General features: G+C 32.7%; 8 protein-coding genes and 1 long non-coding RNA gene across 12 annotated transcripts; 4 read left to right on the forward strand and 5 right to left on the reverse strand.

The window, feature by feature from the left end:
• Positions 1-1517: 1517 nt before the first annotated feature.
• On the reverse strand, positions 1518-28363 carry LOC145311880 (uncharacterized). The gene is made up of 20 exons (XM_080150902.1): positions 27542-28363; positions 27292-27370; positions 26289-26390; positions 19623-19808; positions 19014-19159; positions 18571-18793; positions 16780-16839; positions 16160-16338; positions 15281-15415; positions 13979-14887; positions 13606-13742; positions 13002-13123; positions 12204-12344; positions 10549-11871; positions 10208-10291; positions 9666-9736; positions 9145-9223; positions 8594-8725; positions 6396-6510; positions 1518-3586 (listed from the first exon to the last, which is right to left on the reverse strand). Exons 2-20 carry the CDS (start codon positions 27340-27342, stop codon positions 3519-3521), a joined length of 4263 nt encoding a protein of 1420 aa, XP_080007028.1. The 5' UTR covers positions 27343-27370; positions 27542-28363; the 3' UTR covers positions 1518-3518.
• LOC145311881 (uncharacterized) lies at positions 6930-8484 on the forward strand. Its single transcript, XR_013876822.1, has 3 exons — positions 6930-7628; positions 7844-8232; positions 8433-8484. It is a non-coding gene; the product is annotated as an uncharacterized LOC145311881 (long non-coding RNA).
• A 1393-nt stretch (positions 28364-29756) lies between the features above and the next one.
• Positions 29757-35612, forward strand: LOC145311882 (interference hedgehog-like). The gene is made up of 4 exons (XM_080150903.1): positions 29757-31215; positions 31526-32842; positions 33151-33317; positions 33787-35612. Exons 1-4 carry the CDS (start codon positions 30339-30341, stop codon positions 33907-33909), a joined length of 2484 nt encoding a protein of 827 aa, XP_080007029.1. The 5' UTR covers positions 29757-30338; the 3' UTR covers positions 33910-35612.
• On the forward strand, positions 35543-40840 carry Amacr (Alpha-methylacyl-CoA racemase). The gene is made up of 13 exons (XM_080150905.1): positions 35543-35667; positions 35859-35919; positions 36340-36433; positions 36770-36856; positions 37038-37149; positions 37389-37531; positions 37656-37717; positions 38090-38218; positions 38588-38639; positions 38757-38810; positions 39386-39480; positions 39967-40041; positions 40317-40840. The coding sequence occupies exons 1-13, from the start codon at positions 35583-35585 to the stop codon at positions 40441-40443; spliced, it is 1176 nt and encodes a 391-aa protein (XP_080007031.1). The 5' UTR covers positions 35543-35582; the 3' UTR covers positions 40444-40840.
• Positions 40841-51707: 10867 nt separating this feature from the next.
• ko (Stork-head domain-containing protein knockout) lies at positions 51708-194163 on the forward strand. 4 transcript variants are annotated; one of them, XM_080150939.1, is made up of 14 exons: positions 51710-52018; positions 132454-132498; positions 139671-139735; positions 153915-153977; positions 156812-156889; positions 159811-160002; positions 168955-169130; positions 169623-169710; positions 172910-173011; positions 186567-186725; positions 190227-190415; positions 190765-192150; positions 192438-192632; positions 192865-194163. In XM_080150939.1, the coding sequence occupies exons 6-14, from the start codon at positions 159919-159921 to the stop codon at positions 193747-193749; spliced, it is 3264 nt and encodes a 1087-aa protein (XP_080007065.1). In that variant the 5' UTR covers positions 51710-52018; positions 132454-132498; positions 139671-139735; positions 153915-153977; positions 156812-156889; positions 159811-159918; the 3' UTR covers positions 193750-194163. The 4 variants fall into 4 exon arrangements, with proteins under 4 accessions (XP_080007064.1, XP_080007065.1, XP_080007066.1 ...); XM_080150938.1 differs by lacking the exon at positions 139671-139735 and having other exon boundaries at positions 51708-52018; XM_080150940.1 differs by lacking the exons at positions 139671-139735; positions 153915-153977 and having other exon boundaries at positions 51713-52018; positions 156810-156889.
• LOC145312564 (uncharacterized) lies at positions 80082-82955 on the reverse strand. The gene has a single exon (XM_080151820.1). It carries the CDS (start codon positions 82953-82955, stop codon positions 80082-80084), a length of 2874 nt encoding a protein of 957 aa, XP_080007946.1.
• Positions 194164-194612: 449 nt separating the features above from the next.
• LOC145311903 (chymotrypsinogen A-like) lies at positions 194613-199551 on the reverse strand. The gene is made up of 8 exons (XM_080150941.1): positions 199386-199551; positions 198743-198770; positions 198201-198304; positions 197576-197798; positions 197149-197327; positions 196176-196224; positions 195358-195408; positions 194613-194719 (listed from the first exon to the last, which is right to left on the reverse strand). The coding sequence occupies exons 1-8, from the start codon at positions 199506-199508 to the stop codon at positions 194652-194654; spliced, it is 825 nt and encodes a 274-aa protein (XP_080007067.1). The 5' UTR covers positions 199509-199551; the 3' UTR covers positions 194613-194651.
• Positions 199552-203184: 3633 nt separating this feature from the next.
• LOC145311906 (uncharacterized) lies at positions 203185-219020 on the reverse strand. Its single transcript, XM_080150945.1, has 13 exons — positions 218907-219020; positions 218507-218627; positions 218012-218065; positions 217695-217779; positions 217493-217561; positions 213759-213843; positions 212994-213037; positions 212421-212468; positions 212103-212213; positions 205307-205362; positions 204518-204572; positions 204189-204296; positions 203185-203775 (listed from the first exon to the last, which is right to left on the reverse strand). Exons 1-13 carry the CDS (start codon positions 219015-219017, stop codon positions 203691-203693), a joined length of 1032 nt encoding a protein of 343 aa, XP_080007071.1. The 5' UTR covers positions 219018-219020; the 3' UTR covers positions 203185-203690.
• A 4529-nt stretch (positions 219021-223549) lies between these two features.
• LOC145312808 (uncharacterized) lies at positions 223550-227941 on the reverse strand. Its single transcript, XM_080152046.1, has 4 exons — positions 227826-227941; positions 227551-227696; positions 224410-224466; positions 223550-223714 (listed from the first exon to the last, which is right to left on the reverse strand). Exons 1-4 carry the CDS (start codon positions 227875-227877, stop codon positions 223583-223585), a joined length of 387 nt encoding a protein of 128 aa, XP_080008172.1. The 5' UTR covers positions 227878-227941; the 3' UTR covers positions 223550-223582.
• Between the last annotated feature and the right edge of the window lie 11171 nt (positions 227942-239112).

Genomic DNA, 239112 nt, shown 5'->3' on the forward strand with positions numbered 1-239112 from the left:
ATAAACAATGAAAAATCTAAACATAATACTCGTGATGTATACTTAGTAAATAAAGTATTTGAGGACAAACTACAAGTCAATAAAATTATAAGATTCCATTCTGAAAATTCTAAACTTCAAACTAAGCCCAGAATTGTGAGAAAAATGACGTATTTTCTGTTTTACAACACAAAACTACATACAAATCTACAGAAAAATATCATGAAAATGTTCCTACAAAACCACAAACAAATAAACCAGTTTTTCAAAAATGGAATCCATTTCCAAACTATGATGATATTGAAGACAGTGATGATGATTATACAAAACCTGAAAACAATTCTGATCCTTATTCTGACCTAAGATTGTGGGAAGAAAATCAAAGATTACATGCTAGAGAAACTTTAATATTAAATGCTTCAACTCCAAGACAAAAATCACAAAGTATAAGTGATTTCCGAGCTACACGTCAAGATTCAACCTCAACCCAAGACGAGTGGGATCATAATTTCGACACAAACAATCCTCAATACCAAGAATCTGATGATGAATCATTTCATGATGTGTTTGATGAATTTGAAACTATTATGAATGAAACTTTAACTCCAATGAACCAAGTACAGTCTATTGATAATCTTTACCAAACCCATGGTTTAAATGTCAACACAAATCTATGCCAAAATGTTTCAAACATTCTTCCACCTGCTACAAACCAATCAAAAAAAAGAATTTCTCCTCCAAGACAACTTTTGCCGTTGGAAAAAGAACAACGTGGAATTGAAACCAGAAGAATGAAACAGGTAAGATTAACATGCTCCAATGATAGCCTCGAAACCCTTGGAAAAGGGGAAAAAAAGAAGAAAAGTGGAAATGCGCAATAATCTGTATCTTTCACTTTATTTATTCTACAGATATTGTCCCACTGTGAAATGGTGTCCATACAAACTGGCAAATATTGGAGCAAAATAGCAGCTAAGAAATTAATTCAAAATGAACACAAAATATTGTAAAAGAGTTTTATAAAAATAATGTATACTGTGTACTATATAAATATATATTTAATCATTGGAGCCTCTGTTAATCTTACACTATGACTGTACCCAGCCATCCTGTAATGCATTAACAGAGACTCCTGTTTATTGCAGGTTATTTAGATAGATATGGCTAGCGGCTTCTTAAGCGCTTAGATATAAGTTACATTCCAACAACATCCTTGTGTGTCATCAGTAAATCTTCATTCAACAGCATAGAGGCGTACACAGTGGGGGCTGACGTCAAACCAGCTCGCACCACAAACAAAACTTAGCTGTTGGAGAAAATCTGCTGAACTGTAACAACACACAATACTTTGAAAGGTGTGTATACTTACGCAAAAAAAACTATATCAGAATCCCCGGATATTAAACAGGGCTACCCTTGACATCATGAGCGCCTTCTTTTCCCACATTTTTTTCTTAAATTTTTTATATTCTTATACCTTTTTTTCGTGCAATTAATATGGGAGATTAAAACCTTTTCAAAAAATCAGTTAAAAACGATTTTTGGAAAATCCACATTTATTGAAAAATTGTGAATATATACATATTGCGAATATAATTTATCAAAACGGTAAACACTTTAGTAATCAAACAGTAACAATCAAAATTTTCAAATATTTTACAAAAGTTTACGATCATAGAATATTAAAACAAAACGAAAAATTTTCCAAAGCTCACAACATACATTTTATGATTTACAATGCTAACAAATATTGGATTCAAAGTAAAAAAACGAAAAAAGAATTGTGACATGAAAAAAATTTAAAATTAATGAAATGGTAGGTAACTAAAATATTAAAGCAAACACAAAAAATGAGTTTATATTAAAATGCTAACACTTGAGTAAAAATAATTGCATCACAGTAAGGCGAATTAAAACCGCCGTTAACGGGAGTAGGTCCTAAATTTTAGTACTGATTATTTCACAAAATAATATCTTCAATTTATATTGAAGTTATAAGTTTACTGTAACAAAAAAAATGAAAGATATCTTTTAGAAAAAAAATTAACGCAGTACGATAGTAGAACAAGCACTAATTATAACCACGTAGGTAAACATCGTAAATTAAAATAACAGTAAAATTTGCAAACATTGCACACACACGCTTTTGTATTAAGTAGAATATTATAGCACTGAAGTAATATTAAAATTGATAAGAAATAGGTACCTAGATAATATATGCAAGTACAAATTTACAAAGTATCTTACATTAAAAATGATAAATCAGTTAACATCTTTACATGGGTGTTTTTTTTATGTTAAAAAAATCATATAAGTTAGATGACAAAATGCTTACTCGGACATTATATAATCTAAACTAATCCTTAACTTCCCAAATTGCTTTTTCTAAAAAAATATGTTAGGGAAGATTGGTACCAATGAAGTTTTTTAAAGAAAAAAGATATAAATCATTTGAAAATAAATGTTAAAAAAAAACAAGGATTAAGGCATCAGATAATAGCAAAGCTCATGATAAAAATAAGACAAATAGTAAGGTATTACTTGAGAATATAACTTCAATATGATAAAGAGTAAGGTCCAACACTAAGATTTGCCATTCAAAATATTACAATCTGTTTAACAAGGCATATATAAAATATACACAAAATAGTATCAATACATTCGATGTTTAAATTATGTAATGCATAATCTTATGATATTAACACACAAGCACAAATTTTTAGATATGGCAAAATATCTTTAATTTAAAAGCTACAAAAGGCCTTAAAGGATAAATAATTCAAAATTAAAGTAAAACCACATATGGTTTAAAATCTTTTCATAAAAATAAAAAAAAACATGTATAGAGTCTAAAAAGAACACCAAAATATTGATATGTATGTAGAAATTATATTGAGAAAAAAAAACCAGCACAACTTAAAGAAAGTTTAAATTATAAGTATACAAGGATGACAACATCCATAAAAGCGAAGCACTGAAACGGTAGGACAAACGGACATTAACACTTACATAGTGTCAGAACTGAATAATCAGAATATGAATGTGTAAGAGTCGATGCAAAATTTTAAGTAAATTTGTTGAAAAACTGCTTTATACAGGATAATGTTTATGGACATACTTTCATTTTTAGGACTTGATTATAGAGTTGCCTCGCTTATAACATTATACTTTGTTGTCCCAGGAATCAATATACCAAAAATCAGATCAATCTGATGATTAGATCAAATAAAAATTTGATGTTATAAAAGTAAAAAAATCAACATGTTTAAAATGGACGTACAAACATTTCGGTGATGATTATAGAGTTGCTACGCTTTCTAAATCGTACCTAACTACTAAAGGAATCACCATGCAAAATTTTAAATCGATAGGACAATTCTAACATGCCTAAATTAACGAAAAAAACTATCCGTTACGGACGGACGGACGTACGGACGGACCGACCCTAATTATAGAAAAGCTTCGCTTTTAAAAAGATGAGGTTTACAAGCAAGAGTACAGTAAGATTTAAAATTGGAGAGGTAAGGACAGCTCAGGTCCTATTTGTGTCCACCAGATTGTTGATGGTCATTGCTCATATCCACACTTCCTTCCTCAACATCTCGTCCTGAATTGAAAACAAATATTTTCTTGTCTTTACATGTATACGGATGAGATTCAAGTACGACTATAGAATAGCAAGGACTGTTACAACTAGGGATGGAAATCCGTCAAATTTTTGGAACGGATTCGGATTCTTACAAGAATCCGTCCAAAAAAATGGCGGATTCCAGATTCTTATTTTTGGCGGATTCCAGATTCGGATTCCGGATTCTAGCAACATTTTAAGAGGCTTTTTTTTTAATTTAAAAAATTAAGTGCTACATATGTCCTAAAAATTATTGTTCTTGGTGTTCTCTATAATTCACTTCCGAGAATCGAACCAGATTTTAATAGATTTTATAGGTACCTATATAATGATGATAATCTTTGCCTTCAAAAAGGGGGAGTTGAAAGAAAAAACTCAAGACGCTAATTTTAGCCTACCAATTTAGAATCCGAATCAGCTATTAAAAAACAGATTCCGGATTCGGATTCCAAAATTGACCAAAAATTGGGTTGATTTCGGATTCGGATTCCAAAATTGACCAAAAAATTGGGCGGATTTCGGATTCCGGATTCGGATTGCCAACTCTAGTTACAACTTTACAAGCTTCACATCATGATATAAAATGGATTTAACATTAGATGTAAGATCCACATTCCTTACTGGAACTTCCCCTATTTAACCTAACGTTGAGCTTTTAATAAAATGAATGAACATAAGGGCAAGTCTAAATTAGGTAACAAAGTTAGTTTTCATAAAAACTTTTGCTTTTTTGGAATGGGGTATTCCTGTCCAGTCTTTTGTTTAGGAATGAATATTTCTTACCCGAGGGAATAAATGAATTCTCGTGAATAAATGATGACCTATCGGTCCATCATTTATTCCCTCGGGTAAAAAAATATTCATTCCTAAACAAAAAACTGGACAGGAAAATCATTCTCATTTAAACAAAAACTCATTTTTAAAAATAAGAGTTCTTTTCAAAAAATATTATAGATATAAAAAAAGGAGATTATTTTCTTTCTTTTAGTTATTAATAAAAATTCTAAAATCTTCCAAAAAAATTTAAAATCTTCTAAAATTGATACCAGGGATATAAATGAAGATACCAGGGAAATAAATGAATATTCAGTGTGGCCACAACCAAAAAAATACTGATACTGAAGAAAAAAAGGGAAATACTGAAAATACTGAATCCTAAAACAAGAAAAAATACTGAAGAAAAAAAAGGAAATACTGAAAATACTGAATCCTAAAATAAGAAAAAATACTGAACAAAAAATACAAATACTGAATAAGTATTTTTTTTATATGATTCCTCATTTCAAAATTTCATATCATCATAGCTTTATTATTAGGGGGATATTTTAAAGATCTTTTAATTTTGCCTCTTAGATTTTCTTGCACCAATTAAGCAGAAAATGACTGATAAATATTTTAAATGATTACAAAACTTTAATACTTTTTAGAGAGCCTAGACGTCCAACCTTTTTTTTTTGGGGGGTGGGGGGTAAAATTTTTTTAAGGGGGGTAATTCGCTTTTTTTGGGGGGGGGTAAAATGGCGCGCGAAGCGCGCCGCAAATTTTTTTTACCCCCCCCCAAAATTTTTTTTTACCCCGGGGGTAAAATTTGTTTGGGGGGGGGGGGGGGTAATTACCCCCCATGAAATCTGTTGGCAGGGGTAAATTTTGTTTCCCCCCCCCCAAAATTTACCCCCGGGGAAAATTTTTGGGGGGGGTAATTTAAATTTTATTAAATATTTAGTATTAAAAATTCGCGCGAAGCGCGCAAAATTTTTTTTAGTTAAAGATTTTTTATTTTAGGGGGGGGTAATTAACCCCCCAAAATTGTTTGGGGGGTAAATACCCCCTCCTAAACGGTTGGGGGTGCCTACGGCACCCCCAGGGTAGGGTAAAATTTTGAATGGGGGGAATAAAATGAAAAAAAAATCGTTTGGGGGGGGGGGGTAATCGCCACTTTACCCTCCCCCCCCTTGGACGTCTATGGATAAGAGCATGCTAAAAAACTTTACCTTCAATAACCATGCAAAGTACTCACCTTAGATTATTCATTCTATCAATAGACAAAAAAAATATCTGCAAAAAATACTGTATAAAAGCATCTCAAATATCTAAAAAATTTATATTTGAGATGAAATTGAAAAAAAAATGTATATTACCATAAAAAAAAAGCAAAATTAATGTACAAAGTTATAGGGTAATTTATAGGAAAGTAAAGTGAGTCGCGAAGCGCCGAAAAAAATCTGACATTAACTACTTGAAAAAACATCTTATTTATGCAAATTTTTTTTGGAATTTAAGAAATAATGAAAATACTGAATCATGAAAATTTCCAAAAACTGAAAAATACTGAATAAAATTTTCAAATACTGAATATTCAGTATTTACTGAAAATACTGAAGCCCCAATTTCCAAATACTGAAGAATACTGAAGATTTTCAGTATACTGAAGAATATGGCCACGCTGAATATTTACATCCACTATTTAAGGGGTCGTTTATATGGGAATGAAAATGTCCTTTCGTGTTCAGAAACCCTGTACCTACTTTGGCAAAAAATATAAATATCAAATTAATACATAGAACGACTGAAAATTGATAATAGGTACCTACTTTTGGCCTAAAAAATTGATAAAACGATAAAAATCTAAGATATTCCAAATTTCTAAATGTGGACAAACAGACACGCAACTTTTTGGAAACATTTGATTTAGAGTTCCTAAAAAAAGACGAAAGGTATCATTAGACATGTTTTTTTTAATTGGTGGAAAAAAGGAAAAACATGAAAAAGATATATATAAAAGTGTTACCTATATCGTCACTGTCCCTCGACACAGGGCTGTCACGGCTTAAAAGTCGGCTGCCGGACATGTTCCGGCCAGAACGGTGATATGTGTCGCCAGGTCCGGATAACAGACTATCATGCTGTAATAAAAGGAATAAATTATTTATTTATGTCACTTATCACCATCAACCATAAACTTAAAACTAAGGAAGATAGAATTAAGTGCCTAGTTCTTTTCAATAAAGAGGACAAAGTGAGTTTTAGCAGATTTTAAGTGCTCATAAAAAGTGGTCTTTTGTAGCATGACCTTCTGACTGACGAACACATAAATTCGACACTGGATGCTAGTCATGTTAAGCAAAAAAACAGCAGTCTATCTTAAATACAAGCCGAAAAAAATACATTTCCCCCATCACGTTACGGATGGACAGACATCTGAATTATATTTATAAATTATGTTTACTTCTAAAAAAATACATGGTTGTAGAAGAAAAAAGTTTATTATGAAAAATAAACCTATGTATATTTCTTAAGGTAATAGGCATGTGTATTGTGTATGTGTTTTATATTTAGAAGGAATCCAGTCAAATCACCCCACGAAGACTGAGAGAAGGCTTCCCTAACAAGGCCAAAGTTTAGTAATTTAAAATATGTTAAAGTAAATTCACGCAACCTATTTCTTCACCATAGAGCAAAAAAATATGTATCGGAAATAATGCTAATTACTTACAAAACTTAAATTTATATTAAATTGTAATTGTTTAATGCAAAAGCCATTTTTATTTTCAAATTCATTTTTAGCAAAGAATATTTAATTTTGTAAAAAATAATATGAAATATTATCCAATCTATGTATGTGATTAATCTATGACGCGCAAGCGTTCAAATCTCTATATTCGTTGTATCAGTCTAACGTCAGCCATCTTAATAAAAGCAAGGGAAAATAGTCTATCTAAAAGTTTAAAGAAAATTGTTATTTTTTGGTACAAAATACACATTTAAATCAATTCAAAGCATTTATAAAATTAATTTGAGCTTTTTACTTCCAATTTTATTAGTTTTTAACAACTTATTTTGTTTCTTTTAAGCAAAAATTGGTTAAAGTAACTATCGTTAAATTGTATTATATATATATGTAAAAAGTGATAAAGAAACCTATATCTACATCAAATAATATGGGCTAATCCATTTCAGAAAGTGCTAACGAGTGAAAAAGTTCTCAAAATGTAATATTAAACTGTCTCTGCTGAGATACAAGGTAAAACAAATATTAAAAATAGTCAATTCATTCACCCAGCGAAGCCGTATATGCAAAGATTTCATTTAAACCAAAGTTGAAGATATGATTCCATTGAATTCACTGTTCCTATTTAATTGTAAAGAACCAATAAATGAGTACCGTAACGGCCTCCAAGTTAACTTTAAAAGCATTGTAGTCCATTAAAAGTTTGGGCTTAATTTGATATTATTAAGGCCTGGAATTAGCTGAGCCTGTTGAGAGTGGATCTGCCCTCTTTATCTCTAGTGGAGAAGCTTGTTGGTGCCCCTCGTGACGGATCAGAGGGAAAGCTTGAGCACGAAGAACCATAGGATTCACCAAGTGGAACAAAGAACTTGGAACCAATAGCGAAAAAGGAGATCCTTCGCTAAAAATAAGACTGAAATTCTGCCACTGTAACACCGATTCATATGGAGTTATCCTCAAATCTGGCTTGTGGTCTGAAGTATTAAGTCCTTGACTGCCGTGGAATTGTTCTGTATTGATTACTGCTGTGGATATTTGCTGTTGGTTATGTTGATGAGATGATCTGATAAGCCTGTAGTTCTGGAAATTATTAAGTGGAAAGAGCTGGATTCGAGAAGTAAGTTTTACATTCTTTGACTAATGAACCATTGGATTGTTTTAATAAAATGCGCTATTCTGAAAAGCCCGAAATCTAAAAAAGACTTTAAAAAGAAACTAACAAAGCAATGCAAATTTTAGTATTTTAATTCTGTATTATACTTTATTGTTTTATTTGTAGTTCATTTATAACAACCTAATTCTGTGATTTTATTTTAGGTTGTTTAAAACCGCTGTATTCTACCTGAATAAACGAGTATTGAAAGCTTCATTGATTGTTTTAATGGCAGTTGTTCATTCTGGGACACCTGCCGCACTGCTACATCTCTAACTAGTGGGTTGTAGTACAGTATGTGTTACATATTATAATATAAACTTACCCTAAGCTGTGAGGTTGCAACACGTAAGAGTGAGTCAATCTCGACCAGACCATCCATGTCGGACATGGTCTTCTGTGTCATGATTAGGTTGTTCAACGCTGTGCTCAACTCATCACATAACTCAGCCATACGCCTGTCATCATTTCATACTTTAAACTTTGAAAAATGCGCAAATTAAATTTAAAAAATACCGGAAAATGTCAATTCTTCCCTCTATTGCTTTTTAGAGTTGTTCTAAGCTTTGAACAAAAAACATTGCTGCGATTGTAATATAATAAATACCTAGGTAATAGATCTTCAATGGCAATCAAAGTAGAAATAATGACTAAAATTTTCATTTACTTTACAAAAATTTTGGCAACTAAATTAGAATAAATACATAAAACTTAATGGGCTTACCTACCTATCTATTTGAAAAAAATAGAATGTTCTACCTACGGATAGGAATAAACTTTATATGATTGTAAGATTATAATATAGGTACCTTATAACTTTGCTGAATATTTTTAAACATAAAATATAAAAGGTATTAAAATGTCAAAGTATAAATTCCTAGTCATCTGAGCCGGATTTTCTCCATGCAAGGCACTGTGAGTGTTCTCGAGGATGTCTACTATGCTTTTCAACAATCTAAAAACAAAATCAATTAATTAGGTTACCTAACAAGACAAGAACAAAAATAGTACCTACACACAGAACAAGTAGACAAAACATTTTTTAATTTATTTTACATTTTTCAGGCACTTTGTTTTGACTCTTAACAAAAATTACAAGAATATTTAGGGAATATTAACAAAGTAAAAAGGACGTCCAAGGGACAGGAGGGGGGTTTAGAAAAGTAATGGCCCCTCTAAAAAAATATTGAATACCTACTCCGGTTAATTTTTTTTATAGTGGAGAGAAAGTTGTATTGCATAATTTCGATGGGCTTCGACATTTCACCCCACTCCCCCCCCCCAAAAAAAAAATCTAAATATTAATAGTTGTCTGAAAATTAGCATCTTATGTCAAAACTGGGTAGGTACTTATTTAATATTTTAGTTAATTTGTATATTGAGGATTTTGTACTTACTTGTTAGTTTCCTCCTGCATTTCTCTGCACGAACCTTTCTTGTTCAACAAATTCTGTTGCGCTACCCGTACCTAAACAAAACAAGCTTTTAATAATGTAAAGATATTTGTATTTCAGCTTAAAACCCTAGGTACTTATTAAATTCATAAAACTTACCCGATAGGCACAAATAAATTGGTCTAACCGTTTTAAAGATCTTCAGCTGCATACAAAGTAAAAATCATACTATTGACTTGAGGGAAAGAAAGGGAGGGGGAGGGATAAAGTCGAACATTAACTTTCAATTTTATTTATTAGGTAAGAAAAATGTAAATTTTTCTTAGTCTTTTGTGGGTATTTTTTTTCAGGTTCTTTTAGGGGGGTGGAGGTTCCCTCCCCAAAATAGCTTTAAAGAAATTTAACTAAAGGAGAACCCTAGCGGCCCAGTAGTTAGCGAGATCCTAAGCAACAGACAGTAACGCATATAGACATCCTGTTATTTTAAATGTCATATCAAGTTCACTGTTATCTTAAAATACCAATAAAGTTTGACTGCCTCCTACCTTGTTTAAAGTTTCTAGAAGAAGATTAGTGGACGGATTGACACAAGTTTCTTGTAAGGTACAAAGTTTGTTCATCAACCGTTTCTAAAAATAAGATAAACATCATTATAAAATATTTTAAAATGCAAAATGTAAATCTTTAGGTAAGTAAAATATTGGTCAAAAGGAAACACATTTTATTCGAAAACATTAATATAAAGAAATGATAGATGAGAATTAAATTGTAAAAAAGATGTTTAACTGTTCTCCTGATTCTTGTAAATAAATAAAGCATATTGTTTAAACTTTTAATATAAAATAAATGAATATATAGAAAATAAAACTAAAGAAATAAAACTTACATGTTCCTCTAGTAGTCGTTGTTGAACATTATGTATAGACTTGAACAGATCCTGACTCAACCTATCCAAACTCTCACTCTCCGCTCTCTTTCTTATCTCCTCCAGTAGCAGCTGAACATGGAAGCTGGGATCATTATCTCCAGCGCCGACACCAACAGCTCCATTGCCACAATTCTCCACAGCCGTTTGAACACTTTCTAACCGCCTTGCCACAACCTCAACCCTGTCAAGCAATCGGGATGAGTTTGCTGACTCGCTACCGCTCGCACCATCATCCCCACGCCTACCGCTGGTTGAAACTAGTCGTTTGATTCCATGCAGTTTATTTTCAATTTCACGTAGTTTTGCCTCTATATCAAAAAGATTGTCGGTAACTGTATCAAAACTTTTTTGATTTTCATCTCTAAGTGCGGCAGATACTGCTGCAGCTAGATTATCTTCTAATTCTCTTGTGTTTAACTGACTACTGCCAGTTCCACCACCACCTCCTCCCAATCCTTTCATATCTGACAAACCATTGCCTATGTCAGACAACCTAAACTTTATGTCCTCAAAAAATGCCTTCATTGCCTCCTTAGTGGATACTTTATCCGCCAGTTCTTGGAAATGATTTGTAAGATCCGCCATCATTTCTGACTGGTTACTAAGCTCTTCCTCGACAGAATTCTGGAATTTAGACAGCTGGTTGGATATATCTGAGCTCACAAAATCTGTTGTCTCAACTTTGATTTTCTCTTGTACTTTAGTGCTTTCTTTTTCATCAGTTTCCTTTTCTTCCACTAAAAACTTAACTCTGTTGATTATTTTACTCATTTTTTCAAGTTTATTATTCAGCTGTTCAATTGAATTGACATTGGCTGTTTTGTTGCCCTGTTTAGGTTTACCAGCTGCGTTGGGACCTCCACCCTGTAGTAATTCTATTGACTCCTTGATATCGACTAGATTATTTTGAACTGATTTCACTTGCTCTTCAAGAGCATTATTGTTGCCTTTTCCATTGTTATCGTGTATAGCTTTAATAATTGCACCAACTTTTGTAATCATATCGTGTGTTCTTTTATCATTGCTTGCTACCGTATTCTTGACATTATCTACAGCTGAAGTTGTCTTCTCTTCTAGATTGTAAATCATGTCATGAATGTCATCTAATTGAGTCTTGATTTCACTTCCCATCGTTGACAACTCAGTTCTTAGTTTTTCAGTTAGAGCATTAACCTCAGAGTTGCTAGCAACAGTGTTTGTTTTGTTGGATGTATCACTGCCATTCTTATTTTCACTATTTTGTCTTTCTAATGCATGTTGATGGGATTCTAGTTTAGAAACCTGAAACAGGAAGACAGGATTAATATGGAGATTATTTAAACAATGTATCTAGATAAAGTAGTGCATTTAGAAATATTATAGAGTACTAAAATTTTGCCAAATATTTATGTTAAATTACTAGGTACCAACCTTATTTTTTTATGATTTTTAAAGATTTTTTATTTATGATTTTTATGATAAGGATTTACTAAGGGGGGAGTTGTGTGAGACACTTTAAATAGGTAAAATATAAAACTGTGGAGAAACGGCAGTGGAACCGCCATGTCACTGCCGCCGAAAACCGCAGATACCCTGTAAATAGAATAATACCAAAATATCTGACAAAAATATACCTTTGAAATGAGTTTCTCAACGTTATCAAGAATTTTACTGAGCTGAGGTGCCAGAACCTTAGAATCTGAGCCAGCGCCGCCAGAATTCTGGACAGCCAACCGCTCCAGACAGGGTTTTAGGCCTTCCTGTACGACTCCAAATCCTGTGGTTGCAAATATCCATTATTTTGTGTTTATATTTAAACCCATTGGGCAAATGTGAAAGTATTATGTTAAAGATTTACATCAACCCGGATAAATGTTTGAATATGATTAGTTTTTATGAAAACTCATGCCTTTCAGAAATGAAAAAATAACCAAACCCTTTTTACATATACAAATTATTTTCTGCAACTTAAAAGTTAAACAAGATTAATGTTGATATAAATATAGCATGCCAACCTTACTCTTCAAATGACCTTAAAAGCAAGAGAAACTAACCGAAAAAAGTTCGTAGCTAGATTAGACGATTCTTATAAACACCATTTTTTTTCTCAATTTACTCAGAGGGACCGAGCATAGTTATGAAGTAGTTTGCACTAAAACTAAAAATATGCTAATTATCACTGGTCCAAGAAGAGATTCCTGTAACACCACATTGTGTGACCCACAGTCACAGACTAACAGACAAACTTTTTGGAGACCACTGGTTTCGAGGTCCATAAGGCCTTACAAATGACGAGAAAAATTAAAAATTAAATTGAATTGGAGGAAAAAGAGAAAAATATATGCCTTTTAAAAAGGCTTTAAAAGGTTCCAAGGAGGATAATGAACAGTCATGCATAGAAAAATTAATGATATTTGATCAAATGAATAAATTCCTGAAATGATTTCTGTTTGTAATTTGGTTTCCACGCCAACATTTGATGATTCCAGGTCACTGATTTTCTTTTCAAGCCCAACCAGAACGTCCTTTATAGCGGCTGTACCAGTATTGATACCTAAAGTATTTTAAAGTTGAATTTGTCTGTATATTAAGCAGTTTTAGAATAAAACGGTTGTTTACCTAGATTGGGAGTAAAAAAGTAAGATCAAAACGGCAATTTTAAATATGCCTATTTAGGCCTAGATAAAATAAATATATATAATATATAATAATATTGTCAATACTTTCACCACTGCTAAGTAAAAACTATAGTGTTAATATTTCTTAGAGATAGTAAAGTGTACAAAGGGAAAGTTAAGGGGGGGATCCCCCCACCAAATTAAAACCATTATCTATTTCAAACTTCTGTATAATTCTTTTGGCGTTTAGCTCTTGGTTTTTACACATTGAATAAATGTTAGCCTCTTTGTATCTTTGGAGCTATTTACGAGATCTTACTAAATCTATAAAATTATATCAATATTTAGTAGTCTGTTTTCTGTTACTTTAGAAAATATTTAAAATCGTAACAAATTCGCTCTATGAAAAAACCCCAACCTGTCATACTAGCTTTCATGCTCTGTAGGGTGGTGTTGAATGTTGAAAAGGTTTGTGCGTCACTTCTACTGTTCTTTTTCAGCTCGTCTGTACATTTTGCCACGTTTTCTAGCAGCTTTAGCCCCCGTGTCTCCTCCCTAAATATTATCAACATAAGAATGAAAAAAACAGTGTCTTTAAGATTTAACTTTTGTACAGCATAATGAAAATTGTAAAACCTAAAACCTGCCCTAAGCGACCAGAAAACTTTCTTGAAAATTATAAACTGATTGTCTAGCTGTTTATAAGATTTTAGTACACATACTTACAGAAATTCTACAATCAATTTACTTAAATAGAATATTTAAAAGATTGGTTGAGATAAAACACTGACCTGATACTTTCTAGACCATTTTGCAGGGCATCGAGCCTTTTCAACAACTCCCTATTCTCACTCCCACCTGACCCAGACCCTCTCTGAACATCAGAACCTGCAGCCTCTGAACCAGCTCCAGCTAATCTATCATCCTTGATATCCTGCAACATTCCAAGAATAATCTGCACATTTTCACCGCCACTTTCTAACCCCACTTCCTTGTGTTCTAACTTGTTAATCTTTGCCGTTAGGTTCTCAAGGCTTGGAATTATTTTAGTGTATAATTCGTCCCAATGAAGTTCCTTATGGGCACCCAAGGGCACAATCCTTGTATCATTAGAGACTTGTGGAATAACATCGTTCTTGTTTTCATTATGATTCACTATTTTTAGTGGCTCTTCCAATATTTTTGTGATAGCTGGTAATATTTTGTTCTTTTGTGTATCATCTACATTTATCATACATCCTATTAGCTGTTCACTTATATCAAGCAGTTTAGCAATGTAGGACCTATCATTCTTTTGGTTATCATTGATAATATGTTCAATCTTATCAAGTCTGCGTAGGGCCGACCCTTGAAGTCCCTCAACAAGACTTCCAAACTCGCAAAAACTCTTAGAATTCTTTCCATCCAATTCTTGCAAAAAGTTGCTGATCTGACCATATTCGTCAGACGAAACTTTACGTCCCTTAGTGCCATCAACATAACTGAGCACCATTTCAATTTGATCTTTAATTTTTAATGCATTGGTAGTGATTTCTTTTGGAACATCCTCAAGGTCTTTCCGCAGATCATTGATTGAGTCCATATTTTCAGCAATGAGTTGGATACCGGAGGCCATGGCGTCAACACGTTTTAGAACAGTCTTGTGGGATTCGTCAACCTTGTGAAGGCTTTTCTTAAGCGTCTTGTTCAATTCAGAAAACCTAGAATAAAAAGTACCTTATCCAAGCTTGGCTTATACATGGTCTAAAATCATTAAGATACCCGCACAGCAAGGACAACTAGATAAAGGCTTTAAAATCAAATGTCAAGTAAAAGATAATAAATATACCTATACAAATTCTTTTCAATTTATTAGAAATCACAATTCAAAAATATTTTAGGGTTTCGAACCTATAAAGTCATGGTTTGAAATTAAAATTCTTTACATTCATTCACACAAGTACATACAAATGTAGAGAAAAATCTAATAGAAATTTTATTTTCGTTTTAAAAACATACCTAACATTTGTATTTTTTGTAAGAATGTGATCGTTTTTTGCCGAGTAAAACATTGAGATGTGCCACTCCATTCCAAGTAAAATAAAAATCTTTACCTATTATCAATAAGTTTCGAGTTTGTTGACGAATTCTTGGTTTCTATCTTGGAATTATTTTTACTATGCTTGTCCTCATCACTGCTGTTGCCCCCATCTGAGCTACTGCTGGCTGTTCGTCGTCTCTTCTTTTTCCTAAGGAAATTATAGATAGATAAATAAAAGATGATGTGGGAATAGGTCAAGACTGTTTCATACTTCAGATTATCCTGCAGGGTGATACAAAGTAGGATGCCGTACGAATGATAGAGTAGAACTTTTTTTATTTTAGGGATTTATAAAATAATATATTAAATTATTATGTATTATATTTGCTTTTATTTTTACATTACTGAATTCCAGATAATAGACAAAAGATCAAAGAATATTTATGTTTGTTGTGCTAGTAAAAATGGTGTTGAAGTTGTTTATCTGAATGAAAAGTCATGCTATTTCTTTTTGGACCATACAGAAAATATCAACTTGTTTCATACCTAGTGATTAAGATAAAAATTTGTGTAAGGGGGGGGGGGGCGAAAGTGACACTTTTTGAAACCAAAACTAAAAGTCAAAGGAACTCAACTAAAAAAAGAGTTACAGGTCTGACATTTTGCATGGCAGTTTCTTTTTAGGGGTACAATATGGAACTGTGAAGAAACGGCGTCGCAACCGCCGAAAACCGCCGAGAAAAGGCAAAAAAAAATTCGGCGGGAAACGGCGGTTTTCGGCGGTTGCACCGCCGTTTCTTCACAGTTCCATATTTTACCCCTATAAAGCAACTGCCATTCAAAATCTCAGACCTGTAACTCTTTTTTTAGTTGAGTTCCTTTGTTGACTTTTAGTTTTGGTTTAAAAAAGTGTCACTTTCGCCCCCCCCCCCCTTTGCCAAAAAAAACTTACTTGTTCTTTTTGCTTGATTTATCTTCCTTCAAGAAAGACTCGACATGTGATGTTGGGGTGCCAGGGGTTTGTTTTCTCAGGGGTGATGGGGAGGCATCATCATCCCACATAGAGGCCATTGGGGCGGGGGGGAGTTCAGAACCTCCTCTACTCACTTTGTTCATTATAGTCTGGCTCATCTAATAAATGAAAACAAAATACAACAAGGATGACAACATTTTTTCTCGACAATAAAGTACCTACACAATGTCCCTAGTAATCTGAGATCTAAAGGGATAAAATAAGACAATGGCCCATGAATTAATGTACATCCCCAATGTTGATACACAAAATTAACCCTTCTGTAGATTACAATTAGTAGGTAGTTGAAACGACACTCAACTACATGAACCAATAAAAGTCTCCAAGGTTTTAAAGCCAACGAATAAGAAAACAATAATATGGGGACTAGTTTAATACATAGCATAATGTCCTCCTCCCTCCATATTAGTACTACCTAGAAAATTACCAAAAGATTAATGGACAAAAGAAATTAGAGCTAAACGCTTACTAGTAAAAGAAATTTATAATCTGAGTAAATTCAGTAGGTATATCTTAATTTTGAAATTATGCAAAGTTACCTGGCTTAAACTTGAGATTTGAGGCACAACCTTTTCACGGATAATGTCCAGGGATGAATACTAAAAATAATTTATAATTGATGGGTATAAAGTATCGTCGATTTTACACAAAGTACCTTGTTAAGCACTGAAACTCCAACCCCTCATGGGAAGAAGTTTTTCTATATGTTCATCACTTTAGTTCAGGTTAGGATTGGTTATATTGGGTACTGGGTAGCAAAGGTAAAAACATGCCCTCCTTATTTTCAGATAATCAAAAAAGGGGGAGGTATCTCAGTGCTCAATAGGCACTTTGTGTGAAAGCACAAATAATCTAAGAATATGATATATATTAAAAAAAGACAAATTAAAAGTATGTACCTACCTAATCGGATCAGTAATATTTGACATAATGTCATTTAACATAAATTCATTTCACATAAAACATTTGACATAAAATCACTTCACATAAAGGTACATTTGACATAAAAACATTTGCCATAAAGGTACATTTGCCATAAAGGTACACTTCACATAAAAACGTTTCACATAAAGGTACATTTGACATAAAGGTACATATGATATAAAGGTACATTTGACATAAAGGTACGTTTGACATAAAGGTACACTTGGCATAAAGGTACATTTGACATAAAGGTACACTTGGCATAAAACGTTTCACATAAAGATACATTTTAAAGTGTACCCGAGGTTGTCATTTTTTTCCCCGAGCGTGGCAACTGGTGAACAGAATCTCAGTTCTGCACCACAAGCCTCGTACGACTGAAGTTCCCATGTCTATACAGTCATATTTATATGAAAATATTTTTAGAAGATTTTTGAATTTTTTTTTGAAGATTTTCCATTTTTAAAAAAAAGATTTTAGAAATTTTTATTTATTATTAAAAGAAAATCTTCAAAAAAAATTCAAAAATCGTCTAAAAATATTTTCATATAAATATGACTGTATAGACATGGGAACTTCAGTCGTGCGAGGCTTGTGGTGCAGAACTGAGATTCTGTTCACCGGTTGCAATGCTCGGGGTACCTTTATGTGAAATGTACCTTTATGTCAAGTGTACCTTTATGTGAAATGTACCTTTATGTCAAATGTACCTTTATGTCAAGTATACCTTTATATGAAATGTATCTTTATGCCAAATGTACCTTTATGCCAAATGAGTTTATGTGAAACGTTTTTATGTCAAATGTACCTTTATGTGAAATGAGTTTATGTCAAATGATACTTTATGTCAAATGTTTTATGTGAAATGAATTTATGTGAAGTGATTTTATGTCAAATATTACTGATCCACCTAATCATCTATAATACAAAGTAGCTTGATGTCTGTCTGTCTGTCTGTCCGTCCGTCCGAAGCTTAAGATCTCGGTAACCACTGAACCGATTGGATTCTACTCTTCAGGGTATATACCTATCGGTCCTGTGGTGGTTTTAAGCTATTTTCTTGGGGGGTGGAACACCCCCAACCCCCAACCCCAAAATGTAAATTTACCCCCCCCCCCAAAAAAAAAATAATTTTCTTGAAAACACATTAGACTATGAGCAGCACCAGTAGTAATTTTCTTTAGAACACATTAGACTATTTTTTTTTTTACGAATTTTGCGAATTCGTTATTTAATCGAGAAAATGTTTTCCTGCTGGGTAGGTGCGAAAATTTGCGATCCGTTCTGCTGGGTAAATAATAGAAGATGTAATTATACCTCTTGGGGCAAAGCCCCTAGAGGCTAGGGGCGAAGCCGCTAGTGGAAATATAATATAAAATATTGCAAAGAATTGATTAACATCCTACCTTTTCAACTCTATCAGACAACACACCGATGGAATCATTGAGCTGAACAATCAACTTCTCCAAATCCCCCAGTTCTTTCTTCGAGACCGTTCCAGGCAGAGGTCTGGCCGCGCTGTTTTGCCGCGTGTCACGTGACTTGCTGCGTATTGAAGAGGAGCTGCTGCGAGATCTGTCGGAGCCAGAGCTTCGTCTCCGACGTTTACGAGACGAGTGATCATTTCTCCTAAAAAAATCCAGTTTTAGTAACGAGGCTGCTCTAGGTATAATTAACTTGATCTGCAGTCAGTCCTTCCGTAACGCTATGGCGAAAATATAATTTCCTCAGCTCCTATTCATGAGAGACAGCTACCCGTTGGCCATGAAGTTTTTTCTTAAAATATTTAAATAAGTCAGGAGATGAACAAGCAGGATTTGAATGAAAGCTCCGAAAAAAACTTGTTTACCTTGAGCTTCTCTTGGCAGAATCTCTTGATTTAGAGCCTGACCTGTCCCTGAGAACTTTAAGGTCTTTGTAAATGTAGCTGGTCTCTCTTTCTACATCTTTAACATGGCTCTTCGTTGACAATACTTCGTCCATCACACTTTTCAACTAAAAAATATACATATATATGTAGTATAGGTTTTTTTTTAATATAGTGGGCTATCCGTCCCTTGTTGTATATAAAATAAAGGAGTAGGGAATGGTTCACACTAAACATTGGAAAGCGACAGATTATTGAAATTATCTTAAACCCAAGGATGGGCAAAAATAAAGAACAAGACTGTTAAATACAGGGGGTAAGTTAAGGGAACATAATTTGACTTATATTGAACCCACCAAAGAACTATGAACACATTTTATAATTTGTTGGCTTAAAATCTTTGCTTTTTTTATTAATAATCTTAATCTTATTGTATTTTTAAAAATCAAAATGCTTTAAAAAAGAACTAGGTAGCTATCTTAGTTATAAATTCTAAAAGTAAATAAAGCCATGGTAGGTTTGGTGTTAAATAGTAAGTAATTATGACTAGGTATATCTCATATTCCAAATAAAAAAAGGTTAAAATCTTACTCTGTCGGTGAAAAACTTTCTGAACTTTTCATCACTCTCGTCAATATCCTTGAGAAGGTCGTAGGTCTTATCAATCCTGTCCATAGCAGGACCAAGATCATCCAGGATCTTGTTACTTTCATTCTCTCCGGACAGAAGTGTGTCAATCTTCACACTTAGATTCTCAACTTTCTTTTCAAGCTCCTTCTAAAATAAATAATAATTCTATGAAACATTTACAAATAAAAACGGATTTAGTTCCCATTTAAATTTGATTTGAACAAATAACGAATTAGGTATATAAATTTAAAAGGGCGCAAATGACAAAGAATGCTGTTCAATTTCTCAATGTTTGAGCTTATATTGTTATGCGAGTACTTTTGCCCGATTCTTCAATACAAACTTTTTATATGATTTAAAAGTAAAGAAACTAAAGTGATAAATGTATGGTAATTTCAGACTGTTACAAATAACAATTTTGGCCTATCCCTTATTCCCTATCACATATTATTCTACTAACATCTATTATGACTTTTCTATGTTTACAATTCATAATCCTAATATTACCTAACCTTACATTCTTAATGGTGTTTTACTTTGTTTTAGAACTCAACTATTGCACAGTGGGATCTTTTGAAAAAAATCGGGACATCCAAAAAATTTAAAATCGACTTTTATCTATCCTAGGAATTAATAATGGCTGTAAGTAGACAGCTAGAAAAGAAATTTTTAAAAAATATTCATTTTTGGCGGATTTATGCCATTTTTAAAAAAGGTACCTAGTGAAAAATTTCTTTTCAGTTTTGATGATTTTCCAGATTTTTTTACACAATTTTTTCAAAGCAACAAAAAGTACATTTATGTTCATCTTATGAAAATAAGGGGGGGGGGGGGCGTAATGACATAAGCTCTTAAACCGTGAGCAAAATGGTCTAAATATTGAGCTAGACCCTTCAAACTTGGTATATAAGCCTAGTCCTATAGGTATTACATCTAAATGGCAAAAAAATCCAAAAATTTTTATTTTTAGGTTAGGTTAGGTAAGAAAAACCCTGCGGAAATGGGGTTTTTAGGCTTTTTTGGTCTATTTTGAAGTGGAAACTTGCCTTAAATTGTTTTTTCTTAGAGTTTTAACTTAAATACACTGTATCTATTCATATGAACATTATTTAAGATGATTTAGCAAGTCGGGGACCGACCCCAGGGGGCTAGGTTGGTGGCCCGCAGGGGTTAAGTTCATTTTTCCCAATATATTTGTTGTGATACATCAAATCATAGGTTTTTTAGGTCAAGGAACTCAAATTCAGAGCTAAAATAAGCATTAGACTAATCTGAAGCTAGCCCCAGCGGGCTAGGTTGGTGGCCCGCAGGGGTTAAGTGCATTTTTTCTAATATACAGCATGACCCTCGAAAAAGTATTTTTAAGCATCTGCAGCCCTTATTTCTCAATGAATTATTAAAAAATGCATATGTCCTTGTTCTCTATAGTATTCCACGTAAGTAGATATAAAAATATTTTTTTTACCTCCATTAACACCGGAGATTTTTAGTGTTAAAGTTTTGAAAAAGTGACTGAGGAAAAAGTAACTTTTAACATGAAACGACTTTTTTAGCAAAATTAAGCTAGAAATCCTTTTATTTTTGTTACTAGCAGAAACTTTATACAAAAATTAAATAAAAAATTTAGTTTTTGAGTAAAAAGCATTTTTTTACACATATTTTTTGAGTCTTTTTAGTTTAATGATATTTTGAAAAACTTACTTATTAGGCAAAATTGTTTAAGATTAAAAAACCAAATAAATCTCTATGAATATAACAGGAAAATTGAATTTGTTTCACAATCCTAACTTTAATAACAAAAAAGTTATAAAGAAAATAAAAATAAACATAATGATTTTTTAGTCTAAAAAGCTTAATTTACCCCTATTAAATAATTGAGATGTCAGAAAAGTAGGCGGAGCAACTGTCATAATTAATCCTTTTCTATAAATAAGGGTTAATAAATAACCTAAAATTTGCAAATAATCAATTCATTCAGTAGTATTTTTTGCCATTAAAAATTTATATTTTTTGGTGGAATAAAAAAGAAATATTTAGTTAACTTGTTTTTCTTTGTGTCTCATTATTCAGTTGCCAGAAAAACATAATATAACCATTCAAAAAATAAGAGAAACAAAAAAAAATCTTTTTCTCAGTCACTTTTTCAAAACTTTAGCTCTAAAAATCTCCGGTGTTAATGGAGGTAAAAAAAATATTTTTATATCTACTTACGTGGAATACTATGGAGAACAAGGACATATGCATTTTTAAATAATTCATTGAGAAATAAGGGCTGCAGATGCTTAAAAATACTTTTTCGAGGGTCATGCTGTATATCTTGTTATATATCAAACTATAGGTTTTTTAGGTCAAGAAACTCAAATTCTGAGCGAAAATTAGCATTAGACTGACCTGAAGCTAACCCCCCCCGGGCTAGGTTGGTTTTCTGCAGGGTTTAAGAGAATTTACCTAACCTAACCTAGAAACTCACTTATATTTTTACAGGTTTTTTTTCTAGAATAAACTGTGTCTATTAATGAAGACTTTATTTAAGATGATCCAGCAAGTCGGGGACCGCCCCCAGCGGGCTAGGTGGGTGGCCCGCAGGGGTTAAGTGCATTTTCCCCAATATATATGTTGTGATAAATCCAATTATATGTTTTTTTGGTCAAAGAACTCAAATTCAGAGCTGAAATAAGCATTAGACTAATCTTAAGCCAACCCCAGCGGGCTAGATAGGTAGCCCACAGGGCTTAAGTGCATTTTACCTAACCTAACCTAGAAACTTACATTTAATATTTTTTTTTTAGGTTTTTTTCTTCAAATAAACTGTCCATTCATGAGGACCTTATTTCAGATGATCCAGCAAGTCGAAGACCGACCCCAGCGGGCTAGGTGAGTGTCCCTCAGGGGTTAAATGCATTTTTTTAAAAGTATGTGTTGTCATACATCCAACTATAGGTTTTTATTTTTTTAAGGTCAAGAAACTCAAATTTACAGCTAATAAAAGCATCAGACTAATCTGAAGCTAGCCCCAGCGGGCTAGGTGGGTTGCCTGCAAGTCTTAAGTGCATTTTACCTAACCTAACCTAGAACCTTACTTGTTTTTTTTATGTGTCTATTTATTAGAACATTATTTAAGATTTAAGACCCCAGCAGGCTATGTGCGTGGCCCGCAGGGGTTAAGTGCATTTTTAGTTGTCATACATAAAATTATAGTTTTTTTAGGTCCAGAAATTCAAAGGGGTAGTTTCACAGAATGCATTTGAACTGAATTTAGTAAACTGCATATTTTTTCCTGGTTAATTGGTTAAACTACATTTATATGGCATATATTTGAAAGAATTTCAATTTTGATAGTACAATGTTAGCGGTGAAAGAATTTAATATGCTAATAGGATACAATTTTTTAATTTAATGTATACAACATACCACGAAAAAACTAGCATCAGGTTGCTATTGTATTTTTTTAGCTCCAAATTGACTTTAAAAACCTATAGTTTGATGTATAGCAACACATAATTTGGAAAATTTACCCCTGCAGGCCACCCACCTAATCCGCAGAGGTTAGCCTTAGGTCAGTCTAATGCTTAAAATAGCTCTGAATTTGAGTTTCTTGACATAAAAAAACCTATAATTTGATGTATGACAACACATACTTTAGAAAAAATGCACTACACCCCTGTGGGCCACCCACCTAGCCCGCTGGGGTTGGTCCCCAACTTGCTGGATTATCTAATATAATGTCCTCATTAATAGACAAAGTTTATTCAAGGAAAAAAACAAAAAGAATAAGTAAGTTTCTAGGTTAGGTTAGGTAAAATGCACATAAGCCCTGTGGAAAATCTACCTAGCCCGCAGGGGTTAGCTTCAGGTAAGTCTTATGCCAATTTTAGCTCTGAATTTGAGTTTCTTGACCTTAAAAACCTTTATTTTGAAATATAACAAGATCTATATTGGAAATAATGCATTTTACCCCTGCGGGCCACCAACCTAGCCCGCTGGGGCTAGTTTCAGATTAGTCTTATGCTAATTCTAGCTCTGAATTTGGGTTAACTGACCTAAAAAACTTATAATTTGATGTATCGCAACATATATATTGGGAAAAATGCACTTAACCCCTGCGGGCCACCCACCTAGCCCGCTGGGGTCGGTCCCCGACTTGCTGGATCAATCTTAAAATAAATATCTAAAGATAAGGTCCTCATGAATGGACAGTTTATTCTAGAAAAAAAACCTAAAAAAAATTATAATAAATGTAAGTTTCTAGGTTAGCTTAGGTAAAATGCACTTAAGCCCTGTGGGCAACCCAGCTAGCCCGCTGGGGTTAGCTTCAGATTATTCTAATGCTTATTTTAGTTCTGAATTTGAGTTCTTTGACCTAAAAAACATATCATTTGATGTATCACATCATATATATATTGGGGAAAATGCACTTAACCCCTGCGGGCCACCCACCTAGCCCGCTGGGGTCGGTCCCCGACTTGCTGGATCATCTTAAATAAAGTCTTCATTAATAGACACAGTTTATTCAAGAAAAAAAACCTGTAAAAATATAAGTAAGTTTCTAGGTTAGGTTAGGTAAATGCTCTTAAGCCCTGCAGAAAACCACGGGGGGGTTAGCTTCAGGTCAGTCTAATGCTAATTTTCGCTCAGAATTTGAGTTTCTTGACCTAAAAACCTATAGTTTGATATATAGCAAGATATATATTAGAAAAAAATGCACTTAACCCCTGCGGGCCACCAACCTAGCCCGCTGGGGCTAGCTTCAGATTAGTCTAATGCTTATTTTAGCTCTGAATTTGAGTTCCTTGACCTAAAAAACCTATAATTTGATGTATCACAACAAATATATTGGGAAAAATGAACTTAACCCCTGCGGGCCACCCACCTAGCCCCCTGGGATCGGTCCCCGACTTGCTGAATCATCTTAAATAATGTCCATATGAATAGATACAGTGTATTTGAGTTAAAACACTAAGAAAAAACAATTTAAGGCAAGTTTCCACATCAAAATAGACCAAAAAAGCCTAAAAACCCCATTTTCGCAGGGTTTTTCTTACCTAACCTAACCTAAAAATAAAATTTTTTGGATTTTTTTGCCATTTAGATGTAATACCTATAGGACTAAGCTTATATACCAAGTTTGAAGGGTCTAGCTCAATATTTAGACCATTTTGCTCACGGTTTAAGAGCTTATGTCATTACGCCCCCCCCCCCCTTTTTGATTGAGGTACTTTTCAGATACCTGTACCAATGTCTAATTAAAGAAAAATTTTAAAAAAATATTTTTTTGGTGGTGTAAATTGACATTTTGTGAGAAAATTTCACTAAAAATATTAAGATTTTTAACCCCAAAAAATCAGTTTTCTCCATTTTACCCAAAAACGGACAGGAGGCCCCGGGTTTTGCAATAATAATATCAATATACAACATGTATTGTGTTTAAAACAGTTTTCACAACCTGGGGCCTCTTGTCCGTTTTTGAGTAATTGGGCATTTTACATTGCATGGTTTGAACAATTTCGTTCTTGTTAATTTCAAATTTTCCCCCGTTAGAGGGGGAAGGAGTCATTTTAGAGCCCAAAGTCATCTCTGCAATGTTTTCAAACTTTTTGAGGCGGATCTTTCTTTACTTATGCATTATTTGCCTCCGGCCAACCGTTTCGCCGTTATTTGCCGCCGTAGGTGTGATTTTTAACGATTTTTGCCGTTCTCGCGGTTTTAATGGACATTTAAGGGAACAAGGAGTCCTTAAAAAAAGATGACTTATTTATAAATACTTTTATTTTAGCAATTAAATTTGCTAAATTTCATGTGTTCTCAAAAAAATTGTATTTCTAACTGGTTTTGGTTCAGCAGAAATTCAAATTCGGGGATTAATTATAATATTGCAAAAACATTATATATGCGTCTGAGAGAGAGAGAAATTATACGTTTGAGAGAGAATATGATATAAGCAATTATGTTTATATTCTTATACAAACTTTAAATGAAGATAGCTAGACTTAGAATAAAGGTATTAACACAAAATCAAAAGTGTTTTGAAAATTATGTTATTGTTGTTTATATCTGTAAAAAAAACATTAGAAAACATGCCTTATTAGTGTCCTATTTTACTTATACTGGACCTACCTAAAAATGCCGGGACTCGAACTGGGTGCACCTGACGCTATATTCATGTTCACAAACATTGTTTGCATTGAAGAAATATTTACATAGACGTTTATTTTGTTAAAATATTCCTATCCTAACTAAAGTTATGAAGGTTTATAGATTTTTTAAAAATAGGGTAGCTTCGCTCCTCCAAAACCGCCAGACGTACTTACCAAATGCACATTAGAAGTTAACAGGAGCAAAAGTTATGTTATTTTTGAGTTAAAGCAAAAGAAATTACATCATTTCGTCAAATACAAGCTTTTTTATTGATGTTTACTTTTGTCTACCCTTAATGTCCCGTTTTTTGGCAAAAGATCCCACTGTGTATTGCATGTATGATCGCTAAAATATGATTGTTCTTTACTTTTGATAAATTTGAGAACAAATCACAAATCTTTTTAAAAGTCATGAAACCCAAGCTTCGTTTTTCATATCTTAAGATAAAGTGAAGGCCACTGAATTCCAAATTATGAAGTTTATAAAACTGGCCTGGGTGTTTGCAAGATCATTATGGTCCCCACCACTACCTCCACCCTTTGCTAGGTAACCAAGAATTTGGGCCAGCTTCTCATTCTGTCTGTCCTCAAAGGCCTAAAATAAGAAAATTACTTATTAGTTAGGTAAGCTGAAATATATCAGATATATTGGTTGATAGATCATAATATCAATTAGCACTAGACCGTGTGAAAGATACCTTGATCAACTAAAGAACCGATTCTTTATTTATACCTACGATTTTTGTCTGGAAATGTGCATGAATATAAGGGGGGGTTTTTTAATGCAACCATCTCGTAATCAGTGAGCAAATGACACTTAGAATTCGAATTTTGATCTGAACTTTTGCAAGAGTAATCCTTGGTAGGTCTATTTTCCCTAAATCGAACAAAAAGTTGGAAAAGTAACGGCTAGCGGCTCAGCCGTTTTTTGCCTATTTTCAGGGTAAATCCATCATCAATTACGTAGGAATAACTTTTTAAAACATATTTTTGGTTTAATTCATGTTAAATGATAGCAATAACCAATTTTAAAATTTCTAGTACCAACAGCTACCGTCTAGAACCGTTTGATAGCGTTTTGGAGTAGAAAAGAGTATTATGTTGAGAGAGGTTTCGTGACTAATTTGCAATATAGATATCAAACAAATGGCAAAACAGATGAGCCGCCAGCCGTTAGCCGTTACTTTTCCAACTTTTGGTTCGATTTAGGGAAAATAGATCTACTAAGGATTACTCATGCAAAATTATAGATGGAAATTCGAATTCTAAGTGCCATTTGCTCACTGATTACGAGATGGTTGCATTAAAAACCCCCCCCTTAGCTTTTAATGGACGTAGGCATTAACTAGACACTTACAGTTTATGATATTTTTTATCTGATTTAGCCACAGATGGTACAATTTTAACATATAAAATTGTAACGCAGTTTGAGCCGAGCTTTGAACTTCAAGTGTGTTGAAATAAACAGTTTATATTGAAATTAAACAAAACTTTACCTGCAGCTTTGCATCAATGATTTCAGTCGTCGACATAGTGTCTGCTGACATGCTGTCTTCAGTTTAATTTCACAACAAACTGAAATAGAAACAAGGAATTAATTAATTCAAAAATAATAATATTACTATATACTGAGTAGATTAAACCCCCCATAACTGTATTTTGCATTATTTAGCCTGATTAGTTATATTTTGTTTATAACTAAAATACATTGCAATTTATGTAAATTGAGAAACATATCTAAGTTACCTTAAAAATTGAAACTGAATAAAAATGGCCAAAAACTGGCAAATATATTGGTCTGTTTACATTTTTTATTCTTCTTAAAGAAGTAAAATCTGAAAATTATATGCAGGATTATAATCATCTATAACACAAATAAGTTTGTCTTTGTCTAAAGCTAAACTCTCGGTAGGTACTTGCTAATCGGATGTTTTTTACTCTTAAATAAAGCTTAATAAATTATGTTTAGGGACGGTTTCATACTATTTCCTTGACTTCTCATACCACAAAGGAAAGTATAACTAATATAAAATTACTTTTTTTTCGCTGATTAAGAGCACACGTTTGTAAAATAAAATCTTTATATATTTCATAATATTAAAAACCTGAATTGTAATTCACCCTGTGAAACCTGAACAGGAAATATACCTCGGCTTATATTTGTTTATTACCAAAAAACGAAAGCAGGTAAACACTTTTATTTGTTGTATTTTGTTTGAAGATATTTCGATAGCAATATAAACAAATTAACGATAACTTTCTCTTTCTAATCAAATTCAATGAGGTATTTAAATTATTTTAAACTCTGAAAGAATCAAAAATAAGTAGGTATTAATAAATTTAAGTATTAAATAATAAGAAAAAATCAAAATAAATACATGGCTGAAAATTAATTATATTAGATCAAACGTTTTATATACCCAAAACAAATAACAAGACATAAAAATCAATGAAATTAACAGTAAAACATTACTGATACTAAAATAAACATGGAAATACAAATACTTGTTGAATTGTTATCATACGTAACAACAAAACCCGTCCGTAGGAAATAAATAAATCGGCCTAAAGGCGATTTCTCCTTTGAAGCAGACAGCATAACAAAGGACTTTTTTTCTCTAGACATTTTATCATTCTGAAAATTAAGTATTGAAGATGAAATAAGCACTACGATTATTCATGAAGTTAAATATTCTCTAATGATTAGAAGGTTTTTTTTAATTTTAGGGAATTTAACTAAGAGTCTTTGGTTAATCGTATTTAAGTTAATTAACTAAATTGTCGTGGTTGAAGGAGTGAGACAACTTTTCTCAGAAGTAATAGGTAAAAGGAATGGCTCTGAAGATGGGTCTAGCTTAGAAGTGTCTTCAGATTGGAAGGCTTCATCAAGAGAGTGCCGCAACTATATACTAAGGCCAAAACCGCCAGTTCTTTATAAATTACTAGCGGCTTCGCCCCTAGCCTCTAGGGGCTTCGCCCTATGTAGTTTTGGGAAGTCAACCCTCCTTAATAGAAATATTCAAAAAATTATTCTTTGTTTAATTACTCTGTGGTAAAATTAAACCCAGGTTGTGCGCTTTATGCACAAAAATTTTAATTTGTACAAATTAAACCCAGGTTGTTTGCCGTATACGGCATACACAAAAATTTCAATTCGTAAAAATTAGACCTAGGTTGTTCGCATACACAAAAATTAAAATTAAAAAAAAAATATTTTGATTTTTTTTTTCGGGGGGGGATTCATGGGGGCTTTGCCCCATGTTGCAGTGGGGTTCCCCCACCCCAATTACTGGTTTTTGTTTTAAAAGAATTAAAAAAAAAAAAATTGGAAGTGGGGATTTTTTTATTTTTGAGGGGGTTGGGGTGTCCCACCCCCCAAGAAAATAGCTTAAAACCACCAGAGGACCAGTAGGTATATTCCCAGAAGGGTAGAGCCCAATTTGATCAGCAGTTACTGAGATTTTACAAAAAATGTAAAAAAAAAATTTGGGGGGTTGGATTTTTTTTATTTTTGGGGGGGTTGGGGTTGTCCCACCCCCCAAGAAAATAGCCTAAAACCACCACAGGACCAGTAGGTATATTCCCTGAAGAGTTGAATCCGATCGGTTCAGTGGTTACCGAGATCTTAAGGGACAGACAGACAGACGGACAGACGGACAGACATCAAGCTACTTTGTATTATAGATAATTCAATGTTTCATTGTCAGATAATTCAAATCTTATAAGTAAAAATTCAATGATAGTTTTAAAAGAAACTGATTAAAGGAAATAATTTGCCATAGCTATTAACAGGTAAAAAAAATACTTTAGCAAGGGGAAAATATCAAGGGAGTAATAGTCTGATATCCATTGAAGATAAAGACAAAGACGATATTTTAAGGTGAAGCAAAGACGATATTAGCTTTTAATAAATAGTTGCGGCATTTTTGGATATTCATGCGCTCAACGGCTGAGTCTTGTTTATTTTTTTTAATAACCTGTTGATGTTTATATATTGAATTTTTTTTTGCAAAGACAAGTGCTTTTTTATCTCAAAAGTACTTAAATATAATTTTAGTAGCAGAAAATTGCCTAAACCTATATCCAAGGCTTTAATCATAAAGTTATTACTAATACACAAAAGCTATTTTGGCATTTTCATGATGATTTTTTAGTTGTGAGTTTAATATTTAATTAAGTTTGATATATGTCGGTCCGTTTGAATTTGTAAGAAAGTACGTAATAGATATTAAAAATTAAATTGAGATTTTCTTTCGGCTACAAAATGTATAATTTTTCTATAGCCTGCCTGATATTTAGTAACCAGGCTTTATTATATACTATATCTAGCTAGCTTGCATGTACCTATTATTTGTGTAGATTCCTTTTCTTTTAAACATAATTCTTGTAACTTTGGACTTTCATTGCTACGCTACGCATAAAGACAATTCTTCTAGTTTCCCTTTAATATGAAGTTTCTACTTAAGGACCTTACTTGGTATGATAAAATATTTTATTACTTTACTTTTAATACTTTCAGATGCCATGAATCGTTGATAACAAAATGCCTCAACATAATAGAATCGCTGTGCCAACCTGTAAATTTCTTGCTCAATACTCACTATTTTTATATTATTTAATTATCTGTATATCAAGCACTTATGCAGTCGAAACAGAAATTGGAATCAAATTTTTGCGTGCCCCCGAATCTCGAGTTGTTCCTCCTGGTGACCGAGTATTTTTTAACTGCAAAACAAATATTGGAAAAGGAGAGAAGGTTTATTGGCTATACAATGGACTGACAATTGACCCAGCTCATAGAAGTGATGTCAGGATTACTAACGGACAGCTAAGTATTAAAGTAAGAACAGCAAAACGTCATCGGGACCGACAAATTGGAAGGTATCAATGTGTTGGAGGATTCAACAACTTGTATCTTGTATCAGAACCAGCAACTTTGTCAGTTGCTCATATTGAAAAATTTTCTATCGAAGACGATGATGAAGTAAAGAATCTTGAAGCTAATATTGGAAACAATCTTGTTTTACCATGCAAACGGCCAGAAAGTGACCCTCCTGCACTAATCCAATGGTATAAAGACGGGGAGGTGGTTAACAGCACAGCTGTTGGCATGATGATAAATCATGAACATTTAATGTTGCTCAACATAAGCCTTGAATCAACCGGTAAATATCATTGTCAAGCATCAAATCACTTAACTGGAGAAGTAGTAAACTCAACAACAGTCACAAATATTACAGTATTATCAACAGATGAGCTGCATAAGCCCAGACTAGTATATGAACCCCTAAGCAGCTACACTCCAACTTCAGGGTCAGATCTGACTGTGCCATGTTCAGCAAGTGGTTCTCCTAAGCCAACAATATTTTGGACCCACCATGCATTTAATGAGCCACCTACATATATGAATGGATCCAGAGGTAGAATTATAATTTTTTTGTGTCTTCACAAGCTTAGGTAGCTTTTATGTTTTTTTAGAGCTCAAAGTTTAGTTTCTTTAACCCTAGTATTATAGGTATGCAGTGTATAAATGACAATTTCTGTCATAAACTTGTATTTACCCTCAGAACTCTAAAATTATTCTTAAATTATTTCCGTTCGACTAAATAGACATAAGATATTCTTCAGCTCAGATTTAAATATATACCTACATTTAAAGTGTAGTATTTTATTTTTTACAGGGTATTTATTGCATCCATGGGTATTGAAATTAGATTATTATTTTTTCAGGTTTGCTCGAGTTGAAAAATGTAGATACAAATCAATCAGGAGAATATACTTGTCAAATATTTAATGGCAGAGGAAGACGAATTCTAAGAAAAACGCTTGTTACAGTATTCGAGAAACCAGTCACTTCAATAAGTACATTTCAAAATTCTCCGCACAAAGAGGGCGACCCATTGGAGTTATATTGTAATGTTCAAGGTTTTCCTGTACCAAAAATAAGTTGGATGTTCAATGGGGCGAGAAAATTAGCGTCTACTAAGCTTGTTATTCCAAATTTACAAGTATCTGATGCTGGAATATACCAATGCTTTGCTGAAAATGAAGTTGGTGTTGCGTCATCTGCGGTGCTAGTTCGAATCACACCGAATGTGCGCAACCAAACAGAGGAATCAACCAGAAAACCAAAATCTGAGCGTAAGGGAACCAAATTATTGCCTCCGTCTGCCCCAAATGTAACTCAACTATCAGAAGATTCAGTTATGGTAACCTGGACCATGCCTAATGTTACACAAAATGTACAATTCTTTAAAGTTCAATATCGGGATCTGGGCACCAGAAATGACAAGCTCAAATCCCATTGGTTTACAGGCGACAGCTACATAGAACCTTCAATCCGCAGCTTTGAAGTTGCAGGTCTGGCCAAAGATCACATTTACAGATTTCGTGTTGGAGTTGTTATTGACTTTGATAATGTGATCGGACCTGTTTCAAAAAGATTTCACCTGCAAAGTACCAAGGAAAGTGGACCTACGGTTATACCCTACATGCAATATATACTAGCCACAAGTCCAACATCATTATCCGTCCAGTGGACAGTCCCTGTCTTGGACACAGACCAGCCAAATGTGGAAGGATACTTTATATATTTCCGAGATTCCGCCTCTGCTGCACCATATGACAAAATTACAATATTCGGCGAGGGGACACATAGCCATGTCATTGACCATCTAAAGCCTGGACATAGATATGACGTTAAAGTCAGGGCTTTTAATGTACATGGAGTTGGTCCATTTTCGCCTGTACAATATCAACGCACATTGAAACTTGAAAAAGAAGAAAAGAAGAAGGTAAAAATGGAGGCTGTTCTGCAAGAAACTCGCAAACCTGAAGACGCAAACGCAAAGATTTACTTAATTGCCGGATGTAGCCTGGGAGCCTTTGTTATTGTTTCCATTATGATTTGCTCAGTTGTGACCATGATTAGACGAAGAAAGTTATCTAAGGAATACAGTGATACAAATGCTGCTATACATAGTAGATATCAAGAGACTAGTAGACAGATTACTGGACAGTTTATGGATGATAACAATCATGTAACAGGTAAACCATTTAATTAATATACCTACAATATTTAGACTTAAATTAAGCTTGATAAATATAGAAGACTTGTATAATGTATATAATATATATTGAAAGGGGAAAATTTTCGTCAATTTGAGTTGCTAATATGGAATTTAATTACTGGTCAGTTCGTTTATTCAGTAGGATGGGAGTAAAGGGGGTGGAAGGAAGGAAGGTATCGTAAAATTTAGCCAGTTTCGAATCTCACTTTATTAAAGCACATGAAAATCTTTTGCAACATCCAAGTAATAGTATATCGATTTTAGACTGAGACTTTTAAATTTTAGGGTACATAGTGTCAACAGAACCGAACGGTAATGCAGTGTATGAGTCCACCCAGTTAGACTCAGAGTTGACAGGTGACCAGGAAACTTCATTCAGTGCCAGCAACACAGAGCATAGCTTATATCAAGATAATTCTATCGACAGTCAAGACTCTACAGTTCTAGCCCAAGTAAGTAATTCAATAATTGAATAACTATAGACCTAACTGTAATACAAGGCTTTCACAGAAAGTGCCTGTTGAGCACTGATAACGCACCACTTTACCTCTTATTCCTTAAATTAAATTAAAAATAAGTGATGGATTGTTTGTTCCTATGCCCTACCCCTACGAGGGGCCCTAACTCTATTGGACTCTCCAATATAACTTAACTGGACCTGACCTAGATTAATAAACAAACAAACGAAAAACTCCAACTTCCTTATTTTCAGTTTATTTTAAAAATAAAGATTGAGGGGGGGGGGGGGAATCAGTGCTTTATCATTGACGTTGGCGAAGGGAAAAATCCAGCGATTTATTTTTAAAAACTTTTTGTTTGTGTAAAGTTAACCATAAGATTGTGTTTGTATTTATTAACCTCGTTTTATGTTAATAGAACTTCAAGTTTACAATACTTTTCGAGCCTTTGTTTTATTTGCAGGACAGCAGATACCGACTGAGCGGGGTGCAGACACCTGATGCCTCCTCCATCCAGGACGAGTACATGGACGAACCATCCAGGCTCTCGTGGAAACGCAGAAGGAAAAGCGAGGAAATATTGTAAAGTTTTTCAGCAATAATTTGCATACTTATTTTAAAAAAGTCTCTTCAAAATGTTAGACAAGATTTTATGCCTAAATATTAAAAAGACAAAATTGATTTGTTTGCTACTATCTTGCCTGCCATTATTAAAGGTACTAGCTTAATTGTATTAAAAGGGTTTCTATCTTTAGAAAAATTTATTTTCTCACTTTGAAGTTTGAAAAATTAAACAATTTCTTCAAGGGCAAATTAATAGGTACCTATTATTATAGTATAATTACTATTTCTCCGTTGCGTATATATTAACATATTTAAGCTATATACTGCCATACCTATACATAATGTAAAGTTTTTTAGTGTTAATATTTTAAAAAAACATTTTTATTATGCAGTCAAATACTCATCTTTTTAAAATCTAAATCCCATAAGAAAATACTCTATATTTTTATCGCCTCTTGTTTTTACTTGTAACTTTACATAACCGCTTAACTTGCCAAATATTTCTTACTATTATTGTAATGTACAGTGTGCTTTTGAAAGGAACAAAGATATTGCTTATTTTAATCCACTTACCATTAACCGAATTCAAGTATCAATTTCTTTTTTTTTCATTTGTATTTTGTATAAGAATAAAATATTTTGCAGTTCTCAACAAATTAAACCCCCAAAACCTGTTTTTCCATAGAATATGATTTTGGAAATATTGAAATTGTGTTTTGATAGGTACTTTTGTTCCATTAAAAAACACACTGTATAACACTTTATTGTGTTTTTATAAATGTTTTGTTTGTTGTGCTTCTTATGAACATGACTGTGCTTGTTTATTTAAAAAAACTTTCATCTTAGGTTACAAAACTAAAGTCACTTGCAAAAATTGCCCATAACTTTGGAAAAAAAATTGTATTATTTCTTTAAAAACATGAACAAAACATTTTACCTACCTAATGCACTTACGTATAAATTTTAAAAAATAGTTAAATTATTTGGATAAAGAAGAGCTATAAAGACGACCATCTAATTTGCAATATTGTTTATTATTATATTATCTCTGTTTTTGTTTACCCATTTTATGCTTGTTATTACACATTTATTTAGTATTGATAACAAAATGTGAGATAATACTTAAGTATTAAGAACTTAATTTTGGAAATTCCTAATTTAATAAAATGTATTTCAATATTTGTAAACAAAAGTGACTTCAAGTTTTGACACTCTAATATTTTTTTTGTTGTAAAATGTTACCATAATACCTACCTATAATTTTAGCCTAATATTGTTATATTGTTAATGTATGCTTTGTGCCTTAATTAGTTAATGTAAAGAGCATTATATCTTAAACAGTGAATCTCATAACATTGAGACATTTTCCATTTGTAAATATTTGAAAAAGTACTTTTTTTTCACCTAGTTTTGTTTTCGATCACCTAGCTTATATAGTTTGTGACATTCTTGGCTGCTTGTTACGACTGCCAAGCCTTGCTGATGGCTGCCCAGCTCAGCACAAATGTATATAAAAACATTTCTAAATTAACTGTAACATTGAATCTTCCCTTGTATTAATATTGAAAACCAAGTCTTCTCAAAACCTATTGTATTGAAAAAAAGCCATTGTAACGTAGTGCCTTATATTTATACTGTATTTACTCTTTATTAATTTTTTTACGCCATGTACTGTAAATATGTATATATTTGTATATGTATTATGAATTCATTAGAATTTTACAGGTGAATTGGAAATATAAAATGGCTCTTCGTGGTGTGAAAGTGTTAGAACTTGCAGGTAAAACAAAATAACTTTAGGTACAATCAATTTCATTTAACAGTATCTATAAATTCAAAGGTGCTATTAATCGCGTAAAAAATTGTCTTTTTATCCCCCCCCAAAAAAAAATTTGTTCTGTACCTAGGTACTAACTAAACCTAATATAAAAGAAAATTTAAATTTTATATTTACTTATTTTGTTTGAATAGGTTTGGCGCCTGTGCCAGTATGTGGAATGATTCTAGCTGATTATGGTGCTCAAGTTACTAGGTTACAATTATATTTGGAGTGATCTCACATGACTTTTCTTTAATTGGGGTATTTCCGTCACTACGTCCAACGTGATCAGTATAAAAGGGGCATTACTGAATAAAGAATATACATGGATATTATGACAGGGGAAAAATTGTCAATTTAGTTAACATAGACATCATTTATTGGTCCGTTTGTTCATCCATTAGGAGGGGAGGGAATGGGGTAAAGAGGGTAGATGGGAGGTATCGTTATTTTAGCCAGCTACGCGTTTGACAATATTAGAGTACCTGATAATCTGGTGTTAGGTCCAAGTAATAATAAATTTATGGGCCATCAAACTTAAGAAAATATTAATGAAGTTTGTTGTTAAAAGAACTACACTAGAATGAGGAACTATGCACAATATTTTAATTATTACCTGATTTAAAATTTTAGAGTTGACAGGCCTGGTACAATTCTAAATTATGACGTTACAGCTAGAGGAAAAAGGTCAATAGCTCTGGATCTTAAGAAAAAAGAAGGTGTTGAGGTGATTATTTTGTTCAGATACTTCTTAGATATTTATTAACAGTGAAAAGTTTATTAATTAGAGTTTTGTGCTGACGGTACAATTAATAAGTTTGAATTTAATTTAGGCTATTCTAAATAAGATATTTATGGGTTTTTCTTTTACGCCAATATTTCTTGTCATTGAGTTGTACTGCCTATAGAACACATAAAAAGATGTTTTTAATATAGAAGTATGTCTATCTGTTAAAGTAGTACCTAGTGTTTATGTTTGCCCCTCTGTTAGTCTTTTATTTCTTCGGTATTTTTCATAAGATTTCAATATTAATTACCAAATATCAAATTACCTACATTTCAGATTATTCGCGATTTAAGTAAAAAGCACGACATCCTTATAGAACCTTTTAGACCTGGAGTTATGGAGAAGCTTGGCCTTGGTCCTAAGGTATGCAGCTATATATATATTATGACAGCAATTCTTCTGTAGTAAAATGAGTGATACTAGCAGGGATCTTACCAAAGGTTAAGACAATGGGCGATAAATTGATATACATCCCAAATGATAATAAACAAAATTACCCCTTCGGTAATATGATAACCCGATGTTAATTTAATGTGTTTTGAAGATTCTTACAGAAGAAAATCCTGGATTGATTTATGTTCGTTTGACTGGATTTGGACAAACAGGACCTTACAAGAAAATGGCGGGGCACGATATCAACTACCTTGCTATGTCAGGTTAATGCCTTAATTTTCCAGCCTGAGGGTTATCAATATTGAATCCATATTTTTGGAAACTATGACCTAGTCTACGGTAGAAGTCATGAAGTAATTAAATGAAGTATAATCACTTTCTTCAACATTATTGCTTAAAAATTAATAGTAACAAGATTACCTGCTTAAAATTTAAGATTTATTTTTTTTTAGGTAGTTTGGAATGATTGAAAAATCTAATAATGTTAACTAATATTTTTCAGGTGTACTTTCCTTCCTTGGTAGAAAAAATGAAAATCCCTTGGCTCCTATAAACTTGTTGGCAGATTTTGCTGGTGGTAGTTTTGTGTGTGCCATGGGTATTATGGCTGCGCTGCTGGAAAGAACTTCCTCTGGCAAAGGACAGGTACTTTTTATTTAGTTGATTTTTAGTTCATTGATAATAATAGATTTTAAATGATATAAATTTGAAACCACAGCTAGTTACAACAATTCCAATGTTTTATTATACTTTATGGTATTTTTTTCAGGTTATTGACAGTTGTATGGTTGAAGGTGCTGCTTATGTTGGATCTTGGCTCTATGCTTCTAAGTATGTCTATAGAGGACAGATTAAGCTATTTAATCAATTGGATCCTTTGAATATTTGTTTTATTACCTCTCCATTAAGTTTGTATTTTTATAGACAAATTTTTAGAAGCTAAGTTTTCTATATTTAGGGTAGGTCCGTTCGTAATTTCGTCCGTCCGGTTATCTGGAACGGATAGCTTTTTTCTTTAATTTAGGCATGTTAGAATTGTGCTATCTATTTCAAACTTTGCATGACTTCCTGTAGTAAAATCGGTAAAGTAAAGAAGAATAAGCAGGAACAGTAGACTGTACTCTCATCAATCTCTAAGGGACGGACTCACATACAACCCTAGTTTTAGAGTAGCTGCTAGAAGTGTAATTTATTTTATTTCAGGGACATGAATATCTGGGGTAACCCTCGCGGACAAAACTTCCTGGATTCTGGAGTCCATTTCTATGAGACCTACCAAACCTCTGATGGGAAATATATGGCAGTGGGCGCACTTGAACCTCATTTCTACAAGTAACTATTCTTTTTTTTAAATTCAATAATGTTTGTAAATATTTTACAATGCAAAAATGGCTAGGTAATTTATGGTTGTAAGAGTATATTATTATAGCCTAGTATTTTAATAATAAACAATGAAATTGCTAGTTTTAAAATGAGGAACAACTGTTTTAGATATTTTATTGGACAAATTACATACTTACCATGTTTTAAAATGTTATAATATTTATTGATAGCATCGTATTATAAACAGATATCCGTAGAAAACTGGATATAATACGATACGGTGAATGATTTTATAGTACGGCTTAGAACCAGTTGTAATCTAGCGGATATGAATCAGTTTCGAAGTCATAGTGAAAATGATTTTATTTTATTTTTCAGTATCTTCCTGGAAAAGCTTGGCCTTTCAGACGAAGATCTTCCACAGTTCGGGGTACGAATTTGTTTTAACTTTATAAACATGAAACTTTTGTGACTATACACTTCAAGCTATGTATATGTACCTATTTTTTTACACTTTCCTATTTACCTACATTTTATATAAATTCAGGATCCAGATGAATTAAAGAAAAGGCTGGGTGATATTTTTGCTTCCAAAACACAGGTAAAAGTATTTTCTTAAGAAATCAGAGGTGGATTCTTTAAAACTTTTTGGTTGACTGTCTCACTAAAATTAGTGAGGCTGGCCAAAAAATTTTTTGAAAAATCCTTCAAAATCGCATTGAAAATCTACAAAAAGTAAACAAAATCTTATGTTGATAACCTTTTTATTATTTTATTTATTTTTTTTTGTAGATTTTTATGCGATTTTGCAGGATTTTTCACAATATTTTTAGCGAGCCTCACTAATTTTAGTGAGGCAGTGAGCCAAAAAGTTTTTAAGAATCCAACTCCAGGAAAAGATCATTAAATTATCGTAGTATTTATCTAATCCTGATGGAAAAAATTTATAAATTAAAATTGTAAAAGAGCATAAATATCCAATAGGATGGAAATATTTAATTGAGGGAAAGGTGGAGGATGATATAACGTTTTGATTGTTTAAAGATGGATTTTGAGTTAGGAAGCCTTTAGCCGTGTTCTAAGTTATTCAAAGAAGCTATAATTCCGTTATTTTTAAATTTTTTATAGTTGACCTTTCAACAGAATACTAGGTATAAAAAATGTTTTTTTTATTAGGATGAATGGTCCATCATATTTGATGGCTCTGATGCTTGTGTTACACCTGTTCTTGATTCTATACAAGCTTCTCAACATTATCATAATATAGACAGGTAAACGGGTAAAAAAGAAGGGGAGTGGGTATTTTTTAAAATATTTAAAGATTTTGCATGACTTGAAACTGAGAGATTCGAGTTGCCACATAGATACTCTAACCACATTAACTCAGTTGTAACGTAATGCGAGGTTGAGGTAATAAAGAGTAGCTCCAATGAGATAGAGGGTCAAGTCATAGTTTACTTGAACGTGGAGCTTGAGCTTGCCCTGTTGGCTATATAAAAGTGTCTTATGATTACTTAAGCTTAAACACTAAGAAACTAAGGCTATACACACACTATACAGTCCAATGTCCTCTACCTCTAGATAAAATGTGCCTTGATTTAGTATTTATGGCATTTTTTGAATTTTAATTTTAAATCCAACTAGGTTTAATTTCTATTCTCGCTTTTTACAGTAAAAATAGTAAAATATATCCCTATCATGAATTTTTTAATTATTGAAAAAAATATTTACCCCTGAATGTTTTCATTTGTGTAAAGGAAATCTTTCCTACCCGGAGGAATGCCACGGCCAGCACCTGTACTCAGTAGAACACCTGCCATGCCATCTTCCAAGTAAGTACCCTCAAATACTAAAAAGTAAAATATATACACTTCTTCAATGTCCCTTTTAGAAATAGGGTGAAAGGGGTTCTCCTTTTTAGAGAAGCTACAATTTGTTCTTGGGATGGGTTTAGGGTAATTTGTATCTAATTTTGCGAGGGGGGAAGGGGACACCAGCGGGGGATATTAATTTACCTTAATTTTTCTAAGGAAGTGGGTACACCCCTCTTTCTGCACACATCTGGTTGTAATTATTATTTTGTGTTCATGTTATTTATTTATTCCAGTGATATGAGCGTAGAACCTGGGGTAAATTCAATGGAAATACTTCTTGAAAATGGTTTCACTCAACAACAAATCAATAAACTTATTGAACAAGGCATCGTGGAAAATAATCAAAAATCTAAATTGTGATAATATTTATTTATTTAGATTTTTATTATAGTATTTTCATTATATACATAATGCATATTACCTAGTTATATTTTTCTAGTCAATTGATAAGAAATATCTACAATATTTTTATGTCGTAAAACTTTAATGTAAGAAAATTGCTACGAAAAATTACAGGGATTGACAGCCATTAAGTAAACCACCATTAAATCCAAGTCAAACCGCAACTAACTAAAATTCCAGACTATTTGGCCAATATCATAACTTTAACACATTAAAAAGCTGCTTTATATGGTGGATTTATAGAGGCTGGCGAGCCCTGGTCAATAGTACAAATCTGTGATTATAGTTAGAATGTGATATTAAAAATGCTTCTTTACCTTTATTTATTTAAAAAATAAAGTTATAAAATGCAAAATTTTTCATTTATTATGCGTAGAATTCTGTAACAAATTTACCAATTAAGTAGAGTCCGTAGTGTTTAAAGTTATCAGTAAACTCTGATTTTTAGTGTACAAATGAAATTATACTAAATATTTTATAGGATAGGTGTTGGATTGTATAATAATATATTATTCTAGCATTTATAGAAACGCTTTTTCTAGAAGCGTAGCTTCAGTATTATAATTATTGTCTGTCGTTTGTTCGTCCTGTTATAGGATTGCCAGAGTTTTACAGGAAGTGCAGTTAATTAATTATTATTATTCCATAATAGCTTCGAAAGCAAAGGGGGGTGGGGGAAGTTTTGACACATTTGCGTAAACAGTGAGTATAGGCTTTATCTTTGGACTGAGAGGATAGGTTATTAGGGATAAAATCATTCTTATATGATTAATTTTCCCAAGTTTTAAGATTTTTTTGATAGGCCTCCAAGTTCAGGAGCTGCAGGCCTCCAGGTCCTCTCTGTACAGGTAAAAATTAAAAAAATATTTTTTTTTTGAAGAGTTAGAAGTCAACCTATGAAACAAAATATGCATATTTTTGAATGTTATTCACATATTTGAAGAAAAAAATGCATATTTTGTTTCATAAGTTGACTTCTAACTCTTACAAAAAATTTTTTTTTCATTTTTACCTGTACAGAGACCACCTGGAGGGCTGGAGCTCCGGAACCTGGAGGCCTATCCAAAAAATCTTAAAACTTGGGAAAATTCATCATATAAGAATGATTTTATCCCTAATAACCTATCCTCTCAGTCCAAAGATAAAGCCTATACTCACTGTTTACGCAAATGTGTCAAAACTCCCCCCCCCCCCCTTAATATCCACCAGATTAGAAACGGTTCTAAGCCATATTAAAAAATCATGTATTGTGTCGATTATAGACAGACCTCGGGGCCATAACTGATATTAATCTTGTAATTCATAGTTTACTATCCTCGGAAAGCTGTTATTAATTCGACATGATAAACAGCTATTCTTGAATTTACTAGGCATATTCCAATTACTTAATGCAATGTCCTTTATATTTACTAGTGGCTGCGCCCGTAGTATTTAGGTTTATATAGGGATATGGAAGGGCAGAGAAATGGTCTGATCATATACCCATTTATAACGATAAAATAGCCTAAAACCATCCCTGGACTTATAAGAAGCTTCACTGTAGAGGAGAACCATATCGGTTCAATGGTTAGGAAGATTCTTCGCTACGCACATAAGATTGCTTATTAAATTATATAATACTAGCGGCTGCATCCCTAGTATCTAGGGATATGAAAGGGCAGAAAAATAAATTAAAACATTTAAACCTTACAACGACTTTTTTTGTAAAAATTAAACAGCCTAAAACCACCCTGGGACCTATAAGAAGCTTCACTCTAAAGGAGAACCATATCGGTTAAGCGGTTAGCGAGATCCTTTGCTACAGACAAAAAAAAGCTTACTACTTTATATAATAGGATAGCGGATACGCCCCTAGAAGCCTCTAGGTGCACTTAAGGTAGGAGGGGGAAAAGTCGACCTCATCCCATTTAAAATTTGAGTTCCAAAGGAGTAAAAAAAAATTGGGGGGGAGGGAGGGGGTGAAGACACACTCCCCAAAAATCGTTCATAACCTCAGGACCTATAAGAAGCTTCACTGTAAAGAAGAACGATATCGGTTCAGCGGGTAGCGAGATAAGCCTCTAGGTGCACTTAAGGTAGGAGGGGGAAAAGTCGACCTCATCCCATTTAAAATTTGAGTTCCAAAGGAGTAAAAAAAAATTGGGGGGGAGGGAGGGGGTGAAGACACACTCCCCAAAAATCGTTCATAACCTCAGGACCTATAAGAAGCTTCACTGTAAAGAAGAACGATATCGGTTCAGCGGGTAGCGAGATCCTAAGGTCCCCAAAGTTTCATAATAACGTTTCCTTATTCATTGGCTTAACAACTTTGGGGACTTAGTGAATTTTGATTGTGGATTTATTATGTTTAGTGTTTAAATGTTGCAACCACTAAGTCTAATCTACAGAAGGGGTAATTTTGTGTATCATCATTAGGTGTACATCTCTGAAAATGTTTATAAATATTAACCTTGAAACTAATACCTTTATTTTGTAAGATGAAGGAAGTCAAAGATTGAAAGAAAACAATACCCTGTTAAACAATTGATGTTTAATTGATCTAATTTGTTCTACAACCAAACAAAAGACCATTCCGCCAACGTAGAGGGGACATGTTTTCTTGAAAAAAAATTAAAGAATATGACTGCACGCCAGTCATAAATCTTGAAATTAATGTTTGACAGTTTAACTGTGTTTTGCTTTTCAGTGAAGCATTTTTTGATGTTTTTACAGCGTTGTTTAATAACAATTATTAGGTAGTAAGTTTATAAAGCTCTTTTCAAAATTTAATACTTAATTTTACGCAAGCTACATAATGTATGCATTTATGTATGTCCTCTAAGATCTCGTAAACGACTGGACCGTTAGTTCCACAATTGTCAGGGAAGATTGTGTAAGCTGAGGAAGAAATAAACCATCTCCCCCCCCCCCCTCTTAAAACATTCTTTCTTTGATACCAACATTAAAATCCATCGTCTTCAGAATATCCAGAGAATATCATTTTTTTCTTAAAGTTCTTCTAACTCCATGAAACAAGGTTTTATCTTCATATCTTTGCAATGTGTGTTTTCTGTAAAGCGATTCTACAATATAATTGTACTAGCTGCTTTATTCCTAGTCTAGAGATAGAAAATGGCCTAAAACCACCCCTAATATTATTAAAGCTTCCCTGACAAAAAAAAACAATTAGATCCAGTTTTTTTGGCAACAAATTTACGTACATCCCAAATGATGATAAACAAAATTAATCCCACTTGGCACTGTAGATTAAAATTAAACGTTGAAAAGATTCAACACTGCTAGTTAAAAGTTTGAACCAATCAATCAAGATTTGACAAAAGTATAAATATATATAGCGTTGAAAGAAAGTGTTTGTAAAACTTTTAGTGCAAGTAAATAATTTACAGTCCAATATATACGTACATGATTAGTTAAGCACAAGTGAACTATTTTCAAGTTTCAGTAGATTATTGAGCTCATTTCTGAACTCTCAAGAAAATGATTTTATTTTTAATTTGCTTCACTTTTATGAAGTTGTCATAATAAATGAGCAAAGCTTTTCTACAATTAGGTTTGTCCGTAACGTCGTACAGGATACAGTGAGTTTTATGCTACCGTAAGTTGAAAATAATAAAGAGATATTGACTATAATGAAAAACAGCCTTTTTAACCAAATAAAAAACTTTAAAATTAAAGAGTTGAAAATAGATACAAAGATATAAAAGCATTATATTGTGTTTTTATTTCCAATTTTTAAAAACTGTTTTATATAAAAACTAATTTGAGTCATCTAGCGGCAAAATTTTTACCTACATTTAATATAACTTTCCTAAATATTCTATGAAACGTGGTCTACAGAGAAAACTATATCGGTTTTCATGGTCAAGATTATATGCTTAGAGTAAGTTATCTTAAAATTATAGCAATTATATTAATTAGAAGCGTAGCACAGGGACAATATCATAAATATATTATATTGTGATAAAAGAATATTTTTAAAAGCGAAGCTTTTCTATAATTAGGGTCGGTCCGTACGTCCGTAACGGCTAGCTTTTTCCGTTAATTTAGGCATGTTAGAATTGTCCTATCGATTTCAAATTTTGCATGGTGATTCCTTTAGTAGTTAGGTACGATTTAGAAAGCGTAGCAACTATATCATCATTACCAAAATGTCCGTACGTCCATTTTAAACAATTTGATTTTTTTACTTGTTTAACAACAAATTTTTATGTGATCTAATCATCGGAGTGATCTGATTTTTGGTATATTGATTCCTGGGACAGCAAAGTGTAATGTAATAAGCGAAGCAACTCTATAATCAAGTCCTAAAAGTGTAAGTATGTCCATAAAAATCATCCTGTATCAAGCAGTTTTTCAACAAATTTACTTCCAATTTTGCTTTGACTCTTATAAATTTATATTATGATAATTAAGTTCTAACACTATACAAGTGTTAATGTCTGTTTGTTCTGCCGTTTCAGTGCTTCGCATTTATGGATGTTGTCATCCTTGTTACAGATAAAAGTTTGATAGTCAGTTTTTCCTTGAGATTTACAAATATGTTTAAGGGGTTCTATTATATCCTTATGATAAAGTAGTATGACCTGTGTATGTGTACTAAAGGATCTAGGTGATCACTGAATCGAAATGGTTCCCCTTTACAGGGTAGCTTCTCATAGGTCATGGGAAAGTTTATGATTATGTTGTGGAGGGTACAACCACCCTCCCAAGAGAAATCAACCCTAGAAAAAAATCACCCCTTAAAAAATATTCTAAACTTTTTCTTTATAAAACTAAAATTGAGAGTGGGGGAGGGGGTTCAACTTCCCTCCCTTCTATTATTGAAAGTAGAAAGGTTTTTTGTCTGTAACTTATTATTTCGATAACTAATAAACCAATTGAGTTCTTCATTTTAGGCTATTTTCCTACTTTCCTTACTCCTTCGAATACAGATCTTCTAGATGCTAGTTGACTTAAAAAGTACAAATCAAAAAGATTTATTTACCCAAACGTTTAGATATGTTTTATGTTATTTGCTTTCGTAAACTTGCATACATTATCGGACTGTTGGGCATTTGTCAACTTTGGTAAAGGATTTTTTTTACTACAATGCAATGTACAACACTTTCGGTTACGCCTCTTTATCATGTAGTTTTCTAAGAAAAAGTAAAAAAATCGGGTAGGACATTACCCTCTCCCAAGACCTATGAGAAGCTACATTGTAAATGAGAACCATATCGGTTCAGTGGTTAGCGAGATTTTACGGTACACACACACATATTCACAGAAAGTGATCCTCTTCTTACCTTCTTCGGCTGAAATAGCTTTTTTTTATAAATGTCTTTTTTTTCTCTTCAGATGAAATACCTATTCATTCCTGAAAGTAAATAGGTATTAGTTACTAGGCAAATAAACAACAAAATCTGTATTGGACTTTGGTTAGTAAATAAATAACCAAATTTACATTAGAAGTTTGAAATTACTATAAATTGGGTTATCTCTGAGCCCTTATAGATGGGTAAATGTTTGATGTAATCTAAACTAACTTAGACAAAATTTAAACAAGGATGACAGCATCCATAAGTAGCGAAGCTAAGAAATTATGAATGTATATTATGAATATATTTACAATATACCAGTGTCATCCTATATATTTGATGAAATAGGGAAATGACGAAAACTTCAAAATCACGCAACCTTTAAATCACGAAAAATTAAAAATCTAGGAATCGATCTAGCACCACAATTTATAAACAAATCTTAATGAAACTTTATGGAAATATGTAGAATATGAGCATATTCAATCCCTGATAATTTTAAGCCGCAAATCCCAAATAGGAATTGAGAAAACAATAGAAAACCTACAAATCTAGGAATCGATCTAGCACCCCTATTAATATAAAAATCGTAATAAAACTTAAGGAAAATATGTAAAATGTAAATTTAAGCAATCCCTGAAAATTTCAGCCCATTATCTTAAAAAGGAGTTGAGAAAATCAGAAAAACATGAAAATGTAGGAATCGATCTAGCACCCCAAATTACAGACGGATGGACAAAACAATGCATAGATTATATGGGCATATGTTATAAGAATCTTCACTAAAAATTTCAGCTGTCTATCTTTTATAGGAGCCGAGAAAATCACGTTTCCCCCACTTTGTCTCAGACAGACGGACATTTCGAATTATAGAGAAGCTTCGCTACTAACAAGGAGAGGAAAAAGAGGTTTTTAATGCTCGATCTTGAACATTGTAACAACGTTTGATTAAATTTTGTGGAACGGATGTCTCGTCCAGATTTAATAGCCAAATATACATAGAGTTTGAACCCTTTTTATTTTTAGTAGCGAAGCTACTCTATAATTCGAAATGTCCGTCCGTCTGTCCGTCCGTCTGAGACAAAGTGGGGGAAACGTGATTTTCATGTTTTTCTGATTTTCTCAACTCCTTTTTAAGATAATGGGCTGAAATTTTCAGGATTGCTTAAATCTACATTTTACATATTTTCCTTAAGTTTTATTACGATTTTTTTTATTAATAGGGGTGCTAGATCGATTCCTATATTTTTAGGTTTTCTATTGTTTTCTCAACTCCTATTCATGATTTGCGGCTGAAATTATCAGGGATTGAATATGCTAATAGTCTACATATTTCCATCAAGTTTCATTAACCCTTACAGCTCGGGCCCCAATTCCCACCTTAATAGATCGGGGGGGGGGGGGGGGGCTCCAAGAGCCCCCCCTCTATCTCGGCTCCTGTTACAGATAAAGACGTAAATTTTTTTTCTGGTGGTTCATGTGTATTTTTAGAGAAAATTACTTTTTCTAGTCATAGCAGCCAGGCCGCTCCTTAGCCGCTTTTTAGCGGCCAGCCGCTAAATTTTAAAACAGCTGTAGAGCGGCCAATTTTGCAGCTAGGATGACCAAATTTTAGGACGAACTTTTATTTTTCATAAAAAAAAAATTACTTTTTCTGATCATCGCCAAAAAACGGCAAATAACGGAAACCGCCATTTTCGGCGGTTACGGCGGTAAAACGGCGGTTGGCGGCGCCGATTAATATTTTTATCTGTTTGATGTTGCTCAAGGATTTACCAAAAAAAATTATAGGACTCTAGCTGTAATAGAAGCCACGATATTCATGATATATGTCTGTAGTAAAAGCCGGACAAAAATCGGTCATAAAGTCGGTCAGGGAGCGGTCAAACGGTCATAACACATTTTTTCTCAGAAGGTCATTGATATCTAAGTATTCACCAAAAAAAATTTAGGTTTCTCCTTATACACAAAAGTCATAATGTAGAAATTAAGATTTTTTTAGAATTTTTTTCTAATTTTGGTGCTACCCAACCGACTTTGACCGGACACCACGACCGACACAGACCAGATATCCTAATAAAATCAACTCTTGCCGACGTATAATTACTAAACTTAAAAAGTCATGAAGTCACAGCACTCCATCTTACCTACAAAAAAAATGAGATTGAAAAAACTAGAGGGGGGGGCTCTTGGAGCCCCCCCCCCCCGATCTGTAAGGGTTAAGATTTGTTTATAAATTGTGGTGCTAGATCGATTCCTAGATTTTTAATTTTTCGTGATTTAAAGGTTGCATGATTTTGAAGTTTTCGTCATTTCCCTATTTCATCAAATATATAGGATGACACTGGTATATTGTAAATATATTCATAATATACATTCATAATTTCTGAGCTTCGCTACTTATGGATGTTGTCATCCTTGTTAATCTTTTTAACCAAATGGTATAAAAAGCAGAAAGGGATACAATACCCTAAGTTTTATTAACACGTACTCTAAAGGGCTTAAAACCTTGGATAATCCTCAATAACTTTAATCTATCGTAACCTACCCCTAAAAATCCCTGAATTATAAGTATATTCTTTTAATAATTTTAATTAACATAATAATGTATCATCCTAGGTTTCTATATCTATATCTAACTAACTATATATCTATAATACAAAGTAGAATGATGTCTGTCCGTCCGTCTGTCTGTCCGTCCCTCAAGATCTCGGTAACCACTGAACCGATTGGATTCTACTCTTCAGGGAATATACCTACTGGTCCTGTGGTGGTTTTAGGCTATTTTCTTGGGGGTTGGGACACCCCCAACCCCCCCAAAAACAAAAAATCCCCCCCCATTTTTTTGCTGAAGATTTCCTTGGTCCTTTTACGATGCACAAAATTAAAACAAATATAAGAGCCCCCACCCCTTTCCTTGAAATAAATTGAAAATAAGGGGGGGGGGGGGTTGAGATAGTTTTTCGTTTGTTAGATAAGGTACTATTGACTCAGGTTATTGGCACGGGGTTAATGAATCGTAGAGTTAGGCATAGAAAGAAAATAAACTCTCCTTTATCAAAATATGCAATATACAAAATTAGACTATCATTTGCCCGTCATTCAAAAATATTACTTTTGTCTTTTTGAGCCAATCTAGTATACATATAAAACAACAACCCCTTAAATTTGCCTAATTCCTGCCACCAAACCCACCCCTCTGGAACTAATTCATAAAAAAAAGTCGGAATTCAAAGTCCATCTGTCCTTAAAGTGTCACAATACAATTATCAGGCTCGTTTAACTATTAATTTACTGTGATGTCATAAATATTTCAGGACCTTTAAAATATATGTAAACTTTCCTCCTTTTACACAGAACCTTATGACTTTTGAAACAAAGAACTGTTGCTCATTAAAAGCAAAACTTTGCTAAAATTAGGGTAGGTCTGTCCGTACTTAATGGACTGCTATTATTGTTGATTTAGGCATGAATTATGATTGTGTTTTTGATTTTAAAATTGACATGTTTGATTCCGAAAACAGTTAGGTAAAGTTTAGAAAACGTAGCAGCTCTATAATTGTTAACAAAAGTCTACATGTACATTTTATGCATGTTGGTAGTTTACATTCTTTACATCTATATTTTATTATAAAAAAAACGTTTGTAATAAAATTATAATAGTGAAAATTCCAAATTAATAAAAATAAGTTCTATAAACCTAGGGGAAAGAAAGAATAATTTAATTTTATTTTCATTTAGCTATTCCTGGAACCCCTAAATTTTCATAATTTCAAAGAAATTAATTAAAAGTTGATGAAAGGTTAACTTCATGTAACGGTTTTATTGTTATAATTCTTCTAACCTAATTAATCTGACCTGCTTAGTTTGACCGCCAAAATGGCAGAGCAGATGAGGAGAAGCAGCAACATGATGGTATAATAAAGGGAGAGGAAAATGTGTAAGGGGGGATTAAAAAGGGAAAGGATTTCCTTGCTCACTCATGACCGCAGTAAACTTTATCGCAGAAAAGTAATTTTTTTAAAGAAAAATTATGGCATAACATTTTCATAATTTCAACATTTTCAATATGATCTTATGAATGAAAATAAGAATTCTTAAGGCCAATCTATGATGTTTAAAACACATTATGTATTTGTTTATTTTATCTAAAATTAGATAATAGCTATTATTTGATTTATTTCATCAATTTCAAAGAAACATCTATAACAGAAATATGTAACTCCGCCCAATTTTTAAAACTATCCTAATAACATTCCTTATAACCCTTTTATAAAGTTCCTTTTTATCAAATTATTACAGAAATGTAAAAACAATAGACGGTTCCTTTAAACTTTAGATTATTGTATCTTTATACGGTTAATAAAAATATTTTAAAAACCTAGAGGCTAGGGACGAAACCACTAGTCCTATGGCATTATTTGAGCTTCATAGAAGCTCTACACAGGTCCAGCTGGATGGTTTTAAGCTATTTTCTTCTCAAACCTCGGATTTCTAAAATAAATTCCCTATATGCTAGTGGCGCACTGCTACTAGTTCTTATGAAGTGAGTGGACTTTTTTTTAAATGTAGGAAAGGAAATTTTTAACAATGCATTGTGTTGTACGCAAAATTATCATTTCTGACGCAATATGGTGAAAAAATCGTCGGAAAAAGTGCGTTCGTTCATTGTGCTTGGACGTTCATATCTTGTGTGTGTGTTTGAGTGTATGTGTGTGCGTAATTATTAATTAGGAGTGAAAAAGTGTGTCTTGTTGGAGAATCCTACTTTTTGTTTTTCTTTCTCTTTTATTTCCTTTTTTATTTCCAAACATAAAATATGATATAAAACAAGGACAACTATGTCCATAAGAGGCGTTATATTTGAAATAGAAAATAACTTACCCTACACATAATCAGTTTTGACAGTTATTGTAAATAAATCACTGGATTTTACAAAGTTGAAGATAGCTACAAATTTAATAAACCATTTTCAAAAACTAAACTTTTTTCAAACTTAATTATTCTTTAATTAACTTGTTATAGAGTAGCTGGGCTACAAAAAACATCATTTATAGCTTCTATTGGCTCCAAAAACTTTAAAACGCACAGGTACTTGTGGTTTCTAACAACTTTTTCTGTAGATAAATAACATAACAGTCATTACTCATTTTAAATCACAAAGTTGTAGTAATAGTTTTTTATTTACAATTCTAGAAACCAATTACTATATACTTTATTCGGTGTTTATCAAATGACATAGATTTTATTTCTTGCTACTTTTTTTATTACTAGCGGCTACGCCCCTAGAGGCCTCTAGTGGCACTTTAAATGTTTTTGTTTGTTAAATTTAATTTTTTATGTACGATACCACCTTATTTGACGTTGAAGTCTCCCCTAAGGGGGGGATTTTTTTGTTTTTGGGGGGGTTAGGGGTGTCCAACCCCTTAAGAAAATATCTTAAAACCACCACAGGACCAGTAGGTATATTCCCTGAAAAGTAGAGTCCATTCGGTTCAGTGGTTACCGAGATCTTAAGCTTCAGACGGACAGACAGACGGACAGACAGACATCGTTCTACTTTGTATTATAGATTATATTTGAAGTCAAAAGTGCCAAAAGAAAGAACTATATACCCCCAAAGAAAGGACAATTATCTTTCAAATGATCGTATTCCTATGTTTCAAAAAGGATAATATGAAAATCAAAGTTTAAAAGAAATTTAGATTTTGCTGAAGATTTTAATTTAACATTATTTGAAGAACATCTCATATACTTCATCTACACCTCTCCTTCACCCCTTCCATCTAAGCACCCCTCCCCCTCTCCTCTATTACCTCCGTATTTTACAATCCCATCTCCTCCCAACAAACCGAAAAATGACCCCACTCTTACCGCTTTGTAGCCCCCCTCCCCTCTAAATTGCCCCTCCTCCTTTAATGTTTTAGTAATTCTTAAAACCTTGCGGTGTAGAGTAGTGAAATACTTACTTTATTTTTAAACAAAATTATTATGAATCATTAATTTCTATACATGAATAATAAAAAATCTATGAAACAAATAACAAAAATGTTCTCAAGTGAGTAAAATTTTTAAAAATGTAGTGATCTAACTTACAATGTGTTAAAACAAAAATAAAATAAGGTGAAACTTAGAAATAAAGTGTAAGTGAGAAATTAGCCTTTGAAATAAGTTTCTGTTTGTCTGTAGAAGCTACTTGTAGACAGACAGGAAAGGGCTTACTAATTCTTAATAAGGTGAGTGCGAATTATTTGGTTTCTTAACCTCTCTACTTAGTCAATTTAAATATAAAATAATAATTATTTCTTAAACATTTGCATTTTCAAATTTACGCAATATAAAGAAGTAAGATTTTTGTCTGAAGCTTAATATGTTAGAAATTGCAGGTCCAAATGTATTGTACTTTTCAGGGAAGATTTATAAATGATTGGGATGGTTTTAGGCTATTTTCTGAACTCCTCTGCCCTCCCTTAGAGGCTAGGGGCGAGGCATCTAGTTATTATAAAATAGTAATATATGGATTAAGGAAAACTTTATAGGTTTTTTTTAGGGTTTTGATAACTAAAAGTTTAATATTAATAACAGAATTAAAAAGGGAATATATGAAGGAGGTAAAGAAATTGAGAATTAATCAATTCGTCTCTATTGTCTTTAATTTTTTCATTGCTTTGAATATATTGTCTATTGTCTTTTCCCTGCTCTGTTTGTGAGCTGATGATATTAAACCACAAAGTCTGATTAAAACTGTGACTGTATGCTAACCAGCATTTAGTTATGCTACTTTGATTTAAAACAGACTACACAAATTTTCTTTATGTTATAGGACGTTGAGATTTTTTGTTCCTTTAGATCTATATTAGTTACTTCGCCCCTAGTCTATAGAGAAGGACGTGGGAGATCAGGAAAATAGCCTTAAAACATCTCAAGACATTATATAGCATCTTTGAAAAGAACATTCAATTCTGATCAATATTTTCAGTGATCATTTGCTTCAGAATACAAACCTTACTACTTTATTATAGGACTAGCGGTTACGTCGTTAGCATCTAGGGGCTCTGTATTTGAATTGGCAAAGGGGGGCTAGAAGAAATAGCAACCATCCCAACTTAAGTCTAAAAATGAAATATCCTAAAACCTTTACAGAACCTAAGTAAAGTTTACATGAAATAGAATACCCAATCGGATTCAGTAGGTATTGAGATCTTAAGCTTCTGTCAAAAACTCATACTACTTCATTCTATTCTAAATCAGAGTTAAGGCTTTTTTTCATGGGTTAAAAAGTTTTAAACTGAACGTGCTCTTTTAATACAAAGGTAAATATTATTGATTAATTGATAAAAACAATAATAAAAACTCCAGCTAGGCTAAATATAAGCTAGCATAGTAAACTTTACAAAATAAAAGAGATTAAATTAGGTTGTATTGATGTAATGATTTTTGGTAGATATAAGATTCTATTAGAATACATCATTTTTCTCACAAAGTTGCCATAGAAATCAGACAAATAAGCCTAGCCAAATTATAAGAAGATCGATATTATGACAGCTATGCCCACATTTATTGAATGCAATATACATATTTGACATAAACTATTACACTAGTAATCAGGGTGTCGGAGCCGTATAATTTTGATGCGGCTCCGGCTCCAGCTCCGGCTCCGGCTCCTACCTTAAAATTAATATATCAATTTTTTTCATTATTGAATTTGATAAAATAAAATAAATAATATAAAATATTTTGCTTTTATTTGATTAAAGCTATATAAAAGTAGAAGGATGTGTGTCTATTTGTTAAGTAACAATAGTTTTTCAGTTTATTATATGGAAATAGACCGTTGCCAAATTATAATATTACTTTAAAAGATCATTTTTAGCTAATCCGGAGCCGGAGCCGTTTTTAACGAAAAATACGGCTCCGGATCCGGCTCCACCAAAAATGTTGCTGCTCCCGGCTCCGGCTTTGGAACACTGCTAGTAATAGTATTACATGATGACATAATGCTTTCGACTTGCCTTATTGTGTCTCAATCCAAACAAAAGACAATTAAATTAATGAATTTGACAAATTGAGATTTACTCAGAAGCTTTTTATATTGGCTATAAAATAACGTCATATTGGCCTACCGTTGGTCAATTAAAATGTAAACTTTCCTTCCATTGGCAATGTCTGTGTATTGGCCTATCATTGGTCATTTGTATTGTCTGACGTTATTTTTTTCATAAAAACTATAAAGAGCTTCATATACACAACCTATTATTCCAAATGATTTTAATTCAAAAGTGAAATTTAATAAGAAATAGTAACTATTTTATGGGTAAATTGGATAATTTGATTTAATTAATTATTAGATTAACAATGTTTGACCAGGTGCTAATACTGATCAGGAAGGTAGGGTTGGACAATGGGAGTGGAAAAAAAGAAACTCGATTGGTAGGAGGACAATATTTTATTGTATTTATTGACGTAATTCTACTGAGATAGATTATTTAAATATTTCACTTACAATAAAATGTAACCTTTATAAAATACTATTGGCTTCGCCCAAAATCAAGCTCTAAAACTTCCCTGAATTTCCTTGTTTAACTGTTTGAACTAATTTGATTAAAATATTTCCCTAAAATTTCTACCTGTCTATGACTTTGAATATGTAAATATACCGGCGGAACTTTAATTTGGTACCACCTGCCTGTTTTTTATTTTTATTCATGCCTCTTAGAAATATTGATTCGTTAAATAACCCTTTTTATTGAATCTATATTTAAAGTGATCATTAAACTTTAAGCTAATTAAAATGCAAGTTTAAGTTAAACCTCAATCAATTCAAATACTACTGTTATTTCTTGTAAAAAAAGTCATTAAGCCATATGATACCTTAATTACCATTAATTTACACTACCCCTTGTGGACATAATTATCCTGGTTACTTTATATTTTAATCTTTACAAAAATTAGATATTCTTCTAGAGTAACTAATCCATCATTTGCTTGTAACTAAAATGTTAAAAAATGATACTTCTAATAAATCCGTGAAATTACTTTTTTGATGGAAAGGTGATGCCTATCAGGGAATGAGGGATTGTTAAAAAAAAATCTTTTAAAAAACAGAGAGGCTAGAACTATTCGTCTGATAGCACTTTTAAATTTAACTAGTGGCTTTTCCAAGAAAATAGCTTTAAACCACCGCAGTACCAGCATCTAATTTTATTTTGTTGTTGTTGAAAATAATCGTTACCAGCAACATTTTACCATAAAGATATCTACACCTGAATTCCTGTGTGTTTTGAGACGAATTATACCAATTGGCAAAAATTGGATTTTTGGTTAGTACTCAATCATTTTTAAAACTACCATGGTTTTTAAAGATATTGGTGCTTTTGGTGTTTTAAAAAAATATAAAACTAGTAATATTCTGTCTTTTGAATTGCTGATATAACGTCATTTTAAAGGCACTCTTATTACAGGAATAAATTAAGAATTTTGTTTATTACGAGTTGATACAATATTATGACAGACAGGTAGGACTGTTATAAAACTTCTCAGATAAATGCACAAAAACCTCAAAAAATGACATTATAATACACATACACATTTGTATGTCAATAAAAAGAGTTGCTTCGCAAATAGACTGTAATATTCACCCCCCCCCCCCAAAAAAAAAAAGAACTACAACCCCGAGTCAAATTTGTAGAGGTGTGAACAGAAATGCAAAATGTTAACTCATTCCCGAGGGGGAAATTAATTTTTGTAAGGCTTTTCGATGCACTAGTGTTCACATCAAACAGCTGAAAAAATAAATCAAGGACTATTTTTAAAAGATAAACTACTTTGTACCATGCAGGAGATTTTATGCGTTATGATGATAATTGTAGCATACTTTTGAACTCATACATAGATACAGTATTACCGATATAAGTTTTGTTGCTGGTTTCTCAAACGAACCTTTTAAAGGCTTATTTTAGGTTAGTGTATTGTTAAATAAAGAACCCCACAGGAGTAGACCCTCTGTTTCCTATGGTTAAAATAGGTTTTTTTTCCTCCAGAAACTAAAAAAGGTTTGCTTTAAATATTAATATAATAATTATAATTACCAAAATTGTAGCTTAAATACAGTTTCTTCAGAATTCATATCCCTACCAAAGTCGATAGAAATAGGATTTAAGCTTTCTTTAAACATTTTTCAACCTATTGGTTTTAGACATATTAATTTACATCGATCAATCAAAAAATGGCTAGGATTGAAAAGTGCAGAATTGGCTATGGTACAATTAATAGCTGTTCTGTATAAAGAGTGACTGCACCTGCGACTCTGCTATAAAAGAGACAGGGTTTGGTATTCCAAAACAAATTTCGTTTTTAACATATAAAGTTTGTGTTTGTTTTTAGTTCTAGAGACGCTTTACAAATTACCCAGTTTAGATTTAGGCCATTTTCTGGATGATTTTTTATAAAAATAAGTCTTAAAATGGCCTTAGACTGTTTTATTTTCAAAATTAAGCCTTGGAGTAATTTCATGCCTTTTTCCACCTCCCCCCCCCCCCTCTCTGTACTAGGGGCACAATCGCAAGAATGAATAAAATCAATTAAAATTGTTGAGTAACTATCCTAATCACTGTATACTAAATACATACATCCATTCTACATATGTTAGAACTTTCATACGCGCTAATACATATATGTTTGGGATAGATACAGATATTACCTATCAATTTTTAATAATTAATATTTTTGGTAAATTTGGCTTCATAAAAGTGTGTTCTGGAGACTTTTCATAACAAAATCGAAGGTATATACCAAGCAGACCGAGATAGTTCGTACATTTAAAGTTACAAGGGCAAATTACCACGTACATGTTTCTAAAAAGTAGAATTGATATTGAAATTCTCGTTGTTTTGTGCATACAAAAAAACAAAACAATGCATATTACGTTTGCCAAATTAATGCAATATCAATATTCAAACCATACCTAACACCTTTACTTTGTATAATCCTGTTTTGAATTGATTTGAAGAGTATACACTCCTATCCATACGTGCTAAAATATGTGCTACTACGATTATACGAACTTTTAAGGTTAGAATTCATTTCCGCATAGTAACGTCTTGTATTATACTTATATTTTCAAATTTCTTCCTTCAGTTGCTAAATTTATTACCACAGCACTAGTGGCTTGTTGTTATTATTTTTTCAATTATGAAACACTTTGCAGTTGTGTCGCTTTTGCGGAAGTCATGACACACTGTTTTTTATGCATATGGGGACATATTAGCGTTGGATAGGGGGCATATGTTGGGGTTATATGTCAACATTCAATACTATTGAAAAGCTATTCATTATTGATTTAGTATATTTGACATTGTTTTGGGTTTAAATCAATGAAAGGTTCAGCAAATTAGAGCAATACCTTTGAAAAGACATGTGGAACACAGAAACCCTAAATATTCAACGTCTACAAGGCCTTTTCTTTATGGGTTACTATACCCGCTATACTTCTTTACCACTATTTACCAAACCTACCCTTAAATAAGTACAATTTTTTTTTATGAAAACAGTGTCTACGCAGTTTTTTCTCTACTAAATAGTGTTAGGTACCTTTCCTATATTTTTAAAATTATTTTCTAACTATTGACAAAGCTATCCTAGTTAAAGCTTAATTTAGTTTCAAGTGAAAATTTATCACTTGTTGTTGTTGTTTTGGCTGCTCATAGTCAGTTTCCGGTCCGGGTAGTCATCAGTGGGGTGAGGGGGGGGGGCGTGGGCTTATGGTGGGGGCTCTGGAGGGGGGCGTTGGAGGGGAGGAAGGCTGGTGAAACTTGGATGGGAGGAGAGGAAGGCAGCTACATGGGTGGGATTTTGCCAGAGGTCCATAGGAGTAAGATTTGTAGGATTATTTGGGCATGAAAAGAGGTGCTGGACTGTTTCTGGGGTAGGATTAACAGGACAGGATGGGCAGTTGGGGGTAAGAGAAGCGTTGATGGAATGGAGGTAGCTTTGGAGTTTAGGACAATAGTTGGATCTTAATTGGGAGAGGATGGTTCTGTAGTGCCTGGGGAGTTGGATTTCGGAGGGGTTGATGTCAGGGGGAGCTTGATTAAGGACAGGATTAGGGGGGTAAGAATTTATGGCTTGGGTGACAGCTGAGGTGTGGAGTCTGGAGATTGTGGATTTGTAGTTTGTGGGAAGGAGGGTGTTGTCGGGGGAAAGAAAAGGTTGGAGAGTAGGAAGGAACATGGATTGAAGAGTGGATTTTTTGGATCTAGGGCCAGGGGGGGTTGTGACGTTGTGAAAGGATGGGTGGGAGGGGCGGAGGGAGGAGGCCAGGTATTGGGAACAAAGAAGGGAAAGGTGGTTCCGTACTGGTAGGATTTTGGTTTCTTGGTGGAGGTGGCTGATGGGAGATTTTTTAGTGGAACCAGTACAGATGCGGAGGGCTTGGTTTTGGAGGACTTGGAGTTTGTCAATGTTGTTTTTGGAGGTGTTAGGGAACCAAACAGGACAGGCATAGGTGGTGATGGGGCGGAGGAGGGTGTTGTAGGTGGTGAGGAGAGTCTCCTTCTGGTGGCCCCATTTGGTGCCAGCCAGACATTTGAGGATTCTAAGGCGGGAGGAAATTTTTGAGGAAATGGTGGAGACATGGGAACTGAAATTGAAAAAGGTGTCAAAGGTAACTCCAAGGATTTTAGGGGTTTTCTCAAGGGGAAGGGTGGAGCCGTTGATTTGGACTTGAGGATGGAGGTTGGATTGGTGCTTGCGGTCAGAAGTGAAGAGGGTGACAGTGGATTTGTTGGGAGCTATGGAGAGGCCGTTGGTGGAGGCCCAGTCAGCGATTGAGGAGAGGTGGGAGTTGATGGATTCAACTGACTGGGGGATGTTAGGGGAGGAGTGGAAGGAGTTAAGGTCATCGGCATAGGAGGAGGTGTGGGCAGGGGGAATGTGGGGGGCATCTGCTATGTAGAAGTTGAAGAGGACTGGGGAGATAACAGAGCCTTGGGGGACGCCAGTGTGGACAATTTTAGGAGAGGCATTGGTGTTTTGATAGGAACAGAAAGCCATCCTGCCACGCAAGTAGCAGGATAGCCATCTAATGATGTTGGGATGAAGGTTGGAGGAGGAGATTTTTTGGAGAAGGAGGTGGATGGGAATGCAGTCAAATGCTTTGGAAAGGTCGATGGAGGCAACAGTTGTGCGGCTGGGGGGGAGGTTTTGATTGAAGCCATTGGCAATGGTGGTGGAAAGGTTGAGGAGGGAGGAGGTGGTGGAGTGGAGGGGTTTAAAGCCGTGTTGTGAGGGGTGGGTGGAGAGGGATTGTTTAAGGTAGGGGAGGAGTAGGCGTTCAAGGACTTTTGCTGCAGGACAGAGGAGGGAGATTGGGCGGTAGGAGGTGGAAAGGTCAGGGGGTTTACCAGGTTTGAGGAGGGCAATGATTTTGGATAGTTTCCAAATGGCAGGGATGTTGGCAGCGGAGATGGAGAGGTTGAAAAGTTTAGTGAGGTAGGAGATGCCATTTGGACCAAGGTGTTTAAGGTGAAGGATGTTAAGGTTGTCGGGGCCAAGTGCAGAGGAATTGGAGGAATTTTTAATTGCTTCAAGGACAAGGGCAGGGGTAAAAGGTTGGAAGTTTCTGTTGAGGTGGTTGCGGCGGCGGATTTTACGGATAATTTTTCTGGAGAAAGGGTTGGAAGTATGACGGGAGACAGAGGTGAATTGACTGGTGAAGGATTCGGCAATGTGGAGGTGGGAGGTGTGGACTTTGTTGTTGTTGAAGGAAATGGGTTGGTTGGAGGGAGGGGAGTTGTTTTTGCCGGAAAGGGACTTGAGGAGGGACCAGAATTTGGAAGGATTTGTTCTATGGTCGGATTTGGAAAGGGTTTCTTGCCATTTTTTGTTGGAATGTTGGTTTACTATTGAGGAGATTTGGTCATTAAGGATTTGAATTTGAGGATCATGGGGGTTGGTTTCTCTTAAGGAGTCTCTTTGCTGGATAAGGGGTTTAGCAGACTGAGGGAGGGTAGGGTTGGAATTTTTGATGAAGCCAGCAGGAACAGTGTGTTTGGAGGCAGTTTGGAGGATTTGGCGGAAAGTGGCTTCACCTTGGGAGCAGGAGGAAGGGTCAGGAAGGTCTTCAAAAAGGGTTTCAGTTTCTAGGGTAAAGGTGTCCCAGTCTGCTTTATGGAAGTTGTGGAAGGTTTTGACAGGGCGGGGGGTTCTGGTGATTTCGGGAATGGAGAGGAGAATGGGAAGGTGATCAGAACGGAGGGTGGTAAGGGTGTGCCAGGAGAAATCAAGGGCAAGGTGGGCAGAGCATAAGGAAAGGTCAGGGGAGGTAGGTTGGCCATTGGGGGGAAGGCGGGTAGGGGAATCCTCGTTGAGGAGGCAAAGGCTGCTCTCATTGAGAGCTTCCAGCAGAGCCTCCCCACGATTCATGGCAGATTGGTCAAGGGTAATGGAGTTCCAGGCAGGGTTGTGGGCATTGAAGTCACCGACTAGGATAAGGTCATTTGGATTTTCAAAAAGGAGGTTAAAGTCAGGGGTGTATTGTGGGGGGCAGGAGGAGTGTGGGGGGAGGTAAAGGTTGATGATTTGTAGAGGGGAGCCATTGCGGGAAATTTGGATGCCATCAACCTCAAGGGGGCCATTGGAGAGGTGGTTGAGGTTAAGGTGTGTGAAGGGGATGTCTTCGGCAATGAGGAAGGCTATTCCTCCACCAGGTCGGTCTTGTCGATCCTTCCTGATGAAGTTATAGCCAGGGAGGGGTTTAGGATTGGATTTGCAGGAGAGTTTAGTTTCTTGGAGGCAGGTAATTGGGATGTTAAGGGTTGAAATAAGGTTGTGGAGTTCATCTTGGGTGGTAAGGAGACCGTTACAGTTGAATTGGAGGATGAAAGGTTTACCAGGAGGTTTGCGGGGGGCAGGGGTGGGGGAGGAGGGGGCGGGGGTGATTGTGGGTGTGGTGGTGATGGAGGTGCTGTTGGGGAAGGTGGGGGAGACGGGGAGTTGGGTGTGGAGGGTGAGGGAGGGGGGGAATTTTGGGGGGAACAGGAGGGGCATATCCAGAAGGGGGAGTAGTGGGTGGAGGATGGAAGGAGGGAACATTTGGGGTGGACCCATTGGAGGCAGGAGTTACATTGGAAGGAGCCAGTGGATTTTGTAACACCTAAGGAACAGATAGGGCATGGAAATTTGGGGCCACGGGATTTAGGTGGGGGTGTTGATTGTTGGGGGGAAATGGGTGAGAAGGGGGTAGGGGAGGCAGAGATGCAGGGTGGACAGGACCAGTTAGAATTGTATTCGGATTTGGATGAGAGGAGGGAACATTTGGGATGAACCCAAAGTTGGCAGGAGTTACAGAGGAAGGCACCAGAGGAGCGGGTTATGTTGCGGGAGCAGGTAGAGCAAGGGTATTTGGGACCAGGATTTGGATGGATGTCGCCAGAGAGGATGAGGGGAGGAGGGGGGGTGATGTTGGATGTGGTTATGGAGGGTTGGAGTTGAAAGGCCTCCAAGGCCTCCAGAGCTGACAGGGGCTGACTTAAAAGCCCTTTAGGCCAGCCCCGTGGGGGAAACCCGGACGGGAGACATGGCTGTCAGAGCAGGTGGTTTGGTGCAGGTTTGCCCGGGGGTGTACATCTTCTTCTCCTCCTCCCCGGATAGGTCCACTGCGGAAAAGCTTGCACCCTCGGACCTCACATTTATCACTTGTAAATATTGCAAAACAAATAAATAAAATCAGTGATAAACGGATTTGAAAATTGTTAAAGATTTTAAGAATTGCTTGGCTGCTTTATCAAGAGTGTGAAATTAAGGGTTATATTAGGAAAAATTACTTGGCTATTACCATGCATGATTAGACTTAAAAACGAAGATTGTACACCTTGTGGAGTACCCGTCCTCTGGATGTTATCCAGGTACACTAAGATAAGACCTTGTGGTGTATCTGAGCTCTAGAGGTTATCCAGGTACAATAAGATTAGAACTTATAGAGTACTTCTAGAGGTTAAATTGAATAAAAAATATTTAAAGATTTTTCCATTTAATCATTCTTTTATTATATGAAAACAATACAAACAATTTCTAATATATTTAAATAAAGATTAAAGATAAGAATCATAGCATAAGTCAAACATTTTCATAGATTTTAATCTATTAATCAAGTATTACCAATATAGAAAATTTTGTTTTTAAGTAATCTTACAAATTATGTTTCTAAAGTCCTCATAAACAGTGGAACCCGTTAATCGTATTTCTCCCTATGGATTTTTTTCAGTATGGTAACTTTTATACAATTTTAAACGAGAGATAGAACTTTGTTGTATTAGCCTATCCCTTATAGTAATGTTGTGAATAAAAATAATATTTTAAAGAAATACTAAAGAAATAACACTGAATAACAGCTATTAATATGCATATAAAATTGATAATTTATAGATGTAAGACGTGCAACAACCAAGCATAATAGGCGGTTCCTAAAGACATCCAATCACATTAGTATGCCAGTACCAATGTAACAGCAAAAAATACTAATATTGAATAATTATATAATAGTGCTTAGCTTTAACAGGTGCTTTTTATGTCTATATAAAAATTTAATTATAAGTTGCTCAAAAATTTTGTTTCAAAAAGAATAACAATGTAAAATTTTGGCAGGTATTTCCAATAAATCATTAAATATTTTACGACTAATATGTACATGTTTTACAATTTTGAAAAGCAACCAACAAAATTGATTTTAATTGCGTTATTAACACTTACAAAGTTCCACTGTGATGCAGGAACCGACGATTTCTGGACATACGTTAAAGATATACAGTAGCTGCGCTATTTAAAACTGATAAATTTATGCGGGAAGGCAAGGACACCCTAAACAAATGATGAGCGAGTTTGTATATTTGTGTGAATAACTGTAAATGCTTATATATATTTATTAGTTTAGGGATTTACATGTAGCTACGCTCTTAGCTTTACGGGATTATCAATCGCGAAACCGCAATTTTTTCATCAGATCCAGTCAATTTATAAAAAAAATATGATTAGTGTAACAGAAATTGTCCACAGAAACGTAAATACAAATAAAAAATAATTAAATATTATAATTTGAACGAATATGCTTTAAAAGAATATATTTTCTTGATATTGTTCCATAAATAAGTCTTATATATTATTTTTTATCTATGTTAGGCTAAGGAAAGGAAACCCTAACTCCTAAGCTAACCTATGAAATTTTACAGGATTTATCCTATAATAAATTAAATCTTACTGCTATAAACTTTATAGGAAATCAATTGTCCCATTCTTTATTATCAAAATCAAAAAAAATCCCACCCATATATTGTAAATCTAATTGGAATTTTTGAAAAATAGTTTCCGACTTCCATAATGGTTGAAATATGTTGGTATGTCAATTGTACTTTTATGACATGACCAATAAGATTTTATCAAATGTTTTATTTTCATATATTATTTTATATTTTTTCTTCTTCAAAGGTTAGATGCACAGCATAAGCTTCAGTAATTTCTGAAGACGAAGAAAGTTCCTCAATGACGTCATAAAAATGATGGTTGAGGAGAGGAGGAGTGGGAAAGAAAACCCCTAAAAAGAGATGGATGATCCCTCGTTTTTTTGACGTAACATTCTGATTTTTTGAGGGACTTTTTTCGTCTTCGTAATTTGTTGTAAATATTCTTTGCTTACCTAAAAGGGGCATCTTTTCTTTTTCCATTTAGTCCCCCTTGAATTTACATAGATTTATATGAAAGACATCTATAATACAAAGTAGCTTGATGTGTGTCTTTTTTCTGTCCTAGAAGCTTAAGATCTCAGTAATCACTGATTCTACTCTTCAGGGTATATACCTAGTGGTCCTGTGGTTGTTTTAAGCTATTTTCTTGGGGGGTGAGACCAAATTTTTTTTAAATTACCTCTTGGGGCAAAGCCCCTATAGGCTAGGGGCGAAGCCGCTAGTATAATTAATTAATCGACTCCTATTTTAGCACAAATCTAAACAATGGACGATAAACCGATATGCATCCCCAATTATAAAATATTAGAGGACTATATAATATATCTAATATGATTTTATTTTAGCATTTTAGTGGAAATTGTTTGTGGTACGATTTTTGATATTGCTGAGGACCGGCTTTAATCCTGCGGATATCAATCGGTTTCCATGCCGTACTAGAAATGTTTTTCTTACCCTGTTATTGTTATGTGAAGGTGGTATTTAACATGCATAAATTAATAATTACTGTACAGATCAAGATGATTTGTCTGTCTCGACGCCTACATACTACCCAGCCACAGGAAATCATTTTCCAGCACGGCTTCGAATCCGATTGGTTCTGAGCCATACTGAAAAGTCATGTATTGTATCATGTTATTGACAGCTTTACGTGATTAATAAGATAAAAATCATAAAATTAATACTTTTTAGTTGGCTCGGTCTTTTGGCCCTTATGGTGGCAAACTAAACTGGAATTAAACTTATGATTTTTCATTTTATTATCTGCAGAAAGCTGTTAACCAGAGCCGATTTTGAAAGTGGCTCACCTATTAGCGATCTTTTAATCAAAATGACAGTTGTGAGCCGGAAAACACTTTGGAAACACCCACCGGCTTACTACTGTCCTTTTGATTTATATATCCATGTTTTAATGGCAGCATTGGCAATGGAGAGCACTAAATGGTTTAAAGATCCAGCTTTGGGAAGCTATTTATAACGTCTATAAATAGAACAGAGAAGTACAGTTTTTTTTACTGCCATTTTTATTTTTTTCTTAATTTTGATCTCTGTTCTTCTTTACTTCAGTTGTATATGACCAATCCTATGCATTAATAAGATATACTATTATGGTTTTATATGGGAAAGTCTAATTTGCAAAATAAAATTTGTTGATAATAAAAACTGTAAATATATGGGGTTTTAAAATAAAAAATTAACAGTTATTGCCTTTTGTTGTTCATCTAGCATTTAAACTGTTTGTTTTAATAGATGCAAAGAATTTATGGTGATAGGTCATTTGTTTTGTCTGCACAAAATAGATTACAAGTACATACAGTTAGTGCGCGTATACTAGTTATTTGTTATTTACCAGTCAGACAAAGGGACGGACGAACATTGAGAACTAAAGATATCCGCGCATTTTATTTCCTAAAAAATGAAATCTTCCAAAAACGAACATACTTATCTTTTTATAAATTACTTCTTTGGGCTTTATAAGCGAGGGGAAGTTAGTGGCTAGAAAAATAACTTAAAACCATCCAAAGCCTTAAATCTCAAAATAAAATAGCCTTAAACCATCACAGGACCTATGTGAAGCTTACCTGAAATAGTGAAACCAATAAGTTAGTAGTTATATAAATCTTAAGCTACAGATAAAAAAAACCTTGCTACTTTATATAAAAACCTTGCTACTTTATATAATATAATTATATAGCTACTAAAATTACACTTTTATGACTAATTGTCCATAGAATCATCATTTAAAAAGTCTAAGATTATTTTGATATTTTCACCCTCACGTTGCTTCGTTTCCTATATTATATCTTTTCAAGATGGAATTTTTATACTTGGTTTTGTTAATTGATACGGCGATTCTTTCAAGCCTTACTTTAATATAATTTCTTGCTGTGTTGAGAGAAAACGGACAATTCCTAAATGTAGAAAAACTTACGTTTTGATAATCTCCCTAAATTGAACTTTTGTTTACTTCAAACAGCATGAATTTATAAACTTTACTAAGTTATTACAATTACTATTATTGGTAAGGCTTGCATGGATTAAAATTATTCGCTCACATCAGCAATTACTTAATCCATCTAATTTATTTGCTATTGTAAATATAAAACACGGATGCTAAAATGTATGGACACGATAAATCTCACACTACATATAATTATCAGTCATTGATTCATAGTTTAATTTTATTAATATGCATTTACGGTCGATTAGTGTATGTATGTTAGAATTACAGAGACACAGTAGACCGACATTGTACATTGTTTTTAAAAGTACAAAGGCAAATAACCCAGGGAGTAAGGGGCTGTTTATTACACTAGTCTCCAAAGTTTTATTAGAACGTTTTCTTATTCGTTGGCTTAACAACTTTGGGGACTTTTATTGAATGTTGATTGATTAGTTCATAAAGTTAAGTGTCTAAACGTTTCAACCTCACGTTGCAATTTATAGAAAGGATAATTTCGTGTATCATCATTAGAGATGTAGATCAAGTTTTTGCAATTGCCTTATCCCTTTAGCAGGGGTGTATATTCTGCATGGGATCCCCTGCTCAGGGGGGGGGGGGGGGGGAATAAAAAATAAGTGGTTGGAGGGAAAAAAATGTAAAAATTAAGAAAACTGAAAACATTTTTTCCATTTCGCCCCCCTCCTTGGTTAAAAAAAAAAAAATGTGTGGTAGGAGGGATAAAATAGATAAAATATAGAGTTCTTTAAATATTTTTCTATTTTCCCCCCTACTTTTTAAGAAAAATCTATGGGGGAAAAAAAAAAATTTTTGTAGCAGGGGAAAAAAAATAAATCTTGTGCAGAATATACACCCCTGCCCTTTAGATCCCTGCAAATAATCACTAAAAAACTACTTCTGAGAATTGATATTTTGCTTAAAATAGTTTTAACTCGAGGGGGTTCCCTTTATGAACAAGTATGTTTTGTACATTGTACAAAAAAGGACCCTGAATTAACCTATCATTATATGATAAAAAGGTGTTACATCCATTCCACATAAAGATTTTAATATTGTCAAAAACAATAGTTTTCTTGTGTCTTTTACAAATTTATTTAAATTTATCATATTTAGCCCTATCCATCTTAATTATATTTTCTCCATATTGTATATTTATTTTGTTCTACTAATTGTTTTTGATGATATCACTCTCTTGCCCATGCATACATTATTCCTATTATTTGGCATATAGTTATAGAATTGCACTGCCTTTTTCAAATCCAGAGATTTTAAAAGATTAGATGATGGATGGTAAATTGATGTATAACCCCTAATTCAGTTATACAAAATTAACCCTTCTTTAACATCATATATTTTTTGTAGGACTTTTTACAAAATAATGAAACTAACGAAAAACACAACGCTTATATGAAAATTAAATAACGTATACTAAACTCCATAATGAATTTAATTAGATAGCTAATATGCTTATAACAATAAAATTTATGGAATATGCTATATTCTGAAAAATGGTTGTATAAATATAGTAAAACAGCTATGAAAAACCAATATTACCTATTTGCTAGCATAATTAAATTAAATACTGTTGTTTTATTTATTGCTTTCAAATTTTTTTGCAACCTTTTTCTTTTTATAGGTATGTGGTTTGAATTGTATCTTTACAGTGTATTGTAATCTAGTACTGAAGGTATTTAGAGTTCGATTAATATTTGATTAAAGTCCAAAATATTGAAAGCCAACGAATGAGTGATCGTGTTTACGAATTTGTGGGTACAAATCAAGAACTTCTAAACTTTTTGGAGGTGGAAGGGGGGGGGGGGTTGTAAAAGCTTTAGAAACAGTTAAAACATTAAAATAGCTATACCCCTCTATCTACCAGAAATATGGGACTTCATATTTTTCATTTATTTTTGTCTTAAAGAAACCTGTTCAAATTCAGGGAAACAATAAGCATGCTTAAAAAAAGTAAGTAGACAGTAGTATAATTCTTAAAATAAAAGTCAGTTAAGGCAGAAAAGGTTACTTTGGGAAATTTTTTTGAATGAAGGATGTCTTTTTTGACACTTGCGTTTGTATTACTTAATCTTTGTCTACCATGTTCTAATTTTTCTTCTTTAGAATATCCCTTCTTTGTCCATCTGATTTTAGGCAACTAAATAAAATTTTTGGACATGTTACATGACATTCATGCCTTTAAATGTACATTTTGGCCGCCAAGGAATTTTTATCAGACTTGTATAGTGTAAGATTAGAATACACAAAAAGGAGTATTTTTCATATTTGACACCTTATACGAAATTGGCAGAAATTGTGGTAGAATCTTTCGAACGGATTATTTCACCACAGAAACCTTCTCATTGATTTTGTTTTAAAAACGTGTTTTTATCTTCTGCGGGGCTCTGTTGAACCATTAATTGACCTAAAATTTATATCAAAAATACGTTTTTTTCCACAAAAACATAAAATGCACAATGTTTTTGAATAAAATAAAAGTATACAGAATTTATATTGTATAAACCTAATAACGCAAGTTTGGCGATCTTTTAAAATATTTTTGTTATATCATAAGATCTTAGTTTTATACATATACTAGAGTTGGCTCAATATAACTATATCGCTATTGGCTAGTTTTCTATAAGTATATATATAAATCTATTATCTATTTCTCAACAAATCTATTTTCCTTCCCCTCCATTACTATCTAAAAGAAAGAAGTAAATATTTATTATTTTAAATGATTTTAAAAAGATTTTTTCAATTATATTTTTTTCACATTACCATCACCAAAGGGTTAATATGATTAAAATTTTTGTTTTAATATTTTAACACAAAGGAAGTGTCGCCACAATCGAATTCATTTAAAATACAGTTTTCTTAGATTTACTCTATTATGAACGAATATTTTTTATTTATGAAATAAGGATTAAATACTTCAATGTAATTCAAATATCTACATGAAGTGAAAAACTTAATTCATTTAATAAACAAATAGAATAAAGGTTCTATCGCTTTGGTCAATGAGAGTTTGATGAGGATTATTGGAGCACTATGAGTTTTAAACACTTTACCATTGGAAGACTCGAGCTCATTTATAGACGTTTATTTCCTATATAGATCTGTCATGGATCTTGATGCAATAAAGCAGGCCGTTTTGTAAATGTTAAAAATTTCATTAAATAAAAGTAATCGCAAATATACTTAGTAAAAGACAAACCCAGGGGTGTGCATTTTTCTTGTTAGAGAGGAGTTGTTCATTTAAATCTTGGAAACGGTTATGCTCTCCTATCTTTTATACATATTTATGCTTATTTGAATACGAATCTTATACCACCCTCTAACATAGAGTATTAGGGTTTTTATGTTTCTGATTTCTTAATGGATAAAAACAAACACACACATCCTTATACTTGAAATACAGATATAAAGTCATAAAAGAGATATCAGATAAAAAACAAGATAAATTTTGTACAAGAATATAAATCAAAAGAACATACAAATACTTATGTAGACATATACAATATACATACAAGGATGACAACATCCATGAAATCCATCATATAGAAGAAGTTGGACAGTAAAATAGGCTAAAACTATCCTGAGAATAAAGTTAAAGCAATTCAGCGTAATTTTTTGAATAAAAAAAAGAGACAAGTGAAATATTTTGAAATCTTTTAATATTATCAGCATTTCGATAAAAAGTATTTTTTTTACAAATTAAAATCTCCATTAAATATCCGCTTTTAGTAGCTTTTTTGTTATACTGACAGTTGGCGAATTTAAGAGTAGAATCGCTTGTGAAGGTCCACTCGTAAAAGACAGTCAGACAAACACTTAAAAAGACAATTCAGATTGATATCTCAACCACATCAAAACACATAACTTACCACTCATGCACCCCCCCCCCCCCTCCCCCTTCCCTCAACTCAAACACACCTAACTTCATAATAAAATGATATTTAAGTTTCAGAAGTTTTCGTTTTGTCCATCATAACTCTCACAGGTTTTACAGAAATTAACAGAAAAGGGTTATCAGAGCTCAATAAGGTGCTTTGTGTAATAGCGCTGATTAAAATAAGACCATAAATGGCAAAGGTAACAAGCGTACAAGCAGTTTTATTTATTTGCTAGGGTTTGCAAGCTTTTCTTAAAATTTTTGAAAAATGCACTGTTTTTTTGTTGTTGATGATAAGCACTTTCTAAGGTCTGATTTTTTTTGCAGTACATAGAAGTCTACTTTAATACAAAATATTTTATTATAAGGATATAAGATCTTAATAAACAAAGCAAATACTAATTCCAGTCTTTAGTGGTTATTTTCCTTTATACTTTTTAAGTGTGTGTACATTCTTGGCTTACTGGATATCTTTAATCCAATTGTCGTGTTGAGAAGCAGACATATTCATTTGAAAAAAACAAGGATAAAACACAAAATATGCACAGAAGAATAAAGCTGGAATGGAATTTTCTTTTTAAAAAAAGAATTAAACCTAACCATATAATGAGGAACGGTACATTGGACTTGGTTGGCTTTAAAACTTTGGGGACTATTGTTAAATCTTGAATGGGTTTTACAAACCATCATTGTCCACAATTAATTTTGTTCTAAAAGAAGGGGTGATTTTGTTTATCATAATTGGGGGTGTACAGTACACATTATTTTTCTATTGTCTTGTCGTATATGATCCTTGAAAAATTCTAGAACTATACAGAAAGAAAAGCTTAAACTATAGAATAGTTTCCCAAATCAGAGTGTCTTGTAAATAGAATTTTAAACATAGAACTTCTACTACTTTCATTCTGTTATAAGACAACATAGGGAACTTTATGCCTATTGAGATCTAACGCACCTTCAAAATTGCATTCCAAATATGCGAAGAAAAAAAATCATTCCCATATAAACAACCCCTTAAATAGTGGATGTAAATATTCATTCCCATATAAACAACCCCTTAAATAGTGGATGTAAATATTCATTTAATTCCCTGGTATCTCATTTATATCCCTGGTATGATTTTAGAAGATTTTTAATTTTTTTTGGAAGATTTTTGAATTTTTATTAATTACTAAAAGAAAGAAAATAATCTCCTTTTTTCATATTTATAATATTTTTTTGAAAAGAACACTTATTTTCAATATATATAATTTAGCATACAAATGAGTTTTTGTTTAAATGAGAATGATATTCCTGTCCAGTTTTTTGTTTAGGAATGAATATTTCTTACCCTCGTGAATAAATGATGACCTATCGGTCCATCATTTATTCCCTCGGGTAAGAAATATTCATTCCTAAACAAAAAACTGGACAGGAATACCCCATTTATTTCCCTGGTATCTCATTTATATCCCTGGTATGATTTTAGAAGATTTTTAATTTTTTTTGGAAGATTTTATAATTTTTATTAATTACTAAAAGAAAGAAAATAATAATATAAATGATCATAGCCGGGAAATAAATGAAAATTAAAAACCAAAATTAAACCACATTTTAGCATAAAAAAATGAGTTTTATGTTTAAATGAGAATGATATTCCTGTCCAGTTTTTTGTTTAGGAATGAATATTTCTTACCCGAGGGAATAAATGATGGACCGATAGGTCATCATTTATTACAAAAAACTGGACAGGAATACCCCATTCATAGTCTATAAAAGTGCAAAACAAAAGTACGACACTTTTTAAATTTCATGTCAAAAGATTTTTGGGCCTAAATGAAAAATGATTTAAAAAGAAAAAAATAAACTATATAAATATGTATTATGCCGTTAAAAACTTCTTTTACGACCTAATTTTAGACCCCTCCTATTTGACTTTTATGTAAAATATATGGTAGAATATGTCATAACATATTAGAGTTTATTTGTCTGCTATTAGCACCTACATTATATACAACAAAAAGCGTTTAATTAATCCTTTATTTAAAGTAGAAAACAAGAAACAAAATAAAATTGAGCTACAAGGTACTTAACCCCCCTCCCCCCATTATATCCTCACCCCGGATGTTATGATGAAAAGGGGAATTTTTCGAAAGGCATAGAAAGAGAGAAAGAGAAAAAATAGAGAGAGAGGAAGAAAGAGAAATATAGAGAAAGGGGGTTTCCGGTACTTATGTTTATACATAAACTATAAAAATAAATAATAATTAACTTTAAAGATATATGTTTGAAATATAAGTAAAGGAATGTAATAAACTTCCCTGTTTATTAAAACACTTAAATACTATAGTTCCAGAGTTATTCACTTTTAAACAGACAAACAAACGGACACTTTTTAACTTTGTTCTATAATTTTTGCTGATTCGTGTAAGCACTTTCCTCTTTTAAAAACAGAAGAAAAAGTGCTTCATAGGTAACCACCCTCTGACCTCCCCCTTATTTTTAAATCATCTGTTTACGCCCCCAGGAAAGGAAAGGTTACCCTGAAAATATTAAAATGGTTTTCAAGGATATATCATTAAAAGATAACAAAATCTATTGAATTTTAGCAAAGAATATTTTGTTCTATAATATGTTTTTCATAATACTACTATAAACACCTCCAACACCCTCGCCCCCATACCATATTATTTGTTGAAGCAACAGGGTGGACTAATTACCCCTCCCCAACCCCTGTAATAATAACCACCACCCCTTTTGTTTCCCTGTTGGTTGATCATCCAGGCGTTGTACTGTTGCTTGATGATTGTCTCAGTTGGGTGTGTTTTCACGATGCTGCACAGCTATATCCTAGGGATCTAAAGAGATAAATTAACGTACATCCTCAATGATAATACACAAAATTACCCCTTCTGTAGATTAGTTTGCAAAGTCGTTAAGCAAACGAATGAGTAACGTTATCATAAAACTATATCCTCCTTTTTTCTGTATTTATGTCATTGCATTTCAGATGTACCAGATATCTTAAGGAATAAGACAATTGACGTTAAATTGATTTACATCTCCAATGATGATGAACATAATTACATTATTTGTTGAAAAGTTTTGACACTTTTAAAATTCAATTTAAGTTCACAAAGTTTTTGAGCCAACCAATAAAATAACGTAGCTATAAAACTTTAAATCAGTGTAATTTACAGTCTAATGTCCTCTCTCTTCTGCATTTTAAATTTCCTAGAATATTTTTTCTTTTTTAGGAATTTTTTATGTAATCATTTCAGAATTAGTTTCTCCTTACTTGGCGAAACTGGTTTGATTTAGAAGAAACAAGCAGATTCTATGAGTCCTTTCTTGCTTAAATGTAGAAACTCTAAAAGCTTTCTTTCTTACAAGAGGAAGTTCACTCTGTTTACCTTATTTAAAAACTGGGCTTTGAAGTCACAAGATTTGTATAATAACAGTATAATTAAAGCTTGGATTAGCCTTATATTGTAGTATTTTACTATAAGGCAAACTTCTTTCTAGAAAACAATCATATTGTTTTTATTCCTAAATCTTATTTGTCAAAGTTTCAATATTTAGATTGGCCTTTTGTTTTTCCTGATTAATTATTATTTTATCTTTGAAATATTATAGATTATCTAAAACAAATTAATGCAAGGTTCATTTACCTTCATCAGTTATACAGATGAAAACCCGAGATAAATCGTAAAGCAAATCTGCCAGTTGGCTGGGGTAAACCATATTTCCAGACCTTGCCAAACTAAAGACGTTAAAAGTAAAATGGTACCTATTGCTGCTATGTAAGATTAAAATTAATGTTTAGAAAAGGTTAAACCAAATGTCCCAAAACAAGAATATCAAATAACCCCAGTAATTGCTACATGATAAAGGTATTTGGATCAAAGAATTTATGGTCTGCAATAGTTGGATTAATATGCCATAGAAACTACTGCGAAAACGTCTTGCTTCAAGTTGTTATTAACTATAACCAACTATTTTTAGTAGCGAAGCTACTCTATAATTCACTTTGTCTGTCCGTCAGTCCGTCCGTCCGTCCGTTCGTAACGCTATGGGGAAAATGGGATTTACTCAGCTCCTATAAAGGATAGAATTCTGAAATTTTTTGACAACATTCCCATCATTAAGGAGCACAATTAACTATAAACAACAATGACGGTCGGACTGACTTTTTGCAGGTTTTTGGCTATTTTTATATTTTTTACATTTTCCCCCATATCTTTGGTGTTTATGATCCGATTTTAAAATTTTTTTCAGTTATAGATATCAAAATCAAATTTCCCGTCGTTTGAAGAAAACAACTCTTATGGTCAGACTGCCTTTTTGCAGGTTTTGGGCTATTTTATATTTTTTACATTTTCCCCCATATCTTTGGTGTTTTTAGTCCGATTTTCAAAATTTTTTCAGTTAAAGAAATCAAAATTAAATTTCCCGTCTATTAAAAAACTAACTATTATTGAAAAAAAAGTCTATTGTTTTTTGGAATGTTATTGAACAAAAGTAGACTCTTAATGTAATATGCAAATAATCAAACAATATCTTAATGTTAACTGACATAAAACTGAAGGCAAAAGACTTTTTTACATAGCATAGCATATTATTACTTAGTCTTTAAACCAGAAAGAGTTTTTTGTTATAAATGGTCAAGCATGAAAATGCAAAGATATATTTTATTAGAAAAATAGTATAATTAAAGAATAAATAGTCAATTTTAGACAGCCTACACATTTGCAAAAAAATGCGCAGTTTCTTATTAAGTTAGATTAAGACACCAACAATATTGATGGTAGTATTTCACCCCCCCCCCTTCTCCCCTAAAAATAAGCTTTTATGAAAAAAAAATATCTTTCATATAGTGGCTAGTTTTTCTTTATTGATATCAATCACAGCCGGCTATTATCTAACAAGTATTTTGAAAATGATTCAACTTGTCACAGAAAGTATAAATAAAACTGATTTTTAAAGTTTAGTGGAATACCAGGGAGGGAGAGGAAATTAGAATATAAATTGTACTCGTTGTCACATTTGTTAAATTGATCAGTTTTATAGCTTTTCCATGAAAACCTACAGAAGGGGTATATTTGTTTATCTTTATCGTATACATAGATATATTGACCATTGTCTATATAAGATAATATTTGAATACAGAGCAGTTGCCTACGTTACATATTCTCTGCTGACGGACAGACTAACCGACCGATGGACAACCGACAGACCCTAATCATAGAGAAAAAGTTTGCTATTAAAAATGAATAAATGTCAGAATATGACAGAATGATAAATATTGAATTTATCCCAATTTTACACCCGATAATGGCCAATTACACAGACATCATATAAATCAAATATATGCTTATGCAAATCGTAGGTGTTATTGAAGCAAAGCTTCTCTATAGTTTGTTGGTTTGTAGGTACAATTAAATGTGTGTATTTTTAATTGAATCATTATAAAGTTGATTATTTTTTATGTTAACATTTGACAATTTGACTTATTATCATTTAGACTTTTACATAATAAGGAATAAGTTTTCATCTAATTAAATATACTAAGAGATCTAAAGGTATAAGAAAAGAAACGATAAATCCTCAATTATGATACATTAAATGTATCTTCTGTAGATTAAAATTAATGGTTGAAAAGCTTGGGCACTGCCAGTTCTAACAAACTAATTAAGATATAATAAAAAGTACCCAACGAATGAGATATCGTGTTTACCTTGGGTATCAATAGAATTTACTGACCTATGTCCCCTTCCTTCTTTACTGTACTGCAGTTTACTGTTCTCCTTTACAAGAGTATTTATAGATTGCATTTGTATCTTTTAATATTTTTTTATTGCATCGTATAATGGACAGAATTCCGCCGATATTAAAATGAATAATTAAGATTAATCCTATGATTTTCATTTTTTTAGTCAGGAATTTTGTCTGTAATACGATGATTTTTCAGTATGGCTGAGAACCGGTTCTAATCCAGTGAATAATAATCGGTTTCGAAGCCACACTGGAAATATTTTTAATAATTCGTCTTTCTCAATCATTAGGTTTAAAAAATTATTTTAATTATTATAAATTAAAGGATAAATTTGTAATAAATAATATTTTTGTATAAGAAGTAAAACAAAATTTAATGATTGATCATTTGTTAATAAAGTAATCATCATTACCTAATAATAGGGGATAGGACAATGGACTTAGAAATAATTATGTTTCACAAACATTGGATTGGTTGTTTTTTCCACTAACTTAAGGATAAGTTATAAAAATCTAATCACTATATCTTTAAACTAGCAGCTACGTAAATAGAGGCCTCTAAAGGCATTTAAGGTCGGGGAGTGAGGGAGGGGGGAGTCGACTCTCCTTTTATTTTAGATTTAAAAAGAAAGGTAAAAAACTTGTGAGGATGGTGGTACCCTCCCCTAAATTGGTTATAAATCTTTCTAAAAAATAAATTTATTTTCACTATATCCCTGTATTCAACAAATAATTTGTTATATTTTTGCTGAAACAAAATTAAGATTTCATTGAATTTTGAAAATAAATCAAATGTTCATTAGTTATATTGTTTGACGAGCAAGAAACAAATTAGACAGCTATTAAAATTATTTATATTTTTTGTACATTTTTATATTTTACTAAATTATAGGTAAGTTTTGTTTTGAAGAATTGAAAAAATACCAGAGGTGGATTCTTAAAAAAATTTGCCCCACTAATCGGTTAGTGGGGCAAAATTGTTTTCGAGAAAAATCCTCAAAAAGCACATTAAAAATCTCCAAAAATTAAATAAAGTCATAGAAGAGTTATTAACATAAGATTTTTATTTAATTTTTTGTAGATTTTTAATGTGATTCTGGAGGATTTTTCTCGAAATCAATTTTGCCCCACTAACCAATTAGTGGGGCAATTTTTTTAAGAATCCACCTCAGGTATACTGAAACAAACGAATTCCTCTAGTTAAATATAAAACAGAAACCATTTCTACATAATACACATTTAAAAAAATTAACTAAGAATTTTTATCTGTCTTCAAATTTTCAAAAATATTAATTGCTTAAATAATTATGTACAGCATTTCCCCTAAAAAGATGTTGTTATTGTTATTTCTGCGCAATTTTCAACTTTATGGACACAGATGTCCTTGTTATTAAAAGTAACAGAAAGAAAACATTTATCCAAAAATGAAGGCCACATACTTAAATTTTGCATTGAATGTTTTAAAACTGAAAGCCTCTGAAAAAAGATTTAATAATTAGGAGATTTTAATGGACAAACAAACAGACATCGTAATGTTTGGACTAAATATTAACAGTGGTCAATCTTTTGAAACCTATGGTAAATGTGTCGAAATAGGGGCTTGCTTATATTTGATGCCTATATGTCATGATTTACTTCGACATTATTATATTAAGTAGCACTACTAAACACTTTTCCTAAAATATTATGTTGATATAATAACAATGAAATATTTGGTTGTAATATGAAAACACATATCTAAACATGAAAAGAGATGTGCTGAAATGGATTGCCTATTTCTTCACTAATTTCCAAAGTTTTACAGCAGATAACCCAATTATTGCAAACGCTATTTTCAGCTACTCCAGTCAGAGGGAAAAGCTATATAATTTATAAACGATTTATACATTATATATTCAAAATTTTAATTTTTCAAATTTTGATTTTTTTGTGAAGTTAAAAGCTTTTTTAGCTAGTAGTAGATATTGAGATAGGACACGGAAGCTAGGTACACTTTCGGAAACTAAAATTCAGTACATCTGAAAAGAAACAAAAAACAGAACAACTATTGATTTCTATGAAAAAAAGGGTTGCGGAAGAAAGGTACAAGGGAGTGGTAATTAAAAAGCAAGTTCATTAATCATACTTTTGTTTATTTTGTTTTTAAATTGTTTAATTTCATCATATGAATTTCATAATTTGGTTGTAAAGAGAATAAGATGTTCTTTGAGACATTTTTGAAATTTTACAGTGAAGTATTAAAAATCACATGAAAATATGTTTTGTGCCCTTATTAAAATCATTTTATTTCTGGACCACAAACGTTATTTTATTAAAATATATTTTTAACCTCTTTTTAGGTTAGGTTAAGTAAAGACTTTAAGAGACCCGCATGAATAGAGACTAGAAATAGTTTTTTGTTGAAAAATTCAAATTCAGAGGTTAAGAAAAAGTTTTGAAGGAAAGCAATATTTTTACAATATTTAATTTCTTGTTATTTTGAAGCCACATGCTAAATGATTATAGACCGCTGGACAAATTCAATGGAAATTTCAAAATGCTTCAAATTTCAACGAACAAAAAAAAACACAGCCGTAGGTCTTAAAATACGTAAAAAGTCCAATCATAAAATAAATATTTTTAGATTGTTTTCTATAGTTCAGGTTTTCTGTACGTTGCAACATCAATAAAGTCTGTAAAGTTTGGTATCATTTTTCATAATTAGTTTTGTTGTTGGTTTTTTTAAGTGGCTATATTATTTTATTTCATCCACGTGACGATTTGCTAACAGCTGATTTGATTGAAAGAATGTGTTTTTAAAACTTTTAGGGCCAATGTTTTTTTACAGTCAAATGTTCCCTGCCTCTCTAGCTATTTGATCATTACTAATAATGACATTATAACTACATCCTCATATTGTTCATATAAGTATAAGTCTAAAGTTTGATATGACCAACCCATAACATTTTTTGGGTGGTAGTCACTATTTAATCTTTTTTTTTCCTTCTTGAACTTTTAAAACTCCCATTGCAATGCTTCAGTGTTACTAAAATTTCGCAAATAATTTTTCTAAAGAAACTCAAGTTGTATATCTCGATCATAAAACAACCAATAAAATTGTATTTCCCCAAGCAAATAGACAAATAGAGTAACAGAGAATCTAAATATTGATCTGCGAATCTTCGACGAAGCCCAAACTGTACCACTTTTTATTCCTGTGACGTTATAAAACTCCATCTCTTGTTTAGAGGTTTTCTTTCCCACTTCTCTCATCTCCCTCATTTTATGACCACACAGGAATCAAAAGTGGTGCAAAAGTTGTACAAGCTTCGTACAAATCTTCAACAGAAAATTTGCAAAGCTTATATCATCGAGAAGATGAGTAAATTAATAGTTTAATGTACAGACATGGGACAGACAAAGTGATCTATAGAGTAGATACTAATCGTCAAGGAAATCTTTACCAAACTAGCTAATTATCTTAAATATCAGCCGAGAAAATATTATTATGTTATTTTGTATAAACACTGTATGTAGTAAATTACAGTCATTTAGATCTATTTTCATGTTAATTTAGAAGCATACATTCTATAATACATATATTAGCGGAGAAAGGATGGATTCTTCTTAGAAATATATTCTGAACCGTGAAGAAAAGCCATGTCTTGTTTAGTTTAAGAGAATATCTCTACCTATTCACTTATTTGCGGTCAATTCAATGGTTTAATTGTCTTTACGATTAATTGGTTGATTAATATAGTTTTTCAATAGTATATTATAAAACGTTTTAACTTTTATTTAGTTACAATCTTTTTGAAAACTCTTAGTTCCGTTGTTTTCTTTTTTTTCTTCTAGTTTTGCTGACAGTTCTACAATTTGATTATCAGAATATTTGACCCTTTTCTAGTATGTTTTATCTTTTAATAAATATGTTAGGAGATAAAGGCACAGTTAAATTATTTCGTGTGCATATTTGGAGGGTGTGAGAAAACAAGCCTCAACCTCATCACTCCTCCCCATTTTTTATTGTAATTTCAATGGATATAGAAAAAAGTAGGATATTATGACAAACGATAAATTGTCTTTAATTCAGGTTGCTGTTACCCCGGTCATTTATTGGTCAGTTCGTTCATCCCCGAGGAGGGGTAGGGAATGGGGGAGATCGTTATTTTAGCTCGCTACAAGTTTTACTTTATTATGGTAAATGATAATCTGGTGTAAGATCCAAATAATAATAAATCTATTTTAATAAAATAGGCATAAAATAGACTAAAAAAAGGGAAGGAGGGTAATATGGTATTAATCAATAAGCTTGACAAAATCAAATATGGGCTAATGCGCGAGCACTGCATTTTTTTTTACTAATGGGGTGTTTGACTGTTATGGATCTTGAAAAAGCAGTCAAATATTCCTTACACTACACCCCCCCCCCCTTAGTTTATTTATCATAAATGTCTAGCTATACATATAAAAATTATTTTTAAAATGATATGTTTCTATTCTATCTTAAAGTTTACATACCCCTTTTCTCCTCTATTTCCTTAGCTTTTTTTTTGCCTATAATCTTCCTGTTACCATATACGTTCATGAGCATTATATTTTTTTAATGGCTGTTCTATATTTTGATATGTCCGTATAGTTGTTCGTCAGTTCGTTTTATGTTTATGTTTTTGTAATCTATGCTTGTGGCTTCGCACCTTGCATTGGGACGTAAAAATATTCAAAGGCTTTGATTTTGATTTAATTGTGGTAAACAGAATATAAGATACTAAAAACCAAAATAAAAATTATTAGGCATAACTAATTTGTTTAGACTATAAATTCTATAATACAAATAAATAAACCCCAAATGAAGGCGAGATATTTGTTTTGTAGATTTTCAAGATTCTTAAACATTAAATTTTAACAAGGATTATAAGACAACATCCATATAAGTCTTCTCACCTTCTCACCACCTTCTCACCAGTACGCCAGGTAGACTATGGTCCGTCTGGTATCAGCCTCCATATGAACCTTCTCCATTCATCTCTCTCTCTGGCTAGACTTAAGACCTCCTCAAAGTTGGCAATTTTTCTGCTAGTTATCTCTTTAATCTGGTCTAGCCATCTCTTTCTCGGTCTTCCTATCGGTCTAGGTTGATTTGGTTTCCATTCTAACATTCTCTTTACATCTCTGTCCTCTGACATTCTTATGATGTGGCCAAACCATCTAAGCTGGCTTTTCTCAATAATCAATAAAATTGATTTCACTTTGAGAATGTCTCTAATGACGTCATTTCTTAGCCTGTCTCTTCTAGTTACACCATGGATTAAACGTAGAACTCTCATTTCGGTAGCTTGGATTTTACTCTTTAGCTTTGTAGTTAGAGTCCAAGTTTCACATCCATACAAAAGTACAGGTCTCAGGATAGTTGAATAAATACAAACTTTGACACTTTTTGGTATAGATTTTTCTTTCATAAGTGGGTAAAGGCAGTTCAGATTTTTTGTAAATTTTGATATCCTGTTGTTGATTTCTTCTTCAATTAGGTTGTTTGAGGTCAGTTTACTGCCCAGATAGATAAAATTATCTGTCTCCTTAAGAGTGTGGCCGTTAATAATAATTTCACCCTCCTCTGGAGATCTACCAACCTTCATAACCTCAGTCTTCTTGTAGTTTAATTTTAAGCCAGCAGCAGCAAGTTCTCTGTCCCAGGTAGTCATCACTTCCTGAAGTCGTTGCATGCTGTCAGCTGCCTGTCCAACATCATCAGCATAGCCAAGCCTCTCCAGCATAAAATTTTCCCGTTCAATTTTAAGAATCACATGATTCATGTAAACAATGAACAGGAGGGGGGAGAGAACTGATCCTTGTCGGACACCATTGTTTACTGTAAAGTAGATTTTGCCATTAATAACAGAGCTTTTCTGATTCACATAAGCACTTTTAATAGCTCTTAAAAGTTTAGTGTCCACACCAGATTCATATAGAACATCCCATATTTTATGCCTGGGCACTCTGTCAAAGGCTTTTTCCAAGTCCAAAAAGCAAATATACTGGTTAATATTATGTTCCCAGCTTTTGTCCAGGAAAAGTCTCAGGGCAGCAATCTGGTCAACTGTACCACGTCCAGGTCTAAAGCCACATTGACTTTCTGAAAGAAGATCTTCCACCTGGGCTCTAAGTCTGATTTCAAGGATTCTCTCATAAAGTTTACCAACATGACTCATAAGTGATATTCCACGATGATTGGAGCATTCTAGAGGATCCCCCTTGTTTTTGAAAATAGGACAGATAATTGAATGATTCCACTCCTCTGGAACTGTACCTGTATTCCAAGCTAAGTTCAAGAGTTCTAGGATCAGATTCTTCAATGGTTCGCCTCCTGCTTTAATGGTTTCAATTGGGATAAGGTCTGGCCCAGCAGCTTTGTTACTTTTGGTTAACCTCAAAGACTTTTCCAACTCCTCCATTGTGATTGGGTTAGCAGAATTGTCAATTTCAGGTTCAGCATGGTTCTCATTAACATGTTCACCATCCTCTACACTATCCTCAATTTCTACATTTAGCAGGTCTTCAAAATACTCCACCCATCTTGCAGCAACATTTTCTTCGCCTGTTACAATGTCTCCATCCTTGTCTTTAATAGTAGCATTCTTTGGTTTATCTTCGTTTCTGTTTTTGTAATTCTTGGACATACTGTATATGAGTTTTCTTGTGCCTTTAAGATCATTTTCAAGATCTTTGCCAATACTCGTCCACATATTAGCTTTGGCTTTCTTTTTAGTATAATAGACAGTTTTTCTTTGATGTTCATAAGATTCTCTGCTTTCTGGTGTACGTTCCTTTAGCCATTTTCTAAAGAGCAGTTTCTTCCTATCAACCTCCAATTTAACTTCATCTGTCCACCAACCAGTTTTCTTTTTCTTTGTCTTTCCAACATTTTTCATACCAATGATGTTTTCTTGAATATCCTGGAGATGGTCACGAAGATTCTTCCAATATTCTTCAACATCATTACTTTTAATACTATCAGCATTTTCTCTGATAGCTTGCTGGATGTCATCAGCGGCTTCTTTAATATTTCCAATTTTCACTCTCTTTCTAACAGATGTTTTTTCAATCTTAGGAAGGTGTATTTTCATTTTACCCTTCACCAGTCTATGGTCTGAATCCAGAGATTCTGATGGTATTGACTTAACATCTTTGATAATTGATTTTCTGGTACTGAGAACAAAATCAATTTGAGTTTTAATATCATAGGTACCAACGTGAGAATTGTACCTGTACCAAGTGTACTGGTGGGCTTCCTTGTGCTTGAAAAACGTGTTCATAACAGAAAGGCCATTTCTAATACAGAAATCAATTATTGCTTCACCTTCCACGTTTTTCACACCAACTCCAAAGTCCCCTATGACATTCTCCACCTTGATACTTCCAACATGTCCATTTAGATCTCCAATGATGATAATTTCACTTTCAGTAGGTAGTGTGTCAAAAGTGTCTTGCAATTGTTCATAGAATAACTCCTTCTCTTCTTGTGGGCGTCCTTGTTGTGGAGCATAAGCTTGTATAAAGGAGATTTTATAACTCTTGAAGTTTAAAGTAATAGCTATTATTCGGTTATTTACATAAATAACTTTCTCCACTAATCTGCTGACTTCAGGATGTAAAATAATAGCTACACCATGTCTTGTGTTTAAGTGGTCACCAGAGTAAAATAATTCATAATCATCATGAAGTCTTCTTTGTCCGCTGCCTGCATGTCTTGTTTCAGCAAGTCCAAGTATATGTAAATTTCTTTGTGTCATGCTATGTACAATTTCTTCTGCCTTATCTTTAAAAGTGCCAATGTTGATAGTTCCAAAAAACATGTAGTCGTAGGTCTTGGTCCGGTCCGGGTTCGTTGTCCTGTAGGTCTGTCCATAATTTCGAGGCTGATTGCGTAAATCTTGAGCATATAGTTATCCACTGCTGGCTTGCTAGACCTATCACAGCTTCACGGCCATCGTCAGTTGGTTATCCAGGGTGCACCAGGCTTGGAGGTGATGGTCCGACTTTACACCCTATCCATATAAGTAAGAAAGAAAAATTAATAAGTTTATACGTACACTTTTATCAAATTTTTTTTGCAAAGGCAACCAATTTTTGAAATTTTTTGGGGGAGAGGGGGAACAAATTTTAACCTTTCTATCCATTTTTCTATATAACCTAAAACCTGATAATTAGCAATTTAGGGTCTATTGTTTTATACATAAACCTGGTAACTTTCAAACTCTAGATAAAAACATTTTTTTGGAACATTTGTATTAAAATGTTGGTCTATTAATTTAATGATATAATCAACACAGCAATGCTATTTCTTTAGTCACTTAATTCTGTTGTTATCACAGCTTTATTTAGGACTATTTTAGCCAGGTTTTCTACTGTTGTACTAATGAGTTGAGTAGCTATGAAAACCGCGTAAAAGATGCATAAGAGGGAGAAAGATTAATGTGTTGTTTTTTATGTTTATTTCAAATAACAAAAATTTGTTGAAAATAAAATAAATAAATTGAAGCCAGTAACTATGCTTCAAAGTCTTAAACTTAATTAGCTTAACTTAACCTTTTTTTTCAAACTAAACTTTTTAAATCAGCATTTCGATTGTAAAAACTTTGTCTTGTGCTTGGTCATTTTTAAACCTTTTAATCGGCCCAGGCATTCCTCTAACAAGTTATAATCTTAACATAATTAGTAATTAAGTAGTTTTACCTGAGATTGTAAAGTAACAGTTTTGTTATTAATAAGAAATTTATTTGTTAAAAAGCAGAAACATATATCCATAAATTTTCGACTAACGTTACTTTTTTTGATCGTGAGTTTACGTTTAGCATAAGTTATTAATATCAATCCTTTCAAAATATCAATAAACCATCGGCTATGAGGTTAAGGGAAGGGGAGGGATCTCTTTCTACTTTCAATTAAAGTTATACAAAGAAATTATGTAAATTTTTCTTTAAGGTGGGGAAGGGGGTGGGAATATTTTTTTTATTAATTTCTCTTAGGAGGGTTGTGACCCCTCCCAAAAAAATTTATAAACCTTCCTAAGAGAATCTACACTGTAGAGGAGAACCAAATCAGTTAATCGGTAAACACAAAACAGACATCCTATTACTTTTTTATAAAGATATAATTACTATAGGCAACTAGAGGTCTTTGTTGCTCATCTACGCTCACTGCAAGCCCACGAAGCCTTTTTGGAATTTGGTTATTCAAGGTTATTTGGATCTTATTACTCCGTTTCTCTAATGATATGTGTATATTCCTTTAAAGAGTGTTTTTCCCATTCCTCAATTAATTAAAAAACTGTTTGTTAGCTATATCCATTGTTCATTTGGTAAGGATTAAATACAAGATCTTTCATTTATTGTACTCGACAGTTGAATCTAAAATTTAGCATAGCAAATTTGTAATTGTATGATATCTATGAATTAGGGTCTAATTTTAGATTCAAATATAAATATTTTATTAATACAATAGGTATGATATTTAAATTTTTAGAAGCACTAACATCAAAATATATTTTTTTGAGTAGCGCAGCTACTCGACAAATGTGTCATCAAAATGCTTTATTACGTCCATATTTCAATTAGTATTTTTATTATTAGCATTTTTATTATTAGCATTTCTTAATTAATTAATTGATTAAAAAATTAGGCACAATATAATCCTTATACTAAAGTAACAGGATGTCTATGTGTTTGTGTGTTTGTACCGAAGGATCTCGCTAACCGCTGAACCGATCGGGTTCTCCTTAACAGGGTAACTTCTCATAGGTCCCGGGAAGGTTTATAACTATTTTGGGGGAGGGTACCACCACCCTCTCAAGAGAAATCGCCCCTAGAAAAAAACTGCCCCTCCCGAAAAAGAGACTTGAACGAAACATAAAGCAATTATTTCTTTAATTAGATATTTTAAATAATAAAAAAACATTCAAAGTGCCACTAGAGGCCTCTAGGGGCGTAGCCGCTAGTATAATATAATATAATATACAATATGTTATAATTGAGTATTTAGTAGCAATACTTGCCAAAGATATAAAAGTATTTTTTATTAAAAAAGAAAATTTTTAGGTATATTTTAAGAAATGCATTAAATGATTTTTTTTGTTCAAATATAAGAAACAAGTATACTGAGAAACAAATAGTCAGGAATCTTGAGAGACTTGATAATTGCAAATAAATTAATATCCCTGTACTTTTTACTGCCCCTTTTTATGCTATAATTTTTTTAGATTAATTTTTCTATTCCCTGAGTTTTTGTTTAAAGTATTACTCATCTAATTCATAGAAATTCCATTTTTTTGACTCACATACAAGTAACGTACGGTTTAAAAGATCTGAAAATTACCTAAAAATATCATTAATTGTTTTAAGTGGAAAAATTTGGTCACTAAAACTTTGTACATTTCAAGCCCGATAAAACCTAACCCTGGCCCATCAATGATGTACTAAAATCAAAGAATTATTTGTTGTTTAAATAATACATTTTAACTTTAGGAAAAGATATCATACATTTTAAGATAATGTCTCTGAATTATATTAGAAATTGCATATTCTTAGATTCATGCAAATATCTCAACTAAAATCTACAAGATTTTAAAAATACAATTTCTTAGATCTATTCAATTCATTTTATATTATTTTGAACAATTTTGATTTAGTTTCAAATAAGATTAGTATATATTTAGGTAAAACTATTTAATTAATAGGTTTACCATCCCACAATTCATACTTTAGCTAGCATTATTATCCTTATACTAAAGTAACATGATGTTTGTGTGTCTGTACCGAAGGATCTCGCTAACCGCTGAACCGATCGGGTTCTCCTTAACAGGGTACCTTCTTATAGTTCCCGGGAAGGTTTTTAACTATTTTGGGGGAGGGTACCACCACCCTCCCAAGAGAAATCACAATAAATCGAAATTTTTTTCTCTCGGATAGAGACTCCTACGTAACATTGCAAAGTATCGTAGAATATTGATAGAGACTCCTTCGAAACATTGCAAGGTATAGTATTATTTTTTAAACCAAACATTTAAAGTGCCTTTAGAGGCTTATAGGGGCGTAGCCGCTAGTAGCTTATATTTTGACAAAATATCAAAATTTCTATAAGTCACATTAAAATTACAAAAAAGAATAATTACCTAATATGAATTAAGTTTAGGTATAATGATAAAAAATCAATTGTTACATTTTTTAAAGGCACCAGAAACTGAATAATCTGAATCATTTAATATGTTTCCTTTGATAGAATCACAATAGGGTGTCTGTCTGATCTAGCTTGCTATTCTACTGTCATATTACTGAGATTAAATAACTGTGGACCAGGCATATATGGTTGACATTTAAAAAGAAAAATAGACTATTCACTTCTCTTTTCAATGAACAAACCAGCCAATTTTGTTGAAAACTAGGGAAGTACACAGATTAACGGATAGTTGTATAGACAAACGATGATTCTTAAGAAGTTTCTTTGAAAATGGCAGATTTTGAAAGTGTTTGTGATTAGCAACATTGGCGTGCCTGAAAGTCTGACAGTGACAACTTATTGCGATTTTTGCCATCCCCCCATAACATAAACAATGGGGAGTGAATGCAAACAACAAGATCAGGTTGGTGGAAACTCCCCCCTTGGTATCCAACAACCTACCTAATCGTCACTAGTTAGCAATAATCATTATTTTAACTTTTAATAAAAGAAACCATAGACTTTTAATGAAAGCAGTTTATCCATAAAACCAAGGATTTTATATTTAGTAAACATAATCTTTATGTAACCATCCCTACATCCCTGACGGACTGTGGGAACTTGAAATCAATTTGTTTCCTCCTTTTTACGTCAGTCTTTGACATTAGGGGGGCAGAGGCGTGCTAAGAGATTTATGTCATATATTTATGTTGTGATGTCATATATTTAAGTTTGCAGACATATGTTAGTTGTTACTCTTAATTACTCTTTAATTGCTCTCAGAAAGAATAAAGAGAAAATATATTTAAGTCAGTTGATATTGAGAGTCCTAACACAGAACATTATCTGGTTTGGGTTCGAGTCTTTATTAAGACCAATACAGCTATTCACAGACATCCTACTACTTTAGATAGTTTGCATAGGCAGATATTCTACCCCTTCAAAGTGCATAGTTAATTAATACATTGTATTAATTAAACAGACAGTCATCCTGTTGCTTGGTGTCCTGATATACAGACAGACATCCTGCTACTTCAGAACTTTCCAGCTTTGAATAATCAGTAGTTTTGACTTATTAACATATTTAATCATTTCTAAATATAGTATCAATATATAATCTTATTTACTCAAAAACTGCATTTAATCCAATATAATAAATACTTAAAAATCTGTTTGCATTTTGAATTGAATATTAAGTCTACTCTATCATTAACTTATGTAAGTCTGTCTTTATCACATTTATTTGGAAGAATTAGGAGGGGGAGGGAAGGGGGGGGGAGAGGTTTAGGAGTAAAATAAGATGTTTTGAAGACAAAGATGTTTACTTAGAATACATAGGAATTAAGTAATTTGTTTTTGGATTTGCTTTTATTGATTTTTTCATCCTTGTTTATTAGTAGAGCAGATACACTATAGAGTAGATAAGTAGGTTTTTATGCCGATTTAAGGTCTCATCCCAAGCATTGAATCTAAAATAAAAGAGCCTAAAACCATCCCTGGACCTATGTAAAGAGTTTAAACGATTCTGTAATTATCGAAATCTTTTCAAATCTATGACAAAAATCCTTTTACTTTATACTAGAGGAAAAATAGCTGTTCTACTAATGGATGTTATTTTCTTGTTTTACTTATAAAAATAATTGAAATATAGTTTTCAATGCCTGTCCAAAATTGCAAGTGTATGGAACAAAGACAAGTATAATTTTGCTCAAATTTAGCACAGCAACAATAGATAAATAATAATAAAAAGTAAAAGGATGTCTGTGTCTCTTTGTTATTGTAATTAAAGGCCCTAGGACGGTTTTAATCTATTTGGAGTGATGGTATCTTCACCTTTCCAAGATAAATCATCCCTAATAATAATTGTCTTTTCATTAGGTCATGTTATGTTTATACTGAATTAAAACCTATGTTTTATGGTTGACTATAATAAAAAAATCTCAAAATCTCCTCTCCTTACCGTAGGAATAGGCCCCACTACAGGATTAGGGCCCGGTGCAGGCGATGAGCATAAAAAAAAACTAAAAACCCCATTCCCCCCCCCCCCCTATAGTTTTATTTTATTTTAATAAGGGAAGGGTATTTCATTGGAAACACTAAAAAAGTAATAAAGAAAGAAGAATGTTTTTACAAAAAGTGAATTAACAAGGATGACAACATCCATAAAAGCGAAGCACTGAAACGGTAGGACAAACGGACATTAATACTTGTATAGTGTCAGAGCTGAATAATCAGAATATTAAAGTATAAGAGTCGAAGCAAAATTGTAAGTAAATTTGATGAAAAACTGCTTTATACTTGATAATGTTTATGGACATACTTCCATTTTAAGGACTTGGTTATAGAGTTGCTTCGCTTATAATATTGTAGATTGTTGTCCCAGGAATCAATGTACAAAAAATCAGATCAAACGGATAATTAAATCACATAAAAATTTGTTGTTAAAAAAGTAGAAAAATCAACATGTTTAAAATGGACGTACGGACATTCTGGTAATGATTATAGAGTTGCTACGCTTTCTAAATCGTACCTAACTACTACAGGAATCACCATGCAAAGTTTGAAATCGATAGGACAATTCTAACATGCCTAAATTAACGAAAAAAAGCTATCTATCTCGGACGGACCGACCCTAATTATAGAAAAGCTTCGCTTTTAAAAAGCACGCGTATAAAAGTTATAGAAAAGCTGCACTTCAAAAAAATGTTCCGTACATGATGTTTTCATTTTTCTTAAAGTATGACTTCAAAATTGTTTTATATAGAAACGTACAAACCTCTCTTGTATGTAAAAGAATATAGACAAAGATTTTGATTTGTTGTTTTCGTTAGATTTACTAGTTTTTCACTCCTAGCCTCTAGGGAAAAAGATCAGAAAAATAGCCTAAACCATTCCAAGACATATATAAAGCTTCCCTGAAAAGTAAAACACATTTTGACCAGCATTTTGGAGATATATAACTTCAGACAAAAAATACTAAATATATTAGGACGGGGTAGGTTTCTGGTAGAATCCGAAAAGGTGTGTGTTTTAAGGCTTAAAAATAGTAGTAGAACGATAATATTCACTATATATGTGTATTTCTTATTGAAAAGAACTATAGACAATATTTTTTTTTTAAAGTTAACATAAATTTTTATCGTTCTACTACTGTTTTTTACTTATAACACTTAACCTTTACGGATTTACCCAGAAACCTACTCCTCTCTATTATGTACCATAGTAACTTTTATTCCCTGCCTTATAATAAGTCAACCATCATTATAATGATAAAATATATCAGTATATCAGCTATGACCACTCTTATTTGATTTTCTACAATATTTATCTATATCCTTACTTTGTCTTTGAATGCTTTGTAAGTTATGAAAAGTTTGAGAAGGATGATTTTTTAAGATCTTTAACCTTCCCTTTCATATATATGTATTTCTTTCATGTCATAATATGTTCACATGAAAGAGGAAAATTATAAATTGCGAAAAGATGTAACATTTGAAATTTAATGCTAGTTGAAAAAGTAAAGGACTGGCGTATAGTCAAAATCACTTTTATTTTGTTAAGATAAATATATTATTTTGTCCCTTATGTAATGGTAGCATGCGGTTACTGTTACTAATAAAGACAATGATAGAATATTTAAAAAAAATTTAGATATGTGAAAAGTTGTCAAGAGTTTATTTAGGGCTTTTCTTCATCCTTCTAATTCATATTGGTCAATTATACTTTGACTAACCAGGGTAGAACTATCTCATTTATGCTTTACCCTTCTTGTATATTTCAGTATTGCATGGACATAAAAGTAAAATAGCTAGGAAACATAAAAGCAAATACTTTAAAACATAAAACATTAAACACAATAGTTATTAGCAACATTCCTTTTAATTTGTTTTTGACCATCAAAGTAACCTAACCTCTACTTATGTTTTTTAAATCAAAACTTTTCTTAATAAGTGGCTACGTCACCAGTAACTTTGAAACTTAACCTATTTTGTTTATTGCAATTTCTTCTCTATTTTGTAATATGTAATTGGTAATAATTGACAAAAAAAAATCATTCGCTGCTGTTTGCTCTAGATTCATTTAAATGACAGGTATTGCAATCAAATCAATGTTTTTTTTTGTTGTAAACAGTTAGGTTTATAAGTAACATACTATATTATGGAAGAATTATCAAAGCATTTGTAGAATATTTTCAGGGATTAAGACTTGTGAAAATAAATTGACAAATAGATTTTTTCCCTCATAGATGTTTTTGAAAACTAATAAAATAGGCAAATTATAACATCTTTGTCAACTTTTTATGATATTTTATTCACTTTAGAAGGGGGGAGGCGGTTGTGACACTTTGTGAAACCAAAAACTAAAAGTCAAAGGAACTCAACCAAAAAAAAAGAGTTACAGCACTGAAATTTGGTATGGCAGTTGCTTTAAAGAGGTACAATGTGGAACTGTGAAGAAACGGCGGCGGAACCGCCGCTATCGCCGAATTTTTTTGGCGGGAAACGGCAGTAGCGGCGGTTTCACCAACTTTTCCACATTGTACCTTTTTAAAGAGACTGTCATTCCAAATTTCAGTGCTGTAACTCGTTTTTAAGTTAAATTCCTGTAGTTTTGGTTGTAATAAGTGTCACAACCGCCCCCTCCCTTTAAAATATATCCTTTCCCTGGGCAAGATGAACAAAGGTTCGGTTTCCGGTTGTAGAAAGGCTGTAAAACGTTTAATTGACAATTCCGACATTTTTATATCATCAACATTCACGTTCATTCTTTACAGCTTAAAAAATTGTCTTACATGTAGATTATGAAGTTTGGCAACATCGCGTGCTTCATAATAAATGAAATATGAAGAAGAAATAAATATTAAAACTTTAGATATTAAAATTTCTTGATAAACTATATGATCTGCATGAAGCTTTCTAAAAGCCTTAACACAGTCAATTCAGCAGCTTCTGAGATATTTTGATCAAGAAAAACTAATAATGCTTCAATGTTGTTTAAAGTAAACAACTTTCAATTATTTAACAACATTTTAAGTGTGGTAAAGCCACTCTTTACCACAATAGGTACCTCCTTAAGATATCCCATGAACTAGGGAACCTTATTATCACTAGGTAGGTACTTGGAAGATGTAGGCTGGGAGGACTTCTGGGATGGAAGGTCAGCTTGGTGAGGGTTCTTCAGGCAGGAAGGTCTTCTTGATGGACTGCTACTTCCTTGTTATATTACAAAAATAATATTTGTTAAATAACAAAGATTTCTTTGGAGTTATATATTTATTTTGACTGTTAACAGTTTCAAAGCAAATACAGAACTGATTTATTACAATAAATATCTCAGCTTTTATACCCGTCAATTCAAATCAGCTGACAAAATGTTGACTTCATTTTTAAAATGGCTACTTCCATGATTCAAAATGGCTGCCTTCATATTCAAAATGGCTGCCTTTTGTTAACAAAATTTGAATTGACAATAAGAAGATCAGAACATCAATATAGACATTATATACATCATATACATATCATTTATATACATAAAATTTATGATACTAGTATTCAATCTATTGTGTTGTGCTCATTTTCAATACTGGGATATCAGAAAATGCAGTATGTGTGTATCAGAGTTCGTTCAAAATATGCATATTGATTTTTATTGAACTTTGCACTTTTTACAATAGAGAATGTGAAGAGTATTAAGGTTATATTGCACCTTTATACATAGTTTTGTAATCACACAAGTTTTGTTCTTTGACCACAAAGGTATACTAAGTTCTTCAATCACAAAGATAAGTCTTTAACCATAAAGGTCACTTCAATTGACCACTAAGGTCTTTGCACAAAACCACAAAGGTTTGTCCTGGACCACAAAGGTCCCTTGATCAACCACTAAGATTCATCCTTGACCACAAAGGTCCAGTCTATCACAAAGGTCCAATATATATGTTGTCTTAACCTCTTTTCGAGGAAGCTTTGTGTTTATCAAGTTCGAAATTAATTCCTTATCATTATCCTAAACTAAGCGCAAATGTCGTCTTTTTTGACTTTCCTTTCATAAAGTGACGCGGCATGGATTGTTTATATATTTTGATGCGCACGTTCCTTACTTTTGAATGAGATATGAGTGTGTGAAGATTTCGGAGAACAAAATTGGGCCTATCATTGGTCTCATAGTGCGTGAACGACCCTAGTATACCAGGGATTTGAAACCATAAGAACTTCAGGACTTTGAAATAATTTCATCAATAAATCTATAATCAAACCTGCTGTTGAAACTTGATGGTTCCTGGTATTGGGGGTTTGTATGTTCGCCAACAGATCTCGAGAACTTCCCGCTAATTCGGAAGTCATACTCAACCAAAGTGTCATGGTTGAGACAATTTCAAAGTATCTGATGAATAGGCGTTAGCATTCATCAAGAGATCAATAGCATCCAGTGATTTATTGATGCAATAAACTGTGACAATTTTTTCTGTGAAATAAGTACCTAGTGAATCAATATGCCACTAACCAAAAAGCAGAAAATTGAGCGAGCTGTCGCTATTGGCAGTGAAAGGCTAGAGGTGTTTGACGAACAGTTAAAAGTGTTTTATGACAATCTAAAAGCCTGCCAAAGTTTTAGTTCATGTGAAAATGTGAATGTAAAATCAATTCGTGACATTTTTAGTGAGGTCAAGGACCAATCTGACCTAATAAAAAGTTTAAAACCTGCCGTGGAGACTAGTGAGCTGCACGAGTTCAAGCGTGAATTGGATGAAGCTAGTGAGCAGAAAACTGTTGCAGATAAAGTTTATGCGTGGTTGGAGCAGTGTACAAAAATTCTGTACTGGCTTGACAATGATTCAGACGACGCGAGGTCAAGCACTGTCGCCAGGAACCTCGACGTCATTGAGAAGGTGAAGATGGACATGGGAGTGCTTAAAATTTCCATGGAGTTGCGCCAAGAAGTACGTGATATGTACAGAAGGCTTAGAGAGATGGAACGTCGTTCATCTAACTTGGATGAGAGTGGGACACCTGCCATGCTCTCCAGAAGTATGTCTGCCGTGGATATCCGGGGTTCCAACCCGCAGTATGGGCGCTGGGACAACAGTTTGCTGCCGTCCTTCGACGGTACTGACACGGATTACCCAAACTTTAAACAGGTCTTTAAGGATCTATGCTCTGGTTACGGATTTGCTGACCAGAGGTTAAGTCTGATGTTGTGTATGGAGAAGGTGATAACCAACCCGGAACTACGCAAGCAAGTGTCAGCGATTAGAGATCATAATGAACAATGGTCGTTTCTCGATCAGATGTTTTTATCAAACACTCGCCGGTTCATGAGGATTTTAACTAAGCTGAACAAGATGAAACCTGTAGATAAACCTGTGGACGTGGTTAGTGCAATTGCTACCTTCAAGAGCATGATGCAGGAAGTAGAAGCCATCGTTGGTTCTGCAGCTAAGGATTACAACCACCTAACTCTTATTCATATTTTTAAAGACAAGTGCCCTGAAAATTTGAGAGAGAAAATTATGATGGAGCTAGGTAGCATGAACCAACCAAACATCCAGAAGATTGTAGAACTGCTGGAGAGGACCAGGGGAGCAATGTTGGCCGGTGATATGTCCTATGACACTAGCGCCGGCAAGAGAAATCGTGACAGAGCTGCCGCCGCGCAAGTATCTGGCCGCAGCGACAATAAGAATGGAAAGGCTGGAAAGGACAAGGCTTCCAAGTGGAACAGTGCATGTCCTGTGGAGAGCTGCAAGGAGAAACACCCGATTTTCCGTTGCCTCACGTTTAAGAAGATGGATGTGGTTGACCGAAAGAAAGTTGTCCAGCAGAAGAAGTTATGTGAACTCTGCCTGTGTGACGGCCATGCTGCTGACAAGTGTAATAAATCGGATAAGCTTGGTGGTTGTGGCACCAATAATTGCGACAGATATCATTCTAGGTTGCTCCATGAGGCTAGTGCTGGTGTGAATACAGTCTACAAGTCAAGTTCTGCACCCAGCCCCTGTACCTTCTTACTTCAGTTAGTTCCTGTTGTAGCACCTGGCGGCGGCACCTGCCACGCCACTGTCATGTTTTACTCTGGTGCAAATTTGCCACTTGTGTCTGAGAAGTTATCCAACAAGTTGAAGCTGAAATCTACCGGCAGATATACAACTATTTCTGTAGCTGACGGCAGTGAGTCTTCCTGCCGCAATGTTGTGTTTTATCTGAAGGATAGGGACGGTAATTTGAGGGAGTTTGAGGCAGCTGTCATGCCTACCCTCGGCGGGGCCAACGAGATGCGCTCGGTCCACCCCGAAACTGCCGCCGAGATATTTAAAATGCCGCCAGAAAGATTTACATATATTAGTGGAGGCTTAGATATCATCATTGGAAATACACATCCTGACGTGTTTCCATCAACCTACCAGAAAGTGGGCCAGTCTATGTTGTGGCGAACCATTTTTGGTAGTGGTTTTATCTGTACGAGTGCTGACGGTGGAGCTGGAGATCAAAAGTCGGCATATAAGGCTGTCAGTGTCAGTGGAGGCACCTTGCCAGACTTTCTGACGTCTGAATCGTTTGGCGTACAGCCGCAGGCACTTTGTCCAGGATGTACTGCCTGTCAAGAGTGCAAGGCTATGGCCGACGGCACTACCTGGGACCAGCGTGAGAGGCAGAGGATAATTGAGGCAGGTTTAACACTAGACTTGCAGTCCAACAAGTGGACAGGTCAATATGCTTATATTGAAGATCCTCACACTTTACCCTACAATGAGAGTTTAGCCCGCAAAATTGCTGAAAAGGATCGTGCCAAGATGGTCAAGGAAGGTACCTATGGAATGTATGTGGAGGTATTCAACGACGCCATATCCAGAGGCGTGTTTAAGAAAGCCATGCCTGAAGAATTGCAGTATGAAGGACCTAAGTCTTGTTCATCAATAGTGGTTGCTTTCAAGGAGGATTCAAGTTCCACACCCATGAGATTGTGTGCAAATAGTTCTCTGACGTTCAAAGGTACCAGTTTTAATAACATAATGCTGGGAGGTCCGCCGCCAATGCAGAAGATTTTTTATCATTTGTTGCTTTTCCGCGGTTACAAGGTTGGTTTAACCGCGGATATTTCCAAGTTTTATAACTCCATCCTGGCCACAGAGTTCGACAGCCAGATGAAGAGAGTTTTATTTTCCCCGACGCCAGACGGTCCACTTGAAATTTACCTGACTAAAGTTGTGAATTTTGGCGAGTTGGCTGCGGGAAACTTGGCAGTTACAGCCCTGAAGTTGACGTCCCGCCTGTTCGGCGGAAAGAGTGAAGCAGAGGTCAAGGAGATGTATGGAGAGGGGCAGATAAACGGTAGTGAAATTGCTAAACCTGAATTATGGAAGGAGCCACAAATACCTACCTACCCTGATGAGGATTTCAAGTTACCTCAGATTCCAGTTGCAGTCAAGCTTGAGAAGCACAGCTTCATAGATGACGTTATTTTGGGAGCAGGATCGAAACCAGAAGCCAAGGAGATGATGAAAGAAGCCGACAGAATTATCGGCAAAGGTAGTTTTTCCTTCAAACAAGTCATTTATTCTGGAGATGATTGCCAGCCAACCAAGGTTCTTGGGCTGATATGGAAGCCAGCCACCGATGTGTTATCCATCGCCACAAGAGTCAACCAAGATGGTAAAGTCAAGGGAAAGAAGGTGAAAGAGGATGCGGATTTGTACAACCTCCAGGACGCCTTGGACGAGAATCTGACAAAGAAGATGGTCCACAGGTTCACCGCCCAGACCTTCGACCCGATCGGGCTTTGCAGCCCTATTCTGTTGAGAATTAAACTTGTCCTGCGGAAAACATGTTTGCTGAATTTGGGCTGGCAAGATTTCATTCCAAAAAGTCTACGGGATGAACTTGTTAAGTCGCTGGAGGACAGAGCTGAGGTCGCTAAATTGGAGTTTGACCGTTGTGTGGTCCCGGAGGAACCAACTGGCCTTCCATCCTTGATGATGTTTTCGGATGGGTCATCAGAGGCTTATGCATGTATGGCATATTTGAGGTGGCCAACTAGACAAGGATTTGAAACGTTTCTGCTAGCCACCAAGTCAAGAGTTGCGCCGGTCAAGTGTGAATCAATTCCACGCCTTGAATTGATGGGTTGCCAGATGTCCACAAGGTTGTCAAAGTCCATCAGAGATGCCCTGCCCTTTGATGTTATCAGAGTGATGTACTTTACTGATTCATCGTGTGTTTTATCACAAATAGTTTCCAACAGTGCTATGTTGAACACATTTAATTCTCATCGCATTGGAGAAATTCAATCTGCAACCAACAAGGATGACTGGAGGTGGGTCCCGGGGACACACAATGTTGCAGATTTGGGCACCAGAAGCACCTGCAAGGTATCAGATTTGGGACCAGGTTCCAGGTACAGATTGGGCCCAGAATGGTTGCGCCAGGATGAAAGTGCGTGGCGGGACAAGTCAAGCAGGATTTACCACCAGAGGAGTTGAATACCAAAATGGTTAAGTTATGTTCAATGAAAGTTGCCGGAGAAGCCGCTGAAGATGTCTTTAGGTTTAAGCACAGGAGATCATTTGGACAGGCCAAACGTATTATGGCAGCTGTCCTGCAAGTAGCGAACACCTGGTTGAAGAAGCTAAAGAGCAGACAAGAAGGTAAGACTACAGCCGCTGGTAGTCATGTAGCAGCCGCAGATTCTGTGTACAAGCCGTCTTTGTACAATTTTATGGCGGCGGCGGAACTTTTTATTGTGTCATGTAGCCAACAGGATGAGTGGATAAATGACGCTAAAGGCAATTATGCGTCATTGAATCCATTAGTGCATGAAGTATCATTGACCTGGCCTGTCGTTGGTCCCGGAGGAAATTATGTGACCAGGGAGATGAGAATTCTTAAAATGGTTGGTCGTGGAGAGCCCGTCATTGACGCCATTACTGGTGGCCGTAAAATGATATTTGAAGACATGCCAGGTTTAATAATTTTGGAGCCTGGTAATTGGTTAGCTGCTGTTTTTATGAGAGAAGCGCATGTTGAGCTTCACTCTGGTGTCCGTGGAACTTTAGCTGAGAGCCGCCGTTGGTGCTGGATTGTGAAGGCAAGGAGGTTGTCCATCATGGAAGTGAAGAAGTGTTGGCCCTGCAGTGTTGAGAGGGCCAAGGAATGTCGTACTACCATGAAGGATGTGTTACCTGACAAGTTGGTCCCGAGCAGGCCTTTTGAAGCTGTGCAAGTCGACTTGATGGGTCCGCTGGTTACGAGGAGAGCTGCCGCCAAAACGAGGAGTCAGACAGCAACGAAGAAGGTGTGGGTGTTCGTGGTGGTCTGCAGGTTCTCAGGGGCGTTATGGTTAGATGCCTTGGAAAAGTATGGTACCAGCAGTATCCTGTTGTCCCTGCGCAAGTTGGAGGCTGTTCATTGTCTGCCGAAGGTCATAGTAAGCGACATGGGCACACAATTATCCGGTGCTCGCAAGGTTTTAGAGCAGAAGTTGGGCAGCCAGGTAGAGTTTTCTTGGTCTCAGATCCCGGCCCGAGCCCACCATTTTATTGGGCAAGCTGAGAAAATGGTGGGATTAACCAAGAGATTGCTGTCCAAGAAGTTGGTGAATAGTTCTGTTAATTTCAACGAGCTCCTGGTGCTGTTGGCAGAGGTTAGCAAGTTGATGAATAGCAGACCATTGACGATAGAAGCTGCGAACGACGTGGAGAATTGGCGGCTGATTACCCCTGGCCAGCTGCTGGGAAATGTTGACCGCCAGCCGTTGTGCAATGTGGCGATGAAACCGGAGGACCAAATTTCCTCCAGGTTGAAGTTGTTAGAAGATTTGTCTGCCCAGTTTTGGACTGCCTACCGCCAGGAGATTCTACCGAAGATATTACGGATGTCCAAGTGGAAGGATGAGATGGCGGAGCCACTAGCCGACGGAGATATAGTTCTGGTTACGAGTACCAACCCGCTGATGAGATGTTTGAGGATGGGCCGAGTGACGAGGATTGAGGATGGGAGAAAGACTGCAAGAGTCTTGTTCAGGCTGTCAGATAAATCTCCCCTGGAAGAACATGCTGTATCAGTCAGGCAGTTGTTAAAAATTATGATTAATAATTGATTCTTATTTTATGGAAATTGAGATTTTTTTTTAGTAAAAAAGCCACATTTTTCATATGCCTATTTTTATGCCTAAAATAAGAATCAAATGAAATGCGATTAAATTTTATTCTATTTCATATGCTCAAATTTAATTTTATTGAGTTTAATTTCTTTTCAAAAGTACAATTCATTATAAAACTTACCTGAAAAGTTTACCAAAAAGGAATAAATGTGTCGAGGTTGCGTGATTCGATATTTATTCTAAGAAAAAAATCAAGTATTTTTTTTAGCAGATTTTTTAAAAATTATATATGAATTTCAATCAAGTAAAACATTTTATTCAGATCAAGGAATGATTGAAAATTCATATTTAAAGTCGTATGTTTTTTTTACAAAGAAAAATTGGTATTTTTCATAATTCCGATGAAAATTCTAACGAAGATATTATTATTTTGCTATTCTTTAAGTATTAAAAAGTTTTATTGTTGATTAAGATAGTACAGTTCTTATTCATTAAGTTTGAAAAACTTTCTGCCCAAGGATTTTGAAATATTTTTTCTTACTACTCTTTTTGATGCTTAACAAATTTAATTTTAAGTACCTATAAATCTTAATTTTCTTGTCTAAGATTTATTTCGTTTTATTTTACCATTATTGTTTACATTTCAACCTGATTTCGTAGGTACTTATTGATTTATTAATAATGATTTATTACCTATTGATTATGAAATGATTATTATTTAGTATAAGTTGTTATATTTACAACATCATGATTAACAGGATTATCCATTTTAGGATTTGAGTATGTGATCTTGTGAGTGTCATGTGCATGGAATATTGTATGGTACAAACCAATCCCCATCCTTCTATCCTAAAATGTGAGGTATTATGAGTCCTAGTGAGGAGTATAATATTGTGTATGCATTTCACGGGGTTTCATTTAGTTAGGAGCAAAATTGTCACGTTTTCGGGATGTGGCCATTCTCATGTGATTATGGTGAGTTGAGTTTAGTGAGAAATGTTGCTAGTGCTCAGCGCAAAAAAAACCTTGAATCTCGTTAAGGAAGTTAATTTGACTTTCAAACGGGGGGTGTGTCTTAACCTCTTTTCGAGGAAGCTTTGTGTTTATCAAGTTCGAAATTAATTCCTTATCATTATCCTAAACTAAGCGCAAATGTCGTCTTTTTTGACTTTCCTTTCATAAAGTGACGCGGCATGGATTGTTTATATATTTTGATGCGCACGTTCCTTACTTTTGAATGAGATATGAGTGTGTGAAGATTTCGGAGAACAAAATTGGGCCTATCATTGGTCTCATAGTGCGTGAACGACCCTAGTATACCAGGGATTTGAAACCATAAGAACTTCAGGACTTTGAAATAATTTCATCAATAAATCTATAATCAAACCTGCTGTTGAAACTTGATGGTTCCTGGTATTGGGGGTTTGTATGTTCGCCAACAGATCTCGAGAACTTCCCGCTAATTCGGAAGTCATACTCAACCAAAGTGTCATGGTTGAGACATATGTCCTGGACCACAAAGGTCCCTTGATAAACCACTAAGATTCATCCTTGACCACACAGGTATTACTTAATCAATCTCTATAATATAGTTAACCACCAAGGTTTATTTTATCACAAAACCACCAAGGGTAAACATTAACATAGTATTCAAGCTTGGCAAATATAACTAAACCTTTTATATTGCCCTGCTTAATACTCTACTGTATATTTTCATTTATTTGAATGTTGATATATGTTGCGTCATGATGTATTAGTTTCTAAACAAGTACGCTTTACAACATAAGTTATTTTTTGCCTGTTATTAATTTTAATTATTTCAACTATTTTAAGTACATCAAATTTTGTTGATGTTGCAAAACTTTTTTTATGCTATTAAAGGGCTTCCAATCCAAATTAATTTGCACTATATATCATTACTCAAGTCATCCCTAGACATTTTATACAGGTTTCTTCCATGAAATTTTTCTTATTCAATCCTATAACCCATACCTAAATGTTTAATGTTTTTATAAAAGCTTCACCATTTAAAATTAAGTTATTTTATTGATTTAAACTATGTATTTAAAAATACACTTGTAAGGTTTCGGATTAAATTAAGAAAGAAAAAAATGTGCATGGATTTGGATTGATTTTCTGATAAATGAGTAAATAATAAATGAGTAATAATTAGACATAAGTATACCTACCTAACAATATTATAGATTTTATAGTGAAATTAGTGGCTTTTCTTATTAATTATTTTATCAAAATATTTATTTTGAATATACAATAATAATGTAATTGATATAAAAGTTTGCTATAAAAAGACTGTGTAATTTAGAAAGTTAAAATTGTATTTTCAATTTTACAAAAAGAAGAGAATGAATATACTAAGCCAGAAAGACGTATAGATTGACATACAATATTATGTTAAGCACTTGCTTCGCATATAATAAAAGTGTCCAAAGCACAGAATTTACATAAATGTCGGGGGGAGATTTGTTATTGGATATCTTTTCAAATTAACAAGGTTTTCTTTACTACAAAGTTGGAATACTTCACTTATTAAAAACTATTTTGACTAAAATATTCAGGAAAATCTGAAATATCTTCTTTCTCTTTGCAAGGTGGTATCCAATATAATGCTTTATATTATTAAAAATTTTACACTTTCTGAAATTAACTATTAATTAGTATTACTGTTGAAGATAAGGCAAAATAGTTTTCCTTCAAATAAATATACCATCCTGTATTTAGCTTAAGGTTAAAGGAAATTGTTAAAAATTATCAACTAGATAGTTAATTTCTAACATTACGGTGGAGATTCTCATGTGTGTATGTGATTTTTAAAAGCGAAGCTTTTCTATAATTAGGGTCGGTCCGTCCGTCCGTCCGTCCGAGATAGATAGCTTTTATTCGTTAATTTAGGCATGTTAGAATTGTCCTATCGATTTCAAACTTTGCATGATGATTCCTGTAGTAGTTGGGTACGATTTAGAAAGCGTAGCAACTCTATAATCAGTACCAGAATGTCCGTACGTCCATTTTAAACATGTTGATTTTTCTACTTTTTTAACAACAAATTTTCAAGTGTTTTGATTATCCGTTTGATCTGATTTTTGGTATATTGATTCCTGGGACAATAAAGAACAATATTATAAGCGAATCAAGTCCAAAAATGTAAGTATGTCCATAAACATTATCCTGTTTTTAAGCAGTTTTTCAACAAATTTACCTACAATTTTGATTCGACATTTATACATTTATGTTCCGATTTTTCAGTTCAGATACTATACAAGTGTTAATGTCCGTTTGTCCTACCGTTTCAGTGCTTCGCTTTTATGGATGTTGTCATCCTTGTTAAAGGTGTATTAAAAGTGTTTTTGTGTTTCCATATAGTGTTAATCTTTAGTGTTTTTATAAAGTGGACAAATTTAAATTAAAACTGTTAAACTGACATAAAATTTCATTGGTGTAAATCGGCTAAGTGACATTTAATACAAGATCTGATTATTTGCTTATTTTCTCGACATCTTATCCATTTATAATGGTTAATACAAGAAACCTAGATCTAAATTGTATCACTATTTCAATGTGTAATATGGTATTCCAATTTTTACTTGTATGTCCTGGTTATTGGTAGAATTGTCTGGCCACTTTAAATCTTTAATCCCTGAAATTGAACAACCTGTAAAACCTTTTGTAATTCTCAAGAAGTATTTACTAAAAGTTTGGATATTTACCTTTTGATTGATTGATTAGCCATAGTCTCTTAGGGTTTGGACCTAAGTAGTCATGGAGTAGACTGAGACACATTTGTATAGCCACTAGGGCTATTAAGCTCCACGTTCAAGAACATTATGACTTGACCCGCTATCTTATGAGAACTACTCATTATTACCTCACCCTCGTCGTTATGGACAGTATCCGTGGTGTTTCCCCTCAAAGTGCCTTGTTGAGAACCCCTCCCCCCCCCCTTTTGAACTAAAATGAAAACAAGGAAGTGGATAGTTGTAGTAGTTGTAAAAAGGTAAGTGTTGGGGGGGGGGGGGGGGTTATAAGTGGTCGAAAGACAATTTGTGGGCAGGCACTATACAGCCTCTACCAATAACGAAATTAATTCGTAAAAAATCACGAAACCTATACGTGGTTTTCAGCTGTCGTTGGGGGGCAACACATCGTAAAATTGACGACCTCTACATTTCCCCCCCAAATATTATTTTACATTTATTTCGCTTGTTGGTTATACCTTATTTCTGGGCACTATACCTTCTAATGCCCTTGTTTACATATTGTAAAACCCTTCCTGTCAATACATTCCCCTTAAAATAAAATAAAAAAAATTGAAAAATGCACGAATGCTCGAAATCCTATCTTTTGGAAATTAATTTAATTGTTCTTTTAGAATCGGAACCGAAAGTCAGAAGTTTAATTTGCCTTCCGTTTACCTATCTGTACCATTTCTCAATTACAAAAAGCCTATATTTGTAAACCTTATGGAATATTATCCTAATGTAATTTAGTAATTTGACACTCAAAAGGCGATTCTTTAAATGATGGATATCATAGTATTACATAAGAATATTAGAATGTGATACCATACTTTGTTGTCATACTACTCTTTATAGAATGGCTTTAGGAAGTACATTAGGTGTAAAATCTTTTTTTTGTGTTCTTTTTTAATGTATAAATCTTTATTCAATCTTTTTATTCAAATTTTTATTTTTTTCTCAGTTTTTTCATCTTTAAAAGTAGTTCCTTTAAGTTGCTTATTTCAAAGAGATAATCTTAGGAAGAAACATTTATTTTCAATTAATGTAGTTTTCAAATTATTTTAAGTATTGTTTGCAGTTGTGCATAATAGGACATATTTTCTCCTGTTAGAATCATAGGTAGACAAACTTATCATTACTTTATTTTTTATCTAAATCTTTGTTTTAAATTTTCTGATGATAAGGTATTTGGTTGTTAAATAAAACAAAAAAAAACAATATTAGCATTTCTTATGAAAAATTAATTCTTTATTCTAAAAATGGCTCCAAGGCTTTTGGTTTTTGGAATAAGAACAACGGAAATTTTTTCACTGTGGTCAAAATCTATACAATATCATTAAAATAATCAACACTTTGTTTTTAGTAAAAGGGAAATGTAATCTTAAACTTAAATATAAGATATGAATATTCTTAGTAGCGAAGCTACTCTTTAATTTACTTTATCTGTCCATCAGTCTGTCTATTACGCTATGAAGGAAATGTGATTTTCTAAGCTACTATATAAGAAAGGGTCGGATTTTTGTGAAGATACCCCTGTCCTAGGAGCATCAAGTATTTAACTTACTTGGTTCTTCGGTCGTTCATGCTACACAAGACATAAATATATTTTGTTCATAAACCAAATAATAAAAATAAAATGTTGACTGCTCTGTTTTTATGATGCAAAAATATTTAAATTTATTATTTATTTTAGGTGAGTTTTAGTTTTATATGTTCGTAAGATCTCATAAACGAATGGGATTTATGCCAATTTCTTTAGAGGAAAAGCAGTGACAAGGGCTCAGAATTATGCAAAACTATTTAAGAGAAACATTTCTTTCATTGATCTTAATGGATAAGACAATGGATGATAAATATATATTTATACCTAATGATGATAAACAAGATTAGATAATTAAAAATTATTGGTTGAAGATTTTCTACCATAAAAGAGTATCTGTGCTACTAAAAACGTGCAAATTTTTGGTATACAATTAGAACAATAATATTGCATGCCGCTTGTATTTAGAACCTGCATATAAAGGATAAAATGTTGACAAATTAAAATTAGTAATTTTAGGAGTAAAGCTACTATTTAACTGTATATCTATCAACTTGAATTTATGGATAGAAATGAAATTTGATATTCAATTTGTAATGAAATTCTCTAAACTGACCTAGCTACTAAATTGCTTGAATCACTTTACTAAGAGATGCAATTGATAATGAAGATTTTTGCTTTAAAATATTTTTCGTTGTTAAGAAGCAGTAGTTACTAAATTAAATGTTTAAGTTTAGATGGATTTAAATCCATTCTATAAAACTTGAAAATTATAATGTTATGTAATTTTCTCACTTCAAAAAACAAAATAAAATGCGGTTAAGGACATGAACAGCGAACAATATCTTTCTTGTTCATCTAAAATATGCAAAATAAATTAATCACGAAATCCTGTTTTTCGGCATAATTTTATAAATTTTGTCCTAAATTGATTTTGACAAAAAAATGATTTTTTTGCTAATTATCTTTGATAATTTAGAAAATTTAAAATCTATCTAATAACAACTCCTTAAATCCTAATAATGAAGTAACAGGATGTCTGTCTGTGTGTTTGTATGTTTGTACCGAAGGATCTCGCTTTGTTGAACTGATCAAGTTCTCCTTAACAGGGTAGCTTCTAATAGGTCCCGGGAAGGTTTACATCTATTTTGGAGGAGGGTACCACCACCCTCCCCTAAATCCATCCATCAATCTCTGCCCTGATTGCATTAGTTGCCATTTTTTCCTGCTATAGGGTTCTTTCATTGAAGCAAGAAACTTACCCGCGAATTAGCAATCTGTATAAAAAGTCCAGTCGTGGCATTACACAAGTCAGAAATGTTTTCGAAAGTAAATTGCAAAGTTTGAAACTAATTCCATTTAAAGAAAAGGCAAAGAGTACTTAATTATTTTTTGAGGTGTAAGGGTTGGGGTAAAGGGGTGTTTAACCCCCCTTAAACTTTGAAACCACTCATTGTACCCTTCTAAAAATTTTAAAAAATACATTAGATTCTCCCCCTGAATCCTTTAAAACCCCTCATTTTACCCCCCTAAAAATGAAGAGCTTAGACGTCCCTGTTGAGAAATTATTGCTTGTTTGTATGATAATTATTTAATGGACTCTACTTGTTTGGTTAATTACAATGCTTTGTTAAATATTTATACATACACATGTTCTTACCTTTAGATGTGTAGAATCCTTAAAATGGTCACTTCCTATACCAAATTATTATCAAATTTGGCAGTAACTTTAAAAGCAAAGGATTTAGTAAAATGTTTTAGCTTTGATATGTAAATTTAATAATTATGTATTATTCAAATAAGTATGCCTATCTATAGTTATTTTAACTAACATTGGTAGTTATTCCTATGTATAATATGTTATTTTTAACAATAAGTTTCCAAACTATTTTTAAAGCAAAGTTAATTGGAAGTTTTTTTTAGCCTAAGTAAATATCTAAATTAAAACAGCAAATAATTAGAGTGGAAAATTATTGATGAATTAATAACTAGATGCATTTTTAGAATATAGTTATCTTGTAATAAAGATTACAGTTCTAAAATAATACTTTTGTTCAGTGTTCATACATTTTAGCATAATTGTATTTCAATTTCATATGTTAGAAAGATAAAGAGACAGATAAAGACTGAACTGCAAATTATACTAATACCAAAAATAAACACGTTCTTTCATTGGTTTATTTAAAAACTTTTGGCACCTTTTAAGATTCATTAAGATGAACGGACACATCCTAACTGCAAAAAAGCATCGCTTTAAAAAATTAACAAGCTGTAAAAGAAAAAGTAATTACATATCTTGACTTTGATAAATTTTGTTTCAAATTGTTTTATTCCAAATTAAGACAATAGGAGAAATGCAATTATAACAGCGAAACGAAAGGACATCCATAAGAAGCGAAGTTTTATTTAAAAAGAACGGAAAAGTTAAACTAATATGATAACGACAAAGAAGCACAGTGGAAGTTACTCAAAAAAAAAATTAGCTAAGAAAAAAGCTAGGCACTACAAAAAGTATTATCTATAATACAAAGTAGCTTGATGTCTGTCTGTCTGTCTGTCTGTCCGTCCGTCTGAAGCTTAAGATCTCGGTAACCACTGAACCGATTGGATTCTACTCTTCAGGGTATATACATATGGGTCCTATGGTGGTTTTAAGCTATTTTCTTGGGGGGTGGGACACCCCCAACCTCCCAAAAATGAAGATTTAACCCCCCCCAAAAAATTAATTTTCTTGAGAACACATTAGACTATGAGCAGCACCAGTAGTAATTTTCTTGAGAACACATTAGACTATTTTTTTTACGAATTTTGCGAATTCGTTGTTTAATGTTTTCTTGCTGGGAAGGTGCGAAAATTTGCGATCTGTTCTGCTGGGTAAGTAATAGAAGATGTAATTATACCTCTTGGGGGCAAAGCCCCTGGAGGCTAGGGGCGAAGCCGCTAGTAGTAACTAAAAAGTATTAAAGGAGAAACCTAGCTGCTAGTGTTATCAAATTTTCAATCCTAATGTCCGACCCCAATCTTAATAGCCCCTAATAGCCAATGAGAAAGTTTTATTTTTTCACAAGAGACTATATCACATAGACAGACGGACGGTCGGTCTAACCATAGTAATAGAGTAGCTGCGCTGCTATTAAGAAAGCAAAAGCAGAAAACAAATAAAGAGATGGATAGAAAGAATTTCGGTTCTAATATCTTTGTTGCTGCGCTATTTATGAAAACAATTGTCCTTTTTTTGCCAAAAATCAGCGAAAGTGAAAAATGTTGCAACCTGCACTAAAATCTCAACTCGCCCATAATCTATAAATTTTAGTTAATGTTTTGAGTAGAAGCCCTGAGCATTCAAACTAATCAAAACTTCACTTTTTAGGTAGAGCAGCTACTCCATAGCTAGGTGTACGTCCGTACACCTTTCAATACGTCATTCCATTAAAGTAAGCTACCTAAGATGACTACTTTGCCATGTTTCTGAACCAAAATAAAAGATATGTATTACTGAATTCTAAGTGGGATATCTAAATAAATACGTTTCCAGTATGGCTTCGAATAAGATTAATATCCGCTGGATTAGAACCGGTTTTCATCTATACTAATAAATCATGTATAGCATCGTGTTACATAAATTTTCCACGAATATTATAAATAATATAATAAAATTAATTCCAGTTTTAATATCCGCGAAAAGCTATCTTTAATACGATGAGATAAATAAGAATTCTCAGTTCTAGTGTATAATAACAAAATGGTATTATTGCCCTACTGAAGGAACTTAATTGTCCTTGTTCCTCAACGTTTAAAGTGCATGTTATGCCCCCCCACCCCCAAGGAAAAAAACTCTATTTGCCCACACACAAATACTCCCCCCAATTTAAATCAACCCAAAATGTTCAAAGCATTAGTGGTGCAAAAATATGTATCGGGGTGTTTTCACCAAACTGTGGCTTAATCACCTGCCACTGTATTAAAAAAGTAGGATGTCTCTGTGTGTGTTCGTTTGCTTAGGTTCTCCTTTGCAGGGAATTTCCATAAATCTGAAATACTTGATTTCAACAGAGAGAAAGAAGGAATATAGGACTGTAAATTAAACTACACACAAAGATTATTATTTCGTTCTTGCATTTCTCATTAAATCTCAATTGGGTTTTATAAACAATCAATAAATTTAAACTTTTAAAAGTGTATTTTTGTTTATCATAAATGGAGGGAGTACATCTGTTTATTGTCCATTGTCTTTTTCCTGGATTTAGCATAAAAATAAACTAATGAATCTAAAAACTTTTTTTTAATACTTTGTATAAACATTTAAAAATGTGTTTAGCTTTTTAGAGTAGCCCTGAAAATATTTGCTGTAATAGAGATGCAATTATTCTTTTTAAAAGCGAAACTTATCTACAATTAGGGTCGGTAAGTCCGTCCATCTGTAACAGATAGCTTATATCGTTAATTTAGGCATGCTACAATTTGCATATCAATTTTACTTGGCATGGTGATTCTTGTAACAGTTAGGTACAATTTTGAAAGCGTAGCAACTCTATAGTCATTGTCAGAATGTCCTTACGTCCATTTAAAAACATGTTGATTTTTAACTTTTTTGATAACAATTTTTGGGATATAATCATCATATTTATTTGATATTTGAAAAACTATTTTATAAGCGAAGCATCTCTTTAATTAAGTCCTAGAATTACAAGTATGTCCTTAAACAGTTTATTGTATTTAAGTAGTTTTGCAAATAACTTGCAATTTTGCTTATACTTATACATTTTCTGTTTAATGTTCGTTTGTCCTTCCATTTCAGAGCTTCGCTTTTATGGATGTTGTCATAATGACCGCGGAAGGATGTCTATAATGAAATAAATAACAATTCTTTTCTCATCTTAAAACTAATAATCAGTTATTAGTAGATTATCGTAAACGCTACTTATGAATATACAATGTTCTTGTTACATAAAGAGAGGTTGTAAGATGTAGATAATAATTTTGCTGATAATTTTAGGGGAAGCCTTCATATCTTTCTACAATATCCTTTTTTATCATCCTTGTAGCTTGACGAGAACGTGTATTAACTAGGTGTACAAATACAAACCTTATTATTTGCTTTCTTTAGCGAATAATTTCGGGGTAACATTTGGATTACAACATAAGCCACGAATAGGACATTGGAAGATTATTTAATTTCCGAGAAATGGTAAACTCCTATATATTTTATATAGAAAAGCTAGGCTCTTGAAAATAACACTGACATTTGAAGTTACTTGATTATGATAAAATTGCAAAATCATTAAATTTTTGTTTAAAGCTTAAATTATGTTTACTAAAGAATTCTGAAAGAATTTTATTTTTATTAAAATTATGCATATTTTCAATTTATTTTCAAATAAGATAATATAAATTTTTAATTGAATTTATGTGATTTTTAAACGCTTTACAAGTCTATATGATAATCTCTAATATATGATAATCTCTAAAATCATGATTTTGATTATTTACGGGTTTTTAAGGAATCATAACTCTAATAAAAAATGGACAAAGTCTAAAAAAAATTAAAAACACGTTCTTTCATTAGTGGGCTGCTTTATTGAATCTTGATTGTATGGTTGATTCTAGCATATAGTCTAAACTTTTTAATCAATATTTTTTAGAGGATAGAAGGTAATTTTGTTTATCATCATTATTGGTGTTCATTGTACATCAAATTATTTTCCATTGTCCTTTAGATCCCTGGTTTTTAGTCGGTATCTCCACATATTTATATTTCCATTGGTAATATACACTACATTATATCTAGAAAGAGATAATCGAGAAAGAGAAATACAATTAATTTTAAAAATTCGAACGATCATTATTGGATTCTTAATTAGTTAACTTTACTTAAAATTTATGTATGTCGTCATTCTTGTTCTGTATCTGACCAATAAATAATATGTTTCCATGTACCTATCCTTGTCCCTGTACAAATATGTTAAACTGATTATCAAACATCATTTTTCAATCTCAATCAGAATTCTTTGACATATATAGAAAAAAAGTCTGAGTCATACATTGAAAATAGTCAGGGATAAGACAATGAACGATAAATTTATTTACACCGCAACTACGATAAATAAATTAGCCCTTTTGTATTTTATAATTTTTGGTTTAAACGTTTGTAGACTTCCAGTTTGTTCAAAATCAAGATTTAATAAAAAGCTTTAAAGCCAACGAGTAACAAAACGTGTTTAAAAATCGTTTAGGGAACAGTAGAATTTTTAGTTCTTTCTTCCCTTGGTTATTAGGCAAGGTTACTATTGGGCTATCCGCAAGTTAAATTAAAACCCACATTACTCAAAAGCTTTTTTTGTCCATGTTTTGTAAGCATATGTCAGGCCAAACACGTTTAATTAATATTTTACTCAGTAGAATTTCAGTGGGAAAGGAATAATCATATTTATAAACTTTAAGACAAGCTTTATGTGTAGTATTTTGGTTGTTTTAATTTTGTATTTATCAAGGGGAAACCCTCCTAAGGAAAGTTGCGATTCCACTTTCTCGTTTTGAAATATATATTGAATATTATATTAAATATATTAAGCCTAGAAGAAGGCGTCTTAACTTTTATTATTATAGCTAGTAGGTGTTTTTAGTAAGTAGTAGAAGTAAAATTTTCCATATAATTATTTTTTAAGTTATTTAAGTTTTAAAAAAATTAAGTTGGTTTTAAGGTACTAAAACGCAATAAAAAAAGAAGAAAATGGCCATTATGAACAAAAATAGTAAGATCTTTAATTTGACACCTTAATTTTTGAATTCTGTCAGGTAATTATTGAAATAAATTTTTTAAAACTCAGTTTAATCAAAACTTTCAACATAAATATATCCTAAAATAGGCATAAAAAATATGGGTTCATATATACTTTTAGAATCAGAAAAATATTACGAATCCATTGTGAGCAAAATTGAAAAAAGTAAAAAAAAATATATAAAAATGGCCTAACATATTATTTTGTACAGGCAACACTGACTTTACCCCCTATTTGCCCCCTTTCATTTTTAATCTCAATGATTTTACTCTTAAAGATTTAAGATGGTTGCCTGTATATTATAATATTTTTATTTAATTTCTTTTATCGTAGTTTATTTACTATTTTGTAAACTTGTTATTTCAATTTTGCTTAGAATGCATTTGTAATATTTTTCTCATTCTAAAAGTATATAAAACGCCTATTTTTTATGCCTCTATAATGATATATTTAAAACGAAAGTTTTTATTCTCGTGGGTTCAAAAAAATAGATTTTTTCAATAATTACTCAACAGAATTAAAAAAGTAAAGTGTCAAATTAAAGATCTTACTATTTTTGTTCATAATGGCAATTTTTTTCCTTTTTTTGTTGCGTTATAGTACCTTAAAACACACTTAATTTTTTATTAAAAAAAACTTAAATTCCTTAAGAAATAAGAGGTCTACAAAAAAAACGATTGCATATCTGATTTCTATGGAAAATTTTACATCTACTACTTACTAAAAACACCGACTAGCTATAAAAATAAAAGTTAAGACGCCTTCTTTGAAGATTCTCTTTAATTAACCTTTTCCTTTATGAGTGATTATTTTATTCTCCAAATTAGTGTTAACAATCGTCCTATAGTCTCGAGGTGTTTTCTTCATGTAGTAATCTTAATGATTTTATTTTATAGCAAAAAAAACAGGAATTAATCTACACTAAAATTTAAAAATATGTCACTATGATTAATATAATCAAAATTAGATTAGATAGTATATGATGACCCCTAGAAAACCTTGGCATTTTTGCTAATTTTAATTGGAAAAAAAAATACAAAAATCTTTCTAAATATTGTAAAAACGCTTTCTTTAAAACGCCCACATAAACATACTTGGTGCCAAAACTTGTTAAATTCTTACTAATTAATATATTTATCAATGATATACCAGACTATTAAAATCAATATATACTATTCATATACAGGGTGATTTTAGAAAAACTTGTAAATTCTTACTAATTAATATTAATGAAATACCCGACTATTAAAATTAATATATACTATCCATTTACAGGGCGATTTAATAAAAAACATGTAATTTCTTACTAATTAATATATCTAAGACTTTTAATAGCCATTTTTGTGTACTGATATGCAGGATGGGACACAAAAAACTTCTAAATATAAACCCCGAACAAACATATTATGCAAATCTGAATTTTCAAAATAGCAGCTTTATTATTCATTTAGGATGATTTTACAATAAATATGAAATGTAGATGCCTCTTTTGGTTACAAAATTCCACTGTTATTTTTTAATTAATCAGCACCAATAAAGCACAAGATCTCAAAAACAGCATTTGGGGGAAATACTGGTGAACAAACATATTATGCAAATCCAAAACAAAGCAATAAAAAAAAGGTTTATTGGCACTTTTCTCCTCTTTTAAAGATTGATTATGATAAAATAATAATTTTTAAAGGGATTTATGCATTAATTATTATGAAATATAGTATAAGGTAGAAATTAATGATTTTTCTAAATAAGAAATGTTTGAAAAAATAGATTCGATCCCTATCACTTTAGAGGACAGCTGCTGACCCCCAGTCTTATGGATGAACCTAAATACATGTTAAAGATAAAAATTACCCTGAAATGTATACAAAAATGTTTTTTTTATGTGTTAAAAAAATTCATTTTAAAATCTTGATTTTGAGGATGATGACCTTTCAGATGCTCCTGTTGGTGGTGATGGTGAGCCAAATGTTATCTAAGTACATGCCCATTACAACAACTTGTCTATTAACCTATGTACCATTTTTTGTAGTCATAGCAGCCTCCAATGGAGCCTTCCAACAAGAAATATAACCATCTTCTAAAAACTACAGTATTCACCTTATGAATTGAAGTAAATAAAATTGCAATTCTTTTCTTTTTTAATAATGCTGGGCTGGAGGATGCTATAACTACAAAAAATGGATCATAGTTTAATATATAAGTTGTCATCATGGACATGCACTTTGATAACATTTGGCTCACCATCACCACCAATAGGGGCATCTTAAAGGTCATCATCCTAAAAATCAAGATTTTAAAATTGATTTTTTCAACACACCAAAAAACATTTTTGTATAATTTTCAGGGTAATTTTTATCTTTAATATGTATTTAGGTTCATCCATAAGACTGGGGGTCAGCAGCTGTCCTCTAAAGTGATAGGGATCGAATTTATTTTTTTCAAACATTTTTTATTTAGAAAAATCATTAATTTCTACCTTATACCATATTTCATAATAATTAATGCATAAATCCCTTCTAAAATTATTATTTTATCATAATAAATCTTTAAAAGAGGAGAAAAGTGCCAAAAAAACCTTTTTTTATTGCTTTGTTTTTGATTTGCATAATATGTTTGTTCACCAGTATTTCCCCCAAATGCTGTTTTTGAGATCTTGTGTTATATTGGTGCTGATTAATTAAAAAATAACAGTGGAATTTTGTAACCAAAAGAGGCATCTACATTTCATATTTATTGTAAAATCATCCTAAATGAATAATAAAGCTGCTATTTTGAAAATTCAGATTTGCATAATATGTTTGTTCGGGGTTTAGTTGAAATATTTTTTGAAAGAACCTTTTTCTGAAGCTGTATCTTAGCTTTATTAAACACCCAATGCGGGTAAAAAATGCTAAACATCATTTACGGAGTTGTGATTTTATTACAACAAAGACCTCAATTTGGCATTTTGATTTGTATGTGTTTTTTATTCAGAGCGAAGCTATTCTACTAATTTTGTATGTTGGTTAATTTAAGTTCCAACAACTCTAAATTGAAGATAGGAATGGAATGGTTATTGGACTTTAAATTATATTGGTATGCAAAGAATTATTTTTAATCGTGTTATGTTACTGACTCAAAAACATTGATTGGTTGGTTCACACTCTAGCAGTGTCTAAACTTTTCAACCAATACTTTTAATCTATAGAGGGAGCATATTTGTTTTTAATAATTGAGGAAGTGTATGAATTGATCTTACTAAATAGAAATAAGGTAGACATTAAGATTGGCGTTAAAACGAAGAATTAGGGGGAACTAATAACTATCCTACCTAAGAGTAAAATTTTCTCACTAAATAGAAATAAGGTTTACATTAAGATTGGCGTTTAAACGAAGAATTAGGGGGAACTAATAACTATCCTACCTAAAAGTAAAATTTTTCATATTCTTACATAAATCATATACAAGTTTTGCTTCTTTGTAAATTATTATCCTTATTATATACATACAAAATATAATATTGATCAAATTTGTTTTATATAGCGGAAATTTTTTATATTACTTCATGCTCGCTTAGATATAGTAAAGTACAATATTAAATCTTTGTTTTAGTTTAGTAAAAAATAGACAAGGAACGATAATCTAAAAATAAGGATGACAACATCAATAAGTAACGAAGCACAAACGGACAAAGTAAGCTATAGAGCAGATATTCAATATTCATTGTCATAAAAATAATACATATAAAAATCATAAAACTTTTTTTTCCATAAAATATGGATTCGAATTTTGTAGAAGGATCGACTGGATAATTATTGGTACAGGAATTCTTTCCCTCTACTTAAATACCACCCGAGAAAGGCACGTATTTTTCTAATACAAATCCCTTATCATAGATTCCTGTGGTCATCTTATTTTTATACCTCAATGATTTTTACTAAAAGTTTACTCCCAATTTCAATAAAAAAAATCATATTGTATAAAAATATATATGTATAGGTATCAGATGTGCTTTATTTACAAAACCTTTGTTTTGATTTGATAAACCTTTTTATTTACTTTTTACTCCAATTGAACCATTCCATCCAGTATAGAAAATGTATGATTAATTTAACTGCAGTTGGTAAATCCCTTCATCCTGCCGTTCTTTAGAGCTCAATCGACAAATGTATAATTCCAAAATTACATCAGGCTTATGTAATACAGGGATCTAAAGGGATGAGACAATGACCGATAAATTGATGTACATTCCTATTGATGATACACAAAATTATCCCTTCTTTAGATGACAATTAGTGGTTGGAACGTTTTGACACTCAATATAATATACCAACCAATCAAAAGTCAATATAAGTGCAAAAAGTTGATAAGCCAACAAATAAGAAAACGTTATTATGAAACTTTTGAGACTAGTGTAATAAACAGACCCATTTCCCCTCCCTCCCTGATATGAATACCCATACTAAATATGTAATTATTAAATTCGTGTGTCATAAAAGTAATATCTATAATACAGTTCTTTAGTTCTAACATACCGACTAACAGCTATTATATTATATTATGTAAGAAGCGCAGCTACTCTATAATACACTTTTTTAATCCCTTAAAAATCGGCTCACAGCTAGTATATTATGATAAAAGCACATCTGCATTATACAAATATGGAACATACTGACGTTCTGTAATATGGGGTTATTTAGAAGGTAGTAACACATTTCATTAGGTTTAAACTTATAAGAGTTTGCTCTTCTTTCCAATTAATTTTGTTATCCTTGTTTTTTTAAATTGGACCACCCGCCAAAAAGAAGTATTACATTTTTTAAACTTTATACGTAGAATGTTAAAATAAATAATTGTTAGTATATAGAATATACATGGATATTATGGGAATCGTTATTTTTGTCCGCTTTTTCCATTTTTATTAGAAATCTGGTGTAAGGTCCAGGTAGTAATTAAGGTAATCTAACTACAATAGTATGATAAATGTAAACACAAACAGGAGAAAAGAATTTTTCTTTATTAATTAAAAATGATAAGAACAGAATAATTGAAAGAAATTTGGAGTTCCTAGAATTCTAAAATTATCATGAGCATTTAATTTTTTTATATAAATATTTATTTTACCATTATTTTAGGTAAGGAATTGTGGTATGCGGCAGCTCTGGACCATGCAGAAACCAAGACATTATAGTGATGCTACGCACCTAGTTAAATCCTGTTATTCTACAATTATGAAGCCACCTGAAAAGATGTCAGATAACGGTGCTGATTTTATCTCTCAGTTGTCCTGCAAATGGAGGGAGGGGTGTTACCCCTCCCTCTCCCATCTTAAGCACCGGAACCTTCCCCTTCAACCACCAAGTTATCAGCACCACCTCAACCCTGAGGATAAAGGATCTAAACCTGCCCCCCACACAGACTGTTGTTGTCACAAGTAATCATCAAACCTTCCCTCTTTAGTACCCAGACCTACCACTCAACCCCTCTATGCTTATCTACCTATTGTGCTGCTCCATGGGCTATCCTGCCTGCCCCAGACAGGGATAGCCATCTACCTAACCATTGCAATTATCTATGTTTTACTGTATGATTTATCTTTAACCATCTTTATTCCTAATCCATATGTATTTATATTATGGTTAACTGTATTCTTAATCCCCCCCACCCTTTCCAGGGATGGGGAATCATGATTGCCCAAACTGACTATTGTATATGTATTATAATGCTTTTATGTTATGATCATTTATTCCTATCCATGTAGTTATTGTTTGTTGTATATAGCTTTAGTATCCTTTACACCTTCAATAAAGTGACAACTGAAATAGATGTTGATTCTTGTCTAGTGAATGCTAGAGAAGCATAGCTTCTCTATAGTAAGGTGTCCACGTCTGTTCACACTGCCGTAGTCTTTATTCGAACTCTGGTGTCTGCCATTTACCCTAGGCAGATACCACAACTTTGGTGACAGCTGTGTGAGATTACGGCGAACCACAAGTGTAGAGCAGACGCGCATCTGAGGCTAAGGTACTCCCAGCAGTGAATCTGGCAAAACTGACGCAAGCAACCTGAATTACCCACCCTGGACAGCAAAGTTTAACTCTGCATCCGGCAGTTGTGGAAGCGAGACAGCGAAATTTGATGAATAACCGCGAGCAGCGCTGATATCTAACGGAGAATTGAGCGCCAAAAGGGCTGAAACAGGCCTGCGGACCGGCTGAAACAAGCCAAATAAGTGTAAACGGCTGAAAATAGGCCAATTTTACTGCAAGAGATAGCAGGATCCGAACCAGTGGCGCTAGCAGGACGGGACATTCCCTGCCGCCATCAGCTGGATTTGGATAAGCGGCGCTAGCAGGACGGGACATTCCCTGCCGCCGATAGGCTGAAACACGCCACATAGCTGCAAGCGGCGCTAGCAGGACGGGACATTCCCTGCCGCCGATAGGCTGAAACATGCCACATAGCTGCAAGCTGCGAGCTAACATACGAGTGTAGTGCACCAGAACAGAGAAAAACTACGTCAACCCCGAGTATCCTGAGAGGCTACAACGCAGCCACCCATCTAGAAAACAGATATTATATCACATTTTCAGGGATTACCACCCTAGTGTGATGGCCAAACAATAGATTTATGAGCAAAGCTTGGCAAACAAATTGTTGTGTTGTGATAAATCTAAGAATAGAACAGGCTTGGATTATTGTGTATTGTGATAACAGCTAAAAATAGAACAGAGTTGGTAAACAAATCTGTTATGCAATTGTGATAAGGACAGAAATAGAAGCTAGATGTAACATAATAAAGACCCTGATATACAATCAAAACAATCTCAAGCCCACAGCACAACAACAACAATACACCCCTTATTCCAAGGGAAGGGGAGGGGCCCCTCTCCATTGAAGGCAAATACAATCAGGGTGATATAATAGATAAACCTAGGATTAAGAAGAAAAGGCCCTATTACACCAGCACACAGTTACCCCCCTCCCTCACAGGGGGAACGGACGGAGTTACCCCCGTCCCCTCACGCGCTTCCCCCTTCCTACCCACACTAGACTAAGTCCGTCTGTAGTGTGGGGCTAGCGATCGGACACACAGAGCGCCATTCACGGATAGCGCAACAGAGTGCGGAAAATATCATAAATCCAACGGACGAAGCGGACCAATGAGAGAGCGAGTTGAGGGGTGAGAGCGCGTTTTCCCCGTGTGCGCGGATTTGACGGCGCGGACGCGCGTTACAAGGACAGGAGATTCCACGCACACACACACACACACACACACCCACACAGGAGAGGGGCCATTCTATAGCATACATCAGAGATATTTTTTTAGGAGAAAAACTTGCAAGCTCCTCCCTCCCTGTCTACAGTGTGATAAGGAAAACTAAACCAGTTCCTTAAACCCGCTCAGACCCTCAACATCTTCCTAGCCTGCCAACCCTACTTCAAAGCTGAATGGTTAGTGAAACAAATATATGTATATATAAATACCCAAGTGATAAATAAGGTTGTTTTTTTGTATCATGGGTACAAGTAAGTGAATACTAACCTCACCAAACAACACTGGAAACTGATATGATAACTGAACGAAAGTACGCCCACCCTGTGGACATAGCCTGACTTGCTGCCCCACACTGGGCAGTGGTGGTGTGTACCTGGACCATCGACCTTCATAGTTGTGAACTATATACAGAGGAAGCGTGATTTTTTTGAAGCAAGGAGGAAAAGCTATCTAGCTCTGGGGATATTCCTATACACGTATATATATATATATGGGCGTGTAGCCATGTATATATATAGATAACCTACCTATCCATATATCCACTAGCGGATACGCTCCTAGAGACATCTGTGATACCTAACATATTCCCTGTTACCTTTAAGCTAAGATCCGCTGGTTGCCACAGAAATCAAGAGCTATACTGGAAAGGAGAACAACTCAGGCTCAACAGTTAAACAAGACGCTGGCACCAACAGACCAACCCCCTACTACTTATCATGGGGGCGCGCCAGCCACAGAAACTCTTGAGCCAGGAGGACCGAGCCTACGGCTACGTGGACTACCACCCTAATTACACAGCTATAGTATTTATACTAGGGGTGAGCCGGCTCGAACCTCCTTGCGGTGCGGCTACTCTACTCTGCTCCTATATCTACAAGATACTGCTTCTGTTATTACTTTGGCCTACTGTGTCGAGTACAGTGAACATCAAACACATGCCAGGTCACAGACCCCTGGTCCCTGAGATGCCATTGTCTGGAAGGGTGACTGAATGTCCGCTGCACAGCTCCTGTTCAGTTGGTGCTCAACGTACGAGAAATAGCAATACTGGACTGGGGGTTGCTGAACCTGTAGGTGTCCTCCTGGGGGTGTTGAACGATGCAACTGAGCCTAATGAGAAGGTGACAAGCTTCAGAGACTTAGTGGCCAGCCCCAAGATGGACACTACTACCAGAACTGAGATTTCAAAGGGGCCCAGCCCTAGGGCCAGTACCACCTGTTTCTGGGGTGGAAAGGTCCTCCCTGGCACTGGCCTCACCAATCTGGAGGATGGGGAGCTGTCCCAGGGGAATAGGCTCTTCACCCAGATGCCCGACGCGTACCTGGGGGTGGGGGAGCCGCCACCCAAGCCTCCCTGGGAGCCCCCAGGCATGGAACGACTGGGGACCGGCCTAAGGATGGGGACTGGTGACCTGCTGCAGTGGAAGACTTTACCCAGCACGGAGAGAGCAGGGTTGACCAGCAGCAGTGAGGCTGTTCCCCCACATTCCAAGACCAGATGCCGCTACTCTGTTGAACCACTGCACATGTCCCAGCCAAGTTCCCCCATGCTGCTGAAGATGGAGGCCCACCAGGATGCAGAGCTCCAACTAGGAAAGTCAATAAGAAGGCCACCCCTTGCCAAAACCAGAACCACCGCAGGGGCTCCCCACCAGCCGCTGACGGAGCCTGGCAGGGACGCAATACTAGCTGGCAACTCTGGCCCAACTCAGGTGGCTACCAACAGTCTGCTGACAGTCCGGAATACAGTTCAGGCTACCATCAGTATGGCATCTTCTGGGCCTTGCTGGTCCACCTGTGGGTACCTGTCCACACACTGGCCACAGGTACCCCCCAGAGATCATAGCCCCCTTTCCGACTGGCACCATCAACAGCCTTTGCTACCAACCACCTGGCATACCCAGAGGCAGGATCCCTCATGTGGAGAAGCACCTGCAGAAGCTAAGGCCGAGGCTGGCCTCGCCACCCAGGGGAGGAGAGCCGCTGTTGGATGGAAGGAACCTGTGTGTATGGGGAGGAGGCTGAATGTAACCAAGGAGCCACCACAAGCAGCCCAGCACCGCCTGACCCCTAGTAGGGGAGACCCTGGTTGTCAGCTGGTGCCCCAACTGGAGGAGGAGAGACCTGGCAGGTTGATACACCCTGGGGAAGCCGGCCTGATGGGACCCAGCTGGACGAAGGGGCGCTGCCGCTTCAACGGCCACACAGCCGCCAAGTGTAGAACCGGTTGGGACCGGGCAACGAAGAAACACCAGGCCGCCCAACAACCTGCATGCAACCAGTCTGCCACCCAGGTCCACCTGGAGGGAGATGCCCAGCCGTCACCCCAACTAGCTGCCGCCGCTGGGGCCGCGGCTACCCAGGAGTCTGTGTCTCAGATTGGGACCATGGTGGCCAGGATCAACGTGCTGGGAGGAGCGGCTGAACCCAACCGGGTTGGCCTGGACCTCAGCCGCAACCACAGGGGACCGGTGTCCGTAACCCCTGTCACCCCCAGCAAGAGCCGAGGGGCGCTACCCAGCGCCACCGGGACGGTGTACGGGGAGGCCCTGGCGGCCGCCGAGTGGGAGAGGCAAGAGGCGCTAGCCAGCGAGTCTGAGTCGATGTATGGGACGCCAACCGGCGTCGCCACCTGGAAGGAACGAGAGGTGCTTCCCTGCACCACCAAGCTGATGTCTGGGGCGACAACCGTCGCCGCCACCTGTGAAGACTGGGGGGTGCTATCCAGCGCCCCACGCTGGTGCCTGGGGCGACAACCGTCGCCGCCACCGAGAGACCTGGACCCCTGTGAAGACTGGGGGGTGCTATCCAGCGCCCCCACACTGGTGCCTGGGGCGACAACCGTCGCCGCCACCGAGATACCTGGACCCCGGAATGAGCCCGCAGCCCCAGAGGAAGGGGTGACACCCGTCACCCCCAGCCAGCCAGAGCCCCCAGCCAGCAGGGAGAGTCCAGCTGTCCCTCACCTTCAACTGCATCCAGCCGTCTACCTCCCTCCACCAAGCCAGGGTAATTGTATTGCACTGGTGTACCAGGAAGTTTGGGCTGGGCCAAACTTGCCTGCGCCCCCTGCATCTGCCCCAGGAGCCAGGGTATCAGCCATTACCAGCCAAACTGAAGAAGCTTTGACCGCTGCCTGGGGAGTAACACAACTAGATGCGCCAAGTGCCGAGCCTAACCATAGAAGTAGAGGATCCCCAACAATTATGTCTACCCAAGATGGAGACAATGTGCCTGGACCCCTTCAGGCTAGGGGAGGAAATCCGGAGCCTTGTGCCTCCAGTCCACTAGCAGCAGTGTCCGTGGATGGGCCTGTCTCCCAGCCAACTAGAGCGGAGCCACCCTTGCAGATCCAAGACAGCCTCCGGCATAAAGGGTGGACTGTTACCTTTCCCTACCCCGCAGGTCGGATTGCCATGCACCACCCTGCCAATGTCCAGAATGAGCCTGAAGGAGGCAACGCTCCTACAGTATGCCAACCACCACCTGCCCGCGTTGACAGAGACCCTGGAAGCCGAATGAACCTGACCAGCCCCGAGGGCGAAGAAACTGCGCCTGCATCCAGTAGCCAGCCTGCCAGCAGCAAGGTGACCAACACGATGGAGACCACCAGCCCAGTGGAGAAACCTGCAGAGGTGTACACCAGGCGGCTGTTGGTCCAAGCCCCCTCATGTGCTGTGCCACCCCTGGAGGTTGCCAGGGTGGCCTCAGAGGTACACATCCAACGGCCAGAAGATCCAACAGGACCAGCTACTCCAGCAGATATAGCCGATTCCGTTAGACCTGGGGAGGGCTGGAGTCCACCACCGTCCAGCAACTGGTATCCTGGCGGACCCATTCCACAAGGACAACAAACTGAAGGCCGCAACCACTGTCGGAAGTCTGGCGGTGCAGACAACCCCTCCAGCCTTCCGAGGGGAGAGTTGTGGTATGCGGCAGCTCTGGACCATGCAGAAACCAAGACATTATAGTGATGCTACGCACCTAGTTAAATCCTGTTATTCTACAATTATGAAGCCACCTGAAAAGATGTCAGATAACGGTGCTGATTTTATCTCTCAGTTGTCCTGCAAATGGAGGGAGGGGTGTTACCCCTCCCTCTCCCATCTTAAGCACCGGAACCTTCCCCTTCAACCACCAAGTTATCAGCACCACCTCAACCCTGAGGATAAAGGATCTAAACCTGCCCCCCACACAGACTGTTGTTGTCACAAGTAATCATCAAACCTTCCCTCTTTAGTACCCAGACCTACCACTCAACCCCTCTATGCTTATCTACCTATTGTGCTGCTCCATGGGCTATCCTGCCTGCCCCAGACAGGGATAGCCATCTACCTAACCATTGCAATTATCTATGTTTTACTGTATGATTTATCTTTAACCATCTTTATTCCTAATCCATATGTATTTATATTATGGTTAACTGTATTCTTAATCCCCCCCCACCCTTTCCAGGGATGGGGAATCATGATTGCCCAAACTGACTATTGTATATGTATTGTAATGCTTTTATGTTATGATCATTTATTCCTATCCATGTAGTTATTGTTTGTTGTATATAGCTTTAGTATCCTTTACACCTTCAATAAAGTGACAACTGAAATAGATGTTGATTCTTGTCTAGTGAATGCTAGAGAAGCATAGCTTCTCTATAGTAAGGTGTCCACGTCTGTTCACACTGCCGTAGTCTTTATTCGAACTCTGGTGTCTGCCATTTACCCTAGGCAGATACCACAGAATGTTTAGAAAATCATTTTAACCGACCAGGAGGTATCTTAAGTGTGGACATTCATAGTTTTTACAAACCAATCATATTTGATAATAGTTCCCAAACATTTAAGATTACAAGTGAGAAATAGTTTAAACTTTTGAGACAAGCAGAAATAGTCCACTGTCCCCTCCTTCCCTGGACCCCGACACATTACTCTAATCTGAGTTCCTGGGTAATTTAGGCTCATAAACAATATAATGATAATTTGCACCTTACTATTGTGAGGTGAAGGTACGTGCACAGGAATTAGCTAATATCTAAATCAGTATTTGTTTTTTTTCCCTGGAATTATTCTATTATATAAAGTAGTAACCATCATCCGTTTTTGCTCTCAATAAAGCTAAAAAAAGAGGAGCCTTATGTGGTTTTGGGCTTTTTAAATTTAATTATTGGTAAAATGAACTGTCATATTATCTATTAAATGGTAAAGACGCAGTTACTAGTATAATAATATAAAAAGACCATATAAAACATAATATTACAAGTGCCTACTTAATTCGCCTAACCCTAAAACACTTTGACGCAGACAAACAAAACAAAACCATTTCCTATTATGTATTAAATCAGCAAGCAGCACCTTCATTATAAATGGCAACCATCAAAGTTGAAAACTATGACGTCAGAAAAAATTGACAACTAACCAATGAGAGGCCGCTATATATTTTACCATTGTGAATACTGGCTTCTCATTGGTTAATTTTAATTTTTTTCTGACGTCATAGTCAGACACTTTTACTGTGGCCATCAAAGTTTTTTTTTCAAAGTATAAATATTGATATTTTTTATTAAGGAAAGTTTTCTTACACTGAAAATCAACCCTTTGATTGCTGGACTCTTGTCTGGAAGTTACATGGATCATCAGGGATAAGAAAATAGTCGTAAAATTAAAATTTCCTCAACGATAATAAACTAAATTACCCCTTCTGTAGATTGAAATAGTTGGTTGAAAAATTTGGACAATGCTAGTTTAGAACCAACCGATCAAAATTTAACGAACCCAGTAAAAGTGTCGGACTGATTATGACGTAAAAAAATAATTAGCCAATGAGAGGCCACTATAAATTATACTATTGGTCAACAATGGCCGCTCATTGGCTAATTTTATTTTTTACGTCATAATCAGTCCGACACTATTACTGGGTTCAAATTTAACAATAGCACCAAAAGTTTTTGTAGAAAACGAATGAGAAAACGTGGTTATAAACTTTTGTTTACCAGCGCAATTTACAGTCCAATGTCCCCTTCCTCCCTGGAAAGTCCTGATCGCGGTATTTCGCCTCTTTATGAGCCAATTAATTCCTTCTACTCTAAACACACCTGAGAAAGCAGCAGTAGCTACAATTTTTAACCTCTTTAGTATAACGCGATGTGGACCATACTCGAAATGCTTGTCAATAAACTTTGGTTGCTTAGAATTGAACTCTGTTTTTGTCAAGGGATCATTTGACTGATGATAATTTTAAACACTATAGGTCTGGAACCAGGTATCATTATAAGGAAAAACAAAATAGAAGACCTTGTTAAATATGAATGCTTGTGGTGACACTTTTTTTCTATAATACCCCAACCATAGACGTCTAACATTAATTTAAAAATTTTAAAATTTAGGGAATCAATCCAAATTTTTAAGGGGATGGTGGTTAAAGATTTTTGTGGATGTAAGTAAAGAGGGATAAAAAACAATTATGTCTTTTAATTGGATAAGACCAAGATAATTTATTTTCATTACAAGCTCTTAACTTAAACGGTATCTAAACTAGAGACGAAAGTGATTATTATCCTGTGGATTAGAACTGGCTCTCCGCAATTCTTAATTATTATGTTTAGCTTCTATTTTATCCAAAAAGATGTTTATAATACGATGCGAGAAATAACTATTATCTGCCATATTCAACTGTTTATTCTTTCTTTAGAATAACTGTTCCTTATCCCTTGTTTAGAACCAATTAGTCTGAAGAATAACAGACGTACATTACTCATTGTGTAGCACAGCATGCTATTCTATCATTGACGTTCTATGATAATTTGTGTATACAGATGAATGTCAAAGTAAATTTTTCAAAAATCATTTATACGTTGAAATTTAAAAGACTATCTTACCACTAACTTTTTGCCAGTTAAGGACAATATTTCCTTTTATATGTTGAATGTTTTTTTTTTATTGATAACACTTACAGAATACTTGTACAATTATATGGAATTGTTAATAGTTGGAATACCTTATTCAGCTGCTTGTAGTTTTGCATATGAATACTGTCATGCTTGTTATTGATATATTATCCTTCAAAGTCAAACGTAAAACCAAATTTCCATAAGTAGCTCAGCTGTTGAAAATAATTTTTTTTTAAATTTCATTCATAATGGATGAGTTATTGCATAATTTTCTTGTGGACTGACATACGAACAAATCTTAGTTATAGAGTAGCTGTGCTACTTAGAACAAAACAAAAGTGAATATTTTGAATATTGTTGTTGTGTTGAATTTTTTTTGTATTAGAGAATATTCATAATTAGAATTATGAAGACAAAAGATGATCCATATCTTCCGCTAAATGTATCACATTATCAAATCATCTAAACCGCAATTTTGTAAAACAGCACATAATTTCCTTCCATCTCGCCTCAAATTATCTTTTTTTTGGAATCTTAAAGATATACGACAATGGTAGATAAGTTTATGTACTCCCACATGAATAATACTGTAGATTAGAATAATTGGTTGAACATTTTGGACACTACGCGTTTGAACCAAACAATAATTTTGTAATAGCAGTGTCCAATTAAGATGACACATTAGAGAATGTAATGTATGTATGTATAAACCCGAGACCGTGGCTCAACACACAGCGCATCCGCTCGTCGGCGGGAAGGTGATAGGTTCGAATCTCGGTCCGACACCGCGTCAAAACTAAAGACGTTAAAAATGGTTCCTACTGCTGCTATGTCAGGTGCGCTACATAAATTGTTAGAGTAGGGGGAATGCCTTGGCCCAAAACAGGCGCAACTCACTACCATGCACAGTTAGGACTTCTCAGACAAAGGTCGTGCAATCAAAGGGTTGGTTGTCTGATGGGCAAATGGACGCTTTACACTGCAATCATAGGGCTTAGGGCTGACAACCCTATCCCATGTCCATAAAAAGCCACATTGTTACAGAAACACTGACAAATTGTCAGCGGCCTATGCTACCCCTGTGGAGTGAAAAGGGCTTGTTACTGTTTTTATAATTAGAGAATGTATAAAGTATTAGATATTAGTAACTTACAGTCTAATGTCTCATCCCTCCCTGTATAAAACTCTCTGCGGATAAAATAGAACGCAAAAAAGATAGCACACTATACAAAATATCCTGGCACAAAATACAGGGTGCAGCACTAAAATTGTACCCGTAACAAGGACAACTATGTTCAATAATTGCATAGCTACTCTAAAAGCCAAACTTTTAATAGAATTTTATATCTACATGTTAAGGAGAGTTGAATATAAGAAAAAAACCAGTAAATTCTAAGGGTATGATAATATTTTTGCTGTTAATTAAGCGTTCTTATGAGATACGAATTGTGCATAAAAACCGACACGCTGACTTGTAAAGTAGCGTTGCTATTAAATAACATAAAACTTTAGAGCCTCATATGATTTTGATATTATATATGGAATCTTTTCTTAATTTGAAATAGTTACGATGCCTTCCTTTATATCGTTAAAGTCTATTATTTAGGTTTTTCGTTTGCTTTATAATACGCCCCCTAGAAGCCTCTAGGGGCACTTTTTTAAATTTGAGTTTTAAAAGAGTAAAAAAATATTTTTTTTGGGGGGGGCGAGCGGGGTAAAGACACCCTTCTCAAAAATAGTTTAAAACCTTCCCAGGACCTATAAGAACCTTCACTGTAAAGGAGAACAATATCGGTTCAGCGGTTAGCGAGATCCTTCGGGACAGACAAAAAACGCTTACTACTTTATATAATAGGACTAGGGGCTTTGCCCCAAGAGGTGATCAAAAAAAAAGTTAAGGTAAAATTCGTAAAAAAAGGACCAAGGAAATCTTCTACAAAAAAAGGACCAAGGAAATCTTCTACAATAAAGGACCAAGGAAATATTCTACAAAAAAAGTGGAGGGGGGGATTTTTTGTTGTTGGGGGGGGGGGGGGGTTGGGGGTGTCCCACCCCCCAAGAAAATAGCCTAAAACCACCACAGGACCAGTAGGTATATTCCCTGAAGAGTAGAATCCGATCGGTTCAGTGGTTACTGAGATCTTAAGCTTCAGACTGACGGACAGACGGACGGACGGACAGGCGGACAGACATCAAGCTACTTTGTATTATAGATTCCATAAAATTATAGGTCTTTTGAAAATAAATAATTAAATCAAATTCTGTTAATTCTAAACATGCCTTTGATAGCTTAAAAATCCCGGTTAAAGATAAAAGCACCAATTCAATGAATTGTTATTTTATAAAATTAGTCATTGTTTTTTTTATATTAACATTACGATTTATGAAAAAGTCTAATGTTATTATAGATTGAAGCATATAAATCTGGATTTAAGATTTAATTATCTTTCATTAACTTATCCTTGTACCCTTAATTATAAAAGATTTCTATTACTTCCACTAATTGTATATAAACATATATTATAAAAAAATTTTATAGCACAATTTGCCCACTTTGTATCATTTTATATAATCACCAGTTGCTTCGCGCCTAGCATCTAGGAAAATAGCCTAAAACCACCCAATGTCATTTATAAGGCTTTCTTGAAAAGTTTAATCCTTTAGGAACAGGAACTTTCGAGATCTTTAAATTCAGACAGAATAGCTTACTATCTTATATTATGGGATTTAAAACTATATTTTTACATTTACATGTCTTTTTGCGACCTTACACTTTTTACACTTTTGCGGTGATAACAATATGCGGAAGTGTAGGACAATGTTTCAAAGACAATGAATGTGTTGAGAAATTTTCTCATTGATGTTTTCAGTACAAGGTCAAATTAATTTTTATACCTACCTTAGCAAGGGAAACAGAACCAGGGACGTGCGAAAGGTTAGGTGAGGGTTGCAACACAATTCTAAGAATAGAAGTTGGAAAGGCACACGACCAAGGCTCTCTCCCCAACCGCTCTGTTAAATGTCTGTTCACGCCACGAAAGCGAATTATCTGGTTTGTCTAGTAAGATCTCATTTACAGCTAGATCGATTGGTTCATACTTTCAGAAAGCTTAGTATAATTTCTTGACAGGTTTATTGCTATTTAGAAAGAAGTATATTTTTAGTTTTAAATTCTTCAGTTGTGTAGTAACTTTATTTAAAGATGACTTTGATATATTACTTGAATTGCTACACTTTTTATTTAATTTTGTATTTAGTTAATGTGGAAAAGCTGATTGTACAATTTAATTTTTAAAATTTTAGAATAGAAGATTTATGACAAAGGTATTATGTTAAAAATTTACTTTTTTTAACAGGTTCTTCTTTCGATAAGGTGTAAAATGGAGGACGGTTAGACATACCGACACACTCTAATAAAAGTAGGTAAGCTTCGCTGTTAAAAATTGTGCCCTAGACTAATAAGAAGTAAGATTGGATTATTGCATGTTTATTAGTGTTTGTACACAGGGAGGGAGGAGAAATTGTGCTGTAAATTACACTGGTACCCAATGTTGAATTAAAACCTAAATTAAAATCTTCATTAGTTGTTTGATATTAGCAATGTCAAAACTTTTCAAATAATAATATTAACCTACAGATGAAGTAATATTATCATTATAATCATTGGGATCTGAATCATTATCTTATCCATTATATCCCTGGTGTTTGTGTGTGTGTTTATGTGTGTGCGCGTACTAACAGTACCCTGGGGCTATCTAATTGTTTAGTAACTTTGCTTGGTACATAGGTAGATACAAACTTAGATTAAGCATTTGAAAGATAAATAGATACAATATTAGATAACTAGCGGCTTCGCCCCTAGCCTATAGGGGCTTTGCTCCATGAGGTAATTAAAAAAAAAATTATTAAGATCGCAAATTTTCGCGAATAAATGGCGAATTTGTAAAATTCGTAAAAATTCTTTTTAAAAAAAGAAGGGGGGGTATTTTTTTTTGGAGGGGGGCTGGTAGTGTTCCACCCTCAAGAAAAAAGTTTAAAACCACTACAGGACCAGTAGGTATATTCCCTGAAGAGTAGAATCCGATCGGACAGACGGATAAACAGACAGACAGATATCGTTATACTTTGTATTAAAGATAGTAAGATAGATGGATATATAAGACTATTGAAAAGATATAGATATAGACAAACACACTGATAGATAGATATACATTATACATAAAGATAATAAGGCAAATGCATAAACATTACATGGCTCTAGTTAGATAGATAGATGCGGTAGGCGGGTGTAGACGGGTGTCAACAGTAACACCCTTCTTAAATTTGAAATTAGGAAGGCCTGCATTTCCCTTATACTCCCCTAATGGTGAAATACTGTGTACGCCATTGGATAGATGAATATTAATATATTTAGATAAACATTCTTTAGCAATATACATTTCATGGTTATTGTTAATGATAAACAAATATACAAAATACCTAGACAGACAGATAAACGTTGCATTACTACTTATTAAATATTTAAATGAATAGAAAGATATTTAGACAGAAATCTAAGTTAGAAAGATAAACCCCTTGGGCTATCTAATTGTTTAGTAACATTGCATGGCTACTGGTTAGCTCCCTTAAGCAGGGATTGGAAGGTCATTTTTATATGCGTTTTCCCAAGACAACAAACATTACCATTTTCGTCCATAAGAAGTGCAGCTACAGAATTTTTTACTTTTTAAAAAAGTGTAAAATCTAGATTACTTAAAATATTTTGAAAAGACAAATACAGCGTATTTTTGAACGATTTTACGGACGTATGAACCTTTTTATAGAATTGCTGTGCTTGGCAAAATATAAAAATATTTTTTTATTTCGTATAATAGTTATTAACAAAAAACTAAATAAATGAGTAAGAATATATTGCATATTCAGGGCAAATTTTACGTGTAAAAATATTTTAAATTGTGAGTATGTATATTATTGTCTGTGTTTAAAATGTAATTTTTTCTTGCGTAACGCATAATTTGAAAAGCGTACTTCCGATTATATTTTTGCGTCAACCATTATTACATTTATTCAGACAAGAATGACATTTTTTTCTAGGTAGCGCAGCAATAAAATTATTATTTCATTTTTTGCCAATAGAGCATTCATTAAGACATTTTTGTTAGCTAACTTTTTTAAATTTAAAGCCCTGTATGTCAGTTTCTGTAAATTCTTAGGACAGGATATTTGGAACGAATTTCTTATTGGCTGTTTGACATGCGAAAAATGCCAAGAAGATTCGCTTATAAAATAATGCATTTTACAATTTCTGTATCTATTTACATACATAAATAAATTGAAGTATGTTTAAACAATTTAAACTTCTATGATCAACGAAATATTCTTTTAGGGGAGGGGGATTTGCAATGAAACTTGTTTATTTTTTAAATAATTGAAATAAACTATGTTTATTGTTTAATCCTATGCAAGATTAACGAGATTATTTGTGCCATTAACATGTTGTAATTACCTTCTTAATGGCTTTTCAAACTAACTTAAAAACTAATTGAGATATTAACTACTTAGATACTCGTTCTTCTGATTTATTTTATATGCGAAGCTGCTCTGTAACAAAAGCTGTACGTTAAATACAAAAAATGCATCAGCATGTTTTATTGTTGTGTATTTCTATATTTATACACTTATTTTTTTAACAGTGAAAAATGTCACAAAAGCATGGTATGTTAAACAAAATTGCATAGTTAAAATCTATTAACATTCCTTTTAAGATCATAATCATTTCATGTATAACTTAGCAAATACTTAGAAATCATAATTAATGTCCAAAATATTATAATTCCAAGAAACCTTAAGCTTAGAAATAAAAAAATGACGATTGAAGCAAAAAGGTAATTTCTTCATATAAACAAAGAATTGTAAAGATAGAATAAAGATAAAAATATAATTATTAAGCAAGATTAGGTGCAAGAAGAATGGTTCCATTTTGTGTACATAACAGGCAAAGATTATGATTTATTTCGTTTATTTAATTTCTCAAAGTACGTTGAGTTTTATTATACTTTCATGACTTCATCCCAGAGGGGCTTGAATCATGAGGAGTTCAAAAATGGAAAAGTAGGGTTTAAACAAATATTTTCTTTGTAGAGAACCAAACCTTTTATTGCATAGCATTCTTTGTCTCAAAGTCCTAACTGTGTAGTGAGTTTGTGCATTTCACTATTATTATCATGTTACATACCTGACATAGCGTCTAGACGGACGGACTTGTATCCTCTACATTTATAACGTTATATTTAATTCTTTGTACAGAACACAAAAACTCGACCATTCACCCTTCACATGATACTAGAGCACACCATATTGTACAAATTAGGATAATAAAATAAAATGAAACAACTACTACGCTGCCAAAATAAAAAAAAACAATAAGCTTTAAAAATAATTATACTAGCAAAAAAAGTACAGAAAAGTCAGGGAAGGAAATTCTTTTGAAAATAATATTTTTAGTTAGGTTAAGTTCAATTTAAAAATCCGCAGGCGCAATCTTGTTTGGAAATAAAATTCCCCATACCCATCTAAAATTTGATAAACATACAATCTTCTTTCTGTGCATTGCTTTTCAGACTTCTTGTCATTTTCATTAACAAAACTTAAGTCTTATATGTGAACTCTTTTTTATTACTTTAAATGTTTCTTTTTTAAGAGTATAACTCTGTATATTTTATGCATCTATGTATGTTCATGGGGTGGGAACCCTGTACCAACTTTCAATTAGGCCTTCGAAAATCAGCCAATGGCGTCGGAAAAATTACCAAGTCCAAGTGTCTACAAAAGAGCAGAAAGCAATTTGCTAACATATGAAAAAGGTCCCCCCCCACAGTTGTCCAGGTTATATATCAATATATTTACATTTATTGTAAACAAGCACTTGCGTTTGAAATCATATTCTTGACTCTGCGTATATGTAATAAAAATATCTTTTGAGTTCAACCCATTATCTACAACCGAAAATAGAAATTTCCAGAGAATATTAATTCTTAAAAATAGTGCTAAATTTTTACATGAATTTGTCACAAAAATTTATTATAGATATTACAAATGTTTTTTTTAACTATGGAAATGATAAACTAAAATAAAATGATATATAATTTAGAAATTGTAATAGTTTATAGACAACTAAAAAAAATTATAAGCGCAGCCATTCTAAAATTAGTGGTTTCTGCCCAAAAATTATACAAATTATATTAAAAGTTTTTATAGGTGATGTTTCATTTATGTGGCTTTTAAAATTTCTTTAGCGAAAAGTTTATAAAAAAGACTGAGATTGTCTGTTTGCCATGGATTTTGTTATTCTTGTTTGCAATAATAAAACTCTCATTTTGGAGGAAACTGTAATTTTAAAGAATGAAGCTACTCTTAATAAGTATATATTGTTTGTAAGTTCGTCTGAAGAGACCTTTCTCAGTAAATTTGTTACAACTCTCACTGCTGTTTGCAAGTTTAAAACTGAATTACTGTTACCCGGACAGCCACGAAACCGATTAATATCCGTTGGATTAGAACCGGTTCTCAGCCATACTGAAAAATTATGTATAGCTTTTTTTTATCATATCCAGTTTATAAAGATGTTTCCATCTCTTACATGCCAAAATCACGGGCTAACAAACCTGGTTTTAATTTTATAATTTTTTTTATCCGCGGAATCTGCGAGAAATAACTATTATCAATTTGAATAAAAAGGTACCTAAAATTTTTAATAATATGATTGGGAACCGATGAAATATATAAATAAAGTAAATAACATTGAATTAATCGCTGTATTTTTATTTCAGATAAGCTAAGAAACACCAATTCATTTGGGCATTAAACTATTAAAGGTAATTTTATTTCATTTGAAACTATTAACGAAAATTTTACTTTTAAAAATATCAGCTCAAAATGAGGCAAAAATGGTCATTATCGAGGCAAAATGTATTGGAAAGAGAGTATAATTGATTTTCTTCGGATTCAATATTCCTCTTATTCTAGAGAGAGGAAACAAATTCTGCTAAATTGAGATTTCACTCTTGATACAATGGTGTGCATAATTTTCCGCAGTATTACGTCGTCAGAAAGACAATATTCCTCTTCTTCCTCTTTGCCTACATCATGCCATTAAATTTCTTTTTTTGTTGCTTTTGTGTCTTTTTGCAATAATAAAACCCTAAGCAAATGTGATAAAGTGCGATAATTCTTGCACGTCAAACAAAATGGCAGGATGAAGGTAGAGTGATGGAATAACTTAAAGGACGCCTGCAAGAAATACTACGTTTTAACTGCTGAAAGACTGCCACAAGTAGACCCAATACCCCAAATTTGAAGCCTTCAGCTTCTATAACAAAAAAGTTCTAGGCATTTCAAAATAGCATTTTATGTACAATGGAAATTTTGAAATATTTGCAATGCTCATAAAAGAAAAAACAATATTAAATTACGTCGCCAAGACACAAAATTATAACCTTATCTTTGTCAGAAATTTAGATTGCCGGTAACTGATTACATTTTTACAATAAAACACTACATTTCATAGTCAAAATCTATGAAAAAAATTCAATTTAAATTGCATTTGTAAACGAAAATCATAGCGGAAACAAAGGGGAAAACTTATGAAAGCTCAGCTGTGATTGGTTGCTTAGCTGATTCAGCCTTCTGATTGGCTACTGTACACTCGGTACAATGCAAGTTAAACTTAATTTTTTCTAATGATTTTGAGTATAAAAATGTGTATTTTTATTGTAAAAATATAATTAGTTACTGGCAATCTAAATTTATGACAAAAATAAGCTTATAATTTTGTTTCTACGCCACGTAGTTTAATTTCAAAATTTGTAACATTAGCATTGTAATTCTTTCAAAGTTTTCATTGTACATAAAATGTTATTTTAAAATGCCTAGAACTTTTTTGTTATAGAAGCTGAAGGCTTCAAATTTGGGGTATTGGGTCTACTTGTGGCAGTCTTTCAGCAGTTAAAGCGTGGTATTTCTTGCAGGCTTCCTTTAATAAGTGAGGCTCAGAATCGAATAATTTTCGCTGGGTTAAAACCGGTTCCGTACATTGCTGAAACTACTATATCATATTGTAGAAAAGTAAAACCTCCAACTTGTTTACCCCAGGTTTTTTTTCGGTTTATACCTTCCTTTTAACACACTGTAAAAGACAATGTATTGAAAGCAAAGATTTAAAAGGATAAGACAATGGCTGAATAATTGTTGTACATTCCAACTGATGATGATTTACATTTTCTGTAGATTACAATTAATGATTGAAACGTTTGGAATCTTAATTTAATGAACCAACCAATAAAAATCTAACAAAAGCCCCCAAAGTTGTCAAGCCAACGAATAAGTTTACGCTATTATAAAACTTTGAGGGACTATTGCAATAAAAAGCCAAATGTCCCTTCCATCCATGATTGAAGGGGTTCAAATAATCGAGTAAGAGCAAAAAGGAAGTATTGAAAGAAGGAGTGTCATTTTAACGGTGAAGTTATTCATAAATAAGGTTTGTACGCCATAAACTGTAATTTTGAAATCACAATATTTAAAAATTGCATCACATCTGTATATATTTACCTAGGTTTATTAAGTATATTCCCTGCTATAGATATAATTTTACTGAAATCATTCTGATATCAACCATCTTTATTTGACATCCTTGTTTGTTGAATGTTGGACCTATTTGTATTGCGACTTTAAGGTGTAACTCTTTGTCTAACTCATATCCTCAAAAACAGGAATAAAAGAGTAATTAATAGATGTAGGACAGGCAAAGATTATAGCAAGGAAGGAAATATTAACTTTGTACATATAATTTAGTATTCAATGACAACCAATCAACCAATTATACGTAGAGATATGGAATTCTTATAATACTTTTTCACTATACAGAATATCATATGCAGAAAATCAGTATAGTTTGTCTCATTGCAATTATTCTTAAATTATTACAAACGGAAAAATTATCTTTACCTTTTCCTTTATTCATGATAACCTACTTTTTTTGAATGACCAGGCTAAGTGCAAAGATTGATAATTTATGTATAACATCGTATTACAGACAATTTTTCACGAATACTAGAATAAAAATCATAAAATTAATACCTACCAGTTTTAATCTTATAATTTTTCATTTTAATATCCGCGTGAACTGTCTATAATACGATGCGATGAATAACTAATCTACAATTTACGTGATTTGTGAAAACTGACGACACAGGGCAATTTTTCTTTGTAATTTTGGAGTTATGTTATTTTTCAAGGAAGGGTCGATGATAGTAATACCGTCTTCAAATTTGCGGAGCACCTTTCTTCTGATTGCTCAATGTGTATGTAAATACATATTTGGATACAGAATAAAAATATGAAAAATTAATGGACATAAAAAAAACTGTCGAAAATTGAGGTTGTTTAAAGTTTACAATTAAAAATCTAACTCATAGAAAGCTTTCAATTTTTTTTATATAATCTAATATTATTATATATCCACTAAAGTAAATTAGCCAAATCCTATAAAATGTCATTTGCTAGCCTAGAAGTTAGGCTTTTCTAAGTGTTACATTTAGTCTAAAGCTAGTCTAAAATTTTTATCTTTTTTTTTATATTCTATACATATATGCAATTTTAATTTTATAATTAATATTCGTTTCCCTGCATATTTAAGATTATTGTTAGGATTGGTTGTGCCCCAATAAGGGTTAAAAGGAGTACAGTCAAATTTTTAAATGGATAATTTTAGGTTTAGATCAATGTTAGAAACAAAACAAAATTCTTTAAAAATTCATCATACCTATTTCATTTGTCAGTTAAAGTAGAAAATTTATCACAGTAGAAATTTTTGAAAAAACTCCACCCTCCTTTTAAAATACTAGCGCAAAAAGCTACCGTTTTGAGAAATAACTTTTTGTTACTTTATTTGCTTTTAACAGGAGGGGGGACATTTCAATGACAGGACAAACCACGACAATTCAACCAAGTGGCGATTGCTCCCAAAAAAAAAAGGAAAAAAATCTTGAGTTTTTGAGAGTGCAAGCTAACAAATGATTAGGGGGTCAATGGTTGAACGGAGTACAGCTTTTGAACTTCATTTACTACCGTGTGCTGATTGTAATGTTATTTCTCATAATACTTGTCCTTGTTTGTACGTAACACCTTCTTGGCATCTGGATTCTTACTTAGAATTTTACGTTGACGACATAATATACAAATTTAATCATTCAAAAAACTTCCATTGACAATCTTTAATTTAACAAAATTCTAATAATGATATTGTAGCTGCAACCTTTGGGAATGAAATGGCAGCCAAATTAAATATCCTTTTCTACTTTTAAGTATGAAATCAAAGGTTGAAATAATAAAAGTAAGGGAGAAAAAGTTATTTGGGATATCCATATACAAATTCAATATTATGCTTCTCAAAAACAACAAATTATTATACATACTATAAAAATCATTATTTTTCTTGAAGGTTACTTAGATTGATAAAATTGCTTTTTTGTTACAGATAATTCAAACAATTTTTAAAAATGTGAAAACTTCCTGTATTTTTGTAGCAAATAATAATAATGGTAGATTAGATGGAAGACTATCAAATCATCCATTTACTTTGATTCGAGTAAAAGCTGTGCAGTTCATAGTATTTTTCTTGTATGTGTTTTTGCTTGATCGCATGGAGACCAAATTAAAATTAAATTCTTTATGTTTTTGTTTAAAATGTTTTGTTAAGCTCAGTTTTATCGCTTGATAGGTGTCTACTTGCTAACATAACAAGGATGAATATTACCATAAGAAGTGCAGCTCAGGGACGTCCAAGAGGGGTTGGGTAAAAGAATAAAAAGGGTGAAAAATTTACTGCAATAAATTTCTATGTAATATTGAAGTAAATTTAAGGAATTTTTCACTGAAGTGTATCTATCTAGGATATAGTTATAGAGTAAATACACTTCTTCTCTGTGGCGTGGAAGATTTTTTTTTCTGTGAGAAATCCTAAACGAACTTTGACCTGTTGTTGTTTATTATTCTTTAATCAAAAGAAAAAATTACAGTTGAAAAATCTAGTAATGTCAAGGTGTTGAGTTTGAGTCTCTCTCACACCGTGTTATAGTAGACACTGCTGCAATGTCAGGGGTGTTGTATTTATATTCCTAGTTTAGTCAGAGTAACGTCAAGTCGGTAATATTTCAGCAAGATATTCCGTCTACAAATCTTAAGTTCTTTAAAAGATATTAGTTTAAGAAATTTTTATTAATATTAAGAAAATAAAAGTATAAATGAAATAAATAAAAATAATATACAGTTATATGTACATATGTATAATTGACCATTTTATTACAGATAGCTGTATCAAAATCAATTCCTAATATAGATTATTTCCTTTTTTGGTTAATATCTATATCTATCTCATAGATATCAATTTATATCTTTATTTGAGCAGGAATCTTAAGGGATAAGACACTGGAAGATATATTAAAAGACAATCCTAAAAGACTATAAACAAATACACCATTTGGTTGGAAAGTTTGGACAGTTCAATATCCCCTCCCTCCTGATTTTTAGATAGTCATATTCACAGAAACAGCTACATATTACAGCTACGTTACATATTAGTAAAGTTAATCTTGTAATGTTTTGTGTGAAATATGGTTTAATAAGATATTGTCAACTAGCGGCTACGCCCCTTGAAGCCTCTAGGGACCATTAATGTGGGAGATACCCTCCCCCCAATTAGTTAAAAACCTTCCTTGGATCTGTAAGAAACTTAATTGTAAAAGAGAACCATATCGGTTCATCCGTTAGCGAGATCCTTCGATACAGACAAAAAAAACTTACTACTTTATATAATAGGATAAATAACTGAATATGACATTTATGTTAGGTTGAGTATTTAATACAAGCAGGGAAGGGACAATGGACTGTATATTTTTAAAACACGCCATTGCATTGGTTGGATTAAAATCTTATCACATATTAAGTCTTAATTGGACTGTACATTGCAGATTCCAAAATTTTCCACCAATAATATTAATTTACAAAAGGGATATTTTATTTTGGGGTTTTGTGTACATTAATTTATTTTCCATTGTCTTGCTAATATCCCTAATTTAATGTAAATAAATCTTAATTCAAAATTTTAAATTCATAGAATAGATGATTAACTACTAATAGTAGGGTCAAAAAACTTCTGAATTGATGCTTCATTAAACCCTTTGATATAATTACTAATTTTTTAGAAAAAATATATCAAATTAGGAGATCAAATTTTGACAAAAGAGTTGTTATCATTTTTGTAAATTTAAATATTAACAAAGACAGATTTTATTGTAAATGATTTTTATAATTGCTTTGTAAAATAATCCGATTAAATTTAAGGATGACAACATTCAAAAGTTTTGAGACTGTATAAGATAGCAAGAACAGTAAAACAGATTAACCTGGGGAGGGTAATTTTTCTTTTATTTGTTTTAATTTTATATCGGGTTAGGTAAGGTTATGTTGGGTATTAGGTATCCCCGCAGAGATAGGGCACTTTTGGTATAGGCCCTACAAGGCTGGGTCAGCCGTTGGGGTAGGCACAGGGAAAAAAACTACTCCTACCCCATTAATTTGAATTTATTTAAAAATAAGGGCTGTTATAAGTGCTCAAGAGGAACTTTGTTTAAAAAAAAATATTTATGGAATTTTTCACAAATAATGAGCCACCAAAACAATATCGTTTCAGATGAAAATTTGGAATTATAGAGTAGCTTCTCCATTAGAATAGGCAATTCTTCCTCTCAAAAGGATTAAAAGGTATATTGAAGTTACTTAGCATCTAGCAATTAACTTCATTTATCGGCAGGGGGTGTTTTAACAACTTATCTTAAGGTCGCTATTACTTAGCTTAGGTTTTTCTACACCTGAATGTAAAGCTTGTCTATTTATATGTCAAATTTTTCAGTTTCATGAGATAAATCTTATGTTACTAAATATAAACAACATCTTCTAAAATTTTTTTTTTAAGTTAAACGTATTGTTGTGTCTTATTAACCATACAATAAATACACAATGTACAAATATTGTAGTTTTAATATTGTGGATCTAAGTATATGTTATCAGAGATCTGTCTGGTCTTAATTACGCATGACTACGCAAATTTTTGGTCATTAACATTTTTATACTCAGGGAAGAGATAGGACAACGGACGATAAATTGATGTACTTCCATAAAGAAAATATATTACCCCTCCTGTAGATTAAAGAAAGCTGCTTGCTTAACCCAACCATATAAGATTAAACTGAAGTCCCCCGAACTTTTTAAGCTAACAAATTAGAAAAAAAAGTGTTTATAAAACTTTGAGCTAGAATATATTGTACAGTCCCAATTTGATAGAATATTATCATTCATTTTTAAAACATATAGTTGTCACTAAATATTTGTACAAAATTTGTACATTTGATTGTGTACCTTTACAGTAAGAGCACATTTAATACAGGGAGTTAAACACTGGATTTTGGTGATTGATATTGACTTTGGTCCTAAATATAGCTATGTTAATGATTTTTAACCAAAACTTTAAAATATATTGATGTAAATATATACAGTAAATATTGTTATACAGTTTGGTATTAATTAGATGAATTAACACAATAATTATTAAAAATATTAAGAGAGGTTTTGTGATAATAATAATAACAATTTCATAAGTATTATTTGATTACAATATGTGAATTAATACTTTTAATATTAAATTCTCGAAACCTTGCTTGTTAAAGTGATACATGGCCAAATCAGAAACTGCATCGTAAAGTGATCGCTTATCGATGGACTATTTTTTTGGTTGAAACCCTGCCTTTATTTCTAATCCAATACTAAAGAATTCGATAACAATGCACCCAGCTCTAAAATTAGTTGCATAACGTTAAGGATAATAATAGAATTAAGGACCTCCAGGTAAAGGTCATATAATCAAAATAATAATACTGAATAAAAGCTATTTTACTTAATTATCAAATAACTTATTTATATTTTTTTGTAGGTATGTAAAAATAATACTGTTTTCACACACTGTTGCGTTGGTTTAACAACACAGCTTCCATGCAGGTACAGATATAATTATTCTAAAAAGAATAACTATTCATCTTAGTAGAAACAGCTTTCTGCGGAGAGTAGAATAGTTTTTTTTATTTATTCTATTTTGTTGACCTGGGCCTTCGAGTAGTCACTTCATCAAAATGTTTTTAAAATCATTTTGTTGTCCTTTATGTTTAGAACAAAGATAAAAACATTAGAAAGGAGAGAAGCTCATAAATACAAAACAATTTATTGAAACATCAAACAAAAGTTTTACAGTAGATTGAAATCAAAGCCGCCCATCTCTTATAGCAGCCGAATGAATCACATTTTCCCCATATTATTATCTTTTTCCATAGTTATACTAAAGAACGAACAGACTAACAGACAGACAAAACTGGGATATAGAGTAGAAAGTTAGATAATTAATCCAATGATGATAGAAAAAATAACCGTTCTGTAGATTAAAATTATGGGTTAAAAAATTCGTACGCTGCTAATTAATTTAGAACAAACAATTGATGAAAATACACAAAGTTTTAGAGCCAACGATTAGGATAACGCAGCTATAAAACTATGGGTGCTAGGGGTTATTATAGTTCAATTTCCCCTCAATCCCTGCAATGGAAATCTAAAAATGACTCTTTGTGTCATTGTTGAACTAATTATTTATCCTATTATATGTCTTCATCCTATTTGAATGTGAAAATCTGTGCAAAAGTAGTAAAAATTATCCATGTATAAACCAAACAAGGATGACAACATCCATAAGTAGCGAAGCACAAAAAATCGTCAATTGGAATACGTAGATTTTGAAGATTTTTACTAAAATCAAGAATAGATTTATTGGATAAAATAAACATGAAACCTTGTTTTATTTTGCATGATGACGATGGTCAAAGTAAATTATATTAAAGATGCTCATAACAATGAGAAAAATTATTTTGATACAGATATCCCATAAAAGTTTGAAAATTGCATCAAAATATACAAAGATATGGGGAAATATGTAAAACATAAAAAAATAGCCAAAAACCTGATAAAAGGCAGTCTGGCCGTCATGGTTGTTTTATTAAAACCACAAAAAAATTTATTTTTAAATCCTTAACTTAAAAAAATTGGAAAATCGGACCATATACACTGAAGATATGGAAAAAAGTGTTAAATATATAAAAATAGCCTAAAACCTGCTAAAAAGGCAGTCTGGCCGTCATGGTTATTTTGTTTAAAAGACGGGAAATTTAATTTTGATATCTATAACTGAAAAAATTTTGAAAATCGGACCATAAACACTGAAGATATGGAGAAAAATGTTAAATATATAAAAAAACAGCCTAAAACCTGCTAAAAAGGCAGCCTGGCCTTCATGGCTGTTCCTTTAAACGACGGGAAATTTAATTTTAATATCTGTAACTGAAAAAAATTTGAAAATCGGACCATAAACACTGAAGATATGGAGAAAAATGTGAAAAATATAAAAATAGCCTAAAACCTGCTAAAAATCGGTCCGAACGCCAATGATGTTTTATAGTCAATTGTGCTCCTTAATGATGGGAATGTTGTCAAAAAATTTCAGCATTCTATCTTTTATAGGACCTGAGTAAATCCCATTTCCCCCATAGCGTTACGGACTGACGGACTGACTGACGGACTGACTGACGGACTGACGGACGGACTGACTGACGGACTGACGGACGGACAAAGTGAATTATAGAGTAGCTTCGCTACTAAAAAGACTATAAACACTATCTATCTATCTACCGTTTTTTGGCACCAATCAATCTATCTACCTATATGAAAGTCAGTGATGTATAAACCAAACGGCTACACCATTTAAACCAAATTATATACTTTCAATTTTCTATTGTTTTAATCGGTCTGTCTATCATTTAGTTTTATTCTGCCACCCTTTAGATTTTTAAACGTCTATATCTTATTATTTTTTTCTGTTTATCTATACATATATTTTTAATTTTTACCTTAATTACTTTTAATTATTAGCTATTATTCATTGTTCATTTGATAAATAGATGAATCATATAATTAAATGACCAATACTAAAAGGTATTGACTCTTACGTTTTGTATAATTTACTAATATTTAGTGTCTGTCATAGTATTGCACGTTTACAAAAGCTTCTGGACCGTAAATAAATATATTATACACAATTTTATTGCTAATCATTGGTCACCTATAATTATATAAAGCAACATGTATGCTTAATGAAGGTCAAATAACTTCATTGTACAAACGAAATAGTAACATTTCTTTCTATTCTGCATTAAAAAATTATAACCGACCCTTTGATCACAGACTTTTGTCTTTTATACAGAAACATAAAATTTTTCACAGTAATATTTTGTTAGTAATTTGTCAACGAGATATAGATGGGTCAATGGGACTGATTTATAATCTACCACCCAATAGTATAAAGCTACAAAAAGCAGAATTATGTACTTTTAAATTATGTAAAATGTTAACCGTCTATTGTTATATCCTTCTATCCATGGAAAAAAAAACATGTCATAACATGTATTTAATTTCTTAAATGACCTCTAAAAAATGGCAACATAACATTAAATATACAGGAAAAATCAACATTAGACGTTCACAAAATGTTGTTGAAAATTAGAAAAGAAAAAAGGATAATTTTATCCATAAGTAGCGCTTCAGTAGCACACAAATGACATCGATATTGATTACTCTATAGCACCAGAAATACAGGAATAGGATAAATCTTCTTCCCCATATTTGATAAAGAAATTCTTTCTTATAACATATCGGGTAAAAAATAAGTCAGTAAACTTTACTAAATTAGGACGATTCTATCATTGACAAACTTTAATACCTTTATTGTATCTTAGCGGATGCACCCCTAGCGTTTAAGGGCTCTTAATCAAAGGGGCTAAGAATAGCTAAAAACCATCCCAAGACTTGAATCAGAAAATGAAACAGCATAATACTATCATTGGACCTAAAATAGATAACTCGAGTACTTCAGTAGTTATTGAGATCTTAAGGTGCAGACAGAAAACCCTCACTGCTTTATATAATAGGATAATATGTAATAATTTTAATAAAAATAAACCTCACTATCATACTGATTGCAGTTAAGTTTCGTTGAAAATTAAAAATACAGGAAGAAATCAAGTTTTTCACTAATTAAGGATTTTGATAATTTGGCACTATCTTTGTATAATTACGTAGAAGAATAGATTTTTGGATTAGATAGCTAATTAGTATGAAAAAGGGACATATGGCTATTATGCTCATTTTGAACAATTTTTGTATAATTATGCAGATCAAAATTAAAATAGATGTATAAATTAGATAACTAATGAGTATATGTATACCTATTGATCTTACGGATATTTTGCCACTTTGTGTCAATCCATGTTTTTTTGTGCTTCACTACTTATGGATATTGTCATCCTTGTAAAAAATGAATCAGACTTCAGGGCCAACAAAACTGGAGTTAATCTTATAATTTTAATTTTAGTATCCGTGGAATGCTGTCAATATTAGGATGCGATGAATAACTATTCATGTATTATTATTTGATTCATAGGTTACAATTGTAAAATGCTATTGATTTTATTTAGGGGTCAATAAGGATATACAAAATTTATAATAATCTATATTAATCATGTAATGTATATTTTACATACTAAACATCCATAATTTTATAATGATGGGAAAATTTTGGTTTTTAAAAAACAACCATTCATTTTTAGCGGCGCAGCTACTCTGTAAATAATACTTGTCTATACGTCGGATAGTCCGTCGTCGCCAACAAACCAATTCATCTCAAAGCACAAATCCATTCGCTTATGGCAAAGATACTGAATAATATATATCACATTCTTTACTATTAATTTCGCCATTTTTTTTTCTTATGGGCTTTATATTCGTTAGGGGAGCTAATCCTAAGACTTTAGTTTAAACTAAATAGCCTAAAACCATACAAAGCCCCTCTAAAATTGAGAACCTTAAATATAATTACTTATATAAACTTATGAAGCGTACCTTGAAAATATAGAAAATTAACTGAGATCTTAAGCTTCAGACAAAAATACCTTATTACTACATATAATGGGATAGGTAAACTTTTCTTTGCATGTTATTGCCATGCAGCTTATGTATTGATTGTACTTGTTATTTTTTGACCTTACTTATGGTTCACCTTGATTTTATATTCTTTAATTACCATATCAGCCTGGTAATCTCTTTTAAATTATGTAATAAAAACAAGAATAATTTCGTTCGATAGCAATGAATAGTTATCCTCAAATTATCATGTGTAATTTCTGTATTTTATAGCCTTTAAATATTGGGAGCAGAAAGGGGTATAGCTTTTTTTTATCTTTAATTAGTTAATGTATAAGGAAATTTCATATGGTTTGACTATTTTATTATATATCATTTAGTTAAATCTATGGCGGCTCGGTTGAAACTTTTATTTTTCTAAATTTTCCAAACCAATAAGGAAGTAGATTGTATTGAGGACAATTATGGCCATAAGTAGCGCAGCAAAAACAATTTTGCAACACTTTTCAAAGTAACAGAGCATTTTTTAGCTCTACATAAAGCATTGAAAAATATCACTCGTTTGATTGTTGCAGTGCAGAAAAAAATTAAAATTTGCAAGGCCTATCTTCCTCTCTCTTTACCCATTAAAGGTTAAGGTTTACATCTCTGCGAAATCCTGTGGACGCCACTGGCAATATTTTAGTTTGTGTTGACAATGTGAATTAAAATAAAACTGGCCATGGCTGACATATTATCGACATGTCATTATTTAGATAAATAATTTTTACATTGACATAAGGATATTCTGAAGATATAATGACGACATTCCTATATTGCTGTGACATATATTTATATGATTGACGGACGGACAATTGATAAGTAGATTTGCTACTAGAAATGTTAATAAAAATCAACCGCTGTATGGTTTGTTTGGATATATTTTTATTGCTAATTTTACAATTATTGATAGTTTTTTCATGTATTTTAGTGTTGCTAGTTGCGTTGTAGGTATGGGATACAGGGAATAAGGGATAAGGCCATTTGTTCTTTCATTAAACAAATAGTTTGTCTAATAAATTTGGTTTTGCTTTGAATTATGTTGCTTTTTTTGGGGATCTTAAGCGATAATACAAAGGACGATGAATTGATGTACATCCGAAGCTATATAAACAAAATTACCCTTCTGTTTATTAAATTATTGAAGAAAAATTTCGGACTCTTAATGTTTTTACAAACCCTATCAAGATTTAATATAGATTACAAGAGTTTTTAAACAATGAATGAGACAACGCGTCCAACTCCCTGGCTGTTTTCTATGATAATACTACAAACCATAAAAATTATAGAGTAGCTTCTCTGCTATATACAGATAAAAAGATTTAACTGTCATTTGTTGTTCATCCAAAAATTTTATATTTAAAACATGGAAAGAAAACAAAGTCATTCCTAATTAGGACAGAAGTCACTGAAAATTGGTCTAAGGAAGGCTACTTATGTCCTTCATCTAACAAAATCTAACTTAAGGGAGGTGACTTATGTCCTTTGTCTGACAAATTCTTACATTAGGAAGGCTGCTTATGTCCTTCAAGTTGCAAAACTTAGCTTTTCTGTCCTTTACATAGCAAAACCTCACAAAACATAGCATTTCTGTCATTCACATAGCAAATTCTTGCAAAACATAGCATTTATGTCCTTCACATAGCAAATTCTTGCAAAACATAGCAAATTCTTGCAAAACATAGCATTTATGTCCTTCACATAGCAAATTCTTGCAAAACATAGCATTTATGTCCTCCACATAGCAAATTCTTGCAAAACATAGCAAATTCTTGCAAAACATAGCATTTATGTCCTTCACATAGCAAATTCTTGCAAAACATAGCAAATTCTTGCAAAACATAGCAAATTCTTGCAAAACATAGCAAATTCTTGCAAAACATAGCAAATTCTTGCAAAACATAGCATTTATGTCCTTCACATAGCAAATTCTTGCAAAACATAGCAAATTCTTGCAAAACATAGCAAATTCTTGCAAAACATAGCAAATTCTTGCAAAACATAGCATTTATGTCCTTCACATAGCAAATTCTTGCAAAACATAGCAAATTCTTGGAAAACTTAGCATTTATGTCCTTAACATAGCATTTTGGTCCTTCACATAGCAAAATCTCACAAAACATAGGTTTTTCTGACCTTTTTCTACCAGGAGATCAGAACTAAATCAGAACACACATAACAAGAGTTTTACATAATTTAACTCTGCATAAATTATGATAATTCATTATTATTACCCCTCCCCCCCCCCCTATTTAAAATTTACCCCTGCATAAATTATGATAATTCTTTATTATTACCCCTCCCCCCCCCCCTATTTAAAATTTACCCCTGCATAAATTATGATAATTTATGCTGAGTTAAATGTACTGTTTGAACTTCTATCTAACAGGATATGAGAACTTAATCAGAACACACATAACAAGAGTGTTTACATAGTACATTCAGATTAACAATTATTCAATTGGCCCCTTTCCAGTCCATCATATGACATGGGAAGGAGGTTGAGGAGCATTTTATGCAGCCTAAATTCCACTATGCTATGCCACTTTTCCTAAAAGGCGTCATAGCTGGCCTCTTTTGTGTCCATCATATGACATGGGAGGTGGTGCCATGTAGGAAAAGTGGCATTGCATTCTTGGGAATTTAGACTGCATAAAATGCTCCTCAACCTCCTTCCCATGTCATATGATGGACTGAAAAGGGGCCAGCTATGACGCCTTTTAGGCCCTAGAATGCAATGCCACTTTTCCTACATGGCACCATAGCTGGCCTCTTTTGTGTCACAACCTCCCAGTTCTCATATCCTGTTAGATAGAAGTTCAAACAGTACATTTAACTCAGCATAAATTATCATAATTTATGCAGGGGTAAATTTTAAATAGGGGGGGGGGGGAGGGGTAATAATAAAGAATTATCATAATTTATGCAGGGGTAAATTTTAAATAGGGGGGGGGAGGGGTAATAATAATGAATTATCATAATTTATGCAGAGTTAAATTATGTAAAACTCTTGTTATGTGTGTTCTGATTTAGTTCTGATCTCCTGGTAGAAAAAGGTCAGAAAAACCTATGTTTTGTGAGATTTTGCTATGTGAAGGACCAAAATGCTATGTTAAGGACATAAATGCTAAGTTTTCCAAGAATTTGCTATGTTTTGCAAGAATTTGCTATGTGAAGGACATAAATGCTATGTTTTGCAAGAATTTGCTATGTTTTACAAGAATTTGCTATGTTTTGCAAGAATTTGCTATGTTTTGCAAGAATTTGCTATGTGAAGGACATAAATGCTATGTTTTGCAAGAATTTGCCATGTTTTGCAAGAATTTGCTATGTTTTGCAAGAATTTGCTATGTGAAGGACATAAATGCTATGTTTTGCAAGAATTTGCCATGTTTTGCAAGAATTTGCTATGTTTTGCAAGAATTTGCTATGTGAAGGACATAAATGCTATGTTTTGCAAGAATTTGCTATGTTTTGCAAGAATTTGCTATGTTTTGCAAGAATTTGCTATGTGAAGGACATAAATGCTATGTTTTGCAAGAATTTGCTATGTTTTGCAAGAATTTGCTATGTGAAGGACATAAATGCTATGTTTTGCAAGAATTACCTATGTTTTGCAAGAATTTGCTATGTGAAGGACATAAATGCTATGTTTTGCAAGAATTTGCTATGATTTGCAAGAATTTGCTATGTTTTGCAAGAATTTGCTATGTGAAGGACATAAATGCTATGTTTTGCAAGAATTTGCTATGTGAAGGACAGATAAACTATTTTATGCAAGATTTTGCTATGTGAAGGACCAAAAAGCTAGGTTTTGTGTGGTGAAGGGAGGCTACTTATGTCCTTCATCTTGCAAAATCTTTGTTAAGGGAGACAAGTTATGCCCTTCATCTAACAAATTCTCACATAAGGGATGCTACTTATGTCCTTCCTAGGAAGGTGACTTCTGTCCTAATTAAGGAATGACTTTGTTTTCTTTCCATGATCCAAAATTTTAATACATAGATAATTCCTAGATAAAACTGTAACCTGTAATGTACATATACATTAAATCTGAAAAAATATAATCAAATCTTGGAAATATTGGGGGAAGAATAATTTATGTTTTATTTATCTATCTCTGTAGTCGTGGAATGTATGTGTTTATGTCAAAAATGTTTTAAAATGTATTATATCTCTGCCAAACATCATCTTTTTAAAAGTATTTTTGATACATAGTCGTTCAAATTTTGAACTTACAGTTTTTATACATAAAATGAATGGATTTTGAGAAGCGAAGCTTCTCTATGATAATAAATACCTAATGATGACAATTAGTAGGTATTGGTTGAATATTTTGAACCAACCAAATAGATTTTTAAAAGGTACCTAATAATTTTTAAGCCTAAAAACAAGAAAACTTAGGTATGATTTATTAACAGTCCATTATCCTTTAATTCATTGCCTTAAACCTCATTTTACCCATAATGTTTTTCCATCCAGTATGTTTTTTTAGAACTCTTAAACCTAAAATTATTATCTACCTATCTCAAGTGTCTATCTATCATTCCATATATTTAATAACCAACTGATTTAAATATAAGTTTATTTTGCAACAAAAATGTTTCTGACTATTTTTAATAACTCCATCTATCTATCTTTCTTTTAATCTATCCACATATGTCCTAAAATCACCCTCTATTTATCTACATAATTGAAGGAAACAATTTCTGTTTAATTATCTTTTTTAAAGCCATATCTATCCATCTATCTCTTTATCAGATCTATCTAATAATGTTGTTACCTAAACCAATCTATTTATCTATCTATCTCTGTATGTAGATATCCCGCTGGTTGCCTAAAATTAGTGTCCAATTTAAGCGTAGGGGTCGCGCATACTTATAGTCACAGGGATACATATTCTGATAATAAAATATAGGCATTATTGTAGAATCATCTCTTTATTTACATTAACATTCTTATCGTATACTGAACTATACTAAAATACCGAACGATGAATTGATGTGAATCCCCCATGATAAAAAGGAAATTAACCCCACTATAGGTTAAGATTATTGGTCGAAAATGATGGGCACTGATAGTTTCTCCATTCCAATCAATATTTAATGAAAGTACCTCATGTTTTTTTATCAAAAAAGATTAAGATAAAGATTGAAATCAATTTGAATTGGTGGATGTCTATTAACATTCCCATCTAACACCTGCTGTTTACTTAAAAGATGGAATATAAAACATACAGTTAAAAAGTAAAAAAAGTACATTGATTAAAAAGAATATTTTTTATAAAATTAATGTTTTCTTTTATTATAATAGAACTAGAATTTATTATTTAATAGTCTTTTCGATGATTTTAAAATCTTGCGTAGATGGTTATTTTATCACCATACCTATTGAAAAAAATGGTAATGGATAAAGATGTTCTTGTCTTTAAGCCGATAACGTGTTCTTTCAAATAGCAAATTTTAGTGAATGAAATTTGGAATTATATTTGTTGATGTCAGTTTTGTCAAATTTTGGAGGGGATTTGGAGGGTGATTAAATTGACATCTAGCAAAATAATTAATTATCCTTTGTCACCAAGTCCTGTGACATTGCACGCACACTAAATGAGGATCATTTGTGCGCGAAAAAAAACTTTTAGATCGTGGGGCACATTAATTTTCAAGGATTAATAGGAATAGGTAAATCATTGTCGAAAAATAAAATTTGAGTAATAAGAAAGAAAACTAATCAGAGGGTTTCATTGTATTTAAAAATGTGGTGACTATTTCCTAATCATTAACATTTTCCCAACCTAACTAAACTTATAATAACCAACCAAAAGCTACAGTGAAAATAGGACGAAACCCGTTACTTCGTTTTCTTTCCATGATCCTGACTTTCTTGTAAAATCCGCAAGCATATTATGAAATTTAGCATCCATTGTCCTATCCCTGAAACCCTGATTAGAATAGCGTACATGAGTTCAAATTCATCTCCAATTGTCGTATTCCTGTGTGCCTGAATAGAATTGCGTGCAGAGGTACAAATTGATTCTAAGCGAACACCTCACGGAATAAAAATTAACAGATTTAATTACAATACCTGCCTTGTCCATGTGTGGTGGAAAAATGTTTTAGCGTTAAGTGTGATGCGCCCATAAGGTGTTGTATTCGTGCCAGTTTCTTAAGTATTATGATTATAATTAGAATGGTACCTACTGTAGAAGTCTGTCGACATGTAATTTCAAGGGTTTTTATCGACAATATAGCAGTGGTTGACATATAATCGACATAACGTTAATCTACTGACCAATTGACTTAATACATTTCCAGAGTGTTATATATTAGAAGTAGAAGAAATTTATTAATACAAAACAGGCGTAATATATTGCCGTGGACGGACAGTTAAAAGCACATAGGCGAAAAAAAACTCTTATGGGGCATAATCATCTATGTAACTTTTAATCTATATTAATTTGCTACTAAGAATTTGACACAGCTAAAAAATACAGTATATAGTTTTAGTAATAACTTACTACTAATATTTTTGTATGGGTGTAATTTTTATTTGAATCCCCTTTGGACATGTTTAGGGGGATTATCATTTATCTTCCATTGTCCTTTACCTTTTACTCTTGTATGAGCATAAAACATTCTGGGAAGCACATTTAAAAAAATTAAATTTATACAAAAATGCTTGAAGTAATAAAACCCAATAAAAGCTAACTTTATAGAACACGCTTTACGTGTAAAATAATTTAATTTCTTATTTTCTTCACGTTTATATTTGAGTTATGTTAGGAATTAAAATGTCTTTTTCTTATAGTAATAGATATTTAATAAAATAAAGAATTATTCTTCAATTAATGTGACGTTAATATATCCCCTCCTTAAAAAAAATACAGGAAGGTAGTGGACAATGGACAATAATTATAATGATCCCCAAAGTTTATCTCATTCGTTGGCTTTAAAACTTTTGCGACTTGATTTTATTGTACAAATTACAATGTTCAGTAAATTTAATCTTAGAAAATTGATTATTTTGTTTATCATAATTAAATGTGTACATATATCGTAAGATCCTTGCTTTAGTTACGTTTGTGTGCTGATAAAAATCTCTTATGGGACATTCAACGATTTACTAATACAAGGCAGATTAGATATCTATTCTGTAGTATTTATTGCTATGATGATATCCTATGGAGTGATATTTGCATGGGGTAGCCTCACAATAAAGATAGAAGCTAGTTCTGCACTAGTTCCCCTAAGCATTTTTAATATAGCTGATCATTAATTTGGTGCTTTCCTTCAAAGTTCTGGTTGAGTAATGTTACCCTCCCTTTTTTTATTTTTTAAATAAATTGAAAATAAGGTGGGTGTGTTTCAGGGTGGGGAAAAACCCAGGGTTTTTTTAAAAAGCCCAGCCCAACCCAACCCAAAAACCCAACCCAAAAACCCTTTTTTTAAGGGTTTTTTAAAGGGTTTTATTGGTTTTTTTTAAAAAACCCTGGGTGGGTTTTTTTGGGTGGGTTTTTTGTATGCCCACCCTGGTGTGTTTTCCCCCTATGCCTAATCCTGTGGGTGGCTTTGTACGTACCTTACCTGACCTAAAATAATACACACGAAAAATTAAAATCTATCCAACTATAGTGCCTAATAATTATTTTTAAAGACAAACTAATCTTCAATTAACCTTTTTTCAAGTTATATTGTACATTGTTTTTTTTACACAATTATTTGGGGGGAAAATGAAAAAAAATACCATCCATCTTTCTATTTTGAAAAATTTCGCAGTTTTGCAAGATTTTTATTTGCATATTAGATGTGTAGTGTGCTATGTATGTAAATATGTGGGGGAAGAAGGAATAATTGATCATGAAAAAAAACATTTTTACCCCAATTTTAAATAATTTAAAAAAAGTAGGATGATACAATGATTATAAAATATGATAAATTTTTCTAACAAAGCGACCATTTTCTTTTTACAAAAAAAGCCAATACAATTACCAATAATAATAATTTTACAAAGATTTTCTTCATATGAAATATCCCTAATGTACCTGGTTGGAAAAGTACTTGAGTTAATATTATTGTAACTTCATATTGCATTCGCATACAATAATTTGCATAAGATGTCCTGGGCTTGTGTATAGACGCGTACCATCTCAATAAGTAAATACTCTGTATTTTAATTTTGGCTTTAAATAAAATATCATTAACCTTTTGTATAATGTAGTAAACTTTTTTGTCTGAAGCTTAAGATTTCTGCATTTACATAGGCTGCTGGTGGTTTTTGGCTATTTTATTTGAAAATTTAGGGTTTTTGTGGTTTTAGGATATAAGTTATGCCTTCCCTTATAATACAAATCCCCAAGATGCTAGCGGGACCGTCGATTATTTATGTTAATTCACTCTAAAGATTTAATTTAATTTTAAGTTCTATTAGAATTTTGTTCTTGTTTAATGTTTATATAAGTACAACTATAACCATATATATCCAAATGTTATAATCAAAGTAGAAAGTTAAACCTTATAGCAAAAAATGTATAAAATTATAATCCAGTAACATAAAGAAATAGATTTTTTTAATTGTCCGTTTAGATCACGCTAACCACTGAACCTATTTAATTTTCTATTTTATGAAAACTTGTTATAAGCCCCGGGGGGGGGGGGGGGGTAGGCTTTTTTATAATTAAATCTTGATATGCTTTTTGGCTATTTTGTTTTCCCCTTCAATAGATTTAGATGTAGAAAAGGAATTTTAAAACCGCCTTATAGCTATGAATGTCAAAATATTTGTTTACAACTAACTTTACCAAAACTTAATGCAACTCTAGATCCCTTTTGAAACCTTAAATATTATTGCTTGATTTCTTTTTGAGATACATTATGTAGTTTAATACAGGGATTATAAGGGATAAGACAATGGACGAAAAATTCAGGCATACCCCCAATCGTAAAGATTCAGAATATTAAAATTATAGTTGAACAGTTTAGCTGCTGCTTTGTACAATTCTATTAAAAGGGGGGGGGGGGGGGCGAAAGTGACACTTTTTGAAACAAAAACTAAAAGTCAAAGGAACTCAATTAAAAAAAGAGTTACAGGTCTGAGATTTTGCATGGCAGTTGCTTTATAGGGGTACAATATGGAACTGTGAAGAAACGGCGGCGCAACCGCCGAAAACCGCCGAGAAAAGGCAAAAAAATTTCGGCGGGAAACGGCGGTTTTCGGCGGTTGCGCCGCCGTTTCTTCACAGTTCCATATTGTACCCCTTTAAAGCAACTGCCATGCAAAATCTCAGACCTGTAACTTGAGTTCCTTTGTTGACTTTTAGTTTTGGTTTCAAAAAGTGTCACTTTCGCCCCCCCCCCTTTGATTAAAGTCCCCAAAGTTTAAAGTCGAGAATAAGATGTTTTATCAATGTTCACCGAAATATATTTCAACAAGGATGACAACATCCATAAAAGAGATGCACTTAAACGGTAGGACAAACGGACATTAACGCTTATATAGTGTCAGGACTGAATAATCATAATATAAATGTATAAGAGTCAAAGCAAAATTGTAAGTAAACTTGTTGAAAAACTGCTTGATTCATGATAATGTTTATGGACATACTTACATTTTTAGGACTTGATTATAGAGTTGCCTTGCTTATTACATTATACTTTGTTGTCCCAGAAATCAATATACCAAAAATCAGATCAATCGGATGATTAGATCACATAAAAATTTGTTGTTAAAAAAGTAAAAAAATCAACATGTTTAAAATGGACGTACGGACATTTTGGTGATAATTATAGAGTTGCTACGCTTCCTAAATCGTACCTAACTATTAAAGGAATAACCATGCAAAATTTGAAATCGATAGGACAATTCTAACATGCCTAAATTAACAAAAAAAGCTATCCGTTACGGACGGACGTACGTACGGACGGACCGACCGACCCTAATTATAGAAAAGCTTCGCTTTTAATAAATAACTAAGAAGTATCAGAGACCAAATTCACTCAGGGAATTTATCATATGTTTTTTAAATTCTAGGGGACCAGTATGATTTACAGTCCAATCTAGCTTTTGTATCTTTCTTTTTTTTGGTAATGATTTTTCATCAAATTTTTAATTTTCAAACATTTTTTAGGTAAGAGGGTGAAGTCATCTTGCTAGTAGCTGTGCTCTTTTATAAATGGAAGATTAGAAAAAGGTAAGATCTAATTTCTTTTGAAAATATTAAAAAGGCCATAAGAATAAGGACTTTAGTGAATTTTGATTGGTTGATTCATTAAATTGAGTGTTCAAACGTTTCAACCACTAATTTTAATCTACAGAAAGGGTAATTTTGATCAACATAATTAGGATGTACATCAATTTATCGGCCATTGTCTCATCCCTTTAGATCCCTGAGCTTTACAACTATAAACTTTATATAGCCTAACCCTGCCCCTCAGAGAGGTTAACAGTTAACGAGGGAACAACTTGGAATATTAATTTCTTCATTGCGTCATCTTGTCTACGTTTTACTCAGATTGTAAGGGGATAAGACAATGGAATAAATATTTATGTAAATCCTTAATTATAATACACAAAACTAGCCTTTCTGTAAATTGAAATCATTGGTAGAAAAGTTTGACACGGCTAGATTGTAACAACAAATCAGTTTTTGTAAAAGTCGAAAGAGATAACTTTTTATAAATTTTGGGTACTACCCTTCCACAGTGAGCCCAGGAATCCAACTTTGTGGAAAAAATTATTTATGCCCAAAATCGAACTTTAGAAAATCAATTATTTTAAAAGTCTATGTTAAAATTCATCATATTAGAGGAGGTTTGCCATTTTAAATTAATGAAAAATTTAAAAAATTAAAGTTTTTATGGCCTTCTGAAGTTGTTACCCTGGAATTCACGAAATTTAGATACAAAAATCTCCCCAAAAAAATATTTTAAAATTTTTTTTTGTTTTACTTGCCATTTAATCAAATATTAACTTAGGACGTAATGTAATAACATTTTAGAAAGGTTGTGCAATTATCTAACGCTGGATAACAAGAAACTAAATAGTTTTGTATAAAAAAACCTCTTGAATCCATATTAAAGAAAGTTGGTGAAAATGCAAAAAAAAGCACGTTGAATATTTTTTTAAGCTCTGATTCAAATACCTTGATCTTTTTAGCAACGAGGTGAAAATTTTTAGGATGAAGTTCTAGCATTAATTAGGCAATATATAACAACTTTCACTTAGTTGCTTAACCTCTATAGATTTTTTTGTAAAGGTCGTTTTAAGCTATTTTTAGTGTATAATCCTTATATAATTTGTTGCCGGATTTCATTATAGAGAAAAATCCTTTTACAGGGTAAAAATCTGGCAAAATGCCTTTCCGAAAAATCATGGCATAAAATTTTCCCACCAGTGGTGGAAAAGTTAGAGCACCTCAAAATAAAATTTTACTATGCCCTTGTGTATTGGACCCTGAGGGCCTCCTGGAGGGGCTACCAGAAATCTAAAGGTATCTTTAGAACCACAATGGCCGGCTCTAACTGCACTCAGAAGAAGTCAGAGATAATTGCCTGCCGCCTTCCGTCCTTTAATTGGCAGCAAAGTTAGCACACCAAAAAAATGAAAATTTTTTGTTGTGTTTTTTGCACACAGGGCGGCGTGTGTTTGTGGCGCAGCCACGTGTATTTCCACTTTTTTGTAGGTCATTCCAAGCCGGATTGGCGGGTGTGCGGCCAGAGGTGGTCTGACCGGCCGTTTGGCCGACAGCCGCAGTTAAAGGTCGCAAAAATTGTCAAAAATTGAAGTTTTTGAGGATTTTTGGCATGCCAGTGCAGCCAGACTGCTTGGCTGACAGACCTGGGACACATGTCACCTGACACACTGGGCCATTGCCTATGTTTGCTATTTTGCACAATTTTTTTCCCATCACTTCCCTGGCCATGATGGCCATTCAAAGTGGCCTGGGTCAAAATCGACCAAAAACCAATTTTTGGGGGTGATATTTTGACCCCCCAATCATCTAGAGAGGGAGGAAGGGATAATCTCGACAATTCTGTAAAAGGTACTATAAAAACCTTTTAATTAAAAAAAAAATTGTTTGATTTGGTTGAAAAAAAAGGAAGTTATTAATTTTTTCCACAAAATTGGATTCCTGGGCTCACTGTGCCTTCCCGACCTTTAAGAGTGAAAAGTTTTCGCAAAACTGATATGTATTGAAAGGAGGATAAGTTTATTAAAATTTACACGTTCTCTAAAAAACTTTAGGTACTTTTTTAATACTTTATTGGTTGGTTTAAATTAGCAGTGTTCAAACTTTGCAAACAATTAATTTATTTTACATAATATTCTTTATTATCAATGGGAATGTGCGATAGTTTATACTCCATTTTCTAATTTTGAATAATTATGCCTTGTAATATTTTAAAAATACTAAGCACAATTTCTTCTACATTTTCCTATTACTCTACCTGAGGTGAATTCTTAAGAAACTTTTGCCCCACTAAAATCAGTTTGCCTCACTAAAATCAGTGAGGCAAACTAAAAATTTAGAGGGGATAATTTTGCCTCACTAAAATTTTAGAGGGGCAAACTGATTTTAGTGGGGCAAAAGTTTTTTTAAGAACTACATTAAAAAGGCAGTTCTAAAATTGTATTGGGAAAGTTTGACACTAGAGACAATCTTGAGACAAATAAGCCAATAGGAGAACAGGTCATTGTTTAAAATTGTGTACAGATTTTGGCAGGAAAGGAACTAATTTTTCGGGAGAGGGGGGGGGGGTAAGATATTTACTGTAAATTATGCTTATACCCATAGTTATATAAACGGTAAATACGATATCTCATTCATTGGTTTAAAATTTTTTGGGCTTATATAAATTTTGATAAGGTCGTACAAACTTTTATCTACAGGAGATGCATTTTTCCTTTTCTTAATTAGTCATTGACATCAGTTTATTGTCCATTGTCTTATCCCTTAGAATCCCTGGGAGATGCAATGCTTTTATTTTCTAAATTGAAATTAAAAATGAATTGATATTTTCAGAGATTGTGGTTGTCTGAAAGCTTGCAACCCCAAACCTGAAGAGAAAACCAACACATAATGAAAATCTTGGTTGATATAAGGTAAAAAATAACATTGACAGGAAGAGGTTTTCTTAAGATTAAAGTTATCTAAAGAAAGCTTATTAGTCTTCAGCTTTTTCGCCTTTTACAAATATTATTGTTATTAAATAAATACAACAATTTTAACATGAATTAAAACATGGATCATTCGTCTTAAAATGATTATTTATGACAGATAAAAAGTTACAGGCGAAATAGTTTTCTCATAGTTTGAATCCCTCTCTCCATGTAGATTTCTAAACCATTTTTGCTTCTATATCTCTATCTGTCTTTGTCTACTACTGATTGTTTTTCAAAAGAATTATTACTATCGTTGCTAAATTTAACACTTAAATTTAAAAGAAATCTCAAAGCTTCTCAAAATATCCCAATCTCTTATGAATAAATTGTGCTATCATTATTCGCATCATAAACGTAGATTTTTGACATAAAACAAAATTTACAAAAGGCTAATGAATCTAATAACTTTTATTTTTCTGAATCTTATGTATTTCCCGAAAAAGCTTTGATACTTTTTTCATTAAAGAGCCAAATTATTTTTTTTTGCGGGAGATTGATTTATTTTGCATGCACCTATTCTTCTATCTTTGGAATTTTGTAGGAAAAAATCTCAAAACCAAACATACAAATAACACTTACACACATATACAAACACACACTAACACACACACACACACACACAAACAAACAACAAATAGATAGAGTTAGAGTGAAAGCCATTGAAAAATGTTGCATTCGGAGAGAGATAATTAATCTAATAATTGAGATGGGCGTTTTTTGTGATAGGCATTTTCTGAGATAGGCGTTTTTTGAGATGACCTATCTAATAAACAACTATTAGTAAAGCATTAGTTATGAAACAAATATTTTAGCTTCTTCAAGCATAAGAAATGGCTTTTTTTTAACTGCTATCCTATTACATAAAGTAGTTCTTGGCTTGTCCGTTAAGGTCAAGCTTACCAAAGAACCGAATGACTTCTCGAATTTAGGTTTAGACTTAACAAAGGTCACATGATGGTTTTGGCTGTTTTAGTTTTAGATCTAAGGAATTGGATGGTTTTGGGTTATTTGACTGTCCACACCAAGATTAAATATCTAGATGGGTCATTTTTCCCCTAGCTGGGTTCTTCAAAATACTGATAGTCCTTTTCTACTGTTCATTTTTCTATAAAACATGTCTCTATCCTGATTGCATTTAAACCAGAGCTCGGCAGCCACGCGGCAGCATGAGGTACATTTTACAATTTTAAAAATCATCTGGAAGTCTAAACCTGAACCAAATAAGTCAAATAAGTCTCTTTTTAAACAAAATTTGCAAAACATCCAAACGGCTTCGGCGCGGCAGTGGCGCGCGGCTGCCGAGCCCTAATTTAAACTAATATAATCATCTTAAAACTTCACTTTTCTCTTCCCTTTGTCTTTCTTTTTCAGAGCCAAGCTTTTCTATAATTAGAAGTTATTGCTTTTTTGTATCTTAAATTAAACAATACTTTTGAATAAATCTTAAATTTGCCAGTTACAACAAATTTAAATGTGCAGCTACTCTAAAATTTTTATTGTACCCTGTAAGGAACACATTTTAATATCTTAAAATTTAAAAATCAATTTTGTTACTTCTTACTTTTAATAGACACTCATTTGAATCCAAATAGACAAACTTACATTCACTCATGGATTTCAAAAACTGAATTACTTACAGACAGTAAGACAAACACTCTGTTACTATCTAATCTTAAACAGACAGACAAATGCACCCTTTTCTTGCAGACAGACAGACAGACAAACACACACTCATACAAGCAAACAATCAAACACTCAGTTACTTACTGAATTTACACATGTACAGCAAATAGACATTTAACATACATCTTAATACAAGGAAGAGAGATTAATAAAAAGAAAGAGAGGGAGAGATAGAGATAGAAATAGAGAGAGAAAATTAAAGTTTCTCTAGCGTAACGGAGAAAGAACACTTTTTCACTCTAAAAAACGATTTTTATTAACAGAAAAATGTTATCATGAACATCAAATAAAATAATAACAACACAGACTAAGATTTAAGTACATATTCATTCAAATAATTATCCTTTTTTTCTTTAAAAAAGTAATACTTTTTTATGACATACTTGTAGGTCGGTCACTTTCATAGCTGGTCGGTCCATTTGAATAAATAGAGTAAGAAGAGAATTTGTTGTAAGCAAGAACTTCCAACAGGTTTTTTAGGGGGGAGGGGAGGGGGATGAAACAGTATAAATCTTTTAAAGTTTCAGGAACCCCTGCAAAATCATTAAAGCATTTCCTAATTTAGATGTATGAAAAGTTTAACTACTATTGGAGGCAATTGTTTTTTTTAATAACAAGGATGACAACATCCATAAAAGCGAAGCACTGAAACGGTAGGACAAACGGACATTAACACTTGTATAGTATCTGAACTGAAAAATCGGAACATAAATGTATAAATGTCGAATCAAAATTGTAGGTAAATTGGTTGAAAAACTGCTTAAAAACAGGATAATGTTTATGGACATACTTACATTTTTGAACTTGATTATAGAGTTGCTTCGCTTATAATATTGTTCTTTGTTGTCCCAGGAATCAATATACCAAAAATCAGATCAAACGGATAATTAAAACACTTGAAAATTTTTTTGTTAAAAAAGTAGAAAAATCAACATGTTTAAAATGGACGTACGGACATTCTGGTAATGATTATAGAGTTGCTACGCTTTCTAAATCGTACCCAACTACTACAGGAATCATCATGCAAAGTTTGAAATCGATAGGACAATTCTAACATGCCTAAATTAACGAATAAAAGCTATCTATCTCGGACGGACGTACGGACGGACGGACGGACGGACCGACCCTAATTATAGAAAAGCTTCGCTTTTAAAAATAATAGATTTTTCATTTTTTAGAGTGTAAAAAGAGAAGCATATATACAAAGTGAGAGAGTGAGAAAAAAAGGAGATTTGCTCTGAAGGAGCGGAGAGAGAGATAAACAGAAGGCGAAAAGTGGCGCAAAGATGCCAGTCGGATGTTTAAGTTCGCGGCATGTGGACTCATCCCTCTATCTGTCCACAATTCAATGTACTGACAGTACGCAACAGGTTAGTCAAGGCTTGTAGTAAGCTGCCAGTACCTACGGCTTGTAGTGAATCAAGTGATTTTTTTTGTAAAAAATAAAATGTAAAAAAAATTAAGTTACTTATAAGTGATAAAATGACATAAAAAAAACTTTTTAAAGGTAGGTTTTTTTCTGTAAAAATATACATATAAATTACTCAAAATTAACAGAATTTAAGAAAAGCTCAGTTTTATCCTTCCTTCAATATAAAGTAATAAGGTTTTTTGTCTCAAACTTAAGATCTCTGAAATTACTAGTCCGAATATGTTTTTCTTTTCAGAGAAACTAATGTCTTGGTTTGTTTTTCGACTATTTTTCTAACTTTTCCTACAAGCTAGGGGAGAATCAACTTGTAATGGTGAATAAACTACCAGTCCTAAGTTTAAATTTAAGATCTTCCAAAAGCATTTACAATTTTGCTCAGTCTTACAAGTGCAGAACAAGTTACCTGACCTTTCATTTATAGTTATCAATATTTCAATTATAATTTATGATTTTTATCCATGATTTTTGCCAGATGTAAATAATTAATCAATAAGGGTGTCATTTCGTTTCAACATGGTTTTCAAATCTTTATAACTTTTCTAATTTTTTTCTCTAACTTTTCGCGGCTTTTTCGATTTCTAGACCAATAAACAATAATAGATGTATATAATTACTTGGATCTTACACCAGATTTTCATGTTCAATAATAAAGTGAACTCTGTAGCGGGCGAAAATCTTCCCCATCCCGCTTCTTTACCCCCCTCCTACTGGATAAACGACCTGAACAATAAATGCGGGGGGAAATTTCAACCTAAATTGACGAAAATTCTTCTCCTTTTATATTATCCACGTATACCTATTCTAAATCTATTTAAACAATTGTTAGTACATCGAGACAAGGGTCATGCAATTTTAAAGATATGCATTCTAATAGTTTGTAAGATGAAACAAATAATAAATGATTTACCTGGACCTAAATCAAGCTCCCCTAAAGGTATAAAAAATCTTTCTTAAAATTGGATAAATGTCTAATTTACTTTTATGCTAATTAATCACAGTTTTTTTCGCGGATTTTATTTAAACACTGTAGGTGAAATGATATTGAAAGTTATACTGTTTCTAATAATATATCTATAATTTTAGCCATTCAACCATTTCAGAAAAATAACATATTTTAATTAACTATTTATGAAAATTTACCCAACAACAAAGTTAAGAAGGATGACAACATCCATAAGTTGTGAAACATATTAGTATAAACCCTTCCGGGAAATATTATAAATAGCCGAACAAACGGACCGACCCCTTTATTTTATTAGTGACAGACCTATATGATTTATATAGTAGAGGAATCGGGTATAGTCCCTTTCGTGACAACGCCTCTTAAGGGGCGTTTCATCGTATTTTCACAGTAGCTTTTATAGGTTATTTTAGGTTAGGTGATTGCTTTGCAGGGATAGGCAATTGGCCCCGCAGGAGCTAGAAATAAGAGAAAATTGTGTAGCCTGGATGCTCATTGTTGAGAAAAAAATCTTTTTGAAAAATCGTAAATCTTAAACTGAATTACGTTTCCTCCACCCCAGACAAAATTTGTTACAGAGTATCCTGGCTATGAATAAGAATTACAACTAAAAATATAGCTTTTTAAAATCCCTACAGACAAGAATTGCTTTTAACTTAATTCTTTATAGCTGCACCTCTTTTAGAACTCTGGGGTCCTTTTTATCTACGTCATTTTGTATTATTTGAAATCCATGGTTATTTGTCCTATTTAAACAGCATGGAGTCAAGCAAACTCAACAGAGATAAGTTTTTCTTAAAATGTATGTAGTTATATATTTAACATAATCATATAGAAGCTTCGTTACTAAACAGTAATACCCTTTTTTTATGTTAGTCAATTCATATTTTGAAACAAAATGATAGTATGGGTAGAACTCTATTGCTGCTAAAATAGGCGAGTGACATTTTAAGTCGAAATATAATTACTTGATTTTTATATTTTCCCCCAGTTTTCTGATGTTTAAATCAAACTTACTCATCTTTCATCATAGATTTTACTAGCATTAATAGTAATATAATACTAGCTTCGCCCCTAGCCTCTAGGGGCTTTGCCCCAAGAGGTTTGATCAACCTAATTTTTCGTATTTTAGATTTAAAATTTTTTTTTGGGGGGGTATTTTTCATTTTTTCGGGGGGTTGGGGGTGTCCCACCCCCCAAGAAAACAGCTTAAAACCATCACAGGACCAGTAGGTATATTCTCTGAAGAGTAGAGCCCAATCGGTTCAGTGGTTACTGAGATCTTAAGCTTCAGACGGACAGACAGACGGACAGACAGACGGACAGACAGACGGTCAGACAGACGGACAGACAGACGGACAGACATCGATTACTTTGTATTATAGATTTACGACGCAAGGTTTAGCGAACGACAAAATTACATAGGATGGGCTTTTTATAAACTAAAAATCTAGCTTAAGTAAACTTTTATAAATGAAGATTTAAATTTTTCATAGTTCTTGTTTATGTCAATGATAAAACTAAGATTGTAAGGATGGGAAAGTTTTTTTTGTTCGATTCAAAAATAAAGGTACTAAGAAAGAGAGGTAATCAGGCTCCACCAATAAAAATATCCCGGGAGAACTCGGCCGACCTGCTATTGGGTAGAAACTGTACACATTTTGGTATGAAAGGCCTTATTTTTTTAATTTCTTCCCAATAAAAAAGTCGGCTATAAACTGTCGAATTTCTTAATTAAAACCCATAGATCAATTCGTTTCAATAGTTTTCAAATTTAGTGAGAGATTGATGCTAGTAACACTACTCCTTAATTTTTAATAGATTTAAAAAAAAAAAATAGGGAAACAACTAAATAATAAAAAAACGAGTCTACTCCCTTTCCATTTTTTATAAGTGCAATTTTAATTTTGAAATTAATTGTCACAATTCCAAGTTTTTAGAGGATTCGCTAAAGAGGTGGATGAAAGTAATCCTAATATGAAAGATTGAAAAAATATGGCATATGATACTTGATTGTTTTTTCTTTTGTAGGTTTATATATTGTATGAACTGATATCTTCTAATATGAAAAAAAACTACAAGCCGATATAAACACTTCCTGAAAATTGAGCATTGATTATTATTTTATATGTTGACGAGATCTTAAAAGACATACCATGCTCAACCCTATTTAATTTTCTTTAAATATCTTCTTTTAATTAAAGAATCTGGTTAGCGTACACTTATTCAAATATTACATATCAGTTCTTAATTAACAAATATTCGATTCCTTTTTTTTTAAAGATAATGTTGGAATCTAAAATAATTTTCTCATATGCAGTGTAAAAAATAAATGTACAATATTATTTGTAATGGTTATAAATACTTTAATTACTAAAGAAATCTATTAAACTAGTTTTGGTTCTGAATAAACGTGCGGCGATTAAAACTTTTAAAAAGAATAAATGATTTTTAAAACTGTTTAAGTTTCTACCTTACCTGTTTTTTTATTCTTTTTTAACAAAAAGATTTTAGCTGATTCTAATAAGGTTTCAACTGTTACAATTTCTTAATAAAGAAACCATCTAATAGTTCCTTTTTCATTATGACCAAGTTCTTTACTATACATTAGTCTTCTTCTCTCATAATTCTATTGATTCAAAACAATATGAAAAAATGGTTCAAAATTTAGCAAAAGTTAAAATATCATGCCGAGAAAGTATTCTAGAAAAAAAATAATCCGGTGCTCACTCTCAATGTACTTAGCGAGCGCAGAATCCCCCTACCTTATTTTAAAATAGATTGAAAATAAAAGGGGAAATGTAGTTTTTTACTTTGTGCCAAACCCCTGCGGGGCCTATACTTGATGTGCACTAACCATGCCTGGCTACCCTGTACCCAATGTAACCTAACCTAACCTTACATACATTGAAACACATACAATGAAAAACAACTCCCTCACTTATTTTCTATTTATATTTTTAAAAAATGGTGGTTAATGTGCTGGACTAGTTTCTTTAAGGGAAACCAAGAGCCAAAAAAACATTTTGAAATCAGTGTATGTTAACATACAATTAGAGCCAATTTTAGCATATAGTTTAAACATGATCATGATATGGTTGAGTTTTCTGATAATGAATTATGACTGATGTAAAATAACAAGTGTAGCAACTTAAAAATAATTTTTAATAATTTTTATAATTTAGTTGTGTTTCCTGCTATCTAATGTAATATTGTAAGCATAGCAGCTATATAATTTACAAGGGAGGGAGAGGACATTGAACTGTTCATTACACTAGTCCCTAAGTTTTATTATAGTGTTTTCTTATTCGTCGGCTTTACAACTTATAGCGACTTTTACTGAATATTGATTCGTTGGTTTGTCAAATTGAGTGTTTTAGCGTTTCAACCACTAATTGCATTCTACAGAAGTGATAATTTTATGTATTATCATGTGGGATGTACATCATTTATCGACCATTGTCTAATCCCTTTAGATCCCTGATAATTTACAGCTAGGTGATAGAAATTTTCTGAATATAATTTTTAATTTCATGTCTTATTGAAGGGACAGATTAATTTAAAATGACCACTAATATACTGATCACTTAATATTTGCTTTGTACAGTTCAGTTATTAAACTTTTTTTTAATGGTTTGGGGTTCTGTGCTCGCTTTGAGAATATTTTCTAAGAATTGTTATTATCCTAGTTTTCATGTTTCACTGATTTAAGTGCAATATTTATATTTTTACATGCATTTTTAACAAAGTAGAATTTATATAATGAATATATTACTATTTGGATGTTACTCAGGATTTTCTTGTTCTCAAATAAAGTGTAACTCGCAGCGGGCTAGAATAACGAAACCTTCATCCACCTCTTTACACTATCCTCTCCTCCCTACTGGATGAACGAACTGACCAATAAACAATATCCATGTTAGCACCCTAAATTGACGAAAATTTTCCCCCTGTCACGTATATTTTATATCCATTACTTCATCATATTCTTCAGGTTTATGAAACACACAGAAAAACTGTATTGGCAACAAATTTTTCTAGCAAAAATAACAATAATTCATAGGAAGCTTAAAGGATATATCGTTGGACGATAAATCGATGTACACCCTCAATTATGATAAACAAAATAACCCCTTCAGCAGGAAAATATTGATGGAACATTTTCGATATGCTGGTTTGTACAACCCAATGAAGATTTAATCTAATTTGCCAAAACTTTTAAAACAACAAATGAGAAAACAAAAATGTAAAACTTTAGAATCCAGTACAATTTATAATCCAATGTCCCATCCCTGGCCATCCTTTTATTTGTAGAGTAAATTAATTTATTGATAATAATTGCAGAATAATAAGCTTAATATGAATACAGGCAAATTAATGCTAACACATTTTTTTTCTCCATTTTCCTAGACTTTCCATAAATTTTAACCCATATGCCCTTAATTTGAATTTAAATGGCTTATATCTGTTGATGTAAATATAGCTAAAATAAGCACAATTTGTAAATAAAAACAAGGATAGTAAGTTTCTAAGTAGCACAGCAAAATAAGATAATATGATTTTAAATTTTAAGTTAAATAAACTGCACATACAGAGTTTAATATAGCCAGGGAGTGAGTTTACTTTGGCCTGAAAATAAAACTTGTCCCCAAAGAATTTATATCTTTCAATCTCTGGCTCTAAAACTTTGAGAACTTTTATGATTAAGGTGTAAAACTAGCAGTGTACAACCTTTTCTACCAATAATTTCGTTTACAATTTTTGAGTGTGTTCTGTACATCAATTTATAGTTGAATTTCTTAGGATCCCTGCAAATGAGGAGATATGATAAATTTACGAACTGGCATTGTCTTTAGAAAATTTATCTTTTGTTCTAAGTGTACAGCATATGTTTAATTCTAAATGTATTAAAGATGCTTGTTTCCATTGGTGTGCTATACTTTCCGCATATTATAATATACGCAAGGAATTTAATATTCGCAGTGAGGTGGGGGGACTGAAAATTACACTAGTACTCAAAGTTATATAACCTCGTTATCTTATTGGTTGGCTCTAGCACTTTAAGTCCATTTATTAAATTTTTAATAGTTGGTTCCAAATTAGCGATGTCCAAACTTTTAACCAGTAATTTTAATCTACTGAAAGAGTAATTTTGTTTATCATTATTTAGGCTGTTTATCAATTTATCGTCCATTGTCTTATCCAATGATTCCTGCATATTCGAATAAAACAGAATAATAATCTGCGGTCCTTAAGATTTTATAATGTACAAAATTACAGAATTTAATGCACAGTGGTTCTATTTCTTGGCCCCTTCTTTTCAGATGTCAAAAGGGTGGGATACAAAATTTATATTTTTTTCTAGTATTGCTTCGAAACCAATTAATATCCGATGGATTATAACCGTTTTTCAACCATACTAAAAATCATGTACTATTTTCTTAGCCCAGGCCTTCGGCCTCTCGGAGCTAACAAACCTTAAAATAAGTCTTATAATTTTTCATTTTAATATCTGCGGAAAGCTGTCTATAATATGATGTGATAAATTACTATTAGGATATTGCCTTAAAAGTAAAGCCACATCATAAAGAAATGTGTTTTAGCTATTTTAATTGTTTGTATTTTTTGTATCTCCTTTTTAATGTGTAATGGCTTAATAATATTAGAGGGGTTAAGGCTACTTATAGAGAGATATCATACAAAATAATAGATTTTTAATATAGTTAGAAAAAAAAGGATTTTTAAAAGAAATTTTAGCTTTAATTTGCTGATTTCCGGCTGTGGTGGCGAATTTTCCAAATAGTAAGCTTGGCTTGTAGCTGTCAATATTTATTATTTGTTGAACAAAATAAACACCATAAAAAAGAAAATTGATGGGAAATTAATCTGGTAAATGAATCTTATCAGTGACATAAAAATTAATAACAGAGATGTACATTCTGAAGAAAAAACTATTTATTGTACGACTTGTCTTAAGGCTTTGTTAACCATACATTTAATTTTAAAACCTTATTAAAGAAAATTTTATTTTACAGGATAATATTCTGCACCTGTTTGGAGCCTAAACATTCCCTTAATATTAATATATCAGTCATGTAATAATGTCCATAACTTGTACTTATCACCTATCCGAAATATAGCGGATGAATTGTAAATTTTAATTAAAAACCCTTATCCGTAGGCGTAGCTAGCTGGAAAATTTAAAATATGATGTCTTATTACACAACATTTTCCATTAAGATAACTGATAAAAATGATATGAAGCCTTTTTGTATAATTCAATTAAGGGTTAAGAAATTAGTTGAATTATGTTTCAACGAGTATGAAATCATTCATAGAAATACAATAAATTGAAAAGAGGAATAATGGCGGTTTCCCTCAAAGCGCTTAGTCCAGCTTAAAACCTCCTCACCCCTTATATTGAAATAAATTAAAAATAAGAGGAAGGAAGGGAGGAGGTTAGTTTTTTATTTGTTTGTTTATTTAAATTAGGTTTATATTAGGTTAGGTTATATTGGATACTAGATAGCCCCGAAGGATTTAGGCATAAGAAAAATAACTAACCTCCCCCACCTTATTTTACATTTATTTTATAAATACGGAAAGGAGGGGAGTTTGTGCTCGATAGGCGCGTTGAGTGAAGCACCAAAATCTTTAAAGAACTTTAAGAAAACAATTTACTTAACATTTAACATAAGATTATTTTGACCAAGTTTTAAAAACCTAATATTTTAAGTATTTTATTGATGAAATGTTAGTGACATTAACAGAGTTTATGTTTAAATTAATTGGAAGCAAAGTGTCTCTACAATGTAAATTAAACTGCTATTTTTCTTATAAAGCTACAACTCGCCTTTTTTTGAGGGAAGTTCGCCCTAAAGAGGCCAAATTCTTAAGGTGCACCTTATGACTCACCAAATAGCCTAGAACCTAGCCGTTATCAAGCATAATTTTAATCAATTAGACCGTTTGCTAGATCTTATTGAACATGCTAACACACATCCACCCACTTCAGTATGAAATATCAAAAAGCTAAACGTAACTTATTCAACCAATTACACATAGAGTTAAAGCAATAATTTTTTTGTTTACTGTTTCGTAAGACCATCTGAAAAATGCACTTAATTTATTACATTTTAAAGGATCTATAAAAAATGCAATCAGTGACTTGATTTACAGGGAATTAAATTTCTATAATAATTTGAAGTTTTAGAAATAGGTGTAGAGGTTTTTAGAGATATTTTATTCAGGAAGGACGGGCACTTTTGACTAAAATCTAAGCTGGTTTGATAAAAATATTATGTTAGTTGTATGCTTAAAAAATTAGATACTTAATTAGTTAGTTAAAACCTGGTTAAAACTTAAAACACAAATAATTTTAATCTACAGCAGGGGTTATATTTGTTATTGGGGTTTATATTAACTTATCGTGCATTGTATCATCCCTTATGATTCTTAAAATTTTCCCAGCCTTTATTTACGACCTGACAAACAAACAAATGAATAAAGAATAAGTATACTCAGGGGCGACAAAGCTTTTTTTTTTTTTTGGGGGGGGGGGGGTAAAATGGCTCGCAAATTTTGTTTTACCCCCCCCCCCCCAAAAAAAAAAAAAAAAATTTTTACCCCGCGGGTAAAATTTGCTTTTGGGGGGGGTAATAACCCCTCCTGAAATCTGTTGGCAGGGGTAAATTTTGTTTACCCCCCCCAAATTTTTTTTTGTTACAGATATTTTATTTTGGGGGGGTATTTACTATTTACAAATTGTTTGGGGGGTAAATATTCCCTCTTAAATGGTTGGGGGTGCCACACGGAGGGTAGGGGTAAATTTTAAATGGGGAGGATAAAATGAAAAAAATTCGTTTTGGACGTCTATGAGTATACTTCAAAAACTAATTTGTGTATCTTATCTAATCTATCTTATTTTAGAATGGGAACGGTGTTGCAGCTAACGGCGGAGCAGAAACAACCGCCAGCGGCGGCCAAAACGGGAGCATAAGCGCGCAGGCGGATACAATCGCCTTGATGCAGCAGACCCTCCTCATTCAAATATTCCGCCGCGAGGCAATCAACAGCACAAATACGGCGGGGGACGGCGGAATAAGGTAAAGATAGATAGATGACAGTTTTCCATTAAGTTTATTTTCAATTTACTTTGAAATAAATTTGAAATAAGGAAGAAAGGGGAAAGTTTTTTGTATCTTTTTCTTACTTTAGATTAGGAAGTCCTGTAGGGTTAGGATCATCCTTAGGGGTTATGCAATAAGAAAAACATGGCCCTGCTACCTAATTTTCAATTCATCTAAAAAAAGTGGGGCGGGGGGGATTCTGTGTTCGATAGGCACTATTAGAGAAAGTAACTTCTGCTTATAGAGATTTGTTAATGGATTGCAAAAACAGAATTATAGAGTAAAAATTATTTGATAGACAACTAGAAATATAGATAGAGTTACTTTAGACATACGTACATACAGATTGATATTTTACGGACGTTTCTATAATTAAATAGATGGAAAGACATATTTACAAATAGACAAACACCCAGAAAAAGAGACAGATAGAAATATTATATTTTTGAAATATTTTTTCTCTTTTAGTAACGGTAACGGCGGGAGTAACGGGAGCACACACGGCGTAGAAACTGAATGTCCGACATGTCAAGCTTTCTCAAATTCTTGTTGTCAGGTATACATATTAGTGGTTAAAAAGTTTCGACACTGAACTTAATTTATTAACAAATCAAAATTCAATAAAAGTCCCCAAATTTGTTGAGCCAACGAATAAGCAATAAATTAGTTGTGCTTTTTTTTGTGTGCGAAAAGATTTTCCGCTTTTTTGAAACACCTATGGATTACGTTATGCAATACTTTTTGGCAAGTGGAGGGAGATATTTAGAATGTTATTACAAAAATGATGATACATTTTGGTAAGGAGGGATGCTTCTTTTAAAGAAATAATTTTTTTTCCTTGAAAGCAACAAACAATTTTCTTTTATTTTTGAGTAAAATCAGTGGTTCCTCCCCTTTCATTAAGGGACTTTTTGCTGGGCGTGGTAGGGAAGACCATAATTATAGCCTAAAACCATTTAAGACTTAATCTAAAAATCAATAGCCTATGTCAAGCTTCTCTGAGATAAAGAACCTAATAGGTTCATTAATTATCGAAATATACAGAAAAAAACGTACGACTTACTTTATGTAATACTAGCGGCTTCGCCCCTAGCCTCTAGGGGCTACGCCCCATGAGGTAATTTAAAAAAAAATTTAAAAAAATTTAAAAAAATTCTGGTGCTGCACAGGGGCGTCCAAGCTTTTTATTTTGGGGGGGGTAAAAATTTTTTAGGGGGGGGGGTAATTCGTGTTTGGGGGGGGTAAAATGGCGCGCGAAGCGCGCCACAAATTTTTTTACCCCCCCCAAAATTTTTACCCCGGGGGTAAAATTTGCTTGGGGGGGGTAATTACCCCCCCTGAAATCTGTTGGCAGTGGTAAATTTAGTTTACCCCCCCCCAAAATTTACCCCCGGGGTAAAATTTTTGGGGGGGATAATTTAAATTTTATTAAATATATAGTATTAAAAATGCGCACGAAGCGCGCAAAAATTTTTTTTTATTAATGATTTTTTATTTTGGGGGGGGGTATTTACCCCCCCCCAAAATTGTTTGGGGGGGTAAATACCCCCTCCTAAATGGTTGGGGGTGCCTACGGCACCCCCAGGGTAGGGGTAAATTTTGAATGGGGGGGGGGTAAAATGAAAAAAATTTTGGGGGGGGTAATCGCCCCATTACCCCCCCCCCTTGGACGCCTATGGTGCTGCACCCATAATTTATTTTAAGTAGTTTCCCCAGAATTTTTTTTTGGGGGGCGGAAATTTACATTTTTTGGGGGGTTGGGGGTGTCCCACCCCCCAAGACATCAAGCTACTTTGTATTAGGATAAGATTGATATCTAAGCATAATATGAATTTTAAGCGAAAACTATTCGTTGTGTTTAAGATTCCAGTAATAAACTACAAGATTGTTACAGACAAAGTTAGCATGAATAGTAGCTTGCTACTCTACTAAAAAAGGTAAAAATTTCTAATGAACCAATTTATACTTTCTTTATGTTTCCCGCCCCCAATTTTATCCTTTTCAGGGGTGTTCGAGTTTTCTCGCTGTCTTTTTCGTAGATTTTAGCAAAAGATTTTTTTTATCAATTCTTTATTGCATTCATTTTGGTAATAGCATTATCTTAATGATATTAGCTGAAAACACATGATAAGCATTTATTATATAAGAAAACAATTCTACATTTTTTATTTTATGTTGAAGATTTTTTCGTGATGATTTTAAGAATATTTTTTGGTTAAAAATCTAAGCTTAAGTTATATCTTGTGTGGGTAGAAAGGTTAAAAAGGATTTTAAAAAGATGGCTAATACTACTTTTCAGGATTTATAAAATTTGTGCCTTTGAAAGGTATATTAGAAAAAAACAAATAGTTGAAATTATTTTACTTTTTAAAAACGAGTTAGATTTTTATGATTTATTAATATATGTACTGTACCTTGTAGGTATTTAAAAGGGCATATCGTTTTTGCCTTTTCCACAACTTAATTTTTAAATCAATGGTCTCCAAAAAGTTTGATTTGTAAGTAATAGGAAGTCCGTGTGTCTAAGTATAACTGAATGTATGGTATACTGTACAGAAATTGGAATTAAAATCTAGCCATCCTTAAAAGCCGTGTTTGTTTTCTAAATTTATTCCAACAAAAAACACCGATTTGTAATTTTCTTGTAAAATTCCTAGCAAAATCCTACCATAATGCTAGATGACTAATCATGTTACTCCCCCCCCCCCCCTCTTTGTATATTTTGAAATTTATACAATAAAGAGTGTCGTTGACCCTTATGCCTTTAAAAAAAAGTTTTTTTTTGGTTTAAAGCAAGAGGGGGTTGAGGGTGTTTTACATGTCATGTCAATTTGAGGGATTATGCCAAAACTTTAAAATGATCTAATTTCAAGTTTGAGATTTAAAAAAAAATAAATCGTGAATTGAAAAGTATTGTTTTAGTTCAACTTCAAATAGGATAATAATAAGCATCAAAAAAAGTTTTTGTTTGTTTGTTCGATTAATCAGAGAATGAGTTTAGAATTTAAGCCAACGAAAGAAAAACATAAGTCTAAGTGTTATATATCATCCTGACTAATCACAGAGCAAGTTTTAAATATAATCCAATAGAAGAAATGCACCTTAAAACAGTGAAAACATGAGTTTTAACATTTCCACCAATGATAGGACAAGACCAACAGGACAAGACTATTCACTTATAGAATAGCTTTGCTCCTAAAAACCGTATTGTGTAGAGTAAATATTATCTACAAATCTTGATGAATATTTTTACATTCTTTTTATTTGCATATAATTACCATTTGATTTTGCAGAATATATAATTTTAGATTACCGACCACAAATAAAAATATTTTTATTCATGGCAAGTTTTTTTTTCAGAAAAATATTTGAAATCTAAATTTTTTATCTGATATTTTAAATAGAAGTCAATTTAATTGAATTAAAGTCAAAGGTTCCTTACTGTAATAGGAAATCTTTTATCTTAAATCCAATTCCTTTATTTCCTGAATAGCAACCGAGCAAATCTAATTTTTTGTCCAAACAAATAAAAAATTGATTATTTACAAAGAAAACGACATAGGATTTTTGAAAAATCAAGGTATTAGTGCTTACATAAGGTCAGGGATCCGAAGGGACAAAACATTGGATATTAAATTCAAGTACATAAAAGACACTGAACAAGATAATTAGAATACATCTATGAAGTGACAACATTTTTACAATTTTAGAAATTAAATTTGCGATGAAAACTAATCTATAATTTACTGTTTCAGGAGGTTGAAGGTCTGGAGGTATTCCAGGAGGTGCTGGAGGCCAACTCTGCCATGTTCTGGAACCTGCCACTTGTCAAGGCTGTCCTAGGCTTGAAATATCAGGTAACTTGAGTTTTTGTTTGATTGACCATAGTTTCTTCTTGACGGGAGTCATAAAGTAGATTTTGATCTGTAGGAGGGTGGTTTTGTTCACCGTTATTGGGGGTGTACCTCAGTTTATCGTCTTAACCCAGAAGATCTCCGACTCCAGCCAATTTTCAGTGTCGTAGGTTAATTTATTGCAATAAATATTAAATAATGATGGCTTCTGTAGTGAAGAAAAGAAATGGGATTATGCACTCTTCATATTTTAAGAAAAGAAACTTGCTAAAATCTTGCTGCGCCACTATTGAATATTTTTTTCCTTTTACATGTTAATTTAAATCAATATAAAACTAGGATAACAGTTTTTGTATGAAACACACATTTAAATTATTTTCATACATATTTCTCATTACATGGATTCTATTTTTCATTCATTTTTTTCTCGATTAATATGTATAAGATTATATGAATGATAAAATTTTTATTTTAAGATACGCTTTAATTTTACAGGTATCTTTAATTTTAAGCTTTAATTTGCATTAAATTTCAAGTTATTTTTAAGACTACTTTTAGCAGCCATACTTATCCCTACATCCCTGCAATTAAAACTAAATTTCAGTGTTAATTCAGGGTCCGATTTTGTACAGTACTAATTTTGTACATATGAGTCTTTTTTGAGTTTTAAAATTAATTACAAAAAGATTTATTAAATAAAATGAACAAAACAAAGAGATTTCATATTATTTAGTAGTATGTTAGGAGTTATTTGGCCTTGTACTTTTAAAACTTGTGTACATTCACAGTCTACCGGGTGAATGTCATCATAAATTGTAACTCATTTAAAAATCACATGATTCCTAGTTTACATGTTTCTTTAAAAACATCAATCTAGTTATTTCACGAATGAAGGGATAGGTTAATTGAAAATTAATGTATATTACCATCCTTCTTGTATAAAAGTAAAGAATTATATGTATTTATGTTGAGGGGGAGATTAATTTTCCTTTCAATTAAACATACTCCACTTCTAGAGTTATTCATTAACTCATTTGAATAAGACAGATGAATGTTTTTTTTTCCTGGGATGCAGTGGACAATTGTCTGTAAATTATACCGATAACTAAATTTTTACAACCACGTTGGCTGAAATACTTTTTTGACTTATATTGAATCTTGATTAGGCATAACAGAAGGGCAAATTTGGGGTGTGTATTAATTGTGTTCTATTGTCTTATGCCTTGATTATCTTATCTAAATACTCGGGAGTGCTGTTTATTTTCTAAAACTTTTGTTCCAGTCCCTGCATTTAATAAGATACATTTTTAATGTTTTAATATAAAACATAACATCAAAAATCAATGTACATTTAAAACTAGAATTTTTTAGTGGCACTTTTTATTAGTAGCGAAGCTACTCTATAATTCACTTTGTCCGTCCGTCCGTCCGTCAGTCAGTCAGTCCGTAACGCTATGGGGGAAATGGGATTTACTCAGCTCCTATAAAAGATAGAATGCTGAAATTTTTTGACAACATTCCCATCATTAAGGAGCACAATTGACTATAAAACATCATTGGCGTTCGGACCGATTTTTAGCAGGTTTTAGGCTATTTTTATATTTTTCACATTTTTCTCCATATCTTCAGTGTTTATGGTCCGATTTTCAAAAATTTTTCAGTTACAGATATCAAAATTAAATTTTCCGTCGTTTAAAGGAACAACCATGAAGGCCAGACTGCCTTTTCAGCAGGTTTTAGGCTATTTTTATATTTTTCACATTTTTCTCCATATCTTCAGTGTTTATGGTCCGATTTTCAAAATTTTTTCAGTTATAGATATCAAAATTAAATTTCCGTCTTTTAAAGAAAACAACCATGACGGCCAGACTGCCTTTTTAGCAGGTTTTAGGCTGTTTTTTCTCCATATCTTCAGTGTTTATAGTCCGATTTTCAAAATTTAACAGTTATATATATCAAAATTAAATTTCCCGTCTTTAAAACAAAATAACCATGACGGCCAGACTGCCTTTTTAGCAGGTTTTAGGCTATTTTTATATATTTAACACTTTTTTCCATATCTTCAGTGTATATGGTCCGATTTTCCAATTTTTTTAAGTTAAGGATTTAAAAATTAAATTTTTTGTCGTTTTAATAAAACAACCATAACGGCCAGACTGCCTTTTATCAGGTTTTTGGCTATTTTTATATGTTTTACATATTTCCCCATATCTTTGTATATTTTGATGCAATTTTCAAACTTTTATGGGATATCTGTATCAAAATAATTTTTACCATTGTTATGAGCATCTTTAATATAATTTACTTTGACCATCGTCATCATGCAAAATAAAACAAGGTTTCATGTTTATTTTATCCAATAAATCTATTCTTGATTTTAGTAAAAACCTTTTAAATCTACGTATTCCAATCGACGATTTTTTGTGCTTCGCTACTTATGGATGTTGTCATCCTTGTATTTTATGAATATGCATGCTTATTATGAAACATTCCAACTGATTATGGTCTTTTAATATTATGAAGTATTTCCCGAGAATAGTACAGTTAAAATTATTGGAATAAGTCCAGTTTTGTTAGGCCACTAAAAGTCTACTTTAATCCCCTTTTTAGTAGGTTTTAGGCTATTTTATATTTTTCACATTTTTCTCCATATCTTCAGTGTATGGTCCGATTTTCAAAATTTTTTCAGTTATAGATATCAAAATTAAATTTCCCGTCTTTTAAAGAAGACAACCATGACGGCAGACTGCCTTTTCAGCAGGTTTTAGGCTGTTTTTTTTTATATTTTTAACATTTTTCTCCATATCTTCAGTGTTTATAGTCCGATTTTCAAAAAATTTTTCAGTTGTAGATATCAAAATCAAATTTCCCGTCTTTAAAGGAAATAACCATGACGGCCAGACTGCCTTTTTGGCAGGTTTTAGGCTATTTATAAATATATTTAACACTTTTTTCCATATCTTCAGTGTATATGGTCCGATTTTCCAAATTTTTAAAGTTTTTAAGGATTTAAAATTTTTTGTCGTTTTAAGAAAACAACCATGGCGGCCAGACTGCCTTTTATCAGGTTTTTGGCTATTTTTATATGTTTTACATATTTCCCAAGATCTTTGTTTATTTTGATCCAATTTTCAAACTTTTATGGGATATCAGTATCAAAATAATTTTTCCCATTGTTATGAGCATCTTTAATATAATTTACTTTGACCATCGTCATCATACAAAATAAAACAAGGTTTCATATTTATTTTATCCAATAAATCTATTCTTGATTTTAGTAAAAAACCTTTTAAATATACCTGTACGTATTCCCATCTACGATTTTTTGTGATTCGCTACTTATGGATGTTGTCATCCTTGTTCACTTTTATAAATGTATAAATTTTCCGTATATAAAACAAAAATATTTAATTTTACATGTGTGAATAAAATTGATATGATTTGAAAAACTAATATTTGTATTTAAATGATTCTAACGCCACATTTCTATAATTCTATTCAGTGTTTGGGATCTATATTAATTTTAAAATGAAATAAAATTTCTTTTAAGAAGAAAAAAATTGATCTTCTAGTAAAAGGAATCATTATTAACATAAAATGTTTTGAAAATGAATCATTATTTACAAAAAATGTTTTTGAAGAAAATAATTTTGTTCACCTTTATCCATATTCTTAATATTTTAAACATATAATTTATTCAAAGAAGATTCACACATCAATTGTCAATATCATTGATAGAAAAACTACAGATGAAACCAGCTCAATTATTGAAATAGCGTTAATATAAGAAATAAATCGTAAGGTATGAGGCAAAAAATATAAATTCACATGAATTATTGGTTAACAAATTGGAATAATAAACAGTTAGGGAGTTGAATCCATTTTTATAGAAGCAGAAATATAATCTATGATTATGGTTTGGACCCTCTAAAACTGTAATCTACCCTTCCACTTTCCCCTCTCTTGGTGAAGATATCTTCAACGCCGATACGATTTTTGAAATATAAGATTCCACTTTTGTCTCTCTTGTTGAAGATATCTTCACCAATAGAGGCAAAAGTGGAATCTTAAATTTCAAAAATCGTATCGGCGTTGAAGATATCTTCACCAAGAGAGAAGTAAGTGGAATCTTACATTTCAAAAATCGTATCGGCGTTGAAGATATTTCACCAAGAGAAGGGAAAGTAGAATCTTACATTTCAAAAATCGTAGCGGCGTTGAAGATATCTTCACCAAGAGAGGGGAAAGTAGAATCTTACATTTCAAAAATCGTATCGGCGTTGAAGATATCTTCACCAAGAGAAGGGAAAGTAGAATCTTACATTTCAAAAATCGTATCGACGTTGAAGATATCTTCACCAAGAGAGGGGAAAGTGGAAAGGTAGATTACAGTTTTAGAGGGTCCAAACCATAATCATAGATTATATTTCTGCTTCTATAAAAATGGATTCAACTCCCTAACTGATAAAGGTTGAGAGAATGTTTTTGTTAATCCACATAAATATTAAGTCAACATTTAAATTTTTCAATTCTCAGTGTATAAACATGATTTAAGTGATGCTATATAGTATGTTATTTTGATAATAGGAAATAACATTATTTTATATGTGCGTGTGTTATAAAAAAAAGTGAATACAAGGAAGAATCATAGCATTTGTCGCAGCTCAATACAATATATTAAAAATATTTTAAGCCTCGAAACGAATAAGATTTCTAACAAACAATTTATAAATAAACCTAGAATTATCCTCAAATTAGTTTTAACTGTTGATTACACGAAATTATTGTAGTTGCGCCTGTTTATAAACCATTGATTTTCCCCATAAGGAAAAATAAACCTTAATATTATTATCGTCACGCTCCTGATTTAATACTTTTATCCATTTCCCTGCATGGCTTAGGGTTGCACAATAATTTGATGAAAATTTTAATTTTAAATTTTTTATTCAGTGACCATTATTAAATCACTGTGCGGACAATTTCAACAAAATTTTGAACATTTAGAATTTTCATAGAAGTATGTATACCTATAACATAAGATAGGTATACATAAGAAACGTAGACTTATGGGGATAGATTAACGTACTCATTAAGATAAAGGATGCCCCTCTATGTGTTTTGTATTAAAGGAATGATTTCTAATGGTGCTAATATGGTTTTAAGCTATTAATCTAAGGGTGAAATGAACAAGAGTTATCCCATCTGGGGTAATATTAGTTGAAAAGATACTACCCCAGAGTATTCAAAATGCCTTGGTTTTAGTTTGCGCTCTATTGGATATTATCTTAACTCTACATCTTATCAAATCTTAATTTTTTGAAATATAGCAGCTACTCCTTTATTAACTGTGTCCGGAGTTTTGTTTAATCTTAAGTTTTAAGTTTAATCTTATTAGTATTATTTATTAGAGATATGCTTAACTCTATATTTGCACATCTGTTTTTTTAATTGTATGCATCTTAAGGTTATTTGTTTTATTGAACATGATTAAAGAGACAAAATTCTGTCTTTTTTAGTATTAGAATGGGTTAAAAACCTTTTTAATACCTTTGAATTCTCAATAAATAATATCATTCTTGTTTATTTAAAATGCTTTAGATTTAGAACCTTAGAATTAAATTAAAAATATAATGCAATACATTTTTTTTAACGAATTAGATTAAACTTATTTTAACAGAAAAAATATTGAGTAAGACCTTAGATTCATCATAAAATTTTTCAAAATTTTTTTAATTATGCTTAAAAAGGATTTTAAAAAATTAATGGACTGACATATAGACGAACAAACACAATATATTTAGAGAGTTTGAAATTTAAAAAATGATAAATTTCATTTAATAAAAAATTAAAAATAGATATATTATTTACAGTGTACTTTCTTTTTTCTGAATGTGGTTTAAATCACATTTCATCCCACAATATCTCATTCGACATTTCTAAATTTAAAGTTGGAAAATTAGATAACTATGAATATCTTGGTATTTTATTGGTGCGGCTGCTGCTGAGAGTTAATGAACTGCTGCCGTGCCATGCTAATTTCACAATAGTTTCCTTTTCTTGATGTTTAGAATTGACTTTCAATGCAACCTAATAATATTTATCCAATTTGGAAGTGGCCATAACTGACACAATGATTAGCTATTATAAGATTAAGTTTGTCTAATATTTATATCAGCATTATGTTCTTTATATCCTTTAACGCTATTCTAATAACGAAAAATACTAGTATCTGTATTTTCTAACTTTTAATTAGAAAATGCACATGTCATTAATGTTTAAATCTTAGACGTTTAAAGAAGCTAATTAACCACTCAATTCTAATAAAAAAAGGATGACAACATCCATAAAAGAGAAACTAGAAAAGGACAAAGAAAAATAATTCTTCTAACTCTTCTAGAGTGTCAGAACTTAATAAACAAAACATTAATTTGTAAATCTAAAAAAATGGATTGCAAAATTGTGTAAATACGGGTTACTGGATAAGAAAATACATTCAATTCTAGACTTCAATTCTAGAGAAGCTTCGCTTATAATATTGTACCATGTTGTCCTAGAAATCAGTGTTCCATAAATCAGATAGATAGGATTATTATATTATACAAAAAGATGCTGTAAAAAAATCAGCAGGTTTTCAACGAACGTACGGACCTTTTAGTAACGATAATAGAGTTGCTACGCTTCCTTAATTCTACCAAGCTGTTTTAGGAATCATCATTCAAAGTTTGAAATCGATAGGAAAAATTTAACATGTCTAAAGTAACGAAATGAGCTAACCGTTACGGACGTATGGACTGACATTAATCATAGAAAAGCTTCGCTTTTAAAAGTATATTTGTAACTATTAGAGGTGTGTCGTACTTAATTTATATAAAAAATTTAAAATGTGTGTTAAAGTTTACTGTTTCTTTTTAACAAAGAATATTGCTAGCCTGAAAATGATGTGCTACTTATGGATATAAATATCTTTGTTATATAAATAATTACCCAATACTGAACTGAACGGTTCAAAGTTTTACTTAAAAGGAAAGACAGATATCATATACTTTGATAGAAAGATACCAACGTAGATCTATATTTGTTCACAGGGTGTACGATATACAGATGTACGGACAAATAGATAGATTAACAGACATGTAGAAAAAACTAACAGATAGATGGAAAGCTAGATAGAAAGAAGGTCAATTAGATAGTAAGTTGAACAGTCGAATAGAAAGATGATAGATAGATATAAATATAAACAGACAAATAGTAGATAGATAGATCAACCGACATATTGATAGACAGATAGATGGAAAGACAGATTAACAGACATATATTTAGATGGTAAGATAGTTAAATAAGTAGATAGTTATATTGACAAATATAAAAATGGATTGACAACTAGATAGATATAAAGACAGATGGAGATATAGACAAAAACAAGGATGACAACATCCATAAAAGCGAAGCACTGAAACGGTAGGACAAACGGACATTAACACTTGTATAGTATCTGAACTGAAAAATCGGAACATAAATGTATAAATGTCGAATCAAAATTGTAGGTAAATTTGTTGAAAAACTGCTTAAAAACAGGATAATGTTTATGGACATACTTACATTTTTGGACTTGATTATAGAGTTGCTTCGCTTATAATATTCTTCTTTGTTGTCCCAGGAATCAATATACCAAAAATCAGATCAAACGGATAATTAAAACACTTGAAAATTTGTTGTTAAAAAAGTAGAAAAATCAACATGTTTAAAATGGACGTACGGACATTCTGGTAATGATTATAGAGTTGCTACGCTTTCTAAATCGTACCCAACTACTACAGAAATCATCATGCAAAGTTTGAAATCGATAGGACAATTCTAACATGCCTAAATTAACGAATAAAAGCTATCTATCTCGGACGGACGTACAGACGTACAGACGGACCGACCCTAATTATAGAAAAGCTTCGCTTTTAAAAAGGATTTATTTTACTAATAGACAGTTAGCGATAATAGTTGATAGATAATTAGTTTAATGGATAGATGGAGGGATGGAAAAAAAGACAGGTTAGGTAAGGAAACAAATAGATAGATAGTAGTAATAATATCTAGATAGTCAGATAGATAGATAGATAGAAAGAAAAACAATGATTTAATATCACACCTAAAATAATATCTACCCAAACGCTAATTAGATAAAAATTTTGGTTTGAATGAAGTAATTTTCCTTCTTGTGTCCAAAAATAAGTTTTATCAGATTATGTTACCATCACCCACAAACAACAGTGTACCCTCACTGCCGCTTTGTGAGATAACAGCTCAAAAAAATCGCCAAAATCAGAAAAGATTAGTTGAAATGCAAATCTCAGGATAGCAAATGATTAAAAAAATGCAATAAGAAATATCCAAAATGTAACAATGGAAATAATATTTTATGAGCCAACAATCCGAATACAATAATATTAATTCTGAAGTTGGTGGAATGTAATAGCCAAATTCATGAAAACATTTGCAGTGTTTGTATTCAGGTGGAAGTTAAGGCACATAGAAAATAATATTTGATGGGTCAAAAGACAATGATACTCTTAAGTCACATTTTAAAATAGGTCTGTTTATCCAACAATTGTGCAGTCACAATGCTGTTACTTTTTAGGCACAGTCTATTATTGATGAAATCACTCCCAAACAAAATTAGATAATTTCAGGAAAAAAACAATAGATAACTTTTCTTTTTGTCTTAATTCTTAATATTTCATCCATACACTAGAAGACAATATAGAATAATTGGTCTGAATCCGATTTATTTCTATCGTCTTACAACCGGTCCTTACATTAAAGTCATGTACCGTATCGTATTACAGAGAATTATTAATAGAAAAAAAAAATAATAAAAATCATATTCTTAACATCAGCTTTTCGGTCCAACAGAGCCAATAGAACTGGAATCAATCCTATAACATTGCATTTTATCTGCGAAACTTGTTTTTTTAGACAGTATACCTATCTGTATATACTATAATGATATGAGAATCACATAAACACTAAATAAGATATAGATGTATAATTTGGGTCTACGCCTTTTATTAGATTTAGATAGATTTAATATTTTCTGATACATTATTTCTTTTTTCATTAAATTTTTGTTTGGTTACTTTAATTATTTTATAATAATAAAAATGAACAGTTATACAGAGAAAAAATTGGGACATAATCCTTATGATCATTAGTAAAAGGATATCTGTATCTGTGTGTTTGTCTGTGAGAGTGTACCGAAAGATCTCATAAACCACTGAACCTATATGGTTCTCCTTTACAGGGTAGCTTCTCAAAGGTCCTGGGAAGGTTAATAACTATTTTTGGGGAGTGTTTTTCTTATTAAAACTACAATTGAAAGTGGAGGGGTGATGGGTGGTCAACTCACTCCCCCGAACCCCCCATAGAAGTCTTCGGAATTTTCATATAAAATGTAACAAATTTATATTGAAGAAAATATGTATTTTTTAGTTTTCATCATAACTTTATTTATACATACATTTGGCTTCAAACTGCTTTATTGTTTTTGAAAGGATCAATCAAGACAGAATTTACCATTACTTTTTCCTTGTGGATCAATTTATTTTCCGAAGGATTTAAACCGGTTCTAAACCAAACCAAACCTAAATATGGCAATCCCTTTTTCAAAAAGATTTCAAAGTAATAGTATGTGTAACCTTCCCTGAATGCAATTTAAGAGATCTTATTGAGCGTAAGACTTAGCATCAAGTATACATCCAACTACTTGACTGTTTTGAATATTGTTAAAATAAAATACAATAAAGTAAATTCTACAGATGTCACTCCATGATTGATATAATCAAAACAGTTCATTATATTTCAATTTAACAGTTTTACATTGTTGTCTCTGTGTCTGTCTGTCTGTCAGTCTGTCTGTCTATGAGGGTTATTAATTATGACTCTTAAATAGCTTAATTAGGCTTCTTTATCTTTTAGAACATTTCATAATTTATTTTTCTATCTTTTATTTTTCAAATTAAAATTAGATCATGATCCGGGATCTTAAGGGATAAACTAAATTACTCCTTCATTAGATTAAAGTTATTGGTAAAATAATATGGACACTGCTAGTTTAGAACCAACAAGTCAAAATGTAATATAAGTACCCAAAGTTTTTTTTGTCAAAGAATAAGATAAAGTTATAAATCTTTGGGTACTACCAAATTACAGTCCAATTACCCCTCCCACTCCCTCGATCATTCTAGATAATTTAGGGTGTTTTTTTTAAGAAATGGGGAGAAAAGTGTAGGCAAGGATTTTTGTTTGTGATGGATTAGAGACTTGCTAACAAACGAACAAACGGAAATACCCCGTGCAAAGAATGTTTGCATAATGAATATGTAATTCCATAAAAAATAATATTATTTTCATCGTAAAATTTTGATTAAAATTGCGGTTAATAATTTGTATTACTTCCCTATATGATATTCAAATTTATAAATGAGTGGTTAAAACATTTGGATAGGGCATAAACCAATGCAGGATGATAAATAAATCTTTCTCTATTTACTTAAGTAATAAGCAGGCAGCGGCTGTCATCGTTAAAAGTTAGCTGGATGTCTAAACCTGTTCCTAATAGGTCAATCCGTCCGTTAAGCCCCTTGCAAAATTTATTTGCACCTTTAGAAATTGAAGGTTTTCTTTGAGTTGGAGGAAAGATTTATCTTCCAAAGACCTACCACTAAATTCTTAGTTGATTTTACTTTTATATTCTGTTTGATAAATTAAAAAAATCTTATCTTAAGTGTTAAAAGCTATTTCAGATTTCAGATTAAAAAAGAAAAATATTTTAGATAAATTATGGTTTAGTTAGAAAGGCGAAAATGTAAATATTAATTTAAGCTTGATCAAGGACTTTTATGTCCATAGCCCAGTAATAACAACAAAATAAAAGTAAGAACAGTGAAAAATATGCTTCTGAGTGTTAAAAGAATTCGAATTGAAAACCAAAATAAAAAAAAAACAATAATCACTTTCTTGTTGACCCGTATGGTAGTAGGCTAACAAAAATTTTGAAAAAAGATATAACAAAAATTTCCATATGGGTCAACTATTTATAGAACTATACTACTTATATGATGCATTATGACTAGAATTGTATTTCTGAAAGATAAATAGGTTATGAGATTTGCAGTTGATTAAAATGATGTTCCTTGCATTTAGGGGTGTTCGGGCAAATCAACACAACTTTAGACATTAAACACTTTGATAGCACCTCCTTTATCTCGAAGTTTATATAGGGCATGGTAATGAGTTTTGTTTAATTAACGAAAAAGGTTTTAAGGGAGGTGTAGAATGATACCCCTCCCCCAAAAACTCTCCTTCCTCAAGCCCAAGGCTAAAATTAGTTAAATTTTTAACTATTATCGTCCTAAATATTGGTCTGCATTATCTAGATACTGGGCATTTTTTGCTATTTTAAACATCATACTAAAACAGTCTATTTAAAAATCTGTTTTATTGTCAATTTCTGTATTCTAAAATTGTTTCTTGCTAAAATATAAACACTCATCTATCCCTTATTTTTTCTTATAATAATGCATGCCAGAATTATATCTTATCAGTATAAATTTAGATATATTTGTGTTCTATAAAGTTTTGATTCTTTTATTCTCATAATAGATGTAGGAGTTATATCTTGATAATATATTTTCTCGTATTCATTCGAATCCGGTGGATAGGAACCGGTTCTCATCCATACGAAAAAACTATGTCTAGCATCGTATTATATCCGCGGAAAGCCGTTTATAATACGATGCGAGAAATAACTATTCTCGTATTCATTTGAATCCGGTGGATAGGAACCGGTTCTCATGAATACGAAAAAACTATGTCTAGCATCGTATTATATCCAGTTTTCTACGAATATAGAAATGTACAATCATAAGATTAAAACTAGTTTTTTAACCGGTGCCTTCGGGACTAAAAAAACTAGTTTTAATCTTATAATTGTACATTCTATATCCGCGGAAAGCTGTATAATACGATACGAGAAATAACTATTATTATATTTGTGTCCTATTCAGCTTAGATTCTTTTATTCTCATAATAGATATCTTAATAATATATTTTTATTATATTTGTTTTTTTATAAAGCTTAGATTCTTATATTCTCATTTTTTAAATACGCAATCTTTATATTCTATAGACATTTTCGATTTTAGTGGCGAAGCTACACTAAATTTCACTTTTTATGTTCGTCTTTCCTTCAGCCTGTCCTGAACAGTAAAATATTTTTCTTAGCTGCTCTTTGTGACAATAACTCTAAATATCCCTCTCTATTCTATAACCATAATTCTCTTTGTAATGAACAGAACTTTTTGTGCTTCACTACATATAGATATTGCCATCCTTGTTTAAGATACATGTCAAATGAATTTGATCATTTAATAAAGAATTTAAGAAATGCACTTATTTATTATGATAGATGGGATAGCGTTAAGAGAAAGTGGCCCATACCAAATAGATTATCGCAATGTGTAACGCGTCTCTTTCCCTGTCAAAGCTGAAAGCATCAATAAAAGTGATCATGAGTAACATAACTTAGACATTCAATTTTTAAATTAACATAATTGACTGTTATTTATGTCGACTGTATGTCATTAAATAAAATGGCTTATTGGACTTCTATGGGCACTCGATGAACGGGTGGGGATTGGGGGGTTAAATTTCTTAACATCTTAAATTTAAGTTTTAAAAATAAATTTTGTTTTCGGAAGGAAGAACTAACCTTCTTCTGAAATAGTTAAAACAAATTCTGGTTACTACATAAGAAAAATCTTCACTTGTAAGGAGAAACATATCGGTTCAGTGGTTAGCAAGATACTTCAGTAAAAACAAAACAAAATGTTTTCCATTTATAAATAACAGATGTTCGACCTTACTAATCAAATTACTAATTTATTACTTAATAAAAATTACAGAAGAACTATAATCAATTAGAAAATCTGGATTACTTTTTAAGTATCATTTTTACATCTGTTAATATGAGAAATACTTTAGAAATTTTCTTAGAAAATAAAGTATGTTTATTGCTAAAAAGTCTTAGTATAAATTTATTAATTTGTCCACAAGCTAAAACACAAGGAGGAAATGGACATTGGACTGTAAATTACACCGGTACCCAAAGTCTTACATCCACGTTATCTCACTCGTTAATTAAAAAACCAAAAAATCTGAATTTTGATTAGAACCTAGTAATAGTGTCTAACTTTTTATCTTTGTGACGTAACAAAAATCGAAAGATGAGAGGGGAGGTGGGAAAGGAAACCCCTAAAAAAGAGATGGATTTTTGTTACGTCACAAAGATAACAAGTTAGACACTATTACTAGGTTCTTTTGATTAGTTAATTCGAGCAGGGTCTAAACTTTTCAGCTAATAATTTTAATCTAAAAATAGAGTAATTTTGTTTATCATTATTGAGGATAAATATCGATATATCAACCCTTGTCTTATCCCTTAAGATCCTTGGCCAATACGACAAATATAGATTTTAATTAGGACTAATTTTTATTTTTTTTGTTTCAGGGTTATGTCTGTCCTGGAATCCTGGTAACCCTGACCTCCACAGCTGGAGTCAAGACCCTGGAGGAGGCGTGGTCCACCCACACACTGGCCACGCCCCCTGGGTATACTATCTACAGGCTGGGCCTTTCTGGGGGGTGCAGTGTTACTCCTTTTCAACAGGTATTCGTAGTGGGTAATATTAGGGTAGGTAATCAACAAAAGAGGGGCGTGGTTTAGTAACAACTTTGCTACGCTCACTAAATAATCCATCTATATATAGGTTTGGACTCGTATAAAACTAGTTTCATCTAGGTATAGGGGAAAATGAATCCTAAGAAAACCTTAATGGCGTAAGAATGACAGTATCTTTTTATTTATGTACAGTTTCTTTATTTCAAATCAATAACAGACCGAAATTTTTCATTATAATTAGGGGGACGACTATTTCATCGTTTGTTGTCCTATCTCAAAAGTTTCTGTACTTTTTCCTGGCATTTTTCTTAAACCTAACCAGCTAAGATCTTTTCCAATAAAAATAATTTTGCAAGCAGAGAAAGGGGATTATTTTGTAATCTATTGATGTCAAGACTATTTCATAACAAATTTTATAAGATAATATTAGGGATAGCGACACGTTTTCTGTAAAACAATCTACTGTTTTATTTTTATTAGCAAAGCTGTTCTATTTAGCCGTCTGTTCATATGGCTATGGTAAAATTATAATTTACTAGGCTGCTATTCAAGAGGCAAAGATTGTTGAATTTTTCTGTAAAGATTTCCTTGACTAATAAGCATTTAACCCATGACCAATTTGACCGCTATTGAGATATGCTTCTGGATTTTCTTCTAAAGATTCTCCGCATAAATAAATATATTTTTGAATGTTTGCTGAACTGATTTTCAGAAAAGTTTTCCCCGGTTAAGGATGTCAGTTTTTTTTGAAAAATTCTAAGTGTAAAATTATATGTTTAGACATTTAGGATATATTTATCCAAATATGTAATCTTTGGGATTAAATTAGACCCCTTTTCTTTCCGACCCCTCTTAAATAACTTTTATAAGTTTTATAATTACTTGACTTTACTTTAAATGCTCTGAATGGTCACATAAACAAAAACAAACAGGACGTACAGAGTTATTGGGTATAGTCCTTTCCACGACATCCCTCCATAAGGGGCGATTCTTCGTATTTTTCACAGTAAGTTTTCTCCTATTTCTAGCCCCTGCGGGGGGCTCTCACCCTGCGGGGCCAATTACCTAACCCTGTGGGGCAATCACCTAACCCAATATAACCTAACCTAACCTAAAATAACCTATAAAAAGCCATTTTCAAAATACGACAAATCGCCCCTTATGGATGGATGTCGTGGAAAGGACTATACCTGAGTTATTTAGTAAAGGTTAATATTATGAACGGACATACGGATAAGACGAGTTTTAGAATTGACTCGAATTTTCCTGAAAAAAATCCTTCCATCGATCTGAATTATCTGCCGAGTAAGTCGCTTTTACCAAAGAGGAGGTGGACATTGGACTGTCAAATGTAATGGTACCCAAAGTTGAATAAAAATTTTGTCTCATCACATTGGCTTAAAAAACTTTTACTAAATCCGATTGGTTGGTTTGAACTTGCTGATAATTTTCTACCCAAGGGATAATTTTGTTTATTGAGGATAAACATTAATTTATCGTCCTTTGTTTTATCCCCGATGACAACAGCGGGTGGACAGACATTGAGAATTTAAGAGTAGATTATAGCAATTAATTTTTTCTGATCTCAAAATGGTGGGTCCTTTTAAATTGAATATGAAACTGCTAAGATGTAACAAGATAATCATACCCTAATATTTTTTGTAACCTTTTTCTGATTCTTACAAGTAAAGTACTAACTCTGAGATAAACAAATAGTAATACAGGACGTACAATAATTTCAGTTTTTAAAACTATTAAAATTATAATTAATGTTTTGGTCCAATATAAAAATGAAAATAACCAATTTTGAAAAGTTTGACAACCCCCGTACGATTTTTGACAAGTCCCTTAAACCAAAAACGAGTGGGTTTACTTTTAATGAGTGGGGGTGTGTGTCCAACCCCTTTTAGATATCCTCCAACCCACTTAAAAGTCAAACAAGCGTCCCTTTATTGCTAAATTAACGCGCGAAGCGCAGAAAATATTTTATACCCCCAATTAGATTTAAGGGGTATGGCTTTCTTTTACCTTGACACCCTTCTTAGCTGTATGAGGGGGGGGGGGGAGGGGGGTGTAGACCTCCGTAGGGGTTTGGAGTCCTTATTTTGCAAGAGGCTGGAACCACTCCCCTTCTACACGCCTCTAATGGTATGTATTGATTTCAATATTTTAAAAGCATACACTAGGCAACTATCAAAGCCAACTAACCATAACTTAACAAAACCACATTTTTTACTACTTTACAACTTCACTTTTTAGCAGCGCAGCTTTTCTGTTGTTAGGGTTTGTACGTAACGACAACAGGGTAATAACTGTGGCTTGCAGGGAGGGAGGGGACATTGGACTTTAAATTACCCATGTACCACGTTATCTTATTTGTTATTTCAAAATCTGTGGGTACCTAACTGATTTTTTGGTGATTTTAACTAGTAGTGCTTAAGCCTATAAACCAAAATTTTAATCTACAGAAGGGGTAATTTTTGATTTTATATGAATTTATCGTCCATTATCTTATCCCTTAAGATCAATAGTGTTTGTTATTAGGTTCGCTTTTATGCAGTTTGATATCCTCGTATTTGCTAAATATCAAAATATTTTTACTTCAATAAAAGCTGCAAAATGTTTATAAAAGACTGCCATTATTTAAAATTGAACTTTTAAAATTAAATTACTATATATGATAATTCTAGTGATTATAAGATAAAATTTTGGAATTTTGGTAACTTATTATCATTACAGGAAAGTCAATGTAAGGCTAAAGAAACCTTAACTTAGAGACTACCCAAAGAAATTTTCATAGCATAGAATTTCAATAATACATCTTGTACAATACATCCATCTACCATTTAAGCAATTTTACAGCTGTTGGAGAGTGACTTCTAATACAGAGGGAGGGGACTTTGGATTGTAAATTTTTCCGGTCCCTAAAGTTTTTATAAACTTGTTCACTTGATCGTTGTCTAAAAATATTTTTGGACTTTTATCTAGCAGTGTTTAAACTTTTTCACCAACTACTTTATGATAATATCTTACATTAAAGTGTTTATTTTCTCAATATTTTGTCCTTGATAATTTCTTTTTTTATTATTTTTGGTAAAAGTTTCATTACACATTGTTAATTAAGCATGACGTGCCGTGCAGCTTTGCTTTTTATTTTAATTAATCAATTAGTTTGCGGGAATTAGCTGCTACCATATTAAATTATCATCAATTGTTCAAATAAAATTATGTTCAACAAGAATGATTTTCTACATATGTAAAAGTTAATTGTATCAGGGAGGTCCCCCAAAGTATCAATGCACCCTCTCATTAATTGCACCAAAAGATTAAAAATTTGATTGGGTTGTTCCAAAGAAAATAAACTTTCCCAATAATTTTTATTTAAAAAGGGGTAATTTTGTTAATCATTATTAAGGGGGTGTCCCTCAAGACATTTGAAGTTTATACAATCAAGTTTTTGATTTGACAATGAAAAATTTACATTTTCAGTTGCCGAGCCCAAGGTTGGCTGACTCGCTGTGCCTAATCCTGTACAAGCTGAAGCAGGCAGAGTGCGTGGCTGACATGAACACCATCCTGTCCCGCCTCGCACGCGACTTTCCCGCCCTCAACTCTGCCAACGCCAATCTGCCCGCCACGGTTCATGCCGCCTTAGGCTCGCTCATCAAAAAACGAAAGGTACAAAATATATATATTTTTTAATAGTAAAAAAAACGAGAAGAAAATTATTGAATTATGAAAGCTTAAAAGAACAATTGTATTATAGGTATTAAGTACACATGTTTTTTTTAGAAATTGATATTAATAGTAACATCTAAATACAAATTGCTTTTAAGTTTCTTGCCATTATAAATCACAGCTAGTGCGATTTGCAATCTTTTTTTATTGTAATATTTACAGCAAATAATACCATATCTAAACCTATATGTTTTGTCTAAGTAATGTTTATTATAACTAGCATAAACATTTTAGTAAAACAGGTATGAAAAGGAACTAATATTAAAATTAATTCTTATAATAATTCTAGGTTTATTATACTGGCAAAGGTTACTTCCTAGTGAGCCCTGACCCCGCCTCTATACCAAAATTCAAGCCCAAAAAGTGCTATAAATCGACGAGAAAAGTGACCCGAGAAAACACCTGTCAAACAGACATCAACATGATGCAACAACAACTGTACAACGGCGGTAGAAGCAATAATAATAATTCTCCTCCATCAACAATAACGGCTGTCAATCATTTGATGATGTCACCGTCTCTAGCGGCTTCAAGACATGCTCAGTATTCACAACAAAGCGGGCAGTTATCCCTACCGCCACCTGCGGCGTCGCCCAGCTGTTCTAGCTCTTCTGGCGGCGGCCATGACAGTATCCCGCCTATGATGACGTCACTGAACAGTAAGACCAGTAGTTCCTCCCTGCAGTCACGTACAAGCCCGCGGCGGAAAAGCTCTCTGGAAGCCAGTCCCCGCCACTCGCCTCAAAACGGTGGTGGCAATGGAATTATTGTACCGCCGCTGTGGGGACCGCTACCCTATTTAACTACGAGTCCCGGTAACAGCTCGGCGGATTCATCGTTGCAGGAATCGCCACGAAATAACAGCGGACCAGGCGTTGCTACTCTAGAACGAAGTCAAAGCTTGAGAATTTCAAAGAAAACGCTAAACAAAATGTCTAAGGGTGGATCTTTGAGGTTGTCCAAGAAAGAGGCACTATCCATTATGAATGAGCTAGAAGAGAGCGGGGCAAACAAGAACAAGGACACGTCCATAGGGTCGGATGACAACACCTTAAGTCCCTCCCCAAAGAAAATGGAGCGCAAGAACTCTTTTCTTGGCCGTTTTTTTGGCCGAAAAAAGTCTAATGGCGGTAGCCCGAAAAAGGAGATTCTTACCTTTAGTGCCCAGTTCCCGCCGCCAGAGTTGGAGGCGATACGACGGTCAAATATGCCACCACTGGTTATTGTAGGCGGTGACATAAACTCTGTCGAAACACAAACTCCGCCTCATGTCCGCCGAAAACCAGCTCGCCCCAATATTAATGCTTCGCCCCTAACTGTTCTTTCTACGGCCGCTAAAAACGGAATGAACGGTGGATCAAACAACAATAACTATTATGGAGAACGTGAATACGGCGTTATTACCCGGCAACCGTCGAGTTTCAACAGCCACAACAACCCCGCCAACCGCCCGTTGCCAAAATCGCCATCAATGTCAGGCGGTTACAATAATTCGCCAACCCCAAATGGTGGCAATGAAATGTATGACAGCAGTAACTCTCACATATACAGCCAGCCTAGTCACTACGGAGCGGCAGCTGCGGGTAATAACCTTAGTAGTGTTGCTACAAATGGTTTGGCGCAACAGAAACCACCGCCTCCCGCCTATACTTCAGCACCGCCCTATCATCCAAAGGTAGTGTAACATTTATTTATTAGCATAAGTCACCATAGAATTAATATTATGAACTAATCTTTATAAATACAACCTATTTCAAAGTTTCATAAACTTTTGGGTACTTTAATTAAATCTTGATTGGTCCTTTTAAACTACCTGTGTCTAAACTTTTCAACCAATAGCTTTAATTTACAGAAGATACCTCAATACATCGTCCATTGTCTTATCCCATTTGATACCAAATTTAATTTTTTAAAATTATGCTGGCAATAATATGTTTTAATTTATATATTTTTTTTTTTTAGATATCAACAAGCATAACAAGCTCAGGACACCAGCTGCTTAGTCAGCGGCCCAGCCTACCAAACAACGGCTCTGCCACAAACGGCGGTGGTCAACGGGCGAGTACAATGGTGAGCTCTAGTGGAATGATAAGCTCGCCAGGACCACAAAGGCCTGCCTTGGTTACCTCGCCTACCAAAAGTAGCCAACAGAAACAGGTATAATACATTTTCATTACTATAATGCTTAGCTTCTCTGACAAATGAAAAGAATATCAATTTAGATAGATGACCGTATATTGCACCAATATCACTTTATATCACCTAGATATCTTTGGTAAGGTTATGTTGGGTTAGTAAAAGTTTTAAAAAATTACTTTAAGTTAAACAAGGTTTATTATAACTAGGTTAAATTATTTTAATATTTTTTACATAAAATTTAATATTTCAGGTTCATTTCGCCGCCACCCCGCGCTCCAACGACTCTGAAGATTCTCCCCGCCACTCGCCTCCCAACATGTTGCCCGCCCTTCCCAATAATACCCCCAATGCAGCTGACACAAACAAAAACAATCTAATCAAATCACCACCGCCGCCAGTTCACCGCAACCAATCCTTGCGCAACGGCGGTGGTAACGGCAGCGGCAATAATTCTGACAACAGTTCGGGCCACAGCTCGCTAACGACGCCGCACTCCGGCCCCAGCAGTTTAGACTCCGTGCTGTATGACGACACCCTCATTGTCATTGAGAAAAGCAATAAAGAGCTTGAGCTGCGGTTGGATGGCAGCAGTAATAATAGACAGAACGGGGCATCGCCGATTAATGTGAACGGTGGGAATAATAGTCGGCTGCAGTTGTCACGACATCGTGTGGATACAATCCACAACAACCGACATCTAGAACAGGAGGTCATTTATGAGGACGATGATAACGGAAATAGTCTGTTTAACGGCAAAACAAGCAATGGACATAGCTACAGCCCTCGCCACACCGGCAGTCTTACCGACATTTCCCGGTCATCTTCGCAGTCCACGCTGAAGCCAGACTACCAGCCCAGCGGTTTGGTGCCGCCGGACCATCCCAGCCTCAGCGACCTGGGCAGCATCGCCGATTTAAGTGCCAAGTTTCAGAGTTTAACGGCGCGCAAACTAATGGCGGGATTAAGCATTTCTAGCATTGATACATTGCTAGAGGTCAACATAGACGCAGAGTCAAAGATTGACGGCGGTAATAATGTGAATAACGGGCATAGCAACTTTGGCGGTAGCAGTATGAGAGATAAGTTAGAAAAGTTGGATGAATCTACCGAGACCATTGATTTTGGTGTTATATAAAAAAGTAAAAAATAACACTTTAAAAGTAAAATTATTATGATTACCAGTAAATGAAAGTGAATTAAAAATCATGAAAAAAGGGTGATTATTAAATATTTATTGATTATGTAATTTATTATATCATTTTATTGCATTTTTGTTCGAATATATATTGTAATCAAATATAACAAAATTGAAAAATTAACATTTTGAAAGAAACTTATTTTGACCTTTTTTGTTATTGCTTTACTACTGTAAGTACAAAAATTATGTGTTATTATATTACTATGTAAAAAGAACTATGAAATGTAAAAATGTGTAGTTTAAAATTTACAAAATTATTTTTAAAAATTATTCTGTAATGATCATATGTATGTACAAAGCTATATGAGTAAATCTAATGTCATTTAAAATGAAATATAAAATATTCAAATATTTTTTTGGTTTGTTTTGAACACGCAATGTAAGTTCTATAAAGCCTAGCCACCCGAATTTTGTCTGTATGTCCGTTGTTTGTTTATGAAAGGATCACTTGAAAAAGTTGTCGAATTCAGAACTTAATTTGAAATTTTAAACTCCTTCAATTATTCAACAAGAAAGATATAACAATAAACAATTTAATCATATATAGTAAAAATATTTTTTTGTATCTTTATTGAGATCTTGCAAACTCGTAAACCGTATGAGTTTTGCATTTTACAAAACCTTTTCACAGCTCCCTTCATAGTTTTATTTTATTTGCAAATTAAAAACTTATGATAATATTTTTACCCCCTATATACCTCCCATTCGAATATGCAAGCCATTAATTAAAATAACATATTTCGACGTCGGACACGTAGATGTGAAAGTTGAAGATTAGCTTTGCTCTAAACAATTAAAGGTATTCATTAATTTCTTTATTAAACTTAAACATAATTGATTTAACATTCTCCATCTTCAATATTCTTTGTAATCCAATCAATATAAGCTGAAACTCTTGTGTAGACACCTGTTTTGGAAATTTACCTGTTTACTTTTACCAACAATTCAAGCCTGGGATCTAATGGGATAAGACAATTGCCGATAAATTGATGCACATCCCAAATAATTACCCCTTCTGTAGATTACAATTAGTGGTTAATGCGATTGGACACTAAACTTAATAAACCAAACAATCAAAATTCAATAAAGTCCCCAAAGTTGTCAAACCATTCAATAAGAAAGCGTTATTATAAAAAAAATTGGGACTAGTGTAATAAACAGCCCAATGTCCCCTCCCTCCCTGAATTTAAATCTATCAATTCAATCTAAAAGCCTTGTTTGGATATGCAATGTTTATTGTCAATTGTAAAGAAAATTGCCATTTTTGACATGTTAATGCCAAAACAGACTCTAAATATAGTGAAACTTTTAAACTAGATGGAAATGGGAAACTAGAATTTTTAAGCGGGTGGGTACCACCACTCTCTGAAGTGAAATCACCCCTAAAATAACCTTTTTTTAAATCTAAAATGAAAAATAATGGGTTATCGAATGTACCTCCCCCCCTCCTCAGGTCCCCCTAGAGGCCTCTAGGGTCCGTATTCGCTATTAATAAATAAGAACACAAAAGTAATATATATTTGTTACTAAATGTAAACTGAGTGCCTGGTGCTGGGCTTCTACAATCAAACCTTCCATAGCTCACAATTCCAACAACTATAATTAAAACATTAAATAATTCTGTCAATAAATCAGAGATCTTATGTTACAAGCTCTATAAAAAAAATGGTGCATGTATGTTGTTATAATTATATAATAATCAATGCATAAATCCCCTTAAATAGAGTTAGTTGAACCAAATAAGACTTTAAAAATGTAAGAAAAGTATAATAAGAAAATTTCATGCAAATAAAAATTACACTAAAATTTGAATACTTTTTAATTGGGTTTACATTAGTATTTCATGAAATAGAAATATATTTCAAAACTGATTCCTTGGGCATGTAAGGAAACTGTTTCAGCATCTTAGGTCAAAAAGGGTCTGTTTTGTTAGCATGTTTGAGAGATACATGTAATGTTATGATCGAACATAAAAAAGAAACAGACTTTATATTACTGACACCATAACTACTTCCACCATTTTTGATATGGGAGACACAAACAAAATTACTCTTTCTGTAGATTATTGCAGAAAAAGTTTTGATATGGCTAGTTTTTTTATTAAGTTTTAATAAAAAGGTCCCAAAGCTTTAAACTAACAAATGAGAGAACTTGTTTATAAAACTTTCGGAACAATTAGTAGCCCCAAGTTCCCTTACTATCTTTTAAAACCTTATTTTAAGTCTGAATACATATAATCCAGGCAAAGAAAAAAATAATATAAATTACTTTTCTGTCGTATTTACATAAATCAATGTGGGGGAAGGGGATTGGTTACAGCAATTTCCTCTTGAGGCAAAAGTCAGTTTGGTGAAAAAAGTTACCTGTATGTTTTCCTTTCTCCTCTATTATCAGAGGACCTCCACTATCTCCCTATATTAACAGTACAACAGTACAAATTAGAGATGACAAATAACATTTGTAGAATCTCTATTCAAGGTTTGAATGACAAATACGATTCGTATATGTCTAAACTAGCGGCTACGCCCTTAGAGGCCTCTAGTGGTATTTAAATGTTTTTTTTTTATTTTAAATATCTAATTTGAGAAATATTTTGTCTATTTGTCAATCAGCTGTTAAATTCATGTCTCTACGCAGCGCCACTTCGCTAGCGACACTATGCGGCGGAAATATTTTAATTTTTTTCGATTTTATTGTGATTTCTCTTGGAAGGGTGGTGGTACCCTCCCCCAAAATAGTTATAAACCTTCCCGGGACCTAAGAGTGGCTACCCTGTTAAGGAGAACCCGATCGGTTCAGCGGTTAGCGAGATCCTTCGGTACAAACACACAGACACACAAACATCCTGTTACTTTAGTATAAGGATTAGGTGTTGGAGCTATTCGTTACGAATATAGATTACGGACACTCAATACATAAAAGCTTTGCATAAAAAAGTGATTTTTAAACATATCTCTGTAGCAGAATGTTTCATTAACTATAATACAGACCCAAAAAATAGCTGTAAACCCGCAATATTTTTATAAAAATCTTCCATTATTCTTTATGCTATTTGCTGCAATTTTCTTCTTTACGAGGAAACACTTCGATTTTGTAGGTTTTTAAATGGATGATTACATCCATGTGTAGCGAAAATCATTGATCGGCAGAACAAACAAATTTTATACTTGATGCTCTTTGGCACAGGGAACCTTCACTAACAATTTCAGCTGTCTATCTGAATTATCATCAGAGAAAATTACCCTCTTCCATAGTTTTACAAAAGTACTGACGGACACTAACACACAAAGTAAACTATAGGGTAGCTTCGCTACTACAAATGAATGAAATACTTACAGGGCAACCACTTGTGTTAGGGTAGAAAGCGCACAATTTTGATTTGTCGACTTGGTAGCCTGTCAGTTCGGTACAACTTCGATCATCACTGCTTAAAACAGTTTGTTTTGTTGCTCTAAGTTGACAGGAGGGACTTCCATGACTTGGTGAAACTGTATCTCCCCATCCAGATACAAGTCCTGTACAAGAGTCAAATGCTTTGTTTACTTCCAGAACCGTGAATACACCCCTAAAGGCTTCTAAGGGCATTAAGGAGTTTTTCTTAAAGGAAACAAAGATTTTTTAAGGGGATAGATAATTTTTGAGTGAAAAATATTTCAGAGAGGGAGGGTAATAAAATCTTCACCCCACTCTCCTCTGGACGTCCTTGTACATCTCACTACTTTTCAGCATAAACAAAATGTTAAATTGGTCAAAGCATCTTTACCTTTTTTCTTTGTATAATCAGAGTTGGAGGTGGGAAGACAGGCTGGGTATACTTTACTACTAAACTTCATCTTAGCAACTTTTAGGAGAGCAATATCATTATTATGCCCATCATAGTCATTTTTAATAATCAGCTGTTCCACCTTGGTACGATGCATATCCTGGCATATGTTATGTTGGCCCAAATAAACACGAATTTCATCTACTGTATTTGGTCGTCCTTTCTGCAAAGTTAATGATTTATGATACTCTATTTAAGACTGGCGGATGCTCCACAAGTATCTAGCGTATCTGTAATCAAAGAGTTATATAATGGGCAGAAAAATAGCCTAAAGCCATACCAAAATCTAAAAAGAAAAACCCGGGACCTTAATGAAGCTTTCCATAAAACGAGTAGTCAATCTTTTTAGTTGTTATTGATATATGAAGCTTCAGACAAAAAACCTACTACTTTGACTTTATATAATAGGATATATTAAACAACATTAGATTTCAAGAAAAAAAGTACCTTTTATAAAAAAAATGTACTTGTCTCAATTATTCTTTAGTACTTTAGCCTCCAAAATTAAAAATCTTATGAGAAATAAATAAACATAAGACAAAATTTAATGAAAACTATATAATACCTTCTCATCCATAACACAGTGTGCAGCAGTAAGAATATACTTTCTGTTCAACACAGTCCCTCCGCAAGTGGTCACAAGTCGTGAACTCCCGGAAACCAGGTACACTTGATGGCGGCGGGTGTACCATCATTGTCGCATAAAAAACCTTAGCATTAACAATAATTTTCTGCTTGCTGTCACTAGAGTGTGGTATTTAAAGTAGGGGAAATACCAACATAGTTCCATGATATAGTTTGTTGTCTGTTAGGTGTTAGATTACCCTATAATAGAGGCTTTATATTGCGAGATCATTGTTCAAGATACTTCGAATCAAATGAGAATACATATTTTAAAAAAATTAATGACTAGTGAGGTTTATTTTCCATTATCTTTTTCATCTCAAGAAAATTCAACAATAACTCAGTAACCAAACTTTTCAATGGATTAATATAAACTACAAATTAATGGGTAATTTTGTTTATCATTATTGGGGATGCACAGATCCCTTATACTTTTCTTGCTTTTCATAAATATATCATTTTTGTACGCAAATGATGGAACACCTTGGTAGGGTTTACTATGAGGTGGCACCTGAAATCATTGATTACTATATTGAACAAGTTTTTCAAAATAAAAATTTCAAAAATTATTATGAGACTCATTAAAAGATACCCGATTATACGCACTGATATAATGCCATAATTGTATCAATTGAAATTTATAAAAGCAGCTATGTTGTTATTGAATCAGAGGCGAGTTGAGGGTTAGCCCCATAAATATTAAGTTACCAAGGGGATGTGAATATTTTTCTTTTTTTCATTCCCTTAAAAGTTGCATTGTTAATGACTAGCGGCTGTGTCCCTAGCCTCTAAGGTTACTATTCAAAGGGAGAGGGAGAGGGCAGAAAATAGCAAAAAAATACCCAAGGACCTATGTGATGCTTCCCTAATTTTACCAACTTAATTAGTTTAGAGTCTTAACGGACCTTAAAACAATAACTACTCTATATTAGATTAATAGAAGTGCTGACAATGTTTAGTAGGCTTTACCCACTTTCATTAGATTTTACAAGATACTAATACTATTCTTGGCTGGTCTAACCAACAAAAAATCAACCTTGTTTCAAAATCTTGTTTTTGCTGCGCTACTTATAGACAACATTGAACTTGTTTACTTATTTTTATTAATTTATATAGTTTTCCATGCCTTGAATCCATTCCAAATTCTATTCTTAGCTTTGCTTGTAGTACATCCACATGAATTAATTTTACATTCTACTAAAGAAATAATTATACAAAAAAGTAAATTAATGAATATTAAAATCTTCATCGCTCCTCAATGAAGATAGAGAATTAACTATTTGCTGACAGAAAATTAATTTAAAATGACGTTTATTTTCAGAATTAACAAGTGTAAACCTTCATCTAAAAATCTTGAATTGTACAATAAAAAGGCATTAATTAGTCAAGAATTAATTCATATTATTTTATTAAGTAAATGTACTTTGGTATCCGAATATTAGTAGTTGGATGTGTGTGTAACTAAATAAGAAAAGTAATTACTCGCATCGTATTATAAACAGCTTTCCGCGGATATAAAATGTACAATTATAAGATTTAAACCGTCTTTTAGCCCCGAGATGTCGAAGGCACGGGCTAAAAAAAAACAGTTTTTAATCTTTTGATTGTATATTTTTATATTCGTAGAAAACTGGATATAATAAGATGCTAAACATAATTATTCCGAATGGCTGAGAACCGGTTCTAATAATCGGTTTCAAATTTTTACAACCAAAAGACAAATAGTTTCAGAATAGGCTATGTTTCTTAACACAATGGCTTTTCAGGGACGTCCAATGTGGGTGGGAGGGAGGTTGGTAATGACTTGTTTTACAATTAAGTTTCTGAAAGGTAAAGAGAAGGTTTATAACTATTTTGAGGGAGGAAACTTCCACCCTATCAAGACAAATTGATCCTGAAAAGGAATTACCACCCCTGCAGGCCTCTAGGGGCGTAGCCGCTAGTATGAATATAATACAGTTATTTTCCTATCTAACTCTCTTGCTTTCTTTTTTTTACTTTTTAAAAGCGAAGCTTTTCTATAATTAGGGTCGGTCCGTCCGTCCGTCCGAGATAGATAGCTTTTATTCGTTAATTTAGGCATGTTAGAATTGTCCTATCGATTTCAAACTTTGCATGATGATTCCTGTAGTCGTTAGGTACGATTTAGAAAGCGTAGCATCTCTATAATCATTACCAGAATGTCCGTACGTCCATTTTAAACATGTTGATTTTTCTACTTTTTTAACAACAAATTTTTATGTGATCTAATTATCCGTTTGATCCTGGGACAACAAAGAACAATATTATAAGCGAAGAAACTCTATAATCAAGTCCTAAAAATGTAATTATGTCCATAAACATTATCCTGTATCAAGAAGTTTTTCAACAAATTTACTTTTGTTTTGCTTCGACTCTTATACTTTTATATTATGATTATTCAGTTTGACACTATACAAGTGTTAATGTCCGTTTGTCCTACCGTTTCAGTGCTTCGCTTTTATGGATTTTGTCATCCTTGTTTACTTTGTTTTCCTCTACTTTCCCTCTCAAAATATGTCCTAATGTTTATCTTTACCATGTAAACAGCTTTGCTACTATTGCAATCTTTCTTGTTTTGTGAAGAACCCAGCAAAAATGTATGAAACAACATCAGGTTTTTGGCGTTGCTTTTAGCAAAATTAGCATAAAAATGTGTCAAGTAAAAAGGCACAAAAACTTACCATATAAGACAGGTTATTGCGTAAATTTTTAAGGATAGGGTAATAAATATAAAAGTATACATTTATAATCTAAACACCTACCTGCCCCAAGTGATGGAGACCGTCTGCTAGCAAATTGCTTTCTGTTCTTTTGTAGGGACTCGGCTGTGTTTATATTTCTGACGCTATCTGACGTTAACGGACTTCAAAGAACCAACACAAAATCGGTACAGAGTTACATATAGCTCATGCCCCCTCGCCCTCCCCCCCCCCCTATTCTTGTACTTTATTGATAGGGTAACTACTTTTAGAGCGTTGTATGTCTGCTTTTTAACTTCATCTGTAATAACCTTACAGTCATTTAGTATCATACACAATATATCCATTTGAATAAAGTATTAATGTTTTTTGCATGTCCGTTAAGTTCTGGAAAAGGTTATACTGCTTAATTATGATTATCATGTCGTATCTATAGTCTTTTGTTGTTATAATAGCAACACTAAAGTTTAATAGAATGTTCAAATTATTTGTTTGTAGATATTTTGAAATTTTGTTGTTTTTCCATAAAGTTCAACAAGTATTATAGGATCATATTCATCAAATAGACATTATACATTTCAATCGATATATTATTACTTGGATGCTGTACCAGATTTTTATGTACTCTGATAAAGTAATATTCGCAGCTGGCTAAAATAATGATATAAATTTTCTTTACACTCTCCTTTCTGGATGAAATAGTTGACTTATAAATGAGGTCCATATTAGCAAGCTAATCTAACGACAAATTTTTCCCTGTCAACATATTCACGTACATCATTTAAATTTCACGTGATTTTAATATTTGGTATTTTGTAGAATAAAGCAGGGCATCTTACTTAAGAGATTAGTCAATGGCTTACAAATTCTTGTACATTCCCGATGATGATAAACAAAATTCACTCTTCTGGGTATTAAAATTATAGTTTGAACCAACCAATCAAGATTAATTACAAGTATTCAGAGTTTGAAAGCTAACTAATGAAAGAACTGAGTACTAGTATAATTTAAAATCTATTATGAAATTTATGATGAAAATTCACGAATGCGGCCTGGTTTTCATTTGGATCAACAAAATTCTCTTTACATATTTTATTTTTGATATACCTCAACGATGTTAGGAAAAGTATATCAAACTAAAATGTAAATTTGTTAATGTTGCTAAGTATAATATTGAAAGCCGATATTACAAAATTATGCCAAGAATATAGGTAAATTAGAATTGTAATATCTTAATGTAAAGGTTCTTTAGCTTGCAAGGTTTAGCGACTTTTTGGTATTTTTATTCACATAAATTGTTCTACAATATTTTCTATTTTTACCAACATTCTGTTTTTTTTTAAATAACCGTATAAAGGCCTTTTTTTTCAAGCTGCGCTATTTATGGGATTAATTGTCATTGTAACGCCATTTTCATTTTGAAAGCTTTTAAGTTTTCTCATTTACAATTTTGATACTTCATTTACCTCTCTCTACATCTAATATACATTTTTATGTGTACAAAAACACGGCTCAAAAATTGTAAAAATCAGCACAAATAATTTAATGTAGTTAGGGTTTAAAAATATGCGTTTTAGCACAATTTTTTTAGAATATCATGTTTTTGCTGTATATATATTTTGGGAGTATAATTAGTCTAGGGAGTATTTTTGGATGCTTTACATACATTTAAATTTGAAAAAGTACAAATGTGGAAACTTGGGCTATCTAATAATTTTAAAAAAATACTAATGGTCAAATATTTTTAATAATTAAGTGTAGTTTGCAAAATAGCCGCAAAAATTCTAAAATATAGAAGCAATCTTGATTTATGAACAATTAGCGACTCTACTTAGATGATAAGTTCTTATCCAACCGCAAGTTTGAAATTCAGCCGCAGCCATGTGACGCCATAGATATGTTACGATTGTTGTTACAGAAGCGAATAGAACCAAGACTCTAATATATTGCTTCCCCATAAAGTTATAATGTCGCAGTTTTGTAGAAAAATGGGCAAATTTTATAAGGAAACACTTTAAAAATAGCTTAAAACCATAAATGCAACAGACCCAATAGCTTATTTTCTAAAAACCACAACAAAGTTGGTCCAGCGTGCTTAAGGTAGACGGAAAAACATCGATCTACTTTGAATTATAGATAGGTAGTTTTATTACAGCTTTATACAATAGGGTAATGTTCTAGGAAAAATTGATAGAAAAAGCCAACTTTGATTTTGTAAGAATTTCGTAGAAATTTATTCAATAATGCTTATTTAATATTACAAGGATGAAACAATTTAGAAATACAAAGAAATTATTTTAACTTTAATAATATATTTTTATTTTATAAACAATTATTGATAAATAGATAGGGCAATGGGCCATGAATTGATCTTTTCCAAATTCCCAATAAGTGACATTTATCCTTATAAGCTTGTAAATATTATGAATTTTTAAATTAACTTACATATATGCCATTGTACTCTCCATAAATGTAAAATTACAATCATAAAAATTAAACAATAATTGAATTTATAATAATAATAACGAAGAAAAATAGTAATTTACAATTAAAGTTATTGTATTTTGAGGGATATGCGGAAAGTGTCAAGTGTGACGTCATAAAAATACGCCTACAGAGGAAAAGTGTGCAAGGAATCTCCTAAAAAAAGAGAGATGAATTTTTATGAGGTCACACATGACACTTTCCGCATATCCAATTTGAGATGAGCTTCACTCTCTGACCTCGAGTAGAGCAGGGTAGCTGGATTTAAATGGGTTGAACAGACCTAGAAACCTTGGCACCTCGGATTTGTACCTAAAATAGTTTATTAATACATTTTTTATATTAATTTAGTCCGTAGGGTAAGTGTAGGGTAGGGTTTGTTGACCTAATACACAAAGACGTAATTAGGACACATATGTAGCTTTACTTAAAACTATAATCCATTCAGTAGTGTAGTTTTAGAGCTTTTATCTAATGTTATTATTATATCACACCGATCCCTCATCTTAATGGCCACCTTTCTAAACAGAACTTTCAACATCAGGACCGTTTGAAATAGGCTTTTCAGGAACAGCCCATTAAAAGAACCTTTTCCTTTTTTAAATTACTTCCCTAATCCTCTTTTTTTACTACCATTTTGTTTTCTTTCTTTTTTTGAAAGGAGATAGGGGGTGAGGTTGTTGTGGGGATTGAAAAAAATTACCAGCCCTTAAATAATATTTTACCTTGTATATAGATTATATTTTCCAGTCGTAATAGATTCAGAAAGCAAAGTTGATCCTTGGAACAATAAGGCAAGTAGAACAGCTCCGATTAAACTCCAGTTAATCAACCTTAAAAAAATTTACTTAGAATCCTTCAAAAGATTTAGGAGAAAAAAGACGATAATTGTCAACGTAACTTACAGACAGGCAATCACTCTTAAGGTGAAGCCTCGTTACTTAAAATATTTTTTTTCAAATTTTACAAGTTACTACTTATATAGTAGGTCAATTTAAGGGATCTTAATGGATATACAATGGACGATAAATTGATGACATAGAGCTATACTTACGAGGCGCCAGCAGAGACTGTGTAGAGATAGAACACAAACCATATTGACATCTCAGCTGTAATAAACAAATACAAGATGAGTCATACAAAAGTTAGATATACCAATGATTTATATAGACACAGTAGACTATTTTGTAATTAGCTACAGGTATTTCAAGTATAGGTGTGCCTATATAAATGACGTCATACTTTCCCACCATTGGTCATTTAAAATGTATACTGGCCTGTCATTGGAAATATAGTCTGTGTGTTGGCCCATCATTTGTCATTTGTATTGTATGCCGTAATTTTTTTTATAGGCACTAGAGCTTCCATATATTTTAAGGTAGGTTACACAATTTTGTAATTCAATCTGCATTTTTAGGATAAGTAGTGATAAAGCCCCAAGAGAATACCCAACAATTAGTTGTTTTTTTCAAAATGAAGAAAAAAATCTAGGTTCTATTATCTTCTATACCTCTAAAAATTTGGATTGTCTATTACTCCTGACAATAGCCTAAAACATGAACAGGGCCAATACTAAGCTTTTGAAAAATTGTGGAGTGATCGCACGAGATAAATCAATTTTCCTAATCCTGTATCATTTAATAGTATTTTTTTTTCGTCCAAAGCTAATGATCTCGGGAAAATATTGGAGTAAAAGTCTAGAGAATATTACATTGTTTAATCCAATCAAAAGTCAACTTTCTCCATATAAATTTGAGCTTACAAATTGAAGAACGAGTTTAGAAAGTTGTAGAAAAAGAATCAGTTTATTGTCCCCTCTGTGATGGAGATTTAAAAACAATGCCTGTGTAATTTGGATGCCTGCAAACACTAAACAGCTCATGACAGGGAAATCCAACACTAAAAAAATAATTACATTTTGAATAAGGGATGTAATGATAAGTTAGTTATTTATAAACTAAAACTTCATTTTAAAAGTATTAAAGAAGTAAATATCAATAGTTTTGCAAGAGTAATACGTAGTGTACACTATGCATGCTCTGTATATTAAATGATCTATCCTTTACAGAACAATACATGTCGCTATTGTTAAAAAGATACATAATTTAAAAAAAAGATTGTTTTAAAGTAAAGAAGCAAAAAAGTAGTCAAAATGCTTAAATATCAAAGAAAAATTTGGATGTTTTAACAAGATTATTATATTCTTCAACAACCCTCTCTGATCTTTAAAAAATCATATCAAAATAACTTCTGATAGCCCGTCTCCTAGAATTAGGCATAGACAAAACATTATAAATTGAAAATCCTAAATTATAGAATTTATTTTCAATATAAATATCCCTGACAATAATGTTCATCCCAAGAACAATGGAATAATTTTAACCTTGGACATCAGAAACAAATAATCATAAAACTAGATCACTGTGGGCTACAATTGAATCAAGACAAAAGAAAGTGCCGAGCCCTGGGACCTATGTAGGGTGAAAATATACATAAATCCTTTATGATTCCAGGTGAAGACAAAATATTTTAGCGGGGTCTTTTGGTTTTTTTTCAATTTAAAGTTCTGAAAAAAAATTGAAAAAAATATGAAAATCTTTAATAAAAAACAAACAAAAAATAATTTTTAATATTTTTTTTATTTAAAGATACAAACAACTTATATAAATATTATAAGCTTTAAAAAAATCACAATTTTCAAATTTAGACTTTCAATTTAAAGATTTGTAGAAAAAACCTAACAACAAATTCTAACATATTTCTGATCAACATAGCAATAAAACGTCTTTTGCAAAATCTTTATCATCAAAAATAAATAGCACTTACTAAAGACTTTTTTCATTTAAACTTATACTTTTCACATTATTTAACTTTAAAGATTGATTTTTTTAAAAAGAAAGGTTGCGTGATTTTTTTATTCATAATTAATTGCCTAATTTTGAGATTCAGATAAAAAACTTTACTTCTTTATATTAATGGATAATCTTCTAGCAGCGGCTACGCCTCTAGAGGCATATGAGGCCCTTGGGTTGGGGGGGAAGTCGAACCCCCCTTACAATTACAGTTTTTTTTTGAATGAATAAGTCAAAAACATTTATTTTGGAGAGTTAATTCTCTTGGGATAGCGGTACCCTTTCCTAAAATAGTTATAAACCTTACCAGGACATATGAAAAGCTACCATGTAAAGGAGAACCATAGTTCACAAAGACTCACATAGAACCTGTTACTTTATTATAAAGATGCATATATACACAGAAACTCTACAATCAGAGTATGTCTGTTTGTTCATCCGTCTGTATAAAAACAATACAGAATATATTTATTTTGCTATAGCGGCTACGCCCTTAGAGGCCTTTAGGGGCACTTAAGAGGTATAGAAGGGGTTGAATTCAACAACTATATTTTTATTTTTGGCTTAAAAAGAAAAAGTTTTTTTTGTGTGTTGTGGTCCTTTTTTAAGGGGCGATTTCTCTTCTCTTTCTCAAAAAAAGTTATAAACCTTCCAAGGACCAATGAGAAGCTACATAGTAAAGTAAAAAAAGAACCATATCAGTTCTTAAGCATCAGAAAGATGGACAAACAGACATCAATCTATTTTGTATCATAAATAGTGCTTTAAAGCAGGGAGAGAAATATCATCTGGAAAATTAAAAGTTATATCCCTGTATAAATAAGATAGGATGTCCATGTGTTTTTTCTGTCTGTGCCTGAAGTTCTTGCTAACCGCTGGACCAATTTGGTTCTTCTTTATTGACCTATCTTTTAGACTGATATAGGATCAACATATTAAGGAGTAGTCTAGTGTCTATTAATCCTTATATAAAAGTAACAGTTTCTGTGTCTGTCTGTTTGTGTGTGTGTGTGTGTGTGAGGATGTCTGTCGGTACAGAAGATTCTTTGTAACCGCTTAACTGATATAGTTCTTCTTGGTTCAAGTTTTTCATGGTCCTGAGAAGTTTTGAGTTTAGAAAAAATTAGTTCCTACCCGACATTTAAAAAAAACTTTTTCTTTTACATACTAAAACTGAAAGTAGGGGAGGGGTCAACTTCCCCCCACTTATCAAGGGCCCCTAGATGCCTCTAGGGGCAAAACCGCTAGTGATAAAATAATTTTTATCTTGAATTATGATTAAATTGTTCTTTTTTCATTTAATAAAATATAATTGTAATTATCAACCTCAAAGAATATCCAGAATTAGGTAATTGGATTTAACAAGGGAAAAAGACAACATCCATAATTAGTGAAGCTCTTAAGTTTAAAAGAATACAAATAAAGAAAATAGCAAGTGTAAAATACAGATACAAAAATATATTAATCAGAGCGAGATGGGACAATGGGCTGTTTATTAGACTAGTCAACATAGTTTAATATAGGAATTTGTTATTTGTTATTGGTTCTTGGAAGGTTTATAACTTATTTTGGGAGGGTACCTCCACCATCCTAGGAGAAATCAACCCCTAAAAAGGACCCCATTTCACACACAAAAAATAACTTTTTCTTTTTAAGTCTAAAATAAAAATCTAGTTGTAAAATTCAACCACTTCTTCCCCTCTCAAGTGCCCCTAAAGGCCTCTAGGGGCATAGCCGCTAGTACCAAATAAATATATTCTGTAATGTTTTTATACAGACGGATGAACAAACAGACATACTCTGATTGTAGAGTTTCTGTGTATATATGTATCTTTATAATAAAGTAACGCATTCTATGTGAGTCTTTGTGCACCAAGGGATCTCACTAACCACCGAACCAATATGGTTCTCCTTTACATGGTAGTTTCTTATGTGTCCTGGTAAGGTTTATAACTATTTTAGGAAAGGGTACCGTCACTATCCCAAGAGAATCAACTCTCCAAAATAAATGTTTTTAACTTTTTCATTAAAAAAACTGTAATTGTAAGGGGGGGTTCGTCTTCCCCCCCCAACCTAAGGGTCCCTATATGCCTCTAGAGGGCGTAGCCGCTGCTAGTAGAGTATCCAATGATATAAAGCAGTAAGGTTTTTTATCTGAATCTCAAAATTAGGCAATTAATTATGAATAAAAAAATCACGCAACCTTTCTTTTAAAAAAATCAATCTTTAAAGTTAATTAATGTGAAAAGTATAAGTTTAAATGAAAAAAAGTCTTTAGTAAGTGCTATTTATTTTTGATGATAAAGATTTTGCAAAAGACGTTTTATTGCTATGTTGATCAGAAATATGTTAGAATTTGTTGTTAGGTTTTTTCTACAAATCTTTATATTGAAAGTCTAAATTTGAAAATTGTGATTTTTTTAAAGCTTATAATATTTATATAAGTTGTTTGTATCTTTAAATAAAAAAAAATATTAAAAATTATTTTTTGTTTGTTTTTTATTAAAGATTTTCATATTTTTTTCATTTTTTTTTTCAGAACTTTAAATTGAAAAAAAACCAAAAGACCCCGCTAAAATATTTTGTCTCCACCTGGAATCATCAAGGATTTATGTATATTTTCACCCTACATAGGTCCCAGGGCTCGGCACTTACTTTTGTCTTGATTCAATTGTAGCCCACAGTGTAGAACAAATGTGTGGCCAAAATTAGCGTAGATATGAAATAGTGACTTAAGAATTAAATTTACCCTGTCAAAAATTGTGCCAATATTATGTCAACAGAAGTTATAATGTCATTTTAATGTCGATATGTCAATATTATCATCTACGACAAATTTTTCTTAAAATTAAATATTCGATATAAACACTTGGAATTTGATATTGATAACATGCCAATCATTTTAACAAAGTTATTAAAGGAGTAATTTTGTTTATGATAAATCGAGAGTTTATCCTTTGTCTTATCCCCTAAGATCCCTGATTCTTATGTTAATTTTTAAGGTATTGTAAAGTTGCCACGCTTCCAAATTTGATGTTTATAGAATAATAGATCTTCTATAAGGTTTAAACAATAAGACGATTTTAACATTTCTATTTTTGTAACCTTAATTTAATTACATTACTGTATTGTCATTCGAATGACAGACTGGTGTATTTACCAATCTATAGTGCAGGTTTGCTAAAGTGTATACAATTTTTGTGTAGATTTTTCGGTCTGTCTGTCAGTCTAATAAAATAAAGAATCATCAAAATTTCAAATTTACATTAGGCACTAATGGTTTGTATATTTAAAAACCATTTAGTCGATGTAAATTATATAAAAATATTTCAACAATAGCATGTCGGTTTTATGTTAGTCACTTTAACTAAAGCCAAATAGCCTTAAAAATTACATATTAGAATAAAAAGAAAGGGCTTTAGATTTGGTTGGTCAGTTGTTTTATTAGATTTTAGAACATAACTGATTAACAATCTGCCCAAGAAAGCTAATAAAATATAGTTTATCAAATCAAGTGTTTTCTAGTTAGCATTAATAAGATTTGAAATGAAAATGTACACTTTATTAATGTAATTGCTTGTCAAATACAAATTTCAAATGATTTTACCAATGCTAAACATATAAATCATCAATTCTAAGTGTTGGTCTTCCAAAAATGTGTAACATTGTTACTACAAATGAAAGTACATGCATTGTTTCATTTTCTTCCGCATTTAAAATTAAATTTGTGCTGTCTTTGAAAATAGGAATATGGATTTATAATAAAAAACATGACACGGTTGGACCCTCAGATGTCAAAACTTTATTTTAGTGTTTGGCCAAAATGACTTAGCAATTGTATCTGTAAGTACGTCTAATACCCTTTGCTATTTTTAAAATCCTAGAAAATTTTTTTTGCAAGAAAATTGCATAAATTCACAACCTTTTTTAGAACCACTACATAACTCGAGTTTTAAAACTTTTTATATAAAATCCTTTTTACAAAAAATATCAATAATTACTTAAATTAAACCTGAAAGAAAAAAAATCTCATTACACGTGTTAATTTGCATGTTTTAGGTCTTTTTTTGAGGAAAGTATAACTTCCACATTTTTGACAATAATATATTTTTTTAACATTTCAAAGTAAAATATAATAAAACCAAAACGATTTTTCTTGAATTATCAGTTGAAAATTTCATCAAACATGCAATTTAAGTGATGAAAATTTAATAAAATCATTTTTTGAATGTTTAGAATTACCAATTTTCTACATTTAAAACAAAATGTTAACAAAATTTAAAAACATTCTAATATATAACTTTAAAAATCAATAACATTTTATAAAATGATGTTTTAAAAAATAAATCATTAAAAGGTATTAAAATGCATTTTAAGTTGCTTAAAATTAAAACCAGAATATCTTTTTACACTTTATTCTTTGTAATAGAGATTAATCGTCATTTGCTGAAAATGAAACATTTAATAAACTAATTGAATCTTTTTGTGACCATGTTTAAACTTTTTAATTTTTACACTAAGGTGTTTTTTAATGAAAATCTTTGTTGAATTCTCTTTTGCGACAAAAAAAGAAAGGGAATTTTTTACTATTTCTAGGTTATCTTATGTAATTTAAACTATATAATATGAAATAATTTTTAATTGTCTTTCTTTTGAGCCACAAAACACTGTAAAATGTAACATATATGCAAAAAAAACCATTTTTTTAATGAATATTATAATATCCTTATATGACATTGCGTCAGAGCTTATTCTCTAGATCATATGTTCATGAAAAGTAGTCATAAACTTGGAGGGTTGCGCTATTTATTAGAATATTAAATAAACTTGAATGGTAAAACTATTAGCATAGCCTTTGTCAATTCAAATGCTTTAGGTATATTATTCGGAAAGTTAGTTAAAAAAAAAAAGAATTTGCTGTGTATACTGTTGAAAGACTTTCAAAAATGTAAATTACAAAGCAATCCTAAAAGATCGGGTCGTAGGCGAGTCTTAGTCGGGGGTTTTCTGATAGCAAATATTGCGTTATTGGTATACAATGTAAAAAAAAACATTTTAAAGAAATTCTTTAAATAAAACCCAACGTGTATTGGCAGTACAAACATCTTAATGCTAGCAGACATATGTTTATCAACATTTGCAGAAAACTATTTCCACAAGAAAAATTATTCAGGTTTCTACTTCACAATTTTAAATATTTCTTTCTGATAAAATGTTTGACATATATCGTATAATCATTTACCAAAAAAAATATTTTGATAATTTAGATTTCAGAGAAGATTAATCCTTTCAAAAAACTAAGACGACATTTTGCATCTTCTGTCATGACATTTTAGAAAAAATATAAAAAAACAAAATTTAGTATGAAAACTATTTTCATCGATTTTTCTGAAGGCACTATCGTATTCTGTGGCTTTGTTGTTATCATTTACTTATATCAAAAGTGCCAAACATTGTACCCTAACTTAATCATTTAATAAAAAACCAACCGTGATGAAAATAAAAAAATATTGGTATACAACTCTTTGCATGCTGCAACTTTTATCCACTAATAATCAAAAGAATTTAGCTGTTAAAGGAATGGTACAATTTTTATCTGCTATTAAAGGTTTTTTTCATTATTTTCGAAACTTTAAATATTACCAACATGTGCTTATATACTTACTTGTAGGGATGGTGCAACTTTTGTCCACTATTGATGAGGGTATTTATTAGTGTGGGAGTCTTACTATAAAATACAGGGATGATGCAACTTTAGATCTAACCAATATGTGCTTATACACTTACTTGTAGGGATGGTGCAACTTTTGTTCACTATTGATGAGAGAGTATTTGTAAGTCTGGAAGTCATACTGCTGTTGATCTGCTGTGTATTCAATGTAGACCAGCAAAATTATACTAAAGATTTGAATACCTTATTTTGTAATATAATAAAAATCAACAATGTGTAATAGTGCTCAAACCAATCTACCAATAATGAAAATACAATGCAAGTTTCACAACTTATCAACTGAATGATTCAAGATTTTTTAGTTCTAATTGTTTAATTTTAAATTATAATGTGTATTGTGTATGTATGTTTTACTAAAAAAATAAGGTATTTTCCTGAGAGTTAGAGCATAGTCTTCCCATGAATCTAATCTTGCATATTTACTAAAAAAAATATTCAAAATTAATTACCTTTCTTATTTTATGAATTTTTCAATTTAGTATTTGTATGATGCTCCCTTAGAGAAAGGCCTTTGCATACCATTTTTATCTATTTTATTTAATTTCTTTTAAAACTATTTATTAACTGTATTGTGTCCATACGTTCCTCTGTCTGACACAAAAATTTGGTTCTAAAATATTTTCAAAAATATTTACAAAGTCTAAAATATTGAATTTTGCAAAAAAAAATTTAGTCGGAGAGGTTTAGTGAATTTCAAATGATATCTTAAGTTTAAATTTTGTAATTTAAAAAAAAAACTCATTGCATAAAGTAGCAAAGTTTTCTTGTTTGCCAATTATGATCTCACTAACCACATTACAAATTAAGTTCTTAAATTAGGAGAAGCTTCACATAAGTCTCTGGTAGTTTTTATTCAATTTTTGCCCTCTCTCATGAATTCCCTTTTGAATACATAGCCCCTAGATGCTAAGGGCACAGCCGTTTAAAATATATAAAGGAAATATTACCTACAAATAACCGCTGGACTGGCAGTCAAAAACAGTAAGATATTCTGAAATTTATTCAATTTGTAATAGATAAAATAGGGACAAAGCCCAAATTGTGTTAAAATTGTGTCAAAAATAATCCATGTGACGTAACAAAAATGAGGGATTATCCATCTCTTTTTTTAGGGGTTTTCTTTCCCCCTTCTCTTCTCATCTCCCCCATTTTATTACGTCACATGGATCATATTTGACACAATTTTAGCACATTTTCAAAATTCTTACACTAAAATTTTAACCTCTAATTGTTTTATTTGTGTAGATTATCTAACTAAGGAGGGAAGGGATGAACATGAATAATAACACTTGATTAAAATATAACAGTCCCCCAACAATTAAAAATTAGCTATGTATTAAGAATAATAACATATCATGTTTTTAAAACATACAATAATTGTCAGCTAGAAAAAGCAAAATTTTTACTTTACAGAAATTAATTTAATTGCAATGCACTAACCCAAATGGAGCTAAAACAAGGATGACAACATTCATAAGTAGCAAAGCAAAAAAATCATCGATTGACAATTAAATAACCTTATTTTTCTTTTGTAGCATTACCGAAATCATATATTACATGCTTATTTGTACATGGAATCTGCACCAAAATTTCAGCGGTCTCTCCTTAATAGCAGCTGATAAATTCACATTGCTCTCATTCCGTTTCTTACACTGACAGACGAACAGACATTTAGAATAAGAGAGTAGCTTTGCTACTGAAACTTTTAATACCTGATAGATACAGATGAAAGAGAAATTAAAGATGGCACCACCAATCCTAGTTCCAACTATTGGCCATTTTCTTACATAATTCCACCTTCATAAAATTATAATACTGTTATGTACATGATTTGATTACTATATGTTTTTGGAGACATAAAATGTCACTCACAAGATATAAATCTTAGATTTTTGTTGGATGTCTGTAGATTTGATTGCAGTGGCGTGCGAACCGAAGTGGGCATTTGGGGCAATCGCCCCCCCCCTAGCGACCAAAACGCCCCCCCCTGCCCCCCCCTAGCCACCACCCCCCCTGCCCCCCCCTAAATGTTGAAAAATGCCCCATTTTGCCCCACCCTGGTCAACAAAAATGCCCCTTTTTGCCCCCTACCCTACAAAAAGCAAAACTATCCCAGTTTCCAAAAAAAAAGATCAAGAAATACTCAAAAAACAGACAGTTGCTATTCATTTAAACTTACCAAATTTTTTAATTAGTGTAGAAATTAGGTTATAATCTTTTTTCACTGAACATAACAAACCAGGTAATAGATAGTATTTTATTTTGTATAATATAAACTTTTTACCAAAGAAATTTTGTACATCCCCAATGATGATACACAAAATTACCCCTTATATATATTACAATTAGTGGATGAAATGTATGGAAACTCGACTTAATTAACCAATCAATCAAAATTCCATTAAAGTCCCCAAAGTTGTTGAGCCAACGAATAAGAAAATTTTATATGAAATATTGGGGACTAGTGTAATAAATAGCCCAAAAACCTCTCTCTCCCTGCATATTTGAAGAAAAAAATTTGCGCTTCGCGCCCTTCCAAATGGTTTCTGCTTTTTATCACATTGCATTGTATATTTTGTTTTTATTTCTATAAAAACATGTGTAAACAACAAATATTTAATCAAAAAGTTATTTTATATAAAAAAGAAACAGCGTTGATATTTATCTAAGCCTTTTTATCAACACTGTATATCTGTCTAAATGAATAACTATATATGATGTCATTTTATTTTCAGGATAAGTTTATCATTTTTTTGGTGTACATACCCTTACAAAAAGACATGTTTTTTTATGGCAATTTTCATTAAAAACCCTTAAAACTATCTACACTCCATATTCCTAACTTATTAAAATACGCCACTCTTGTTGTCTTTAATTGATTTTAGTTCAAAGAGGGAGTAAATATTTTTAGGTGCGCTTCACGCACCGCCCTTATAAATCCTTGGAAACACAACTAAATAAAAAATTAACAGAGTTTTAAAGTGCCATTTAAAATGGGTAGGATATGTTGATATAACTTTTTAGCTTCTCTATAATTTACTATGGCTGTCAGTACGTAATGCTAAGGGGGAAATGTGATTTTTTTCAACTGCAATTAAAGATAGAAGGCTAAAACTTAATGTTAACATTCCCATCATTATGGAGTATAATTAACTATTAAAAATTCATGGAGGTCGGACTGCTTTTCAGGACGTTTTTGGCTATTTTTGTATCTTTTAAATTTGGGGTATAGTCCCTTTTGTGACATTCCTCTTAAGGTGCATTTCATCGTATTTTCACAGTAGCTTTTCACCTATTTATAGCTCCTGCGGGGCCAATTGCCTAACCCTGCGGGGAAATCACCTGACCTAACTTAACCTAGAATAACCTATTAAAAGCTACTATGAAAATATGACGAAATGCCCTTTAACCCTTAACGGTTGGGGGGGGGGGGGCGTTGAACGCCCCCCCATCCGGTTTTTTCTATCTCATTTTCTGTGTGTGAAAGATAAAGAGCCCAAACTGCTTGACTTTTTAAGTGTGGGTATGAGACATAACTGAGAGTTGAATATTTTTTGAATATCTCCATCCTGGCGGGCACAGGATGCCAGCAAACATGGCAGGGTCATCCAGGTAAAGAGCAAAAATATTTTTTTGACTTAAACAAAGCAATTTATCTTACTAAAATACTAAAATATCCTCTAGTAGTACATCCTCATATTAAATACAGGTGTTCAAGTCAATTTTAGGTTCCAGATATGATCCTGCAGGTCCTGATCCTCTAGGTATCCAGAAATCTTTTAAAGGCTCCTGTGGCCGCAATTTTTGACTTAGAGACTTCAAATTTCAAACTTAAGCTTATCTTGCATGTCTACATAATGTATTAAAATTTCATAAAGATCCGCCGCCGTTTTCCCGCCGACCGCCGACTGCGGCGGCTGGCAGCTGCCAAGTACAGCTGCGGCCGCTAAAATTATATTTTGATATTTCAAATATAAAATTTACATAAAGAAAAATATTTTCTGCAAAAAATTTTTATTCTAGCTTCAAAAATAAAAAAGTTACAGCCGTTTGAAATTTATAAGTAAAAAAGAACCTAAAAACAAAGGTCGTTAAATAAAAGGGTGAAGGAAGCGAAAATTGACCTTGACTTACTTAAGGTCGGAAATTTATCATAACACAGGGGACTTGCACAAAATTTTTTAGCTCTCTATCTCTAATAGGAACTGAGATAATAGGGGGGGGGCGTTGAACTAAAGAGACTATACCCTAAAGTTTTCCATATTTCTAAGAGAATTTTATATCTGTAGATGAAAGGACAAGTAATTTTTTTTATTTTTTACATAGTTCTTTATATCTTTGGTTTTTATGGTACGATAAATTTTTTTGTGGATCATAATATTTAAAAAAATAAAATTTCTTGCTGTTTCGAGCATCCAGTATGTAATTTACTTTGACTGTCATCACACAACATACAGGAAAAAGGATTTGTTACTTTTTCTACCTAAAATATATATTTATTTCAACAGATGCTCTTTAAATCTACTTGTTTGTATTCTTATTAATGATTTTTTGTGCTTTGCTACTTAAAGATGTTGTCATCCTTGTTGTCATACAATAAAGAAATATTTAAAATCAGTTTTAAATATTAGGTTAATTTTTGGTATGAGTGTTTTTATCTCCCCCCTTTTTTAATGGAGTATTCATCCTTCCTGCTGAGATTTTATAACATCCCCTTCCACCCATAAAAATGTTTTGTGTTGGGGGGGGGGGGGGGGAAGGTTAAATTATCTTCTGTACTTTTTTTTCGAAGATGCTTTCTAGCTCCCTTCCCTTCGGTCATTGCAGGGTGGGAAGAAGGGATGGGGGAGAAGAGATGGGGGGGAAGAGATGTGGGATATAAATGGGAAATAGGGATGGGGGAAGGGATGGGGAAGAAGGGATAAGAACTAGAAGGCCCATAATCATATAATCCCACCCCTTACAACGCCCTTATTTAAAATTAGTATATATAATCAAAATGCCCCCCCCTAAAGCAAAGTGCCCCCCCGGGGCACTTTGATTTAGGGGGGGGCAAAATTTTACAAAATCTTCAAAATGCCCCCCCCTAGACAAAGTGCTTCGCACGCCACTGTTTGATTGTTCTTTATTTAAAGATATTGAAAGGTAAGAAAATCGACGATATTTAAACTAATTATGATAAAAAAACAGTTCCTTAAGTGGATTAAATTTTTGGTCGAAAAGTTTGAACCAACTTATTAAGTAATTTGCCCTTCTACTTTTTAACATAGCGTACATTATCCTTGAATAGTATCGGAATTACCAGTCCTATTCAGACTAGAGTGGCCAACCTTGATATCTCTTACCTGTAATCTTCCCCTCCAACCAGGGTGGCCAATCTGGGCATCTGAATTACCTGAAATTTACCTCTCCAGACCAGGGTGCCCAACCTATGTATCTGAATTACCTGTAATCTTCCTCTCCAGACCAGGGTGGCCAACCGTAGCCTCCACGACGAACAAAATTGTACGTTAATCTAAAAATAGAAAGAAAAAAATTTTAGCTCAAAATGATTTCAATTTTTTTGTTAGTTGTAACATTAGATCTTCACCAAACCATTCATAATTTGAAAATAATATTTTGGTTTAAAATCAAGCAAAAAAACTTACCTTAAACCCCAAACTGAAGCAGCCAAAGTCATCAACCAAAGTCTTGTGTTTGGATGGTATAATGTGAAAATCCATGTGTACGCCACTAAATATAGATAAATAAATTGCCTGAATGATCAAGTGGTTCAAATCAACAAATCTAATCTGAATAGGTTTTCTGTACAATATGTAGATATTTTGAAATTTTTGCAAATTATGGAGAATAGTTTTAATTGGTTAGAAAAGTACCCTTCCCTCCAAAAAAATATATCTAGGGGAGTACAGGCACCACAGACAGGTGATATATGGTGTAAAGAGTGAACAAGGAAACTGTTTACCTGGAAGCAAGCTCCAGAGTTTGTCCACCTGGCTCCAGTTACCAGTCAACTCTCCTTGAAATAGGTTTTCATTAATCAGCAGCTTTTGTCTTTTTACATAATGTCAAGTCTCATTCAAAACGGGGTTGATCATCGAGTAGGTATTCTTGAGGGGTTGACAACTTACCATTTACGAAAATTATGGGGGTGTATACTATGGTCACACATACCTAGAAAAGCAACTATATCCTAATTCTACCTCCATTCAAATGGCAATGGAGTAATCATGTTATAAACTTAAAATCTCACCTCGTTACAATTTAAAAGGGGGGGGGGGAAGTAAAGGAAAAATTTTGTAAAATTAGGTACTGGTAAGCCTTGCAGGTATAGGCCCCGCAGGATTAGCTATAGAGAGAAACTTACTCTACCCCATTGATTTCAATTAATTTTATAATAAGGTAGTTGGTTTTTATAGTTCCATAGGATAAAGCAACGAAATTTCAAATTATTACATACCTGTTACAAAGCAAACAGCTGCCACGATAAAACAGGTATAGAAGCTCATGTCGACTGCCAGATCACCAGAAGTAGAACCAGAATATAGGCGGGTCAACCAAACCTTCCATGTGTTTAAATCCTAGAAATATTTACAATTTTACATCCTTATATAAAGTAACAAGATGTCTATGATTTAGCCTGTCTGTCTGCCTTTTTGAACGAAAGATCTCGCTAACTGCTGAACAGACATGGTTCTCTTTTACAATGTAAATATACTTACTAAATGAACTTTTCCATTTAAAAAAAACTTTATCTTTTAAAAATTTAAATGGAATAGGAGAACAATTTCGGTTTAGCTGTTAGATATTTCCTTCAGTACATACAGACATTCTGTTGCTTTTATTTTATGATTAATTACCGGTAAAGGGTATCCCTTATCTGGAGACTTGTCATAGTTAACAAATAGCACAGCAAGACTGATGAAAAATACTAAATAAGCTGATAATATACATTTTCGTGTTTCTGACATTTTCTTTCTAAAAAAAATATTATTTAATAAAATAGTTAGAATATAATTATGTCATTAATATGTCAGCAATGGCCACTTTTTTATTAAAGCCGTTTACTCAAAATGAAAAATAAAAGAAGTACATAATAGTTATTTCTCGCATCGTATTATAAACAGCTTTCCGCGGATATAAAATATTCAGATTAAAACCATTTTTTTAGCCCGGATATGCCGAGGAACATTTTTATATTCGTAAAAAACTGGATATGATACGATTCTAGACATAGTTTTTTTTCGTTTGGATTAGAACCGGTTCCTATCCACAGGATTCGAATGAATACGAGAATAGTTATTTCTTTCATCGTATTATAAACAGCTTTCCGCGGATATAGATTGTACATTTTTATATTCGTAGAAAGCTGGATATAATACGATGCTAGACATAGTTTTTTCGTATGGATGAGAACCGGTTCCTATCCACCGGATTCGAATGAATACGAGAAAAAATATTATTACAGTCTTGGCGCTTTATTATATCATCACAAAACTGGCAAATGTTCAGCTATTATATAATCATAATTAATTATGTAGTCTTGAGGCACAACAAAATTACACACCTACTTAAAGTTTTGGACTAATTTTTCTCGTATTCATTCGAATCCGGTGGACAGGAACCGGTTCTCATCCATACGAAAAAACTATGTCTAGCATCGTATTATATCCAGTTTTCTACGAATATAGAAATGTACAATCATAAGATTAAAACCAGTTTTTTAGCCGGTACCTCGGGGCTAAAAAAAACTAGTTTTAATCTTATAATTGTAAATTCTATATCCGCGGAAAGCCGTTTATAATACGATACGAGAAATAACTATTCCTTTGTTGGGTCAAAAAATTTTGGTACTTTTGATAAATCTTCATTTGTTGTTAAATCAAAACATTTCGAGTTCAAATTTTTTAACCAATAATCTTAATCTACAGAAGGGGTAATTTTGTTTAACACCTTTGGGTATTACATTGCTCTTATAAAAGTTGTCATAATTGGCTTAACATCATAATATCGACAGTATAATAATATTACTTATACGATTAATAACTATATTATTACCATGCACTTAAATTATATATATATATATTTTCATTTTATAACTAAAAATAAACGAACTTCACAAAACCAATCTAAGAAGAAAACTGGGCAATAATGTAGAAATTATTCACGGGTCTAGGATAATATAATCTTACAGTCACAGTCTACTACATACCCTGACTCTTCTTTAACAATGCTGTTATTGAATGAGATAAAATAATCCGGGAAATAGCATAAGTAAACAATAGGCCATGCTATATGCTGATAAGGAAATACAAATGCGATTCGGATTATTTCGGACAAGAAATAACCAGGGAAAGAGGGGATGGGATATTGGTCTCTAAATTATACTGGTCCCCATAGATTTATAAACATGTTTTCCCATTCTAAAAACATTAGAGACTTAAATTAAGTGTCTTAACCTTTTATTTCCAAAAAAATCAAACCTAAAAAGGGGTAATTTTGTTAATTACAATTTGGAATATACATCAATTTACCGTCCATTGTCTTATCTCTGAAAATAAATACGAACACTGTTATCAAGATACAACTATAACAAGAACAGATTTTGTCATGTTAGTGGGGGGGGGGGGGGTTAACAACATTAAACTCAAAGGTCCGTAAACTATTTAAGCCAACTAATAAGGAAACATGTTTACAATACTGTTATATTTCATAGTCCAATGTCCTTTTCTAAATCTATTAATTTTCTAAAGCTTCCTATGACACTGTCCTAAAGGACCTGAAATGTCTTGTTCATGTTCATTACATTTCTAAATAGATTTTTCATAACCGATTAAAATTCTATTTTAATGGTAGACTTTAAATTCACTTTGTCTGTCCATCTGTAATGCTCTTGACACGATTGTCATATTATAGTAAAGATTCCTTGGAACTACGTGGGAAATATGATTTACTTATTTGCTCGCGTTTTTTTTTGCTGTTTTTTTTATGAGTTTTATAAACGGGTGAGTAAGGGTTGTAAATTAATTCAACCATAATTTTTTTTTCTTTCATGTACAGTGAATGATTACTGTGATACTCGAATATCAAATATTTATAGAAACCGTTTACATGATATCATATCAGATTTATGAAGAACTTATCATAATTCAAGAGTACGTTCTTGGGACTGAATCTTGCATTACCCTCCTTCGATGGAACCCCATCCCCCCGCCCTTAATTTTGGGATTAAAAAATTGGATAATTACAGCCGCTATGATAGATAGAGGTCGGATTATTTGCACTGATTTTCTTTTGCTTTGGGGCATACTAATCGATAATCTTCCTAATCCATCTTTTTTTCATACTGAATTTAACTTTATATTACGCTGCTTTAAAATTATGAACAACATTATCCTTGTTTCCAAGTAAGTAATATTAGTATTACCTTGCCAATGCTAAGCTACAAAAGCACGAAATATATCATATACATACTCTAGCGGCTGCATGCATCCCTAGCATAGAGGGACGGGTGGGTAGTGAAATAACATAAAACCATCCTGCGACTTATGTGAAGCTGCCTAAAATGTAGAATTCAATCGGACTAGTAGCGAGTGAAATCTTAAAAAAGAATTTTTAAAAAACCCACTTTTTTCTGACGACCTTTTCTTAAAGTGTGGAGGTATGGCCTTCCCTGGTACAATATGAAGCTTCACTGTAATAGATAAACATTTCGTTTTAGCAGTTAGCAAGATACTTTGCTACAACCAGACACATAAATATAGAGATAAACAAGGATGACAACATCCATAAAAGTGAAGCACTAAAACGGTAGGACAAACGGACATTAACACTTATATAGTGTCAGACCTGATTAATCAGAATAAAAATCTATAAGAGTCGAAGCAAAATTGTAAACAAAGTTGATGAAATACTACTTGATACAGGATAATGATTATGGACATACTTACATTTTTTGGACTTGATTATAGATAAAACATTATACTTTGTTGTCCCAGGGATCAATATACCAAAAATCAGATCAATCGGATGATTAGATCACATAAAATTTGTTGTTAAAAAAGAAAAAAAATCAACATGTTTAAAATGGACGTACGAACATTTTGCTAATGATTATAGAGTTGCTACGCTTTCTAAATCGTACCTAACTACTAAAGGAATCACCATGCAAAGTTTGAAATCGATAGGACAATTCTAAAATGCTTAAATTAACAAAAAAAAGCTATCCGTTACGGACGGACAGACGGACGGACCGACCCTAATTATAGAAAAGCTTCGCTTTTAACAACCTGTTAATTTTCAAAAGGATAACAATTGTTACAATCTATGTATACACTAAAATTAACTTTAAAAGATATATTATGTATTATATATAAACATAAACAGGTGTTTTTGTGAACACTAATGTCTGCTATGTAGACATTGCTTTCTATTGGAAACATGTTTAGAAACAGGCCCAAAAATTACAAAACAGAAAATTAATCTATAATACAAAGTAGCTTGATGTCTGTCCATCTGTCCGTCTGTCCTTTAAGATCTACTACTAAACCGATCGGATTCTACTCTTCAGGGAATATACCTACTTGTCCTGTGGTGATTTTAGGCTATTTTCTTGGGGCGTGGGACACCCCCAACGCCCCCACAAAAACAAAAAATACCCCTAAATCTTTTAGAATAGAAAGTAGTGCGGGCGCCTTAAGGTACTTATTTCTTTTTTTTTAATTACCTATAGATAAGGGAAGAAGCTTCGTATAACACAAAGTGTCGTAGGTCAAAATAAAGTACAAATTAAAAGTCGTATTTAACCCTTACAGATCGGGCCCCAATTCCCACCTTAATAAATGGGGGGGGGGGGATGGACTTTGACCGAACACAACGACCGACACAGACCAGATATCCTAATAAAATCAACTCTTGCCGACGTATAATTACTAAACTTAAAAAGTCATGAAGTTACAGCTCTCAATCTTACCTACAAAAAAAAATGAGATTGATCCCCCCCTCCCCCCGATCTGTAAGGGTTAAAGTTAGAAAATTTTGCTTAAGATTTACAAATGAAGTATGAAATCATCCAAATAAATACATAGATACTAGTCTTTATAAAAAAAGAGATATGATGTTTGTTTGAATGTTTCTTAAAGATATTTCAATCTGTTAGAAATTCTGCCATTTGTTCTACAAATAACTTAAAACTAAGCTTTTCTCAACTTAGTAAAAAATAAGTTTAGACGTTTATAACATCCTTTAATCTAAATATGAGGCAAGGGGGGTTGTGGGGGGCACCAAAACCAAGAATTACATATAAATTTATAAATTAGTAAAAGAGATGTTATATAAGAAAGGAAGATAAAGAAAGAAGGATATGAAAATATTAAAAAATCATGAAATCTTAAAAAATTGTGTCTTTTGTTGGATAGTCAAGTCATTCCATAGCGTTACTGAGGGACAGTAAATTATAGAGTAGGTTTGCTACTAAAATATGCAAAAATATGGTTCTGTTTTATTTATTGAATCATCTGTCATGAATGATTTTATTCTAGATCCATAGAGGTGCAGTAAAGAATGCTATGTTAAAGATGATGTATGACACAGGTAGACCAATTCTTACAAGAAGTTCCAGTATATTTACAATTCTAAGGTTATCAACAGCTAGCCTACAAATAATTTCCTAAAAAATAAAAGTAGAAATAATAATATGTAAAATAAATTACAAGACTGAGGTTTTATATTTTCAAAATACTTTAGAAATCAATAGTAAACATCAAAAATCAATTTCTTATATTTACTGTAGACTGAATAATATAACTATGAAAAGTTATATTCACTACTGCGACCCTAACATTGATGGGTTTTGTATTCCAATTAGCAAGGAAGGACAGAAAATTAGCCTAAAAATATCTCTGGAAATAAAATAAAATAGCTTAATCCATCCTGGGAACTATAGTACATGTTCCCTAAAATAGAGAACTCAATTGGTTCAGTAGTAATCAAAATATTTAGCTTTAGACAAAATAACCTTACAACTTTATATAATTTATATTTTATTTTCTTATTTTATTCATGGAATACAATGTTAAAGATATTAGTTAAAAAAATATGTCTGCATTTTGAATCTTTTACAGAGACTCAGGGGTGTCCAAGCTTTTTATTTTGGGGGAGTAAAACATTTTTAAGGGGGGGGGGGTAATCACCCCATTACCCCCCCCCCCCTTGGACGTCTATGCAGAGACTGACTAGGAAGCAAAGAATATATGTTAAAAATTGTTACCACCCGCAGGGGAGTTGTGGGATATTTAAATGGAAATGGAATTGTTCTTAATATTTCCCTTAATACTTGACCTTAATTAGCCATTCTAATTATACCTGAACAATGATGAAAAATGGATAGGTGAAAGACACTGTCATCCAGACTTCATGTAACTACAAATGTGAATAATCACGCTTTTCCTCAACAGTTTAGCGGATTTAAAACCAACACGCATCAAGCGGTCAATGGATCCTATAAATATACACATTTGCTGAATCAAAACTGGTTTTACCTAAAATGTATCTGCTCCTTCTTCGTGTCTATAGTATTTCAAAGATTTTTAATAAAAATATGTGATTATTTGACTTTAAAATAACCTTTAATCAAAAATCATCTTATAGTTTAAAGATTGTAAATATAATTTTGTCATATTTGTTGAGGCTTTAAAAAAATATTTTTATAGACAATTCAACACTGTATATTTAGGATGTATAACAGTGGTTATTTTATGCATTATTAGTGATATAAAAAGTCATGTAAAAAGTACTAATCCTAATTGATTAGATACTTAGCCGTTTATTACACAAAAGTCTATCTTTTCTGTTCTAAACCATTTTAAATTTTATATGGATAAAATTTTGATATAATGAAACAGTAAGTGGGATAATATATGACACGAAAGGTTCATTTAAAAACATTACTTTAAAAGATATACTTGAATACACTTCATTTACCATTTTATTACTTAATAGTTACTAGGTAAAGTAAATGTTTTTTAATTTTAATTGCATTAAAGTTGACAAAAATTTGATAATGATCATCTGATATGTTTTGTATGTAAACAGTATGTATTTTATCTGTAGCTTAAGATTTCGATAGCTGATTTAGTTCTACACGCTAGGAAAGCTTCACGTACATAGTTTCCAGGATGGGTTCAGGCTATTTGATTTTTAGATTTAAGTCTTAAGTCTGTTATGCCTTACGCCAGAAAACAGACCAACTAGATGCTAGGGGCACAATCGCTATTTTTTTATATTGAGATATATATAGTATATTTTAATTTAACATCAAATTAATGTATGGTGTATTAAAGATTATTTAGCAATTAAAAACAATTTTTATTTAATTTTGTATCTTATTTAAGACATGGCAAAACCTTTTTTTAAATGTGATCATAATCTACATAGGTCAAAGATTTTGGTCGTTGTGAATCTATAATTGTAATTTAAAAAAACAAGACTTTTTCTGATGTTTGATTTTAATAGTAAAGCTTTTCTTTATTAAGGGTTGGTCTGTCTGTCCGCAACGGATAGCTCTTATCATTAATTTAGGCCTTTTATAATTATCCTATTGATTTCATACTTGGTTGGTTATTCCTTTAGTAGTAAGGTACGATTTAGAAAGTATAGCAATTCGACAAAAAGTTTTAAACCTTTTTGTAATAAATACTACAACAAGGTACAACGTTATAAATGAGGCACATATATAATAAAGTCCTAAAAATGTAGGAATGTCCTTAAACAGTATGTTGTATTTTGCAACAAATTTACTTAATAGTAAAACTATTTAACGAATAATGAACTATTCAGTTTTTAACTAATTAGACTATACTATAATAACTTTCCTTTGATATAATCAATTAAATGCCTAATTTCTTCAACAATCTAATGTTTATGTGTTTGATAACTTATACTATTGTGTCTTTCATACAAAATTCGAGTGTTAAATTGCTTATTGTTTAAAAACTGTTTAAATACAAGTTAATGTTTAAGGACATAATTACATTTTTAGGACTTGATAAAGAGATGCATCGCTTATAACATTGTACTTTGTTGTCCTAGGAATCAGTATCCCAAAATCCAGTTCAATTGGATAATTTTATCACATAAAAATATGTTGTTTTAAAATTTTTAAAAATGAACAGTTTAAATTGGGCGTTCGGAAATTCTGGTAACGAGTAACTACACTTTCTAAGTCGTACCTAAATACTACAGGAATAACCTTGCAAAGTTTGAAATCGATAGGTAAATTCTAAATTAACGGAAAAAAGCTAACCGTTCCACTAAAAAAGCTAACATTTCCACCTTCAAATCTAACTTTTACTGACGGACAGACAGACGTACCGACCCTAATTATAGAAAAGCTTCGCTTTTAATAACAGTAAATATGTTGTAAATCAATACTGTCAGTATTTTTAAAAGCGAAGCTTTTATATAATTAGGGTCGGTCCGTCCGTACGTCCTTCACAAACGGATAGCTTTTTTCGTTAATTTAGGCATGTTAGATATGTCATATTGATTTCAAACTTTAACATTCCTTTAGTAATTAGGTACGATTTAGAAAGCATAGCAACTCTATAATCATTACAAGAATGTCCGTACATCCATTTTAAACATATTGATTTTTTTACTTTTTCAACAACAAAGTTTTATGTGATCTAATCATCCGATTGATCTGATTTTTGGTATGCTGATTCCTGGGACAACAAAGTATAATGTTAAAAGCGAAGCAACTCTATAATAAAGTCCTAAAAATGTAAGCATGTCCATAAACATTATCCTGAATCAAGCAGTTTTCAACAAATTTACTTACAATTTTGCTTCGACTCTAATACATTTATATTCTGATTATTCAGTTCTGACACTATATAAGTGTTAATGTCCGTTTGTCCTACCGTTTCAGTGCTTCGCTTTTATGGATGTTGTCATAATTGTTTAGTTAAATAATATGTTGATTTTTCATTACTGTTTTTACTTTCTAAGTTTAAGATTTCAAGGTAAATTGAAGAAAAAAAGCATTAATTAAAACCAGAAGGTACCCCCGTTGACAATTTCATGAGTTATAATTAATCTACAAAAAAAAGTTTTAAAACAACTACTGCTTTCATGTGTTAGAGATAATATACATTTTACATCAAAGGCTATTTTAAAGTCAAATTAGCACACATTTTTAGTCTAATTCTTAAAAATTCTATAATCCGGAAGAAGGAGCAGATACAATTTAGCTAAAACCAGTTTTGATTTTGCAAATATGTCTATTTATAGGATCCATTGACCGCTTGTTGCGTGTTGGTCAAAAATCCGCTAAACTGTTGAGGAAAAGTGTGTAATCATTATCACTTCAAAATTTTAAAATTCTTGTGAACATAATCAAAATCACCAAAGACATTGGAATAATACACGGAGCAAAACTTTCTTTCCCTTTCATAGGACAAATTTTGCCATTGGTTGCAAGAGAATATAGTTATCCTAACATACCTTGATATAATTTGTCTTAGGTAGTCCAGATATATCTGATACAAAGAGTGAGGCCACTGTCATTAGAACTGTTGCATTCACTGCCAGGTTTGGCTCAAAGTATTCTGACCCAAGGTAAGTGGTCATCTGGGTTATCAGGAGTAACACTGAACAATAATTAATATTATTTTATCCTAAACTATCACAGCAATTTTTGAAGTTTTAACCTGTGATATTTTTTTATTTTATATAAGGTTATTTGAAAAGTAACACTACAGAAATATAAAATTAGTTACCCATAATGGGTAGGTAGGTACTTAGAATTAAAGGTGAGATATTTTGCTTCATTCTAAAACCTATTATGACAGAATCTTCTTCTGTAACAGACTCCACAATTGTTAAAGATTCTGAAGAAAGTTATTTTATCAATCAAATTAGTTTTAAACTACAGTGTGTTTTTTTATGAGAACTTTTTAAAAAGCAATTTTACCCCACTTATAGTACTTAGAATTTAATGATTAATGGCTTATTTTCTTTGTTTTTTTAAGGCAATTAATAGAACAAAAAAAAATATTTCAGTTTTTATTTAAAAAGTACAGTAAAATCTAAATTTCAAAACTTAGGTGTCAACATATAAAAATGGTTTTAGTGCATTTTTCTTAAAAAATGGATTTTCTGTAGTCGACTTTGGGGGGCCAGTACTCCCTCCCTGGTTGAGATATGACCTTCAAACTTTGATATGTTCTAGTACATGTCCCTAATAGTATCTGTATACAGTTTTAGCTCTATATCTCAACTTTGAAGTGTTTAGCAGCCATTCTTGCAAAAGGTTGATTATTTGAGCATAAGAAAAATGCGCTAAAACCATTTTTAGTTGTTGACACCAAAGTTATGAATTTTAGATTTTACTGTCATCATCATCGCCATTTATCTCTTCTTTCCAGAGCGTAGGCCACGCACAATGGTTCTCCATTTATCTTTGAATTGGGCCTCAGTAGAGGCTCCACTGAAAGATGAAAAATTATTTTCTTTCAGTTCCTCAAGGAATTCCCTCCTCCAGGTTGTTTTTGGTCTACCTGGTTTCCTTTTTCCTGTGAAGGGGTCCCAAGTCAAGGCTTGATTGGTTAAATCATCATGCCCTTTCCTTAGAGTGTGCCCCAACCATCTCCATTTTCTCTGTTTTATTGTCAGTTTGATGTCTGACATATCACTGCGCTCTAAAAGCTCAGCATTTGTGATCTTGTTTGGCCAAAAGATCTTGTGGATTCTCCTAAGACATTTGTTGACATATGTCTGTAGCTTGGAGACCACTGCTGTGTTTAGGAACCAAGTTTCGGCCCCATACAGCAAAACAGAGAGAACATTTGACTTGAAAAGTCTTAACTTGGTCTTTATGGAGATGTTGTTGGAATTCCAAATTTTGTTCAAGCTGGCAAAGGCTGTTCTAGATTTGTTAATTCTAGCTTTAACATCTGTCAAAGTGCCTCCAGCTTCATCAATTTTACTTCCAAGATACTCAAAGCAGTTAACATCCTCAAGAATTTGGTTTCCAATAGTTATTGGTTCTTGGGAGTTTGCATTTAATCTGAGTATTTTAGTTTTTGGAACATTTATTTCAAGTCCAACTTTCTTGGAAGTTTCAGCTATCATGTTAGTCCTTCTTTGCATTTGACTTCTATTGCTTGTTAACAAAGCAATATCATCAGCAAAGTCCAGATCTCCCAAATATTTGGGATTGCCAAATAACTACCAGCGAATGCCATCATTGCTTTCACAGTTCTTCATGATCCAGTCAATGGCAAGGAGGAAAAGGAAGGGAGAGAGAAGGCATCCTTATCTGACACCTGTTACAATCTCAAAAAAGGTTGATAGTTTACCTTTATACATAACATTTCCACCTCCTTTATGATAGATAGCTTTAATGATATTGATTATCTTTTCTGGAATGCCATAGTGTCGGCAGATCTTCCAGAGAGATTTCCTGTCTAATGAATCAAATGCTTTTTTGTAGTCAATAAAGTTTACAAAAAGCTCAGAATTCCATTCCTTGGATTGCTCTATGATGATTCTTAGAGAGGTTATCTGATCAATAGTGGAACGGTTTGGTCTAAATCCAGCCTGATTAGGTCTTAGCTTTTCATTAACCTTCTTCTTTATTCTATTAAGAAGAATCTTACTAAGGATACGGCCAGGTACTGAAAGAAGCATTATCCCTCTGTAGTTTCCACATTGGGTCAAGTCTCCTTTTTTGGCCAGTATTGAGATATGTCCATTTTTCCAGTCCTCTGGGCATAACTCATCATTCCATATCTTAGCGATCAAAGGTAGGAATGCCTCAGCAGATGTGTCTAGGTCTGCTTTCATGACCTCAGCTGGGATGTTATCAGGTCCAGCGGCCTTGTTATTTTTAAAACTTTTAATGGCCTCTTTGATTTCCAATAGATTTGGCGCTCGACAGTCAATGTCAAGTGCATCTGAGGGTGGAATCTCAGTTTCTTCCTCTGGAACTGGAAGATTCAGCAGTTCAGTGAAATGCTCTGCCCATCTATTTAGAATATCCTCATCAGTTTTAAGGAGTGAACCATCCTTGTCCCTGATGTGTGATCCTGATTTGTGTACTTTACCTGCAATGCTCTTAGTAATCTCATAGACATCTTTCATTCTATTTTGATTAGCAGCATTTTCTGCTTGCAAGGCAAGGTTTTCCAAGTGTTCTTTTTTGTCAATTCTGACACTTTTTTGCATTTCCCTGCTGAGCCTCTTGTACAGGTCTTTATCTTCTGGAGAGTTTCTAGAGAGTGTCTTTTGTCTTACCTCTCTTCTTTGATCCATGAGATCAATGGATCTTTGAGTGATCCACGGCTTTTAGTTAGCCTTTTTGAAACCTAATTTTTCTTTGCTAGTATCATTATAAACGTTTTTGATACCTTGCCAAATATCTTCCACTCCATCTTCCTCTTGAAGAGTCAGCAACTCAAATCTATTCTTTAGAGTGAGCTTAAACTCTTGTAACTTTTCAGAGTTTTGAAGGGTTGTTAAATTATATTTCTTCCTGGGGTTAGGCTTTGTGTCCTGCTTTTTAAATCTAAGCCGAACTTTAGAAGATAGAAGATAATGGTCTGAATTAACATCAGGTCCTCTTTCAACCCTGACATCAAGGAGAGAACCTTTAAAACGTCTAGATATACATATGTGGTCAATCTGGCTAAAGGTTCTTTGATCTGGTGATCTCCAGGTGGCAGTATGAATCTTTTTGTGTTTAAAGATGGTTCCACCAATGATAAGTTTGTTTTCAGTACAGAAACTTACAAGTCTATCTCCATTGTCATTCTCCTTGCCATTACTTAAGCCTAGGCCATATCTGCCCATGACTTCTTCTAAATTCTCATTATTACTCCCCACTTGAGCATTGAAATCTCCTAGGAGCATGGTCAGATCCTTTTCTTTATGACCATTCTTAAATACAGAGTCAAGCTGGTCATAAAATTCGTTTTTGACCTCTGTATCTGCTTGTTCTGTAGGAGCATATGCTACTATAATTCTCAGTTTGATGTTTTTAACTGAGGATTTGAAATAAGATTTTACTGTACTTTTTAAATAAAAACTGAAATATTTTTTTGTTGTTCTATTAATTGCCTTAAAAAACGAAGAAAATAAGCCATTAATCATTAAATTCTGATAACTATAAGTGGGGTAAAATTGCTTTCAAAAAAGTTCTCATAAAAAAAAACACACTGTAGAAACTGGCAAAAGCAAAATTTCTTTACTGTAAAAAATAATCTTGAATTATGATTGATAAATAATTCCTTTTGACAGGGTGTATGTTTGATAGCTAACACCAGAGATTTGTGCCCAAGCATTGGACAGATCTAACAAGGAAGGTATGAATGATGCTACAGTCAGGTTCACATAGCATTTCTGGGGCTGGAAGGGATAATATGCAAGATTAAAATCACACATGAATTCAACAACATAAGATGTGGTCTGTAACACAATGGAATGTTGATTATTATACTGTTACTGAAATTTAGTATGATATTAGCAATTTTGTTCATAAAAACTAGACTAAAAACTTTGAAAAGTATGAAAGTATGTTTTATAAGTTACCGGAAATATAATTTAAACCCCAATTTTTAAAAAGTAACAACACATGATCAGTTATTACAAACATGGTAATTATATATAATTATAGCTGTAAATATGTTAGTGTTGGCATTTTTAAATGAATTAAAAAAATAATCAACTTATATTTTCCTGTTGTATAATATTATCAATTCCTTTATAGACAGAATCTTTAATTAGGTTTGTAGGGTCATCTGGTTCTGCCTTTTCAGACAATCTAACAGAATGAGTGAATTTTGAAGCATATGTTTTTTAAAGAGTATTCAAGATATTTAAAATATTAGTATATACAATACTTTTGAATTACAACAAGACTGTTAGAAGTGGAGATGGTAGAAGTTGAGTCTCTGTTTTCTGTATTATTAAACACTATTTCAGGTTTCCAAATTTGATCTATTTCTATAAAAAAAGTTTAATAATCTTATGGGTTGTGATTGTTATTAGTTGTGTATGATCTTACCTGAATTTTGTAAAGCATTAGCCCTTGAAGTACTTTGTAGATTGTTAAATCTAAGGCCTAAATTGATTATTATAATATCATAGTAATTACAATCATCCTTGTGCTATATATTCTGTAAAAAAAATTAAAGGAATAATATAATAACCTGGATCCCTCCAAGTCAAGATAAGAGTAAGTCTAAGTGCCAGTTTTTTAGAGTCATAGTTAAGGTTAATCATAGTGTCAAAAATTGTTGTCATATTTAACTCTTGATTTTATACATTTTTGTCTTAACTTATTTTATATTTAAAAAAGACTAAAGATTTAGAATTGAAGAATAATGATTTTATTGCAAATGTATATTTCCTATTGGAGTATCATGATTTAAAGAATTTGGGACTGTTTTCAGATATCCATCCTTAATCTGAAATCAAAGATAAATCATAACAAAACTGAGAATACTTAAGATTGGTATGATTGGTTTGTTTTGGCCAGAATCAGATATAAATTCTTAATTACCACTTATAGAAAGGTATTATAGTTTTCCATGGAAAGTAAAAAAACAAATTAAAATTAAAAAACCATATTGGAAAAAAATATTCATTTGCAATTTCATTATTACAAAATCTCTAAAATTCTTACACTTATTCTTGAGCAATTTTCCTCATCAGATTTATCTGTACATTCTGCTGTGTAATTACATCTAAATTAATTTTTATCATAATTAATAAATAAAACTTCAGTAGTGGATTCTCCAATCAGGTAACACATATGAATAACTTAAATCAGAGTATATTGTTGATTAACAATGGCAATGAGAATTAACCACTCTTATACAGCAAATTGCTTACCTAGCCAACATATCCACACACGATCCATCTTCACAAGGGAATTCATCTTAAAAAAGCTCAATTTAATATTTATAAAAAAATATTCGTGACACAAAAGTAAAAGGATGTTTGTCTGTTTGTACTTAAGGATATGGGTCTCCTTTATAGTTTAGCTTCTGATAGGAAGGATTTATAAAATTTAGGGTAGGGTACAATCACCCTCCCAAAGGAAATACCCCCAAGAAATTTTTTTTTTAGTTTTCTTTTTAGAACTAATATTTATTATTGAGGAGTGTTGGCTCACTCCCCCCTCCCCCGCCTTCCTGAAGGGTTCTAGAGGCCTAGCTGCTAGTAATCAATCTAACGGAATTCTACCTGATGTACAGTTATGAAAATTTAAAGTGATTTGATCTTCTTGGTTAGAATCATTAGCAGTCCAGTTGCATGTGCCAAGTATTGTTGCACCCTTAACACAGTAAGAAATTTGTATAGCCAATGAATAGTTCAAGTGTAGTGGACATACCTAAAACAAAGTAGCTTCGATCCCTTGAAAAAGCTTAATGATTGTTGTATAGTCAGGTTATAGTAATGATATTTGATGTTAACCTATGATCATTTGTATATAGAGTCCTCCACAAAAATACACCAAAAGGGAAATGTGTTTAATCCTATTATTTTATAGCTGGACAAAACTGGATAGGTACAGTAGCTATTATTGTGTTGACTTTCTCAGAATAAACTTGTATATATTTTGAACACACTGTGTTTTTGATTAAAGAGTGAAGCATCTCTATAATTTGCACTCGGTTTTGTCATATGTGTCCGCTGGATTTGCGCCGTCGCACTACACAAAATCTCAAAGCATCCATAAATACTTAGTTATTGTGAGTAATCAAAAGAGAGAAACAACATTAAAGGGTAATATGATCTCAATAACATTTGCATAGTTTTGTCATGCATAAATTAGGATGATAAGCAAAAGTATAAATTAGATTAGATTATTGATTAGATAGTAGGCTTGTGATTAGTTTCTATTTCCAGAATTACCTCAGTCATTTGTAGAATTGTCTTCATTTCTTGATCTAAAAGTGCTTTGTTATAGACTAGCGGCTACGCTCCTACAGGCCTCTAGTGGTACTTTAAATGTTTGTTTTTTTATTTCAAATATTTATGTCTAATTTCTATGTTGCGTAGAAGTCTTCAAAGATATTTTTTAAAATTTCAATTTTTTGTAATTTCACTTGGGAGGGTGGTGGTACCCTCCCTCAAAATAGTTATAAAACTTCCCGGGACCTATGAGAAGCTACCCTGTTAAGGAGATCGGTTTAGTGGTTAGCGAGATCCTTTGGTACAAACATACACACAGACAAAAAGACATCATGTTACTTTATTATAGGGATTGATAAAATATTAGATTATTTTTGATACTAATAAGAATTTTCCATCAAGGTTATAATAAAAAGCTATTCATGTCTTTATTAATGAGATGTCAATAAGATCTCTGTTAGACTGATTACCTGTAATGTTCCAAACAAAGTTTGGACTGTTACCAGTTCTTTTTATTGTTGTATTAAGGCTTCCAATACAGTTAGTCAAGTCTTTTTATCAAATTATTAAATCTATTTACTTAAATAACTAAAAGTGTTGTTTCATTATGGCATTTTAATGAAAGCAAAGTAAATTCCCTTTAAACAAGGATGACAACATCCATTAAATTGAAGCTTTGAAACGGTAGGACAAACGAAATTTAACATTTTTAGACTGTCAGGACTGAAAAATCAGAACATAAATGTGTATATAAATGTCGAATCAAAATTGTAAGTTTGTTGAAAAACTGTTATAATACAGGATATTTTTTAAGGACATACTTACGTTTTTAGTACTTGATTATAGAGATGCTTTGCCTTTGACATTGTACTTTGTTATCCTAGGAATCAGTATTCCAAAAATCAGATCAATCGGATAATTTTACCACATAAAAATTTGTGTTTAAAAAGTTAAAAATCAACATGATTAAAATGGACGCACGGACATTTTGGTAACGATTGTAGAGTTGCTACGCTTTCTAAATCGTACCTAAATACTACAGGAACCAAAAAAGCTATCCGTTCCAGACGGACTGACGGACCGACACTAATTATAGAAAAGCTTCGCTTTAAAAAATTTGACCATAAAAATGCACCCCACCCACGCCCCTCAAAATAAATAGAGACAAGTTTCTATAAAGAACACTAGAGGCTACGCCCCTTGAAGCCTCTATTAGCATTGATAGGAGGGGGGGAAATCGACCTCATCCCATTTCAAATTTGAGTTTCAAAAGAGTTAGAAAAATATTTTCTAGGGGGGAGGGGGGTGAAGACACCCTGTCCAAAAATAGTTAAAACCTTCCCAGGACCTATAAGAAGCTTCACTGTAAAGGATAACTATATTAGTTCAGCGGTTAGCGAGATTCTTAGGGACAGACAAAAACGCATACTACTTTATATAATAGGATATTAAACTGAGAGATTAATTTTAATGTAAACAACAATTTTAGATAAAAAACAAAAACTATCTAACAATACTAAATGAAATAAAATACGAAAAATATGTTAAAATATATTAAATGATATTCTTAATCTTCATTTAAGTTTTAATGTAATATTTAAATTTATTGTTCCTATGTCACAAGAAAATACTTCATTGCTGTTTAACATTATTTCTTCTCTGTTTAAACCTAAATAAATTTTCAATATACTCACTGCACACTGGTAGTCTAAAATTAATGTTTGAAAATTAATAGCTGGTTATAAAATAATAGAATTATTTATGCATGTTTGTTAGGTGTGTTTTTATGTCTATGTTATATTCTGCATGTTTTTAACATGTATGAGATTTGTTTGAATTTGTTTTCTTTCTTTATAAATATTTTGCTTTTAACAATTTGACAATTGACAGATTTTGTTAATGTGTTTTACTTTATCTAACTTAAAAAGAGAATCAAAACTTTTTTACTTTGTTGTATTTTTGATGCAATATTATGGGATTTTTTTTATCTACATGTTAAAAAAATACATTGTATGCAAATTTGCAGTTAATTTCATATGTGGTCTTCTTTTTTAGTGAATAAACATTAAAAAAAAAATTTATTATGTCCTTATGTTATAATCAGTACCTCTAAATGAAAAATTTTTAGCATCTATGAATCCAATAAATGAAAGAAACAAAAGTATTTGTCCTTTCATTGTGGAAACCTTTTTGCAACTACACTATTTTTGGTTACTTATTTGCAGAATTCTATTTGCTTAGAAAACTTTCTATCATTTTTATTAACGTAGTAGAGTATTTTCGTTTGTCCTGTAAGATCTCGTCAACCAATTGAGTTTTCATTTTCAGAGAAGCTTTAAGTTGATTAATAAAATAACTTGCAACCAGGTATGGGTTTCTAATTCGTCTCAGTCACGGGCATACATACATTTGCTCCTTCGAAGCTGTATGTTAATTAGAAGCAAAGCTTTTTCTATTTAATATTGTTGGTCTGTCTGTACTTCTGTCTTTCTGTCTGTATATACCTAGTGCATGAAAAGAACTTTTTTTCCCTCAAAACTTCCTTATCTCCCTCTCCTCTTCCCAATCTAATTTATTTCCATCCCTTTCCCATTCACTGCATGCAACTATAAATCTATCTGAATTTTCGAAATGTCATAATATTTTCCCCATAACATTTTATTATTACCTATTACCAAATTGGGGCACGATTCTCCTTTAATTTTAGTGATAATCTAGAGAACCCAAGGGCATCACGCACTTGTAATGAAATACTCTCACGCCCAATGGCGAATTATTATGTTAAGTAACAGACAACCAACCCTTTAATTAAATGACCTTTGTCTGAGAAGTCCTAACTGTGCATGTCCTAATGTGTTGCACCTGTTTATGGTCCAAGACATTCCCCCCACTCTAACTTTTTATCGAACACCTAACATAACAGCAGTAGGAACCATATTTAACGTCTTTAGTTATGACGCGGTGTTGGACCGAGATTCAAACCTATCAACTCCCGGACTATGATTCGATGCTTTACGTGTTGAGCGACGGTCGCGGGTCCACCATAGCATTTTACATATCAATAAATCTAACCCTTTTAACCCTTAACGGTCGGGGGGGGGGGCGTTGAACGCCCCCCCATCCGGTTTTTTCTATCTCATTTTCTGTGTGTGAAAGATAAAGAGCCCAAACAGCTTGACTTTTTAAGTATGGGTATGACACATAACTGAGAGTTGGAATTTTTTGAATATCTCCATCCTGGCGGGCAGAGGATGCCAGCAAACCTGGCAGGGTCATCCAGGTAAAGAGCAAAAATATTTTTTTGACTAAAACAAAGCATTTTATCATACCAAAATACTAAAAAATCCTCTAGTAGTACATCCTCATATGAAATACAGGTGTTCAAGTCACTTTCAGGTTCCAGGTATGATCCTGCAGGTCCTGATCCTCCAGGTCTCCAGAAATCTTTAAAAGGCTCCTGTGGCCGCAATTTTTGACTTAGAGACTTCAAATTTTAAACTTAAGCTTTTCTTACATGTCTACATAATGTATTAAAATTTCATTAAGATCCGCCGCCGTTTTCCCGCCGACCGCCGACTGCGGCGGCTGGCAGCTGCCAAGTACAGCTGCGGCCGCTGAAATTTATATTTTGATATTTCTAATGTAAAATTTACATAAAGATAAACATTTTCTGGAAAAAAAATTTTCTTCTAGCTTCAAAAATAAGAAAATTACAGCCGTTTGAAATTTTTAAGTAAAAAAAGACCCAAAAACAAAGGTTGTTAAATAAAAGGGTGAAGGAAGCGAAAATTGACTTAGACTTATAAAAGGTCGGAAATTCATTATCAAACAGGGGACTTGCACAAAAAAATTTAGCCCTCTAGCTCTAATAGAAACTGAGATAATAAGGGGGGGGCGTTGAATGCCCCCCCCCCCCGACCGATTAAGGTGCGGCAAGGGGCCCGACTGTAAAGGGTTAAAGTTTGGCCATATATTTTACTTATAGTTTCAACAGCTACGCTACCAGACGTTGAAGAAAAGTTTTATCTACGTTATAAATGTAATTTTAAAATGAAAGTAAAATGAGTAATAAATTAATAGCCATTTAATTTCCTTAGACTGAACAAATATAAAGTAATTAATAATTTGTTCTTTATTTAAACAAACCATTATAAGCTGTTGGGTTAGTACTTTCCCTATCGATCAGTACTTAAAACAATTTCCCCACTTCTTATTTTAAAATAAAAACAGGCTTTGGGGGAGGGATGGTGGTTTCTAAGGCTTATTCCCTCGTGGGAAACTACAATTGCGGTGGTCTTACCCTGCGGGATTTACCAGTACTCAATATAACCTAACCTAACCTGACCAAAAGCAATAAACAAAGAAACCAAAAATTACGAAAAATTACCTCTAATTAAATTTTTTCATCAAAAAAAAGAGGAGGGGTTTTTGTGCTTAGCAAAACAATTTGATGGAAAAAACCGTTGATTTCCTAGAAACTACATGATTTACATAGAAAAAAGGGTTTTCCACAAAATATTAAAAAATGTATATCCGTTCGTATGGCCTTAACTATTAGCCCTTTTAATTAATTTAGATATGTTATAATTGACCTATCACATTCAAACTTTACACGATGATTCTTATAACAAGTAGGTACGACTTATAAAAAGTATAGCAACAACTCTTTAAACGTTACGAGAAAGACCATGCATCCTATTCGAACATGCTGATTATTAACTTTTGACAACATTTTTTCATGATATGTTCTAGGACAACAGTATGTAAAATATTATTAGTGAAGCGTCTCCATAATCAAGTCCTAAAAATATAAATATGTCCTTAAAAAGCATGATGTATTTTATTTGCAACTAACATTGGACTTAAATTATTGACTAAAAAACTTAGGTACTTTTATTCAAGCTTTATTGGTTGGTGCAAACTAGGGTACTCCAAACTTTTTCTTCAATAATAATGCAGTCATTAATGATAGTATTATTACTCATAACAGAGTTTTATTCAGTTTAGATACTCAAAATTTATAATGTTTGAAAACATTCTAAAAATATTTAAATGATGAACATTATTTATACGTGGATTATGAAATTAATTTCTTATCAAGTGTGAATATAATAAATTAAACACTTGTATTTATTACGAACATAT

This window comes from Acartia tonsa, chromosome 2 (assembly GCF_053477335.1).
Source record: "Acartia tonsa isolate MP-2025a chromosome 2, ASM5347733v1, whole genome shotgun sequence".
NCBI lineage: Eukaryota > Metazoa > Arthropoda > Copepoda > Calanoida > Acartiidae > Acartia > Acartia tonsa.

Excerpts from the sequence above, each read along its gene's own strand:
- LOC145311880 (XM_080150902.1), bottom strand. The coding sequence starts at position 27,342 with ATGTCAGCAGACACTATGTCGACGACTGAAATCATTGATGCAAAGCTG. Across the intron at positions 16,840-18,570 it reads TGTCTGATAGAGTTGAAAAG|TATTCATCCCTGGACATTAT; the intron begins GTAGGATGTTAA and ends AATTATTTTTAG. Across the intron at positions 14,888-15,280 it reads TCGAAACTTATTGATAATAG|GTTTTCTGAATTGAACAAGA; the intron begins GTAAAGATTTTT and ends TTTTTATTCTAG.
- LOC145311882 (XM_080150903.1), top strand. The coding sequence starts at position 30,339 with ATGCCTCAACATAATAGAATCGCTGTGCCAACCTGTAAATTTCTTGCT. Across the intron at positions 31,216-31,525 it reads ATATATGAATGGATCCAGAG|GTTTGCTCGAGTTGAAAAAT; the intron begins GTAGAATTATAA and ends TTATTTTTTCAG. Across the intron at positions 33,318-33,786 it reads ACTCTACAGTTCTAGCCCAA|GACAGCAGATACCGACTGAG; the intron begins GTAAGTAATTCA and ends TTTTATTTGCAG.
- Amacr (XM_080150905.1), top strand. The coding sequence starts at position 35,583 with ATGTATTATGAATTCATTAGAATTTTACAGGTGAATTGGAAATATAAA. Across the intron at positions 38,640-38,756 it reads AAGATCTTCCACAGTTCGGG|GATCCAGATGAATTAAAGAA; the intron begins GTACGAATTTGT and ends ATATAAATTCAG. Across the intron at positions 40,042-40,316 it reads CCTGCCATGCCATCTTCCAA|TGATATGAGCGTAGAACCTG; the intron begins GTAAGTACCCTC and ends TATTTATTCCAG.
- LOC145312564 (XM_080151820.1), bottom strand. The coding sequence starts at position 82,955 with ATGTTTTTTGGAACTATCAACATTGGCACTTTTAAAGATAAGGCAGAA.
- ko (XM_080150938.1), top strand. The coding sequence starts at position 159,919 with ATGCCAGTCGGATGTTTAAGTTCGCGGCATGTGGACTCATCCCTCTAT. Across the intron at positions 192,151-192,437 it reads CACCGCCCTATCATCCAAAG|ATATCAACAAGCATAACAAG; the intron begins GTAGTGTAACAT and ends TTTTTTTTTTAG. Across the intron at positions 192,633-192,864 it reads AAAGTAGCCAACAGAAACAG|GTTCATTTCGCCGCCACCCC; the intron begins GTATAATACATT and ends TTAATATTTCAG.
- LOC145311903 (XM_080150941.1), bottom strand. The coding sequence starts at position 199,508 with ATGAAGATTTTAATATTCATTAATTTACTTTTTTGTATAATTATTTCT. Across the intron at positions 198,305-198,742 it reads TCATAGTAAACCCTACCAAG|TGTACCTGGTTTCCGGGAGT; the intron begins GTGTTCCATCAT and ends GCCGCCATCAAG. Across the intron at positions 195,409-196,175 it reads GGAGAAAGGAAAACATACAG|TTGTTGGAATTGTGAGCTAT; the intron begins GTAACTTTTTTC and ends TTTTAATTATAG.
- LOC145311906 (XM_080150945.1), bottom strand. The coding sequence starts at position 219,017 with ATGTCAGAAACACGAAAATGTATATTATCAGCTTATTTAGTATTTTTC. Across the intron at positions 217,562-217,694 it reads GCTTCAGTTTGGGGTTTAAG|ATTAACGTACAATTTTGTTC; the intron begins GTAAGTTTTTTT and ends TTCTATTTTTAG. Across the intron at positions 212,214-212,420 it reads GACTATGCTCTAACTCTCAG|TATAATTTTGCTGGTCTACA; the intron begins GAAAATACCTTA and ends TCAAATCTTTAG.
- LOC145312808 (XM_080152046.1), bottom strand. The coding sequence starts at position 227,877 with ATGAAGCAAAATATCTCACCTTTAATTCTAAGTACCTACCTACCCATT. Across the intron at positions 224,467-227,550 it reads CTAAGACAAATTATATCAAG|TTACATGAAGTCTGGATGAC; the intron begins GTATGTTAGGAT and ends TCACATTTGTAG. Across the intron at positions 223,715-224,409 it reads CATTTTTCATCATTGTTCAG|GAAATTATTTGTAGGCTAGC; the intron begins GTATAATTAGAA and ends TTTATTTTTTAG.